General features: G+C 41.1%; 14 protein-coding genes and 3 non-coding genes across 19 annotated transcripts in view; 2 read left to right on the forward strand and 15 right to left on the reverse strand.

Annotated features, from left to right (window-relative positions):
- Positions 1-6,334: 6,334 nt before the first annotated feature.
- b4galt3 (UDP-Gal:betaGlcNAc beta 1,4- galactosyltransferase, polypeptide 3) lies at positions 6,335-13,772 on the reverse strand. The gene is made up of 8 exons (XM_074644211.1): positions 13,341-13,772; positions 12,650-12,737; positions 11,264-11,804; positions 10,902-11,137; positions 9,610-9,800; positions 9,374-9,496; positions 8,338-8,442; positions 6,335-7,225 (listed from the first exon to the last, which is right to left on the reverse strand). Exons 3-8 carry the CDS (start codon positions 11,544-11,546, stop codon positions 6,877-6,879), a joined length of 1,287 nt encoding a protein of 428 aa, XP_074500312.1. The 5' UTR covers positions 11,547-11,804; positions 12,650-12,737; positions 13,341-13,772; the 3' UTR covers positions 6,335-6,876.
- A 3,249-nt stretch (positions 13,773-17,021) lies between these two features.
- On the reverse strand, positions 17,022-32,189 carry bgnb (biglycan b). The gene is made up of 8 exons (XM_074644212.1): positions 31,971-32,189; positions 23,210-23,474; positions 20,569-20,681; positions 19,793-20,006; positions 19,547-19,657; positions 19,060-19,153; positions 17,761-17,899; positions 17,022-17,671 (listed from the first exon to the last, which is right to left on the reverse strand). The coding sequence occupies exons 2-8, from the start codon at positions 23,457-23,459 to the stop codon at positions 17,474-17,476; spliced, it is 1,119 nt and encodes a 372-aa protein (XP_074500313.1). The 5' UTR covers positions 23,460-23,474; positions 31,971-32,189; the 3' UTR covers positions 17,022-17,473.
- A 6,564-nt stretch (positions 32,190-38,753) lies between these two features.
- Positions 38,754-52,481, reverse strand: LOC141771975 (extracellular matrix protein 2). The gene is made up of 9 exons (XM_074642527.1): positions 52,314-52,481; positions 51,879-52,130; positions 51,520-51,760; positions 50,933-51,048; positions 48,984-49,116; positions 48,751-48,908; positions 48,281-48,420; positions 40,345-40,671; positions 38,754-39,177 (listed from the first exon to the last, which is right to left on the reverse strand). The coding sequence occupies exons 1-9, from the start codon at positions 52,479-52,481 to the stop codon at positions 39,000-39,002; spliced, it is 1,713 nt and encodes a 570-aa protein (XP_074498628.1). The 3' UTR covers positions 38,754-38,999.
- A 3,500-nt stretch (positions 52,482-55,981) lies between these two features.
- Positions 55,982-66,189, reverse strand: tktb (transketolase b). The gene is made up of 14 exons (XM_074644214.1): positions 65,864-66,189; positions 62,268-62,385; positions 62,052-62,165; positions 61,839-61,936; positions 60,473-60,664; positions 59,985-60,112; positions 59,686-59,882; positions 58,732-58,896; positions 58,315-58,471; positions 58,102-58,232; positions 57,918-58,001; positions 57,400-57,496; positions 57,101-57,220; positions 55,982-56,880 (listed from the first exon to the last, which is right to left on the reverse strand). The coding sequence occupies exons 1-14, from the start codon at positions 65,968-65,970 to the stop codon at positions 56,708-56,710; spliced, it is 1,881 nt and encodes a 626-aa protein (XP_074500315.1). The 5' UTR covers positions 65,971-66,189; the 3' UTR covers positions 55,982-56,707.
- A 2,027-nt stretch (positions 66,190-68,216) lies between these two features.
- Positions 68,217-73,321, reverse strand: lrrc23 (leucine rich repeat containing 23). The gene is made up of 8 exons (XM_074644221.1): positions 73,092-73,321; positions 70,368-70,477; positions 70,139-70,259; positions 69,891-70,032; positions 69,146-69,276; positions 68,871-69,007; positions 68,557-68,761; positions 68,217-68,468 (listed from the first exon to the last, which is right to left on the reverse strand). Exons 1-8 carry the CDS (start codon positions 73,176-73,178, stop codon positions 68,427-68,429), a joined length of 975 nt encoding a protein of 324 aa, XP_074500322.1. The 5' UTR covers positions 73,179-73,321; the 3' UTR covers positions 68,217-68,426.
- A 343-nt stretch (positions 73,322-73,664) lies between these two features.
- Positions 73,665-87,756, reverse strand: rbm10 (RNA binding motif protein 10). Its single transcript, XM_074644218.1, has 23 exons — positions 87,620-87,756; positions 86,117-86,198; positions 85,114-85,633; positions 84,859-85,029; positions 84,685-84,754; positions 83,178-83,251; positions 82,131-82,217; positions 81,933-81,993; positions 81,662-81,820; positions 80,323-80,483; positions 80,017-80,114; positions 79,672-79,759; positions 79,347-79,551; positions 78,113-78,207; positions 77,943-78,024; positions 77,453-77,544; positions 77,139-77,330; positions 76,487-76,681; positions 76,238-76,294; positions 75,274-75,468; positions 74,992-75,039; positions 74,831-74,886; positions 73,665-74,653 (listed from the first exon to the last, which is right to left on the reverse strand). The coding sequence occupies exons 2-23, from the start codon at positions 86,131-86,133 to the stop codon at positions 74,563-74,565; spliced, it is 2,814 nt and encodes a 937-aa protein (XP_074500319.1). The 5' UTR covers positions 86,134-86,198; positions 87,620-87,756; the 3' UTR covers positions 73,665-74,562.
- A 150-nt stretch (positions 87,757-87,906) lies between these two features.
- LOC141772806 (rho-related GTP-binding protein RhoA-C-like) lies at positions 87,907-93,051 on the reverse strand. The gene is made up of 5 exons (XM_074644222.1): positions 92,944-93,051; positions 91,071-91,226; positions 90,162-90,282; positions 89,933-90,063; positions 87,907-89,732 (listed from the first exon to the last, which is right to left on the reverse strand). Exons 1-5 carry the CDS (start codon positions 93,043-93,045, stop codon positions 89,559-89,561), a joined length of 684 nt encoding a protein of 227 aa, XP_074500323.1. The 5' UTR covers positions 93,046-93,051; the 3' UTR covers positions 87,907-89,558.
- Positions 93,052-94,795: 1,744 nt separating this feature from the next.
- Positions 94,796-98,696, reverse strand: usp21 (ubiquitin specific peptidase 21). Its single transcript, XM_074644220.1, has 11 exons — positions 98,423-98,696; positions 97,914-97,970; positions 97,691-97,808; positions 97,486-97,600; positions 97,180-97,299; positions 96,900-96,964; positions 96,612-96,799; positions 95,745-95,823; positions 95,547-95,651; positions 95,168-95,282; positions 94,796-95,030 (listed from the first exon to the last, which is right to left on the reverse strand). The coding sequence occupies exons 1-11, from the start codon at positions 98,564-98,566 to the stop codon at positions 94,937-94,939; spliced, it is 1,200 nt and encodes a 399-aa protein (XP_074500321.1). The 5' UTR covers positions 98,567-98,696; the 3' UTR covers positions 94,796-94,936.
- Positions 98,697-99,444: 748 nt separating this feature from the next.
- Positions 99,445-106,269, reverse strand: arhgef3l (Rho guanine nucleotide exchange factor (GEF) 3, like). Its single transcript, XM_074644219.1, has 13 exons — positions 106,049-106,269; positions 105,647-105,695; positions 105,501-105,551; positions 104,859-104,921; positions 104,583-104,690; positions 104,337-104,495; positions 103,973-104,035; positions 103,735-103,831; positions 102,658-102,734; positions 102,202-102,459; positions 101,262-101,432; positions 100,705-100,897; positions 99,445-99,951 (listed from the first exon to the last, which is right to left on the reverse strand). The coding sequence occupies exons 1-13, from the start codon at positions 106,084-106,086 to the stop codon at positions 99,704-99,706; spliced, it is 1,575 nt and encodes a 524-aa protein (XP_074500320.1). The 5' UTR covers positions 106,087-106,269; the 3' UTR covers positions 99,445-99,703.
- Positions 106,270-106,771: 502 nt separating this feature from the next.
- uba1 (ubiquitin-like modifier activating enzyme 1) lies at positions 106,772-126,942 on the reverse strand. 2 transcript variants are annotated; one of them, XM_074644217.1, is made up of 26 exons: positions 126,647-126,942; positions 120,756-120,872; positions 120,565-120,623; positions 120,299-120,461; positions 118,940-119,074; positions 118,740-118,846; positions 118,569-118,659; positions 118,317-118,449; positions 118,132-118,229; positions 117,699-117,845; positions 117,201-117,377; positions 114,931-115,038; positions 114,740-114,820; positions 114,151-114,303; positions 113,339-113,504; positions 112,985-113,181; positions 112,689-112,753; positions 112,194-112,389; positions 110,716-110,790; positions 110,427-110,616; positions 110,153-110,238; positions 109,559-109,651; positions 108,770-108,961; positions 108,264-108,365; positions 108,065-108,165; positions 106,772-107,980 (listed from the first exon to the last, which is right to left on the reverse strand). In XM_074644217.1, exons 2-26 carry the CDS (start codon positions 120,870-120,872, stop codon positions 107,845-107,847), a joined length of 3,168 nt encoding a protein of 1,055 aa, XP_074500318.1. In that variant the 5' UTR covers positions 126,647-126,942; the 3' UTR covers positions 106,772-107,844. The 2 variants fall into 2 exon arrangements, with proteins under 2 accessions (XP_074500318.1, XP_074500316.1); XM_074644215.1 differs by lacking the exon at positions 126,647-126,942 and adding an exon at positions 122,390-122,639.
- On the reverse strand, positions 108,521-108,638 carry LOC141773349 (small nucleolar RNA U6-53/MBII-28). The gene has a single exon (XR_012595099.1). It is a non-coding gene; the product is annotated as a small nucleolar RNA U6-53/MBII-28 (small nucleolar RNA).
- LOC141773350 (small nucleolar RNA U6-53/MBII-28) lies at positions 109,872-109,991 on the reverse strand. Its single transcript, XR_012595100.1, has one exon. It is a non-coding gene; the product is annotated as a small nucleolar RNA U6-53/MBII-28 (small nucleolar RNA).
- Positions 111,372-111,492, reverse strand: LOC141773348 (small nucleolar RNA U6-53/MBII-28). Its single transcript, XR_012595098.1, has one exon. It is a non-coding gene; the product is annotated as a small nucleolar RNA U6-53/MBII-28 (small nucleolar RNA).
- A 1,353-nt stretch (positions 126,943-128,295) lies between the features above and the next one.
- Positions 128,296-175,273, reverse strand: camkvl (CaM kinase-like vesicle-associated, like). Its single transcript, XM_074644223.1, has 12 exons — positions 175,156-175,273; positions 174,970-175,064; positions 139,848-139,954; positions 138,572-138,703; positions 137,550-137,624; positions 136,628-136,766; positions 134,884-135,004; positions 134,201-134,276; positions 133,901-134,037; positions 133,067-133,145; positions 132,890-132,977; positions 128,296-130,639 (listed from the first exon to the last, which is right to left on the reverse strand). The coding sequence occupies exons 3-12, from the start codon at positions 139,940-139,942 to the stop codon at positions 129,182-129,184; spliced, it is 2,400 nt and encodes a 799-aa protein (XP_074500324.1). The 5' UTR covers positions 139,943-139,954; positions 174,970-175,064; positions 175,156-175,273; the 3' UTR covers positions 128,296-129,181.
- A 14,333-nt stretch (positions 175,274-189,606) lies between these two features.
- On the forward strand, positions 189,607-192,117 carry LOC141772083 (follitropin subunit beta-like). Of its 2 annotated transcripts, none has more exons than XM_074642742.1 (2): positions 189,607-189,970; positions 191,466-192,117. In XM_074642742.1, the coding sequence occupies exons 1-2, from the start codon at positions 189,809-189,811 to the stop codon at positions 191,733-191,735; spliced, it is 432 nt and encodes a 143-aa protein (XP_074498843.1). In that variant the 5' UTR covers positions 189,607-189,808; the 3' UTR covers positions 191,736-192,117. The 2 variants fall into 2 exon arrangements, 1 of the variants encoding a protein (XP_074498843.1); XR_012594847.1 differs by lacking the exon at positions 189,607-189,970 and adding an exon at positions 190,034-191,378 and having other exon boundaries at positions 191,466-191,565.
- Positions 192,118-192,830: 713 nt separating this feature from the next.
- LOC141772808 (mitochondrial glutamate carrier 1-like) lies at positions 192,831-198,987 on the forward strand. Its single transcript, XM_074644224.1, has 10 exons — positions 192,831-192,956; positions 194,108-194,218; positions 194,728-194,853; positions 195,847-195,902; positions 196,036-196,126; positions 196,209-196,327; positions 196,422-196,617; positions 196,713-196,870; positions 196,984-197,059; positions 197,158-198,987. The coding sequence occupies exons 2-10, from the start codon at positions 194,196-194,198 to the stop codon at positions 197,315-197,317; spliced, it is 1,005 nt and encodes a 334-aa protein (XP_074500325.1). The 5' UTR covers positions 192,831-192,956; positions 194,108-194,195; the 3' UTR covers positions 197,318-198,987.
- Positions 198,988-200,094: 1,107 nt separating this feature from the next.
- LOC141772809 (tetraspanin-2-like) overlaps positions 200,095-210,255 on the reverse strand; it is a 13,972-nt gene continuing 3,811 nt past the window's right edge. Inside the window, exons 2-8 of the mRNA XM_074644225.1 lie at positions 206,565-206,667; positions 204,340-204,437; positions 204,147-204,221; positions 203,623-203,706; positions 203,456-203,512; positions 203,222-203,305; positions 200,095-202,399 (exon numbers count right to left, since the gene is read on the reverse strand). Of these exons, the coding sequence (XP_074500326.1) occupies positions 202,334-202,399; positions 203,222-203,305; positions 203,456-203,512; positions 203,623-203,706; positions 204,147-204,221; positions 204,340-204,437; positions 206,565-206,667 (567 nt within the window). The 3' untranslated portion in view covers positions 200,095-202,333. The remainder of the gene's footprint in view (positions 202,400-203,221; positions 203,306-203,455; positions 203,513-203,622; positions 203,707-204,146; positions 204,222-204,339; positions 204,438-206,564; positions 206,668-210,255) is intronic.

A 210,255-nucleotide genomic window follows, 5' to 3' on the forward strand; every position in this document is an offset into this window, starting at 1 on the left:
CACATACTCCCATATCCATGTTGGCATACTCAGTCACAGGCACACACACACACACCTCTGTGGAAAATCACCTGGGAATGTCAAGGTCAGATTGTGCAGGAGGATTGGAGGATGTTGACCTGACTTTAGGTGGCCACAACAAAAAAAAAAAAACGGAGCCATGACTGCATGACCTAGATCTCCAGCGCGCTGCCACAAAAGCAGAATTAATTCACTTGATCTATGTGTTGTTGTGAGCACTGAGAGGGCCCGCGGCTGAGAAATTGTCCACTGAGGCTGCAAATATGGATGACAGGAGCAGCTGAGCAGCCGTGAGATGAGACGGCACTAAGGGTCCAACCCTGACGACCCTGACGGCTGATCCAGTTTCCTCCTCATTATTTAGCCCCCGATGCGTGTGACGCCTCAGGATCTTGATACATCCCCTCTCATATCTTTTATATCCATATCCGATGATATGATGATTTTCAGAGCAGAACATTAAGAGTGGTTATACAACCAAATGTTGTGACCTACTATCATGGTAGATTTTCACATTGATGCGTGGCAATGATTCACACTAAAAGAGTGACGGTGGAGCAATTTGACTTAGCTCTTATAGAAATACTTAAATAAACAGTATATAGTTTGTGTCATAGTCAACACATACTGGATGACTATGACACACCTATAGTCATTACCTGATTGTTTCAAAGATTATTTGAAGTAATATCATAGCTAATATTGAGTTCAATGTTATGAGCATTTGGGGCATGTGTTGCCCTGTAATTCAGCATGACATATATCTTCTGTTTGAAAATGGATGCAGAATAGGTTGGGTGTTAACAATGCTAGACGTCTCAACAAAAGCCTTAAGGGTTAATACCTGCTTGAGGGACAGGCAGCCTACATTTAAGTGGATAATCTATTATGAGATGATACACTACCAACTTAGATAAAAGAGAAAAAAACACCCAAAACACCAGTTATTATTATTAGGAAACAGAATAACATCTTTCTCGCTGTCCGTACGTCAATTTTTGTGTAACTAATGTGCCGCACTTTTATGAGGATCCATAGGACTATATACTGTATATCATTTTGTTTGTGTGTGTGTGTGTGTTAAAGTATTGCTGAGTGTGTGTGAGAGGTCAGCTATATCTCCTAGGCCACGCAGTAACAGGAGGTGACTAAAGGCTGCCTCAGCCCTCTGCGTCTGCCTGCCACAGTCACTTCAACCGGCCAGTGTGTCAGTCTACTGGAGGGAAAGTGCAAACTACACTGTCACTGCTGTCATCACAGAGTGACTGCATCACAGAACGTCCTGCAGAAAGACATCCAGGTGTGACTTTAAAAGAACATATATTACGCCATGATGTCTCATAACATTTGGTCCAACAGTACATACTGGACACACATCTACCCATAATAGTATAGGGACAGTTTATCTCACTATTTCTATGTTCTTTTTAACAACTGTGATTCAGATCCACATGTGATACCAAGCACCAGAAATATGGTACAATGATTTAGCTAGAGACTCCCGTTTTGAAGCCTCGAGTTCAGGCATTTTGGCTGTCGCCATCTTTGATTTTTGCAACCAGAAGTGACACTGAGGGTGGAGCTAAATACCGAATGCTGCATAAGACATTTTTAGGCGACCAAAATGTTACAATTAACTTTCACGAACTGAAAACACACTGTGAAAGGGTTAAAGTTGTAAGACGAAAAAACTGACAATTCCCAGAACGGACAACGCCGTGATAGCGACCTGTCAACTGAACTGTTCTGACATTCGTTATATACTGCCCAAAAACTGATGACAAGACAATTATTTTCCATTTCATGTAATTGTATTGCTAGAAAACTACATTAAAATTAGGTTTTATGATGCTTTTGTACAATTCTGTGTACTGACACTGACACTGACATGGAATTCAAATGCATATATTAATATGACTATAAAGTTATTTCAGGTTCAAGTTTGTTAAAAGGAATAGTTTGACATTATGTGAAATGTACTGATTCACTTTCTTGCAGAGTTAAAAGTCTGTTTAATATGAAGCTGGAGCCATGCAGCTGGTGGGTAACGACTTGGTTGTAGCGACTTGTCAATCACAAGGTAGCCACGCCCTAAAGCATCCTCTGCTTTATGGTCTATTTGACTCTAAATGGAACCATAATTTACTAAATGAACATCATGCTGTATTGAAGAAGACTTGAAACTAGCGATTGAGACCATAAACTCATGTTTACAATGTTAACTGAGGTAATAAATCAAGTGAGAAGTTTAAGGCACTTGTGCATTGGCTTCACTTTTCGGACCCGGAGTTGCCCACTGATCGGGGTCGGGTTTGTCTGTCTTTGGACAGATTTTGTCAAAGCAATAGCGTCGCAACCGTGCAAGATGCAGTTACGAAACTTTGCAGGTGTGTAGTTGAGATCAAAATGATGGGCGAGTTCAAATATGGGTGTGGTATGAGCAAGGGCACCGAAAGTAGGGGGATACAAAGTGAGGAAGACCCCCTCCACACTTTACGCCCTTGATGTCGTGGCTGGTGTGATCCACTCACAAGATGGTCTCTAGTTATGACTTCTCTCTACTCGTGCTACTGTTACACTATGTTTTAGCATTTACCATTATCCCATCAGTCACCTGTGGCCACTAGTTGTTGTTCAACTAAGAGTTACATCTTTAAGATATTCATTTATTGAAGACATTGTGTCATGCAGGGGTGGACAAAATAACAAGAGTAGCTGTTAGTTTTATCAACTACAAGAGACCAGCAGTGTCAACACACTCTCTTTGTGAAGCTTGTAATACTCAGGTTTTGTTGAGGGGTGTTATTTCAACTCTATGATCACTTGAGGCCATCTGTGTTGCTGAGTACTGGGATTGGTTGTAAAGTGCTCTTTTTTCTCCACCCAGTTTTGTGTTTTGCCCGTCTCAGTGACTCATGCAGCATTTCAGATTATGAAACAGATCGAACATACAGAGCTTGGGGTTACTGTCTATTTATAGGTATGACCTCATATGCAACTTTTTAATCCTGCTCTTTATACCCACATCGAGCAACGGGACCCGCAATACACAGGGTGATGTAACAGGTTAGTGCAGTTTTAGATTGCTCTACAGCATGTGTTGATGATGATGATATATGACTGCTAATACCAGCTAGTACGAGCATCTGATGTTTAAGCTGTAGCACCATTAATCAAAATGCTAAAGGACTTGAGTGTTGTGGGAGGATAAGTGCATCACTGTAAGTATTTAAGTGTATTTATAGTATAGTGTGTATTTAAGTGTGTTTAGCTCCACATTTATACCATTGCTTCAATGTGTGTTGATAAAAGATGTGACACCTTTTTTGATTATGTGGTTTTATTGGTATACATATTTGCTTTCTGTCACAACACTGTCCATCATAGTTCACCGCTTATGTTGCCTTTTTTTGATGACCTTGCTCTCTACACAAGCATACACATGAACACGCACACACACTATCTTTCATCTTCAAGATAAGGTCAGTAAATAAGGCAACCTAAGCTGACGACAGGTATCACCGCCTGACGCAAATATCACGGTCCTTAATTATAAGTGTGTGTATAATGACAGAATGAACTCGTGATCAAATGAACTCTTTAAATAAAAAAATGTTGCGATGAAAGTCCCAGTCCTGTTTACTGAATTTGCATTCAACACAGTAGATATATTTCCAACACTTATGCGAAAAAACATCCTTTATAAAAACTAGCCTATTTATTAAATATAGAACAATCTCCAGGTAAGCACACAGTATGCTGATTAATCTGAGATTACATAACGTCCTTAAAAGCTTTCAGTGTGTCACTGTCGTACAGGCATTGTCCCAGGCAATATGATATACGGTGGATATATTATCTATTGATATGCAACTAAAATACTATGTATAAAGCTAAGAAACTGGGCCTTATTATCTCTCAACGTACTCTGTCAAGACAATCGGTTTGTACAGCACTCTTTGTTCAAAATATTTTATCATAAATAAACAGATTCCTCCTATAAAACTAGATCCATTCATAAACACTCGCCATGAATCTTTTGGTTCTTTAAACCAGAAAAATCCAGAGAGTAACAGTCTCTACTCCTTTGAGCTGGCAGGACCAATCATGTGATACTACGCAAACGAGAAACCCTCCATACAGAGCGATGCAAAGATTTGATTGGCTGAAACCTGTGAATGGCCAACGTTAATGATTAACATTCATGTCACAACACTGCAGATTCATTCAGTCCTTGGTTTCCTCTCGGCTGGCGCTTTGCCACTTTGATCCACTTGAGGGCGCTCACATGTAACCCAGCAGTATGCCTTCAGTCCTTCAGTAGTATGGGCTTATGTCATGAGGCACGATGTTAACATAAGAAACGTGGAGACATAAAGGGGTAATAATCTGCTCTACAATTGAGAAGGGCGTTCAACCCCCAAAAAACATTGAGCTCTATCGCTGACTTAATAAATAAATTAAATACATTCAAATTAGCAGAAGTAATACATTACTTGTTAGTATGACAAAAACACAACTCCACACCAAAAAATTTGTGTTACAATATATCCTTTTTTCAAGCTGATTAATCATACAGTTAACCATTTCCCTAGTCAAATAGCAGCAAGAAATCCTATTTCCTACGAGTGATCAGATTCAAGTCCATGTCCACAAACTAAGCTCGCCTGATAAACTCTCCCTTCACAAAAGGTAAACTCAAAATAATACATTCCAAATGGATGATATGGAAAAAAAAACTGAATGTCTGAGAGATGATATTTGATCTGTCAACATGAATTACCTACATGCATGTCCTAATTTGTAAGCCCTCAGAATAAAATTATGAAATTTTCTGTCTGATAAATAGGGCTGACCCGAATGCTTCAAAGCTTCGACCATTGCCATGGTAATCGACACCCCCGTCAGGGTTTATTTCACAACAACGACCGGCTCGCTGTACATTATCCCGTTTATTACACGGCTATTTATTTAAGAAATCAATAATTTGACACAAAAATGGTCCGCCAGAGTCCGACATCAGAACTGCGCCCATAGCAACGGTCCGTTATACATAGCAACGGTCTGCTATAAAGAAATAACAGACCGTAGAACGCCGTGATTGACCAATCAGAATCGAGTATTCAACAAAGCTGTGTAATAATGTATAAATCCCCAAATGGCCCATGAAATACGGAATAATCCCACAACATTTTTCATTATTCAACATTAATTATTATTAGTTATTCTCAGACGGCACTGTCTCGGGTACTGAAGCGGGGGAGATGGAGACAGACAGACAGAAGAACATGTCAGCCTGCTGCGCTCCGCTGCGAAGCTTCAAATGCTTTCGAATATTTGTCAGTGAAGCTTCAAAGCCCAAAAAACGGTATTCGGGACAGCCCTACTAATAAACGTGTTTCCCTCGTCCTTCTCTCCTTTCCTTCGAGATACAAAAGTGACAGACAAGTAGAGGCAGACACTCATTTATAGCTTTTAGATGCACCAGGGTCTTTCATAGTATACCGAGACCCTCTGAAAGACATCAAGCCTTCTAGTAAAAAGCTGACCTAGATCTATACACAGTGCTTTATCCTAACTATGACCTCTTTTCATAGACCTTTCAAACCTGACAACATAAACCTTCTAAGTGGGCCCCTTGGTATTTCCTGCAGTAGCTGACAGGAAGTAAACTCGGACCAAAGCTGTTGCCCTAGCAACAGAATGGCAATGAAAAGGTCTATAATTAAAATACAATCTGGCAAATGTGTAGTCACGCGCCTACAATATTGTCCGGAAGTTTTCTTTTTTTCTCCATACCTGACTAATCTAAACTAAAAATAATAACACCACAGATAATATCAGAAGCACAGGTCTATCCATGTATCAAGAGTATAGTCAAACTAGACAACAACTATCATGCCAAGTCTATGTTTATCTGACAGGTGTAAAGATAGTCATTATAATATTTCCTCACTTTGTTATTATGTGGTTTAATACAGACTTATCTTCCCGTATGATTTGATTGTCTAGGAACTAAATGTCAGAGAGAGAGAGAGAGAGAGAGAGAGAGAGAGAGGCACCAGACTGTAAGGAAGGACGAGTAAAACAAATCCGTAAACAAATAAAGAAGTCTCTCTATAGAAATATAAACTCTAGAGTTGTCTGGTAACTATGGAGTTGGTCAGCGCTTGATCAATGCACACAGATATAAAAACGGCAGTCCTGGAACGAATCGTTTGTCCTGATCTAGGATCAGCTTTAGCCTCCCTGCTTTCTACCATTTGCCTGCGAGGCAGGAGAGGTCAAATTAACCCCAGGTCAGTGTCTAAAAGCAACTACACCAGTCTATAAAATGCGCATAAAAGAGAGAAGGCACAGAAACACAAACCCACCGTGGAGCGGGGTGGACGACTGACAGCAGCAGTTTTTTTGGGAGCAAACTGGATGAAGCTGCAAGTCTGCTGGCGGCAGATGGGTTGCTTACAAGTTGCGATGTCTGGAAAAGAGCAGAGATTTATACAGTCGCTGTCTCATTTTCATTTAGTTTGTTTTGGACCTCAACGTGGATACAACTGCGTCATAAACCGTTCTCCTCCTGGCCCCAAATAAGTCATGAGCCTCAGATAAACCAAGAGGTGACTTGGTCGTGTTCCTGAATGCACCCCTGTAGACAAAAAAGGGCTCCTTCATTTGATCCATTGCATAACTATCTATCCCTAACCTGCACTGAGCACAGAAAGCTGGCGTACTTCATGTCCCACAACAGAACAGATCTACACTGCTTTCCTCCATTTTGTCTTCAAGATCAAAATGAAGGGGGTGAGCCACTTTATGCTACAGATGTGATGCAGTCCCTTTTATTTTTACCTCGTCCTATTTTACGACACCTTTCTTCTCCTGTGTTGTTTGATTTGCTGCCTTGGATTGGGCAGGTTCTGTCTTTTCACCGGCCGGCTTGTCCTTAGTCATGTTTGCCCCTTTGCTCTCTGGCCTCTTCTCCTGTTGGGCTGCACCCCCGGTCTTGCTGGTGCTACGTTGGTGGACAGGGGTTGTCGTTTTCAAAAGGACAGGTAGTTTCCCCGGGGGCAGACGGGGGTCTTCTCCGATGTCGACGGTGAGGTTGGTGTAGAGAGGCTCCAGCTCTCTGGAAAGGAGCTCGTATGTCAGAGAGTTGAGGCCGTCCGAGCGCCAGTTGAGTCTGGTCCTTTTCAGAAGGTCAAATCTGGAAAGACGAACATAATATCACAGGTTTGTGTGCATGTGTGCGTTTCAGGGGCAAACTTTAAAGGGGACCTATTCTGATTTTGTATTTTTCCCCTTTCCTTTAGTGTGTTATATATTTTTTTGTGTATTTAAAAGGTCTGTAAAGTTACAAAGCCAAAAGTCCATGTTACTTTCTCTCTTTCACAAAAACACTGCTCCTGAACTGCCTGAAACGCCTTGCTTGAAGTCCTGCCTTTTCTTCTGTAACGTGGTGATGTCACCAAGTAACACATTTGCATAATACCTGCCTAGCGGCTAGTTTGGCACGCCCTCAAACAAAGCTAGTTAGAGCGGATCTGGAGTGGAGTTCAAAGAGTTTGGTTCGGTTGACCAATCACAACAGAGTTGGCCAGCTGACCAATCAGACGCGGGGGGGGGGGGGGAATCTTGTTTCTCAAGATTACCAACCCTAGCTTTAATTAGTGAGCTCTAGAGGTGCTGGTTGGCAGTTCTTGTTACCTTTGGACAGAGCCAGGCTAGCTGTCTGACCCTGTTTCCAGTCTTCCAGTCTAAGCTAAGCTAACAGTCTCCTGGCTGCAGCTTCATATTTAACGGACAGACCTGAGAGGAGCATTGATCTTCTCATCTAATTTTCTGCAAGAAAGTCAATATGCGCATTTACCAAAATGTCAAATATTCCTTTAACAATACCATGTGAAAAATACGTCTCCATGAAAGTTGATCAATTCCTCCAGACATTGAGGAACAAGGTTATTTTTAATTACATTTGAGATATTGTATATTCTCATGTAAACGTGACTTGTGGCGCTATGGCTGATTTGTGCGGAGCTTGTATTTATGATCAAGAAAATCTTTCTGCAGCATTGTGGACAAGGAAAATGTTTTTTTCGATTTGAAAACAAATGAGCATGCTGCCTGAGGCAGTAGAAATTGCTGGCACGAAAGGGCGAGCAGAGGAAAATGCCAATCACTGTCAACAAAAAACGAAACAAACAATCATTGTGAGGACAACATAATTGTGACGCCTGTACCCTGTCAGAAACATCCCAATCGCCCGTAGGGGAAAATATCATCATTTTTTTGTGTGTCTGCCAGTGTGTCCATCTGTACCTGCGTGGGTTTTGTTCGTTGCCTCTGTCTCCTTTATGCTTGATCATCTTGTAATGACCAATGGCCACTGGAGGGCGCATGATCTTCATGCCAGACAGGCGAACTCTGGATAGGCAGCACACAAACAGCAGATTCTCATTCACAGGCATAAAACTGTAAAACTAAATCTCAGGATAATATTAGACCAACAAAGCCTGGCACTTTACTATTCATGCTATTTCCTATAACTCAAAGCAATCTGATAGCCTCTAAGGGATACATTAAAAGCAGGAAAATAAAGAAAACAAACTGAATTGTGGGTGACGTATGAGAATAACATACTTTCATGGCTTAAAGGCGGTGGGAAACACTGTGGTTCCCTTTCTCCATCTCTGGTGCTTGTGTCCCACCCCCAGTTATCTAAGTCAATCAAAACATGGTGTAACTAATGTTGTGCAAGTCCAGTACATGATATATTTGAAGTTGCAAACATCATGCACAAAAGGCAAAGTGTTTCAAAAAGTAAGGGAGGGTAGTTTGGCTTTATGTAATAATTAGTGCAAGCTTTTTGTATTTTCATTTCCTTGTTCCATTCAGTGTCTCTCATAACAGATTAGCAAATGGTAGAAGAGCCAGAGAGTGGAGAGAGGGGACCGCAGCAGCATAGAAAAGAGATGAAAACTGCCCGAAAACTCTTAAAGCACGCAGCCCAGCCCAAAATCTGTGAGCTAGTCCATGCGAACATATACTCACTGAGCCAACTCCAAGAGACACACAGCAAAGCCACAGCATTGGGAGGGGACGTGAAGATGAAAGATGATGTTAGGACACATAAAATGAAAGTCAAAGAAAAGGAAAACATGTGGTACAGAAAAAGTGTAAACATGAAAGAAAAATGAATGAGTAGAGCAAAAAAGAGGTCAAATAAGAACAAGAAAGCGGAGGGGCTGAAATGGCGGTGCATGTGGTTGTGATGCTGAACACCCGTGCACATCTCACATATCAACATGCACAGTTCGCTCTGTCATGCAGGATGTGGACTTCTGCGCCTCCTCACCTGGCAGCGATGTCATCATCCTCTCCGCCCCAGCCCCAGTACTGGTTCGGGAAGCCGTTCATCTTCATGTACTGGTCTGGGGTCATCGCAGAAACCCCACCAAAATACTGTGAGTACGGCAGCCTGGGAGGGTCACATCACAAAATGTGTAACTTGAAAATAATGTCACAGTCAGCAGCACAATATATTTATATAAAAGTCCATCCACACACACACACACACAATGTGCTTCCTACCTGTATCTGAACTTGTCCATGGCCACAGACAGGTGTGTGGGGAACTGTTTGTGGCAGGTGTAGGTGTTGTGGTCGTTCTCGGGCAGCAGGTCGACGTCGTGCAGGAATATGCAGCTCCAGTCTTCGTCTCTGAGGGCCTCCCGCACCCCGACATTCAGCAGCTTGGCTCGGTTAAAAGTACCGTTCCCCCACTGGAGCCGAAAAACAGAGACAGAGGGTAACGCACAGCTACACAGGAATGTATACAGTCTAAAACAAATACAGCATGAGAGAGTGTGAGTACATAATCGCACACTATGTTGCTATGGTTACAGTACAGAAACTACAGACATTGGGACTTATAAATGTCCTTACTGTGACAATATTATTCTAAGTATCCAGTTAATCCAGATTACATTTAAACTAGAAATCTGCACTCTACCAGGTGTGTCTCCCTCTCCCCTCCCAAACAAAGAAGAGTTAAAGAAGACATTACAGTCAAGATGGCAGCGAAGATAATACAATTGTATATGGAATTAATCTGCAGATGCTCCGGTTCAAAATGAAAACATCTTTTCTACGGATGTCAGTCTTTGAGCCACGACGACAAAGGCCAAAATGTGGCCTGCAGTACTCTAGGTATGGCTTGTTTTTAGCCTAGCCAATTGCTGGGAATGCCTTTTGCTACTAAAGGAGTTGTTGATCACGACTGGTTAAGAGGGTTGAGGAGTCAGCAGTCAATGACAGTATAAAACAGTCAATAAAATATTTTTTTCAGAAATATTAGGCTGATGGGTCCAGTAGGATGCAAGATTAATCTTGCAGAGATAAAAAACAAACCAAAAAAACAAACATATTTTCTCCCTTAGGCTACCTCTAATGGCATCTACTGTAGCCATGCAGATCATTCTGGTTCTATTTGCCCAGGTTTTGAGACAACCTGTCTCTGAGACTCACTGTTTCTTAAACAGAAAAGCAGCTGCAGTGGTCACATATTTTTCAGTAAACTATCCAGAGTAACCAGGACATCTCCGACATAGCAGGTCTCTAGAAAGATATCTTGCTGTTGATTTTGTTTAACTGTAATTTTTCAAAGCTGTATTCACCCCCAAACAAATTCCATTTATATCCATTTTACTGGGGGCAGAGGTGTAAATCTCAGAGACACATGTGCATGGATATGTACCACAAGATATAAGTGAGAAAATATGTTTTGGTGTTATGTTTTCTTGTGCAGCGAGACACCCTGAAAAACATACTGATTACTGAGATTTGAAAGCAGCATGCACACAAGCACACACACACAACCTGACCTGCTGTACTATATAGATGCTGTAGTGGATCTGCTGTCTTTGCAGGAAGGGGTGGAGGTGGTAGAGGAGGGCGCGGAGGTGCGTCTGCCGGTTCCGGTACGGTACCACTATCGCTGTGTGGTGGCGGGGCTCACAGTCTGGAGGCCGGTAGTGTCCGCCTGGCATCACTAACGGGTTCCTCTGTCTGATCTCCTCCATGGACAGAGGAGAGTTAAGATGGACGGACACCGGTCCGACTGGAGGACAGGAAAAAAAGTGATGTTGATTTTTTAGCTTAGAACACCAAACAATTGTTCACTGTGTGCTTCCTTCTGCATGTATTACATATAACAGCACACATTTCACCCCTCTCACGCTCTCACCCAGCAGTGGGGAAGGGATCTGGCAGTCTCTCAGCGGTGGTCCTGTGGCGGGGGGTCCGGTGCCAGAGTTGCGAGGCGGGGGAGGCGGCGCTCCCAGATGACTGAGGTTGGTGTACACGTCGTGAGGTCGAGAGTAATCGAACTCCGGTTCTGTGGTGTGCACCAGCACCGACACCAGGCCTCTGAAGCCCCCGAGGGAGAAATAGAGAACAAAGGCAAACTGGAAGCCCACCAGCAAGGCTAGTGTGCACGGGGAGTCTAGAGAGTGTCCGTAGCACGCCATAATAAAGATTGTAGAGGTACGGTGAAATTCAAACGTGGGGGGAAATGGATGGAGGAGAAGCAAGTGGCAGCTGGATGAGGATGGAGCAGGGAGATAGGTGGGAAATGAGCAAGGGGAGGCAGAAGGAGAGGAGGGGAAAGGAAGCAGCACCGAGTGGAGGCTCAGGCGTGCAGGAGGGGAGTGTCCATCTGTAGGAACGGGTAGTAGCGGTGGCGAAGCTCAGTCAGCACTGCCATCACCTCCTTTCCACAGACGTCACTGACAAGGAAAAAAAATATTGTTAGTTAATCACATTTATTGCCTGTTATTATTATTTCATTGCATCAATCTACACTGTAAACAATTACTGTTAATTTCAACAGTATTAACCTGTTATTGCTAAAAACAGTGCTTTAATGTTAATACAAAAGAAAACCTGTTAAATTACGCTCATAGGCCGTTTTTTAACTGAATTATAATGCATTCTTAAAAAACAGCACTTTACTGCTGATCAACTGTCTAAAGTATCATCAGTAACAGTTTACTGCAGTATTTTTTTAATTCTGGGACCTGATCTGCACATGTGAGGCTTTTACATTGTACATGATTGTAAAATCAGTGAATTAGCTTTATTGTTCTTCGCTCACATGTTGTTCTGGTTTGCATTCTGTGCTTGTAGCCAGCTATAGACACACATTTTGGGAAAAGTGTCAACAAGTCTATTATAGCCTTTTTTCCACTAACAAGTGCCTTTAATTGTATTTAGTGTGACTATTCCTATGTCTGTAACCTGCTAAGTCTATTCATCTAGGCAAAAAAATAATGTTTATTAAAATGTATGTAAAAAAATACAACCTAAATGATGCATTAAAACAAATCAGTAAGATAATGTAAAAGAAAGGTGGAAAAACAGCTATATAATGTATCTTTAAACAGTAAATTAACTGTAAAATATTGTGAAATTAAAAAAAAAAATAGTTCAAACTGTATTTTTCATTTACAGTACAAAGCTGTAAATTTCAGCGACAGTATAATAATGTTAATTTTACAGTAACATAAAGGCAACCCTGCTGCCAGTTCTTTACTGTTATTTTACTGGGAAATTCTTAACAGTGTAGATGTACCTGCTTTTTGCTTATTAAAAACTATCCCTGGCCAGGAAGGGCTCGCTCCACCTCTCTCCTCCTCTTCCTCCTTTCATCATCAAGCTTTCTGTAATGAAAAAGAATGAGAGTGAGTAACAATGCAGGAGCAGATTGCTCTACTGTGTGTTCTCTCTACTGTAAGCTAAAAATAAGCTGTGGGAATGACAAGCAGCCACAAACAAAATGTCATGTTTGTTTCTTTATTTAGAATGGCTTATTTTCAGCCAGTGACATTTCCATGGGGCTTATATGTGGATGGAGGAGACGCTGATGCCTGCAGATCAAATTAATCCAACACATCACAGTTCCCTGTTTTTTTTGTCCAAACAATTACATGCTATATAGCAAAACCTTGTGGCTTCATTGCTGCTGTACAGCTGATGTTGAATTTTCCTGAGACAGGAAACATGAATCCATTGCTATTTTTAAAAATAGATCAGCAGTGTGGAGCAGAAGCAGCGCCATGGTTATCAGTCCAGATAGCCTTCAGAGCAGGTTGATTAGCCTATCAACATCACAGTCAGGCCTGTGCTTGGCTATCATACAGTATTTAGGTGACTAAAAGATGAAAATGTGTTGATAACATGTATTTGCAAATCCCCTGGCTACAAAGGCTGCATCAAATTCCCTGATTTTTTATTATAAGCTCTGCAGCACCAAGCCGACTCACCAGTTCATCCCTGCGCCGTTTTCAAATCCAGCCCCCGGCTTCCTATGAGAGTCCACGGGCCGTTCCCACCGAGGAGGAGACGCGATGGACCAAAAGATAATAGCGGTGTTTTGTGATGCTGGTCGCACTTCTTCTTCTTCTTCCTCCTCCTCCTCCTCTTCCTCCTCCTAATCTCTCATCCGAGACGAAATGTCCCCGTAGCTGCTTAGAGAGCGCTGCAAACGCGTTCACACGCAAGAGCATCGCCGCATATCCGTCCAGTGTGTCAACACAGCAGGCAAAGTGTTCTCTCTCTCTGCGCTCCTCATCGACACCACACAGGCTGCTGCTGCTGCTGCTGGAGCATTGATGGGCTGAGGCGCACCGCCGTGACGCGCTAAGGGCGCTACATTTGAAAATCTGAAATGATGCTTTTGCCACTGATGTTTGACTGATAAATGTATTTGATTATGTAAAAAAAAAACAAAAAAAGATGATTATCAATCAACGGGAGTTGGAGGTTGGTTCGGCCATCATAGAGGCTACAGCAACATGTCCCAACCAACATGGTTATGTGGGCCCCACATGGGTTATGCTGGGGGTACCTAGATTCCAAGTGGGTATGGGCCCAAAATTGGCATCTTATCTGGGGCCCACTTGGATTAACTAGGTCCCACATAGGCTCCCCCAATGTGGGCTACCCATGTGGGTTCTAGGTGGGTTCACTAATGGTAAAGTAGTGCATGGGCTCAGAATGGGCATGGAGTCCCCATGTAGTACCCACATAGAACTTAAAGCTAGGACCAATATGGGTCTTGGGTATGTTGCCCAGTTGGGGGCGCCACATTTGAAATAATGAAATTATGCTTTTGCCACACTGATGTTTGACTGATAAATGTATTTGACTATAAAAAAAAAAAAAAAAATGCTTTGCAACCTTTTCTTAGTCGTGTTGATTCCTTAGACTCAGATAACTTTGTGGCTGATTAAAGTTGGATATATGTGTGTGTATGTGTGTATGTATATATATATGGATAAAGGATATGTGTGTATATATTTGACCAGGAGTATTTCAAACGAAACATTGGAAGGACCCCTGATTTGTCTTTGTGTTCAACTCTTCGGCTTAACTCCTGTGCTTGTTGTATGCATGTCAGTGTCCTAGATGATAGGGTGTACACTTGTTTTTTTTTTAGTGCCCTCTGGGTATTGTCATGGGTGGGGTGTGGGGGGGATATCTATCAGTCCAAACATGTTTGTGCAATGGATTGTCAGAGTTGTTTAACAAAATTCAGAAATAAACTCTGTCTAACAAAAAAAAAAAATGCTGATTATCAATCAACAGATTTTGGAGGTTGGTTCGGCCATCATAGAGGCTACTACAGCAACATGTGTTTTCGTTCAAGAGATAAATATTCCCAGCCAACATGGTTATGTGGGCCCCACATGGGTTATGCTGGGGGTACCTGGGTACAGAGTGAGTATGGGCCCAAAATGGACATCTTATCCGGGGCCCATTTGGATCAACTAAGTAGGTCCCATATGGGCTCCCTATGTGGGCTACCTGTGTGGGTTCTAGTTGGGTCACTACTGGGAAATCAGTGCATGGGGCCAACATGGAAATTGTGGACAAACCCACTTACAACCCATATTTCAGCCCATGTAGTCCCCATGTAATTTCCCACATAGAACTTAAACCTGGGGCCGAGATGGGTTTTGGTTTATGTTGCCCAGATTGGGCCCATATAACACCGGGTGTACTCCTGCATGAAACCCACAAGGGCAATTGGCATGGGGCCATTCTGGAACCCGCAGACAATCCCATATAGGGCCCATTTTTCAGCCCATTTACTACCCACATGGGCCCCACATACAAATGTTGGCTGGGTTTAAGCAGGAACTTCCGAATATCACCGAATCTGCTTATAGAGCTTGGGTGGGTATAGCATTGGAGAAACCAGCAGGAGTAAGCTATATTTTTAAAGTATCCACACAAAAAGCCCAGGCCAGTGTTGCCAACTCTAAAAGTAGCTAGCAGAAACTAGGTTCAAAAGTCCCTAAATCTAACGAGAAAGTTGCCAAGTCAGCAACACTGACAGCTCTCCCTTCAGGCCTCCCTCCAAAGCCACTCCCCCTTATCATTATGAAAATAAACATATCATAATGACTATTGTTTGTACTCACAGCTGTCAAGTTAGCAGCTTGTGGAAGATGTGCCATGTGCGCACAGGTAGGTAGACAGGTAATTAGAGCTGCCTTACCGCCACCTACTGGACTGGAGTGTGGGGCAGTAGATTGACAGGAAAATAAACATTCATTAGTGCTGAAGATCGTCTTGTGTGAAAGCACCGCACAGAAACCTCTGAGAAAGTGCATGAAATTGTGGGATTGAAAATCACAATACAGGAAGAATGTGACACGAAATTGTGGTACGACCAATCAAGACGTTCATTGTGGCTAAATATTCTGACACACACGCACACACACATAAAAAATCTAATTAAAGACATAGTAGGCTACATTTTCATTCTTTTCATCAATGAAAAAAAGACTCTTGTCACAGTTGAAGACAGCTTAAGTATGATGTCATATCATATTGACCCTGAATGACAAAATGACTATTTTGACTTTATTTTCCATTTGAAGATATCGAATGAAATGCTCATATTGAAATTTAGATATGGATTCAAATTGAAGACAAATTCATGACTTCAGGTCGATAGTAAATTTGTATTTAATTGTCCACAGTATCAAAATATCATGAACTGTTTCTTATACATTTTGGATTCATCCCATGAATGTCCAGAGTCAGTTGTTGTCATATAATGCATGTAATGTGACCATGTTAGATGTCTGGACCCAAAATGTCTCTGCTTAGACTTGTGGATTCATTCATAAAATGTTTTCCACTCTCGATATTTCTTCTTTATTTCTCACCCAGCATCCAACCCAGGGGCATCAGTTGTTCTCTGGCTTTATGCAGCAGGCTAAAACCGTCTTTATTCACATGCAGCAGTAGCTTGTCAGATTACAGAGCAGAGACAGGACAGAATACTAACAGCTAAGAGTAGCTCCACATATAGGTCTACCAATGTAAACAGGCTAACCCTCCAATAACCCTGAAGCAGATAAAGCATAACAGAAAAAAAACTGTGCAAAACAATGCATCAACACTACTATTGTTTGTAGCACTATGTGAACACACTGCCTTCATTGTTTAAAGCAAAGCAAAGCGGATGTGTGTTTCCTGGGGCAAAACCCCGACTACCACTAGTGTCCCCTCAAGGAATATTAAAGTATCATACAGACAGCATAATATTTAGCAAAGGCACAGAATAGACTGGTGGTTCAGTGACCTCGAATCAATAAGAAAAGCTGTTTAGCACTGATGAGGGGGATTTTAAAATGTACTTATTGCCCTTTTAATCAACTTCCATGATATTTACAAAAATGTTTTTTAAACTGGTAACATTGAATAATAGTTTCTACATTTTGTGCAGGTGTTTTTGAGTCTGTAAATGATGGAAAAATAGCCCCAAATCTGTAACTTATAATATATAATATAATTTAACCACAGAGTTGAGGGCCAAACGGCTTCAGACCAGTGAAACAGGGACAATGTGATGTATCTCCCAAATCAGCACACACAGAAAGTCATACAGAGCACCTTTTTATGTATATATATATAAAAAAAATCTATAATGCATTGCTTCTCTATTTATTTTTTTTACTTCTTAACCAAATTGTTAATAAAAAACTTCTATCACAATAAGCACTATTGTGTACAAAATATGGAATGAAATGCTTCACAAGTTTTCATTTTCCATCGATTTCGGCTAGGCATCTCAGACATTCTCCTCCGTTTCATCAATTTCAAATGGCAAAACTTTAAAAACTTTAAATCCAAAAAAATGCGAAAACTCAGGTGAAGTACTGCGAGCGCTTTGCTTTCCACTCCCTTCAAGTTATGTGATTGTATTTTTCACTGCTCTCTCTATTTCATCAGTTTATTGCCCATCACTAATCCTCTCTCCAAAAACAATAACAATAAAGATAATCATCTCCCTTCCCTCCATCTCTCAAGTTTGTTTCATTATTTAAATTATCTGCTCCTCCGCCATCACCTTCCCCTCACTTTCTCCACCTCTCTGTCTTTACTTTTTGTAGTTGCCAAACTGAATGGCCAGCCGATTGCTGACGCAACGGAACGTAGCAGGCTGCACCTCCCAGTATTTGACGGGGTTACCGAACAAGCTGATGCCGTTATAGAACGTCCTCTTCATCCCAAATCCTCGAGGGCAGAAGTCGTTCACGCCTACCTGGTCGATGTGGTTGGAATGGAGGTACACCACCTAGAAAGCAGGAAGTCGAGGGTGAGTAGATATTCGTGTGATACATTCAGTCTCAGATGGCAAACAGCATGTGTGCATGCTAGACTCACCTGCAGGTATTTCATCTCTGGGAGGCCTTGGGGAACACGATTGAGGCGGTTGTTGTCCAGATGCAGCTCTCTCAGCCTGGGGAGGAAGGCCAGACTGCCGTTCTCGATGTTACGGATGTGGTTAGAGCCAAGGCCCAACCTAGAAAAATAGTGAGACAAGGGGAGAAACGTGGAAAAAGGCAGAAAACAGGTCACTGCACGGTACATTTAGCTAAACTGTTTTACTAATGTGAGCTGGAGTAACTGCAAATTCCCTGATAAGTATCATTGCAAGAAAGGGATATTAAAGCACCCGATTTAACTGTTATCAGGCCATTAAATATGCGTTATCGTTGCTATAAGCACCAAAGGTGTGGGTCATTAGGGACCAAAGCTAAACTTAAAAGCAACACAATCTAACACGTAGTAAAACTGAATGAAATGTTAAGCTTTGAACACAAACAAAAGGCTTCTTTAGGTTTAGGCAACAAAACTTAGTTAAGTTTATGGAAAAACATCGACTTTTGACTTAAAATAACCACGTTTCAAAAGTGAGAGTGAAACTTAACGCCTGTGAACACAAAGTCAACTACACGTTGTTGGTTTCACACGGGATAGGAACTCCGGTCTCCTGGGTGAAAGCCCTCATCGCCTCCCGACCTCCACCCCATATCGACATTCACACCATCTACACAGCGCCTGACTTCTGCTTCTGCTCCTGCTCCTGTCATAATTACTACAGTCGCTAGAGGTCGCTGTCGTGTTCTTTTATACCATCTTTCAGTGATCTACCATGTGAATAGATGATAAAACCTACTAGTGGGTGTAGCAGGCCCCTATTGACCCACATCTATGGTGCTTATAGCGACTGATATAGCCTATTTAATGGCCTGATAACAGTCTATTGGCTGATTGAACCAGGTGAGAATTAGGGCAGCCTGACAATACTCCTGTGACCATAAATAATCACATAGAGATTAGAAGTGTGTAGGACGGAGGTAACAGAAAACTTGAACGTAATACAGCAACAGTGTAGAGAGGAACTTATGCTTTTCTTACTATGACAAGTCAAATATCTGCGGTGAATAAGTCCTTTTAGACTGCTATTGAGTGGGAAAGCCCACACAAACATAAACTAGCAGTTATCCTGCTTCTCTTTAGTGGCGTGTCAATGTAGTTCATATCATTACCCCTGAGGGGCACTGCTGACTGGGAATGTATTTTTTCAACCACAGGATAATTCTTCACAGTTATGCAAGTGAATCCCTCAGGGTGCTTGAATGCTTAGAAATTAGTGTGAAATTGAAATGTGAACGATACCTGTAGAGGTTTTTGTAGCGGCTCAGGTCCTCCAGTTCCACAGCTTGGATCTCGTTGTGGTCCAGATGAAGCTCATGAAGACTCTCTGGGAGATCTGACGATAAAGATAAGACAAAATAGGCTCCACTTAGGGTGACGTTTGATTTTGTCCAGTAGCTGTCCATTCTTTTTTTTGTGTGTGCTTAGTAGCTTTCTTACAGTTAGATGAGAAGATTGATACCACTTGTTTAAAATCCTACACACTGGTCCTTTAATGCATAGCCTACATGGCAGGCTGATTTTTTTTTTAAGGGGGGTTAGCTGTTTCCCCTTGTTTCTAATCTTTGTGCTAGGCCAATCGGCTGCTGGCTTCCTATTATAGCGTACAGACATGAGTGTGGTACCAATAAGTGAATAAGCACATTTCCCAAAATGCTGAACTATTCCTTTAAAGATGAATCCCTTGTAAATATGTCAGCATCTTAGCCACACAGATGAGTTGTTATACCTTTTGGCACCCCGGTCAGTCTGGACTCTGATATACGCAGATAATTCAGTTTCAGTCCCTTGAAGGCTCCAGGCTCAAAACCGCTGTTGTGGAGGGGGTTTGCTCCCATTTCTGCAAGATGAAGGGAATATTTGTGGCATATGACATAAAATGCAGTCTCTTTAATCTTCTACACAGTGGCAAAGGCAGTGGTGAGCACCACAGGGTATTGCAACAAGATTTGTTGAAGTCATCAGCATTTCTGACCTATGCAGTTCATGTTGCTCAGTCCTGCAAAGGCTCCAGCTGAAACCTTCTTGATGCGGTTCTCGTGGATCCTGATCTCAACCAGGGAGGCGGGCAAGTTCTTAGGGACGGTGGTCAGCAGATTCTTGGAGAAGTAGAGCTTCTGCATGTGCTTCAGAGGCACAAATGCTCTGGGGTGGACTTTGGAAATATGGTTATTCCTCAGAGACAGACCCTGAAAAAGAAAAAAACAGTATGGAAAGGCAAAATTAAACACCTACTTTAGCGCCCAGACACATCCTCTGTCTCTACTGAATGTGTTGAGTGCATTAAAACCGATCCAGCAGACTGTCTGTCCACCTGCACTGGCTGGAAGATGGAGACACATGCAGGCTGAGGCAAACAGACCTTAATAGAGATGTCATTGTATAATGTAATGTTGTGAGTTTCCTACGCTGCCAGACTTAATATTGCTCTTGGTCAGCGCTCTTGAACGCGGGTCAAGAGTGAGCGAAGCCTTTTTGCTAAAAGAGGCGAGGATGTAAGCTTGAATACTCCCATTTGGCTTCGGGCTCAGACTTAATACAATTAAAGCTCTCAGAGCGAAGGGCGGTGGAGGGCGAAAAAGAAAGGAAATGAACCTGTAAATCCTCAAGGAAACCGAGGGGCATAATGATATTTCACACTATACTGAAGCCAACACAAGCGGAGCTGAGACGTTAACACATCCTTGAGAGGTGCTGATCTAATGCTGAGAGGGACATTATTAATGTGTGTGGTGTGTGTGTGTCTCTTACATATAAGTTAGTGAGGCCTTTGAAGTCATTCTCTTTGAGCTCGGTGATACGGTTGTTCTGCAGGTCCAGGAACTTGGTGTCCGAAGGAATATTCGTTGGCACCTCGGTCAGACCTGAAGACCAATAAAAACACAGAGGGGAGTCATGCTCCATTAAATGCTTCCATGGGTGAACCAACACCCTAAAATACAGTTTGTATAACGGGCAAGCTCTTAGGATATCTTAGTCAGACGCAGACTTTGGAAAATAAATAGTGTGCTTTAAAACCTCCATCAGGTCTGCACATGAACCCAATCACACTCCCACACAATCTCAAATGAGCACTTTGGGCGTCCTGGTCTATTATTTTAATGAGAGGTGGACATAGACACAACCATGGAGGTCACACACAGAGACGTCAAAGCGGCACATTACTGGTTTGTCACTCACAAAGCCACATGGGGACACCAGATGTTTTCCGTCTGGTTTCCATTTGTCACAAAAGCTGTGACTTAAATTAGAAAAAATCACACATAAAAGGGAGGCGGGCGCAACCCTGACACACAGAAGCAAAGAAATACAAGCTGTGTGTGTGTTAATGTGTGTGTGGTGAAGCCGCTGTGCTGTCAAGTGTCTTAATTGTGGCTTCTTTTGTGACAGAATCACCTGCCAAGAAGTGATGAAGAAGTACGTGCAGTTGACGACATCAGTGACAAGCATAAACACCAAGAGGCGTTATGGTTGGTGAATATTGTTTATCAAGCAATAAATTCACAAAGGCCATAAGAATGGGTTACAAGAAGCGGACAGCGTTAAGAAACACACCTGCGTTATTCCGTTCATCCCTGGAAAAATGACTCAGCGCACACACACACAAACACGGCAACCAGTGATCATTAACAAGACCACATCACAGGGTACACGTGGACGAGTGTATCAGATGTGGTTGGTGGCGCAGACAGGCCACGGTATAAAAGCGAATCCCGACCAGGGCCGGCCGGCTCATCTGGACGACGACCATGATGCAACCAGACCCGCGTGGTGAGAGAGGACGCCAGCTGTCCCACTGGGACCCAGTTTGCCACCAACCACATCTGTCCCACAGGACTCTACCCAGAGCTGTCCATCCAGAGTTAAGTTTAGATATATGGCTTTGGTTGTACTGTGCCACACCCTCCATGTCACCACACAGGATCAAACCCTCAGCAGCTCCCTCATGACATTCTGTACAAACCACGTCCCCGCAGTGCTGCTGCTGAGGAGGGTTGGAACTTTATAGCTAAGAAATGAAACAAGATTGTGCTTCAGAGATAAATTCATTAAAGTTGTAGCTTGATTTTTGTTGATTTTCTCAAGTGCAACACGACTCCAAAGGTGCACAATGTTACCAGGTGGATTCATGTGCTACCTTCCAGCCAACACCTGCAGCTTTCCACATGCATCCTCATAGCTGGAAACCTTCATAATATTTGTCTGCCTGCATCAATCCCAACAGAGAAACGAGCCTGAAAAAACTTTCACCCACACTCTGATTAACTGAATCCCTTTAAACCCTCCGAAACCCCAAACCACAGCACGTCACCCGTATCTGCCGCAAATCTCCAAGCCATTACCACAACCTGACAAAACTAGCACCTTCTTAAACCCCAGCGCCCCTCAGCAGAAATACCCGACATCATGCTGGGGTGCACGCTGAGAGGAGACAGACGCCACCGCTCCGAAATACATCTGTTCTAAATAAGCACTTGACATCTCGGGGAAATTATACGCTTCCACATTTACCCGCAGCAGAGAGACCAGGGACAGTAAATATATAGAGCTTGTAAAATGATGATTCGACAAAACCATTATGTCTAAACACAGACAGCTTATTAGAGTTATATAGCCAGTAGTATAATGTGAGGAATCTTTATATCCGTAAATAAGACTGAACGCAGTTTATTTGGTCCTGTAGGAGTAGACAGAGGGAGAACAGCATGCATTTATAATATCCGTAGGCAGGAAATGGTAGCATATATGGAAACATGACTAAAATAAGTCCCAGACAGACTGTACAAGCGTCATGAAAATGATATTTTTAGATAGGTACATTGACTTTTTTTGGATCCTTGTCACCAGCAAATTAGCTTTATGTTTTTCTAGTGGAACTCATAACTGTGAATATTCATAACCCTCATCCTTTTATCCCTATCATTCTTCTTCCATCTTTAAACCCCTTTATTGCTCTCTCCTTCCTCCCGTCCTGTTTTGGGTTTCCATTAAACATCCTGTCTACGTCCCAAAACCAACATGAAACAGCTCCTTAAAGACAGTGAGGAGATTATAAACTTTTCATCTCCTCTGATCAAAGATCCCTTCTTTGCCTTCCTCTCCTGATCCCTCTCTGATTTTCTCTTCCTCTTTCCTTCTCTTGCCTCAGTCCTTTCCCCTTTCCTGCTCAAACCACCTCTCTCCTCCTCAAGTCTGGAACACAAAATCCCTCAAAGACATCCAGAGGAAGAAACTCCTCTCTTAGATAACACACCAATGGGGGATTTTACTCTCTGGAGGTACAAAAGTCATTCAACTCATTTGCTTTCCTGTCTGAACCCCTTGACACACACACACACACACTTAGACATGATGACAAAGCATCACAGACTCATCTCACACTCTCACTGACCGAGGTCGGAACACTGGACGACCCTGAGCCGACAGTGGCAGCCGAAGGGGCACATGGGAATGTCGGGCGAGGGGATCTCGTCTACGGCCGAGCCTTCTTCCTCATCCCTCATCATCGTCATCAGTCCGCCGCTGTCCATGCTGTCCATGGCGAAATCCCAGAAGCCTCTCTGCTCGAATGGCAGGGCCGAGGAGGTGGAGAGCAGCCGAGCCACGCATAGCAGCAGCAGGAGGGAGCAGTGTGGCAACATTTTGACCTTGTACACCTGAGAAAACACAAACAGGAAGCAGGTTTATTGTACATGAGTGTTTACACTTTGAGTTGCCAGTTTATTAGGTACGACAAGCTAAAACCAACATTCATGAAGGCTATGGTTGTTGAAACTGCTTTAGAGAGGTGTTGATCCAACTTTATTATCATTTTTGAACTTGAACTGTATTTTATTACTTATTATTATTTTTTTATTTATATATTATTATTTTGCCTGCCCCATTTATATCCATGGGAGTAGACAGGAATATGCACATGGCATCAAAATGTCTGGGGTGTCATAAAATGACAAAAAAAGCAAGGAAAAGTGCATAAGACAGGCTGGATAACCCTCAGACAAAGCAGGCGACTGCCCTGGGGCCCTAGACACCCGGGGGGACCCAAACATTGTGGTTAAAGGGACAGTGTGTAGGATTTGTTGGCATCTAGTGGTGTGGTTGCAGATTGTAACCAACTGAGTACCCCTCCGCTCACTCCTCCATTTCCAAGACTTCGGTAACGTGAGCTACTGAGTGCAAAATCGTGGTAACGCCGCTCGCCTTGCTCAGAGGCCATCCTTACCATAATAACACTACTTTAGGAACAACGGAAATCAGATGGTGGCTGGCGATCCCACGGTTTTGCACTCTGTGGCTCACGTTACCGCAGTTTCTGGGCTACTGTAGAAATACGGCGGAGCATCATGGCTGACTTCGTAAAGAGGACCCGCTCCCTATGTAGATATGAAGGGCTCATTCTAAGCTAACGAAAACAACAATGATTCTTAGTTTCAGGTGATTATATACTAATGAAAACAGTTATGAATATTATATTCAATTTCTGCTAATAGATCCCCTGAAATGTTACACACTGTACCTTTAATCCAGATGTCCACATCCTGACAGATACATAGAAAACCTGGGACCAGGTGGTATTATTCCAGCATAGAAGTACTGGTTGGTTTCAGGGCAAATAATGAGTCTGCTGTGTGTATTGTACTTAATGGGAACATTGCATAGAGAGTAGGAGTGTGTGTGTGCAGAAAACTTGTGCCCCTGGACTCCCTATAAAAGGTTAATCCAGCCATGTGCACGAGGGCTTCAAATTCATGGCTCAGGATAACGGTCAGTGATAAATGGACATTGGAGTATTATGAAATGGTCTGCTTATCCTTAATTATAAAGCCCTACTGTTTATACCACACCTTACAGGCAGACAGGAGCTGGAGGCTGGTGAGGAGAAACATACTCATTCCCCCGGGGAAACTCGCCAGGAATCGACTCTGGGAATGAAAAGTCCCTTAAACCACACCGACAAAATGTCACTGTCTGCTTCCTGCGCACCAAATCCATTCCCAAGAGAGTATAAGTCACTCCTCACTGACCAATCGGATGGCGTCAAGGACATCACCTCAGCGGTGGAAAACTTTATTCCTGCAAGCAGCAGTTAAACAAAGCCACCATTCATTTAGTGGGGGAACTGGGTGTGCAAGTGCGAGAGTGTCTGTGTGCATGCACATGTGTTTGGGTGTGCACGCATGTCGTGAAACACAGACTCCATGATGTCATAGCTGTGCACACACACCCTCTCACACACACACACACACACACACACTGCAGATTGAGGTCACCAGACATGAGAGCATGTGTGTGTGTTTGTGTTTATTTGTGTCCGGCCTGCTCTGACCTAACTAACACCTCAGCCCTATCTAATTCCTAGAATAACAAATTATTACCAGGCCAATTGATCCTTACAAGGGGAACTCTTGACTCTTAACCTGAGGCTAATCCTATGAAGTAATGCCCAGTCATATGCTGGACCCCGGGGTGACCTTAAACCCTATAATCTCTAACCTTGCTGTATTAATTCCCTTCTCTGATCCCCAGCTCCGTAATCCCCGCAGAAGGCTGTGGAGATTTGGTGCCAATGGTTAGCGTGCAAATGGACTTTCCAGGGAAGTTTAAGGATCCTGTAGCAACATGATCGCGTTTTCTTTGGAAGCAAGAGGAGAGCGAATTTTGGCTTTCAGCATTATCAGCACCGTAGACGGGAAGGACAAGAACGAGGGGAGGAGAGGGAGGAATGACGTGACAGAAAAAAAGGAGTGAAGGTTCAGATGTCTTATGTCTAATGCACTTCAAATGCGTCAGAACAACTTGAAAGTCAATGCATCTTGTCTCTTCACTTGTCTCAGGCTTATTGCTTGATCTTTGCCCTGCCCAATTTCACCCAATGTCCTGGGATATGTCTAGTAGTGCTGACGGTTAACAAGACTTGGAATGGCCTAAAAGGGAGAGACTGCAATAATAAAGCTTGTGAGGGGGGTTTCAAAGGCTTTTTAATGTCGGGGAAATGCTTCTCATTCCACACTTCATGAAAAAACATGTTCTCTAAACTGATACTGATGCTTTAAATTACAAAAGTAGAGCCTTAACAAAAACACTAACACAAAGAAGAATGTGGTAAAACATCACAGCGTGTGTGGGTGATGAAATAACAACACATGCTTATCAATTCAGCTGACTATTCATAACCTTTTGAGTCCTGAATCATGTGCGACCAACACAGTCTCACGGCAGTTCGTGAAATAGTAACGAAAATTAATCTATTTGATTTGTGTACATAGACACGAATTTCCCTGTTTATTTCGTAACGCTCAGCGCGACCTTCAACAACATATGTTTCGTGTTTTTTCCTACGAATGTCCAGCAACACGTGACGCACGTGTAAATTTTTCCGCTCCAGTCTTTTCAAAATAAAACCACTTAGTCAGTTTTAGGAAAAGATTTTGGTTTGGGTTAGAATAACACAGAAATTGTTGTAACTTAAGTACAGAAGTTACGTGACAAATGAATCATCATTAACTTCTGGTTTCACACAGGACACAAACAATGGTCTCCTGGGTGAAAGTCCGGTGTTTTTTTGACCACCCTGTCCATCCCGAGCTCCTCCCTACGTGGCGTTTGCCGCTCTCTACACTTCCCGGTTCATAATAACGTGGATTACATACGAATTGATTTGACCATCACGAAAAAAAAATTGAAATTCGTGTCTATGTACATGAATCAATACATTCAATTTTGTGACTATTTCAAGAACTGGTGTGCGACTGGGCTGGTAGGACAGTGCATGAGAAAATTATCCATTTTCGGTCTACGCTTTTAAAGTTGCTTATGCAATCCACTGCAACTGCTCCATTCAAAGGAATAAAAGTGCTACTGAGGAACATTAAAATCAGTAAAATGAAGAGCCTGTGTGCAAGAAGTGGACCTGCTGGAATCATGAATAACTGGCCCCTGCAGTCTGCTCCCTGCAATAAAAATAGCAGCCAAATTATACCATTTTGCAGAAAAGAAAAAAACACCACTGGCCTTGGCTTGGCCAGAAGAATGCAGCGAAAAGGACACAGCGAGGGCACATATATAGTCTGCATCACACAATGACACGCAATACACAAGAGCTGGGATATAGAAGACATACCACCAGGCTTATTTATACACCTACGATTTATGCAGTTTGTGCTTTGGAACATTGTGGGCGGATTATTGTAAATCTAAAAATGTGGCACCCTTGCTCTAATCTGAGGAGCGTGCAATGATTTGTCTGCCATTTGTCGAGAGGTGGAAGTGAATGGAGATTTGCAGACAGAGGTGTTCGGGATGTTGGATGAGACAGGAACAAGAATAGCCTATCATCAACCAGGAATGACGTCTAAGGCTACTATAAACACAACATGACGATAAGACTAAACTACATCCCACAATCAAGCAGCCTCAGTGGCTATAATAACCACTTTCGGTGTGTGTATGTGCAAATTCCTCTCCTCTGCTTTCAGTTGAGCTGTGAGCCGCCAAACATCCGGTCTTAGACGAAAACAAACCAGAGGCTTCAATCTTAATTGTTATTGCCTCGGCTCTCCTCCCATCCAAAGGCCAAGAGTGGTTTAATGGATGGATGGACGACTATTCTTGTCTCGCTCGCTGTGTTTGTCTCTGAGATGCTGTGGAGTGAGGAGGGGTTAGACGGGAGAACGGGAAAGAAAAAAATAAGAGTAGAATGACAATTACGAGGCAGACAGAAAGAAAGAGTGGGAGTTGTGTGTCGAGAAGGATGTGAGAGATTAAGCTGCAAAAGATACAGGAAGGGAACCAACACTTCCATCCCAAGTACTGCACTATATGACTAAAAGTATGTGGACACATTGGTGCTAATGCATACTTTTTTTTGTATGTTTTTTCAGGGTTTAAGCCAGGCCTTTCAGTTGAAATTGACAGAAATCCTAAAACTAAAACACCTCTGGCGTGAATTGGAGGGGATCTATTAGCAGAAATGGACTCATGTGTTTTCATTAGCGTATAATCACCTGAAACTAAGAATCGTTGAGTTTTCATTACCTTAGAATGAGCCCTTCATATCTAGGGAGCGGGTCCTCTTCATGGAGTCCGCCGTGTTGCTCTGCCATGTTTCTATAGTAGTCCAGAATGGACAAACCAAACACTGGCTCTAGAGAGAGCATTTCGGGTTTTTATGTTACCTGAAGGCCACCGTAATTCTCCGACACACTTGTGAAACTGCGGTAACGTGAGCCGCAGAGTGCAAAACCGTGGTACCGCCAGCCGCCGCCTGACTTCCGTTGCTCCTTAAGTAGTGTTATTATGGTAAGGATGGCCTCTGAGCGAGGCGGACGGCGTTACCACGGCTTTGCACTCAGCGGTTCACGTTACCTTTGAAAGGGGAGAGTGAGCGGAGGGGTACTCAGTTTGGTTGCAATCTGCAACCACACCACTAGATGCCGCCATATCCTACACACTGGTCCTTTAACGAGACAGCGGCTTCTCTGTCTCCTCTGCAGCACTGATTTCTTTCCTTCAATAAAGCAAAGAAGAGAAGAAATGAGAGGAAGTTCCCCATCTGTGCCAAAGATGTGTCAGCTCACACACACACCCATAATACGACTGTCTGAACATCTAAAGTTGGCAAACAGGCAAAAGAAGACAGACGCTTTTTGAAGATATGAATTTCAGTGGTTCACACTTAGATTCGAAAGGTGAAGATAGGATTAAGGGAGGAGAAATAGCAACAGGGAAGACGTGAGACAGGATTCAGAGATGGATGCCGACTGACATAGCAGTGTTGGTGAAAGCACCATCTGGTGAGCAATCCGCCCTACAAGTGCATCAGTTGTTTGAGTTTCCCACACCCGGCGTCTGACATTAGCTTTACATTTCCTATACGCACTATCCATCAAGTGCTGGGTGCTTGTCAGCCCTCACACCCAACGCTGATGTGACGAGAGTTCCCACAATAAGGCAGCCTTTGCCCTTTTCAAGCTAAACAAACCTATATTTAAGCTATATGCTCTTTGTGTTGCCAAGAACAATCATCTCAAGATGCAATGGATTGGTCTCCCATGACCACAGTCGAGAGAAAGGCAATCACCATTACGTCCAATCCAGTCATACACACAACCCACACACACTTTCTTTTCACTCATATGAACTGCAGACACCTTTTTTCTCCACAGAGAAAATCACCACAACCCCTTTTATCACCGCAAGGTTTATTCACGGCTGCCGTTCTTAACGGTGCCTGAAGCAAATGTCGAACCCTTTGGCACCACCACCCTGAGCCGCAGCTACCAAAATCCATTAAGTGTTACAATATCGATCAACGCCGGCTCATTTTATCTGTGTGTTCATACTCAGGAGCACATCAGCTCTGCTCCTTGGGCTGCGTTGGCAGAGAGGAGTTAAGGTGTGGCAGAGAGCTCACCAAAAGTGCCAGCTGGCGTAACAGCGCTGGTGTATTGGCAGCCGCCACGTCAACACTCAGTGCCTGATCACAGTGCTGACTGAGCACAAAATATTTTGAGATCACTTAGTACCGCGTTGCAGAGAATAAAATTTAATTAATTTTGGTTGGAGTCGCTCCATGAGATATTCATTTGTTTTCAGTGAGAGGTTTGTTGGTTTTTTTTCCAGCCCATCATGTTATTCTGAACAGGATCTAAACTGCAATAAACTCTGACACCTAAAAAAAACACAATTGTAAAACCCACACAAATGTTTGCTTGTGGGAATGCACACACACACACACACATGTAAACCATCTATGTATTCTGGTCTCAGAATGAAAGTCCACCTCTAAAATGATCTGGTCATTTGGCTAAACTCCCTCACTTCCTTGTGCCATGTCTCCTTCCCTCCACATGTGACACACACACACACCCTAAATCCATGTACTCCTCAGACACACACAGGCTGTTACTGCTAGGCGTGTCCGGTAGGAGCGTTCGGGTGGAGTTAACTGCCCCAGCGGCTGTAATTTGGTGACTGCTATCCCTAAAAAAAGGAACTGTTTGGCAGCTTCTCCGATGCCGCCAGGCTTGGATGTGGTGGCGAGCTGCTCAAACGCTGCAGAGACGATCGAGGCCTAACCGGAGCAGAGAACAGCAGAGAGCAGAGCAATGCAAAATCAGACAACTGACCTGAGGAACCATGCCTGTGGGCAGATGAGTCTCATTCAAAGAATGTGGAGTATTTCAAAGTGGGTTGTGAATAGAGACTGTAAACTTTGTTTGTTTTTTTCATAAACCAAAATGGAATAATCAGCAAATTCTATTGTCAAAACAGAGCTCGAGTGACTTGAATTTAAAATTGTAAGAGTAAGGGGAAATGTTACCACTGACGCTGATCAAAGAGGGTACAAAAAGCACATCCCTCTACAGGGTGGATATGAAGCTCCAGGAGAACTGTGAGTTTGATGAATTATGATGCAACACAGTCTCACGGCAGTTCGTCAAATAGTCATGAAATTTAATCTATTTGATTTGTGTACATAGACGTGAATTTACCTTTTTTTTCATGAAGCTCAGCACGATTTTCAACAACACGTGACACACGTGTCAATTTCCGCTCCGTCTTTTCAAAATAAAACTTGGTTAGAATTACAAAAAGATCGACATGGTTAGGTTTAGGCAACAAAACTACTTAGTTAGGTTTAGAAAAAGATCGTGATTTGGGTTAAAAATAATACCAGAAGTGACGAAACTGAATTACGGAAATTCCGTGACAAAAACTACTTAGTTAGGTTTAGAAAAAGATCGTGATTTGGGTTAAAATTACTCTGGAAGTGCCATAACTTAAGTACGGAAGTTACGGGGCAAATAAATCCACTATGACTTGTGGTTTCACATGGGACACCAAAATCGGTCTCCTGAGTGAAAATCCGGTGTTTTTTGACCGAACTGTCCACCCCGACCTTCTTCATTCGTTTGCGACATTCAGATTACATACGAATACATTCCGCACTGACCATCACGGAAAAAAAAATGGAATTCGTGTCTATGTACACGAATCAATACATAACATTTCGTTACTATTTCACAAACTTCTGTGCGACTGGACTGTATGATGAGACAGACAGGTGGACGGACAGCGAGAATCACAGAACAGACAGACCAGCAGGTGTAGGTGGTCAACCCACAGGCTGGTCAGGAAACAGACAGATGTAGACCATCATTTTGACTCCACAGTCTGACACTGTGTTTGCTCTGTGTCTATGTACAGTAATGTGACTCAGTTAAACACACTGGTGTAAATGGTAGTTAACCATTGTCAGTCATGAAGTCATCAGCGCAAGACAGAATGGGGCCACAGATGGAAAACAAGTCCTTTAATAAAGGACTACATGTTTGTTTGCATCATATTATGTGACAAAAAAAAGCCCGGCAGGCTATAATAATCTCCTTGTTACATAGAGTTTCCCAGGCCACAGTTCTTTCAACACATTTCAATCTGAACACCATGTATACAGAGGCTGGATTTTAGGGTAGAGCAGATGTGAACCAGAACTTGACTGGCACTTTTCTCTATAATTATTCTCCTTAAATCATGACGCAGGGACGGACGTAAAATACCCTATAAATGCCCTGTGTTACATTTAAAGTCTGATGAGGGAATAAGGTCGCATTTATTTGAGGATAAAGTGAGTGAAAAAAGAAAGGTGTTGCTTAATTATCATAATCTCATCCACTAAAAAAAAAAAAAAAATCCCAGTGAGCAGTCTTTGGAGACTCGGTGCGCCATCTAGTGTAACTCTGGAGTAAAGAGCTGATGATGCATCAAATGCGCACTGCAACAGGTTGCATTAGATGATACGGATAATATATTAATATAGTATAATAAACAAATACATAAATAATATACAGATTCACGTGGTGCAAACTGTGTAAAAGCATGACAACTTTGACTGAAAATATAAAAGTTGGCAACATAAATTTTAGCAAAGTACCATAATTGTGCACATAAAATGTAGAAGTACAGTTTAAAGCTACTAGAATTCAAATTCAATTGATATCATTATTATATAACTGCAGTTTAAACGTTTCTATATGTCACATATAGTAAGTAAAATTTAGTATTTTGTAAGTAAAAATCATCCTAGAAGAGGACAAAGTTGCCAATTACATGACTGAAAAGTACATATAGTGAAAATAACCCATCACCCCTACCTTATGGATAAAAACAAAAATTAGATAATAATTCCAAATTCCAAAAAGGAAAAAAAAAGTTGAAGGTTTCTCCTTCTGTGCGTCAGATTATCCCGGAGATTATTTTTTTTAAAAGTCCTATATTTTCATCACATTTATGGATTATTGCAGTATTTCCCCTGTGGTCCTCTGACATCCAGCCGCAGCTCCTCCGCCACTGTGTCTCAGGGCACCGTGTGTGCTGCTGCAGACCAAACCGAGGAAATGACTGAGAGCAGGGGGGGTCAAGCCCATAAAGTTAACAAGCCAGCCTCCTTTCTCCCCTTTCTGGATGGAGGAGGAGGAGAGGCCTGAGTACAGTAAGTGACATCATGCAGATATTATATAAAACTACAATATTATAGGAATGACTTTACACCAATAACATATTACACACTTCTACACTGTAAAAAAAAAACATTTTTTTTTACAGTTTCTTTCAATACATTTTACATTTTTTGTCTGTATTACAAAATGACAGAAACAAATGTAAAAATGACATGTTTCATTTGTGATTTATATGTAAATGGTCTTAGATTTACAGTATTTTTTGTAATCACAATCGTAATTATCTGTATTTAAGCTTTTCTTGATCATTTTGAAAGTTAATTATTCTGTTTTTTAGAGGTTTATGACTCTATTTTAACAATTCATTTATGTTAGAAGAAAAGGATTTCATGGAATTCTAAAAATATTTCTTTAAAAAATAGCGATTTTTTTGCGAAACTTCTGAGTTAATGTAAATTTGGGCTTTTGCAACGTAAAATTACATGTTTCATTTGTGATTTATATGTAAATGGTCTTAGATTTATGGTGTATGACTATTCTAACAATAAATATATGTTAAAAGTAAAATATTTCTTGTAAAATTACAGTAATAAAGGCTAATTATATAAAGATAACTACTGTTAATTAACGGACAGTATTTTTCAGTTTTTCAAATTAATGGGTGTTGCTGTTATTTTTGTACATCCATTAGATAAGTAGGCCACAGAAAAACGTTTTCCCCATAGTAATATCATGGCGATGTTTCCTAAATAAGAAATAATAAGAGGAGGAGATGGTGCACTGTATTTGAACTGTGTGTCTTCTGAGGTCTGCCATGTTTAATTGCTTTTGAAGAGAGCAATTAAAAGCGTCTGAAACATCTCAGACATACTTCACTACTATAGCACCATGAGGACCTACAGTAAGCTGTTATTATGGCTCCTATAATGAAATCTTACAGCAAAGAGCAATAAAAATTTATCTTCATCAGGGCTGTCAACGCACATTTGTTTTAACGCCACTAATTCCTTTAATGCATTGATGCAACTTGTGATTTTTAGGTTGTAGCAGGCAGAATTTTTAAAGCTAGAGTGAAGGCACTGGTATCACATGAAACTAGAAAACCTAAGGATTCTATTGGTACTAACCATGTCACAGTAGCTTTTCGCAAAGGAGGGTCCAAACTTACGCTAAATTTTGGCGTGGAGAAATTGGCATGCCCATTTTCAAAGGGGTCCCTTGACCTCTGACCTCAAGACATGTGAATGTAAATGGGTTCTATGGATACCCACGAGTCTCCCCTTTACAGACATGCCCACTTTATGATAATCACATGCAGTTTTGGGTAAGTCATAGTCAAGTCCGCACACTGACACACTGACAGCTGTTTTGCCTGTTGGGCTGCAGTTTGCCATGTTATGATTTGAGCATATTTTTTATGCTAAAGGCAGTACCTGTGAGGGTTTCTGGACAATATTTGTCTTTGTTTTGTGTTGTAAATTGATTTCCAATAATAAATATATAAATACATTTGCATAAAGTAAGCATATTAGCCCACTCCCATGTTGATAAGAGTATTAATTACAAGACAAATCTCCCTTTAAGGTACATTTGAACAGATAAATGTGACAAATTTGCAGTTAATCGCGATTCGATATTTTAATCGATTGATAGCCCTAATCTCTATGCAGTTATCTATCTATCTATCTATCTATCTATCTATCTATCTATCTATCTATCTATCTATCTGGAAGTGTTGTGACTTATATTGGTGGATTTTTTATGACGTTTGCTGAGTCGTACTTAAGTTTTTTTTCTTAACCAATGATTTAATTGCATAACACCAAGCAACACATGACTCTCTGATCACTGTGGGAGGACAGATACCACAGAGCTCCACCAAAAATCAGGCAGAAAATGTATTTCTAGAACTGTGATTATAAAATGTATGGTTTTTTTTTGCATCTTCTCACGGGTTTCCTATTAAATTTTGTTTTGGCAGGATAAAGTGTTCTTTCTCTCTGATTTCCTCTGCATATTGCCAGCACCCAGAGCGAGGCAGCGACTTTGGCAAGCCACACCATCTGGGAACTTTTCCGACTCTGTAGCCTACCAAGTCGGCCACACAGGCGCGTTATCTGTGAGCTCTGCTGCTTCAGGACTTTTGAGCATCAAATCATAAGCATTTTCATCATCATCTATGTCAATACAAGAGGGGACTGCTCGTATTTTTGTCTTTTTCTCTCAAAGAGTTCAGTTCAGTTCAGTGTCCACAGTGGCAGAAAAGGCATGCAGGCCAGATCAATGCCCTGCAGGGGTGTTGGCAGGAGACAGAGTTTTGATAAAGGCCTTTGCAGATAACATTCCTCCTCTCTCTGCTTCCTCTCTCCCTCATTCTGTAGATTTAGTCTTTCCCTCCATTTCTCACTTTTCATTTCTCTGTCTGCCCGTCTCCCTCACTCTCTCTCGTTGTGGTTCACTTGATTATGGTGCTGGTCTGTAGCTCGAGGGCTTGGCATACAAATTAAACTCTTTTTGTCCTACGAGTGTTCAGCTAACGTGTCTCTAGTAGCACACCCACTTGTTAGCTCTTGGGTAGATGCTGGCATAGAGTGATGTGTTTGTGTGCAAAAGAGAGAAGAGAATAGTATCGAGCAAAGTGTCAAGTGTGTTTCTGCATTTGGATTTCAGCTCGATAAAAGTTTGTTGTCATTAATGTTGCTGGCTATCAAGGATGAGCTCATCCTCAGGGCTGACGGCCGAGAGGTTACTGCTGTAAGCACTTTCTCGCTGACCCCAAATAGTTGACCCTTCACATTGTAAGTCCGGTCTCATGTTCGGGCAAAGAAACTTTCCTCCCTCTTTCACCCTCAAGCATTCTCCTTTCCTCACTTTATCTGATGATGTTGGTGAGTCAAGAAAAGACATTCTTTTGCTGCTTTTCTCTGTGTGTACTGGTGGTTTTTATTTTATCAGCCAGCTCCCCCACCCCTCCAGCTCCTCCAATAACAAACACAGGAAGCTGCTGTCGCCGGGTAGAACAGACAGAGCAGGGGAGAAGACAAAAGCACCACGCAGCTCTGTGCGGTCAGCTTCTTTAACAAACGGGCTCTGGCCTCAGCTCCACGGGTTGCGCAACATCTGTTGGGTGTGATGGGACGTCGGTTTAACAGTTTAGTCATGTCACACGCAGTATGATGGATGAGCAAAGTGGCGAGCCTGTCAAATTTGAAAATACCCGGGGGGTACAAGAGGTTTAAGGATTTAAGATCAAAGCTGTGAGTGTCCCATCTGTGCAAAACTACAAAGGAGGGAGAAACTGCAAAAAGGGGAACTGATGCAGCTCCGCCTATATATGTGCAGGAACTGCAGTATAAATGCGAATGTGTAGTTTCTTAGACAGTAATGTGCTGTTTGCAAAATGACTGTACAATTATGGAGAATGGAGAGACTGCACCACATGCACAAGACTGAGAAAGAAATCTAACATGTGATTACACGCCCAGGCTGAGAGTGAAAAATATAAATGTGTGTGTTTTCACATTACACATTTAAACCACGCGTACTGTGCTCTCATAACCTTGTTAACTTTGTCAGCTGTTTGGCTCTCAATAACCCAGCTTCATTCTCTCTCTTTTTAACTTTCTCCCTCCCTCTGAGGGTGTTTGTAACTCTAGCGTCTGCAGGGGACCTTCTGTTCTTCATTTACAGCTGCTGCTCTCTGTTGAAAACTAATACCTGGAGCGAGCTAGTCAACGCAGCAAGTGCACAGAGCACCAATCAACATTTGATCATTTTAATTATATCCATCACTCTAAGTGACATACTGTAAAGTGTACGCGTCTTTGCACGGGTGGATTAACAAATTAAAGAGACTGCTGCACTTCCATCAGCCCTCATAAAATATTTAGTTTGTTGTTTTTTTGGTGCGAGTTAGACTGCAAGTACGTGAATCGAGGCGTCTACACGTCATGTTCACTTGAACTGAGATTTCTGTAATGATACAGGATGAGAGGATTAAAAGGAATTTGTTGTTCCAGAGAAAACTTGGCTCAGTTACATTCCAAGACTGTGTTAAGGGTATCTGACTCAGAAATGTTACGGGCAAGGCTCTATTTCAAGTCACACATCACAACCCACAGCTCAAGGGGCCGAGATCACCCTTACAAAAAAAGAAGTTTATTCAAGTGTGCTATTAGTATACTTCTTTTAAACTTCAAATAAAAGAGTATGCTTTCAGTTTACTTTTTATGTACTTATCAGAGATATATTTAACAAAATTATACTTAAGTATACTTGGCTTATACTTACAAGTATACAGAAAAGTCTAAGTGTAATTGGCTTATACTGAAAAGTTTGCAGAAAAGTATATTTGGCTAAGTACTATTAGTTCACTTAAAGAAAACTTACAAGTATACTTGCAGTAAAAACTACTAAAGTAGTAATTTACTGAGAGTATACTATAAAGTGTATTTTCATAATCTAAAAAGTGGGCTACAAGCATATAACTAGTAAACTAACAGTATACGTATAAGTTCCCTTGTAGTATAGTTCATATTATAGTTGCAGTACAAAATACAACTTTGTGTACTCAAAGTTTACTACTCTTACATTTAAAGTATATTTAAAAGTATACTTTTATAAACTAAAAAGTGGGCCAATCTAGTCCAAGAAGTATTGAAGTAGTACACTTACAAATATACTACTAGTACATTGATATTAGTATACTTATTACATAAAGTATACTTGGGATTATACTTGAACTATACTTAAAATCGGGGTAGGTAGTATATTTTTGGCATCATTGGGCAAAAATTCCATAATAACCTTTCATCATATTGTAATTTAAGTGTGAAAACTAGACTTCTGCACCTCCTCGTGGCTCTGTTTTCAAGCTTTAAAAATCTAGGTCATTTCAGAGAGAGAGCGTTCCTATTGAGCGTTCTATTCGCTGAGCTCCGGCTGATGGGCGGTGCTTGATATTTCCTCAGCTTATCTCAACGTGGCTGCCGGGTCACAAACATTCTCATTTTACAGCTAAACAGTACAATACAAGATGTTTCTGAAAACATTTGAGGTGAGAAATAGGCATTACATTAACAGAATATTGATTCATATTTGATCACTGCTGCCTAGTTTGACCGTTTGATCAGAGTTCGCCAGTGATTGACAGCTGCTCATAGACGGCAAGACTCCAGCTCGGCTCTGATTGGTTGCTTTCCTCCGGTCTGTGAAATCTTGCAGATGCCATTAGGAGCACCGGAGGACACAGAGGTACATGATTTTTTTCAGATTACCTGTCTCATGCACTACTGTCAGGATATAGTGACCGTATTTATTTTATAAATAAATAACTTTTTGTAATCATATTTGCTCCATTTCTACCCACTGCAGCTTTAAGTTCTCATCAAGACTGCGTTAAAGGTATCTGACACAGAAATGTTATGGGCAAGGCTCTCATTCACATCACACACACACACACACACATCCCAGAGCTTAAGGAGCCGAGATCATAGACATGTTGAGGCAGAAGAATGGTGCATTGTTAGTTATTTTGTACCTAACTGAGCAGGAAGACGAGGGACAAACTGCAGAAGATGGAAAGTGAGATACAGTTGTGGCGATAGATACGCAGAAAGAGAAAGAGAGAACATTGCGATCTGGGAAGTCACTTTGTCAACAAAATTGACAGGACAACAGAGCTACAGTGGCTTTAGTTCCCAAACAGTCAAAGACTGTCTTCCTTTTGCTCTCCTAGCCACATCTTACTGGATTCAACTAGACATGAACTGCTGCTCTTCTCATCTTTCACGGAGCTTAGCGGCTTTCGGAGAACAATTGCTGTATTGTATCCTAAAAGTCAGCTTGCTGTTTGCCCCTTAGTTCCACTAACATGTTCCTCACCTTATGTCTTTCCTCCTGCTGACCCAAATAACGGGCAGCCCCGCTCCTCTCACGCACACATACTTGCACCCCAATTACTGTACACAATCCTACAGTGACTTACGTCATCGCTACATGTTCGGAGGCCCCGACCGAGGCGCCCCCCTCGCTGTCAGAGTCACTCTATGTATTTTTGCTGAGCGGCTGGTGGTGGATGTTTATGTTGGAAGTCATCTGGTGATAGGGAACCTGCGTGATGTTTATATTTTCCTTTCTAATGGGCCCCTTCGGTTCACGCTGTGTCACCAGACATTTTCATTTTCTCTTAGGGACCCCCATGCTGCAGTCCCGAGATCTGACTGCTTCATGACCCCCCAGTAGGCCAATCCCTCTTACATCCAAACACCACTGCTTTATTCCAAAACTACAGGCTCCTCCTGCAAAGCCCCAGACTTAGACTAGAGACATAGGTTAATCCATTTCAGTCTCAAAAGTATCACTTAAATACTTTATACTTGAATGAAAAGACAGTAAAACCACGTTTTGAGCAGAACTGGATTCCACTGCAATGTTTTAACCTTTCACACTTACATAATGATTATTTCCATTACTGTGTAAATTACACATTTGCTTTTAATACCTACAAAAACATTACAGTCATTTCCCTAATTAAAGGTGAGATGTGAAAGAAAAAGATGGGTTTAGGGATGATAACATGATAGCACCCACTGACTAAGCAAACTACATGATAACGCTATTCTTTATGTAAACCCTGCCTTCAGAAAAAAAAAGTATTGAGTAGCTGTATGTCTCGATGACACGTATATTGTCTGTCCAAGTAAGTTCATCCCACTGTGTGGTCTACTGGTCATGTGAGTGCCCCCGTTGTGGATAGAGGACCAGTCCCTGGGCATCAGCGAGACAGGAGAAGGCGTCCGGGGGAATCCTCTCCACCTCCAGCAGATTATTTTCCAAATGGATCGAAGTCAAGGTGGAGCCGGAGTTACGAGGGTGGCACACTCCCCACTGCCTCACCAGCCTGTAACCACAACATACGTACACTTTAATGTAGACATCTGAAGTCGGCACTTTCCTTCCACAACTGCTGATTTGTTAGTTTCCCCCCAAATGCACAAAGAAGTGTGAGCTGTACAAGTGCTTCGGCGGTGTAACAGTTAATAGGGGTCCCCTCTCACTACACTATACACAGTAAGTACACAATGCACTACAAATAAATAAGTCCTGTAGATCTCAGGAGGTCGCACTCGAAACTGCACTTCCTTGGGTCCTCAGCAATACACCCACCAAGTGTGAAGTCGATTGGATGAACGTTTGTCGAGAAAATTTAAGGACATACATACATCAATGTATCCTCATACAACAGTTTGTATGATATCTTACAAAACGTAATTCCTCATTTTTTGTGTGCGTTTTTCTACGAATGTCCAGCAACATGTGATGGGCGTGACAATTTATGATCTTTACATATATACATTCTTTTAAAAATAAACTTCCATCTTCACAGGAAACATGTTTAAGGTTTAAGCAACAAAACTACTTAGTTAGGAAGAGAACAAAAATATTGTGGTTTATAAATAATAATGTATAATAATAATGTATAATAATAATATATAATAACTCTGGAAGTGACGTAACTTAATTATGGAAGTTACGTAACAAAAACGACTATGTTAGGTTTAGGAAAAGATCGTGGTTTGGGTTAAAATAACATGGGAAGTGACGTAAATCAGGTACAAAAATAACGTGGAACACATATGCATTGATTTCGTGGGATATATATATACGAATTACAGTGCATTATTTTCCATAGGTATAGATACGAACGGTGTAGGAGAACAGCGTGCATACATACATACATAGAGACAGACATACATACATACAGACATACAGACATACAGACATACAGACATACAGACAAAGACTCCTTCCATTTCAGTTAGATGATGTGAACTGTTGTTGAAATGTCAGTTTGAATAAATGTGTTTGCAAAAGACACTGAATGTCCCATGATATCCTTCTTTACTTTTTTGCCAAGCTCCTTAGAGTCATTTCCAAAGGGAGCTGCACTAGCAGAGCCAATGGTATTAAGACAGGATTGGGTAACAAGCAAGCAAGCATTTAGCTCATCCCTGCATTATGAAAATCACATTAAACTCTTAAGAATGTATGGAGAGTGTGACTCTACCTGATCTGGTTGTTGTCCAGCCTCAGCACCTGCAGGTTCTTAAACTGTCGAACGCAGCGAGGGACCTCCCCCAGGCGATTGTTGTCCAACAGGAGCTCACCCAGTGAGCGGTACGTTCCCACAAAAGAGACTCGCTCCATGCCCTCATTGCTCAAGGCATTGTGTGATAGTCGGAGGGACTGTAGGCTGGACCGCATGTGACGGAACGTGAAGGCGGCGATGTGACTGATGTTGTTGTGCTGGAGGGTCAGTTTATGGAGACGACGAGGCAGATTCATTGGGACAGAGGTGAACTGGTTGTAAGACAGGTCCAAGGCCTCCATGGACCTGAGAAGAAACACAATCTCAGTCAGATATGTGCAAGGAAACCTTCAAATGGAAATTCTACTTATAGATATTTTTAGCCATGCAAGCTGCATGACTGTATGGACAGCAATGTCAGTCTGTCTGTCCACCACTTTGGTCCAAACTGAGGTATTTCAACAACTATAAGATGGAATGTGATGACATTTTTGACAGACGTTCGTGGCCCACAGAGGATACATCCTACTGACTCTGGTGATCCCCTGACTTTTCTTCTAGCACCAATCAGATCAATGTTTTCACTTTTCCTGTGTTTTGAAGTGGGGTGGTATGAGGTACTTATCCATAGTCAGTGTATTACCTAGATGGCGGTCGGCACGCCCCAGTTTGGAAAGGCAGACAGGAGTACCAACACCGGAGCAAAGCAATATTAGTGCTGTGGACGGGGCCGGCAGAAAAACACATTTTAGCCACCTAAAAGAAAGGCCCACCTAAAAAAAACAATATTAGTTAAAGAGTAACCTATATATTTTCACCGCTCTCACCGACGGGGAACTGAACTGAAAGTGAAACTTATTTATCCTCTCTCCAAAGCCAGCAGGCTCAGTATAGATACGTTTCACTTTCAGTTCAGTTCGCCTTTGGAAAATATTCTAAATATAGCGTACACTTAAATTGATATAATTCTTTTTAGGTGAGCCTTTCTTTTAGGTGGCTAAAATACACTTTTCTGCCGTCCCCGTCCACAGCACTGTATTGCTTTGCTCCGGTGCCGGGGCTCCTATCTGTTTGTTGACGCTTGGGGCCTGTCGACCTTCATCTACTGTAAGTAATACACTGACTATGGATATGTACCTCATACAACCCCACTTCAAAACACCCGAACTATCCCTTTAACATGCCGACACACTAAAGTAAGATGGTGATCATGGTGAACAGTACACCTGCTTAACATCAGCATGTCAGCATGTTTTACAGGGCTCTAGATTAGATATAATACTGGAAGCCCACTTCCACTCTTATTCCAAGGCATTTAACTGCAGACTTCATGTTTTATAGTTTCTGACTCCTGCAAAGCGCTGCTGGGGAGTCTGGAGTGCAGAGTGGGAGGCTGTGGGGGAATCATGGGGAGCAGCAGGGGGGTAAATAATAGGGCCTGGAGGGTGCAATGTAAGAAAGCGTGGCAGTTTGAGGGTGAATTTGTGGCTGAGTGAAGGATAAGGGGTATGAAAATGTTTAGTTTGCGGGAAAGAGAAGACCAGAATTCAGGGGTCTGAGGTGAAGATGCATTACAGGGGTTCAGTGTTTTTCTTGGAAGATCCAACACAGCTGTTGTGAGTTTACAGCGCAGCTCACCGCAGGAGAGGAACCTCATTTCCTGTTCTTCCGCCATTCATAGACCATACTGAACAGCCAATGGGTTCAGAACACCCTCAGGTGGCCAGCCAATGACCACACAGTGGAGTGAAATGGGGACCAATGAGGAGAAAGAGAGTGGATGCAGGAGACGCTCGGACCGGCATCCGTCTGACTGATAGTCGGTGCCTCAGCAGTTCTGCTCCTCGTAAAGGTGACTTACAGTAAGACCTCTGCATTAACTCGCCTCCCTTGAACTTTACGACTCCGGGGTTACATTAATCACCGGTGTTTTTGTGGGGTTTGTATTTCCACGAGATAGATGATGTGTGTCAACGAGAGGGGGTTAAAATCACTAAATCAATCAAAATGCTGCTACGTTGAGCAACTTCTGATCATTTGTCAGAATCACAGGAAAGGTCATAGCTAGCATGAGGCCCTCCTCCCTCTGTTTGGTCAAATAAGGTCCACTATAGACTTCATGAAACCTGAGATAGGTTACATGCCTGTAGTGTAATAAAACATCACATTAATACAACCATAAATGTTTTACTGAAAACAAAGTTAAGACAGGGGAGGGAGCACGATGACAGATTTAACTCAAAACACAAAAACGTACGAGCCAATGTTTTCTATAGTGTATAATCACCTGAAAATAAGAATCGTTGTGTTTTCATTACCTTATAATGAGCCATTTACATCTACATAGGGAGCCGGTCCTCTTCCCAGAGCTGGCTGCCATGTTTCTACAGTAGCCCAGAACGGACAAAACAAACACGAATGGCTCTGGAAAGGTCAGTTTTCGCATTGGCCACCATATTTCTCCTACATTCTTGGCACACGGGAGATGTTTTAGTTGGTTGCAATTTACAACCTCACTGCTAAATGCCGCCAAATCCTACACACTGCACCTTTAACATTTACATATTGTGGCAGTTATTGATTTTTTTGAAAATGTGGTTTCTGCTTGAATTTTAAACCGTGAAATATGTATATATATCGCTCTATCAGCTCCTCAGTACCAGTTCAGACCAGTTGTGGGCTGCTGATTTGTATTCTAAATCTTTGCCAAGAAGCTCAGCAGCAGTCCACCGCTGCTTAGTGCTCCACATGGTATTAATGAGCAGAGAGACACACAGTCCTCTCTTCTCAGAGTCCTCCACCCACTGGCACCTACACACACACACACACACACACATACCCGTGTGCGTGCAACACGATGTGATGAAGAAACACTAATGCACACAAAAGCAAATAAACACGCTCACAGACACAGAGATGTGCCAAGAACATGTAAATGCTAATTCACAGATAGATACCGTACATATTCAAACCAATAGGCACGCAACATGCACTCTCTTTCCTGGATTAATTAATTACTTCATTTCTAAAACATTTATAGAGAGGCAAACAGCAATTACGCAAAACACAAATGTGTTTGTGTGCACAAATGTGTGTGTCCATGTTTTTTGGCCAGAAGCTTGTGGTCTGCTCATCCTCAGGTTGTTGGGTTCTAATGGGAACCAGCACACCGAGGGATACAGAAGTACAAGTACATTACTTACATATACACACAGTTCCATCTGCCAGCACTAACACAAGCTGGTTTATGTACTTTGGTAACCAAACCAGGATAGGTAAGTATTGCCAGGCAGAGTGGCGGTGCCAAGTAGGCTAGATAGAACAAGACTGAAATGATGGATGGATGATAGCGGACTTGTCTTCAGCTACATTATGGTGGAGGCTTCTGTGTGCACTGAATTATGAACATACCGGTAAATTGATATCTGGGAGTATTTTGGGCCATTTGTCACATCTGTCGAAAACAAACTGAAGCACATTTGGTTTAATTTAAAGGAACAGTGTGTAACATTTAGGGGGATCTATTGGCAGAAATGGAATATAATATTAATAAGTACATTTTCTTTACTTTAAAATCCCCTGATAATAAGAATCGTTGTGTTTTCGCTACCTTAGAACGAGCTGTTTATATCTACATAAGGAGCGGGTTCCCTCTCCACGGAGTCCGCCATGTTGCAAAGCCATGTTTCAACAGTAGCCCAGAAGGGACAAACCACTGTTAACTTTTCCTGCATGGGCTGTAGTTGATAACGTTACTCGCTCCCGTTGCCGCCGGTCTCTCTCTCTCTTGCTTCACCACTCACTTCCATGGTGCACACACACACAGGCTCTGCTCCAAATGAGCTACGCTACTCTTACAATAACTGGCTCTAGAGAAGGCCGTTCGCGTTTTCGCGTCGGCCACCGTAGTTCTCCAACACGCTTGGCACACGGGAGAGCTTTCAGTTGGTTGCAATCTCCTCACCTCACTGCTAGATACCACCAGATCCTACACACCGGACCTTTGAGGACACAATATGACATTAATAGTTTACTGCAGTGGTACATAATATATAGTGTCTATCCATTGTGAGTATTCGTATGTGTTTGTAACCAAAAAGGAAACCCTTAAATGAAAATCAAAGATGACTTAAATTAAAGTCAGAGGTTTTCACTGATGCTTCAGCGTAGTTGGTGTGTGTTTGTGTGCTGCTTGCTTTACCATTTATGTAAGCTTGTTACAAAACCAATTTTGCTGGTCCGAAGCTAAAAGAGCTTTCGTTACAAGTCCTGTCAGGCTCAAAACAAAACTACACACACACACACGTCTTATCAGCGAACCTGTGTCTACATGCAGTCGGTCTGAGCCCGCAGTGGGGGTAAATTTACGCAGAGGTCCTCTCCAACGACAACCCCTCTCCATCAAAGTGACACAACTAATGAAAACCAAATGGACAAAAAAAAATCATTCCATCAGCCATCTGTTTCGACACAAACTAAGATGAAATAAGTCACCGCTTCTGTCTCGGTATTTAACACTGCCAGAGTAGTTTTATTAGATCATTTTTAAGCTGATGACACATTTATAAGTCTATTATGCTAAGCTGTAGAACATCATGTTGTGTTACATAGTTGAAGCAGAAGGTCCACATTACCATAATTTTCCCAATAAAAATGTTTGACGGCATGAATAAAAAACTGCAATTGAAAACATATTACCCATGAAATATATATATATATATGAATGAGTGATGTTTATGCAGCTTTAATCAGTGGAAGTAATGTAAAACATGCTATGGTTCTGTCAGTGAACATGCAGAGTTGGAGTCAGGTCTGTCAGCTGGCTGCAGCGACGTGATCACTGGTGTGTTTTGATCGACAGGAGGGCGAGCGGATATCGAGGCATTTCAGACCCTTATTTGAGCTGACAGGTTCATAAAGAGCCAGGAGAAGATGTGTGTGTGTGAGTGTGTGTGTGTGTGCGTGTGTATGTGTGTGTTTGTGTGTGTGTGTGTGTGTGTGTGTGTGTGTGTGTGTGTGTGTGTGTGTGTGTGTGTGTGTGTGTGTGTGTGTGTGTGTGTGTGTGTGTGTGTGTGTGTGTGTGTGCGTGTGTTTGTGTGTGTGCGTGTGTTTTAGATTTGCATCAGTGTGTTTAAAGATGAAAGCTGCTGATTGTGCCCCTGAGGAGACGCATCTGCAAGTACAGAAGTGTTATCAGCAAAATGTACTTTAAGTATCAAAAGTGCTCATGATGCAGAAAATGTCACCTGTGGGAGTTATATTATGATATATTATATTATTTAATCATTTTTACTGATGCTTTGATGTGTAAATAGCATTTTTACTGTTTATATATATAATCCATTACATATCTTACTATGTGTGTAAAAACAAAGTAACTAGTAACTAAATCTGAGGTGGAGTAAAAAGTACAATAATTGAAGGTACAGTGTGAAGGATTTGGCGACATCTAGTGGTGTGGCTCCAGATTGCAACCAACGGAGTACCCCTCCACTCACTCTTCCTTTCCAAGACTGCGGTAATGTGAGTTGCAAAACCGTGGTAACGCCGTTCACCATCCTTACAATGATAACACTACTTTAGGAGTAACGGAAGTCAGGCAGCGTCTGGCGATACCCCGGTTTTGCACTCTGCGGCTCACATTACCGCAGTTTCACAAGCATGTCGGAGAACTACGGTGGCCTTTAGGTTAACGTAAAAACGCTAAAGTCTCTCTCTAGAGCCAGTGTTTGGTTTGTCTGTTCTGGGCTACTGTAGAAACATAGCGGAGCAACATGGTGGACTCCGTGAAGAGGACACACTCCCTATGCAGATATGAAGGGCTCATTCTAAGCTAACAAAAAAACCTTACGATTCTTAGTTTCAGTTAATTATACACTAATGAAAACATAGTAATGAATATTATATTCCATTTCTGCTAATAGATCCCCCAAATGTTACGTACTGTTCCTTTAAATAAACAAAAAAGTATAGTGAAAGAAACCCTAAAAGTACCATATTTGGTAATACTCAAGTCAAGTACAAGAACCTAAAAACTATACTGAAGTACATCGCTGAAGTATAATTAATTCCACCACCGGTTGTTAAGCATGTGCGTATGCTTACAGGATGGTCACACATTGGCAGCAATTGTAAACACACCCAGGGGAACTCAAACTAAAGACAGATCTGGGATAAGTTTGCTGAGAAACAGAAAATGTGAAACAGATCCCAGGTACAAACTGAACTCCCCAGCTCCATGTAACCTCCACTCGTACCTCCAGTCGATGAACCCCAGCAGGAGGCAGCAATAACACCGACTGACTCCATGACATGAAACAGAGGCACTCCACTAACCAGAACCAGCACACGGCAGTTTATTTTATCATTAAGCTCTGTTTCAGTCCCTCTCTGTATATTTCTCCACACACCTCTGCAGAGCTACACGATGAAGACATTTATCCACAAGTACTTCAGTGTGGATTTAATTATTAAATGTCAGCAGAGTAACATATAATCCAACAACAGGGAGGAGTCTCGTTTAATGCCACTATGGTCTCGCTAATGACCTTTGCCCTTTAAGGAATCAGCTCCTGCTTTGTTAGTGGAGTTCATGTTGAATATGTCCCCACTCTCTTGTCTATGCGGTGCTGAAGGAAACATTTTTGAAATGGAGGACCAGCTGATAAGCCTGCAGTGCCGATGGGAAGAACGCTGCTCTCGCCACTAATGAGGTCAAGTGTCAGATGTCAAATACGTTCGAGTCAGAAGTCAAGCGAAGGCTCGGAGTGCTGCCTATAAGTGTCTCCACTCAGATTCTTTCTTTCTTCACAGAATCTCTCTGTGGACATGTGTTTTACTGTTTCAATGTTTGATTACAAGACCTCATCATTTCTTCAGTCAAACTTCCCCTGAATATATTTCACCAATTTCCTATTTCTAGTTCCTCGTTCACACAATCATTTAGTCAAACAGTAAAATCCAACGATTCTCCAGTTGTACTTTCTTGTCTTTCTTCAGTACTTTTTTCTCCCCTCCCTGAAGCTCCCACTGTGGTTCACAAGGATCCCAGGGAGCAAAGAAAAAAACCCACTGGAATCCACTATATTTAAACAACAGACTCACACACACACACACACACACACCACCGCCACCATAAACACACAGTGAGACATGCGTACACAAACAGACACATACAGGCACACTGTTGCCCTCAAGCTCTCCCTCACACGCCTGCTCATCTAAGTACACAAGGTCAGCTGTCATAACTTCTGTGATATGTGTGCATGTGTGGTATGCGTGTGTCTGCGTGTGTGGGTGTGTGTGGGTGTGAGAGAGAAAGAAAATATTCCTGTGAATCAGTCAGAGCGTCAGCCAAAGAACTGAAATCAAAAGTACTGATCCGGATTTGTGTGTGTGAGTGTGTTTATGTTCATTTCTGTGCGCGAAACAGAGCCGCCAGCCTCGTCTGCTGATATTAATGATAGAAATAGTAATCTGATCTGTCAGAGGATTTATCATCTTTTGATGGAAATGTTCAAATATTTAAGTACTACAACCATCAACTGATAAGTGCTTAAATGTAAAAAATTATAACAAAAGTGTTCAGAATCCCAAACAACACCAGTCTACCCTCTTGTGGCTGGTTGAGGAACTGTAGAACATTATTATTTTTGGTGAAATGGTAAATGGACTTGCATTTATATAGCGCCTTTCCAGTCTTCTGACCTTTCAAAGCGCATTCAGTCAGCATTCACCCACTCACACACACATTCATACACTGATGGCAGAGGCTGCAATGCAACGTGCGAACCTGCCCTTCAGGATCTGATGGAAGGATGGATGGATGGATGGATGGATGGATGGATGGATGGATGGATGGATGGATGGATGGATGGATGGATGGATGGATGAATGGACGGTTGGATGGACGTACCTGAGACGGGTCCATGCGTGGTTAGCGATGCTTTGCTCATGCAGCAGGTTGTGACTCAGGTCCAGCACTCTCAAATGGACACAGCCCCTCAGCGCCTCCTCTGTCACCTCCTCAATCAGATTTTCATTCATCTCCAGCTCCTACACAAAGAGAAGAGACACACATACATTTATATCTACATAGGGAGCGGTTTCCCTCTCCACGGAGTCCGCCATGTTGCACCACCACGTTTCTACAGTAGCCCAGAAGGGACAAACCAAACACTGTTAACTTTCCCTGCTTAGGCCGAAGTCGATAACATTACTCGCTCCCGTCGCCGCCGCTCTCTCTTCCTTGCTTCACCACTCACTTCCCACTTGCTCCAACTCAAGTCAACTCAAAACACTACTAGATACCGCCAGATCCTACACACTGGACCTTTAAAGAGGAAGATTTTCCCTCTAGGATTCAGTAAAGTGACACCTGTGCACCTGAAGAGAGGGAGGAAGGCCCAGAGGGAGGGAACGGAAGCGGTTGTTGTCCAACTTGAGGTCCAGAAGTCTCTCTAGAGGTCTGAAGGCCAGTGGTGACACGCTGCCCTCGTGGAGGGTGTTCTCCTCCAGCTCCAAAGTCAACAGGTTCATCAAACCTAGAGGAGGGATACTAAATTATATTATTTTCATACAAGATCTTTCTCTGCCATGTACACAGACACAAATCCCACCTTTGAAACAAAGAGGGCCGAGTGCACTGAGCTTGTTGTCGTTCATCTTGAGCTCCTCCAGAGATGGCGGCAGCGCTGGGACCCTGGTAAGCTGGTTGCTGTCGAGGTTCAGCTTCTTCAGAAAGGTCAAGTTCTACATGACACGCAGCAAAAAGGAGGAGTCAGAAAGATAAAACAGAGAAACTGGATACTCCGTAATCCATAATTTTCCATCCCGACTTGCCGAGAAGGACACAATCACAGAGTTCACAGAAATACACCAAATCTGTGCATCTCTGCCATGTCATCTATCATGTTGTATTTTTAGTAAAGCCACTCTGTGTGGCTCCGGTGTGGTTGGTGTGTGTCAACTAAAAGCAGTGGACTGAATCTTTTGCAGGATCCCTCGAGCCAGTCCATCAGTCCTCTGTCATTACCGGGAAGTGAGCACAAAATGAAGAAGAGAAAAAAATTCCTCCAAAAATAATTTGGTTTTATTCTCCACATCATTGGCTGCAGCTGTTTTCCAACAGGTCTGTCCAGCCAATACTGTGAGAGGACGCTGATGGCGGCGCCTAATGATTGGTCAGAGCGTGGCGGGCTGCCTCGGCGTGGTCAGGATCTGAGTTTGGCCTGTGGTCATTTAGAGGTTAGACCAGAGGTTATTCTTAGAACGGATTAGTTAATGCAATTTCCAGTGCTCTTTTATTACCGTAATGATACAGGATACAGACTGCTTTTCATTTTAATTAGATGCGAAGTGACTTATAAAACTGGCTTGTAACTCACAAACTCACTCATTCACATGTAGCAGGCTGCAGATTCTCCACAAGAGGGAGCTTTTTTAGGTCAATATCTATACAGTTTATGGTCAATATTAGACTCATTCTACACATGCTTACCTACACCACCTATAGGAAAATAAAATAATAGTAGCTGCAGTTTAAACCTGCAGGTGTAGACATGACAGTGTTGGAAGAAGTTATATCTGCTGCAGTCATAACATTTGCACCACCTGCAGGCAGTGAGCTTTATTGCAGTGGCTTTATTTGAATAGTGTCTGTTTTTTGCTTTCTATCTGTGTTGCGGATTGACATCATCACTCTAACCTCCAGTGGATATTTAACACTCAGTTAAATACTCAAAATAGAATTCAGCTTTTATCTCTCAAACATCATATTTTAGCTGTAAGGGTTTCTACAGTAGCCCAGAACGGACAAACCAAACACTGGTTCTCGAGAGAGCCTTTCACGTTTTTGGAAGGCCACCGTAGTTCTCCGACATGTGATACTGTGGTAACGTGAGCAGCAGAGTACGAAACCGTGCTAACGCCAGCCGTCGTCTGACTTCCGTTGCTCCTAAAGTAGTGTTGTATTATGGTAAGGATGGCCTCTGAGCGAGGCGAACGGCGTTACCACAGTTTTGCACTCGGCGGCTGGTACTCAGTTGGTTGCAATTTGCAACCACAACACTAGATGCCGCCAAATCCTACACACTGCACCTTTAAGTTTATAGTTCAAATATGTAGCACAAAAAAACAACTGAATTTAGTAACCTAATTTGCAAATTGTTGTTTGTTTTCCTTTAGGCTCTGCCTCTCCTATTTGTTTTTTTCTCTTTTGGAGACGTGATGACACTTAGTATTTATTTAAAACAAAAAAAGCTACAGTTGTAACACTCCCTTGTGCGTAGGTAGAGCAGGCTGGACTGGTACTTCAGGTTTGAGACTGTAGAAGCTCTGCAGTTAAGATTGAATGGATCGAGTTTTGGATGCATCCCATCAATGTGACACTATGTTCCCTTTTGCATTTGTATCACACGGCACATACATTATGTAACATTGCTTTGAAGCAAGAACAAGTAACCCTCAATTAAACATAAAGAGTGCACATTTATGGGTGTGATGTACTTGCAGATGAGTATTAGACTGAGACCGTTTAGACTGACAGTGAAGAAGAGGTGTTACTCACAGACAGGGGGTTTTGGCTGAACGACTCGTCGTCCAGTTTGTTTTTGCTCAGGTCCAGCGTGTCCAGGTTTGGCACACCAGAGAAAACTTGTGGAGCGATGCTTCGGATGTTGTTCTCTTTAAAGATAAATCACATGGTATGACATATGATGAAGTACATGTGGTGGAAGTATACAATATGGCTTGTACAGCCATTTCACATGAGTATGTGGTCATGTCATGTTGACATATATCTGTGCTGGAACTTTTGTTTTGATGTAAATAATATGTCAATGAACTTTGTTATTTTAGTTTTCAGTTCTTGAACTATACTTTTCTTGCCAAATACTAAGTACTACTGTTGAGACATCAAAGTGGAAACAAATTTAAATACATGGCCAGTGGCATCAAAGTGGGAATCAGAGCTACTGGAAACCTTAATAAATAAGCTGATCTACTAATAAACCAGTTCATATCTAATCAATATCACGGCTGTATTACTTTTTATAGAATCCACTTCTATTCTGTACCATCCCACCAAGCACAAACATGCCTCATTTTGTATGATGCATCTACCACCACAACATACATACACACACATACACACACCTGCCATGTCCAGATTTGTGGCCAGCAGGTTGTGGATGATTGGCAGGTGAGTCATGCCGACGCCCCTGCAGCTGATCTCTCTGTCAGCAGTCTGACACTCGCTGAGATGAGGAGACTCTGTAGAGCTGGAGTAGGTTTCTGTTTGATTGCTGGGGGCCTCAGTTGCCTCTTCTTCTTCTTCTTCCTCTTCCTCTTCCTCTTCCTCTTCCTCTTCCTCTTCCTCTTCCTCCTCCTCCTCCTCCTCCTCCTCCTCCTCCTCTTCCTGACACAGAAGATTAAAAGAGAAATTGCATTACAGAAAATTGTTTCATGAATGATTCAATGAACTAAAGCAAAGCAACAGCCTTATTTGTACACACCTCTTCCTCCTCTTCTTCCTCTTCTTCTTCTTCTTCATCATCATCATCATCGTCATCATCATCATCATCATCATCATCATCATCGTCATCATCATCATCGTCATCATCTTCTTCCTCCTCTTGTGCTTTCCCTTGATCCATCAGCCGCCGCTTATCAGCATGAAGCTCCTTAAGAGCAGCCATGAGAGCGCTGGTCTCCTCCTCTCCTCTTCCTCGCTTCCTCCAGCCCGTCAGGGGTCGTCCCAACCCTGCCTGCAATAAGCAGCAGAAAGTCACTGACATGATTCAACAAAGGAGCAAATCAACGTATGACATGAGTGAAAATACGTTTAAAAACTGCCTAGATGGAAGATCAAATGTGCAAATTTTTTTTTTTTAAGATATATATTTATAAATATGCATTTCTGTGTTCACATGGTAGAACAAGAGTCATACTATTCTATAGGCATTGGCCTCCACTGTAGCTGCGTGTTTCCTCTTCCCCCAGGCATCTCTCCTTCCTCTACCAGTCTCCAGCTTCCGGAAATCAACTCCTTGATGCTTCCTCTCCTCCTCTGCCTCCATTTGGAGAAGCTCATCCTCACTCTCTTCTTCGCCAATCATAAAGCAAAGCAGAAAAAGAAAATTAAAGACTTTAAAAAAAAAAAAATCACTGCTGTGTACGCTAAATAACGTAAAGCAATTTCAGCTATTAACACATATATTGGCCAAGATTATGCAGACAGAAACAGGCAGCATTTGAAAGATAAAAACTCATCTCACCAGCAGGGAGGGTCACACTTGATGCGTATATATCCAACACGCTCACTCCTGTGTCGATTCCTGGTGGACGAACGGCTGCTGTTTCTAATTCAGGTGTCTCAGAAGAGGTTTCCATGTCGTGCAAAGAGTTTAGGCTTTGTCCTGATAAAACTGTGCCACAGAGACATATGAGCGTGATCCATGTCCTTGGCATCTGCATTGTTAAATATTTACTCAATGAAAGCTGTTTCAGTTGTAGTTAGAAGTCCAAAACTTTTAGATTTCCGGTGCTGAAGCGAGGATGAAGCAAATCCACAGAATTATTGTCTGCACTGGTGATGCCAAATGGAAGAAACTACGTGAGCAGCAGTCGACGTGAGAGTTTACACAAGAGGATACACCACTATAATTACAGTAAAAGCTGTACTAACCATATTGCACATGCCCCCAACCCAAAAGTGAATGCTGAATTGAAAGAGCAGGAGGACGGGAAGGAATATCTAGGAGGCGGAGAGGTCAAAAAATAAACTCTCACGTTGTTAATAAAGGCTCGCTCATGGCACCACGAACTATACACAGACCCGCCCTGCTCCTCCTCGTCTCCTCACTCTTTCATAACTGTCTGCTAACATGAGGTGGAAAGCAGAGACACGAGAGACGGGACAGGAGGCAAAAGATAGAAACACAATAAGTTTCATACGAGTGTGATAGATTCTAGTCGGAGACATTATCACAGATTTGTGATCCACTGTCAGTTTTGTGTTTTTCTCCCCGACTGTATCAGATTGACCTTTTCCAAACAAGACACAGGGTTGGTAGACAGTTCAGGTCGGAGCCAACCATGTTTGGCCAAGCTCCACTATGGCATCTATGTATGAAAGCAAACACGACCTCTGAGAGGTGAACAATGAGCCCGTCTTTACATTCTGCACACACAATACTGTCTGTACGTGCACACACACTGTGATGCTTACACATGTACATCCTCACACTCAAACCGCTAAGCCAAGCAGGTGCCACTGGCTGAGTGTTGAGCCAAACTGGGATTTTCACTGTGGGGTGACACCTGCTGACAGCCCCTCTTTATTTACTCAGTAACCACACACTAAATCTGTCAAAATGTGTGTGCGACGTGTTGTCATGTCCCAGACAACGGCTTCTGTGATCAACGAGACGTCTGAATTATGATCATTTCTGATCATATCAATGAAGTAGACTAGTAATTTAGGTATTAATTCTTGTTTTTCTGCACCTGAAGCTCAGCAGATGAGACCACAGAAGAAATCCAGACTTATTCCAAATGGCACATTGGACAACTTATCAGTAAACAGTGAAACACAGGTCCCTTCCAAGTTAAATAGTGAGGTGTCCAAAGACTATTCATTTAAATCTTGACAGGAACATGCAGTAATCCATTGACCACATTCAACCCCTTCCTTAACCTCAATCTGACAACACCCTAGATTAACAATTTCCACAGCAGAGGCCTACGATTCATCGCTTCTTCGGTGACTGGTTGACACAAAGGACTTTTACCATCTCTGCTGTGGCCTATTGTCCTTTCTCTGCCATCGTAGCACAACTTTACTACCTTGTCCTAGACCAGGTCAGCAACCTGCGGCTCCGGAGCCACATGCGGCTCTTTAGCCCCTCTCCAGTGGCTCCCTGTGGATTTTTAAAAATGGAAATGAATAATTGGTTTTTGTTTAGATTTATATTTTATTTATCATTGTTGTAGGTCTATGGTACGACGGTACGATGGAGTATTAGGGCCACATTGAGGAAAAAAATTAATCTGAGATTTCGAGAATAAAGTCATAATATTATAAAGTAGTAATTTTACGTGTTTTTTCTTTTTTTCTCGTAAAGTTATTACTTTATTTTCGTAATATTACGACTTTTTTTCTCGTAAAGACATGACTTTATTCTCGTAACATTACGACTTTTTTCCCGTAATATTACAACTTTTTTTCTTGTAAAGTCATGAATTTATTTTCGTAATATTTACGACTTTTTTACTCGTTAAGTTATGACTTCATTCTGAAAAAAGCTGATTTTTTTCCCCTCAATGTGGCCCTAATACTCCGTCGCACATTTGCACTTTGGCCCTCACTGCATTAGACTTATATACTTAGACTATAAACTGTGTTACCTTCATCACAATGCTCAAATGTTTTGCGGCTCCAGACAGAGCCAAAAATGGCTCTTTTGATAGTTAAGGTTGCTGACCCCTGGGCTAGACAGTCTGACCACTAGCCAGCTCTACAACATGTCTGTAAAACCCACATGTAGCAAACAGTCATCAACTTTAAAAACGAGACTAGGAGTCTACAGCCACACTAGCAGCTCTGTGAGATTGCACTTTAGTACAGTAATGCTGTGAGCTGAATGCTAAAGTCCACCAAATGTTCACCATATTAGTTCGGTGTTGCAAGCCAACACTTGCTAGTTGAGATGAGGTGGATGGAAATGTGTTCGTTTTGCAACTAGGGCTACGTTTTTCTTTTTACTTTTAGTATATAGGCAGCTGCCTTTACAAAGTACATACTTTTGCATGCAGTATGCTACAATTGGGACATACTACTTCATCAAAACATCGCACCTTGAACTTTGACCCTCTTGCTTGTATATCTGCTGTGCAGAGGATTGTGGGTCAGGATAGTCATAAAAGCATGCTGGCTTGCTTTCTGCAAAATGCTACCGGATGTAGTAGGACATCCTGGTATTTTTGGCATACTGCATTTGACAGGCTATTTGGTGACATACTAAATATTTTTTGGCATACTAAATTGTATGGTAGCATGGGTATTGGAATGCACAGTAATATTTGGTCATAAATCAAATTGGACAAGGTGATATTTTGACCTTATGATGAGAACATTTCTCTTAAAACCACAAATGTGAGCCTCATGGTTGGACCAACGTTTGATATAAAGTCAGCATCAAAGTAGTCCTCTGGGCACAATGAATATCTAGTCCAAATTTCATGGAAATCTTTTTAAAATAGAGATTATTTCACCAAAGGCTAATGCCAACCCTTATGGCGTTGCTAGCAGAAAAATCGGGAAATCAAAGTCAGTAGAATATGTCTGGGAACCATGAACGGCTGCCAATCCATCCAGTAGATACTGCCATATTTCATTGGATAAATTGAGACTACAACCTACTAGTATCACTAGAGGATCACCAACATCATCAGGCTTCATGAATATCTGTGCAAAATTGCATCACAATCCATCCAATAGTTGAGATATTTTAGTCTGGACCAAAGTGGTGGACCCATTGATATTGCCACCCATAGAACCACACCGCTAGCGGGGCAGGAAAAAGACCCCCCCACACACAAAAAGAAGACATCATCATTGGGTTAACTCTTTTTAATTCAGCACAACACAGGTATAACAGATGACACCAGTGACCTGGCACGCCAGTAACATTGTGTGATGCCCATGTGGCCAGGAATCATTAGAGGAATGCTCAAACGGTTCATAACTAAACTGGTTTAACGTTTCACACCGAGTCTGAAAAAAACAGTTCTCTACCACAGCCAAGCATCGAAAGCTGTGACTGAACACTACAAAACGGATCTAGTTCATTAGCTTTATGACAAACAGTAACAAGTGCGTCTTAGAAAAATAGAGGCATGAATGCCAGCCGAGTGAGAAGACATGAGGCATGGTTGTAAGGAATGTGAAAAAGAAAGGATTGCTGGAATGCAGAACAGAAGTCGTGGCCTGAATGTTTCATAATGGAACACAAACGGGACGGCTGTTGGGATGACAGGTTTTTAAATCCCTCAACGTACCACATTTACAGTATTCAGTGATGCTTTTCTATGAGCTACTTGCTTATTTTGAGAACATGATGATGGATACAGGAAAGGAATGTTGCAGAAGAACCCAATCGGGAGAAGAGGGTACGCAGTGCATACGGGGGAATGATATCAACACTACAGGCTTTGACAACACCACACTCCTATTCCCATCCGTAGTAATAACACAGGGTTAGCACACTGCACAGAAGTTTACAGGTGTTCACATGCCAGGTAGCTGCAAGTTGGGCAGAAAGCAGGAGATGAGGTGCAGTCCTTAGTTTGCGAAGGTCTGACGCACGGCTTTGGCGATGTGCTTGGCGCTGATGCCGAAGATGTCGAGCAGCTCCTCGGACTTTCCGCTGCGGGGAACACCGGTCACTGCCAGTCGGGTCACAACGATCCCGGGCTCCTGGCCCACTGCTGACAGCACCGCTTCTCCAAGACCACCTGGACAGAGGAGACAAACCAGCTCAATCACCAAGGGATGACATGACGATGATGATGATGCTCTCTTGATTGACCCCGGTAGGGTCAACCGTAGCACTTAAAGAGTTTGCGATTATGGCCCCTGGTGTATTCTCTGGCAAGAATCAAACCTCTTTGGTACATGATTGGAGAACCCTGCAACAGGACACTTGAGCACAAAAAAAAACAGAAAACAACCCACCCTCCTTGTAGTGGTCCTCCACGGTGATGATCTGTCCCTTTGTGGCTTTGGCACTGGCCAGAATGGTAGTGGCATCCAAGGGCTTGATGGTGAACGGGTCGATCACACGGATGTTCTTTCCTATAGGAATTCATTAGGAAATCATTACTTTGGAGAAGTTCATTAGTCCGTATTAGCAAACTGAGCAGCTGATGACTCCCATCCCTCTAAATTAACAAACATGAGGTGTTGTGGATGGTGGTTATGAAATAAAGGCCTCAATACCTACATCCATCCACTAGAGGGCAATGTGAGTTTACCTTCACTGGCGAGCATATCAGCAGCAGCGAGGGCCTCGTGCAGAGTAATACCAGCTCCAATCACAGTCACACAGTCATTGTCAGACTGGCGCACCACCTGGTTTAAGTAGACATTCATTTATATTTATTAATTCTTCTAGTGTGTAATCTCTCTCATTTAGGTTACTTGGTGTATAAGGATTAGCATGTGTAAAATCTAGGGCTGAAACGATTCCTTGAGGAATCCGATTACTAAAAATCCTAGATGCAAATTATTTGCAGTGGACATTAAGATGTGTACCTTTTTAAAGCAATTTGAAATATGTTTTGTAGATTTTTCTAAAAAGGAAACCAATTAATTGTTAATTTTTAAGAGACCCGTCGTATTTTCTCTTTTCTATATTTACTATTGCTCCTTAATAAAGCAAAGGTATTTTTATCCAATTACTTGATTAATCGATGGAATAATCGGTTGCATACTCGATTACTAAAATAATCGATAGCTGCAGGCCTAGTAAAATCATTGTGTTGATCATTACCTTGGCTGAGCCCACTTCAAACTTCTCATCTGGAGAGTAGAGGACTGCGGTCTCTGGCCTACTGGTACGGATGAAACAGATACCCTGAGAATAGAGAGTGATGAGTTACAACACAAGAATGATACTCCCCGTCATTGTGAAGACAATTCACTGGACAAACTCCACCACAAGGTGGCCTACCAACCTTTGTGTTGGCCGACAGCTCAACAGCTCTCTCTGCGGACACTGCGTCACTGGGGTAGAACACAGTGCATGTTGGGATAGCACGGAACATGGCCAAGTCCTCTAGGGCCATCTGGGAAGGACCATCCTCACCTGAAGGGCAGAAGAAGATCAGTCAGGGACTGGGAACGCTAACTATAAAAGAAAACGAGTGCCGCTTCAGCAGAAAGCTTACCGATGGAGACGCCGCAGTGGGACCCTACCAGGTTGACATTTGTCTGGGAGATGGCTCCCATACGGATCTGGTCGTAGGCTCTAGAGAAGAAGGCGGCAAACGTGCTGGCAAAGGCAACCGTGCGGTCACGGGCGGCACAGCCGATGGCCACTCCCACCTGCAGCAGCGAGTAAAGACGTCGGTAATAAGGGTTAGTCTTAATGACAGCGGATGCGATTAGGCACAAGTGAGAGGCTGGGATTATCATGCTAGAGAAGGAATAGTAACAGATTAGACAAATTTGGAGCAGATTAGGGTAGTGAAGATTTAAGTTTATCCCCCTTACACAAGTTGGGAGTTAATCGTGTCCCGACTTTTTGAACTTAGCAACGAGGCAACAGCATTTAGATCACCCGTGAAGACTGAAATATTGTGTACCATGTTCTGCTCGGCGATGAAGCACTCAATGTAGCGGTCAGGGAAGGCCTTCTTGAATGTCTCGGAGAAGGTGGAGTTTTTGGTGTCTCCGTCAAGGGCCACCACTCTCTTGCTGGCCTGGCCCAGCTTGGCCAGTGCAACGCCGTATGCCTTCCTTGTTGCCATCTGAAAGGGCAGGAACGAAATGGATGTTGAGCAAAGACAGATTAACAAGGTTAACAGAATAATATTCTACATGTTAAGTTATACCAGGTGGAGATAACAGTATGATGCAAGGCAACCACCCACTAAGCCAACAAGAAAAAACCCTTATGCTAAAACAGTGGCATCAGTAAACTTTCATTGACTGTTCAAAAGGGATTTGTACCCATTACTCCACATGCTTCAAGTGTCCCCAAAAACCTAACATCGATCACATTAGGGCTGCACAATTAATCAAATATTTATCACGGTCATGATTTTGGGCTTCCCACAATTAAATGAACACGATCGCCTGCGATACCGACGTTCAAAATGCATGCTCCGTTCATAACAAACTCTGCTGCTTATCAAATCAAGCACTTCCTAAACTAACAGCCAGTGGTTGACTTTTTTTAATATCTATACAACCACTGTGTTTATGAATAAATTGTTTACAAGAGCACAACGTTCTTCATAGATCTAGCCTAAATTTTGCTTCAATCTGGTGCTGGTCTTTGAGAGCAAAATGATGAGGCTCTGTGCTCTTGTAAACAATGAATTCATAAACACAGTGGTTGTATAGATCACTACATGGAAATGAAAGCAGTGCTGTTTATTTAAATGTAAAAGTGCAATAAAATATTTTGTCACAAATCAGTTAATAATTGTGGTAAATAATCATGATCTCAATAATGATCAAAATAACCGTGATTATCATTTTGGATCACATTACCCGGCATTAAAAAGAAACGCCAGTGACAAGTAAAAAGGTACCTTGTCTCCCTTCTTGTATGCTGGGGGTGAAGGCAGGGAGATGGTGCTAAGGTCTGCGGGTGCCGTGTCCTCTTTGGGCCTCTCAGGGGTCAGGGTCTTGTTGGGGACCTGGATCAGAGCCTTCAGGTCCTTCAGGACGTCATCCACCCTGTCCTTAGGGATGGGCTTTCCATGCCAGTTCTCAAGATCCTCAATATCTACAGCCAAGGGATGAACAAGTCTCATAAATACAATTTGGGGGAATAGAATAAAATAATTCACTAAATAAAAACAGGCACTATATGAAAGCACACACTTACTTTTGAGTCCTTTTCCCTTGAAGGTCTTGGCTACGATGCAAGTGGGTTTGTCCTTGACCTGCTTAGCTTGCCAGAAAGCTTTGCACAGCTCCTCCACGTCGTGTCCATCCACAACATACGTGTTCCACCTACACAGACATGGCTCAGTTTTAACAGCATGCAAACACAATATGACAAATATTAACCCAAAACACTATTAACTTCTGCACAAACAATGTTAAGCATCAAACTCATTAACTGGGAAAAGAGGAGCAGAGATAGAAAGGAAAGGTCAAGAGGACAAAAAGTGAAAATTTAACCCTAAAAGTTTCACAGTAATAAAGTAAAGACAACATTGAAACTCAGCTTTTGAACAGATGGATAGTAAAAGTCCTGATTATATGCATAAATACAAACATGACAGTAAAGGTTGTGTGCCATCATGTCAAAATGTTTCCCAGGAAATCAGAGAAAAGTGGAGGAATGGAAAGTGGAAGTCTGGTACTGACCCGAAGGCTTCGCAGCGCTTGCGGTAGGTCTCCATGTCGTGCTTCAGGGGTGCGGCCTCGCTCTGACCGAGCCGGTTGACATCCATGATGGCCACCAGGTTGTCCAGCTTGTAGTATGAGGCGAAGGCCATGGCCTCCCACACTGAGCCTTCTGAACACTCGCCATCTCCCATCATGCAGTATACACGGTAGCTGCAACACAATGTAGAAAGGGGAAACAGGGATTTAGTGTTGTTCTCCAAACAATGAGCCACACAGTGGTTACTACATGACTAATGAAAGTCTGCCGAGTTGAGACTTGAGGTGGACTACAAAAGAGAAAGCTTAAAAAGGCCAAACCACAGGGCTGCAAAAGTTTTGCCCAAAGAGTTCAGTTCAGAATAAAAACCACGGGTCCGACTGAAGAACATTACATTTGATCTATTTGATACCAGTCATGAGACAAGAGTCCCATCACGAGTTCTTACACTGAATGCACCATGATGTCCCGGTCTGCGGACACATTCTTTACCGTACAAAGCGATATAGACACGCAATCAATTTTAAGTGGATTTAGCGCGACCGCGGCTGAAATCAAACAGTTCGATGAGCGCTGTTTACTTTCGTTGCTGCAGTATCTAAATCTTCTGCAGCCTACAAACTGAAGTGTTTCTGTCAACGACACGTTCGTTGTTTACATAACTCAAATGTTGCCACGCCGGTGACTTCATGGAAGCAGGAGGATTTTCCAGTTCTGTTGTTTCTCCGTCAACTCCCGACTCCGGTAGTGGTGCATGGTGTCTCAAAGTGCAGCAGAAGGCTACCGGTAAGATACGCTGTGTCGTCTTTTAGCTGCAGGCTACCGGTAAAATATGTCGTGTTGTCTTTGAAGTGATGTTTTTTTTTTCCCCTCTTTCTGACGCACGCAAGTAGGCGGAGAGAAAAAGAAAAAGACCGGGAGAATCGCTGATCCTGCTTTTGACTTGTAGGATCGAAATCAAAAGCTTGTTTTGATCGATTTAGAACGAAAATAGTGACACCAGGTACAAACTACCTTAGATTATTGGGTAATCATTTCTCAAAAAGGATATCAATCACTGAGTATTACTCTGTTGCAGCAGTGCAAATTCCTTTTGGCCTTGCTGCAGCCTCCTGTCAGGAAGTGATTTAACACAATTACAACTACACTACTACTACTACTACAGGTTAACCCATTAAACAGATTACAGGGCATAACGTCCCACAACAAAAGAAAGCAGTTACTTGCATGCCAGTCAAGAGCATTACACTGCGGTTGGCAAAACGCTTGTTGACTCAACATTGTTTAACAAGAACAACACTCTATTGAACCTCTTAATGAATCCACAGTTTTTGTATGCATACTCACTCTGATTTGTCAAAGTGTTTGCCAGTGTAGGCCATCCCACAGGAAGCCCCGAGACCCTGTCCCAGAGAGCCTGTTGCCACATCAACAAAAGCCAGTTTCTGGTGAAAAGGAGAGGGAAAAAAAAAAAAAGTTATACAAAGATATGAGAGTGGCTTGTATATGATATTGTGTTTCACAAGGAAACATGAATACCAGAAAGGATTCATGACTTACTGGTGTGGGGTGTCCCTCCAGCTCGCAGTCAATCTTGCGCAGGTTGAGCAGCTCAGACTCCTTCACGTAACCGGCCTCTGCCCAGGCAGCGTACAGGACAGGTGCAGCATGGCCCTAGAGATAAAAAAAAAAAAAAAAAAAAAAGTCTTTAAAGACAATGCTGATAACAAAATCAGAGGTGCGCCGACCAACTAGAGCAAATAAATGAAGGCCAACCTTTGAGAGCACGAAGCGGTCGTTACACTGGTTGCGAGGGTCATCCGCTTTATAGCGCATGGTGTGGAAGAAGAGCACAGACATGAGCTCTGCTGCGCTGCAGCATGATGTTGGATGACTGGGGAGAGAAACATGGAGACAAGTGTTGAGAACAGTTATTTAAACACCATTATTTAAAACAAGAAAATCCACACACCATGCACATACATGCATGTGATGCTACATTCAGGATTCCTCACACTTGTTTTAGTTTGACAATAAGAACAATTTTAGGTACCACAATCAGACATTCCTGAAAGGCATTCAAAAGGATACATTTTCCAAGCAATGATTATTTTAAAAGAGAGCCTCCTATCTTTTGGATTAACACTCGTCCATAGATTGTTAATCTGTAACATGATCACATCGGTTATGTTTCCACACACACTCCAGAGCACTTATAAAAAACATTAAAAAAAAAGATAAGTAGACTTGTGAAACTGTTAGTTGCTGAATTGTGGTCTGAGTATTGTAATCGACATGTTTAGAAATCCCATGTTACTCAACAGCATCTCTGCTTCCCTATGGGGGTTAAATTAGAAATGGCATCATGTCACCCATGCTGGAACACACAGAGTTATCTTAAATCAAACAAAACAAGACACCATGGTCGCTGTTAAATTTAATAAAAACACCCAGTGCTCCGTTTACCCCGTGTCCTTTTGTTGAGCGATAACCTGCTGGGAAATAAACTGAAGTAAATTCATAAAAGCCATAACAAAAGCAATCAGATACTCAGGTGTAATGATCCATAGCAGACAAGTAATGAGGAACAGCAGGTTGTTGAGTGTCGAAACTCTAAAACATTCTTTGTTAAGGGAAACGGACAACCGTATCAGAACATCAGATGCCTAACAGTCAAGGCCATCCGGGATATAATTCATCCATGTCCTTGTCAGTTGACATAAGGAAGTGTCCAAAACAGGTTTACCAACAAACATTTCCTCTATGCTTGCAGTTGCGCAAAATTGAAAATAACACTGCAGGATTTCCTGGAGGATGCAATGCGAAAATACAATGAAACCGTGTGATGGGAACTATGGGGGCAATCTAAATGTGATGTACCTGGCCAGGTGATTGACAGAATCTAATTACATTAGGGCTGTCCCGAATACCATTTTTTGAGCTTCGAAGCTTCGGTGAGAAATATTCAAAGGTATTCGAAGTTTGGCGGAGACGCACGGCAAGCTGACATGTTCTTCTGTCTGTCTGGCTTTAGCTCCCCAGTTTCAGTTCCACTGCTGCACTACTGTACACACACGCATCTCTACAAACAGTGATATCCATCGGAGAATAACTAATAAGAATTAATGTTGAATATGAATAATATGGGATTATTCCTTATTTCATGGGCTATTTATATATTAATATCAAATACTTGTATATCAAAAATAAATAAATAAAAAACGAAGCGCTCAAATAGTGATTTGGAGGTCGAATGCCATGGCAATGGTCGAAGCATTCGGGTCAGCCCTACATTACATAATACAAAAGTTGTGGTCCTTAATTGCATATTTAATAATCTAGTTTATTCCCCCCTCCATTGTGTTCTGGTTCAGATTCTGGATGCTATGAAATAAGACACAAAAAAAAGAAACAACAAAAATGTGTTAAATGAACCATCTGATATTCTGTGACAAGCTAAATGGCAGGAAAAAAAAAATAATTTAGTACAAAACTTGTCCTCCCTACAAAAATTTATCTGATAAGCTTGATGGTAAGATAAGATATTCCTTTAATAGTCCCGCAGTGGGGAAATTTGCAGTGTACAGCAGCAAAGGGGGATAGTGCAAAAAACAAGAAGCATCAGCTAACACAGTAAAAAAAAAAGAAAAGAAAAAAAGAGCTAAACAAGGTGAAACAAAATATGAACCATTTAAATAGAAGGAAGTCTAAAAATAGGAGCAGTATATACAGTATTGACAATAAACAGATTATCAACAAAATTGCACAAGGGGAAAATTATATTGCACAGTGAGAATGAATGAATGAATGAAATTCCACCTGAAAATATCAGGTAATTGTCATATATTGTTGTTTTTGGTGTGAAAGTGGTACATGTGACATCCAGATAACTGGTGTCAACTGAGAGGCATCCATTATTTATATTGGAGTAACATTACAGGTATTTCTGGTGCCTAGTTTATTCAGATTCTGGATGCTATGAAATAAGACACAAAAAAAAGAAACAACAAAAATGTGTTAAATGAACCATCTGATATTCTGTGACAAGCTAAATGGCAGGAAAAAAAAAATAATTTAGTACAAAACTTGTCCTCCCTACAAAAATTTATCTGATAAGCTTGATGGTAAGATAAGATATTCCTTTAATAGTCCCGCAGTGGGGAAATTTGCAGTGTACAGCAGCAAAGGGGGATAGTGCAAAAAACAAGAAGCATCAGCTAACACAGTAAAAAAAAAAGAAAAGAAAAAAAGAGCTAAACAAGGTGAAACAAAATATGAACCATTTAAATAGAAGGAAGTCTAAAAATAGGAGCAGTATATACAGTATTGACAATAAACAGACTATCAACAAAATTGCACAAGGGGAAAATGATATTGCACAGTGAGAATGAATGAATGAATGAACGAAATTCCACCTGAAAATATCAGGTTATTGTATTGTTTTTGGTGTGAAAGTGGTACATGTGACATCCAGATAACTGGTGTCAACTGAGAGGCATCCATTATTTATATTGGAGTAACATTACAGGTATTTCTGGTGCCTAGTTTATTCAGATTCTGGATGCTATGAAATAAGACAAAAAAAAGAAACAACAAAAATATGTTAAATGAACCATCTGATATATTCTGTGACAAGCTAAATGGCTGGATGTTTTAGTACAAAACTTGTCCTCCCTACAGAAATTCATCAGATAAGCTTGATGGTACATGTGACAGCCAGATAATGGTGTCAACCTGAGAGACATCCATTATTACCTACTCCAGCAGAAGGCACCAGAAATACCTGTAACATTACTGGTTGTCGTTATATTTGTGGGTGTGTGTACAAGGAAATACTATACAGGTGAACTTTTGTCTAGATACCCGACACATTTCCTGAAAGTAATTGCAACTGGTGTGCAACTCTTTTGTCATTTGTGCAATGCAGCTGCAACTTTAAATTCAAACATACCGCGAGATTTCCCTCATTGTCATGTGGTTTCTGGCTGACTAGTAGAAGCAGGTCGGTGCTAATCACACAGTTTCATCTAGCTGAGTTATTATAAAGCATGCATTCTCAGCTTGATTAAAGTGACTTTAACGTCCATTAAGGGGCTCCATTTATTTGCATTTATAGCACAAAGTGTTATGCAAGAGTTAGCACAGACTATAGACTAATTTAACTCATAAAGTAGCTTAAAAAGGTTTATGAAACACTTGCTAGCAGTCTGCTGTGGCTAAAATAATCTGCAGCACGTGTCGCCGGGCCCCTGCAGGTAAAAACGTGCCTCAGCAGCGACAGTACAGTTACATAAAACAACATATTGCACATTTTCTTCGTGTGTTTTTTTTTTTAATAACTCTATAAACCAACATAACTTTGCATGACTTACCCAGAGTTGGAGGCGCACGTCGCCTTGATGGAGTTGATCCTGAGCTTGTTGGCGACGTCTTTCAGCCCCTGCAGGGTTTTCTCATCGGGTTTGTGGTAGCTAGTCATGCTTTTTGGGTTTGTGGGGTTGTTTTGGTCTTGAGAAAAGTAAAGTTTGGTTATTTTCAGTCACACGTAGGTTTCAAACACCGCTGCTGCTAAGCTGCCCGATGTGAGTACAGACGAGGAGGAGGAGGAGGAGGAAGCGCAGACACTAGGGGGACTTATGTCTCCTCTCTCGCGCAGCCACTCCCACCTCATCCAGTCATTGGAGGAACAGTTGTGGGTCGTCTAGCAGGATATGCTGCTTTTCATAAATCATTTTCAGCTCATTATTATTTAGAAGATAGTGTGTAAAATAGTTATATTGGAGGTACTAGTATACTGAAAGAGAAGTGCTCTAAAAAAAAAGATTAGGAACACACTTGTCCTTCATGTAGATGTTTTTTGGTCTTCCTTATTTGATAATATATATATATATATATATATATACATATATATATATATGTATATATATATATATATATATATATATGTATATATATATTTTTTTTTTCTTCTTTATTTTTTTATTATTATTTCAATTACAGTATACATAGTAACAGCAGAAAACATTAAAAACATTTACATACAGAAGAAGCATAGCGAAAACATAAACAAATAGCTGTGCCAAACAGAAATGGACAACAGAAATGAAACAAAACCAACATAAAATAATAATAAAAACACACACAATAAAAAAAAAAAATAGACCTTATTTGATGATATACAGTGGGAGAAAAGCTTTGGAATTTGTGATAAATACTGTATCAATAACAAACTTAAGGAAGTGTCTTTCAATATATTACATAGAATTTAACTATTTAGAATTTAAAAGCTGGATATTGATTAAAAGTGTGATTTGTTTATACCATGTTTATTTTTGTTTATAGCTTATATTGTATATTGGTAGAATTTAAATTTTTGCATTATTATTATTTTATTCTAACGTTTTTATCTATTCTTTGTTATTATACTACTTATTTGCACCAACAAAACCAAAGCAAATTCCTAGTGTATACCTCTTACACCTGGCAATAAACACGATTCTGATTCTGATTTCTGTGTACTTGGAAAAAGAGAGTATTTCCCATCTATTTTTCCACTGTATATATATACAAGAATGATCTGGATTGATGTAGCCAACTTTCTACAAAAGAAACTTATGGTGAATGTTGACATAAATTTGTTTGATGTAATGCTATATTTTAGTCAAGACAAGATTGTAAAATAACATGCTGTATATCATACAATTATTTATTAGTATTTTTGGAAAATGTCATATTCATAAGAAAAAGTGGTCAGAAACCAAGCCAACTTTCCTGCATTTTATTAATGAATTTAAACAATATAACACCATCTTACCGGATGTTAAAAACAAAAAAAAGCCATTAAGACTTTTAAATTATAAAATGAATATAATATAATGTATATAACTAACTCTGGCATTATGAAATGCATATAATTATTTTTGTTTTGTCTTATTTTTGTCTTTTTTTTTTTTTAATTGTCTATGTATCTGTACCTCTGTTAATGAGCATGTGTTCAATAAAGAAAGCATTATTATTTGTTTTTAAAAAAAAAGGAAAAAAAGAGTGAATCACCAGTTTTATTACAGGAAGCGTGGAGCAATGTGGAGAACTGTAGGTAGTTACAGACAGTGTATAGCTTCGTTGTGAAATTATCAGGGTGTACAATGACATAAATGGCACCCTCCCACATCTTTTCAATGAGGCAACTTCCTGGTTGTGGCAACAGTATGAGGTTGAGGTGTGGAAATATTATTGATTGCTTCAGATTACAGCTATTTATTTGAAATAATTATATTATCTGATCAAATGTGCGTACGCTGTGCTTGAAGGACAGTATAGCTCAGTATACATATGGGGATTTTCCACACACATATATCCATTGCATGTTGCTGTCCCTTTAAAGCTGCAGCTGGATGGCTGCCAATAGGGAAGTGGTGGTGGATTTTGCCTTCTCATCCTTATTCAGGGAAACACAGTACAGCAAGACAAGGTTCAAATACTCCTCATTTATTATTCCTTAGTCACTGACAGGTTGCTTTGTAACCTGCTGATTATCTGCATTTCTACATGTTAACAGATGCAACATAAATAAACATTTAAAAATGTTTATTGCTCAAAAAATAGGCTGTAATAGTGCAAGAACATGACGCAAGCAGCCCTGATGTACAAATATACAGATAAAAAGATACTCTACAACCTGCTGATTATCTGCATTTCTACATGTTAACAGATGCAACATAAATAAACATTTAAAAATGTTTATTAATCAAAAAATAGGCTGTAATAGTGCAAGAACATGACACAAGCAGCCCTGATGTCCAAATATACAGATGGAAAGATACTCTATTGAGATAAAGCCTACAATACTTTCAGACTGCACAATGACAGTCACCCACACCTACACACACCAAGCCTGCGTTTTCAAGGAAGTCAAATACTTCCTCATTTTGGCCATCATTGCAAATCTTCCTCAGATATTTCCTCTTCTTTAAGCTCCTGAAATGACATACATGCCATTAGAACAACCAGCGAAGGAGCAGGTTATGTCTGCCACAATCAGAAATGAGATGTTTCTGAGCTTTACCTTGATTCTCTCCAAGGCCTCAGTCCTCTCCTCTGGGGAGACGGGCTCTTTGTCAAGTCGCTCCAGCTGTGGCAGGACAACTAGTACATTCAGCCGGTAGTCTGTCCCCTCCACCAGAGGATTGTCAGAAAGGACCAAAGCTCGCAGAGTTTTTGACACAAGTGTGATGCTTTGCAGGGCATTCTCATCTAAGATTAGGTTGCCTCTAAGGGAGACAGAAACATATGATATATATAATCTGGGATACATCATTTTATTTTTTACTGAGTTGATAACAGGCTCTGATCTGTCCTGTTGAGATAACAACCGCGTACCTGACATTGAGGTATTGGAGACACTTCATCTTGTCGCTGAGACCAACCAGAGTATCTAGCTGGTTGTCTCGAAGGTGAAGGGTGGTGAGGCGCTCTAACTTCTCTAAACCCTCCAGATGCGTGATGACATTTTGGGCCTGAACGGAGAGCAAGAATAGTTACAAGCAGGCTGCTCTTTTGGTCATTATTCGGACGTTAAGGCTGGTGTTAATGGATCAACCTCATTAAGTGTGTTAGTGCTATTATTAACCAAATCATATAGTGCTTTTTTTTACCAGATATAATTTCTGCAGGTTGGGAAGGTCGATGCCATCAGTGGTTTCCAACATGTTTCCCCTCAGCTCCAGAGTTACCAAGTTGTCAAAACAGCCACTCTGAAGACCAGTCACTCTCTGAATCCTGTTACCTGCCAGAGTGGTTGCAAAATGTCATGTCAATTATATTTCCAAAAGATATATAGGCTATTAGGCACCAGGATTATTTTTATAAACTAAGACTAAACTAAGCAGTGAAAATATTGTTTTATAAACTGACTTTAAGATTTGACTAAAACTAAACTGAAACAATAATGCCTTGTTAAAAAACTAATAAAAATGAGTGAATTGTTTTCAGTTTTCATTTTTTTTAGCTATAATGCTATGCCGCAATTGCTTCACTTAAGTAACGTGAAGGTTAAACACTAAACATTAGCCTATTGCCATTCCTACACAGTTCTCCAGCCATGTATTTTGTATGTACATGTAGCTACATACTGCTGAGACACTATAGCTGGCCATAACAATTACTGTAAAACTAACATTAAATATATAAAAACTCTGAAACTCTGAAAAACTGAAACTAAACTAAAACTAGCAAACACACTGAAAACTAACTAAACTAAAATGAAATAAAAAAAAAAGTCAATAGTGATAGTGAACCATTAGGAAACTCCAAATTAGCTTAAAACATCCCCCCGTCATTCACACAGTATTATAAAAACACCATAGGCTGTATAGTCTATGCATACAACCAACGGACAACCTGAAAGATTGAGGCTCTCCAGGGCAGGCCCAACCAGGCCGTCCAGGTCTGTCAGCCGGTTTCCTGCCATACTCAGCCACTGCAGGTAGGTGAACTGATCGAAAGGTTGATCTTTGAGGGACGCCACAGCATTATTGTCAACCTACAGACGAAGAGTTGGATTAGAGATTCACCATCAGTTAGAGTGAATGATACTGACAGCCCAAGAGATGTCCTTTTCTAAATGAATAAAGAAGGGAGGTCCTTGCCTTCAGCCAGAGCAGCTGGGTCAGAGATTGCAGAGGATAAAGATCAGTGAGGTGGTTGTTGGAGAGATCCAGAAAACGTAGGTGAATAAAACTGCTGATTACATCGATGTCACTCAGTCCTCTGAGGAGTACAGTGATGACAAAGGAAACATTAGTATAAAATCAAAGAGACAATTCAAGATTATAGGGCAAATGCAGCCTATTTTGTATGTATTTTTTGTCCCCATACTTGTCTTTGAGGTCCACTCTGACAAATGCATGACCAAGTCCATCTCCTGTTCGGCACAGCAATGAGAGCTTCTCACTTATGGTTTCTTGGGTCAAATGGCAAATCTCTACCTGTGAGATTGGAAGACATCACAGGATTATACTTTTCCAAATTGTTGGTGGTGCTAACTCACAGAGGATTGAATGCACTACAGGACCCCATCAATGTTAGTGTATTAGTGTATCAGCCCAGACACAATAGAGGTTCAAAACCACCCATGGAACATTTTAGCTATACCTTCAAAATCCCTGTGAATTACTTACATTTAATGCAGTAACGCTTTATAATAAAAGGAACAAATCATATACTTAAGTAATGCTTAACTGATGCATGACTCATTATGATTTAATGCATGAATGAATGCCGATATCATGAATTCCTGTTGCTCTCCATCAACAAAGCCACTGTGACTTTGTGATTATTTCACCGATCACCAATTCAGGAATGTTAATTCAGAGTTACTTCATTCATTAATTGACGCTACTAAATTAATTCAGATCCATGCATTTGCTCAACCTCTCTAAAAGCAGAATAGTAGCTATCCTCATATAGAAATATTAAGCTTTTTTTGTTTCGTCACACTGGTGGTCAGATGCTACATTTACAACCTAAGGGGATGGAGCATGAGTTGTTTTTTATTATTATATGTTAATGTATGAAATAACTGTGAATTAACATTCCTTAATTGATGATGAAGTGTGAACTAATCACAGTCATAGGGACTTGATTTGTTGTTAATGGTGACAGGAATTTATGATGCATCCTGCTGCATTAATTCATGCAATAAATCAAGAGTCATGCATTTTAAGCATCACTCAAGTATATTTTAGAACGGCTTTTTAAGATGGATGTGAACGGTGGGCTCATTCACTGGATTAGAAGTTTTTTAACTGACCGCCCTCAGAGAGCTTTAATGAACGGGGGATTCACTCAGACGAGCTTGTTCTAAATACTGGAGCACCTCAAGGCTGCGTGTTGTCACCTCTGTTGTTCTCTACTTATACAAATGACATGACTGTGCACAGCAGCAATATTAAGTTACTTAAATATGCTGATAACATGGCCCTGGTTGGTGTTCTAACAGAAACTAATGCCACACATGAGGAGGCTTACTTCAGCCAGGTCCCCTTGCTACAGAACTGGTGTCAGACTAGTGATTTGGAAATTTATGTGGCGAAAACAAAGGAACTTCTAATACAAACAAAACCAAGGGGGACCAGTAACATCGCCCCTGTTGTTGTTTTTAACAACTAGCCTGTGGAGGTAGTGGAACATTTGAAGTACCTGGGCACAATCATTGATCAAACTTTAAGTTTTACTGAAAACTCAGAGAGCATTTTTAAGAGAGCCAACCAGTGACTGTTTTTAATCAGGAAGCTGAGGAGCTGTGGCGTAAGTTAGCACATACTTGAGATGGCATACAGGGGCCTGGTTGAAAGCATCTTACAGTTTAATATGACTGCTTGGTATGGCAACTTGAGTGGGAAGAACAAAAACAAGCTTTCCAAAATGTTTAAGATTGCAGGGAAGGTGGTTGGCAAGCCACAAAGACAGCTCTGTCACATATTTGATAGAGCGGTACTCAGGAAGGCCAGACAGATATCTGTAGACGCTTCACACCCACTAAACTCAGAGTTTGAGCTGCTCCCGTCTGGCCATCGTTTTAGGATCCCGAGGGCGAGCCGGAACATATATAAGAGGTCTTTTATTCCCCATGCCCAGGGAATGAAATTAGCACCTGCCATCTGCCAAATACAGGGTAAATGTTGGCTGTGGCAGGTAGAAATTTCAGGTCACCTGCCACCATGGCAGATATGTTTCCTTATATTACAAAATATAATTTTAAAAAGCAATTCCTAACTTTAAAATAATCAGGGATTAAAGTTACATGATATATTCCATATTTATACTGTCTGGTACTGATTCAGTGTTTCAGATTTCAGAAGTGGCAGACAAACATTTAATGGCCAGGAGAACTGTTCAGTGACCTGCCACAGTGGTAGATGAGGAAAAAACTTAATTTTAGACCCTGCCCATGCCATACAGGTACTGGATGCAAAATGACTGCACTAAGAAGACCTTAAGTATTTTTGAAAGGTGTAACTTATCCCCATCTGTTGCTGCTGGTTCCTGCCCATTTGCACAATTGTACATTTGTTGTTGTATGTTTTGGAACAGAGCAGAGGGTTTTGCCGACTGTATGTTTTTAATGTTTGAATTGATCTTTTATGTACTGAAGAAGCCCAAGACAAATTTCCACTAAGGTGGACAATAAAGTCAAAGTAAAGTAAATATAATGTGTACCCTCAAACCAATAATGTTAAACCTAAAGGTTTTTTGAAAAATGATTAGATCACACAGTCCTCTTCCTTTCATCTGATGTTGTGGGTTAAATTAAAAAAAAAAAGTGCACAATTTCACATTTGACACATGTTCTGAGGCCTTGGAGAGAAAGGGGTGAGATGGGGGGAAATCAGGCCTTGACCTTCCTGTCCATTTTTGGGGGGGTAGCTCGCTAGATACTGGGATGAGATCTGTGATTATTAAGTGAATATTTGAGACTGTGTAACTTACTCCACCTGCTTAAACCAGCATGCTATGGTAGTAATGTTACTTGTTCTTATAAAAAATGCACGATTAGATGTACACATTTCTTTTAAGAAGTTATCTTTCAGTAACTCTCACCTTCTCGTCCTCTTCAGCTCCTTCTTGCTGTGTTTCTTCCTCTCCCTCTATATCCGACAAGATTGCATCTTCATCCACCTCAGACATGGCTAGTTGTTTTCACAAAAAGTAGCAGAAGACCAGCTGGTAGCTAACAAGCTGCTAACTAGTCCAACTGCACTGAGTTTAGCTATCTAATAGCGACGAAACTGACTGGGTTAGCTAAGCGAGTAACTGGACTGTTGCCAGGCCTACGGTCTATGGTCCACGTTTGTGTTGCTGTTGCCATGGAAACCCAACATCCCTAACACGAGCACAGGTGTGTTAAAGACTCATTTGATGCTCACTTCTTACTGTGCTGTGAAAAATATAAAAGGATGCGACAGATGTTTTCTTTGAAGAAAAAATAAATAACATATATCCTGAGTTAATCCATCTCCCTGATCCTAAGAAAATACCATACTTAATGTGGGGAGAAAAATCAATGTGCAATATTAGCTGCAAAATATGTTGACATACGATAATAGGTGCTACAAGCTCCAAACATGTTTCTGTAAAAGAATGTATATTTAAAATGTATTTGGTATATTTTGATTATTTCTTGTGAAATGTAATTATTTATTAATATGTAATTTCGCTTTGGCAATAATGTAACCTGAACATTCATGCCAATGAAGCTTATTTGAATTTGAAACAGAAAACACATTCTCAGGGTGAGACTAATGTGCAACCGTGCAACAGCTGTACAATTTCTGCGGGTCAAGGTGTTGCATTATTTATATTCCTCTTTTGTTAAACCACCGATTTGCAAAAACACAGCTTTGGAAATTTCAAGTTAAAATGTCGAAATATTAGCAACTGTTTACTGGCTTGCCCATACAAAGACATAAATCATTGATAATGATGAAAATGTGTTATTCTGAATTAATTTACACAAGCTTGATGAAACACAGTCACATTATTGGTAAAATACAAGAAATAAAAAATAACTTTCTCCAGAGATAATGATGTATTAGGCCTACATTGTGAATTCATGACAAACAGACACTTTTTCATCCGACCCTGTCCAGTTCATGAGGTCTCTTCTAAAATGTTCATGCCCAGATCAGTCATTCACTGAATGACAAGGCATATAGCATTAAATTAAAAAACAAAATCTATGGTGCATAGACAGTAATATTAGAAAATCCCAAATGTTTCCCAACCACATAAAGCTTGTTTATCACGCACAAGCTCCGAAGCAAGTGAGAACCCCAAACTGCATCATTCAGGAAGAAAGCAAAAAAAGTGCATTCTGTGCATTATCCTGACATCCACTGCTACAGGATCAGTTCATGAGTGTATTACCACTGTTTGAGGTAATTGTAATGTCAAACCAAAATTAAGAGGTTCATCTATTATCTATATATGATGTTAATGGTGAAGTGTTGCGTGCTAGGATTCGTCGTTCCCCCTGTCCCGGGTCAGGACGTTGAGATTTCAGGGTGAGGGCTCATTCCACTTGCATGTTGCGCAAAAGAAGCCCTTTTTTCACTCCTCCCTGCAGCATCCTGGCGCCAAGACTGGTGCCTGTGATCCCGTCGCTAAAGAGAAAAATAATAAAATAACATTAAGTGCACACACAACCCAAGTAGAAAGACAGCAACAGACCTTACACTACAGATAAGATATCACCATACATTTCTGGGGGTAGCTAGTTAGATAATGGGATGAGATCTGTGATTATTTAAGGGAATATTTGAGACTTCACTGCTGCTTACATGGGGCTAAACTTCCTCCTCTTAGGATCAGGAGGCTCAGGTCCATCCACAAGTCTCTGCAAGCAAAAAGAAGGCAATGAAGTGAATACTACTACTATAAATATAATTACTCTATACAATGTTGTTCAACTCCTACAGTCGCACCCTGAGGCTCAACCAACCTCTTTGCCAGCAGATTCTTGCTGGATTCTTCTCTGCTCCAAGTTTTGCTGAGGGCGGACGGATAACAGGTAGAAGTTTAGACATGTTTAAAAGAGGAGGCGGCACCTTTGTCATTTTTAGACACCCTTTATATGACAAATAGTGAAGAATGTATGAGACAATCATTTAATAAAATACACTGAAAAAGGTTTCCAGCCAGGAGTGAACAGATGTTCCTAATTCATCATTTATGCGATGTTTGTAAAGGTGTGAAATAAGATTCAAGCTGTTTTTGTAACCACCTTGTGTAGCTCAGAGAGCTGCTGGTGCCTGATGAGCGCCTCCTTGCTGGGGAACTGCCTCCTACACAGCAGACAAGCCAGTTTAACCCAGTCTGTCATTCTTCCGTCTTTCTCATCTCTGTCGCCTCCTTCTTCCTCGCTGTCAGTTTCTCCGCTGTAGGCTGGGACCAGACCCTGCTGCTGAGGAGGCGAACGCTATAGAAATAAGATGCAAGAGCAAATGAGGAACAGAACGCACGTCTCCACCAAGCAGTCCAGTCCAATCCAGTTCAGTTCAGTTTGTTACACATTAGAAGGGTTATTTTTGCATTTCCATTGACCTCTGACCTCAAGATATGTGAATCAAAACTCTGAGATGAACAGAGTGAAAACTGTTTCTTATTAGATAAAACAGATGTTGACAAACTGCCTAATTTTCAGTTGAAAAAAAGGTAATAAATCGCAATATATCTTATTGCAATACCCAGCATATCGCTAAATGTTTAAAATCGCAATAAGATCGTATTGTGACTTAAATAATGGGATAATATTGTGGGCCCCATTGATTTGCACCCATACCGGACACACTACGTTGTACACTATGCCGTACAATTGGCAAACACAGATCCTCTGTTTGGTTGCCGTTGAAATGATTCAGTGAGTGTCCCGTTGAAGATGATATTACAGCAGTTTCACGCACTGTTGCTACGGCGATCAGTTAAGAATCCTGCCCACACTAAGGGGGTTCTACCTGCACTAGAAACACGGCATAAAGAAAAGGACCTGGTACTAAAAGTGAGTCGAGTCGAGCAGAGCAGAGCTGTACCATGCAGTGGAAACATGTCTATAGACACAGAAATAGTAATAGTATGCTTGAAAAAACGTTTTTTAGCATCCTCTCTAAAAAGACAGGGTGTTCGAAAAATTATGAGAACAGACCAACACAGATACATTACAAATACAATCACTTTGACCATGCCCTTACTTCTGTACTTTGTCGGATCTGGTCCAGAAAAATCTGAGGTCGCTCAGACAGCGCACCCTGCAGGACAGAAAAGCGAGATCAGAGGGATTACCAGGTCAGTTAGTAAGAGACATTGTCTTATTACTTGCACTGGGGCAGGATGAGTGGTTGTAGGAGCCATAGTCCTCTGGTTGATGGACATGATACCCTGCTGCCCCGAAGGGAAAACAGGTGTTTACAGCTAAGCCTGTGTGTGTCAGAGTCATGTACCTTTTTCTCCAGAACAGCATAGCCTGCGTCAGCACTAGCAGACTCTCGGCGGTCATCTAGGCGACTGTGGCCGGGCGCCCGAGTGTAACCAGGCGGCAGCGCTGTGGAGCCGACGGCAGGGGAGGAGGAGACAGAACGCATGTTCTCCTTGTGTCTGTTGAGACTCTTCGCCCAGCGCTCCATATCTTTGGCAATCTATTAATAAAAGGCCCAAGAGATGCAAGTTAGTCATATATATATATATATATATATATATATATATATATACAGACTGAACAGAGGAAGATTTACAATTTGAAAAGTCGCCCACATCAAGGGTGGACAACATACAATAATGCAATCCAACTCAGTAGCTCTTCAATAAATACTACCTTGGTGAAGTCTAACATTTCCAGAATACGTTTGAGGTTTTAAAAGAACTATGGTAATTTTGGTCTGAACTAAACTGTATTATATTATATTGTAAGGTATTGTTATTTTGTCCACTAACAGATGTGTTGAATCATACATACTGAAACTTACAAAGCTGTACAAATGTCGAATCAATATACAAAAAACTTTATGATGGAGGTTCACTTTGAAATCCAAAGGTAAATTTAGTTTTCTGTGCACATCTGTCAGTGCTTGAACTTGTATCCAGGTTGTAGAGTACCTGTTGAGCGGTTTTACTCTTGGGTTTGTCTTTCTTCTCCTTGCCATGGGTAGCAAACGGTGAGTCTGAAGGGGCTTCGCCAATACTCGTGGGACCACCTTCGGAGTTGGACTGGCCGGCAGCAGCAGGAATGTAGGTGTGCTTCTCTCCATCCCAGTACATGTACTGCTGAGTGTGAGGATTGTAGTAGTACTGCAATAGAGGAGGGGCACACAAAACCAGACTGAAATGCTGAGGAAGAAGACACATTCTGAAAAATGTTTCAAAGAGCGCTGGCTTGATATTTAAACTGCAGTACATTCGCCACTCTTTACCTGGGAGTTAGGGTCATAGTAGAGGCCTGTGAGTGGGTCGTAATAGTAGCCAGAGCTTTCGTCATACTGGTATGTGGACACATCTGGCACAGCTGCAGTCAAACACACAGGACATTCACCTCAGGGTCAGATATCAAATTTAAACCTTTAATCGATCATAACAGGTTAGATTCACTGTTAATCAGCAGCAGCATCGTGATTCATACATTCCGATAAACACTTAGTTAACACATAGCAGTTATCCACCAAAAAACTATTTTATATACAGGATTTTTTCATTTTTAAAAAGTCTGGTGAAACTAGTTTGACCGAAATGTCTGCCACAAAGCTACATCTATTTGCAGTCATTAGTGAAGGTGTTGATTCTGTGTTTTTTAAAGCCAAGTCTCGATTCCTAATGCTGTTTGCATACCCCGTTTGGGGTTGAACACTGCAAATAACTTCCCAAGCTGTAGGCATACTAGGCAACACTGGGAACACAAAGCCTTACGGTATTGCTGGAGCTCATGTTCAGTGCCTGGGGTCGCAGGTTGGCTGGGAGCAGCTGGTTGTGGTTTTCCCACGATCTCAACCTGTGGAGTCACAGAGTTCATAAAACCAAGAAAGTAATGACGTGAAATAATGCAAAAATAAAAGAAGGAATGCAAACTATTCTTGTACCTGTGTAACTGGTGTGGTAGCCGTGGAGAGGAGAGCAGTCTGTGTATGAGTAAGAGGCTGCTGTACGACTGCTGATCCAGATGTCAGTGCCTCAGCTGCACAGTAGTGAGCACACACAAACAGGTGCCTTAAGTTAACAAAGGTTCAATTCAAATGTATACAGGTATATAGATAGTAATGGGTACCGATACCCGGTACTAAACGAGCCCCGGGGCTCATTTTTTCAAGACCGTAGTATCGATAAGCTCTGACGTTAACAGTTCTGCTATCGGTGTTGGAGAACTTAAGAAAATTGATTTCCTATTTATTTAGGCTATGTAAACTCTATCTTGCACTTTTGATCTCACAAACTCTGTTTCTAATTTGTAATAAGATTAAAACATTCGTCAATGATGCATTTTCCAATCCAGAGGAGAGATCTGTGTACGAGGGGCGGGGCCAGCTCTCTCTGCCTCTCTCCACACACTGAGATCGGAGACCCTGATCCAACAATGGCGGAGAGAAATCAAAACAATCAAAAGTGTGGTTATACTTAAATTTGAGTCGATGCAGACAATACTTGTTGCCAAAAGTGCAGCAAGTCGTTTGCTTGTTAGGGCGGAAACACCGCCAAATGCACCGTTTTCAACAGACTAGCTTGTAGTTCATCCCTCGTTGCCCCATCCACCTCAGGTATGTTATGTACACTAACAGCCTAGAGCCCACACGGAGTTAACAAAATTATACAAACATGGGTTAATGATTAAAAGTAACCATTAGCCAGCTGATTGTTTAGATATAACCTAAATATGGGTGCATTCATAAATTCCACCTATATTTTCTTTTGCATTTAATAATTGTTTAATTCATTTACTTTACATTTCCATCATCACATTATAGTTTATAATAGTGATTTGTTCAAAACATGACTGTTTCTTATACTATAAATAATTGTTTATTTTACATTTTAATAATCACATTATAAGTTATTTGTTCAAAACACTGCTGTTGCTACTCATATGTTAATTTATATACAGTATGACAAAATAAAGCAATGTTAATTCTGTTATTCATTTGTTTGATTTTGTTCTCTTAAAAAACAACAAAAAGAACCGTTAAGGGCACCGGTAAAGTACCAGATCGATAAGCAGCATCAGTAAGAGTAGTAGTACCGTTAAAATCTTAACGTTACCCATTCCTATGTATAGATAATACAGGTAATAGGCTCTATATGTTTAGCATATGTGATACTAACCCTGGACTGCTCCTCCACCGTAGGCCCCCATCAGGGCCGTTCCTGCACCGGGTAAAAGAGCAACCCTGGCATCTGCGTGGGTCTTGAAAGTTGTGCCATCCAGCCCAGAGTATTCATTTCCTTCGTGACTGTATGTTACTGCTGCCCCCTGCTGATACACTGCTGTATCTATACTCTGGCCTCCACCTGATCCATTCTGAGCAGTCTGAGAATGAAAAACATAAAAAGAAATACACAAGAATACAATCATAAATATACATTTTGAAATTAAAGATGTGTTACACCCTTATGTTTTCTTTTTCTGTAATGAAGTCATTCAGGTTACCTGCGTGACAGCCCACTGTGCAGCAGCTATAGCTGTGCTGGCCACTGTAGCAGCACTCACTCTGCTGCCGTCCGTCAGGAACACATCACTGGCATAGAAAAGAGGCACAGAGACGGTTTCTGGTGACCAACATTTAAAAACTTTTCTTTGTGACACAAAAATACAAGTCACTATTTTTAGGCTACTAATTTCAAGGATACTAATTTCCAATTTGAGTTTTAATGTGATGTTTTAATCATTGATTTGAACCTATAATATTATTCTTTGTGCCATAGCAATAATGTGCTATAATTGAAGTGCTCTTGTGGTTTCTCTAAAGCACTGTTTGGGTGTGTGAGTGTTTACCGTTTGGAGCCTTTGGCAAACTCCACCACAATAGCTTTCCCGTCAATAGAGAGAGGTGGCTGCAGAGCCTGCAAGATCTGGAGCAGCTGAGATGCCTCCTGTTGATAAAACATACAGAGAACTGCGAGTTAGTGCGAGTTGTGTGTAACTGTTTATGTGTGTGTGTGTTATGTATGTTTAGGATAAAGCTCATTTTAAAATCATCAGTACACAAATCTCAAAATGATTTGTGTATGGATTAATCAATGGATTAAAAGTGAATGACAATATGTCTAACACTTGTGCATGTGTGTTTATGTTTCTCACCACTATAGTAGAGAGCTGTAGAAAGGCAAAGCCCCTGTTGAGATGTGTGTGCTTGTCCTTGATTAGGCGAACGTTGGAAGGGGAGAGAGTGGCAAATGGAGCCAAAGCAGATAAGATGGTATCAACTGACGTATGCGGGCCAAGGTTCCTTAGTATCAGAGCTGGTGTAGGAGAGGATGAGATATAATTATATTCTTTAACACAATTTTTAACATTTTGGATTCCAGATAATAAACAGTGTTGTAAAAGCAAGAATCCCATGATGCCCCCTCTTCTGGTTTGCAAGCTATACAGTAGCTAGGTAGAGAAAAATGTTTCAAAACATAATAAGAGTAAGAGTATTTGCCATAATCCACATTACACAATATTTTCCAATATATTAGTACACATAAATGAAGCCATTGATAAAATAAACAATGATTACAAAAATAGAAAGGTTACACAAAAGTAGTGTTAATTTTGTCAGCTAATTTTTTTATTTAGTCGTAGTCCTTGTTAGTTTTTATCATATTTAGTCAACCTCATGCTGTTTCTTTTGGGTCAAGTTTCAGTTGACTAAAAGTCTGGGGGACGCTTTCACAAGGAATCAGAGTGAAATTGATACTTTTGTTTTCTATTTAGTCTGGTTTAGTTTCACAGTGCACAAATTAAAGCAGACCAATTTAAAAAATGACTTTGACTCGTCACTGATCTACTGTGTGCACGAATCCCTTCTCCTTGGTCCGCACCAGAATATGATTACTGCGTTCATAACTGCCCAAACGAACCGCACCATTGTTCGATTAAAAGTGGACTACAAGCTGGCTTGTGAAAGCACCATTAATCAAAGAAAACCATAACTATTTTAATTCTAGTCAATGAAAACTGTTGCCATTTTAGTCTTTTATTAGTCATCAGATTATATTGAACATTTCAGTCAATCTAATCTAGCAGCCAAAATATGCCTTGTTTCTTTCCCCAAAGCCCTGTTGTTGTTGTCATTGATAAATTTAACTTAAGTAAGTTACTCCGAGTCCTCCTGACTGTGCTCATTGTGTAGTCCTGATCTGGCACAGGAAACGGAATCACTGCGTTGAAGAAAAAAAAAAATCTCTAATACTTAGGCTCCTCTTTTTTTGTCAATCAACTACATTTTAGTCTTGTCTTTTTTGTCTACAATATGGCCTGTTGATATAGTCACAGTTAGTGGTAAACAATGTCGGTCACATCTCGTTATCGTCTCGGCCATTGATGAACATATTTAGTCTTTGTTAACGAAATTAACACTGCATCAAAGTAGGTCTTTCTGAATAGAAGAAGAAATTGCCATGGTGGCAAAAATGTCAAGAGAAGGACTTACTGTCATTGGCAACATCTGCCTGCTGTGCAGCCTGTCCTGGGTTGACAGTAGGACCAGAGGAGTGGTAGGGTGCTGGCAAGGGCAATAAACCCTGGGCTCCCTCCTTTTGAAGACCAACGGGCAAATCTCTCTGCAACTGAGGCAACTTCAGCTCAGCCTCTGGGGAAAGACAACAAGCCATTTATGTATTATTATATGGTGTGAGGGAGCTTGTACTATTGTAAAAGGGAGAAGAGTTGAAATATTTACAGTAGCCGGGGTTAAACTTTACCTGATTTAGGCACACTGCATTTGAAGCACTTCTCTCTCCTTTTAAAGTTTTGCACACCACACTGTTGAAACGTTACATGACCTACTGTTAAAATACTAATTTAAAAGAGTGAGAGCAACTACAGCGACTGATATACATGCAAACAATTCACAAATTTAGATTCCCATATATGCATGCCACACAATGCAAACACACAACCTTGTTGCAAAGCCAGTCCTCATTGGCACGCGGTTTCGGGTCGCTGTAGTGCATCGACACTCTTTGTCCCAGAATCAACAGCACTGCCTGAAAGAAAAAGAAAGAGAGGGAGGGGGAACAAAGAATGATTATCAGTGATAATTAGGCCACACATGCCAGAGAAAGGCCTCATCTCACAAGAGATGAGAGAGAATGAAAGGGACGAGAGGGAGAGGGGGACAGAGAGAGAGAGAGATATATAGAGAGAGAGAGAGAGAGAGAGAGAGAGAGTAGAACTGAGGCTGAGAGAAAGAGGACACCAGAGAATTGCAACCTTCAGCTTTAGGAAATTGGGACGGACTGAGATGGTGTATGTGTAGTGTGTGTGGGTGTCCATTTTTAAGGACACAATGTGTTTTGTTCAATTGTGTCATCCCTCCCCCCTTAAGGGGAAACCTTTTCACAGTGTTCCACACATCCCATCCCACTGTCACCACCTTCATCCCCCTAATAGACAATAGCTCCATCCTAAAGATGTCATAAATGGTAGATGAGCCAGATATGGAAGGTTCAAAAACAAAAAAAATGAAGTACTATATTGGTTCTGATTCAGCATACAATAGACCATGTGAGAACTTATATTCACACTGTCACACTATCCCAGAGAGAGTGAGAACATGTCACTGAAGAAAGAGGAGACCTCTATATAATAGAGGAGCTTGTATTGGGCAAATGATGAGCAAATGTGACTGGGAGGGTCCAGTTATGACAACTATGTAGTTAGGCCCCAGACAGACAGACGTCAGCATGATGTAACATGAATTTGCCTGTTTGTGGAATTCTGTATAAGCAGAAAGAAAAGATGGATTTCCCCAAAAAGTGCAAAGACCTACCTACCTCAGGGACAATAATTATGTCTCCACTCTGTGTGTCTAATACCATACTGGAATGCATCATGTGCACATGACAGGGTATGATGTGACTGTACATTTGTCCTCATATTAACATATATGTCCCATTATAATGCGTGTATATATGTGTATGTGTGTCTGTGTAGGGGAGAGTGACCTGGTTGGTCTCCATCCAGCGGGTGGCCTCCTGTATGACATTAAACTCGACGAAGGCGAATCCTCGGCTCTGACCTGGACACCGCCCAGCGCCATGGTAACCGAACAACAACAACAACAACATAACAACAACGCAGTGAGGGGTTAGTGCTTCATGTCCAGAGGAGAGAGAGAGACCCTGTATCAGCACTAATAGAATAAATCATTGCTTCCTCTCTCCCTTGGAAATAACACACCTGACAGCCAGTTTGGAGAGCCGCTGTCAAATTCTCTGCAAGGGTGGGAGGACGCAATGTCAAAGTATCTCAACAGGGTCAAGGAGAGAGGGATAGAGAGGGAGAATCCTACCCACTCATCAGTTTGAGTCTGAGCTTTTTGGCTTTGAATGATGAAGCACCCAGGCACCAACAAAACAGACGCACACACAGATACACACACACACACACATACAAGCATATCTCTGCTAGTCTGAGAGGTCTGAACTATGTAGCACTGTGGTGGAATGCTCCATATTCTGTCCATGCATTACTATAACTGATTGAGAACACATTATACAACATATTTAGATTTACATATTCTATAAACAACACTGTATATGGTATATTACATGGAGTGCAATCACAAAAGATCATCATTTAAACATTTAACACTGAGACTTATCCTAAAAACAGAGGAAACAGTGATGCGGAGGTGAGAAAGACAGAGCAGTGCAGGGGACTGTAAGTGTGCCTGAGTCAGATCAGCACACCTTACAGACAACCAGTGCGTTAGCAAAGGGGGAGGCCAGTGAGACAATGATCTTAATGGAAAAAAACCTTTAGAAAAAGACAAGCTTTTCTGAGTGGTATGGATGACGCTCACGTAGCTGAGAGGTAGCTGCAACACTTACATCCCCACACTCACACACACTCAAAAATAGCTACAATGACAAACACCATCAAACGTACGCTGCTTCCGCAGCTGATTTCTCGGTTGACACGGTTAGTTTGAGAGCATTGTTCATCTACTCAGACACATCTCACTTCAAGATGGATGAGGCAGAATCATGAAAGGGTAAAGATGATAAGAGAGTCAAGCCGAAAAGGAAAAATTAATGCCATGGAGTGAAGATCGCTAACCTATCGCTGTATGCATGCATTTTTGGATAGAGCTCTCATTTGAAGCGTGCATGGATGTTTTGTTGCCCTGTGAGCACTAGCCAGAATTCAGACACCAGCAGACCAAAAAAATTAAAGCAGAAATCGCAGCAAAAGCCTGTAGTATATAAATATAAATGCATTCTTTGCATCAGCTGTCTATCCCGCTGTCAGAGTATGAAGAAAGACAGTGACAGTAAGAAGGAAAGGGAGGGCGCTTATTAATAAGAGAGAAAAGACTGAGCAGATGAGGGAAAGTCTCCTAAGAGAGCAATGAAGTGAAAGAGCTGGTAATGGGTGAGTGTGACACAAAGGGAGAATAACAAAAAAAAAAACAGAAAAAAAGATTCGAGGCAATGGACAAGTTCTCACCTGAGGATTTGTTTCTCATGAGGCGAACCTCTCTTGGCTGGATCCCCTGCTCCTGAAGTTGTGCCCGGATCTATAAACACAGAGGCATTATAGCATTTTAAGCCGGCTGAAGACAAGAACCAGACATCATCACACCACTGTTGAGAAAAACATGCCCAGGAGACATACACTTACCTCATTGGCGGTGACATTGGGTGGCAGCATGCGAAGCATTATGATGTTGCTTGGCCTCTGGTTGTGGTCTAGATCTGCACGGTAGTCCTGGTCCCTCTGATCCAACTCCTCAAGGGTCAGGTCAGGACCAGCACTCCCACAGCTATGCTCCTCTGCCCCCACCGGAAAAGCCTGTATGGGACAGTCACAAATTAGCAACCGATGTCAACAACAAAACAGCAGCTCTATGAAGAGGACGGACTTGTTATGGCTTACCCTTCTCTTCACCGCCGCACGTGAGAACCTGTCCTCCTCTCTCTGTCTTGCCGTATTGTACTCCATCTGTTCTGAATGGGCACCACCACGACCCCAGTTGCCATCCCTACCCCCTGAATGAGGGGCACTGTTCTCAGGAAAGCCTCTTCCACCTTTTCCCCGACCTCTTTCCTGTGGGCCAGTCAATAAATGCTCAAACTCCCGCCTGGATCCCTCCTCCTCTAAGGCTAGATCATGCTGCGACTGAGGGCATGGGGGCCACAGGAGCCCTTTCCCCTCACGTCCAATATCCCCTCGCCCATGTCCTCTCTGGTGAAACCCCGGACGGTCTTGGAGACGATCTGGTGAGAAGTCACGGACGCCCTCTTCGTGGCAGTATGGTCTGTCACACTCGGCTCTGACATCATATCCTGCTCCTGCCTCCTCATCCTCTTGGCCATAGCCTCTGTAGTCCATGTCACGAAAGTTGTGATCGTTGTGAGTGTTGCCATAGCGACCTGTGCGGTCACCTCGCCCACCCCTGCGGACCGTGAAAGACAATGTGAGGGACTTGTCGGACACACATACTCTTTAGGGTAGAAAAGCACAAAAGAAGGTCTAAACCTGCAGTAGGCAGAATGTTTTTGGCATCATTGGGCAAAAATTCCATAATAACCTTTCATCATATTGTAATTCAGGTGTTCTGAGAGAAAACTAAACTTCTGCACCTCCTCATGGCTCTGTTTCCAGGGTTTAAAAAATCTAATCTCGTGACGGGAGAATTTGGCCAATCACAGGTCATTTAGGAGAGAGAGAGAGCGTTCCTATTGGCTGTTCATTCAACGGAGGCAGCTGTCAATCACTCACAAACTCCGATCAAACGGTCAAACTAGGCAGCTCTGATCAAATATTAATCAACATTCTGTCTCATGCACTAGTGCCAGGATATAGTGACCGTTTAATATAAAAATAACTTTTTTTATTCATATTCTCTCCAATTCTACCCACTGCTGCTTTAACTCACCTCCGCTCATAGTCCATGCTGATCCACTGACTCTGCTCCTGGTGTCTGCCCTTTTTTCTATTTGGTTACAGCATTGGATACCCTGCAAGTACATCGGCAATATACTCTTTTGAATGAGAAGCAATAAGATTAGATAAGATAGACTTTATTGTCCTGGAGGAAATTTGTCTAGGGACACATACAGTATAATAAAAAAAACAACATAGTGCATACATACAGTACACACACACACAGACACAGTACCAACACTCGTAGAGGTCAATTTTCGATAAGATTTAGGGGAACCAAATTATGGAGTAGCTTTTCACATCCATCAATAAACTGTTCATCTGTAAAATGTTTCAAAAGTCGCTTAAAGGGTCATTTAATTGCTGTCTTGTACTTGTCTTTTTTTATATATTTACTGTATTGTTATTGTTGCTATTATATATATATATATATATCTTGTCCTAATTGTTTTGTTATCACTATTATGTGGTCATATTATTTCTTTATATTAATCTTGTCTCTAGGTGGAGGCTTCAGATAAGCCCAGTGGGTTTTTTGCCTCTCCCTGCACTGTATACTATTCATTTAGTTTCTTTGTTATGTTGTAAAGTCTTAAATTGTGCAAAACAAAATAAACAAAAAACAGTGCATGCATATAGACTGTAACTAACCAACAAACTGCCCATCATACACAATGTGTTGGTTAGTGGCAGTGTATGCATGTACTGTACACTAATCAGCAGAATCACAGTAAACCTTGCTGGTTGACTTTTAGAAACAGAGTCAAAGCAACTACTTTGCAAAAAGAAATCTCCCAAATCGAGGCCTCCTGTGGTGCATAGTAATGATGTGCAAGGTGTGAGGCAGGTATAGCACTATTTTTAGTTCTGTCACCAGGTTAAGCTGCTGCAATCTATTTCTTTACTTCAAACCAAGAGAGACATTTATGCATTTTAAGAACATTTGTTTCTACACCCACAAGAAAAAACAGTCTAATGGCAGTCTATGCATGTACTGTGCACTAATCAGGAGAATCACAGTAAACTCTGCTGGTTGACTTTTAGAAACAAGAGAGTCAAAGCAACTAATTTGCAAAAAAAAAAATCCCCCAAATAGAGGCCTCCTGCATAGTAGTGATGTGCAAGGTGTGAGGCAGGTAGCAGCACTGTTTTAGTTCTGTCACCAGGTTGCAGCTGCATCTTTGAATCCTGCAGACTTCTGCAAACTTTGACTGATACCACTGCTTTACAAACAACTCACCAACAAAAAAAAACCCTGTAAATAAACAAACAGATGCATAACCCTGCATCACTACTGCGCAATGCACATGCCCAACCTTACTAACCCAAAAAAGGAGTATTCAACAATGACGTGTGGCGGTCATCTCGGTTAGCATGCAAAGCTACGTATCTTAGCCTGAGGTTGTCTTGCAGAGAGACTAGCCTCACAAAGACGTCTGTCAGCTGTCGTGAACACAACACCTGCAGTCGTATTTGCAATAGGACAAACACTTACCAGTGTCACGTATAAGCGACAATAGCTCTTTAAATGTCGAAGCCCAGGTGAGGAGGGTATTTTATTTTCCACGGAGTGTAAAATGGCCACAGCAAGAACAACATTTCAGAGGAGGGTTCAAAATACCTGACTCTGGCTTCTGATTGGTCGAACACATCAAGGTCGACGCTGATTGGACGAGACCAAGCCAGGGTCAACCCTAAACTGGTAGCCAATATGACTGATACACTGCTTGGCATTATTTATATGCTTTATCAGATATTAAAAAAAATCATAGAATCAAGATATTTTGAGGGGTTATGAGTTTTTTTATTGGGGAAAAAAAAGTAAATTAATGCCAGAAATATATGGGGAGATTGTTGCAAATATTAATGAATAAATGGTAAAGAACACATAAATACCTTACAACAGAAAACCCCTAATATCAGCTTTATTTGGGAAACCTTAATATGTCACAGTAGAAAAAAAAAAAAGCCCACCCCCAAAACTTTCCAGCCTTGCACCCCCAAGCTTTACCTTTAATTAACTAAACAATACTACGGTTACATTTTTATCATTTTAACTGACATAAACTGATCATAACAGCAGGATTAAGTAAACTGATTAAAATATACTAAGTAAAATTAGAGACATCAACAATAAAAAGTAATAATACAATAATGACAATATCATTAAAAAGGAGGGATGGGGGGAAAAGTTGAGTAAAAAGCAAATTTGAATTACACATCATTAACATGTCCTTACAAAGCCTTGTAAGACATACAGTACATAATGGACATTATAGTAATAAGATAGGCCTATCATCTATCTGAAAGGATATTCAACTTCACCACTCATGATTTGACCCACTGATTAACACAATCAAATGAATCTCTGGTACACACAGAAAAAAAAAGGTCCTAAAAACTCGTATGTTTTAACCTGATTGTGCCTCTAGGTATAGTACAATGTCTTCCAGTAAAGTGAAAGTTTTCTATGTCACTCTGAGTAGCTGTTAATTCCATTACCCGTCTGAGCCATAAAACGTGGCCATCAGGGGTAACTTTGGCATGGAAACAAGGGGTTAGGTCAGTGACGCAGAAGACCTTTTCCATGCATACAGTACATAGACACATAATGTTAATACACACCCACACAAAATATACACATTCACTGCATGCAGACCTGCACTGGAGAAAACAAACCACCATACAGTTGCATACACGCGCACACACACGCACGCACTCTCTCTAAAGTACAGGTAAGTAATTCAGTATGGGAAAATATCTCATACAATCTAGTTTAGGCATACCCCTGCATAGCGCCTGAGTCAGAATATGGGCCTGAAGGAGCAAAGCTAATGACAGGGAGAAAAGCATTCACAAATGTGATGTGTGGACACTACAAATGACAAAATAATACCCCGTCGGAGTTATGAATCCCTACCCCACAACTTACTCTTCTTGACCGCTGCTCTCAAGGCACTACATGTAGGCGATACTGTGTAAAATCCACTTAGACATGGTCTTAATTCAAACCTATTTTTTGTTATAAATTGATGTCTTTTTCTCTCTCATGTCCCCATTGTCTTTGGCCTGGTAAGGACCTTTTTCTCTCTTGGTTCCCATCATGGCACATTTTCAACCCTGTTTACATCTACTCAAATTCAAATCACCCCCCCACCACCACCTGCCCTACAGTCTTCTCTAGATCTGAAAGTTTTTGATAGCCGAGAGCAAAATGGCACGTAATCTAATGTATATAGGCCAAGGACCAAGGTGTAGGAGCCTATCAAATCATTTAAGGCCTGCTTTAATTTTGCTCAGGATACTTGGGTGATAAGAAATTGAGCATCCGTAAAAGTTTCTGGGCCCTCCCCAATTTTCTCCCCGGTCGAATCTCAATGGAAGCTGCCCCTTTTCGTCTGTGCTTGACGGCAGCTCCCCTCTTCTCCCAGAGCCTATAACAGACAGCAGGTGGACTTCTTGCCACGTTTCTTGGCCTGCAGTGCTGCCCTGGTTGCCATCTCAAAGACTTCCCTCACGCCATCTTTGGTTTTGGCAGAACACTCTTGGTAGCCGTAGGCACTAATGCGGTTTGCCATCTCTTTGCCATCTTCAAATTTAACTGGCTCCTGTAGAAACGTGTCAGAGAGAAGGTTTTTAATTTCGACTCTTATACCAACATATTATATGCGGTGGAAAATAGCAATTTTCTAAAAACCCGGAGAATTACATCTCTCCTTGTTTTATAAAAGGTCAATATTCTTTGTGCATTGTTCAAATAAAGAAACATAACGTGTAAATATCAGCATATTTTGAACAAAAAACTGACCTGTTTCATTTTGGCAAGCTCTCGTCTGGTGTGCTCATCATTGCGCAGATCTTTTTTGTTGCCCACCAGGATAATGGGGACATTTGGACAGAAGTGTTTCACTTCTGGTGTCCACTTTTCTGGAATATTCTCTACAGTGAGTAGAGGGAGAGAATGCAGTGATTAGAAACATATATCACAATCACAAAGCGTTTGATACATAGCGGTGTGACTGTTGAAAAGACTATACCTAAACTGTCGGGGCTGTCTACAGAAAAGCACATGAGAATAACATCAGTGTCGGGGTAGGAGAGAGGCCTCAGTCTGTCGTAGTCCTCCTGACCTGCTGTGTCCCAAAGTGCTAGCTCTACCTGGGAAAGGAAAGAGAGAGAGAGGGTTACATGTAAGGACAGATGCATGAATAATGGATATGTAAAGAGGGTCATTTAAGCATTAAAGTTACAAGGTTAAGAATGTATGTAAGTTTGCATACCCCATATTACATTATTCTTATACTTTAATTAGGAAGACAGCAGAGAGAAAAAAAGAGAAGGCCTATGCTGCTGCTGAAAAACAAACATGATCAGCAACTACTTTGATAATCAACTAATTGTTGTATTTTTTTAAAGAAAAGTAATTTTTAAAGCAAAAAAGCCAAAGATCCATCTCATCAAAATATGAATATTTGCTGTTTTAAATACAACGTCTCTGGGTTAATTGATTTATCATTTAAATAATTCTTTCAAGCAAAAACTCCAAACATTTTATGGTTTCAAATGTGACCATTTTGATTGATTTTCAGCATCCTACATTACAGCAAATTGTTTCTCTTTGGGTTTTTGACTGTTGGTTAGACAACAATGATGCCAACTCAAGCTGTAGGAAATTATGATGGTCATCTTTCACCATTTTCTGACATTTTATAAACCAAACAATTACTCGAGTAAAAAAAACAAAAAAACTGAATAATCATTAATGAAAACAATTGTTAGTTGAAGCCCTAATTGTTTTACAGTTTGGACAAAAAAATTATATGGTAGCAGTCATAATATGATAACAACTTTACTCATTTTGCTATGCACCCATATAGTCTCTGCAAGGAATCGTTTGGGCTCCACAGACCCTAGTTTATAGGCGTTTTTTTTTTTTAATGTGTCACCTGTTTGCCATCCACTTCAATGTCTGCCACATAGTTCTCAAACACAGTGGGGACGTAGACCTCCGGGAACTGGTCCTTACTGAAGACTATGAGCAGACAGGTCTTCCCACACGCTCCATCCCCAACTATCACCAACTTCTTCCTGATAGCAGCCATCTGTGAGAAAAAGAGTCCAAAACATCAGAAATCAGTACTCTCCACTCTTAATATACACCCACACATCATTTCAATTCAATTCAATTTGCTTTATTGGCATGACTGTCAGGTGAACAATATTGCCAAAGTGTAAATTCAATAATAAATAAAAATTTAAAAAAGAACAAAATAAAAACAAAAACATATATATATACATATAAAATTCATTAAAGGTCCCATATTATGCTAATTTTCAGGTTCATACTTGTATTTTGTGTTTCTACTAGAACATGTTTACATGCTGTAATGTAAAAAAACAACGTTATTTTCCTCATACTGTCAGCCTGAATATACCTGTATTTACCCTCTTTCTGAAACGCTCCGTTTTAGCGCATTTTGATGGAATTGCAACAGAATTGTGTTGCTAGGCAACAGCTTGGGTCCATGTATACTTCCTGTCAGCTGATGACATTCACATACACTGCAACCAGGAAATAAACTGTGACACATTTACAATGTTTACGTTTAAAACTGGGTAAAGGGTCTAAATATTGTATATTCGTGACATCACGAATGGGCAGAAATCCTGACAGCTTGTTTCAAATGCAGACTTTCTGAATACGGGCTGTGTGTATTTCCCTGTGGATTAAGTGTTTCGATACTTTCACAGTATTTATATAGGACTTAAGCCTGCTTTATAATAAAAAAACATAAAAATCTCACTTTTTTTATAATATGGGACCTTTAAGCAAATAACAATATATAGATATTTAAAAAGAACATGCATGTAAATGGAAGAAAACAATAAAGAAGTAATTCATGTTTGTTGTGTCAATAAAACAAACAAACAAACAAATAAAAAACAATTAATAACAATATATTGCAAAATCAAAGGATAAATGTAAAAAAAAAAAAAAAAAACATGAAGTAAAGGAGTAAATAAAAGGCAGAGTGTGAGTTACATCTATTATGTCCTGTTGTTGTTGTGGTTTTCTCAATTTGCTTTATTGGCATGACTGTCAGGTGAACAATATTGCCAAAGCGTCAATTCAATAATAAATAAAAATAAAAAAAGAACAAAATAAAAACAAAAACACATATATACACATATATACAATTCATTAAGCCAATTAAATTAATTAATGTTTGTTGTGTCAATAAAACAAACAAATAAAAAACAATTATATGTTGCAATATCAAAGGATAAATGTAAAAAAAAAACATGAAGTAGAGGAGTAAATAAAAGTCAAAGTGTGAGTTACATCTATTATGTGTTGTTGTTGTTGTTGTTGTTGTTGTCTCTTAGGCTGTGACATGCACCAATAGTGTACTGATTCACACATACAGGATGACTTCTAAACTTAACAGTGCCATTACAAAGCTTTCTATGCTTCATCATTAAAAAGATCCTGATATATACGACATCAATCTAATCGGTTGGCAAACAGAGAGGCTGCCTCGGAGCTAGACGGTGTAAACATGTAACTCTTCCGTGCTGTGTGTTCCCATTCCTGCCTAAAAGGCTGCTCAGTGTAGACCGGGCCTGTCAAACCAAGCTAACACTCAGCTAGCATTAAAGCTAACGTTGTTTCCCCCGGTTGGGATCACTGTCATTCAAGGTTTCCTCTCTGGAATTATAACTACAGCATTCATCGCACTGATGTGATACTTCTGTGACGGAAATAAAAATCGGCGTAGAGTTTTAAAAGCGTTTAAAAGCTGAGTAAGTAAAGATTACCGCTTGATGTTTTCTGTGTGTCCGCCTTTCTCCTCTTCTTCCTGACCGACTGGAAAAACTCCGCCCACCGCTACTGCGCATGTGCAGAACTGCGTCATTCATCAGTAGGCTGTGGCACCTTTTACTTATAAGTAGGCAAATAATATTTTACAAATGATGGATAAATTAAAACAATATAACAACATGAATTAAAATTAAAATTAAAATTAAAGGGACTGTTTGTAACTTTTTACACGTATAAATGTACCGGGTCGGGATCCCATGCGCGCTTGCATATGCGCGCTCGCGTGTGGCTAAACTGTTCAGACTGCTCCTCTGCTTGTCTTTACTAACAAAGCGCGCATTCTCGCTGTCTCGCTCCACCTCTAGATGTGCATGCACGCTCACTACACACTGCAGAAGAGTTAGTTTAGCTCTGAGAATATCTAATGAATGTTCAGAGGACGTTTGTGTAGAAATAAATGCTGCAGCTCCTCCAGAACAACAGAGGTTCTACGTGTCTTGTGAAGTGACGGGGCTCCGCAGTTAGTAACATTATCTTCTCCGACCGGGTGCCAGTGTCTCGGGAGACGATAACGTTTGTCTTCCTGCTTCGGCACCGACCCGCTTTTACTGCTTCAGCCTCCGGGGCTGAAGCAGTAAAAGCGGGCCAACACTAGGATCAGCAGTGATTCATGGAGAGACCTCCGTCTGGTCAGCTAACATTACTGCAAAGCAGGTGAAATATAGAGTGATATTGTGGTTTTAGCTGACGTGTGTCGCCTCACTGTTTTGAGCGATGCTCGTTCATGTCTATTTAGAGCGAGCAAGCGCGAGCCCGACGCTGACCTTCGTTGACTCAACGTCCACAGGTGTCGCTGTTAACAAGCAATTCTGAAAGTTACAAATAGTCCCTTTAAAAGAACAATAAAAGAATACATTTCTTGACTATTTCATGTGAGACTGTGTTGGAATAAGACCAATACCACAGAGAGCTTAAGACTAGTACAGGTTTAATGCTGTTTTATTCTCAAGCAACAGTTTAACCACCAGATTAAATTTGTCTGTTCTCTGGTTAAAGTGCTCTCTCTCTCCAGCTGATCGCCTTACATCAATTACGGGAGGCCATTTCTCCAGGTAATCTTTCATTCTAATCACATATCAATAATTGAATCTTACCAACTTAATGGTTTTGAAACAAGGACATCCAGTATTTGAATCAAGTAGCTCGTGAAAAATAAGGTGTGTCAAATTAAAATTAAAATAAGACTTTTTTTATTGGTCTTTTATTGACAGTTTCAAATATCAATATGCAATAGGCTACATTCAATTATGTAATTTGTAGACACAAATGTAAAAAAAATATATATATACATACGAATATATACATAGAAATTAAAATCCAGTAAAAGGGAAAATATAGCCCATTTGAATGTTTTCAAGTTTTAGAGTTAACCGTCCGTGTGCATAGATATAGCATAGGTTACAGATATTTGCATATTCAATTAAAGCACTGTACAATTTCACAAAACTGTAGCTTAACATGAAAGTCCTATGTCACAATTGAGTAATCGAATGTTGCCCTAATTTCTATTCCACCCGAGCTTTATCTTGGTTTCTTATGGTTTATGTTGCATCGCAAGCATGAATCACAGTTATGTTCCATTAAGAGCTCTGCATCATGTGCAAATATGCCGCTCACTCCTGCCTGAGAAGTAGGGCACAGAGACTCTTAAGGCTGCACTGCAGTCTGTCTGAGCTGTCTCAGCTTTCTCACCGAGACTTCAAAAGCATCTCCATGATTCAGGAGGGGGAGATTGCCTCTTCAAGCCCTCCTTAAAGTGAGCATGGCCTCTCTCTCCTCTTCCTCCTCAGAGTTTATTTGAGTGCAATGCTCATTGAGATTGAGCTGTTCACAGATGCCAGAGTCACAGCACTGCTGCTTCTATTTGTTTCTATGGACACTGGAGGTAAAGTTGCTCTGATTGGCTGCTTGGCTCAGCCAGTCTCGGGTCTATTTCCTGGCGGTGGTGGTGCTGTTGCTGCGCTGGTAGAACAGCACATAGGCTTGATTGGTCTGAAGCTGGTTCTCTGAGACTGGAGTCACACTGTAGGTGGGTAAATGGAGAGTAATCATGAGAAACAGCTCCAGGTTTAAATAGTAGGTGTCTCCATACAGACATATGACCCACAGACACGGTGGCCATATTAAAACAAAATGATCTGGGTGCAGGGCGAGTCTCACCTGGAGTCATTGTAGAAGCACCAACCATTTTCGTCTGAACAGCAGGCTGTGTAGTGGCCCATGTTCACCGTCCCAGCGTGGTTACATATTGCATATAAATCATACAGAACTGGGGCTGTGGGGACAAACATAGGTAGCATGACTTACTTAATCCATTCTTCAGAATTTATGTTGTGTCAATAATCTAGCACAGGAGCTGGTGATCATATGCCAATGTGCCATTATTTTTGCATTACAATGTATTTAATGGCTTGATTGTTTACAGTAACCCACATGGTTGACTCAAGCAAGTACAAAAAAAAGATAATGCATGGACGGTGGAATAAATGAAACATGTCCAAGGATAAACTGAAAGGAAGGTTTGGTTTTTTGTTACCACTGTCGATAGGTCCGTAGCGTCCAAGGTCCAGGTTGGTGAGTGGGAAGGACACATACACTGTGCTTTTACTGATAGACCACCGTGACGTCGTAAAACGGTTCAGATCTGATCAGGAGGTGTTAAGCATCATCATAACTTCATGCACAAAAACATCACTAAAGTTAATATTCTAAGTTTAAGAGTTGTTGTCAAGGATACGGATCACAATGACCTGGGGAAACCTCTGGATGGAAAGCCGCTTGGTGCACTCTGTATGCCTGTTACACCTCTCACACATCTGAAACACACAGAAACAAACACACAGACACACCTCAACATTTGTAAAAAATTTGCAAATACACAATATCCGTTGTAGGTAACTAACTAGTTCAAAAATGTGCATGAAAACAGCTGGAATATTGAGGAAAGTGTTATCCGCCATACTTGGTATTTGACTTCCTTACTTCCCACATGAGCCGCCACGTGCAAAATCGTGGTAACGCTGTTTGCCTCTCCCAGAAGTCATCCTTATCATAATAACACTACTTTAGGAGCAACGGAAGTCAGACGGCAGCTGGCGGTACTACGGTTTTGTTGAGTTTCACAAGCGTGTTGGAGAACTATGGTGGCCTTCAGGTAACGTAAAAATCAGAAAGGCTCTCTCTAGAGCCAGTGTTTGGTTTGTCCTATCTGGGCTACTGTAGAAACATGGCAGAGCAACATGTTGGACTCCGTGAAGAGGACCTGCTCCCTATTTAGTTATGAAAGGCTCATTCTAAGCTAACGAAAACACGATTCTTAGTTTCCATTGATTATACACTGATGAAAACATAGTTATGAATATTATATTCCATTTCTGCTAATAGATCCCCCAAAATGTTACACGCTGTTCCCTTAAGTTGTGCAAATAAATAAATGTAAAAGTAAAGATAATGAGTAAAATGAATAAAACAATGGGTTACAGATGGAAAATAATTCAGTTTTGGACTAAACCCTTCCTAGCTCAGTGTCCGTGTCCGTGTCATTGACCTTTGACCCCAAAGTTAGAGACACATTGATGTATTGTAATCCATTGTGTTAACTTACTGGTGAATTCTCCTTGTCCAGTTTCTCCTCCTGAGAGAAGAGGTCCAGGCAGTCCTTCAGCGTGACCTCCCCGGTGGAGCTCCTCTTGGGGATGGGCAGCGACAGATCACAGAAGACATCGAATGTGTTGGAGTAGTGGGAGCACACCGAGCAGTGCAGCGAGCTCCTCAGCTGGCCCGAGAACAGGTCTGTTAGAGAGGTGGAAGGAATTATCAGTGGGTGGCCTTCTCTGAATTTATGATGCAGATGAGTCTGATGGATCACTGTGACTGGATTTACTCTCCTCACCTACTATCCTGCTGTCATCTCTCTCCAAGTGCTTCTTCCACATGGCAGCTGCCTCTTCTGAAATCCTAAAGAGATGAGGGAAAGACAGATGTGGTCACATAGTGGGACATCAATTTCAAGGACACAATCTTCTCCAAATAAACATACACCATCGTGTCCAAAAGGTAACTTGCAAATTGCGAAATCTGATCTGAAATCTGCAAAAACTCTCATCCTAACCTTAACTATTCGAGATCAATGCCTTGCAGGTTACCTTTTAGACACAATTAATCATACACACCTAAATCTGGCAAATTTTTGTTCAGGCTCCTTCCCCGTTCGTCGAACGTAGGGTCTGCGGTTGATTTCTGTGTGCAGCTTGTCCAATAGGAACCTGAGAAACTCTTGTGCATCCTGTTGACTGGGTTAAACACAGAGACAGAGACTTCCTTGTGATACTGTTACAGGCAGCTATTTCTATACGAGTCTCAACTTAAAAAACAATTGTGCTGATACAGAAGTGGGTATTGTATTACATTGCATTCAAGTCTAAAGGAACGATGCGATTTAACCTTGAGGGAAAGAGAAACATTGTCTATATTCTCACCTGTATCCGCTGAAGTAAGGCACAGCTTCTTTGAAGATATTGTAAAACCGTTGTGGGTTTACAACTGTGTTCCCTTCGTTTACATCCCAGAGACCCGATAGCACCTGACAGAAAGCTGGCACAGGAGGACAGGGAGCAATGAGAAGAGATAAAAAAAAAAACATAATATAGGAAGAGGAGGGAACAGCAGGAGAGAGGAACACACCTTCCATGAGCTTAGCGTCCTCTTTGGAGAACTTCTCATCCCTGTAGGACATGAGGAGGCTGTAGTCCCGTAGGCCACGTGTGTGAGACAAACATTGGACTACTGCGTTCAGGAAACACTACGTTGGAGACAAAGTATAAGGGAAAGGGAGCATGCATTAGCATGTTAAGTATTTCGTTAAAGGACTTTGCTTGAAGCACATCCTGCATCATTTAACACTTACTGTGTTTCCTATGTTTCTAAGGCCAAACCTTCCACTTCCTATGGTGAGCGGCTCCTTCTGGAAAATAAAGACAACACAGGAAGCTATTGACCTCTGCAAGAATACAGTCTATTTCAATTTGTATACACTTGTTCACTGCATGTGTGCCCTAATATTTGACCCCTGGCTGTCTGTACGACGTGTCACTGTGTCTCTGCCTTGACCCCCGCTGTGTCAGTGTGCGTACAGCATCAGTAGAACATATTTAGCCTTCTTATCCCATTAGCACAACAAGAGAGGCTAAAAGGAGGTCAGCCTGAAGCATTCATCCTATTAGAGACCAAGGAGTGCTGACAGGTGCTTAAACATGTCGGTGTGCACTCTCCATTTATTCCTTTACACAATCTCTCGGTCTGTGTTTATGTTTGACTGTCCCATAAATTGCACATTAAGAACAAACTTTCAAGACCACCAAGCTTGGAAGTTTTTACCATAAATTAAAGGTTTATGTGATGTTGCGTTTTGCACACCTCGTTGTCGGCGACCAGCAGCAGGCCCATCAGTGAGGTGTAGAGGACGGACTGGGAGATGTCGGACGTCTCTTTCTGGGATACCAGGGTTCGACACAAGGCCTCGCAAGAGCCCTCGACGTTGACGCCACTGGCTCCGGGCATCCTATGCTACCAGTGCACCTTAGAAGTGTTTACCACTTAGACTTTCCAAAGAAATGAAAGCCAGGTGGTTTGCACCTCAGTTTTTCACATGCAAGTGTCAAAGGTGAGCAGAACGTGATGGTAGCTCATAAGGGAGATAGTCCATTTTTTTCCCAGGCAAATGACGAGGGAAGTCATTCACAGCTGAGGGGGGAAAAGAACAGGATTGATTTCTGAATGCTTATGTTGAATAAATCGAGTCGATACACCTTGTCCCTCTCGTAATTACAGCATGCGGGACGGCTTGGAAAGTCAAGGTCTAACAGAGACGTCAACATATCAGCTCCAGGGCACATATTTACAAAAAATAAGAGATGATTTCTGGAGACCTCACCTTAAGTGTGCATTAATTAAAGAGTAAATAACCTATGAAACAAGAGCATGCACAATCTCACAACCAAGGTTAGTTCTTAGATGTTATTGAAGCCAACTCTACACTCTCATCGCTGTTTTTCTGCAGGTAAAGGGTCAAATCTTGCAAACGAAGTTAGTTTGCAAATAATTCCTGACAAATACTGTAGCATTAGCAAATAAACAGAGCGGTTTGGACTCACCTGAGCACTTGGGTCACTCTATCTGTGGACAAACTGTCCTATCCAAACTGTTCCCATCACCTGCTGAGCTGTTAAAAATGCATAAGGGGACGTCTACTGTTTCACTGTGCGTCTGTAGGCTAGAACTGAAAGTCTACCTCTCTCCCCTGCCCTGTCACCGGTGTGAGAGAGACAGGGAGGGAGAGAAAGAGGGAGGATAATCATCACTAATCTTTTCTTTGTATATCTTGTAGGCTATTCTTAGACTTGCCTGTGTGTACTTTGCCACGAGTTCCTCAAAAAAAACTTTTTAAGTGTCAGTTTATTTAAAAAAAAAAAAGAAAATAAAACATATTACACTGTAAATTCACATTCAGTAATACTGTTATCAAGCTGTACAGTAAACATCACTACAATCATACAATCCATCACGAAATGCAGGAAAAGACAAAAATCCATGTAGGAAATTCTATATGTGTGTCTAAGCACAATCAGTCCATATTTTATTCTCCTCCAATGTCAATGTACAGATCTATAGACACTCTCCGGGCCTCCTGATCATCAGTCAGCGACCGGTATGGTCTGCCATCTCTGTGTCCGAACTGAGGCTGAGATCGGCTATGTGATACAGGGCGGGATCGGGGTGAAGGGAGAGCTGCGACTGGCTGGCCTGAGCGGTCCTATCCCGGGACCGGACGATGGCCTGGCGCAGACAGGTGATCCACTGCTGCTTGCTGAAGGAGTCGTTGGCCTGCAGGCTGTAAGGGTGAACTTTGGAGCGCCCTCTGCTGCTCACACGGAAACAGTTCTTCACTAGGAAATGAGACAGAGAGGAAGAGGAAGAGGAAGGGGAAGGAAACATGAGTGGGCGCAAAGGTGGTGTTGGTTTCACTTCAACTAATGGGGTGGAGGAGCATGGCTTTCTCTCAATCTGTGTGCTTAGTTGTGGCCGAAATGTAACTCCTCTAACCCTCCCTTTTCAAAAGGTGTAAATAAACCTGAAATAAAGTAGGCATTGATAAAGTATGTATACATTATTGTAGTGCTGAAACAACTGATCATTTAGTCAATTGACAGAGCATTAAATAACACACATGATACACATGAATTGTACTCCAACCCCTGTGCAATATGCAACCTTTTTTTCTTTTTTTCTTAAATGGATAACTATTTAGCTTCTTTATTTTGTTATATTTTTTATGTCCTTGAATATTTAATATAATGCAACTTTATTTTGTTATTATATTTATGGTATTGTATTTTATATGTCCTTGTATATTTACTATATTGCTTCTTTATTTTGTTGTTATGTTTTATTTTATTATATTTTATATGTCCTTGTATATTTACTACTTATTTTCTCTCTTTTATGGAGCCTCCCAGCAAAAGCATTTCACACGATTGTACTTGTATAACCGGAGGGACTATAAACATCTTGAATCTTGAATTAATCGTCAACCATTTTGATAATCGGGGTAATTGTTTAAGTCATTCATCACGGATGCCAACTATTTGTTGCTATTAATATCAATAGATTGATCTATAATGTAAATGGATTAATGTTACCTTTATCATTTCCTCCGGTGAAGGCTCCCCTGAAGGTGCCCCCTCCAGCAGCCTCCCCATCTGGGATCTCCTCCAGGTTTATGGAAGCGTTGGAAAGAGGCTGTCTGTACACTTGGAACACCTGACCTCCCTCTTTGTCCTCCCCCGGCCGGCTCAGCACCAGAGCCAGCTCGAACAGGAACACATGCAGCCGCTGACAGACACACAAAGCGAGAGATATGTCTTAACGAGAATATTTACCACAGCATTCAAATGGGCATTAAGAAAATGTAACTTAAAAAAATTATCTATAATTCAGATATTATGGTGACATCTGGCAGGGTTACAATACAGGAAGATGACATAAAGTGCACTTTCAAATTACAGGGCTCATATAAAGATCAAAATCTGTACACTGGGTAGGAGAAGCGCAAAGATCTGTAATTGTATGGATCCACCCTGTCTTGGGGGATTCAACCTTTTCAGTTAAGATACAAACAAATCAACAACCTCAGGAGAACCAAAGGTCAATCAAAGGAACCTTGGATTAGTTAAAGAGAACAACAGAGAGCCGCTACCTGGCCTTTGTTGTTCTTGAGCTCTCCGTGGCAGTACAGGAAGCGGGACTGCTGGATCTCTGGTAGTCTCTGAGCGTCTTCCAGGTATGTGAGACCCCGCCTGTAGAACTGACACTCCGCCTCTCCTGTCTTCTTGTTCACCTCCGCCACGATGCTCTGGACCAGCTCCAACTGAACACAACAAAACAGTTTAAGTGTCATTTTGGTGATGAATAAAATGGGCCATCTCCTCTAATTGAGATCTCGGTTGTGTTCTGAATAGGATACAGCCCACACTATATCTATTCAAGCAAAAGATAAATAAGCATATGTGGTATGTTTACGATAGCATCCTGTTTCCTATGTGAGCCTTCTACAGGCATTTTTAAATGCAAAACTGTCTCCTGAACATATTCTTTATTTGGTATAAAGTACTTACAGACCAGCCAAACTGGTGAACATGACCATGTTATTTTCAAAATACGGATGTCACATCACAGGATCACTGGCTACTGAAGTTCATCTTTCATAAAACAATTACCTCTTGCTGCCATTTGGAGGCACCAACGTGCAAAGTATTTTAGATTTTAAAAGCAAATATTAGCTAAAGCCAAATGTCTGGACTTCCCACACTTTCAGTCTGTTGGATTTCATAATAAGGGAAAAAGCCTGAAACCTATAAAGCCTAAATGTACAATATTTATTTGAACAATCCGAGGCTTTAATAATTTGGATTAGTGTGTTATAATCCACAGACAGCCACATCAATTTAGATTTTAATGCAACTAAGAAAATGTTTTTATCACCTATATAAGATTGTGAAAATAATAAAATAAATACTTAGAGGTTTTACTGTGTATATGAAACACTATATAATTCAGGTCTATTTAAAGCAGCACATCTTGCATAAACTGCAAATGTGGAGAACATCTGTACGTGAATGTGTAGGACTCAGACTCACAGCATCAGGCAGTGTGTCCTCGTCCGGGTGCTCTGAAGGCGTGCACTTCTGTATCTCTTTCAACAGCAGCGGGTATTTAACCAAACGGCTTCGAGGGAGATCCAGGAAGTTCCACAGGTCCAGTTTCCTGCTGAACGAGGACTCCTGACACAGGCGCAGGAAGTGCTCGACTCTCTTCTCGTGCTTCTTCAGGTCCAGCAGGGCTTTAGCTCCCACTTGGTTACAGCAGTACGTAACGTAGGCCTCCAGGTAGGGGAACTGCAGAGAGGAAGACGAGAGAGGAGAAGCAATGAGGTGAAGAGTGTGTAGTCAGTTAAAAGCAGAGATGCACACGGAGTGAACTCGGTGACTCTGGTTTAGAGTGGAACATAATACAGGAAGTAGAGAGAGTGAAGGTACGTTTGTGCCCTTTTCTCCTCTTCTCTCTCAGTCCTTGGTTTCCATGGCAATACTCACCCAGTTCATCAAAGTAGGTCCCACCTCTCCGATCGTCTTCTCTGATCCCCTCAGCCGCTCGAGACGACTCAGAAGATCTGGTTGGAAAAAAAGACTGTTGAATTCTTATTGATCTTTGCCGACTAAATGCCAGTGTTACTACTAGCTCAGACACAGAAGAACATCACATTTAACTCATTCAACCTTCGGCAGATGAAACTTACATAATTGATCTGATTAATATCTTCTCAAAATATGATATCCATAAAATGATAAGGTTTAAGAGACTACCCTCCTTTTATACTTTTAAAGATTACAGATTAAAGATTTTAAAACTTATTTGACTACTATTAAAAACTTAAAACTAAAATTATAAATTGGCAAAAACTATTACATTACTCTAATTTACTGCAATTGTTTAGCAGACCCTTTTTTACATTATTATAATTAATATTATTATTATTATTAATAATAATATCCTTTCCATACAGTTTGTTATTTGTTGTATAATAGATTTTATTTTTATATTATTTTTATACTGTAAAATATATTTACTACACATTGTAAAATGTATAGTATGCATATGTATGAATATGATGTAAGCATGATATGATAATGTAATGTATGTATATATTTACTGTAAAATGTATAATGACAACTGAATTTCTTTCTTAACTTCCAATTTTCTTAATAAAGTTGTAAAAAAAAAACTCATTCAACCTCCATTACTTATCAGCAAACTCACTCAGTTAGAACATGCAACCAGACATGAATGACTGAGCACTCTCCTTGAGTCACAAAATTCACAACAACCATATGGCAAATGTATGTGAAATCTATTGTAATAATTGTTGTTCAATGCAGTGAACTTTGGTCCATTGTTACGCATTTTGTCAAAGAAAATTCATCATATGTGTTTTCTAAATCTTTAATATGATAGTTGAAAGTTCAAAATTCACTTGGAATCATTAATTTGAACAGAACAGTGTGAAAGAAAGAAAGTCACCAAATGATTATATTGATTTTTCCACTAAATCCTACCTGCCTCATACATGATTATGACATGAGGAGGTTGATGATGGAAGAGAGATGGTTTACCTTGATGGATGGGAATGAGAGAGTCCAGTGTCCCAAAGATCTGTCCGAGCTCACTCTCTGTCATGATGTCCAACGTCAGCATGGGCTCATAGTACACCTGGTAGCACACAGAGACCACGAGGCAAAGGTGAGGAAAGAATAAATGCAGGACCGAAAAAAAGTGTATATGAATGTGCGAGAAACTTAAATCAGCAGTTCTAATATAAAGTAGGTCAAATGCTATTGTTCAGTGTAGTACCTTCTTGACCAGACTGAGGTCCTCGATGAGTTGTCTCTCACCCTGAGTCAGCTCATAGATCACCTGCAGAGGACACATGAACACCAACATGTGGATGCAAACACACGCTTGCATACGATGTGAAACCCACCGATGTACATCATGAGCTCTCACAGCTGATTGTTCAATAAAGGAAGTTGAGCCTGGAGTGCCATCTCACATCCTCTTTCGTAATAATCCCCGTGTAGCGTAGTACTGCTTCACAGACATAACGAGTACAGGACACTAGTCATCCCACCCACAACTGTGCAACAACCACATTTTGACCCACATACACCCCAAAAAACATTGCATTATATTAAAAACACAGCTGAAATCCTCGCACCTCTTGCCGTTTGATCTCCTTCGCAGTGAGGTCATGACTCTCCACGGTGTCACTCCAGCACTGGCTGTTGCGCCGGCGTGGATACGACGAGGCCTTCGTGCGAGAGCGCAGGGGAGTCGGGGGCAAAGGTCGAGCCTCCGTGCGGAAACTAATAGACCGCTGTGGAAAGAGCAGAGTGGTTGAATGTCATTAGCTAGTTCGTTTTGTATGACAACAGGTGTTGCGAGAGTATTTGTGCGTTCTTACCGAAATGGACTGTCCGAAGCGTTTCAGAGCAGGGGTCTTCACCGGGGTTATGACACCCGTCAGGCTGTTGGACTTTACCACAGGTTTGACCCTTTTGGTGCTGGGCTCCTAAAAATGAAATCAACATAACAAACTTAAGAATCCAGCTTTGATACGTTTGAACAAAAATGGTCCCCAAGCTTATCAGTGTGGGTCATTCATGAAACTAATTACTGGCTGTACGTTAGAAGACTTTAAAACACACATCTGGCACCTGCAAAAAGAGGAACACCTCACCTCTAAATCCCCCATGTGGTCGCACATCATCATCTCCTCCTCATCGTCGTCGTCCTCTTCATCCTGATGAAACATGACAGGTCACACAGCAGAAAATGCCAGACTTGAGAAAGACATGAGAGAGTACAGGAAAGAGAGAGAGATGTCGAGAGGGCTGAGATGTTGCATGGTGCAGATCTCTCATTTCCTGTGTGACTCTTTCAAAGAGGAAGGAGGTTGGAAACTGTGCCTCTGTAGTAAAATACAAGATGTCTGCTTGTTTTTTTTGCCACACTAACCACATCAGCTGTATATTCAGTGGAGCATCAGAGTGAGATGTATTTAAATAACTGCAGTAAAAATATATCTGTGTTAATACACGTGATAAAAGATGACACAGGTTAACTTGAAAAGTGGTGAACCACTGTGGCAAAATGTCCTATATAGACACCATTTAGAGGTTTGTGCATTCAGTAGAGCTTCTGTAGCTGCACGGCTGAACATAATGTTCACATCTTTGTCAGCTCTGCTCTCAGCATTGTGGTCACAAAGGTAAGGTTGACTAACTTCCGCTGCTTACAGAGAAACACAGAGAGAGAGAGAGAGAGAGAGAGAAAGAGAGAGACGAGAAGATGGCACTGGAAGAGTACAGAGATCACTCACCTCGCTGATTCTGATCGCAGGTTCAGGGGTCGGGTCTTGTTTTCTCTTCTTCTAAAAAAGCAGAAAATGATGTTAAAGTGAGTTTTTGTGGACTTTCAGATGAGAGAAAGAAGTTGAGAGATATAAAGGTAGATGGGGTGACTTACCCCAGCATGGTCACAGGGGATGGAGTGCGTCTCTGGTAGCACTGACAACCTAAAAAGGGCAAAAACCGAACAGCCACACACAGTAATGTTAATTTACTTGAGACAAATCTTAAAAACAAACACCCCAAGTAGCCGGATGGATCCTAGTAGCATGTGCCCATTTGACTTATTTGTGACTTTAGTTATATAAAAGTACATTATTGACAGAAAGGTCAGAAAGACTTAAAAGTTAAGTTGTTACCATGCCAGATGTGTACCAACTTTAAATACCATTCATGTTTCCTATAGGCTACTGAAGTCTACTATCCTTTTGTATGTATTATAAACCCCTGCCACAGTCTGATCTCAGCATTAATATACAGTATGAGGCATGAAACTGATAACGATGAATGTATAACATACCAGGAAGTCCTTGTTTCACCAGTCTCCTCTGCTTCCATCTTTCCTTTGCCTTCAATGCATCTTCACAGAAACATTATACATTCTCAAAGTGAGAAAGGTTGAAATAATCCAACTTCGCAGCAGTGTTTTCTTCGTAATGGAAAGAGTTGTTTGCAGTGCGCTCGACTCGTCAGATTTCAGCGCACTCCTTCCTCATCACTTTCTTCCTCATCTAGCACCCGACCACATCCTTTAGGGTTTGCACATATTCATGTCACCGCTCCGCTCGAAGAGGAGGGTTCAAAACTCGACTCGTTCACACCAACCTAACAGGTCGAACTTTATGGACCTGAGTTTATTCATTAAACTGCTGTGACATAAATAGTTTACTGTCACTTCGTCTTAAGTCCTCTTTTGAATAAACAATTCAACTATAGATAAATTTGCAAAATCATAGAAGATACATCATTTCTTGCATCCTCTGCATTTAAGAAAAAAAAAAATCTGATTAGGGTTTTTCATTGTAAATTCATCGGTAGGCGTTTAGCTGATTCAGGCTGCGCTTCCTGGATATGCTCTATAATGAAACTTCTGATGAAAGAGCCAGAAGCGGGGCAGACATGAAAAACACACCAGTATGTGACAATTTAAAAATGATTGTGCGACCAAAGTGTTACACCACAAGTGACATATTTAATCACATTATTTACCTCAGAGAGACAAAAACAAAACAACAAATCCAGATTGTGTTTTTACATGTTTATTCACTATCACACTAAGTGCTCCCATTTCAAGATACATCTCATTGCCTTGCTCTTATACTGTAATGTCATTTTGGAGTTAACAAAGTAGAAAGAAGACGGTTTATGATCTACAAGGTGTGTGCCAAAACTCTGTTGGCCTCCCCCCCCCCCGTCCAAAGAAATAAAATAGAAATGAACAAAAACACATGAAATATAAAGAGAATAAAGAGAAAACTGATGTCATGTGCAAGAGCCCCCTCCAAAGCCACAGAGTGCTAAGATGAAGTGGGTGCAGGGGCGCCTCAAATTCGGCATGGGTTCCTATTCTGCCGACGTGAGATAATCAGATTATTTTCCAGTCAGGAGAGGCTGTTGACTCGGGTCTAGCGGTGTCTTCTACGGTTTCAAATTAGGGGGTCTCGGGGTAGAATTGAGAGCAGTGGCTTGGGGGCAAAATGGAGTCGCAAAAGATGTGTTGCTATTTTGGGGGATTCTTGGCTGAACGTTTATTTTAATGGAGGTGCATCTTTGAAGAACAAAACAGTAATGTGGGACCAGGTCTAAGAGACAGGGGGTTTGGGGGAGGGAAGAGAGCAAGTAGAGTGGAGGGGAGACAGTTGGCTGGATTAAAAGATCCCTCCTTTAGTGCTGAAGGCTAGTAAAGAGTTTGAGGATGTTTCAGAGGGGACACTAGCTGGGCTAGGAGTACCAAGAGAACACTAAGGCTTAGAATTTAAACTGAGCGGAGAGGTTCTGCTACTGAGAAACATCAAGAGGTCCAGTATACATGCTCCCTTCCTCCAATGACACCCCTGTTCCCGCAGCCCAGCAACAACTGGATCCCTAACACACATACAAGTATCCTTAAATCAGCTTACTGGGGCTATGTACACTCAGGCACAGGTTTACACAAACCACAGGCCTAAAAAGAAACTGATTGATCCAATAGAGCTGACCTGGATCAACCCACCCACCCCCTCCCCTCCCCTCGATCCCCAACCTCAACTCCTCACTTAGAACGCCCCACGCCCCCTGTAATCGCCCACCCTCCTGTGGGTGGGTTCAGTGTGGAGCTCAGCGGATGGTGTATCTGACATAGGGCACTTCCACGTCTTCATCTGACAGGTCGTTACAGCACAGCTCGAACACCAAGGCCTTCACGTGCTTGCCGAGCTTCTTTTTGGACACCTTGGTGACGATCTCCGTCATCCTAAAAAAAGACACAAGAATACAATTATTAAAAATGTTATGCCTCTCATTGCTAAAGATGTGCATCTAGACAATAGATACTCACGGCAGGTCCAGTCTCTCCTTGAGTTTGGCAGCAGGCATGAAGAAGGAATAGAGCATGGACACTCCCTGAGAAAGCATGGTGATCTCCAACTTATGCTCATTCTGACAAAGAAAAACAAAAATAGGGGTTTGGTTAATTACACGTCAGAAAGAAAGGAACTACGTGGTGGCAAAGTGAAGAGGAGTCGATGAGAACGTACTTTAAAATAGTCCAGGAACTGTCGGAGTGTCATCTCCTCCCCGTTGGGCTGCAACCCGGCGACCTCGAAGCGATCCCACAACGTCCAATCGATTTCATAGTACTGCAAAAACAAAATCAAAAGAGAGGATTGATGCCATGGATGATGTCAGTCACAAAGAGAGACATCACAAACAGCACCCAGTTATTGCAGCTCTTTGCTAAAATGCATTAAGAGCTGGGAAGAATTCACATAGAAAAAAAAAGAATATGTATATTTCTCCTCAGCACACACTGATACCATCAGCGTGAGAAGGCGAGTTACACTCACTTACACCCAGGCAGACAAACTGCTGCCCGGTGTATCGGTATTAGCATGGCTAGTTCATCACGGGAGATAAAAAACATCTAATGACTACATTTGGGTAGCATTTCAGAGATGACACTTAACATATTGAGTATTAAAAGGCCATGCAGTGGAGGATATCATATAGACATCTAAACAGCGATTCACATGCAGCTGCCTACCTTGTGTGTGGGAGCAGCGATGGGCTCAGAGAAGGCAAAGAAAGGCAGGGCCAAGTTCATGAAGCCATTCTTAAAGGATTCCAGCTTCTTGTGTCCTTGGACAATCTTGATGAGCTCCAGGCACACCAGGCCCACCACTGCGGCCGTGGTAGTGGCGATGGCAGGAATGATCTTGCCGGCTATCAGTTTGCTCTGTATTGGATGGTGATGAGTAAGATGAGTTATTGTTTCAAGGAGTTAAAAGGGTACTAAATTCAAAATTCAGAGCATTAATACAGCAGCAAACAACCGTTTGCTATGTAAAGATATAGAGGAGTAATGTCTACCTGAGCTGAGAATGAAGTCACACTCCCTGTGTGTGTGTGTGTATGTTGTAATCAGAGCTTCTGTGCTTTGTTGACACAGCCAGTGCGACCACGCGTGCATGTGAGTCCCAGTGTGTGTGTGTGTGCACCCCTATGACTAGCTCACGGGCGCCACTTTGCACTGTACAAATGCAGCGGTTACAGCTTAGAACGCTGCCCTGACCCACGGCATCGTCCCGGAAGCGTGACGCCCACCCACCGGTTCCACCCCAGTTAAGAACAGATATCTCCGTCTGTCAGCACTGTTGCTGCTGTTAGCTCAGCCGTCGCCATGTTGAGAGTCGTGTGGAGGCAATCCCTCAATCATAGATATGCTCTGAATTTGTAATTTAGCACCTTTAAACTTGCAACTAAACAACAACAACACCAGTAAAACTAAGTTATTTCACCCAAAGCCAACGCCAGGAAAATGTGTGTGACCCACCTTGTGTCTGTCTGTGGGGGGAATGCTGTAGTTCTCTGCTCTCAGGTTGGATGATGCTACAATGAAGTCCATGTGGAAGTTGGTGTCATCATCCTGGTTACACGGGGCAAACAAAAACAGGACTACAATTAGTGCAGGTTGATGGTTGCATTGAGGACTAACAGCATAGTTGGGGCGATTACAGAGAAATGTAGATATAGGAGGAAAGATTGTGTACCTTCCCAAAGTCAAACAGCACTCAGTTATTGCTGCTCTTTGCTAAAGTGCATTAAGAGCTGGGTAGAAATCACATTAAAAAAAGAATATGTACATTTCTCCTCAGTACACACTGATACCATCAGCGTGAGAAGGCGAGTTACACTCATTACACCCAGGCAAACAAACTACATCTGCCCAGTGTATCGGTATTAGCATGGCTGGATCATCATCGGAGATAAAAAAAAAATAAAAAATCAAATGACTACATTTGGCGTTTCAGAGATGACAAACAAAAACAGGACTAGAATTAGTGCAGGTTGAGGTTGCATTGAGGACTAACAGCAAAGTTGGGGCGATTACAGAGAAATGTGGATATAGGAGGAAAGACTTTTGTACCTTCTCAAAGTCAATGGCGCACAGTTTGAAGTTTGAGGATTCAGGGGAAGGCAGCTGGACCTTCAGCTCCTCCAGTCTGCAGTCATCTATATACACAAAGAGATCAGTTGTACATGTGTCTCACAGCATACGTAATGACTCCTGACTTCAATGTATAAGCTTTTACAAACAAGAAATGACATCATCATATAAACAACTCTTTTAGCTGAATTTCTCCAAAAACTTGATTTATGATTTGAAATGCTTTGTTGCACATGTATAGATCGCATCTTACCAACAGAGGAATTGCTATTCTGCAGCTCCTGATCAGAGACGTGGATTTTAACCCCTGAACGAGGGGTGAAGACTGGCACCTTGACCTCCTGCAAGATCTTGACCACGCCGGCACGATCAGTGCTGCCTGGCAGGCCGTATGTCTGGGCAAACAGGTTGGCTCCTGCCACTACGTAGTCCATGTGCAGCTCCTACACAAGAGAGCACTTCAGTCATTATCTTGAGACAGGATGGACGAGTTCAGGGCAGATGATGGTCTAGTAGGTGACACATAAGAAACCCATACTTACATTGCTAGTGCAGAAATCTAGGGCGTGAGGACACCTCTTTGGGCCAGACCAGAAGGGGGCACCAGAGCTGGTGAGCTGAAAGCCACAAATAAGAAATGAATACATCAGGTTCACTAAAATGCAAAACCTAAAGCTGGGGTTGGGAGTGTACAATTATAACAATGGTTCCTTAACAAATCTCATTACTTATGAGAATTACATCAATTACATTCTATGCCTTTATTAGATAGACAAAATTAGAGAAAGGACAGGGGATGAGGGGAAACTGAAACTGAGCTCTGAGTTAAGGATGCAATTACAAAGGCAGGAGAACATCCGTGACAGATCGCTAGACTATAGAGTGCTACAGGGATGACATATTTTTGTAGGCCAACCTAGAAGTTAGAATCGCACAAGTTCCCTCAACAAAAAAAACAATGAGATTTTGGTGTCATCATCCTGGTTACACGGGGCAAACGAAAACAGGACTACAATTAGTGCAGGTTGAGGTTGCATTGAGGACTAACAGCATAGTTGGGGCGATTACAGAGAAATGTAGATATAGGAGGAAAGATTGTGTACCTTCTCAAAGTCAAACAGCACTCAGTTATTGCTGCTCTTTGCTAAAGTGCATTAAGAGCTGGGTAGAAATCACATTAAAAAACAATATGTATATTTCTCCTCAGTACACACTGATACCATCAGCGTGAGAAGGCGAGTTACACTCACTTACACCCAGGCAGACATACTACATCTGCCCGGTGTATCGGTATTAGCATGGCTGGATCATCATCGGAGATAAAAAAAATTAATCTAATGACTACATTTGGCGTTTCAGAAATGACATTTTTTAAGACATGTAAAAGCTTTCAAAATGTTTTTTTCTTATAGATCTGGAGATCTGATTTATGATGGCTTATGCCTGATCCTTCTCAAGGCCCCATTTACAATGTGATGAAAATATTACTATTAGGTGCTTCGTGATTATATATGTTTTTTTCTATATTCACTGGGTTCCACCCCTTTTTGTATTATAAAACAAATATGGCATCTATTTGTATGCCTCACAGTTCTCTACTAAAACTACAATTCCCAAGAGGTGGCGCTTCTACCACCAGGGTGTGCACAGGTGCACTGCATGGGATTGGGTATTTCTACCAGCCTGTCCATTGTTGAATCATGTATGTTCTGATGAAGGTCTGACAGACCGAAAGCTTAGAATAAAGTGCAATACTGTACAGATCTAGGTGTGCGGAGATGTTTTCTATCATATCGTAGAACAAAATGTTAAAATCTCTTAAGCTTGTGTTAACAACAGACCTTAAAAAAAAACATTGACTTCTAAATAAATTAAAATTGGACAAGAATACTAAATAATAACAGGGGACAAGGCTATGTTTTGTGTCCATAAGAAAATGGGGTGGGGTGGGGGGGACCCCAGACCAGACAGCAAGCATTCCAAGTCAACTGTGATATCATTCAGTGAGCTCAATAAGTACCTGTTCTGGGGGGAAGTTGTGCAGTAGCTGGCGGATGTTGTTGCTGTATTGGCACTGCCAGTGGTTGCGTGCCCAGGCTACACAGTCGGCCCAGCTGTGGGGGCAGTCTGTGACAAGACTCTTGTAAACAGCCTCCAGCACCTCAACAGGCTGAGCTCCGGGGAGTTTCAGGGTACGCTCCATGAATTTAGGATCTCTGCAAGGACAATGATCACAAACCAAACAAAACACGTGAAGAAGCTGTCACTTTTTGTTCATACGTTGTTCACACAGCAGGGTTAGTTTAAGAATCATTTTAAGCATGGGATTTTGTTTTTTAGAATTGAAGAGATCACCAACAAATTCCACAAACACTTGACAATATCACCATCTCCAACTATGAATGCAAAGACTAGTAATTTTTTCCAATCTGAACAACTTTCAGAATGAAAAGAGCATATCATATATTTAAGTAACTACAGTGATCACTTGGTATGAAAAGGGAAGGCAACTCACGAGAGGTACTGCATGGCGTTCTCTGGTGGCTGTTTGAAGAGTCCCTCAAACTCATCGCGGGCCCACTGAACACGAGACATTATTGAGAACAGATCAATCATACACTGAATCAGAAGTACAGTATGTGTTAAACTAAAAACTGATCCTTTGAGGACAATGAAATTAATTGACAATTCCCAGAGATATTGCTGTTCTCCTGTTTGAAAGTGATAAAATACATTCTTACCAGAAGCTGTTAAAGCATAACATATTCAATAATTCTATACACAAATTATTTTGAGTGTGTGCCTACTGACCTGCAGTGTGTGTTCGATGGCGTTCGGGAAGTTCTTGAGGGTACAGATGGGGATGGACTTCTCAGGTGGGTCTTGGCTGGAGCTGTACGACTCTGTGAGGAAGGGGATCACAACCTGGACGTTGCCTTTGGTACCCAGTGTACCAGACTCCAGTAAGGGTTTACGGTAGTACACACACCTTCGATCCATGTACATACCTGCACCGTGGGCACAAACATAAGGCAGAAGACGGAGCTTAAATAAAGAGGGACAATGTATGGTTTCTAGTGTCAAAATCCTAAATTTGCATTTTCTATTAAGTTAACACCGTTGTTAAAAAGATTTGAAGTAATCAAAAGTTCTGTGTCTACTTACGTGCATCAACATTGTCCAGTGCATTTGTCACTCCATCAAGGCTCTCAAAGAAGTCGTCGTCGTAGACCCTCTCTGTGTCGGGGCCCACCCTGTTCTGGTGACCTGTGATCCTCATGGAGGGGTTCATCTGCTTCACTGCAGCAGCGGCTGTGTCACTCTTCATTTTCTGTTACCAAATACATACAAATGATATTAATAGTGACCCTTGGAACTTTCTGATGAAACACAAACATCAGTATCGCAACTGACCAGCAGAAAACTGGTATAGTCTTCATACTTTATTACTTTTGACTGATTTGTAGTCCACACAAAAATACTCTTTACTCTCATTTCTGTGCATGAGTTGTGTAGCTTAATAATGAAGGCACCATCACTAAGGACAGTCCAACAATATTTTTATGGCCTACGGCATGTCTCAGGCAGTTGTTGGTTTCTTTTGTAACATAATGTCACACTTGAATAAGCTGAGGCAAGCAATGCCATGTATCAATAATAGTATTTCAATACCAATTTGTACCTTGGAAGGTCACTGCGTTAATTTAGCACCACATGAAATAACCAATACTCTAATACATCAACAATGAGCCATTATGACCCCAGGCATTCTGTTTCCTCTATTTAATGTTGTATCATTACTTCGTCAATCAGCAGCATTTAGAGCGAGTGCACTCAGGAGCAGTTACAGCGAACAGGAAATCCATATGCAGCACTGCTCGGAAAATATCAAATTCAATCGATAAACTGCCAACTTCTGTGCACCGTCTACTTCATATCTACCTACAGACAGACGGTTGAGCAAAGATGGTACTGACCGTGACGTCGGCGGGTCTGAAGAGGAACTGTCTGTTGAGGTTGGACTTCTCTATGGTGTCCATGTCGGTCACGATGACCTCGCCCTCGCCGCCTGCCAGTCCAATCATGGCAAAGTTTTTCAACAGCTCGCAGCCAATGGCACCGGCTCCGACCTGGAATGATAAAAACCCCTCTCAGTGAGTAAAGCTATCCATGTTGTACTGGATGTTCCATTGTAACACTAGTTTACAAACATCATCCATTTACAATGTTCAGTAGAGAAATACTAGTATTATACTATACAGACAGAGCAATGCCTGTGGTACACCAGGTCAAAATATGTAAATGTGGCAAAGTCAAACAAATGCATCTGTTGAAAGATAAGGCTGGCCATATTATAGGTTTTTGTCAACAAGCCCAAAATAGACAAAATCAACAATGTATTATTCCATCTCTCAATATTTCATGACCTTTTTTTTTACACGGCTAGATAATTTCCTATATACTTCCTTTAACTCCACTGTAGACCATCACCAGACTTATCATCTAAAGCTCCCTCAGCAACAGGATGACAGAAGGTGTTGGAAAGTTTTCCATTGGTCGACTCACCAGGAAGTAGCGCTGTTTGGCAAGCAAATCCTGCAGCTTGGTGCCAAACACTGCAATCTGCCCATCGTATCGACAGTTCCTCTGGGAGAAAAAGACAAGAGACAGGAGAACGGGTTTAACACCAATCTTTTGTCACCGTCATGTGCATCCGTCCTCAGTATAGGTGTGTGTGATGTGCTCTGAACACCTACAGGGGCGCACTCTTCCTCTGTGAGCTCGACTCCTTCCTCTTCAGCCAGGCACTCCAGGGCATCGAAGTACAGCCACTGCATCATGGGCATAAATTTTCCTGTGCATGCCTAAAAGAAAAATGAGTTTATAACAAATGTAAAGAACAGGGATGCAACGGTTCACAAAATTCACGGTTTTCGGTTCGGTTCATTTATGGTACAGCACGGAGGTCAATTTCAGATTTCAACATGCTTTTCATTTATTTGGCAAAAATAAGTTCACAAATGTTTGCTTTAACAAAAGTATGGCTTACATAAAGAACATAAACACTTCTTCATTGACAAATCTTAATTGAAAGAATAGGTCTTCTGCAGTAATAAGTACAAACAAAAAAAATGCAGCTTTGTCATTTTCATATAAATGAAATTATAGACGAAGGCCATCAACTTGCAGGCCATAAATTCAAGCATAAACTCAACCAGAACTATGCTAAAAAACAACAACAACAGTATAACATGCAGTATAACATACAGTATGTCTCAATTCCCTGATTATCAGCTCTTAATTGAAAGATTCGTTTTTCCACTCAAAAAGGGCAGTATTTGGAAAGGAGTAAGGTTGGATTTCTGTACCACTGTGCTAATTAAAAATAATGAATAAATATAAAACACATTACAGGGATTGTGCTGTTGCCTCTCTCCAGTTTCCAATCTGTCACTGCTTGTGTCAGTGCTTCAGAGAGATGTGTCACTGTGTGGCTCTAATAAAAGAGGAGCGTCTGCAAAACGCAGCTTTTTATCTCCCACTCGTTCGACAGTGGCTCATTGGTCATAGTTCTTACTATAAGAGTCACGGCACTCAAATACTGACATATTGTTATTAAGAAAAAATAAATTACAAAAATAAAAACACAAATGTCTGTAATGTAATGTTCCATCTTAAGGCTGTTGGTAAATCCCCAACTGCTGCTTATGCTACTTTATACAGGATAGGCACAACAGACTAAAATTCACATTCATTGTTTACGATTGAGTGTGGTCATATATGCAGCGATAAGCACTCTTATAGCATTAGATATTACTTTGGCACGGTGTGAATCTGCAGTGGGAGGCTGCCCGAATGCTGTCTTGTCCAATCTGCTTTTGTTTCGCTCCGCTAATCGACACATCCGGGTGATGCCGTCGTAATTAAATGTTGCAAGTGTCCACATATAAACCCGACTTCAGTTGAACAGTGCCGGCATACAGTTTGACACAAATTGTTGTCGGTTTAGCTCGACTATCACAAGCTACTGCGCTGTTACCATTCCTGGTGCGCTGCCAAAACTTTCCGGGTAAAACTCACGCTCCAGAGTTTCTGTTCCGTGCGTGCGATTAGTAGACATAAAGAGCTGTTTGGGTAATGGCAAACCGAAAGGATGTCGCGGACCGAACCGAACAATTCGGGTCAAATACACGTACCGTTCCACCCCTAGTACAGAAGCATGTATGACAGACAAAGTAGGGATATCAGTATCGGTTAATTTTGCTTTCGTTAGCCCGACACCCATTAACCGGTAACTAACTGGTTTATTTTTAAGAAGAAATAAATAAAAAAGCGCAAAATGACGCGAAATACATTATTCACTTTCCTTTTACCCCAGCGCCACATTCCAAAGCGCTATATCCATCCAATTTTAATGTTTTATGTATTGCCTTTATTTTATTTTATGTTGGTGTTGAAGTTTATTGCCGCATCACGGGTGCTCCGATGGATAGGCCATCGATCGTTATCAGCCAATGTTCGTTCCAAATGTTCAGATGACGCATCAGTTCTGAATGGAATCATTTTCAATACTCGCTTGTCTGCTTTCTCGCCTGCTCTTTAATTCGCTCTGAGAGTGACACGACAAGACAAACACGCTCTGTGTGCTCGCCGCAGTGCGTCCCCTCTGAACAAATTAAAATATAGACCGTAAATTAACCTAGGATATAGACCGTAAATTAACATTTAGACCGCCACGCTCAACGGGTCATAAATGTTGTTGATGGTTAACCGATTAACCGTTGACCTCTCTACATCCCTACAAGATTGATTAGGTTTGAACAAGTTCGTGCAGTACATGTCCAAACATGTCTATTCACTGATAACAGTAACACCCCTCCACAAAGACACTGATAACCCATTTCCTGAATTTACGCAGTAGTAAACCAAAAGGACTGAAAACATGATTTAAAAAACAAAAACACATAACTACAGCAGATACTGTAGGACTGAATCCACCATATTTTGCACACAGTGCGCCACTGACCTTCATCACTTCCTGTGCAGCCAGACCTCCAATGAAGGCGTTGACAGGGGCCAAGTCACCAGCAGCAACATATGACAGCTTTTTGATAAGAGCTTCGTCCATCTGCTCCACTTTAGCTGACCCCGTCTGGGCAGAGTTCACCTCTTTGGCTAATGTCAATAGCTCCTCACCATCAGCCTGGAATACACAAAGCACAGCATGTTTCAAAAATGCTAAAGAAAACTCACTGACTAATACTAATTGAGTGTGAATGTTGCTATGCGGTGCTGCACATTTATTCATATGTAATGATACAGTAATTTTAGATTTTGCTTTTAATGATAGGCTATATTAAGTTATTTTCATTATTACTCAAAACAACTTTCCTGTCTCATTTGACTGTTATTATATATATTTAACGTCATTATCGAAAGGTTGGGTTTTATCCAAACTCATTAAATCAAATCCCAGAAACTTCAGGCCACTGTGGTATTTGTAATAACATGGAGTAAGACTGACCCGGTTCCAAGGTGCAGGAAGGTGGTTGTGTTTCTTCTGGAAGTCTTGGATAGCCTGGAAGCCCAGGTGAAGCTGTCCTGGACGCTCAAACTTGGCAAAGTCTGTCAGCACGAACTCTGGGTCAGCCAAGGAGGAAGAGAAGGATTTCTGCACAGCAAAGGCAAACAAGATAGTGAGGTTGGACTCTTTCAAATATTCCACTGGTGACAGCATCAGTAGATAATGGGGTGGCACCAGTATTGTGATGAGATTAGATGTAGTTTCACTGATCAATGGCAATAATGGGGAAAAAAGACCAAGTAAGAAATGTGAAAGTAAGGAAAAAGGAAAATGCAAGTAAGAGTCACACTCCAAAAAGGTCTATGATGGAAAGTATAAATGAGCTGCTATGTCACGGTGACCTAACTTGGTGTGGAAAAAGCCAGCCACTTACAAAAGCGATCTTCTTGGGCATCTTGACCTGGGACACAATCCCTCCTCTTATATAATCTGTGAAGCCAGTTGTCTCGCAGATGCTGAAGGTGTAGGGACCTGGACAGAAAAGGAGTCGTCAACTTGTAACAACTATAACCAGACTAACTAAAACATGTCTTGTTCTTGAATAGAAACAGGTCTTACCCAGAACTTTAATTTCCACTGGCTGGCAGCCATTGAGCTCCGTCATGCCCTGGATCTCTGTGAAGGTGACATGGTCTCCACTCTCAAAGCCATGACGAGCCTCATCCAGACATGTCACAACCCCTGAATTGTCCTGAAGAAACCAAGAGTGAACAACATTTTGGGTCAAAATTGAATTTGTCTTGAAGCGTGTCCTTATTCGTAACAGCAGCAGCAAATGGAAAAAAACATTCGTGGCCAGTAGGGACTAACCTTGGTGATCATGGAAATCATGGCACTCAGCGGCTGCTCTCCATTGGAGTCGTACACCGTCATCTCCTCACCGAAGTCACAGAAAAGCTGGCTACAAAACACAACATGCGAACATTAACACTAGACCTCGATGTGTGAAAGGTAAATGAACGAAAAGGGCCGCAATCTTACCCAAACAGACCACGCGTCTCTGCGACAACCAGCTTGATTCCTTTGCGGTGGCAGAACTCTCCCGCCTGAGCCGCCTCTTCCACAGTGGAGTTCGTCAGCACCACCACCTAGGGCGCAAAGAGAGACATTTAAAACACAAAATGTTCTTTCCCTACCGACTGCTGAAATGAGCGGGGCACTAGCTTCTCAACAACTTATACCTGGAACTTGGTCATGTAGTCGTCAGTGAGTGTTTCGGTGTAGGCGGTCACAGGAACGTAGTTGTTGAGTTCAGCCAGACGGAGCTGACTCACCTCTGCTCGGTTCTTCCCCAGGTCTTCCTCCCGAAGGTAAAACTGACCACACAATATAAATAGAAAATGTCAGGGAAGAACGGATAGAATAAACATGTCCACACATATCGCGAAAACAACTTGTGTCCATACTAAGGTTTTCAGGTCATTTTGGAAGGGTTCCCAATCAACACAGAAATATCAAAACACAAAAAAACAGCTAAATCTTTTCTATCTGCTCTCTGTTTCTATTTCAGTTGGCTGACAAATTGAGGCAATCGCGGCTATCATTAAGTCAGGAAAGAGACAGACCCAATTGAGTCACTCCACTTGGTATCAGCAGTTTAAAGCTTGTTTCAGTCACCTCCTAATCTACACAATGATGTATTTAATGTTTCAGTATAGCCAAATACACAATTAGTATGCAATTGGCTGTACTGACGTTCAAAAAGTACAATCAGAAGAGTTAAAAGGTGACAGTTGGCTTCCTCTCAATTCTGCTTTACAGCCGAACATGTCTGTGCAGGAATACATCAATGTTGGAAAATGTGATCCAGCTAGTACCGTTTGTTTTTTTACATCTGTTATCCATGTAATAAAAAATTTGCCACGTGTGGACATGGCCTGAGATTCAGTGGTTGATTACTATAAAAAAATGGATGACATGTCATAAGTGACCGAAATACACATAGGCTATTCAATTGAATGAGAATAGAAACTGGGGCAAATGCGAGTGACTAAAATAGAATTTTTTGAGAGCACAAGGTTAAACTCAGACTGGGTGATCACAGATGCAGCTTACATACCCAATCATACACTTCTGTAAGGTCACAAAAAAAGAGGTCTCTGCTGAGCATCCTGACTGAACACCTCAGCAGTCCATTCACACATTTATCCGTCTGGCCTTAAATAGACACATTAAAATGCGGGGTCGCAGGCTGATAGACCTAAACAATCTCTCCACTGTAACGATGTCCTAAAACAGGCTTTAGCTCTACGATGATTATAACCCAGAGAGAGGCCACCCACTGATAAATCTGGGTCAGCCCATGGGTAGCAAGGGTGGGGGTGGCTGCAGTACTCTTTTTGGATAGCAACAATACTACACAACGAGTGACTCATAACAGATACTCTACTTTGGAATCAGGCTCAAAGACTATGGCACACCAGATGAATCTCCAATAAGAGTACAAAAGCTGAGTGAACCATTGTCTGCCCGACTGAATAAAACAAAAACAAAAACAATTTGATTGCAAAACGGGAATATCCCTGCATGCTTCCACACACCTGAGAGGAGAGGTCTCTCCATTCTGCAACTCCTTGGTCATGAACAGTGACACTTCTTACTCCTGCCAGGATGACGTTCTTGGCAATCTCCACTCCAAGAATACCAGAGACTAGGACATTGGAGTTCTGCATGCGCTTCATAGCGTCATGGCCCAACACATACCTACAGAAGGAGAGGAAGTACCATCAGCACAACTATGCGTTGTTAAACAACAAAAATAAAAACAGTCCGTTTTTCCGTTTTCCCTTCATTAGATCAGACTTACAGTTGTCTGGAGTACAGGCCTTCATCGATCTCAGCATCATTGCCATTCTTAGCCATGCCCTGTGGAAACACAAAGAGGGGTTGCAATCAGTTTGTGTATCAAGTTTCATCAAAGGTGTATTGTGTGTGTGTGTGTGTGTGTGTGTGTGTGTGTGTGTGTGTGTGTGTGTGTGTGTGTGTGTTAGTGCTTACGTTGGCAGGTGTGTGGGACAGATCAGTTCTGACAGAGTTAGAGGAGGAGCAGTGGGATCCCGTCTTCGTCTCTGTGTCTGACAAGCGACGCTTCTTGGACAGCGGCGAGCTGGACATCTGTGCATCAACACACGGTGTTAAAGACCGTCATATGAGGCAAGCTGCCCCATGTTGGCACTTAACATTTCCCCTTTACGAAATTTTATATTAATTAATTTATAATGGATAATATAAATAAGGAATTCAAACTTGACAGCTTCAATGATTAAATAAATCAAGCAGGCAGAGGCAACCTAGTGTCCACGTGTTTGTATTACATGGAGGTTTTCAAAAGACAATAGTTCTACATTTTAATTTACAAAATAAGTGAAAACATATAGAAGTCAATGCTACGGAATACGAGTATCCAAGCTAAATGCTACCCAAATCCCCCTTAATGTTGGAAGAGAGGATTTCTAGTCCAGGGAGCAGCTGGGCTGGCTGCAGGCCAAACACAAATCTGCTAGAAAACGAACTGAGCCTGGGAGGAGACATGAATAGCAGCATTATCAGTTCTTTTCATACTCAGAGAGACAGGGGTGGCTGTTTACTGCTCATTGTTCATTATGCCGGTTAGTCAAGGGCCTGCCAGCATCGTTTCAACAAAAAAGAGCTGAATCATTAAAACTTCACTGCGGTAAAGTGAGCAACACCTCACGGGGGCCTGCAGGTGTGGACACAAGGATCCATACAATGCAGTAGGAACTATCCTCGGTATGGAGATATAACAAGGTTAAAAAGGAAATAAAGATAACAAACGATCGTTGCACTGCGATAAACGGAATGATCCGGACAAAGCCAGTGACTTCGGGAAGTGAAACAGGCCGCAGTATCTCGAACACACATTCCCACCGCGACGGCCACAATTTCCGCATCTAAACCTGCGTCCTAAAAGTCTAACTTAACCGTTTATAAACCTCACTACAACTTCACGTGATAAAAGGGAAGCTGGTGCAAGTCTTAAACAAAACACATCAGGTAAAATTACATTTTACTGAACGGTAGCCTTTCATGAAAAACGAAAATGAAGGCACGATGATACAGCAAAGCACGGAGGAGGTTAGTCGGGTTACCGCGCTGCTGCTGCTTCTTCGCACACCCTGACACAAACATAGCACCATTTTCATGTTTTTTAATGTTAATCAAAAGGTACATCAAATAACATAACGACACCGAGAGGAAAACAGATTAAGTAGGCTGCTTGCCTTACCAATCGGTTAACGTTAGCCTAAGTGATTTGGCAAAGTGGACAGAACATTAATAAGTTAAGAGGCAAGAAAACACCGGAGTCTGTCTCCATTAGCAGCTCGGCCTAGGCCTGCTGCATCTCCTCCTCTCAGTGCGGAACACACAACTTTACAAGCTAGCAGCTGAAGCTAGATATATGCAACCTGCTCGCAAAAAAACAGATTGATTTTGATGACAGCTCGTTAAAGCACATCTCCTCTATCGATATGATTCAACGCCCAAACAGAATCCACCGTCCGACTTTTGTCACAATCAATGTAAGCATATTTTTTTTCAGCGAATGAAAAAGACTAAGGTTAGCCATCACTACTCGTGCTTCCATTGATTTCTCATTTTTTTTTTCTTACCAATAATCCTTCTCGGTCCCTTCCCAATGCGAACCCGCTCCTCTCCCGCAGTTTATCTCGATGTCAAGTTAAATATAACGATGATTGTAAATTCGACAAAAGAAAAAGAAATGCGATGCGGAGGATTTAGGATGGTCTGGTCTGCGGCTGTATATTGTCGAGTCACTATGTCGTTGTGTGCTGAGAGAGGCTCTCTTCTATGTAATTGCGTTGCTGGCTTTGCGACTGCAGACGGGGAACAAAACCAAAATGGCAGATGGAGAGAAAGGGGCGGAGGAAGCGAGGTGACGCATGGGCTGAAATATTCAACAGGAACAGGGTGGCTGTGAGCACCAATACATCCACGGTGAGCACGCTGCTAAGCCAAGGCGAGCTGCTCATTGGCTGCTAAACATACATCATCCCGCCCCCCCTGCAAACCAGAAAGATGCATGCCATGTATATTACTGTACAATGAACTGCAGGACAAACCATGTAAAGAAACACCTTGCAATTCTGCTAAACAATGTCTGACACAAGAAGTGCAAAGAAAGCAAAGATCCAAACACGGACTATTTTGTGTGGTATTTTCAAAGTAAAGACCTAAAGCCTATCGGTAGCTGAATGAGATCCAACAATAAAAGCATCTTTGTTTCAGTGGCAGGTTAGCGAAAAGTCGTTTCATTGTGGAAATGATTACACAAAACGTACACCCGACGTGCCCCATCAAAGGAAATAACATAAGCCCAACGCTCATTCATCCCGCCCCCTGCAAACCAGAAGATGCATGTCATGTATATTACTGTACAATGAACTGCAGGACAAACCATGTAAAAGAAACACCTTGCAATTCTGCTAAACAATGTCTGACACAAGTGCAATAAAGAAAAAGATCCAAACACGGACTATTTTGTGTTATTTTCAAAGTAAAGACCCCGTCTATCGGTAGCTGAATGAGATCAAACAAAAGAAACATCTTTGTTTCAAGTGGCAGGTTAACGTTTCATTGTGGAACTGATTATACAAAACTTACAATGTACCATCAAACGAAAAAACATCTTAAGGTTTAACCGAATTGGACATATTCTCACTATACCACCAAATGGGTGTATTATGGTTTCAAGATATTATCCTTTTTCCTGAGTTCAGCAAAACACTAGTCAAGTCTGATGGTGTTCCAATGATAACAGAGGTACAGGTACAACATTTAGGTAGGCTACCTGCTAGCTATAGTGATGCTGAGCGTCTCGGCCCTCAGTCAATGAACAGCAGGATAAACCATGTAAAGAAAACACCTTGCAATCTTCTAAACAAAACGCGCAGAGCATGTCTGACACAAGAAGTGCAAAGAAAGCAAAGATCCAAACAGACTATTTTGTGTTATTTTCCAAAGTAAAAGTGCCACACAATGCACCATCAAAAAGGAAATAACATCTTAAGGTTTAACCGAATTGGACATATTCTCACTCCACCACCAATGGGTGTAGACCACTTTCACACCAAAAAACTGACAATAACCTGATATTTTCGGGTGGAAATTCATTCATTCATTCTCGCTGTGCAATATCATTTTCCACTTGTGCAATTTTGTTAATAGTCTGTTTATTGTCAATACTGTATATAATGCTCCTATTTTTATACTTCCTTCTATTTAAATGGTTCATATTTTGTTACACTTTGTTTAGCTCTTTTTTACTGGGTTAGCTGATGCATCTTGTTTTTTGCACTATCCCCTTTTTGCTGCTGTACACTGCAAATGTCCCCACTGCTGGACAAATAAAGGAATATCTTATCTTATTATGGTTTCAAGATATTATCCTTTTTCCTGAGTTCCAGCAAAAACACTAGTCAAGTCTGATGATGGTGGTGCTCCAATGATAACAGAGGTACAGGTACAACATTAAGGTAGGCTACTTTGCTAGCTATATAGTGGATGTTGAGCATCTCAGCCCTTCAATCACATTGAGGTTAGGGGAGGGGGTGCCTGGCAAATGATATGAAATCAGAAGATGCATGCCATGTATATTACTGTACAATGAACTGCAGGACAAACCATGTAAAGAAAACACCTTGCAATTCATCTAAAAACAAAACGTGCAGAGCATGTCTGACACAAGAAGTGCAAAGAAAGCAAAGACCCAAACACGGACTAATTTGTGTTATTTTCAAAGTAAAGACCCCGTCTATCGGTAGCTGAATGAGATCCAACAATAAAAGCATCTTTGTGTTTCAAGTGGCAGGTTAGCGTTTCACTGTGGAACTGATTATACAAAACTTGCAACACAATGAAACCATCAAAAGGAAATAACATCTTACGGTTTAACCGAATTGGACATATTCTCACTGCACCACCAAATGGGTGTATTATTATGGTTTCAAGATCCTTTTCCTGAGTTCCAGCAAAAACACTAGTCCAAGTCTGATGATGGTGTGCTCCAATGATAACAGAGGTACAGGTTAAATATATAGGTAGTGCTACTTTGCTAGCTTATAGTGATGCTGAGCGTCTCGGCCCTCAGTCACATTGAGGTTAGTGGTGAGCAGCATTCCTTGCAGAAGAGGAGGAGGAGTATTGGGGGAGGGGGTGCCTGGCAAATGACATGAAACCAGAAGATGCATGCCATGTATATTACTGTACAATGAACTGCAGGACAACCATGTAAGAAAGAAACAACTTGCAATTCTTCTAAACAAACGGAGCAGAGCATGTCTGACAAGAAGTGCAAGAAAGCAAAAGATCCAAACACGGACTATTTTGTGTTATTTTCAAAGTAAAGGCCCCGTTAACCAGTAGCTGAATGAGATCCAACAATAAAAGCATCTTTGTTTCAAGTGGCAGGTTAGCGTTTCATTATGGAACTGATTATACAAAACTTTACACCCGACGTGCCCCACAATGCACCATCAAAAAGGAAATAACATCTTAAGGTTTTAACCGAATTGGACATATTCTCACTGCACCACCAATGGGTGTAGACCACTTTCACACCAAAAAAACTGACAATAACCTGATATTTTTCAGGTATTTCATTCATTCTCACTGTGCAATATCATTTTCCACTTGTGCAATTTTGTTATTTGTCTGTTTATTGTCAATACTGTATATACTGCTCCTATTTTTATACTTCCTTCTATTTAAATGGTTCATATTTTGTTGCACTTGCATTATCCCTTTTGCTGCTGTACACTGCAAATTTCCCCACTAATAAAAGGAATATCTTATCTGATTATGGTTTCAATATATTATCCTTTTTCCTGAGTTCCAGCAAAAACACTAGTCAAGTCTGATGATGGTGTGCTCCAATGATAACAGAGCCAGGTACAACATTAGGTACTTGTTAGCTATATAGTGGATGCTGAGCGTGTCTCGGCCCTTCAGTCACATTGAGGTTAGGGGTGAGCAGCATTCCTTGCAGAAGAGGAGGAGGAGTATTGGGGGAGGGGGTGCCTGCTGGCAAATGACAAAGGCCCAGGAAAAAAAAAAAGAGTGGGCCGCATATTCTCGGGTACACATGTCGAGGGGGAGCCCCACGAAATGACAGAAACACTATTTTTCCACCATTATATCTAAGGCATTAATGTCATAGACTTCCCAACTCTGGCAAAGCTAAAAGAGGAAGACACTAGCCCAGTATTACGTGGTTACTGTGGTAACATCGTTAACCAAAAATACACCTATCTAGATGAAATATAGCCAGTAGCTTCTCTAGCTCAAATGTCATATTAAATCACTCCATTTTCTCATTCACAACATTTCTTACTAAAAGCCAGGAAAGGGGTATTCAATATAGGCTCTATATATATATATACCTACACAAATATACTATGAACTATGCTTATCTTTAACCTGTTAAAATATATTATTGCTTGGTACTTTTTTCTTCATTCAAGTTAGCTTTAGTGTTTTGCCTCATGAACAATTGTGTCCAATCTAAGTTGATTGTTTTGTAGCCCAAACTAGCTTCACCAGCTAAAATATAAAATGTGCAAATTCAACATTTACTTAGCTTTACGTGCCACAGTTTAGCTTACGGTTAGCTATAAGGGCTGAAAATGCTCCAGTTAGCAGCCAAACCTGCAACTAAAACGTTCACGACTCCACAATATAACGCAGATCAAACAAGACTGCGTAGTTGTTAGCTTGTGTGTAGCTTCTCCAGCTATCTTAGTAGCCACCCCAACGACTTTTTCTCCTCCTACTTAAGCTAACGTTAGCACAAACTAGCTAATGGGTGCTAGGTAACACTAACCAAGACGACGAGAGTGTGCAGAACTTACCACATCCGATATTACTCGGCCTGATGTGTAGTATTAAAATCGGCTTTTATATAAGCAAAGAAACCTAATGTGATGGAATCAACAGTGTCTGCTGATTGTTAAAAACTGTGATAAAGTGTGTGTGGCGGTCTCTGTGTCTCTGTCTGTCTCTGTGTCTCCGTGTCTCCGTCTCTGTGTGAGTTTTCTCTCCGCTGGACGGTTGCCTGACCCGGCTGTTCCAGAACCGGCTGTTTCCCCCCTCTCTCTCACTCTATTTCAGTTGAAAGCAAAGCAAAGCAGCAACATGTGCACGTTACAGGGCACCAACCATCAACCATCACCATCATTCAACCGTCCAGAGGGGTGTTCACCGAAAAAATACTCAAAAAGTACATGTTATTATTCGTATTTAATGTTGAATGACAGAATATAGAAGGTAAAAATGTGTCGACTTATACACTTCTAAATAGTTTAATCGCATGGTAACTGTTAACTAATTAGTTAGTTAGCTAATATTTTCTTCACCCCCGGTGCCTTCCAAGAGGATGGACTAATCCGAAGTTCACGCAAGGACTGATGGGACTTGTAGGCATGGCGTGATGCCTCTGTGTGTAATCATTGGATAACGGTTCTTTCAGCACTAGCACTAAAAATCATTGTAAATCCATTTACATTATATATATATATATTATAATATATAATAATACATCTATATTATTAATATTATAATAATTAATAATTAATAATAATAATATGTATACATAATAATATAATATAATATAATAATAATTGGATAACGGTTCTTTCAGCACTAGCACTAAAAACCATTGTAAATCCATCTACATTATATATATATATATAATAATACATTTATATTATTATAATAATAATTAATAATAATAATATATATATACATAATAATATAACATAATAATATAATATAATATAATAATAATAATAATTATCATAATAATTAATAATTAATACGCCCTTGTACAAAGTATTTATTCTTTATAATTGTAATGTAAATGTAATTGTAATTTAAATGTAATATAACTTATTATTTTAATGGAGCTTCCAAGCAAAAAGTATTTCACACGTTTGTACCTGTACAACCGGCGTGACAATAAACATGTTGAATCTTGAATCTTGAATCTTGAATCTTGAATATAATATATAATAATTATTATTAATTAATATTATTATTATATAATATATAATAATTTATATATATATTATATTATATATACTGTATGTATATTATTATTATTATTATATATATACAGTGTTATCATCGTAGGTCCAACAATTTTAAACCAATGAAACAACTCAAGATCCAGCTTCTTTTTTTTTTTTACTTTTATTGAAAGACTTGCAAACAGAGCACAGTTTACATAGGGACAGAATAGTGGATGTCTAGACTTGTTCAGGAGAAAAGCACAGAACCTGGTGTTACATAGATCCAAAAGCAGAACGATCTTCAGAAAGACTTTTTTTTACATGATAAAAAGGAGCAAATATAGACAGTACCGTCCAATGAACAGCAGCTATACCAAATGAATGTGTCGACAAAACAGGAGAAAAATGAAAACAAACTTTCTGGGCAAAACTTTTGGAGAACTTTGAAAAACGAAGAGGAAATGTTTGTTTGTGTTGTGTGTGTGTGTGTGTGTGTGTGTGTGTGTGTGTGTGTGTGTGTGTGTGTGTGTTATACCAAAGCCTTTACACAATATCTTGCATCTTAAAACTTTTCCACAGCTTTCCAACGAGTGTGGAGCAACTCACAAGACTTTGAGTGACAGTTCAAGTTTAAATACACTCTATATAATAAAACAAATCTCAATCTCCAGCAGCCGATGGAAAGGCTTGATCAGTTCTGTTTCACATCTGTACAACTCCTTGACTGCAAGCTTGGGATTTTGCAGCCTCACTATATAGCTACATAAATAAAAAGTAATGGGATGGAAATAATGAAATTGGGTGAACTGATTTGAAAAAAAATAAAAGTAAATGTCAGTCTGGTTATGAGGAAGTTTACAACATGGTAGTAGAGCAAGAATTAGGAACCCAGTTCTTTGTATCTATTTACAGTTTGTGGGGAATAATGCAAATCACTTCCTCACTGTTAACTCTCACTATTAGCTGAGATTTTTTGCCAAGCGTTTCTTACTTGTGTAGATTCATAATTTGCAAACTGCGCTGAGTGCTTGGATTCCAGTACGAGGAGGTTGTGTGGTAAGCATTCATGCGCACAATCTGGATTTGAGATGCAAACAAACTTTTGAGCTCTTTCTCTTTGCAGCTGTCACACAGAGAGATACAGTATGCCTGCACTACTCCCCCAGTCATTAGAGTATTTGAATGCCATAGGGAGTTTTCTCTCTAACCAGTATTCTCAATATGAACACAGCCCAACCAAACAACATTGCATGGTTACCGTTCTTCTGGGAGTAAGTGGATGATACTTCTGGGTGAGACAGAAGTCTTTAAACCTTCAAAATTAAACTATATATCCAGTGTTCCAGGTGTTGTGTATTTGCATCATGGACACCTGCTTCATAGCCCCCTACCCATCCCAGCTCTGGGGGACTGGCTGGAACGAGCAGCATCCCTCTGTCCATCCGTATCTTCCTGCTCTCTTGCAGCCTGGGGTGAGGATTGTGTGGGTGGGGAAGGTGGAGGATAAGAAGGAGGAGGGATGGTAAGTCGAGGGAGAGATGGCAGAGCGGGCCTGGGAGAGGTTGGAAGAGGCGGAGGAGTGGCCGAGGTTGCAGTCGTGGGGTGCTGCGAAGAGCGTGCGCGGGAGGTGGCAGGCGAGGCGTGCGTGCTCCTGGCACGTGCTGGCTCAGCGGGGCAGTCGCTGATTTGCTCCAGCAGCGAGGGCATGTCTCCCTCAATCTTCTCCAGCACGGCGGCCATTTGCTTTTCTATCTGCTCGATCACACTGTCCATTTGCCAGTCGCTTGTGGCGCTGCTCCCGCCTGCTGCATGTGGTAACCCAGTCCCGTACATCCCTCCTCCACTTGTGTACAGGGAGCTGTATGGACTTCCATAGCTCCCTGCCATCCCCATCCCTACTGTCCCAACTTCTGGGTTGTACGGTGCGGAGTGACGGCCCAAACTAGCAGAGCTGCCTACTGCATAACAACCCTGTCCTGTCACAGGACCTGGCCTCGCTATGCTAAACTCAGCGCTGTATCTGTCTGCTGTCCTGGCATCCCCATCCCTTCTACCCACGGGGCTAGCATCACCCCTTAACCTAACTCCTAGTCCTGCATCCGCCACAGCTCCAGGCCCGATTGCTGGAGTGACCGCCACTGACCTCTCTGCCACTGCCTCAGGTATTTGTGTCTGACACCAGCTTCCGTCAGTGTCATCCCTCTGCCCGGCTGGCCTCTTCTCTGGTGAGGCTGTGGATGGAGGGCCGTGGAGCGTCGCAGCCATCTTACATTTGCCGCTGGGATCAGGGGATGCGTGTTTTTTGTCAAGGCCAGTGCCTGAAGAACCGTCCGACAGCTTGGAGGGGTCAGGCGTCATCGCGGGTGACGGTTTGGCTTCTGGAACAACCTTATTTTGACCCAAATTGGCAGCTATTTTCCTGGTTCCATCACCTGCTGCTTTCTTTGCACCGACCTTATCGGGTTCCTCCTGTGCAAGTTTGGGGACTGCATTTGGTTGGCTTTGCTGACAGAGTGTCTCCTGGATATCTGACGGAGAAGTTCCCTCTGATGGGCCTACACTCATCTTTACCTCATCCTGTTTTTCTCCGACCTTACTCCTCCCCTCATCCTGGTCCATACCCACCGGTGTACTTTCAACAGTAACTTCTAAAGACACACTGCTCGATGTCACCCCTCCATCACTTGTCCCTTTGTCTCCCTCATCACTTGTCCCCTGGGACACACCGCCTTCACCATCACCTGCCTCCTCACTCCCCTGAGCCTCGGCTGAACTGTCAATCAGGGCCTCTGAATTCTTCAATCGTTGCATGAAGGTGGTGACACGGATCGCTTTCTGCAAAACAGACAGAGGCAAAAAAATGGAGAGAAGGATAGCAGTGTAAAGAGAATTAAATTAGCTTCTGCTGCTTTTTTCATTAACACCCAAATTGACTTGTTTCCCTAAAAGAAAAGATTTTTTTTTTGATACTATAGTTGGTTATGGTAAAGCATAAGCTTCGAAGACAAGCATTTGACAAAAAGCCTGTCACGACACCATGATTTAGCATCATCATACTGAGCGTTGAGATGTTATTGGTGTGAAGTGACAGTGCAGTAAGATTGTTTACTTCCAGGAGGCTATGACATATTGAACCCTGGTTTAAATCAATCTCAAGACTCACTCTCTCCACTCACCACTCCTTGACTGCTTGTCTGGAAAAGGCAAGTGAACAGATAAGTGTAAATCTCCTTCTCCTTCACTCTTTCGATCTACAAACACTTAAGGAGTTAGGGAAAACGTGTGAGCTTAGAAGTTGTTTCTAAACCAGGGAATTGATTCTCCGGAAGTGAAAAGCCATTTGGACACAGAAATGCCACTGAACACAACATGGCTTAACTGAGAAGCCTCTGTACAGCTTCAAGTATGACTTGAATGTAACACTGAGGTACAGTATGGGGCAATTAGCCAGGATTCACGTAAGAGGAATGACAGAGGGCCTTATAGTTCACATCACTGCGGTTCAACAGTCCACAGTGGCCTATATCCCTTATATCCTTTCCATTTCTCCCTCTCCTTATCTACACACATATGACCAAACCCTCTTCCCTGTTGCTGATCATGATCTTTTTTTTTACCAATCTGGATTCATATAGTGCAGATGAGGAGTAAGAAAGGAGAAGAGCGGGCCACTTTGAACATCTGGGTCTTAATCCAATGAAGAAAAGTGGGGCAGAGTGGATGGATCTCTTCTGGGACAGGACAGGAGTGACAGTGGGCAGGAGCAGAGCTTCTGAGGAGAGTTTCACCAGCCCAAACATGGTCAATACATCTCAAGGACTGACTGAGGTTTAACCGGAAGTGTTTCCCGATTGGTCGTGTATTATAGCCAATAGAAACCTCTTTTTAATTCAAGATGATCAGCCATTATGAAGATGTTTTCTTATTGAATCATGTCAGACAGTAGGTGAGTTTCTGCCCATGCTCTGTCCTTACACTCTCCCTCATGATGAACTACAATACCTTCAACTCCTTGGAACCACATGGGGAAAGAGAGAAGAGGGTTATAACTGTTACTCATGCTGTTAGGTCAGCACCGCCATTTCGACTTCCTCTCTCTTGGTCTTCAGCATTCACACTCCCAGGACATCCTCATGACCACCACCATAGCATTTGCAAATTTAAAACACACCTCTGCAGAGTTGCATGCTGAGCAACACCCTTACAAAAAATTAAGTTTATTCAAGTGTGTATACTTCTTTTAAACTTAAAATAAGAGAGTATGCTTTCAGATTTTTTTCTTTTTTATGTATAAATTTACTTTTATTTACTTGGCTTATACTGAATATATACTACTTATATATAGACAAGTATACAAAAAAGTCCAACTTGGCTTATAATGAAAAGTATACAGAAAAGTATGAGTTAATTTGGCTAAGTACTATAAATTCACTTAAGAAAACTTACAAGTATACTTGCAGTAAAAACTATTAAACTAGTAGTTTACTGAGAGTATACTTCAAAGTCTACTTTCATAAACTAAAGTGGGCTACAAGTACATAACTAGTAATCTAAGAGTATACAGTACCTACAAGTCGACTTGAAGTATAGTTCACTACATAGTATAGTTGCGTTACAAAATACAACTTACTGTAGATGTAAACTAGTTGTGCTCAAAGATTAATATTCTTAAACTTAAAGTACACTTAAAAGTATGCTTTTATAAACTAAAAAGTGGGCCAATTTAGTCCTAAGAAGTATCGACATAGAATACTTAAAAGTATACTTAGTAGTAGTAGTATACTTACAAGTATACTACTAGTACATTGATATTAGTATACTTATTACGTAAAGTATACTTGGGAATATACTTAAAGTATACTTAAGTTTACTTCATAAAATAAACTCGAAGTATACTTCTTTTTTGTAAGGGCAGTACAAACAGACCAACTATCATAATCATTGGTTTCATTTTCACTGTGGTCATCTTTATTATTGGCCCTAGCCTTCATCTTGTTTCCCCTCCTGTTCCTGCGCTGCTTACTTGGCTATTTCAACACCAACTCCATTTACTGCTACAGAAAGAGAGTGAGAGTGAGTTCATACCCGCCACTTGGCCTTTGCAAAGTTCTTCTCAAACTGGGCACACACGCCATCCTTTAGGTTCTTCTCTGATGCACCATTCCCCGCAATCCTGGCACAGGTGACAGAAAAAGTGAATACAAACCCTGTTGATGTGTGCCAAAAATGTTTGTGACCTTGTGATTATGCGCACGCAATTACCATTCATGCCAAAGTGCATCCTGCGCAGTGATTCTCAGCATCTGGTCCACCTCCATGAGTCGACAGACGAGCTCCTTAGCTGACAATGAAGATAAAAGGTAAATTTAAGTGGCTTCACCCTTACCGAAAATACGTTTATTCAAGTGTGCCATTAGTATAATTCTTTTAAACTTAAAATAAGAGAGTATAAGTATACTTGGCTTATACCGACAAGTATACAGAAAAGTCTAAGTATACTTGGCTTATACTGACAAGTAGACAAAAAAGTCTAAGTATACTTGGCTTATACTGACAAGTATACATAAAAGTCTAAGTATACTTGGCCTATACTGACAAGTATACAGAAAAGTCTAAGTATACTTGGCCTATACTGACAAGTATACAGAAAAGTCTAAGTATACTTGGCCTATACTGACAAGTATTCAGAAAAGTCTAAGTATACTTGGCTTATAGGCCTACTTGTACTTAATACTTTGATCGAGATATACTTACGAAAAGTATAATTAAGTATTCTTGCCTTACAGGCCTACAGAAAGGTATACTTGGCTTGTAGTTGTGCTTACTTTTTGATAGAGTAGCCTATTAAAATGGTAAGACCTTAGGAAAATATCAATATGTAGTTTTTTTTTCTTAAAACAGAGAATCTAAATGATATACATTAGATATAACAAAGTCATTTTGAGCTATGTGACATTAAATCTCTTACTTATAGCTCCTTTAAATTTTGGCAACTGATGGACAAATAGACTTTTTTCCTGACTGACATGTCCAATGCTTCATGCCATTGAAAATCCAACTGTGTATTTATTGCCACCGTGTGGTAGAGCTATGTACCTGCAGGTGAAATGTCATCCCAGTACGGAGAATCAAACTCAAAGTCACCGGCAACGATGCGACAGAAGATGATGCGATTATGTAGATCTGTGTTCTCCTCCTCTGTCTCATCATAAAAAGGAGGGTTACCTGATAAGCTGCAAAAAAAAGGGGGAACATACATAAAGAGACAGAGGAAGGGACATAATTTTGAAACCATGCAAATAACTCCTGGAAATATCCAACTATTGAGCTGAAATTGTACATGCAGCTCAGTTTGCACTGGCCTGCTTGTTTAATTATTTGCTGATGGAGACTCACAGTATGAACATAATGACACCCACAGCCCAGCAGTCCACAGGACGACCATATCGGTGACGAGCCACCACTTCAGGAGCTGAGAGACAGCAAAGAGAAGAGCAGATATAGAGACAGAGAAGGAGAGAGATTCCAATGGCCGGCTTTTCATTCATAAACCATCGCACTGCATTCATAATTCCACTCTGCAGAGACAACAACTCACTACTTCACATTCCTTTTCCCGTCGGGGCCTCTGTTCCCTTTTCTTATTTATTTGTCTAATTACTCAACTGAATGACTATGAATAACTCTCCTGACATTTCACTGGAGAGAACAAGGCGAAAGCACAGTTCTGCACTCCAAGTTGCCCTCGCATAAACCTCAGAGAGAGAGAGATGAGAGGATATGAAAAGAGAGGAGGAGTGGGAGGAGGGCGAGAGTTAGGCACTTTCAATTCTGTGTACGTGTTTCACTGGGTTTCATGACTGTTTTATTTCACTATAACTGTTTATCTCTGACAGATTCTGATCTTCAAAAAGCACAAGAAAGTAAAGACATCAAAAAGGTAAAGTATGCCCGCAGGCTTGTATTCACAAACAGGAGGTAAAGCCAATGGAAGGACGTATGAGTGGATGAGAGACGAGACGGAGAAACACAGAGAAGTTAAGTTATATATAAAACCAGAACGACAGAGAGCATCCTACCCAGGTACTCTGGTGTTCCACAGGGCTCCGTGATGGGGCCGTTCTCAAACCTGGACAGGTAGAAATCTCGCAGAACTACTTTGTTGTGGTTGTTTTCTGTGTAGTACATCAGGTTTTCCAGCTAAAACAAAGAGAGACAGAATTGAGTATTGTTATACAAATACATTGAACTTAGCAATCGCTTGACAGGTGACAACAGAACAATCATTGCCATGAAACTGTTAAATGCTCAAGATGAGTCAGTTGATTATTAGTCTTTCATATAATACTGGTGGGTGATGCTGTTTAAACCATTAGGGATTGGGTGGGATGATGATGGCTGGATCTGGATGTACTCCAGTTTTTATGTTATGTTACTACTGATATATATATATATATATATATACAGTATATATATATATATATATATATATATATATATATATATATATAGTTTTACGAGAGCATTCGTGGGGGATTTCAGCTTATGTTTAATATATTTTATTATATAATTAAAAGGTTGGCGGTTCAATCCTCACTGTCCGCATGTCAATGTGTCCTTGAGCGAGACTCTGAACCCTTTACAGCAGCCCACTGCTCCTAATGCTTTGGATGGGTTAAACGCATAATGCATAATGTATGTGATGCGCATAAGGTATGTGATGACTGAAATAAAGTCAACGTTTTTAAAGTGTAATTTATGGATTTTTATCATATGTTTAAATCTGTGTACGTACTGTGACAAACACACACACACACACACACACACACACACACACACACACACACACACACACACACACACACACACACACACACACAATATATATATGTATATATATATGAGCTGTTGCCCCCGCGACCCAATCCCGGATAAGCGGTTGAAGATGGATGGATGGATATTTATATGAATGTGTTAAATGTAAATATTTTCTGGTTTCTTTCCTCCTCTCTGACAGTAAACTGAATATCTTTGAATTGTGGATAAAACAAGACATTTGAGGACGTCATCTTGGGCTTTGGGAAACACTGATTAACATTTTTTCCCCATTTTCTGACATGTGTGCGTTTTATATCTTGTAGTGCGGCCAAATTGATTCACACTTTTGGTTTTACATGTCAAGCTTGTATAATGTGTCTTTAAAAAATAATCATGTCATTTCAAGGCAGATAAAGCAAAAAAAATGAACAGAAACACACCTGTTGATTAAAGGAAGCATATTGGCTCACCTTTATGAATTAATTTCTGTTTCTGCGCTGATCTGAAAACGCCATTTTCATTCAGTTTCATGGGTTCACAGGATAAATGAGTCCAGACCATATAGACTAAATCCAGCTTCTACCAGTAGGGGGAGTCTGAAGCCCAAGACATCCTGTAATTTCATCCTAATGGGTTGGTAATGGGGGCTAAAGATATGAATCTGTCTGCGTGAGTATCACTAGAGATTGCATTAAGCCATGAAGACCGTGTTTACTCCGTTGCTAAAAAGGTTATCAAATGTTGAGTCATTAACTGAGATGGCAGTGCAATGCTTTTATGTTTCTCCAAAGAGATTCTGCTGACTATACAATGAAAATTGCCCCTCTGGTGTGATGTGATGGCGAAGAGGTGCCATTCACTCCACAAATCTTTTTGTTATATTTCTTCCTGTATGTTTAGAGGCGAGTCACCGGTCTTTTTATATCTGTTTTTTTATTGTAATGACACTCACCAAACATGAGCACAATGTGGGGAGAGAGAGAGAGAGAGGAAGTGAGCGTGTACCTTCAGGTTCCTGTGAACTATGTTGAGGGAGTGTAAGTACGCCACAGCCTCCAGGACCTGTCTGATGACATTGGATGCGTCTCTCTCTGTGTAATTCCCTTGGTCCAGAATCCAGTCGAATACATCTCCTCCTGTGGCACTGCATGCGGTCAAAAAAACACAAAAGCATCAGCCATATATACTTATTAAAATGAACGCAAGTTGGTGCCACATGTTGCAACCAAATAATTCACTTTAAGCTCTTAGTAACACAGTTATCAAAAGCCTTGTGCTCTTGTTTTTTTTGTACATTAGTAAGGCAATCTGCTTCTACTGGCCTGAAGCTATAGCACCGCTGAGCAATTAAAAATCAGAGTATTGGTCATTACTCTAAAAGACTTGGTTAGCTTCGGAGAGTGTAGTATAAATGATGGGTGTGATCATCACGTATCGCCCTCAGCAGGAGGACTATTGGCTGGGCAAACATGGTGAGCTGTGAACAGACACAAGCTCATAATAAACAGACACGCACATGTCTGTCTTTATCACAGTAACAGAAGGGAAATAATGTGTCCACTCAGCTCCAATCAATGTTATTGCTTTCAAAATAAAGTTGCAAATGTTAAAAAAGTGACGCCCGCTCTGACGTATCGATCCCGAGCGCTCTGTAGAGACCCCCATTATGACAAAGCAGTGCTTCAGGAGCACTGAGTAATGTTGAGTGTTACTGAGAGCCAATACCTCATAAAATCTAACACCTTCCTCTGTTGCTGAGGGGAGCAACAGAGCACACAGTAATAAGAGGGTAGACTCAACCCCTTACCCTCTAGCTGATGGATTTGTGTGCGTGTTAAGGTGCACACACAATTAAGACATGCACACTTAAGCGCACTTTGTCGGGGATGCTTACACAAGGAAGATAAATAGTGAAAGAAATACTCACAGTTCCTGGATGATGAGGTATTCTTTCCGGGTCTCGAATGTGTCTATCAGCTGAAGGATGTTTGGATGGTTGACTCTGGGACAAGCAAGAAGAAGTCACAGACTGTAACCTCACAACGGTGAAGAGTCACACACGCAGTTGAAGGGTGCTAACCATTCTCTGGCTTTTCAATATCCTTATATACTTAAACAAGATTGTGTGGGAGTAACCCTCTGTAGACACTTCAAAAACAGTGCAAAGCACAAGTTATTAACCAGGGTTATTGCATGGATTGTGTGACTGGAAATGTGAACAGAAATGTCAAATAGCGAATCATTCTCTCATGCTCCATCTCTCTCCGCCTCTTAAATGCAGAGGTCAAATTTCATGTTTGTATGTGATGACTGAAATAAAGTTAAAGTTTTTAAAGTTTCATTTATGGATTTTATCATAAGTTTAAATCTGTGTGTGTACTGTGTTTCACCTGGCTGAAAGACAAATATATATATATAGTCAACTATGAAATTAATCGCCAACAATTTTGATAATTGATTAATTGGTTTGAGTAATTTTTTAAGAGAAAAAAATTCAAAATTCTCTGATTCCAGCTTGTTAAATGTGAATATTTTCTGGTTTCTTTACTTCTCATTGACAGTAAACTGAATATCTTTGAATTGTGGACAAAACAAGACATTTGAGGATGTCATCTTGGGCTTTGGGAAACACTGATCAACATTTTTCACCATTTTCTGACATTTCATAGACCAATTAACTAATCGATTGATCGACAATGAAGAGTCAAACATGCAGTTGAAGGGTGCTAACCATTTGCTGGCTTTTCAATATCCTTATATGCTTAAACAAGATTGTGTAGGCGTAACCCTCTTTAGACTTTACTTCAAAAAGTTATTAACCGGGGTTATTGCATGGATTATGTGACTGGAAATGTGCACAGAAATGTCAAATAACGACTCATCCTCTCATGCTCCCTCTCTCCGCCTCTCTCCATCATACATCCATCTGTCCACAGACCGACCGCGTACAATTTCAGGATCATGATTTCGTTCTTGGCAGCCTTGCGGACTTTCCTTCCGTCTTTCTTGAGGAACTTCTTGCAGACGAACACCTTGTCTGTCTGTCTGTCCTTAGCCAGGCACAGCTCGCAAAACTCCTTCCTACGCAAGGAGAAGAAAAACAAAATAGAAAGACAGACAGACCGGGAAAGGCAGAGAAAGTAAATATAATGTTAGAGCACAAAGTGCTTTTAGAAAAAATTTAAATGGATGTTGATGTTCCCATCTGAGAGACACACAGCACAATAGGGAGGCAAAGATGTTTTGGTGAAATACAGTGAAAGAATTTAATTAGGTGGAGTCATTGAGGTTAAAAGGGTCATAAATAACAAATATAGTCTATCGCTGCCATGAGCTGGGCATCATCTGATTTGGAGCCTTTGGGTTATACAGTGATTCAGCCAGAAGCTGTGTGATGTAAAATGAATGTACACATTTCACATTAAATCTTTCATGCCCAATACTGTAAATACTACCAGAGAAAATTCAATGGAGCGTTCTCTTTCTTTCTTTCTTTCTTTCTTTCTTTCTTTCTTTGTATATGTAGACCATTTATGAAAAGTCATAAACATTCAAATATTTAAAAATGCATTTTTTTTTTATTCATTCTAATAAAATTGAACATTATTGAAACTGACACTCAAAGAGTTCAGTGTAAATTCCGAGTTAATGTTTGTGTGTGTGTGTGTGTGTGTGTGTGTGTGTGTGTGTGTGTTATATAAAAGATGAGCAGAAATCTCTGAGGCCAGATGCTGATGTTGCCATATGGCCTCGTACACTGATTGGTATGAGTGTGTGTGTGTGTGTGTGTGTGTGTGTGTGTGTGTGTGTATTCAGTGTGTCAATGAGAGGTGTTCACGAGAAGAAAACTTTCAGTATCCGGCCAGTCAAGCAGCAGTGATTTTTCACAGCTCTTTGAAAATACGTCCAAAAGACTCTTTTTCGGCATGACAAAGAATATTTAAACCGAATAAATTGCAGACTTCCAGCAAAATATACAGACAATTGGTTGGCTAAAAATTTTGAAAAATGTGTCTTGTAAGTCTGTTACACAATAGCCTCATGCTATTACCTTCTGTCATTTCCTCAGTGAAACTGTTTGATATGCCAAACCAAATCTGCAGGGAAAATGATCCAATTTGAAATAATTCATGAGGAGAATAAAGACCATTTGGGAATACTTGAATGTGTCCATGAATTGTACATGGGAGAGGTGGGGGGATGCATAAAGCTTAATGGTACTTACGCTCGGAGGACCTGTCCAATCTCATATTTGTCCGTGACATCAGACATGCTATCGTAATTCCGCCCATCTCGCAGGGCAAGGCACCCAAATGGCATGACGGCATTCACCTAAGAAACGAAGAAAAATACATTTCAAACGTTGCACTACAAAGGGAGGAAGTGAAGCATGAATTATTTTGATGACACCTTTAGGTAACAGACAGATAAAGGGATTGCAGAGCAGCATGGAGAAGCATGTTAAAGAGGAAAAGAGGTACTGATGAAACATTATGAAAGCCTCCAGGGGTGGAAGTCAGACACACCAAGGGAGTTTCTATTAGCCTTGAAAATAATACAGTACATTGGAGAAGCGCAGATGCAGCCAAGTCCATTTCTGAACGAATCTGGATGCTAACGCTTCTGGCAGCCTGGTTGCGTGCCAGCCTTGTCAACAGATACTAAGCTACCCACTAAGCTTCTCTCTACTCTGCTAAAGTCTGCAGATTCTGTGCAACGTCTGTCAAGTTCAAGTTAAACTTTACTCATAAAGGGCAGTGTCCCTGCGTCCCTAAAGCAGCTGGCTTCCTCAGCAATCGCTGTTGCCCCGAGTAATGTTGAGAGTTTAAATGACAGGAAAATTTGATTTCTGTTTGTGGTCTTCCTGTGTGTGTGTATGTGTGTGTATGTGTGTGTTGGATTTGCCTTTTGATCAAGATCAGTAGTTCATGACCTTTTAAACTGGCTGTGAATGACTTTTAAAGGCGCTATTGATAACATTGATAACATTCCGCCACTAGATGCCACACTCTCCCTCCCCCATTCCAGTGCATTCACTTCACAACAAGTGGTTGCCAGACACCTACTGTCAATCTCAAACAGTTTTTGGCTGGACCGCAGAGGGCCAACCCTACAAATGCAAAAGTCTGTCACTGAGTGACTGACTGACTGGAAGGAACATTCCTTTATGCAAATGAGCCCGTCCAGCGCGACGCCTTCGGCTCATGAAACTTGGACCAAGCTGTCAAACTAGGCAATCTAGTTTTTAAATTAAATGAGATTCAACAGTGGTATAGTCTGTTTTCAGAAGTAGATTTTGGTGGATTGTTTAGACAGAGTAACAGAAATTTTACAAGCAGGCCACCATGTTATTTCCTGTTTGAAACAGCGAGTAGAAAATAGGGCGTCACCGCTTGAACGGCCAGTCGAGTGGAGCAACGCGTCCCCTAGTGTCCTCGCCGGACCCAGTGGACAGGTACCGCTGCATTTTACATTACAGACTGGACCACTGACTATTTGTGTAATAATTTAGCCACAAATTCACAGACTGACCATACACGGTCCAGACATAGACTCGGTTTTGACCGAGTCCTGTTTTCCACACTAACTGGCAACCTGATTGCTGACGACAAAGAGATACCACATGATACCAACGTTGTTACATGAAGTGGAAACCAAAACTCAGATATCTTCCACAGAGGTAAACAAAACATTCATTTTGGACCCGTACATTTTTCTAAAGTGATAAATTCACAATCATAACAATTTTTTTTAGAAAAAAGACATACTTTTATTTGGCACCATTCTACAAACTCTGTGGATGTATTTTTTTATGTAAATGTTCATCGACATAAAATGTTTAATTCCTCCTTTCACTTCATCTTTAACTCTCACTGTTAGCATTGCACCAGAAAAATGCACTTCGCAAGGGAAAGAAACCAACATCTATTCCAATGATTACGTACAGTATATATATATACTGTATATATACTGTATATACGTATTTCACCTTCCCATTCTTCTTTTCATGTCCGCCCTAAAATAGTTTATGACCCCACAGGAGGTCCCAAACGCCCAGGTAAAAAATCAAGGATCTAGAAAGTGAATCAGCAATCGATATACCATCTCACCACAGTCCTCAGGCAATCCTCACCCACATCCTTTAACACTCCATCTACTGTAGGACACAGATTCCCTGGAAGCTTCCGCCATCCATCCTTCTCCTCTCCTAAATACCTGACAAAACCCATCCCTGTTGGATAATTAATTTCTCTCGACTTTCCCTTAGCGGAGATTCCTACCTCCAGTTTATCTCCTATCTGTGTCAGGGGGTTTGGGACCACATCAAGAAAAATCCATGGAATTGACTAAGTCAGGAGATATGTGACAGGAGGGAACGGGATTGTGTGTAAGTGAGGGAGAGAGACGGAGAAAGAAAGAAACTGGGAAAAACAGAGAATATGATGAACAGAGAGAGACAATAGAAATCCTCAGAGGTAATGACATTTTTGCGGTTGCTAATTTAGGATTAAGGAATGAATAGCAGTGATGTAAAATCCTCACTCTCTCTTTCTAACTGCGTGTGTGTGTAGCATCACCAGTGTAGATGATAGGGACAGAGGTGCTTCTGATCTATGATGGCGGAGGCGGGGCCGGAGAGTACTGTGTAATCCCAGTGCTGGCCCTAATCTCTAATCTGTACCCCTAATCCAGAGCGCTGCGATACACTCGTTTGTGTGTATTTGCGTGCATGCATGTGAGTCTGTGCAAAGTGCAAAGGTTGATGTGGATATGTCACGTGCAGATATGAGTTTGAGCAGAAGGGTGTGTGTGTATGTCCATATGTGCGTCCTTGTGTGAGCATAATGCCCCAGTGAGACCGTGGGGAGTTTAGCGGTGGATTGAAAAAGGCCTAGTTTTATGCCAGAAGATTATGTAAGCGCAACAACATTCCAATGACAAGGTCCAGGACGGTGAAGGTGATGCTGGCTTGATGTGAATGGAGCGCCTCCATCCCTGTGGGAACAGAGCGTCCCCGCTGAAATATAGTAACAACTGCCAAGCAACAAATGTCAGCATATAGCTTGCCAATAACTTTTGAGCCCTGTGGTTCTACACAGTTTTTAGTCTTTTGCCTGCTTTAAAACTCCGTCCCTGCTGGCCAACATCTCTAACTTTAGAGATACTCTCCCTGATTTTGTTAGAGCACCCCCAAATTCCCAAATCTCCACTGTTGATGTTTCAAAGCTCAGCACAGACCACAGCTGATGTTCAAAATATGAGCAGTGACCTGGGAACACTGTTGGGGATTTGCTGGAGCTACTGGGCACTAGTACAAAATCTGTGAGTGTATATCTTTAATTAATAATTTTTTTATCTTTTTTGCCAATTTTTCCTCCTGGTTCTCCACAGTCAAGTTTAACTTTAGTCGAAACTTAAAGGTGCAGTGTGTCATGACACACCAAGCTGACGGTCGGCTGTTGGGCAATTTGGGGCAGTCGTGAGCGTCTGTCGGCCTAGTTTTTGCGGTGTGTCCCGCGTGGTCGGCTCTAGTCTGCCCTAGTCTGCCCGTTTCTGAGGTTCTTTGACCGAATCAGCATGTTGAATCGGCGGCGGAGCCCATTGGTGAGAGAAATCACTCTGATTGGCTGTTCAGTTTAAACAAATCAGTGCACGAGAAGAGAAACGGAAGGGAAGAAAGCAAGTTAACGAAAAAAGTCAAGAGGAAAAACAACAGCAAACTTTCTGTTGCATCTGTTAAACAGGTTAAACCTAAGCCCCCAGGAAGAGTGCCGGTCGCTGATCCCAACTTTCGTAGTGGCCAAACGGCGGTACTGCAACTTCTGTGTCCATCATGTGATGCCATTGGGAAAGACTCTTCCCCATAGACTAACATTGGGAAAGAGACGTCTGTAACTCAGCGGATATTTTTTTTTTAGGTATATAAACTCCCCAGTACGAACATTCTAATAGCCCTTATTTAAATCATTAGGTTTTAAAAGTTGTAAAACGCACTAATAGCGGAATCCAGAATCCATTCATGTGAATGTGACCCAGACCGAGGCTGGAGCGCAAGCCGTGACGACAGCGTGACGTTGGTACCCCGTGACTGAGTCACGTGACTGAGCAGACGCTACTGCGCATGTTCCAGTGCCCAAGATCTGGGTACTTTTCCAGGTGGAAGTCGAGCCATTTTGTCTTCATGCGCCACTGAGCAACTTTCAATAGAATGAATACATAGACGTATTTGACACAACTTCAACACTTTAACTTCTTCACATTCTATTGATAATTAAACCAAAACTTTAAACTAAAATTCGGGCCATATCTTACACATTGCACCTTTAAAGTGATGCTCTTCCCTTTTAAATATATATAAAAAAAGGCTAGCTCTTCATAAAGTGTTTGTATTCTAGGTGTGAAGGTATTTATGGTCTGTCCTCTCCTTTAGAGAGGCTATATGTTTGTCCTTCTGCTCTTGTGTCACTGCGGGTGATTGTTTCTCGCCCTAAAAACTCAGAAGCCTTTAAAACACCGTACCTGCAGAATACTGAGTCAGTACGAAACCTTGAAGTTAACAGAGAGTAGGAGGCGATATGGGAGGATATGAGAAGAAAGGAGATGAGAAGGGAAGAGAGGGAAAGACGGGCGATGAGGAGGAAAGAGGTGAGAAACGATGGGAACAGAAAGGCAAGGAGAAGGGTACACTGTGAAAAAGACAGAGAAAAGTGAACAAAGTGTAAAACACAGAAGTGCAGAGGCAGATTGAGAGTACCTCTCAACCTCACAGCTTCACAACTATGTGCGTGTGAATGTTTGCACAGGTGAATGTGTCTGTGTGCGTGTGTGGGTGCATGTGGGCATGTGCCAACAGGCTATGTGGGATAATGTGTTGTGTGACTCATTTTTAAGGGCTGTCCCCAAAGTCAGAAAGCATGCTGACAGTCAGGGCAACCTCTCTGCAAAACAAATTCACAGCACGCATTCTGAATATCTGCTATGTGGGTGAAGGTAGCAAAATATCAGAGTTAAAAATGAAAGCATTGAAGTACAATGCAACATTTCAGCCACACTCGGTGACACCTCCACTGATCTCTCAGCAGCAGGTGCTGCTTTGAATCACTAAAACTGGGTGCTGCTTTCTGGATGCTTTGACAGTTCAGTGACAGTAATTATTAATGTTTTCAAAAACTATTCAATAATTTCTGCAGTCATAGATCTCATGCATACCTATTTTTCATCTGTTTAAAGCTACAATCCAAAACTATCCACATGTTCATGCCACGCAATGATGATGGGACATCCAGGTGTTTCATTTATCCTCATTGTTTGTATGTAGTGAAACTGCCACTAGTCGATCAGGTATTGTGACTGTGATTATATTAATTTGTGAAATTATGAAGTATTTTTAGTGCTTTGTCAAATTTATCGTTTCAGGATAAACCCCTTGAGATCTATCATCTCATTTTCAAGGCGGCTCATTGGGGTTTTCGCCATACTTTCTTGCATTTTGTCATCCCATTTAAAGGGAAAGTTCGGTATTTTTCCACCTGGACCTTATTTTCTCATGTTTTTGTGTCTAACTGTCTAATAAAGACAACAATTTCTGAAATTGGTCCAGTATTGTAGACTGTAAACAGCAGCTGCTCATGGCAGATGCTCCCGGGCTGCAATGTAATCCTATTGGGGCAAGCTGGCACCTTCATTTACGTCCACTAAAAGCACTTGTTTCTGCCACGACAGGCTTTGATGTTATTATAAGTGTCTGACATTATGGAAAGAGTCTTGCTCAAGAAGAAATCTTGCTCTGGAATCTCGCAAGAAACTGTGAGTGCCAGCCACGATATTGTGAATCCTGTTATAGCGAAGGCATGACCGGCCCTACTCTGCCTCTGATTGGTGTACCATGATATTCTTACCCTAACCCAAACCAATCTCACTCCTCATACCTAAACCTAACCAATCCAAACAATGAAGGCAGCGAGCACTAGCCAATTAGAGGCAGAGTATGGGTCATGCCTTTGCCATAACAGTATTCGTAATTTAGTGTGCTGGCCGGCTGGGCAGAGTTTGTTGTGTTAGAGTACAGAAAGCGTAGCTTAGTGTTATCTTTTCAATGTCAGGGCTGAATCACTATGTGGATGAGGTCTTTGAATTCAATGGCTGCCTGTGTTTATTAGAGTCAGAGCATACAGATATTCAGATTTCACAATCAGACTTGAACACAATAAAAGACAAACCAGATCAAGTGAAAGGTAAGAAAAACATTTAATTTCTCTGTAGGATCCTTTCCATATTGTTGTCAGACACTTATAATAACATTCTGAGCCTGTCATGGCGAAAACAAGCACATTTAACACATTGAACATAATGTTGCATTGACTCTGCTCACTTGTCCTCGCAGCTGCCGGTTACAGCATTCTCCCTCAATACTGGACCAATTTCAGAAATGTTTGTCACTTATACACAAAAACATGGAAAAAAAGGAGTGTCTAGTTACCTATTTTGTCATCACAGGAATTGATTATACTTGTCCCTTTATCGTGGCTCTCATCCGATCATGCTGAGACACATTAAGTAACATGTCAGGATGCTCCAAAATCAAATTCTGCTCATATTGCTATTGAGTGTCAAAAGTGGTCCCGACAACTGGTCACTCTGACATGATGAAAGAAAACTGAAATGACAAATATCTAATGGATCTATACACTTTTTTTTAACTCATATAATTGGAATAAAAATATGTGTAAATGCTTTTGAATTAAGGGCGTATAGGAATGATGTTATGCAACACAAAAATAAAGAAGTATTGAGGGTTGCATGGTTTGTTGTACATTTTCCTCATACCTTTGAAATGCACGACCATTAGCACACACACACTCAGGTGTGAAGGCACACCGAGACATCACACTTTATCTTCAGCACCTTAAATCGAATTGCTTGTGCAGCTCTGCGTGCGAGTGAGTGTGTCTGTGCGCTTGTTCACAAGTGTTGTGTTTAGGCTGCAGCGAGGCTCAAAAATGAAATAAATGGAATAGAATCTCTTTTCATCAGCTCAGAGGGGAAGTGTTTCAGAGGTGCTCAGCGTCAAGGTTATTCTCAGAAAATCTGCTATTTACTGGCACTCATCTCTTTAGCCATCCTATCCTATTAAGCCCGTGCTCAGTGCAACTACATGCAGGAAAAAAAAAAGGAAAGAGAAAAGAAAAAGCAGTCTATTACAGTGTGTGACAAGCTGCCGTGACTAGTTTGAGCTTTTTGGTGCGCCTCCATTACAGAAAGAGGAGAATAATTGGAAATGTATGTTATGTAAATATTTCACCGACTGCTGTGCGCAGCTTCTTTTGCAGAGTGTTTCTTTATTGTCACTCAAGTGGGTTAGGTGTGTCGGCGTGGCCTTGTCACTGTCATACAGATGCAGCACAGCGATGCTTGCAAATCAACAACGTTGTCATTATCAGCATCGCCACGATACAAATCCTGATGTCTGCACAACGCGATTAAGCAATAGAGCGTTGGCTTTGTCGAGAGGTGACACTGGATGATAAACAACTGGATGTGTGTGAGTGTGTGTTCATCAAATATATATAACAAGCGTGTCAATGTTTGTTGCCTCAAGGAGAAGAGTCGGAGCAGCGTGAGGGGCTGCGGCTGACCTCAGGTTACTTCTGGCTGTGTGAACAAGACTTGACAGGCCTCCTGACCACCTGAGGTACACACATATACAAGCACACTTACACACAACTGTGCAACCTCCACATAAGCACACACATAATACAACTCAGAGCACGTCGCTATACGCTTGTCATTACGTGACAGAGAAGAAACACTCAATATATCCGTCCCTCATTAGTGTTTGACATGTCACTCCGCCTATCACAGGTGTGTGATTCTACAAGGATAACGTGTTTATCCTTTCAACCAGCCAGCGAGATCAGTTCACTTAAAAGCCTCTTTGTCTTTTCCCTGCCTCTCTTGCCATCTCCCGTTCTTTTTTTTTTTTAATGTTCCCGTGCACCTTTCACTGCCTCTTTCATCTCATCGTTTTGCCCTCGCCCATCCTTATTTTAGTAGAGCTCCAGTCCGAGAGGTTTAATCATGGCAATTTCTAACCGAGGTGGGGGGGAGTCGGAGAACAACATAAAGGGTTATGACTGATGTTTGCAAGCCCTGATGTTCTAACTGTTGCACTAATGCGAATAACGGAGAGGAAGATTGTGGACATGTTTGTCATTCCTGCTCTTTACAACCATTAATCTCGGTATGTGTGAGCAAGTATATGAAATAAATACATTTAAACCTGTAGTAGACAGAATGTTTTTTGCATCATTGGGCAACAAATCCACAATAACCTTTCAGCATATTGTAATTCAAGTGTCCTGATAGATAACTAGATCTATGCACCTCATCATGGCTCTGTTTTCAGGCTTTAAAAAATCTTTGGCCAATCACAAGTCATTTCAGAGACAGTGTTCCTATTAAGCATTCCTATTGACTGTGCTCTGGCTGGTGGGCAGTGCTTGGTACTTCCTCAACCTATCTTAACATGGCTGCCGGGTCACAAACTTTCTCATTTTACAGCTAAACAGTACACCACAAGATGTTTCTGAAAACATTTGAGGGGAGAAACAGGCATTACCGTAACAGAATATTGATTCATATTTGATCAGCGCTGCCTAGTTTGACCGTTTGATCGGAGTTTGCGAGTGATTGACAGCTGCTCATAGACGGCAGACTCCAGCTCGGATCTGATTGGTTGTTTTCCTGCGATCCGTGAAATCTTTCAGATGCTATTAGGAGCACAGGAAGACAACAGAAGCTCATGATTTTTTTTTTGCAGATTACCTGTCTAATGCACTACTGTCAGGATATAGTGACCGTTTTAAGAAAATAACTTTTTTTAATCATATTTGCTCCAATTCTACCCACTGATGCTTTAAGAGACACACACACGCTTACAATATAACGGAAGGATATTTTCTTCGTCCAAAAAGCCCTCATAGGGGTAATTAAGCCCACCGTTACAATCAGGTTTTAATAAGAGTTGCAATAATGATAACCACATATTTGCTCTGCACTTTCATAATCATTGCTTGTGTGTATCTTCATCCGTGTAAAACAAGACATGACAGTTGCTGCCTGTTCCGTATTGATCAATCAAGACGAACACCCATGGTTTACTTAACAGAGAAAAAAAACATGTCCAAAATTGACTTTTTATCTGGCATCTGTAGTGCTTTGGGTTTGAAAATTCCTCAGAGGAAATTTCATTAGATTCACAACCTTATGTAAGAATTGCACCGGGTGTAATTAGGAAATAATAACACAATGAATATTCTAGACGCAGCTGGAAGCTCTTTCATTTTGTCATTAATATCATTTTGGCCTTTCCGGAGTAAAAATATAATGGCATTAAACAGAGATCAGTTGACTCGTTTCCTACTGAGCTCATTGCCTGCTTTGACATGAAGTGTGTTGGATATTGAGAGGAGCACGCAGCAGCAGCCCGAGGTTGGTCCCAGGTCTTATCAGGACGCTGTGACGTTAAAAAGTGGGACAAATTAAAGACTTGCGAGGACGAGTATACACAGCAGCGAGAAGAACTGAGAGAGATGAAGAGGAGGCGCAGATGAAGGGCCAATTATCGGAATTACTGCAGCTTGTTAGAATCAAGTGTACTACGGGACGCAAGAGTGAGGAACAGGATGAATGGATTACCGCTCTAAACACACACACACACTCAAAACTCATTAAGAGTAACACGTGTGGATACCACGTAATGGCGACTATATGTGTGTGTTTGTGTGTTGAATCGATACCCATTACATTTGCTCCTTGCACTGAGTTCCCAGTATGGGGTCTTCTCCAAGCTTGTTATAAACACTAATTCCCTTATTGCTCACAGAGCGGCTCTCATCTAAGGCCTGGGCATGTGTGTGTGTGTGTTTGTGTGCGTGTATGACTGCAAGGCATACATAAGGACCGAAACAGGCTTAATAAGGAAACGCTCTAATGAAAATTCATCACATCTGCCCAAAGAGAGAGAGAGATGGAGAGAGAAACCCATTTCCAAATACAGACACATATAAAATCGACCAAATTCATGTAGCGCCACACACACACAGACGCAGACACACTCCTCACACACATGAACACACACACAGCACATGAATATACAGCATTGCCTTATTATTCTGAATTATAGGACTCATGTTGCACCAGTCTGTCAGAAATAGTTCCTTCCTCACCTCTATCTTCCCCCCGTGTGTCCTCTGTTTCCTGTCCCCTCATTAGGAGAGTGGATCTGTGCAGGTCTTGCACAGTAAGTGCGTCCTCAGGGAGAAGGGTTACAGAGTACCTTTTTTTTTTTGTTTTCGACAAAAATGTGTGTGTATGTGTGTCTGTAGCTTACGTAGAATGATGCAATATCTGGCTGACAGACTTTGCTTCTGACACCAGAATAGCCTGAGGCAAGACCAGCAGGCACACACATACACACTGCTGCATGTATATACAGACTGACTGATGGATAGTGTGTGCTTTTTGTGAGCGTGTGTGTGTGTGTGTGTGTAACCTTTTGCGCGGATATACACGGGTACGTACAAAATCTCACAAAAAAAGAGGCAGGAACAAGCACTTCCTCTCCAAGTTGGACGTAAACTCAAAATAGAAAATCCGAGCTCCACCTGACAGCGAGTGGCAGAGCGAGTGAGTGAGTGAGTGAGTGAGTGATGTGTAGGTGAGTAAGAGGGATCATAAAGCGAGGAGAAACGAGAAACAGTCATAAATATATTACATCAATCTCTTGCATAAAGCATAGGCTAGATGTGCATTTACACGTTTAGAGCACTTATCTCTCCTGAGAGACAAACTGTGAAAATATTTATGAACCAAAGCATGAGCCTGCTCTCTCCTTAAAATCACTCTACCATGTGCTGTTTCCATGATGTACAGCATAACCCCCCTCACACCCTTCCATTTATGTATCCTTGAATGGTTTATGTTCAACGAGAATCAGAGTTAACACGGGAGAATTGGGAGTTGGAGGTTGCTACCTGTTTAAAGGCCCAATCTGGAAAACATATTACCATTACCATGTTCACCAACTTAGCTTAGAATATTGTTAGCATGCAAGAATTAGCTAATAAGGACTAAACAGTGTTCTACCTCTGGGTCGGAAAAGTGAAGAAGTGCCTTAAACTTGCATTCTTTCTAATAGCCAGCAGGGGGCGACTCCTCTGGTTGCAAAAAGAAGTCTAATTGTATAGAAGTCTATGAGAAAATGACCCTACTTCTCACTTGATTTATTACTTCAGTAAACATTGTAAACATGAGTTTATGGTCTCAATCGCCAGTTTCAAGTCTTCTTCAATAAAGCATGATGTTCATTTAGTAAATTATGGTCCCACTTAGAGTCAAATAGATGCTTGGGATGCTTTTGGGCGTGGCTACCTTGGGATTGACAGGTCGCTACCACGGGAGTCTGGGAGTCGTCTGTGTTTTTTTCACTTTCACAGTGTGTTTTCTGTTCATGAAGGTTAACTGTAACATTTTGGTTGCCTAAAAATGTCTTATATAGCGTTTGGTTGTTAGCTCCACCCACTTGTGTCACTTCTGGTTGCAAGAAACCAAGAAACCACTACGTCCACTTCTTATATGGACGTAGTGATGACTAATACATGAGAAACTAATGATATTTCCATCAGCTGAAGCTGATGGAAATATCATTAGTTTCTCATGTATTAGTCATAAACCAAAGTATTTGACATGTAAAAAAACCTGGAGTAATTTAGCCTGCTGGCCACGACAGTCCACTCAGGTTGACTCCTCTTTCCAGCCATGCCCTGAGGAAGACCCAGTGTGAGTTGAAACCAGTCCATGTTCATCTTTTGTATATTTTAACTTTGAGATGTCCCTAAACTAATAAAGGTGTCATGTGTTGGAGAGCATAATGGGCATAGAGGACCCAAACACAGACAACAGCAGGCTGACTGGTGCAGTAAAATACAGTATATAATAAATAAAAGGTTTATAAACTGAGAATCCAAAATGCAGGCAGGTAGCAGCACACAGGTAACGGTCAAACAAAACTGCATGCATGACAAAAGATGAACCGACAAAAGACCAAAGGAACTGAGGTGGTATGAATAGTGACTAACTGGGGAAGTGAGAACAGGTGAGCAGGAGGAGAGGTGAGTGTAGAACTAATGAGGGGCAGGTGAAACTGATCAGGGCGGGGCAGACAATCAAAAAGGCGGGAAAACATACAAAGACAGGAAGTAAAACCAAACAAGGCACATGATGAGTAAACTAAATAAAAAAGGAAATAGACTACACAAAAACCCAAGACCATGACAAAAGGCATTTTATCTATGGCTCGGTCAAGGCTTATTGAAAGAGGCTGGGACACGGTCTGGAGCTATGGGGTATGACACATGCGCAGTGTAACTGGAGCTGCGATTGTGCATTGCTATTGGCTCAAGTTCAGTGAGTGCAGACCAGATTTGCATGTGTTGTACCCCAATAATATGACGTGATGATGACGCATGGCATCTCCTCTTTTCACCCTCCTCGGCCTCGGTGCGAGTGTACCTGAAGTAAGCCCAGGGGCTTCCCGTTTCTATACTTTTGATTATATTTGGATCATTCTTGTCATCACAGTCTATTTATCAACTATTTGCTTTGCTGCAGAATAGCAATATGCATCTGATTGACTCACAACTAAAACAACACTATATACTGTACTCTTACATGGTGTGAATGGGAGTAATGTAACACCTGTGCAGTGTAATCCCATCCGACTCCATTGCCCTGCAACAAATCTCACATTTGTGAAGCCTCTAATATTCAGAGGCAGTGTCAGAGAGGTGTTGATTTACTTTACACCAACTTCCTCCTTATTAATGTTCCCTACTGACTCCTAAATCTATTGGTAGCTGCAACCTTTGATCATGCAGACAAATTATGTACGCCATTCCTGGATCCCTCAGCCTCTTTGGTTGAAGTACTTTTAAAGTTTTTGCAAGTTTTGTTTTAAGTCTGTTGCTGTTTCTTTTACAGTATGGGAAATATGTTGTTGGTTTAAACTTTTTTGCTGTCTGTTGTTTGTTCTTTTATGTGAAACTTTTTTATGCTGCCGTCTTGGACTCCCTCAAAAAAGACAAAAAAAAAAATATATAACTAAAGTTGTGTTATACAAGGTTTACCTAATATTTAGTTCTCAAATTGAACGTTAAGGGAGAAGGAGTATCCAATAAAATAGTAGGGCTATCATATTTTATTTTAGGTGTTATTGCGTCCACATCCCATATATGAACCACACTAATCATTGTTGAGCACATGTCCCTTCAGAGAGTTGTGTGCTACTGCGTGGAGCAAGGTCTTACATTGTACAACAGTGAGTTTAATCAAATTATCAATCGATGCAGCCCAAGTGTGTGTCGACTTTCTGTGTAGTGGTGGATGCTTCCCTGATCTCACCGCGCATGTCAGCCACTGACTGAAGCAGCGCCGCACCTGTTCTGTCTCCTGCAGACGCCAGCTTTTTGTTTGAGTTATTTTTTTCCTTGGTAGTTTGTCTTTGTGACTATGTTCACAATAATGTGGATTAAATTGAAAACACAAACTTTTTTCTTGATTTTGGCCGTCTATTCCTACTAAGATGGCATTTTCTATCTCTGGAAATTAGATTTCTGAAAATACTCTCCCATGTGGGTTTTGTTTGCCTTGCTCTATAATGAGGATGGGGAAAAAGCTTTTTAGAAAATGCTGACGTGTACTTGTCAGCTTGACAACCTTGCATTAACATAGCCCAGCATGTCTGCTTACAAGCACTGTTAAGGAGCCACCTTGCTGTTGTCTCCAGTTATCTCTCATTTAGTCCGGCAGTACATCCGTTTCTGTTTCTGCAGTAAGACAAATGTAGAAATGAAACAACAGAAATCGATCGAGAATCTGGGAGCAGCAACCCAGGAATTACCATTATCCCTGGACAACAGGTAGTATATGTTTGACCATCAACCACAAATCAATGTTTTCCATTTGTGCAGTCACTTTGAGAACAGAAAGAAACAGAATGGAGCTTCACTCCGCTGAGACTAAGTGGAGCATTAGGATACGATCATTTGTCTTGTTTGCCACTGTTGGAGTTACGGTAAAAAATTGTGTGACACATGCTTTAAAGGTGCTAAATGCGAGATTGGGAGCATTTCTATTGCCTCTACGCGGCTCTCAACATGGCGACAGCTGAGCTAGCGGCTCATAGCTAACAGTGCTAACAGTGAAAAATAATGGCAACACTGCTGACAGAGCTAACAGAGTCAACCTGAGGGGGAACCGGACCGTGGGCGCTACGCTTTCTCGACGATGCCGTCGGTCGGGACGGCGTTATCAGCTGTAACTGCTGTATGAGCGCAACGAAGAGCAGCAGCCGTGAGTTAGCCAGTGGGGCACGCTCACATGCATGAATATGCACTAATAGCATGTGCAGCCGGTCCGGCTATGTCAACAAAGCAAGGACAAGCTTGGATTACAACGCACACAGAGGGAGAGCGACTTCATTCTCTACTCAGGTAGACATTAATGCCCTGGATATCGTATAGAGCACCTTTAAATATTGTGTTTGTTATTGTTCTATTCAGTTTGCAGTTATAGCAAATTTTAAAACAGAAGACAATCTCAACTCTGCAGATACAGATATTTTCTGCAATGTGATTTATTTATTATTCTCATAACACTGCAATGCTTCCTCTTCATCCAGATGTACCTCTATAGTGCCTTTAAGCGTGAGGAAAACAATTCAATATCTCTTTTTTGTGAATATATTAAATTCAATTCAATTCAATTCAAATCACTGTATTTGTCTCCGAGGGACAATTGTAGAGGCTCGTAGAGTAGTACAATTAACAACACAATACAGGAAAATTTTAAACATCTTGAAAGTAAAAAAAAAGATACTAATATAGTACTAATAAATTATGATATATGTTGTTTTTCAAAACATTCACAAGTAAAAAAAGGAACAAAAACAGAACTATTTTGTGCGTCACTCATGCATGAAAAATAGACTACATGCGAAAAGTTTGTGGTGCAGAAAACATTGCCATACCAGGCAGACACGACCATGTCGCATATAGCTCACGAATCAAACATAAAAACCATAGAATTAAACGACTCCTCTCAGCTCCGTTACACGCGTACCTCACAGAATACAACATAAACGCCTTCGACAGACAAAAGGACAGAGCGAAGAATGAGATCACTATAAATTTAACATTCAGAGGATATGTACTATAACACTCAGGGGAAGAAATGTGGAAAGCTGATGGCTGCATCTACCTATTAGCGTGTGTGTGTGAGTGTGCATTATACATGTGTTTGTGACTTGGGTCAGTGGAGAGAAACCATATTCTATGTCGAGTGGTTTCCTCCCCCAACACAGGGTTGAAGAGTTGAGTGTGTGTGCACAAACACACGCAGAAGCACACAATGTATCAATGACTTAACATGCAACTCCCTTTAGGGCCACGAGCTGCTGCTACTTTTATCAACCAACTACATTTGTGTGTGTGTTGGGGGCACTTTTGGTTACACTTAATCCACTTTTAGATGCTTAAGATACACTCGTGTGGCAAGAGAACTCTCTCTCACACACACATCTCTGTTCACTCTCTCTGTCTAACACATACAGACACTAATGCACCTACCCACGATCCACCTACACACACACACACACACACACACAATTCAAATGCACATGTACATGTGTTTAGCCACAGGTCTCATTGTTAGGTTTTGCCCACTCTAGGGAATAAATTAAACTGCAAAACCTTCTTTCCCAGCATCCATTTCTTTGTGTGTGTGTGTGCCCATGCACACGGGAAGTCATGTGTGTGTATCCCTATTGATCACGACTGCATTAATTCATTCCTTTTGTGGCCAAACATGGCCTTTAGACGCGCCGCGCAGAGTGCCTCTCCAAAAAAAAAAGAAAAACAGACTTCAATTGAGAGGTTTGCATGCACGCACACGCACACACATTAACAAAGTGAAGAGTGAAGCGGGGAGATGCACACACACACACACACACACACAATCTAAAACACATCTCTGCCGATTCTTATTGACTGTACTGAAGCAAACCTCCGTCAATAAAAAACTTCAGTAGGGAATGTGGAAGTCAACATGTCGTGAGCCTGAACTGCTCCACTGACTGCAATAAAAAACCCCAAAGGACAGGATCAGAGCTGCATCTTGGTGGCTCTCTTTCCTCTGTTTTAAAAAGCAGCGAGCACAGATTGTCAAGTGTTTTGGTGCGCTGTGTTTTTCACCACCTGTTGCACGGCAAATGGATGTGAATGTGGATGTGCAACGTATCCTTATACAACGTTTTGTATTTCGTATTCCTCATTTTTTGTGCGTATTCCTACTAATGTCCAGCGCCAATTTCAGCTCCAGTCTTTTCAAAATAAACTTCCATCTTCACAGGAAACAACTTGGTTAGGTTTAGGAAAAGATCACCGTTAAGTTACGCCACGCCGGAAGTGGTTACATCGTAGCGGAAATTACGTAACTAACTATGTACATGAAATTCTGTGACAAAAACTACTTAGTTAGGTTTAGGAAAAGATCATGGTTTGGGTTAAAATAACACCGGACGTGACATCATTTACATACAGAAGTTATGCAACAAAAAAATCTACATTAACTTCTGGTTTCACGCGGAGTACGAACATCCTGGACGAAAGTCTGGTGTTTTCTGACCCACCCATCAGCCCCCAACCTCCTCCCTACCTGGCTTTTGTTGCTCTTCATACTTCCTTGTTCACAATTACGTGGATTACATACAAATTGATTTTGTGGTATTCATACAAATTGCAGTGCATTTACTTTTCATAGCTACGAACGGTGTATGAGAACAGCCTGGGAAGTGAGCTCACTTTCTTACTTTTGTCAGAGTTTCTCATGAACTTTTGAATAATACTTTTTTTTTCAGTTGACCTAGCTGAATAAAGGGTAAAATAGAATAGCACACAATGCCATGCATCATAAAAACAGTCACTGAGTTTGAATCCAAGGCTGACGGATAAATGAATTTTCAAAGTTCAGCTGCTTTTTTCTTTCAGCATAATATGGCTGCTCCTCATAATCTTCCCATGAGTTGCCTTTGAGTTTCAGGGGTACAAGGGGCAGCTCTGTTATGTGAGGTGGTCATTTCTGTTTTACCGTGTCACATTTGCAGTAATCAGAATCCTGAACGCCTCGCACACACACACGGGTGCGTACGCACTTCTGTTCTTAAAAAAGGAAGCATCACAGGGACTAGGGACACAGCTGTTACCACTGTACGCACACGTAGATGTTACATTTAGAAATGCTGGTAGTAGCAGTTATATCAGATCACTGTACAGACTGTAGACTTTTGTTACATTGGAGGCATTTAGAGAGATTTTCATAATTATGCACCTTACTGTCGCAAATCGTGTTACTTCCGCACTAGCACCTCTGCGTGTGTGCATGTTTGCGTGTGTGATGAGAACAAGCCCGCTCAAGCACGAGTCTTGAGATGAAAACGAGGTCATTTGGTCTCGTGGGGAAGTTAGAGTGGGAGAGACGGAGAGAGGGGAGGTTAATAAGAGAATGGACAAAAAAATATGATGAAGACGGAAAAGAGATGGAGGGAGCAGTGAGAAAAAGGAGGATGAGGAAATAATAGCTGTTGGGCATGATCCAGTTTTGGGCATGTGTCAGCAGCACATAATCACACACAGATGGAGCCACACACACACACACACACGCACACACACACACACACACACACACACATGGGTCAGAGAATTAGTTTCTTACCGCCGTTTTTCACTAGTGGGCCACTCATTGCTGCTCCCTATCAAGAATTTCCAAACCCATCACCCAGAAAGCGATGGCCAAATTCTGTCTGTCGCAGAAAGTAACGCGAGACGAGTGAAGAGTGGAACATCAATCTGAGGTGAGGAGACCCTCACAAGATGACATTTGAACATTGTGGCTGATATCAGGAGGTATTTAGGTTCTCATTTCACAAAATGATATCGGGAACAATACAGACAACTATGGACATTGTCTTCACTTTTATTTTGGCGTTCCCGAGGGCAGACGAAAACATGTAAGCACACATTAAAACAACTTTTAGTTTGAAGTAACTGCAGTAAATCACCATAGCAACCACCGCCATAAGGCCAAGGTCATAATAGACCAGCCCGTTCTCATTCCCAGGGCGTTAAATACCAAGGTTTTGTCACGGCCGCCAGCGTTCCGTACCGCGGGACACGGCACCCTTTAGCGGTAGTATGAAACGGACCAGGCGTTCCATTAACTATAATTTAAACCCATCCGCGCCAACAGTAAACGTTCAGTAGTTTTAAAGAGTGAAAGAGACACAATGAGCGGGAGGGGAGGTAGATGGGTCCAACAAACACATGGCTTTCATCCAGGAGGCCGCTGTTCATATTTTACAATCAGCTGTTCGTTCGTGTCCCGTTTTCACAATGTTTAGTGTCATTTTCACGTTACAAACTTAGTAGTTTTAAGCCCAACCATGTAGTTCTTTCCAAAACCTAACTAAGTGGTTTTGTTACCTAAACCTAGTGGTTTTGATGCCGAAAATAAGGAGCGTGTCGCCAAGGGGCGATATGTGCCGAGTTGGGATGAGTACATGTTAAATAGACTGCATGCAATTTTGCAGTATTTGTAAACCCAGTATATACTGTACACTGTTATGTTCATCATATCCCTGTTGGTTAGTTTCAACTTGTGGCCACTAGTCTGCTTTGTTTATTCAATTTGTCTGTTTTTGTGAGTTTGGTTCCATATAATATAATAAATAATTCTGCAGGTTTTACATCTGTTACATCAGAGTAAAAAACATCCTCCATGTGTAAGTTTTCACTGTAAATGCACATCATCCTATAGCTGTCAAAATGTGGAGGTATTGTATACACTGATTTAACGTCAGAGAGATACAAAGGCGGTGGTGCATTTCTGATTACTCTCAAATACACAAACAAACTGTGACTGACGTTAAGATTTCACAGTCCTCCTCATTCATTGTTCTGGAGGTTCACAGTGAGAGTAGAGATCTGGTGTAACTAGCCCGAGGCTACTGCAGGCGCCTGTACACTCTGGGCTGTTGTGTAGTTTACCAGTATGCTGCTGTGTAGCATCTTAGCTATATATGAAATATCAACAAGGATCTCTACTGAGACTTCTTTTCAAATGTCTCCAACTGCGTTGTTTTCCAAATATTAAACGTCTGACTTGTCAACCTGATCTCACAGGAAGGTGTATAAACAGCACGACATTTTGAAGACATTCCGCGTGTCATGATAACGCATTGTAGGCTTTTCGTGTGTCATTTATGCGAAACGTCGTTACCATGAAATAGTTCCGGTTATGTTTAGGCAACAAAACCACTTAGTTAGGTTGAGGGAAAAACATCATGGTTGGGCTTAAAATAACTATGGAAACTAAGTAAAATACATACGTAAACAACGTAACATAAGTACGGAAAAAACATAAACATCACTAACTTCAAAATAATTCAACAACACTTTGGGACACGAACATCGGTCTCCTGGTTTAAAGGCCTGTGTTTGTTGGATCCATCCACCTCCTCTCCCTCATACCCACCATAAGCAGCCTCTTTCACTTTCTGTTCTACGTCACTAGCTCTGAGTGCAGCATATTCACGCAGATGCGTTTGCATAGAGTGCTACAGGAATGAGTCCTAAAACCCAGAAATTAGTTAACATTTTAGCACTTCCGGTTCCCTCACCTCGAAGTCAATGGGTTTTTTGCATTCACACTTCAAAAATCATAAAAGTGGTGTTCATTTGTGGAGATTATTTTACGGAACAAAACGTGTAAGTATCATAGACACCACATATCTCTTTCTGCAATCCAATCCAAAGCCCAATGGAAAAATCAAATTGGCTTATTGTCGATGTAACCCGTGTCATTCTTACCTCTGGTTGGCCTACAAAAATACATCTTCCCTGTAGCACTCTCTTGTAGACAGTATAGACTACATGGCGTACACATGACGCACCAAAAGCAACAAAGGCATTGTTATTGCATGCAAAATGACTTACAAATTACTGTCATTCATATGCCATTTGGACTTGTACGAACGTCATCGCAAACAGGAAAAGTCGATGAATGGGAAGGGAAATGGCGGTCCAGTCATTGTGGTCGGAACGACGCCTGTTTTTTTGTACGACATGCCTCCGAATGCTTTAGGAGAATCTAGAGAGGTTGATTGTTGTTCTGAGTCTGGATTAGAGCCTCGGAGGCATTTCACAACACACACGCAGGCAGTAAGCAAGCTTTGACTAACAATGATGATGAAATGAAGAATCTAATTTTCGAGACGAAAAGCACATTATTAAAACTCTGGGGGCTGAATGAACGGGACACACACACACACACAGACACAAACACACACCGAGGCTATGAAATAGATTTATCCTGCATACCGCATAAATGATTCATAGATGAGTAAAAATTCCCACACAATCTTCATTGATGCTCTGACTCTTTTACTGTAACATTAATGAAACTATTTGGAAAGTTAGCTGAGAAATTTCCTAGGAGGACATTATCTGATTATACACACTCTAGTGGGCCGCCGTTTCCTATAGTGGAGATCTGTGCAGCGACTGCTGTATAAAAGCTACTTCAATAGTGTACAGTAACGGCTGTGGGGCCTTTAGGTCCACCGTAATGACTAGTGAAGTTAACCTTATCACAACTAATTTACAGCAGCTGAACTGACCTGAGAACTAATTTGTCAGCAGCTGAAACCGGTCTGATTTGGCTGCATTGTAGAGAAACAAAGCCGGAAGATAGCGTTAAAGGCCAAGCGGAGAGTGTATTGATTATAAGGTGAGTAATGCTTTTAAGACTTAAATATTTCACATGCATGCCTGGAAAAGTCATAAAATGGGCAAGGTAAGAAAGTAACCTGTGTTAAAACATTAGCGAGGAAGGAGCTGAGAGGTTCGGTCGAGGGTGAGAGCGAGCGAGAAGGAGAGAGCAAAGTGAAGAGGACTGAAGAACGAGCACTGGTGCCAGACAATGAGGAACATTCAGAGGAGAAAATAAGATTGAGATGAAGATGAGAAGAAAAAAAGGGAAGAATGAAAGACGGAGACAAAGCATGGGAGATGACAGATGTGAAGAGCGTGAGGGAATGAAAGTGAGAACGCTTCCGTGAGAAAGTCAGCGGCGTGTGTGTGTGTGTGTGTATATGGGAAAAAGAAGTGCTTTTGTGAAATATTCAGTGTGATGGAAGACTTATAGAAGCAAAATCCCCTCCCTGGAGAGAGAGAAGAGAGGAAGAAGAGGGAGGAAGAGCAGAGAAGAGGAGGAGAAAAGGAGCAGTGATTGAAGTTTTGGATAAGAGTCATAAGGCTGGAGACCATTTCAACAGAGAGGTCTCTGCTGTGAAGCTTTGTGTAGGACTGTCAGGGCCCTCTCTATTTTTAAACAGTGTGTGGGTATACGGCTCACACCTTATAGCATCCAGTATACCTGTGGAGCTTGCCGGAGGTGAGCTTATGCAGAATTTTCTTCTGGGTTACAATTTTCGTAGAAGAGCAGCAGTCTCTGGTTATTAAATATTGATAAGATGAATCTTTGGTCCTGAGATGGATATTGTCTTTTCACTGGTTCCTCTGGGAGTCAAAGGTGCATGTGCAACTACAGCTCAGTATCTGTGGAGCTGGTGTCTGCACTGCCTCAGAGCCTGCATTTGGTTTCACTGCTTGCAGGTCCTAAAGTGAGAAAATGCAAATTTGGAAACTGTGCAACTTGGTTTATACTCATTTGCTTTGCTAAATACATTGAAGTAACTGCTGTCTTCATTATGTTTATTGGCAATACCTTTACTGTGACATCCTTATTTATACAGCACAGAAGTCACAGCGAGGTGGCTGAGGAATGTGTCTGGGCATATACAGTGACTTTAACATCAGAGAGCTGTTATGCCTAATTCATACATCTGCGGAAAAGCTTGGGCAGAGCTTCCACAGAGCCACAGAGATGCACCACACACCTCCTGAAAAATGTGACGCCGCGCAGCAGAAGTTTGATTAGACATCAGAGCTGAGATGTACCTCACATTTGTTACAACAACCTTATTAATTCAAGGCACAGGAGCTCCTCCTCCTCATCCAACTCTCCCATAAGTTTTTTCCCAGTTCTGTTCTGTTGGGCCAAACTAATATGGAACTATTGAATCACATAGATGCACAGCCGCGGAAGTATAAATCAGGTATTAGACTTACGCTACTCAAACTTAGTTAAGGTTAAGTTACAAATGTGGTTTTGGGAAAGTACTGAAAAAATTCAACATGTCATGTCTTATGATTAGGGTTGTCAAAGTTAACGCGATAATAACTATATAAATTTGCTTTAATGCCACAAATTTCTTTAATGCATTGATGCAATCGATCTTTCAGAGGTTGTAGCGGGCTCAGTTTTAAAGCTAGAGAGAATGAGAGGCTGGTATCATATGAAACTAGAAAACCTCAGGAATCCATTGATACCAACCATGTCATACTAGCTTGTCAAAAAAGAAAGATAAATAACGCTCCAAACTTACGCTACATTTTGGAGAGGAAAAACTGGCATGGCCATTTTCAAAGAGGTCCCTTGACCTCTGACCTCAAGATATGTGAATGAAAATGGGTGCTATGGGTACCCACAAGTCTCCCCTTTACAGACATGCCCACTTTATGATAATCACATGCAGTTTTGGTCAAGTCATAGTCAAGTCAGCACACTGACACACTGACAGCTGTTGTTGCCTGTTGGACTGCCGTTTGCCATGTTATGATTTGAGCATATTTTTATTCTAAATGAAGATTTCTGAACAATAATTGTCATTGTTTTGTGTACAAAACTAATTCTTTCAATTGTACAAGCTCATCCGCCTCAGGTGTAGTTTGAATGTGGTGTGAATTAGAAAATGTTACCATGCTGATGTAAACATTTAGGTCAAACCACCACATCAGTCATGCTTTAGTTGCCAAGGAGTGGACATGCTTAACTCTCGTCACGATGATCGCGAGGTAAACAGTAGAAATACTATGTGATTGGCCAATGCTGTCACATTACTTTACTGCAAAAGTTGAGCCAGGGTTTAAATTTTTGGCTGAACAATCCTTACATTTTGCCTGCTGCACTGGCAACCCTACTGCACTGCCGGACAGGCTTCATTCAAATGAATGACAGGGCTGCGTTTTTCAGTCTGAATGTGGCCTAATGCGAGCCAGCATGTCCCAAAGCATTCCCTCTCTTTAAAGATTAATACGTCTTCTTAGCAATAATGACATATTAAATTAGATTAATTTACTGACATTATATTTCAGGAGAAAAGTTGGGAATGTCAGAGGAATTGTATCATGTGGTGCTTCAACAATGGCTCCAACATTCAGGCTTAAGGATTTCTTCTTGTTGCAAACGGGTTTAAAAATGGGTCCTTTTCCCCCTCAAACTGTGCTATCAGACCCCCTGCCCCAATATGACATGAACTAATGCATTTATTCTACAATCATGGCCACACATTAAAAAAAAACATCGCATTCACATAGGCCTACACATCGGCTTACACACAAAAACACACATCAGCAAAAGGCTCTATAAATACAGTGTGGAGGTAATGTTCATCGTGTAAAGTAGGCGGATTAACTGGAACCAGGTCAGAGCAAAGGCAGAGCATGCTCTAGCTTTCCTCCTGTTTAGCTGCTTTTTCTACACATTTTTTTTTCTTGCTATTCTAGCTTTTCGAGCTCTTTTTTTTTGATGAGGTAGACCGGACTGGTTATCTCCTCCAACCTCACACAGTCCTGCTCCCCCACCGACACTTATTTCCCAACTTCTCAGTCTCTTCAAAGGCATAGAGACCGCCTGTCACTATTTCTGAGGGTTTCCAATTTTGTGAGCGGATTATCCATCAAGCATGATGATATATTCAATTACTCAACTACTAGTGCATACTAGTGTGTGGTCGTGTGTATATATCAATTACAAATGGCAATTTTACTGTAATAAAGTAGAAACCATGCATGCATGGCGTAGCGACTACTATGAATCAAAAAGCCGCTGAGAGGATAAGTAGGCTCCTGACTGTGACTCGTTCAAAGTAACCCATTAAGTCCAGATGTGTTTATGCTGTTTATTAAATGAAAAGAATGACAAGCAATAACTTAGGCAAACTGGAATAACTAAACTAGGTGCAGCAACAGAAAATATTGGAGCCTGGCTCATCCCCTTTGTCTGAATCCCGCCGTCCAAGTGCACGGGTAAATAAAGTGAAAACCACACCATTACCAGAAATGATAGTAACCAAAAAGAACATGTGCAGCATCAACAAATACTAATAAACATTATAGGCTACATAAACATTTTGTCCAAATTTGGAAGTTGGATGTTGCCAATTCGTCATCAATGAAACAATCCAGTGCTGCACCAAATAGTAGTTTTATTTTGGTCTTTTCTCAAAAGACGAGAGAGAAGACTGTTCTCTGTCTTGGAAGATTTTTTTAGATCCTGCCTGCATATGTTGGGCTGGTACACTGCAACACGTTCTCATCCCAACTCGTCACATACCGCCACTTTGTCACACCACTTGGCATCACTTTATTTTTGGCATCAAAGCCACTATAGTTCCCCTTGGCTTCACTTCAGGATTAGGCAACAAAACCACTATAGTTACGTTTAGAAAATAAATACATGGTTTGTACTACGTTTGTACAGTGAAAATGACACTTCATGTTGTGAACACGGGACACGAACGAACAGCTGAAAGTAACGTGACGCACGGGACACAAGCAGCGGTCTCCTGGATGAAACATTGTACTTGTTGGACTCATCCACCTCCACTCCCGCCTGTCCAGTGTGTCTCTTCCCTCTTTAAACTACATCACCAAACTCCCGGCGCATTTTTTCTGAGCATTTACTGTTGCCGTGGACGAGTTTACATTATAGTTAATGGCATGCCCGGTGCGTTTCGTACTTGCGCTAAAGGGAGCCTTGTGGAACGCCGTGACAAAGCCTCAGTATTGGATGTCCTGGGAATAAGGACGGGCTGCACTGTCTGTACTGTCTGTACGAGCATTTGGCATAAAGTGAGAGAATAAGTGAACGACATTGAGACTGAACATATCCATCAGCGTCCATAACTTTCAAAAGGTATGTCTTATAGATGGCTAGATGCATTTAAGCAATCAATGGGATGCCTGAGAGAGAAAGAGCAGGGAGAAGAAGAGGGGAAGTAAAGAAAAGGCGAAGGCCAGAGGGTAAGGAAATGGAGGAGATGTGGCAAGATCAGAGGAGGAGAGTCAGACAGAGTAAAGAATGCAGTTCAGTGAGGAGATCTGCCTTTGCTTCTAACCACCTCAGTATTAAACTCATCCATCCTGAGAGAGAGAGAGAGAGAGAGAGAGAGAGAGAGAGAGAGAAATGTACAGAGTGGAGGAAGATGAGAGAGACTGAGAGAATCTGTGTCTGCAGAGCAGTCATCCTTCACCTGTAGCTAGCAGAGATCTTGGCTTGCATAATGCAATGTGAGGATAAAGCCTCCTTTATGACCAGCTGAGCCAATAAATCCGGATCAGTTCTGACCTCTTTTTTCTTTCCCCCCTCTCTATCTCCTCCTCTCTGCGGTTGTCTTTGCTATAGAGCGGACAGAGAATTTCAGCTGCTGAACTCCCTACAGCGCAGAAACTACTTCCTGATATTTTTGTCTTTGCCTTCTTGAAGCAACATCGCAAAAGAGTCATCTCTCAAATCCGTCCATGCAGTCAACCAAGGCCAAGACACTTGACACACACCCTGCTGGTCCAATGAAAACAGCATTTCAAACATACCTTATTTTCCCAGTATGTTTAATTGCCTGTATCTGTCTCCTTCAACCCCAACCACTCCCTCTGGCGCAAAGTCCCTGCCATAATTGTTTTCAATTAAAAAGTGCTGTGCAACAGCTGTCCTTAGCTGGGCCTAGCTACATTATATGGCTGTTCGGGGGAACGGCTACCAGAAGTTGAGGAGTAGCAGTTTTGGCAGCCGTCGTTACGATGCGACGGGGAGCCACAGTTGAAGGCCTGATAAAGCAGTGGCTTGTTGGATCCACCTTTACAACAGCTTGGGGTGTTACATAAGGGGTGGTGTAGTCGGGGCTGGTGGAGGAAGAACAAATCCCAACGACGAATATAACGAGCGAGCAATAAGTGACTGATACTCTAAGTGACTGCTACTCATTATGATAGCATTTAAGTTATAATTACTTCTGTCCTATTTCATCATTAGAACAATAAGCAAGATTACACTCAGTTATGCGTCTAGTATTTTATGGGTCTCTTTTGTACCTTTTATGTCATTTTGTCTGATCCGTGTCCCAGCTATTGTTCGCTGGCCCAGATTCTAGCCCAGTTTTAGCCACACTTTTTTTTTGCTGAACTCAAAGAAACGGTGCGACAGGACAGCCAAGAGCTCCAAATTTAGCTCTGCTCAGTCTGGACCAGCATGAGGAAAAACCCCAATTAACAGGTGAGTGGACTCAGATAACGGGAAATTGGGCCAGACGGAGTATGTTAGAGTAGCCTTCGCGCCGTCGCTGGCCTCCAGAGGGCTATTTGGAGGAAGGAAAACAACGCCAGCATGGTTTCGCTGTCTCCTCTCTCTGTTCCTAATTCCTCTCCTACAAGAGGCAACCACAGTTCACACAACAATCTAATGACAGAGATAAATAAGGAGAGGGGGAGAGAAGATGACAAGACAGAGGAACAAAGAAGTGAGAGATGGCCTGAGAGGAAAGAGAACATTAAGAAAGTGGAAAAGAGGAAGAGGAGATGGAGAAATGACAGATGAGAGGACAGCATACTCAGGCTCTGGTAACGGATGCCACTTTAATGAAGAACTCTTTCTGTCTTTCGATCTCCATTGGTCTTTTTCCCCCTCTATCTTTTCTTTCTATCCCCTCCTTGTTTCTCTGTCGCTTCCAGTTTCACTCTCTCTCTTTCCTCTAACACTAGAGAGCCATGGGGATAGCATAACTCATTATTAATTCATGGTTTCTCCCCACATGTATTTACAAGGCCTTGAATACTGGTTAAAATCAGTATCCTGCAACAAAAACATCTTTTTTTATATGTATGATTAAGCTGCCTTCCAAATCTCTCGCCTGTCTTTTGTAGCCTACTCTTCTACCTGGTAGGTTTCAGAGCAGAAGTCAGGCACGGCGGAGCAAAGGTCAGCCATCAATAGCTTTGTTTTCTTATCCGTCTGTCAAGGTAATTCTAAGCAAACTTTATAAAAGCTGAAAAGATATTCAGTGTAAATGACATGTGGGGTGAAACGAACAGATTCCATGAATGCAAAATGAAGCTGTCTGAAAAAAAAGTCATTATATATTTCATGTGCTACAACCTTTCAAGTTGGAAAGAAAGCAATATCGTGGAGATTTCATTGACATTTGCTTTCTCCGTTCACCCTCTCCATTAGTTTGCATAAAAATGATTGGAAACGTATTTTCTAAAGCGCGTGGAGCTCTCCACCACAACATTACAGTAAATTGTGGCTGCATTTATCTGAGTGCATACCCCCATGTGTATGCAATGCTGTGTGAGGAACCGTCTTACCCCTGGCCCGAGCTGTGATAATGAAGATTTCTCCAGTTTAATTCCTCCCTCGCTGTTGTGTTGCTTGTAGGTACCAGAGAATTTAATTCATTGCTTTAATCAAGAGTTTGTAGTTTTGCGGTTCCTCCACAGTTTGGCTCTTGGTGTTTATTGTCCCACCACAACAGTACAAAAAAACACGTTTACGGTGTGTGTAAGTGTGTGTTTGTGTGAAAGAGAGCCGCTGATGTCACTGTGTGTGTCGGTGTAGTAACACATGCTGAAACTCTTTCATTACGTCTGCCAGTGAAGTTGGTCGGTGCATGTGTTCTCCCGTCTTTGTCTCTCTGTCTGCGAAATATTTCAGAAAGTTACAAATTAATTTGGCTGAAATTTGGTGAGCAGATCCCTGGCCCAAGGATCAGTAGATAAAATGTTGGCAGTGACCTCGATCTGGGATTCCTGCCATTGCAAATGTTTCGTGGCTTTAACTGTCATATCGTTTTATGTAATACTGGGAAAATGCAACAACCGGAAAGAGATTGGCTTACAAATGTAGAACAAAATATTGTATCGTCTCCAATTACAATACAGCTATACAATGCGGTTGGCGAAGGTCAAGCAAAACATTGGACGTATAAGCTGCTGTGTTATTCAGAGCATGTCTGTGTGAGCATGTCTCATTCTCCGGGGGATTATGTTAAAACATTCAATTGACTTTATTGACCCTTTATTAAATAACACTGCCGTAACATCATTTGCATGCAGGATTACGTGCAAACATGTGTTGACAGACAATACTGTCTCAATTTGCGTACTTCCGTACTTACACTTGCTAGTTTGAGTGCATAAGTGCATTGAGTATGGCAAAATGCAGTGCACTCTTAGTGCCCAGATGTTGTACTACAAACGGTTAAAACGTTAAGTGTGGATTGCTAGACACTTCCCACCCTCAACGGTCGCCATCTTTGCTACGTAGCAGAAGGGGAGGGGCCATCAACCTATTTCAAACTTGTGAAAATGGCGGGCGAGGAGGTTGCAGCGGTTGAGATTTAAACGGCGAACACCAAACTATACAAATTGAAGTCATACATGTGTTTTCTTTCACTAAGTACCTATGTACTACAGTCGGATAAACGCCATTATTGGGTTGATTTATCCATCTGAATTGAATTACTGTTGATACGGCGATTTCCGTGGCTGACTATCACCAGCAAATTTACCGTGTACTACATGGAAGTGTACTAACGGAAGTATCCGAATTGAGAGACATGCAGCATTGCTGCTGCAGTGTGAAGGCGCCAAGCAGTCATTGCGTGCCATTGATGTTAAAATGTCTATTTCAAAGCATTTATTGAACAGAAGGTAATACGACCTGGAAGTATTTATTCATTGATAGGCAAAAAAAGGTCATCTGTAGGTATCTTCAAGAAATGTCCCCATGTGCACACTGTACCTCCTGCAGTCCAACTACATCTAACTAGTGTTTTCAATTGCTTATTGGTTTGGATACCGTTTTTATAAATTACACTTGCACACTGTAGTGGAATTTCTGGTCTCTATTATTGGGGAATGATTGTTCTAATTTGCAATTCTAATTACACTCATGCTCATTTCCGAACCGCTAGCATTCATTAAGTTTATGCAAGTCAATGACCATATCATTCTGAAATAATGATCTGGTAAATTGTGAATTAAATATGACTCATGAAAAGTATGAGTAAGTGATGTTTTTTTGGCTTTTTGCATAACGCACTACAATAACAGCCTATATCAGTGGGGGGGAGGGGGGGGGGAATAAACATCTGTATTTAAGCCTTTGTGGCATCTGTTTGTAAATTTATTGATAATGCTTTTTTCAGGTTCTGTCATATTTAACGTTGTATTCTATATATTTTTGGGGGATTTCCTGGTGTTTCTATTTTCTTGAGTACTTGATCTTGTGGTGTTTTGTTTTTCCCTGCTGTCTGCTGACCAGCAGGTGATAGTGCTTTGACTTGACTACTACATCTACAAGAACAGTGTGCAGACCCCTTTTGTGCACTGCAGGAAATAAAATACATACGGCGCCACTTCAGCTTTGTCAGTTGTAGGGCCTACTTGGAGATATTACTGTAATACACAGACAGTGTAAAATGTAACACATTAAAGATGCATACATAAACAGGTATTATCAGCAAACGACTATATTCGTTAGGCTCATAGACTGTATATAAGAAGTGGACGTAGTCACTGTGACGTCACCCATTGGTTTGTAGACAATTGTTTTGAAGCCTGGAGTTTGGCATTTTGGCTGTCAGCAACTTGTTTTTTTGTAACCAGAAGTGACACGAGAGGACAGGGCTAAGTACAACCGAACGCCAGTGGCGACCAAAATGTTACAACTTTCATGAACTGAAAACACACTGTGAAAGGGTTAAAGTTATAAGACAAAAACACGGACAACTCCCAGACCGGACAACTCTGTGGTAGCGACCTGTCAATCGCAAGGTAGACACGCCCTAAAGCACACCCTGCTTTATGGTCTATTTGACTCTAAATGGGACCATAATTTACTAAATGAACATCATGCTGTATTGAAGAAGACTTGAAACTAGCGATTGAGACCATAAACTCATGTTTACAATGTTTACTGAGGTAATAAATCAAGTGAGAAGTAGGTTCATTTTCTCATAGACTTCTATACAATCTGACTTCTTTTTTGCAACCAGAGGAGTCGCCCCCTGCTGGCTGTTAGAAAGAATGCAAGTTTAAGGCACTTCTGCATTAGCTTCACTTTTCAGACCCCGCTGGTTAGTCTACTTAATGCACACTATACTTGGAAACACATTTGCCGATGTTGCTGTAAGGCTACCACTACATTTAACTAAAGGGTAATATTTTCCTGAGAGCACCTTTTTGATAAAGTATGAAAATGTTCTGGCATTATGCCTGTAAACCTGTACTGTAAACATCTGTGCAGATATTCAGATTATACACTATATCCAGATAGATGGATGGATGGATAGAGACAAGAAGCATGTTGGGGGTTCACCAGGGGACAGAGGGCTCAGCTGGCGCAGACGGAGCAGATGAGTGTGTGAGAGCAGGAAGGCAGAAGATGAGCAAGGAGGGCAGGACATGAGGAACCTCTGGCACCGTGCTCAGTTAAGGGAAAAAAGCAAACATATGCTGCGTGTGCAGTTTATCCTCAAGCTCATGTTTATGTAACATAGGTGGTGATGTGTGCGGAAATAAGCAAGGAGTGCTTTTGATTGGATTTTTTTGCTGGCTCCACTGGTCTAACCACTACTTCTGTGTGCATCTTCATCCTCTCCACCTTAATGCGTTCAGCTTGGCCAGTGTTTGCCAAGTCCTTGTCAAAAACAGCGTACTCTCCGATCCCCTGAGGCACATAAGGATCATTACTTGCCACCAAATATGGTGGCAAGAGAGCAAACGCTGTGTCACATTACACAGAGGGTTCGAAAAGTCATGTCGATGGATCAATGCACCTCTTAATCTCCTACAACCACCATCTGCAACCTATCCCCGGCCGCTGTGATGGAGAATCTCGGCGGTTGTGGACATGGTGGTTGCAGATTGCAGTAAAAGCCTGGGACTCTGTTCGCTGTGCCCCAGCAGCAGGATCTCAGTGGGAAACATTCACATTGAACCCCAGAAGAATCAGAGGGTGTTTACTACATCCACTGCTAACAGCTACTATGGCAAACCATTACATTATAATGGGATATTGATGCCCGCATTGCACCAGCATCTACACAAACCTGGTATTAGGTTTCCTATTGATGAAATCAAATCTGTCAAAATGGTCTTTATCCGCTGGATATGCCGCCCTCTATCTCTCCGACATTGACCAATCTTATCAATAAGCAATATTCAAGTTGTTTATTTTAAATAGTACATTTCCTTCGACCTCTCCGTTCAGAGTGAGTCAACTCAGAGAAATATGTGGGCTGATCGATACCACCGATGTTACTGTAAACATCACTCGTCTCTTCCATCCTTTCGTCTACTTTTTTTTTTGCTTTTCCATCATAAAGGGATTACTTGAAACCTACTTGTATTGGATCAGTGTTGTAATAACTTCATTCCCCGCCCTCGATGAACTGTTTGGTGATCAATAGAATTGATGTTGAGCGGCTGGCGTAAGCAGTCAAAACTCACTCTTCCATTTAATTGAGTTCAAGCCGTGGAAATGTGAACACTTATAGATTTCAGGCACTTTTAGATCTTTGATTATTATGTAATCATGTCAGCATTTTCCAGATTACTGAATAAATCCACCCTGCTGGTGAATTAAAACTATGTAAAACTGAGATGCAAGTCAGCGGAATGACCTACTATCGATGTTCAACTTGTTCAACGGCATAACCAATACACAGCAGAAAAAGTGTCCCAGGTGAGAATAGTCACATGGCAGCTATTCAGAGACTTACACCCAGTAATAGTAGTAGTAATGTAAAGAGCGACAAAGTATATGTAAGAAGCATGGATGTATAAAGAGAACTGGATACAGCATTTGAGGCATGGCCCCCGTTAATTCCTGTGAATTCACGTGAATGAGCCCCAGCCTCGGTCTGGGGCTCATTCATATTCATGGAGGAAGGGAAATAACTCTGGATTAGGCTATTTAGTGGATTTTACAACTTTTAGGACCTAATGATTTAAATAAGGGCTATTAAAGTGTCGGGAAGATGGGAAGTTGATTTACCTCAAAAGAAATCATTCGCTGATTTACAGACGTCTCTTTCCCAATGTAAGTCTATTGGAAAAAGTCTTATGGGCCCAATGGCATCACGTGACGGATACGGAAGTTATACCGCTGTTTGGCCACTGCGAAAATTTGCTTCAAAGCCCGGCGCTCATCCTGAGACCTTGGTAAGGAGTAGGTTGTGTTAGATGCATGGGTCAAACTCAGGACTTGCACCCTGGTGTCTTGGATTTGAGTCCCGTGAGAAGCCTATTTATCACTTCATTGACTTATGAGTTTCTGCTTTTTAAATTATTTTTTTTGTAGTTTTTAGTCGCAGTTTGGTTAGGTTTAGGCACCAAAACTACATGGTTAAGTTGAGGGAAAATGTATTTACAGTGCATATACACATACAGTATTTATTGTGTGCATGGGTTGGGTGCAAATAGCATCTCCCTAAAAGAAAATATGTTTTTCCACACCTGGATCACACCAAAGAAATAATCCTCGGCCTATATGGCTTACAGCATCTTTTCCCCCAAATTGAATTGAAATAGTTTTTTCAGATATCCTGCTAAAAATCAGACAAGCACGCTACCAAGCAAGCGTGACTAAATCGTAAAAGCAGGTCAAAAAGCAAGCAATTTCAATTGGGACTCAAAATGTTTGCTCAACAACAGTGAACATGTTATATAAAACTACAATCTTAAACGATTGTTATATATAAGTTATTATTTTAATTCAAGATGATCCACAAATCCATTCCGTCATCTGTTAATATCCCGCTGATACACTTCATCCTCCAAATGTTTCTGATTGAGTGCGCATCGTAGGTCAGCCTGAAGAAAAAATCTCCAAAAAATCAATCCCAGATTTGTATAAAAGACAGCCGGCTTAACTGTACTGATGAAGGTTATAACCTGAGTTGCATCTTCCACAACAAAAAAACAACAAGTTGGTGACTACAAAACATACAGTACACACACACACACACCTGAACACACACTGAAAGCACCTGTGTTTGACTATCGGTGTGGTGAGTTGGCTTGCCGGTTATCTGGCTTGTCCAGTGAAATTCAAGGATTTCTTTTTTTTTTGCCATGAACAGTACACAATGAAAAAAAACACAAATGATTTGAAAGCCTTTTGTCCTTTAGGCTGCAGCCTTTCCACAAACTCTAAATGAGGTCTCGAGAGACGAGTTCAAACATAAGATATTGCAGCTTACAGGTTGGCTTAAAGGACAGTGGCTATAGATAGAGAGATAGATAGATAGATAGATAGATAGATAGATAGATAGATAGATAGATAGATAGATAGATGGATGGATAGATAGATAGATAGATAGATAGATAGATAGAGAGATAGATAGATAGATAGATAGATAGATAGATAGATAGATAGATAGATAGATAGATAGATAGATAGATAGATAGATAGATGGATGGATAGATAGATAGATAGAGAGATAGATAGATAGATAGATAGATAGATAGATAGATAGATAGATATATAGATAGATGTGCTGGTGACACACAGATGGCCTGATCCCGGTGAAACCATCATGTGGCATATTGTGAGGCTGACACCTCAGCAGACAGGTGTTAACTGCGAGAGAAATGTTGTCTGATAGAAGGTTTCTTCGCACCCGGTTGTTACATAAAATCAGAGCAAGCTTTTCTTAACCATCTAAAGCGACTGTGTTTTTTTTTTTTTTTCTCTCTCCTCGCCTGCCCCCCTTTTGTCATCGCTAGCCTCTTTTTCTCAGACACTTTCTTAGTTCAGCAACCTCCTTTAGTCGCTCTCTGGGGTGCAGTATAGTGTAGTAGCCTACACTAGATTTTCTGTGATGTTTTTCTCTCCTCTCTGCTGCTGCTGCTCTTCTCGTTTATCAAATTGCACAAGCTCATATAAAGCAAGTTAATGAGGCCAGTAGGGGGTGGACTCTGCTTTCATAGCAAAAAGAAAAATATGAAATATGATATATTCTCTCTCTGTTATGGCTTTTGATAAACACTTCATCATTTTTGATGTGTTTATAGGAAAATATCCAAACTGTACATGCACCTCTGTTGCCACCACCATGCTCTGTTAACTGCAGCCTCTCTCTTTCAACATTTGAGCTCGCTGTGCTATATCAGTTTATTTCAAATGCCCACTTAAAACCTAATAGCAGCAGCCTTGATTCAACATGAGCCCCCAGTCAATATGCTGACCTAGTATATGGAGAGAAAGTAAAGTGGCTGATGGACTATTTTAATGCATAATTAACAAGTTGAATGACTGGAAATAAAAAAAAAAGCTGAAGCTGGAATCAGGCAGTGGTGGTGGTGGTGGTGGTGTATAGAGGATGAACATGTGAACGCCTTTGCTTTTTTACATCAGAGAGAGAGGACTCATTTTTCTTCAAAACTATTACAGTCAATAAGAAGTCCATTGGGAGAACTTCTCACTGGGGCAAAAATGACTGCACTAAGTGGACCAGCTGTGATTGTGGAATGACTCTCTCTTTGATGAGGAGCTGTTTGAATGTGAGGTTTTCAAATAAAAGCTGCCACTTAAAAGAGTGAGTGACTACCTTTTACACCATCTTATTTTTTACTGTAATGCTGCAGCAGAAAAACCTGTATATTATAGAAATATTAGACTGTTTGATGGCTGCAATAAGGATAAAAACAAGTTCTTTACGCACAGTTTTCATCAAGTAACTTACAGACATTAGTCAACACATAAATTCAACAAGTCAGTTTCCTACATAGCCTATTGCACTTAACTTTATGTCGGCACGATGAGCGGACACACACTCTTTAGGAAGATTTTCTACTGCAGCTGTTTTACGCGCGGTGGTCGCACAGCGCGCGCAGCATCAGCATCCTCATCACCATCAGCAACCGCACGGCACAAGCAGACAAAACATGTATTTTTATCTCTTCAACAACCGCTTTCTATCGCCAATTGGGGATCAAATCAACATTAATTCACCACGCTTTTGAGTTTTACACAGCAGCATGCCTTACCTTGAGTTGTCGCTGCTTGGAGAAGTGTGGCTGCGTGTGTGTGTTTGCAGCCCCTTCCTATCCAAAAATGGAAAGTCTGGTCCTACTTGGTAGATCTGGACTCGAGGAGGAAGGATAAAAAAACAAAACACCTCAATAATGTTTCTGTGTTGGTGTGCAAAAGAGCGTCAGAAGAGGTGAACTAACCGCAGCAGCTCCTGCTCTGGCACGACTGTCTGCTCTTCGGTGAGAATTAGTTTGCTTGTTTTCTGACTGCCGCCCTCCCTCCCACTCACTCTCACTCACTCACTGTCTCCCACCCATGAGAGATAAATAATCTTTCATCTCTCTCTCTCTCTCTCTCTCTCTCTCCTCTCTCTCTCTCTCTCTCTCTCTCTCTCTCTCTCTCTCTCTCTCTCTCTCTCCCTCTGTGTGTGTGTGTGTGTGCCTAGCAGGTGGGCATATTTGAATAATGTGAGATCATTATTAAAGGCTGCTGGAGGCCCCAAAATGTGTGTGGTTTAACAAAACTCTCTGCATGTGTGTGTGTGTCAGTCAGTCAGAATAGTTTCTCCGGCTGTCCGGTGTGTGCATGCAGCCAGCCAGCCAGCCAGCCAGCCACAGCCAGCCGAGCAGCCAGCGGGATTGGGAGTGGTCAGGATTAAAACCGTGGGATTATAGCTTTACCTCAACATCCATCATTTCATCTCACAACACTGGATGGTGGACAATGACATCAGCCTTTGGCAGACGCAGACAAGCAGACAGATTCATGTGGGTAGGGATGGAGAGAGAGATGGGAGAGAAAGAGAAGAAGAAAATGAGAGGAAACCTTTTCACCTCTCAGACGGATCCACGTGAATCTAATGCTTCATGTAAAGCCCGTCAGACTACTAGCAGGGCGTGCAGGCCATAATAAAAGGGTCACTGGGGTGAGATGTATGCTGGGTGAATGTGGATATGCAATGTGTCTGTTTGTGTGTGTGTGTGTGTGTGTGTGTGTGTGGTGGATGCATACACACAGCCAAGTCGGTGCATGTGTGCCTGCATACTGACAGATGGCTACTGTAATGACGCAGGAACTAACTATTGGGTTTCTATGTGTCTATGAGGTTGCATGCCCGTGCACATGCTTGTTAGTGGATTGTGTGCGTGTGTGTGTGTTTGTGTGTGTGTGTGTGTGTGTGTGTGAGGGTGGGGGGGAGGATTATTGTTTGTTTGGTGTGTGTGTGTGTGTGTGTGTGTGAGAGAGAGCAAGTTGAGTTTCTACAGTAGTCTTTTCCCACAGACATTCACAAGAGACCTTGAGTCTGCTGCGGCTTCCATTTGCTGAAAATATGTACAAAGGTGTGTGTGTGTGTGTGTGTGTGACACACTAGGAAACTAGGAATGATAGAAATATGAGCATAAAGTCTCTGCATTGACTACACCCACAACAGTGCATGTTTAGGCAAATTGTAATCACAACATTTAGACTGATACACTTCAGGTTATATGCATATCATGTATTTATGGGTGGTGGGTTGGAGCAACCATATTGCCTCAAAAAATACCATAAAGCTGGATTAGGAGTGATAATCTCCAAATATACACTATATATATGATTTACAACTGTATGCATGCAGGATCAGGGCTGTTTGGATTACATTATATACTCTCAGGGGTTCCTGTCCTTGTGTCTGCCCCCCTGGGTATTTGACAATGGTGGAATGAGCATTCAGATCTTTCACTTAAGTAAAAGTACCAATACCGTAAGTACTGTTAAAAAAATATATATTGTATATATTTACTGTAAACAGTTATTTACATTAACAGAAACCCTAGCCCCCAGTAAGAGCGCCGGGCTGTGAAGCTAATTTTCGTAGTGGCCAAACGGCGGTACTACAACTTCTGTGTCCGTCACATGATGCCCCTGGGCCCAAAAAGACTTTACATCGGGAAAGAGACGGCCGTAACTCAGCAGATTCTTCCCAGTATGAACGCTTGAATATCCCTTATTTAAATCATTAGGTCCTAAAAGTTATAAAATGCACTAATAGCCAAATCCAGAGTTATTTCCCTTCCTCCGTTCATGTGAATGAGACCCAGACTGCGCCTGGAGCGAGGGCTGGGAGGCGGAGTCAAAGGAAACTACTGCACCTGCTCTATGGGCCCAATGGATGCGGATGATACGGGTACTTTATCACTCAGCAGTCGGGCCATTTTGGCTTCTTGCGCCACTGAGCAACTCTCATAGGAATGAATGGGAGCCCGCCTCCGTCGCTGTATCCAGTTCTCTTAATAGATCCACGTAGAAACCGGTGAGAAGTTTAAAAGGGAAATGTCTCTTTGGTGGAACTGATAACAACTCATGCGACAAGGAGCCCCAACTAGATACTTAGCATATGTTTTTTATTTAAAAAAAGAATCTGAAAATAACTTGTAACTATAGCTGTCAGATAAATGTAGTCGAAAGTACGATATTTCCCTCAAAGTATAAAGCTGCAGAAAATGAATATAGCCTATTCAAATACCGTCGTCAATATATCGTCGGTGGAGCTGAGGCGGGCCGGGTGACAGCTATACGGCAACCACCTGTCACTCAAAGTGGCAACTCCCTCAGGCCGTAAACATGTTTTTTTCTTCTGTAAAGTCGGGCATTTTAACATGGGTGTCTGTGGGATTGACTCCTTTCTGGAGCCAGCCTAATTTAGGCACTTCCGCGTTGGCTTCATCTCTCAGCACTGGAAGTTGCTACTCGGTGGTCATCATGTAGTGTCGATGACACTCAAGTCTTCTCAACAACCTGGTGGGATCAGAAATGTCCAAGAGAGCGTCAGTGCAGCATTCCTAAGTGGCAGGCACAGAGGTGCGAGATGCCCATTATGTTTCATTATGAATCACCATCATGAGTCAATGCATTTGTAATGACGAGCACCGACCTTCATCTCCAATGAGGGCATCAAAACGAAGCTAGAAAAACACACACTTACTACAAAAGACCCCTCCGCTGCTGAACAAAGTCTGTTTTCTAGACAGGTCAGCTGAGTAGAAAGCACAGCTGTTGGGATAAAAGTAAAAGGCGTCGTAGCTTTGAGGACTCAGAGCAAACATTCCTCTGCCAAATGTGCCATTCGGAGCCGGCAGGCTTCAAGGCCGGCAGCCATCTAGAAGGAGGGCTCAGAGCTCTGGCTCTCCTTCACTCACTTTGTCACATTCTGCTTCCCCTTTCTCTCTCTCACACACTGCTTTATCTCCACTCCTTTGCCCTCCCTTTTCTGTCACAACGTGTGTGTGTGTGTGCACGTTTCTGAGTTTCGAAACATATCGGCTATTATAATCCTCAACAGGCTTGAATAGAGGTTGAAAAACAATTGACGTATTTTAATAATCATCGTCCTGACTCGAGCACACTTCTTTATGTAAGTGGGCTCATCTTTACGAGCTATCGTGGCACCCACTCAGTCGTCTTAACTCTCTGTGTTAAATTCCTCTAATTGTTGTGCATACATACAGTAATGGTTTGGTACATGGATTTACATGCAAATTTTCTCCTTAGAGGCTTAATTTAGAATTAAATCCCTAACAGGCTGCAATCTCGCCTTCTAGCGTATATTTCAAATTTGGCATCAAGTAATATAATGCTATTAGGGCTGTGACCATCGACTGCTACAATGTTGTTGCTCCTACGTGCACGGGAACGCACGCAGACACACACACACAAGTGCGCTCACCATGTGTTTTACTGGATCGTCTCCCACTTCCTTTTGTCGGAAGCTTACCCTCCCTTTCTCCCTCTGCCATCCTGCTCGCCCCCCATCCTTTCATCTCGCCTGCCCTCTTCTACCTCCTTCTGTCACTCATCAGCATCCCTCACTCCATCCCTCTCCTCTCTATTTTTTCTTCCCCTCTGCTATCTCTTCTTCCTCATTTTCTCCCATCAGTCTGTCTCATATTACATCTTTTTTTGTCTGCTTCTTCATCTTCTCTCTTTGTGGCCCTCCACATGGTCCTCCTCATTGGGCTGCAGGCCAGTGTGGGTCAGAGGCAGGTTGCAATTACTTCACTCCTCCTCTGACAGCCAAAGTGAAGGAAGGAATGGAGGGAAAGCAAGAGATAAAGAGAGAAATTGAATATTTAAAAAGATAAACAGATGGATAAACAGGCTGATTATTTATTCGCACTATAAATTACACCCTCTGATCCACTTTTTGTTTTAATTACCGCTAAAGGACAAAAATGAATGCAAACCAGATGCATTTCTGTTATCTCTGCGATCTTGTTCACATTCATGCATGAACAAATTAAGTGCTGATTTCCTCCACTGACAAGGTGCGTGTCTGCACAGCACAACACTGAGAGATAAATAATACAGTCATATGGGCTGATTTCTCCCACATGCTTAATGTAGCAGAGGAAATTTGGCCCTAATGGTGCAGCTATATTTGAATTGTGATGCAAAGCGGGCGATGCCTCCTTTGACTTCAGCAATGGGTTGGGAATCATTTGCATGCCTTTAAAAATCAATAGCAGTCTGAAAAGATTTTTAATGGACTTAGCATGAAAAGGAAAAGAGAACACAGAAGAAAGAAGCATGACTTCAGTGGATTGTTTTTCATTTAATGTGTCTTTTTAGATCAGACCCGGGTCACGCTACAGTTTTCCAATATTTCCTCTCGTAGTGGCAGCTTAACTGGCAGGAGGACTCATTAGCTAAAGGTTGTAACAGACAGGGATAGGCATTGTTTTGAAGATTCAGCTGGATGCATCACTGTGAACGCTGCCGTTAATTACACAAATTAGATGTTTTCACTGTTGACCATGGGCCAGCTTCCAGATGCTATTCTTATCCTGCGTGATCAATGATATTTCTTCAGCTGTCTGGGGGTCACCACTTACTGAGGTAGGGGTCACCAATTATGGAGCGCCGATAACCTTTAATCCCCTTTTCAGTAAATAGGTGGTTTTTCCACAGACATGTACAGACCTCCTTTACTCAAATACACACTTCTGATATATATGTGCCATAACACTTTAAAGCTTTAGAACACAAATTACTGTGTATGTGTTTAGTGGGTATCAATAAAATACGTATTAGGTACCTATGTAAGCAGAAGGGAAGGAGGCAAATAAGGCGGTAACAACTGAGAAATTACCCTGTAAGTATTTTTTAAATTACTGAGCACACTCTCAGAAATAATGTGCTAAATTTGTACCTTTAGGGGTACAACGGCTTGTCACTGGGGCAGTACCCTATAAGGTACAGCTGTTGTACCATTGACACTGGGTACTTAATTGTTCAAAAATTGACCTTTAAAATGGGGTAACATTTTTTTTTTAAAGTGTACAGAAATTATAATAATAATAATAATAATAATAATAATAATAATAATAAAAAATACAAATAAATAATAAGCAATAGTAATAATAATAATAAATAAACATCAATAATAATAATTAAAATAATAATAAGTCAAAACGTAGGACAAATACAGAATGAGAATTTATTTAATCCCTTTAATTTTCACGTCAATTTCATAATTTAAATATAATATTAAGCTATAAAATCATCATAGTTCTCCTTTTAAAAAACATCATCAACAATTTCTTGTTGAACAGAGACTGGCGATATTTTCTCTCTACATTGTGTATTATATTATTATATATATTAGTATTTTTCTAAACAATTTAATAATTACACAGGGTATAGTAGTATTACTGGCTAACAAGACAGGAACGATGGGGTAACAGTGTTGATATGACATGAAACATTAGGCATAGGAAAGAAAGTTGTGACTTTATGGCTATAACTATAAAATAGGTTTTAGTTTTATACGTTATGTTTATGCCTTCAAAATGATCATTAAATACTGACTTCTAAAAAATAAAGCGTTTTATTGTTCACCCTTTTTCACTATAATGCTAATTTACAGGGTATGTTAAAGCTTATCATAAATTGTCCCATGTCGTTTGGCTCCTTTTCATGACATAGCTGTTGTGAAAGGTACACTGTTTGTACTTTTAAATTATTCAGCATGTACTGGGTAATTAAAAAAAGTACTTAAAGTATAATTTTGTTATATCCCCCCTAAACACAAATTTGTTTCTCCCTTGACAACAAACAAACAAAAAACATAATAAAATTAAGTATAATTCCCAATAAAGTAAAACATCAGAGAAGAGAAATAAAGGAAAATGCTTGCCTGTCCACATATGTGTAAAATAAACAAATGAAATTAAATAACTGCCACTGAGGCCAACACTGAAATGAAAGGAAGTCCTGAGACGGCTGGCAGTCCTCACACTCATCAGAGGAAGGCGGAGAAGCAGTGAAAGGAAGTGAGCTACTGTACATGTTACTGGTAAGCCCTCTTCTCACAACTAGGTTGATTATTTTAAGCTCTGTCAGATTGATTTTTAAAGGCCCTGTGGGGGCCTCGCGGGTCTGTGTGAGAGAAAGTGAAGGTACTGCACAGACAAAAAAAAGGAGGTGGAATAAAAGTTAGGACAGGAAAGATCACAACGGAGAGGAGGGGGAGGAGTAGAGGTGGTCTCCAGATTCCTGAGGTTATTAATAAGAGTTTGTCTTCAAGGACACCAATGATGATTTGGGTCAAACTATTTCCTCCTCCTCTTGAGGTGTGTGGCCTACCAAGGTCAATCAAAAAAGAAAAATGGCCCCAGAAAGATATATCTCTCTCTCTCCCAACTTGAAATTGGCTGACTTTGTTTTTAGGGAGCAATAACCCTGGGTCACAGAACTTGGTTATATCCTCATAAAACACTGGCAGGTAATCAATATCAAAAGCTGCCACCTGTCTTTGCCGTGTGATTGGCAGATAAAATTAATGGTGTGAGAAGAATCCTATATAAGAGGCAAACTGAGACTACTATCTACTGTCCTTGAAGATGCTTCACTTTCTAATTTCTTTCATTTCAAAACAATATTTCTTTCCTCGGTCTAACAAGATCTTTCTTCGCCTTTTTTTCTCTCTGTGTGAAAGACCTTACCTTGGCCACTTATTATATGACCAAGGAAGCAAGATGTTCACTGCCGCCCACGGAGCCACGTGTTCACAAAGCTGTGCAGTTTAATGGCGTTTAATAGCCTGAATAAATTCCTTCATATGAAAGGACATTAAATGTTCCTCACCTGTGGGCTGAGGACCAAGTATGTTTCCTCGCCAGCTGTGACATATGACCATTTTACATCTGTCCCACTGAGCTACATAGTTAATGACAACTCCTTGGGGTCCAAGAGTGTTATAGCTACTAAACATATGTGCACATGTGAGTTACACAGTTCAGTTTACAGCTGCCTGTGGAAAATAAAACTGATGAAATCAAAAGATACAGCATCCCCCAATCATGATTGAGCACTAAAGGTGAGATTGTGTTTGTCTGCCATCTAGTGGTGAAGTCACAGCAGGGAGCACATGGGAGTATAGAGTATATGTACCTGCTGCTAAACTACTACTGTGAAGTAGCCTCCTGTTTTTGAGCAAATTCAGAGTAGAGTAAATATTACAAAATGCTCTCTAAATAATAATTATAATAATTATTTTTATATTTATAAATTCTTCTTTGTTTCCTTATGATTTCATGTTTGTTTTTTTAAATGATGTTATAGTAGGCTACCTTTACTGATACTATAAAGCATTAATTTACTTATTATCCAGGACACATTTTATAAACCAAACATATGTGGGTTTCATATTATTTTTTAATTATTAAGAATACAAGGAGGATACATCCCACACAATCGGTTTAGATTTCAATCCGAATAAATAAAATTGTATTTAATTGCCTTGTTATTGAAGGAATATATTGACCATAGCTAACATAAAGCATATTAACGTTTATTTATTTGGAAAGATAGTAGTCACATGCAGAACTGCAAAAAAAAGAAAGAAAGAAAACTTGCAAGGAGCAATTTTACGATATTTTTTGCATTTTTTAAGATAAGTAATATTACCTATATGGGGATTTCATATTACTTTGCTGAAAAAATACAATGCATCCCACACAGTCGGTCTAGTTTTTTATCCAAATAAATTAAATTGTATTTAATTGCATTGCTATTTAAAGAAAGATTGACTATAGCTACACATAAAAGATCTTGAGATTTATTTATTTATTTATTTGGAAAGATAGTACTTACATGCAGAATTGCAAAAAAAGAAAGAAAGAAAGAAAGAAAGAAAGAAAGAAAGAAAGAAAGAAAGAAAACAGGCAATGAGCTATTTTACGATATTATTTGCATTTTTTTTTAATTATGTAATATTACCTTTCCTGATACCATAATATACTAATATCTATTTTTTTATCCAAATAAATTAAATTGTATTTAATTGCATTGCTATTTAAAAAAAGATTGACTATAGCTACACATAAAACATCTTTATTTATTTATTTGGAAAGATAGTAGTTACATGCACAAATGTTCCCGAAAGAAAGAAAGAAAGAAAGAACGACTGCTGCCTCCCAGCATGCAACGGGCGTCCATGTCACTGATAATCTAGCAATAAATAAATACAAAAAAAAACCAAAACGAGCAACTTAACGATATCCACGCTTGTCTTTTTGGTTTACCACCAGCCTCGTCATCAAAATACTATGTTTAGTATTATTTGCACCACATTAAAGATTGCCTTCACATCTACGCCTATACTAATACACCCTGTCCTCCTTACTTCCTCTCGTGGGAGGAAGCTCATTGTAGAGGTCACATGCAGAGTGCTCGTCACTCCAACCAATCACCTCGGGGAAGGTCTGAGACAGGAGCCAACAGTTACCCTCGCAGGGTGTCACCTGATGCGGGTGAGCGAGTGAACAGAAAGCAATGGCCCACGTGAGCAGTCGTAGCAGGAGAAGCTGCGTGGCGCAGTTTGACAGCGCCGCGCGGTGGATGTGACGCTCACTGGCTTGGAATCGCTCGCGGCTAGCGGATGAGTGCGATGTATGAGGTGGGGCACAGCTCCAGAACCCAATTCAGACTACTCTCCTCCCACATTTTATCTTTTTATTTATTTATTAAAAGAACATAACATAATATAACTATATATAATATACTATATATAATATAACATGACATAATAATATAACTATATATAATATAACTCTCCTCCCACATTTTATCTTTTCATTTATTTATTCCTTTGTGTAGTGTAGTATAAAAGAACATAACATAATAATATATAATATAACATGACATAATAATATAACATGACATAATAATATAACTATATATAATATAACTCTCCTCCCACATTTTATCTTTTCATTCCTTTATGTAGTGTAGTATAAAAGAACATAACATAATAATATAACTATATATAATAGAATATATATAATATAACATGACATAATAATATAACTATATATAATATAACTCTCCTCCCACATTTTCGCTTTTTTATTTATACCTTTGTGTGTAGTGTAGTATAAAAAAACATAACATAATAATATAATTATATATAATATACTATATATAATATAACATAATAATATAACTCTATATAATATAACTCTCCTCCCACATTTTCTTTTTTATTTACCTTGTGACCTTTATGTTGTGTAGTGTACCATAACATAATAATATAACAAATAATAAACAATACAAAACAACCAAACCTATAGTATTTCCCTTTTTCTTATTTAGCTGTAGCCTACATTTGCACTATCATATAAATAGCTCAACAGAAAAAGATAAAGCATATTTATTTATTTAAAAAGGATCCCCATTAGCTGATACCAATGGCACCAGCTAGTCTTCCTGGGGTCCGAAATCAAGTACATTAAATTTATCAAAAAACATACTATATGCAACATCATATTTGTGTTACACTAATAACATTCACATTTTCCAAACATATATACATTTCACATTCATACACATCTTCCACAACCATTTAGCCTCAAGGCCCATCATCAGGGAAAAGGAACAAAAGAAAAACCATACATGACCAACACTGGACTATGGATCAGCTGCTTCAGTAATGCATTCTTAGATGGTATTTGAATGAGGATTTGCTAGAGGATTGACGGATGTAAAGAGATACATCCTCTGTTTAATGAATTTGAAAAACACCCTTCGGGGCGACGATACAGGGTACCCACAGCAACGAGAAACATCTTTAAGATATATTTTACTCAATCCTCTGTCATCTTACTTAACAAATGATTTTATTAGATATTAGTGACTTTTGCTTTTTTTTACGATGTCTATTTAAGATATATATTAATTGTTCCTATTTAAGCACTTCTATCACAATCGTTTGGCCCACTTAGGCTAATAATTTTTACTTTACTAAAAATGCCTGAAAAGAAGTCTGAAAAAAGTCAGGAAAAAATTTCTTAAAAAAAGTTGGAAAAATGTTGGAAAACAAGTCTAAACAATGTCTGAAAAAGGCAAAAAAAAAAAAAGTCTGAAAAATGTCCCAAGATAAGTCTGAAAATATCTGAAAAAAATGTCTGAAAAAAGAAGTTTGAAAAAAAAAGACTCTGAAAAATATCTGAAAAAAAAAGGTTTGGAAAATGTTGGAAAAAAGAAGTCTGAAAAAATGTCCCAAAAAAAGTCTGAAAAAAGTCTGAAAAAAAGGTTGGAAAAATGTTGGAAAATAAGAAGTCTGAAAATGTCTGAAAAAAAAGTTTGAAAATGCTGGAAAAAAAGACTCTGAAAAATGCCTGAAAAAGGTAAAAAAAAAAAGGTCTGAAAAATGTCCCAAGATAAGACTGAAAAATATCTAAAAAAAAAAGTTTGGAAAATGTTGGAAAAAAGAAGTCTGAAAAAATGTCCCAAAAAAAAGTCTGAAAAATGTCTTAAAAAAAAAGGTTTGAAAAATGTTGGAAAAAAAGACTCTGAAAAATGCCTGAAAAAAAAAGTTTGAAAAATGTTGGAAAAAAAGAAGTCTGAAAAAATGTCCCAAAAAAAGTCGGAAAAAAAGTCTAAAAAAAAAGTTGGAAAAAAAGTCTAAACAATGTCTGAAAAATGTAAAAAAAAAAAAAAAAAAAAAAAAAAAAAAAAAAAAAAAAAAAAGTCTGAAAAATGTCCCAAGATAAGACCGAAAAATATCTAAAAAAAAAAAAGGTTTGGAAAATGTTGGAAAAAAGAAGTCTGAAAAAATGTCCCCAAAAAAAGTCTGAAAAATGTCTTAAAAAAAGGTCTAAAAAAAGGTTTGAAAAATTTTGGAAAATAAGAAGTCTGAAAAATGCCTGAAAAGAAGTCTGAAAATGTCTGAAAAAAAAGTTTGAAAAATGTCTGAAAAATGTTGGAAAAAAAGTTTGAAAAATGCTGGAAAAAAAGAAGTCTGAAAAAATGTAACGCTGCAGTACATCATCAATTTTTAAGATAATACAGTTATATTTAAGTCTGCTGCGTGGTGACGACTGCCTCTTGGTGTATCACAAGGAGATTGTCACTTTTAAGGTCTGGAGTGACAACCACCTCCTTATGAAAAAAAAAGAACTGTTGCATTTAGATTAATGTATCGTGGCTTTTAATTATATCTTTTATCTCACAGGGCATGTGCAATATTTTACATATCTTTTTTTATTGTGTCTTTGGTGTATCACTGTATTGCCTTGTTGGCATTGGTTTAAGGTGATTGTGTAGCACTATTGCCCAAGCAAACTTTGCAAAAGTATCTTATTGGAATAATTCAGCCAAATCAAATAAAACTGTCAATGACAGCAAACTGTCTGAACCATGACTTGGCGGTGGTGCAGCGTGATCTGTTTGGCATGGCCAGGGCATGGCCCCTATCAACAAAAAAGGGGTTCATGTTTCTGTCTGTCCCAGTTCCAGGGCTTTATCGGAGCGTGTATAGGGTTACCCGTATACGATCTGAAACAGAGAGCTACAGAATTAAAACCTCAAACAACATCTGCAGACGTCATGATGATAAGGAAGACAAGGGAAAGGTTGAACAGGATTCATACTCCTAAATTAATTCTTTCTATCTATGTGGTTGTGGACTACAGCTCAAGAAAGCTGCCTGACAACATTCACTCATGCATGCATGAGTTTCAGACCTTTTTAAGAGTTCTGTTATTCAAACCAACAGACATAAAAAAAAATATTTCATACCCCCTGCTATCTCCTAACACTCTGCAATGAAACAATAACATTAGTACTTAAACCCATTCTGGATCTAAATGTTAAATATTTAATGATATATTGGGATTTTACACATTTATTTTAAAAATAGTTTCAACTAGGGATGCACCGATACTGATACTGATACTGAAATTGGATATTGGGCCGATACTGACTGAAATAGCTGGATCTGGTATCAGTGACAATGGGGCCGATCTATTCAATTCAATTCAATTCAATGTTTATATAATATAAGCATTTTATACTGGAATTGTGATTCCTGTTTAAGTTTTGACCAATTTGTTGCTGCATTAAAAAGGTTTACATCTGAATTGTAATTGTAAAGATTTTTTACCAAGTTACTGGTGCTCGATTTATTATTTTGATATTAAATGATTCAATAAATATATATAAATGTATTTCTTTGTTACTTTTTGTTTTACAAAGTCATGGAAGCAATGTTTAAGTCCAGCCTGATGTTGCCTTACACATAAAAGAATGATCCCAGTCACTGTCACACAGCGAGGCATACAGCTTATTAAAGGTGCAGTGTGTAGGATCTGGCGGCATCTAGTGGTGAGTTTGCAGATTGCAACTAATTGAAGCTTCTCCTGTGTGCCAAGCGTGTAGGAGAACTATGGTGGCTGACATGAAAATGCATATTGCTCTCTCTAGAGCCAGTGTTTGGTTTGTCCGTTCTGGGCTACTGTAGAAACACGGCGGCCAGCTCAGTGTGTAGATATAAATTATTCATATTTTCAGGGGATTATACACTAAAGAAAACATACTTATTAATATTATATGCCATTTCTGCCAAAAGATCCCCCTAAATGTTCCACACTGTTCTTTCAGTATCGGATCGGCCCAGTAATCTCTTTCGAGACTGAAAAAAAGTAGGATCGGTGCATCCCTAGTTTTAACCTGTGTATGCTGTCTTTCACCCATTTTTACTTTTTATTTATATGCTGCGTCTGTGTGTTATATGCTTTGTCTCTTGTCTATTCGTAACCAGTTGACACAGATATCATCCTGTAATCTAAAACAATACTTTTTAAAAAAAATGTTCTTTAAATCCAGGTATGACCTGTGAAGTATTGTACCATGATTTGTAACCTAATAGCTGTCTTGCCTCATGAACCTCAAACAAATAATAATCCAGCCATCTGGACAAAGCTGGATCTGTGTCAGGGCAGATAGTTGGTGAACTGTCCACGACCCACTTTGTTGTAATTATCTGATGGATTTGGTACATGTGACCCAACATGATTAATGTAAAGCAGAATGGCAGAAACAGGGGCCGGGTCAGAGGCAGAAAGTAGTGGTGAAACCTCAAACTGATCAGGTTTCAATGATGTGTATGTGTACTAAGTAAACTGTCATTGTATTCAATGTATATCAGTGTAGATCAGCTTTCTTAAAGAAGCCTGATCTGTATGTTTGTTAACTGTGTAGATTGTAGATATATTCATACAGAGGATTGAACAGTTTGACTTTTAGATAAAGTCAAGGAATATTCCAGTATTTCCAAACAGCACAGACATAAACAAACTGTATCCAGCATCAGCAAACCTGAGGGCACGGCCACTCCCATTAGGAACAGATGGGAATAATGGGAGCATTAATGGCTTAGAAAAGGAGGGCATAATGTCTTCACTCAGGTAGAGACAGAAACATGTGAGTGCTGACCCAGCATCAGCCAAATGAGATCACTATTAATAATCTAATTTCATTTATATTCTAATTTAATTCATATTCATATTAAAATAAATAGAGTAACATAAAATAAAATAAAATAAAATAAAATAAAATAAAATAAAATAAAATAAAATAAAATAAAATAAAATAAAATAAAATAAAATAAAATAAAATAAAGCTTTTGGGGTTTAGGTCACATCTCCTGTCCCAGAGGGAAAACAAAAAAGTAAAAGATTATTTTCATTCATTGAAATTTGATTACTTTTATTTTTTAATTTTATTTTTTACCAATTTCCTCATATGTTTGTTTTTTATTTAGAACTATATAATTTATATTTTTTTGATTATGAATACATTGCCAGATGAATCTGTCTGATTCATATTTTATATTACTGATTTGCCAAATGATTATTTGATCAACTTCATTAAAAGTGGCATAAATAGGCATTCATGCTACTAAATAAGTGTCTTACAGTGTACATTTACCAAATTTCCCGACACTCATTTGACTTCGAAGTGTCATTTTTAAAAGGGGACTCACTTTCAGGGAAGTTTATGTGCACCGCTCTAAAACGTGTGGGATCGACCACATGGATCAGGTTTGACCAGTGTCATTATGTAACACTAGAATGACCCCACTCTCCCTCACCTGCATGCCCCAAATGGTTGAGCCCATATTCTTCAATATGACCTGTGAAAATGAACACACACACACTAAACAGCCCCACATACTCCCTCTACTTTTGTTTTGAGACCTCTCTGAACTCTAAACATGGTAGTTGACACGTGGTTTCTGGAATGATGTTATAGACTGAAGTCTACCGGGGCGGTGGGGCACATAAAAGAGGATGGACACCCTTGATCTTTTCATATACTCACAAAGGAGAGGAACAGGGCAGAGACACAACGAGAAATTATTTCCTCTGCAATCAAATCCTTCACACTTAGAGCATACTGTCATCACTGGACATCTCTGTAATTTCATGAACGACAGGGAGGTCATATGTCAAGGTGTGTTTTTTCTCTTCAATTTAGGGTTTGCATGACCTTTATTATAATTTTCGGAGTCTCACTGTCCGTACTTTCAGCATGTCTTCGTCAGTGTTGAAATGCATGCTGCTGTGTGCGTTGATGCATGGAGCGGTGTGTGCCTGCACGCTGAAGAATCACACTATATGGATTGAGAGACAAGACTGCGCCCAGTGTGTGGCCGTCAACACCACAATCTGCAGCGGCTACTGTTACACACAGGTGACTAGTGCACACTCTCACACTGCGCATGGAAACTCTTCATCTGAACATTTTGTATAAGATGCAAAAAAAAGTTAAAGTACTAATTATGCAGAATGGCCTCTTTCAGAATAATATAAATGATGTCACTGATGTATTGTGTGTCACTTTAATATTACAGGTGGTAAAGATAGGGCTAAATTTAATTGCTTTACTGCTGGGTAGCTTAACCTATAATAATATATCAGAATCATTTTTTCAGGTACATACATACATGGAATTTGAGTCCGTTTTTATGAAGCTCTCTCAATGTACTTACACAGAATAGAAATAACAGTTAGGAACAATGACCAACAAGAAAAATTAAAAGTATAATATAAAGTGTAATATTAAAAATAAAATGTCTATATTCAATTCAAATCTTCTTGAAGTCGTAAACAATACAAATAGTGCAAAGAAATAAACACTGGATGAATATACATAGACCAGATGATTATGTACAGTATGTACATGTGAAGATGTTTATATACTGTATGTACAGTGAGTAGGATTCATATTTACAGTGACAGATATGTACATATTACAATATGTACATAAAGTGACAGATGATATGTAGAAAGATTTGCATTAAAGACTGAAAATTATAATCTAAAAATCATTAATTATTAGTTGATTTTATATTTTGTATTAATAATCTAAATCTGTAAAGTAACTAGTAAAGCTTTAAAATAAATGTATTGAAGTAAAACGTGCAATGTTTCCCTCTGAAATGTAGTGAAGTAGAAGTATAAAGTATCATAAAAAGGAAATACTCTAGTTAAGTGGGTAGAAGTGTGATAGCTTACCAAACTGTAACACAATTATTGACACACACCCCTTAAAGCTGCAGTGGGTAGAATTTGAGCAAATATGATTACAAAAAGTTATTTTTATGAAACGGTCACTCTATCTTGACAGTAAAAAAATAAAAAAATCATGTGTCTTTGTGTCCTCTGGTGCTCCTAATGGCATCTGCAAGATTTCACAGACCGGAGGAAAACAACCAATCAGAGCTGATCTGGAGCCTGCTGTCTCTGAACAGCTGTCAATCACTCGCAAACTCAGATCAAGCAGTCAAACTAGGCAGCGCTGATCACATATGAATCAATATTCTGTTAATGTAATGCCTATTTCTCACCTCAAATGTTTTCAGAAACATCTTGTAGTGTACTGTTTAGCTGTAAAATTAGAAAGTTTGTGACCCTGCAGCCATGTTGAGGTCAGCTGAGGAAATACCAAGCACCGCCCACCAGCCGGAGCACAGCCAATAGAAACGCTCTTTCTCTGAAATGACCTGTGATTGGCTGTGATTTTTCAAAGTCTGAAAACAGAGCCATGAGGAGGTGCAGAAGTCTAGTTTTCTCTCAGAACACTTGAATTACGTTGAAAGGTTATTATGGATTTTTTTGCCCAAGGATGCCAAAGAATTCTGCCGATACTGAAGCTTTAACTCATGTATGTTTCATCCTTTTTTCAGGACACCAATTTGAGGGGCCGCTTCGGGAGGAGCTTCCTGATCCAGCGCAGCTGTGTGCCTCACTCCCTGGTGTACCGAGCCGCCCATGTGCCAGGCTGCCCTCAGGATGTCAACTCACAGCTGTATTACCCAGCGGCCCAAAGCTGCAGCTGCAGGCGCTGCGACACGCGCACACACCACTGTGTCCGCACCAGGCGGATCTCTCATGACGGATGCACCGTGACCCTTGGCGGTGTGAGGAGCCAGACCCAGCCCGCTGTGGGAACCTGACAATACATATACAGCTGATGGACCACAGCTGCTCATGTTGTTTTCTCTAGCTTCTTTGGCAATATAACACAGTGTTGAACATGCATCATAACTTTATTGTGAACAATTTTGTAAATTAATGAGATGACAATGAATGTATGGAAATAAATTATTACATAATAAGTGTGTTTCGTATTGTATCGTAACTTCTCGAGCCTGGTTTGATAGCTCAGGGCTTATGCCCTTTTCTATCCATAGGAAATCTTTGGAGGGAGGAGAGAGGAAATGGAGGAGGAGCCCAGTTGGTGCTGAGGCATCATGGCCCATGCCCGGCCAGTTGAGGAGTTTTTTTTTTCTTCCTTTTCCTCATAACAAAATAAAATAAAATGAAATATGGATAAAACAAAATGGAGCGAAAAATAAATTAAAGAAAGAAAAAATAAATAAATAAAAATAAATAAATAAACAAATAAATAAACAAATAAATAAATAAATAAATAAATAAATAAATAAAAGAAATAAAGAAAGAAAACTTTAAAAAAGCCAACATAACTGGGCAAGATCAATATCATGTGACTGTGTGTGCATGCGTTTGAGAGGGCTGGGGGTGGCTGGCTGGCTGTCAGGGTGCAAATCAAATTGAGGCTAAAGATTAAAAAGAATAAGATAAAATAAAGTAAAATAAATATAAATAGGTAGATAGATAGAAGTAAAAGGATGATGGCTAAAATGATGGTGTTTAATAGGGCGATAAAAAGATGATGTTTTAAAACAGAATGATGGATAAAAAAGGATGATGTGGTTGTATGTTTCCATATTAAATGAAGTCTAAGCTGACAAGCCTATATTCTCTTTCTGTAGGGTTTCACATATAGGCCTACTATAGTATACTGTATGTCTCACAAAGAGCCACAGCTGGAACTCCTATAGGAGTTCCAGCTGTGGCTCTTTGTGAGTACTCTTTGTGAGTGCTCTATGCTCACCTGTGTCTGAAAAACCTGCAAGAAAAGTTTAGGAGAAGTTGCATCATGCTCACCTGTGTGAAAAATGTTCCTGAGACGAGTTAGCCTACTTTACAAATACACTCTTTTCATTGGCCAAATGCATCAGGTGAGACATGCCCCTGGCTGTTTCACGCGCTTCCTACATCCTCCTTCATTCATTCGGCCTTTCAGCTCACCTGCAAGAGGAAGAGACAGCGGATAAACTCAACTAAAGCTGAACCTCATCTTGCATTTAAAGGTGAGCCATGCGTGCTTTAGCCTACTCACTGTAATCCTGTTTCCTTCTAATACTGCGGTGACACTTTATTCTGTGACCCATGCAATTCTGTGTCCTGATTAGAAGCTTCTGTTCCATAACCTATCATAGTAGGTGGTCAACCAATTTCCAATTGAAATGTGATTGCAGAAACTGGTAGTAGCACTCTATGGAATCAGTTTATTTATTTTTTTTTTTTTTTTATACTATAATGGACTCTTAGACCGCCAAACCTCAGATTACATAAGGACCACCTGGGGCGCTTTCGAGCTCCACCCTCAACCTGAAAGCCATTTTGGCTTCTTCTACTAACAAAAAAGGTTTTGGATATTGTGGAGCATTGGAGTTTCTTCTTGAAAATCTTTATTTCTAGTCTAGATGTGTTTTTGGTGATTATGAATATATATGACAATGAATGTGTCCATAGTGCATAGGTGAAGTTAACCAGACATTGTCCCAACTTTATTAATGAGTCAAACAACAACAATAATATATAAAATTCATTGCATTTTATTTATGTATGTGGAATTTGCCATCTATTTTAAACAGCTGGATTAAAAATCTAATATTTTTGTCCATTGAGTTATTTTCGAAATCAATAACAAAATATCACAACCATAAGGTATGACCATTTGACCTGTTTTTCTCAATGGAAATTTTTGCACATCAATCCAAAATATTTTGGAATGCATGCAATGGAAAAAAATGTGTGACAAATTGTCTTTGCGTAGACCACACAAGCCTGCACAGCCTAGGCATGCCATCTCACATGTCTCAAGTCTCTTAACCAAAACCATTTAACTGCTTCGGATTTAATAATAAGATATATAGAATGGTAGATAAATAATGAATGAATGATTTTTTTGTATAAATAGTTTTGTTATCATGAGGCTTTGGACAGATGACCTGTTGGGCAACTGGAACTATTTCCCTCACACATGTTAGGCAGGTGCATCCTTGGAGGCTACTTGGCTTGTGGTTTGATTTCAGTATAGGGTGATGACTGACCCTGGCTATGTTTCTTGGCTTTGGGTGCAGTGGGTGGAGAGTAATGTCGAATTTATGTGTGGGGCTGGACTTGCTCCTCTCTATATATATAACCCTGAGCTTCTTTTTACTCCTGCCTTGCTCAGTGTCTCCCAGGGACTCTCAGCCTGCTCTCCCTCTGCGGCCTCCTCCTTCAGTGCTGACCAACATTTGCACTCATAACAACCAAGAACCATGGCCCAGCAACAGCCGATAAGGTATGAACCTACTCTGTCCATCAGGATAACACACCAAACCCTCCAGCATGATACAGTATATAGGCTGCTCAAAGAGCTAAATAGGAATAAAGTATGCTTTGATTATTTAATGTCGTATAAAACGGTTCTAGTTCACCATCTGTTTCTCGTGAGCTAACCTGGCAAACCATAGAAGCATCAGGATGTGTAATGCCTCCTGCACATATGTGTATGTTGTTTGATTTACTCTGTCGACAAGTTATTTTTGGATGAGTAGATTCCCAGAGGCGGTCACTCTGTGCCCAGTTCTGTTGCAATGCTAATGCCTCACATACAGTACACAGTTAAAAAAGCTTAATGAATTACGTTCCCATGGAGATAATGTCCTTAATTCTGTGCTTTAGCAAAACCAAATCCTTGTACTGCTTCAGTTCAGTTTCAGTAGGGTTTGTAACCTCACCTGAAATATTATGAGAAAAGGAATGATTGTAATGTGCATTCCTGTTTTGACTTTTGTCACCTTTTAACAGCCTCCCAGCCAAGCTGATTAATGGAGGGACTGCAGGCCTGGTGGGAGTCACCTGTGTGTTCCCAATCGACCTGGCCAAGACCCGCCTGCAGAACCAGCGCAGCGGGCAGCAACTCTACAAGAACATGTAAGAGTCACACCCGCCACAAGAAAAGAGCACAAATAGTCGTTGTCCCCCCGGCCTTTCTCTTGATTTGACTGTGCAAACTTAGTTAAATGCAAAGGCATACTGTGAAATAATTTCACAGACCAGAGAAAAACAACCAATCCGAGCCGAGCTGGAGCCTGCCGTCTCTGAGCAGCTGTCAATCACTCGCGAACTACGCTCAAACTAGGCAGCGCCGATTGAATATGAATCAATATTCTATTTCTCATGTAAAATGTTTATAGAAACATCTTGCAGTGTACTGTTTAGATGAAAATGAGAAAGTTTGTGACCCTGCCATGTTGAGATAAATTGAGGAAATACCAAGCACCGCCCACCAGCCGGAGCAAACTTTCTAATTTTACAGCTAGACCATACATTACAAGATGTTTCTGAAAACATGTTACGCAAGAAATAAACATTACAGTAACAGAGTATTAATTCATATTTGATCAGCGCTGCCTAGTTTGACCGTTTGATTGGAGTTTGCGAGTGTTTGACAGCTGCCTCCGTTGAATGAACAGCCAAAAGGAACGCTCTTTCTCTCTCTGAAATGACCCGTGATTGGCCAAAGTCTCCCGTCACAGGATTTTTGAAAGCCTGAAAACAGAGCCATGAGGAGGTGCAGAAGTCTAGTTTTCTCTCAGAACACTTGAATTACAATATGCTGAAAGGTTGTTATGGAATTTTTGCCCAATGATGCCAAAAACGTTCTGCCTACTGCAGGTTTAAGCTTGAGAAATGAGCTCAGCGAAGGCTAGTAGACCCAAGTTAAACTGTCCGGATTCTCAGTATTAAGTCATTCCCTTTTGTGAATACACTCATAATCAACATCATCTCCTTTTATGAAGGATCTTCCATGACACGTTTTCATTTCCACGCCCTGATTGTATTGTGTTATACTCACTTAATTATATTATGCATAAACATGAAGTTTTTCCTATAAATAATTTGCGTAACTATTTTCTCCTTCAGGATGGATTGCCTAATAAAGACGGTTAAATCTGAAGGCTACTTTGGCATGTACAGAGGTAAGACTAGTCACATTGTCTATAACATACTGACCTTTTTTAGGATGTGCCTGAATAGAAACAATGGTCATATTATGCCTCACATCTTCTGATGTTTCATTAGAGTTCAGTTTGTCAATTCTTGTTATTGCAGGCGCCGCAGTAAATCTCACCCTGGTAACCCCCGAGAAGGCCATCAAACTAGCTGCTAATGACTTCTTCCGCCACCAGTTGAGCAAAGACGGGTGAGTAGTAGCACCGAATAAGACAGACTCTTGTACGGCAACGTCATTCTTGTGTTTTTTAACTCCGTCTTTGTGTCTTCAGCGGCAGGTTGACGGTGTTCAAGGAGATGTTGGCAGGATGCTGTGCAGGAATGTGCCAGGTCATTATCACCACACCCATGGAGATGCTCAAGATCCAGCTGCAGGATGCTGGCAGGCTAGGTAACTACAAGGAAATCAGCAAAAAATAAAGCTTTGGGATGTTCTTTTTACACCCTGGTGGAGAAAAAAAACGGTTGTTTCCTGTGTTTGCCAGCGGCCCAGCAGAGGGTGGTGCCCAGCGTAGTAACGACTCTGAAGATGGGGGGCACCAGCGCTGTTCTTAGCCGCTCCTACAACGCCAGCCCCGCACCTAAAATCATGCGAGTGTCCGCCACACAGATCACCAGAGAGCTGCTGAGGACCAAAGGAGTCACAGGACTGTACCGGGGACTCGGAGCCACATTGATGAGGTGAGATGGGGATTTAATGCTTGCTCTTGCTTAGCTGGTTTTTCATCTTTTTGGTCAACGTATCTCTTACACGCTTGTTTTGTTGCCTTTTTCAGGGACATCCCATTCTCCATCGTGTACTTCCCACTTTTCGCACATCTGCACCAGCTCGGCCATCGTTCACCTGAAGACCCATCCGTGCCATTTTATTGGTCATTCATGTCCGGCTGCCTGGCTGGATCCATCGCTGCTGTGACCGTCAGCCCTTGTGACGGTGAGGGACTTGATCTATGCCGATAACAATCAGTATTATTAACTGAAATTTTAAGTTGTTTCCCAGATTTTTTTATAAATTCTCAACTAATAAGCTTTGTATGTCTTGTGCAGTGGTCAAGACAAGGCTACAATCACTCAAAAAAGGAGCTAATGAGGAAACCTACAATGGAGTGGTGGACTGTGTCAGGTAAATACAGTCATCCAACATCATGCCTTCGCTTCACCAGGGTTTGCATGAATGGCACATGGTCACATGCTAACCCTGTGCTCTCTCTTCCATTGCAGGAAGATCCTGAGAAAGGAGGGTCCCGGAGCGTTCCTCAAGGGGGCCAGCTGCCGGGCCCTTGTTATCGCTCCACTCTTTGGCATTGCACAGGTTGTGTACTCGGTAGGAGTTGGAGAGTTCCTGCTCGGGTACACACCCTACAACATCTACTCTGCATAAACAAGCTGTTTCCTCGTCTTTCTGCCGCCTCATTAAATAACAGGCAGCTGTGCCCTGGGCATAGCAATGGACCCAGCTCTCAACTGTGTACCTTCTTTATTGTTAGTAAAACGCTAAAGGGACCAGAGAGAGATGCCATTTTATTTCAAAAAGCATGACTCAATCTTACTTGAGAGATTGAAACATGCCTGTCTGTATGGGCTTCAGTGGAGCTTATTGTGAGAATTGTTTTCTTCACTGAGGAGACTTGACAGTCCAACACTGATCACCATTTCACTCCGATCAGAATTGACTCTAGTCCTGTTGCACCAAACCTTCCCCCATGTTTTCTTAGATTTAGCCCCCTATCCCTAAACATGCCCCTCATCAAGTGTAACCCAAACCTGTAGATCCCCTCCAACAGCCCCATCTTGGAGACTACTAGGTGTGACGGCTTTTACATGGTGTTGCAAAAGAGACCACACAGTGTGAGGGAGCACTAAGAACCACTAAGTGTATTGAAACATCCTGTTTTAAAGGGTTACATGTGAAACTGGGCCACGGATGTTGGTCTCTGTCTATGTATATAGTGTAAAGCAGATAAATAACTTCTCTGACCAATAATTGTCATGTGTTTTTCCTCCTAAACAACCTGGAAAACATCTGGAGAACGGATTGTTTAAGGGGTCATAGCTTATGAATGAACGACCTGAACATTTTGACATCCTGTCTACCAGTATGCCCTTAACTTTTCCGTTACAAGGAGTGATTTCCTGTGCTATTGAATTGTTCGCCCATTCTCTTTATCTACACTGATTTATAATTGGTCACAAGAGTGTAGCCGGCCATAGGTGCTTTCTGGTGTTTATTTTTCTGGACAATTTTAGTTTGGTTTTGGTTGGTTGGTTGGAGGTGTTTTTCTGAGCAATCTCTCTGTGGCAGCTTACACAACTCTAGCTTCAAGCCTGCGGCTCAATAAGGCCTTCTGCAGTTAACTTGTTTGTTGTGGAGAAAAATGTTGTTTGAATGGTGGTTAAGTTCATTCTGGTATAGGGGCGGAAAACAAACACTGGCTTGTTTGTATTTCTGTAAACAAATAGCACTCTTCTTGAGCGCTACTTAGCACAGGATGCAGCCAGGATGTCCTTGCTATATAGATAGCAGAAAGGGAGGAGAATGCCAGCTGAAATAGGCAGCCAAATGGCAGGCTTATACCCACAGTCCACATCCGGTGAGTCAGAGTAGATGGTGGTAAACCAGTCTGATGGATGTGACTTTATTGATGGGATTTCATGTGCTTTTGGGACCAAGTCTTCTGGAAATGGTGCTACATGACCTACACACAGCTACTTTCTCTTTGTTGACAGTGGTTGTCTGTGACTGGTCATGTTTTTTTTTTTCAGTTAGAGATAGAGGAGCCCACACGAGTGTATCATGTTAGGCATTTAGAAGCAGAACAGTGCATTGTTGGGCTAAAAATGTCATGGGTCAAAGTATTTCTTAACAGTTTTATGTTAATATGTATCTGTATTTTTTTTTTTTTCAATTTTCTCAAACTGTGCCAAGTTCACCTCAAATTGAGAGCAGCTTTAATAGTTCAAGAAATTATTTATTTTTAAAGTTTTATTTTAGAGTTACGCTTGTAAATACAGATTTCTAAGTGCTGAATAAATATTTATGAATGCAGAGTTTTACTTGTGTTATTTGTGGAGTGTTTTTAGCCTGAAGCATTGCACATTCAGTCATGTGTTCTCAGGTAGGGCTGCAGCAGGTTTACTGCAAACAGTGTCATGTGTTTTTTTTCTGATGCAACCTCTAAAGGTGTTGCTCTGCTCCTCTCTACTCATGCATCACTGGCATGGATGTGTTAGTGGCAGTAAAAATGCTCATGCTGCAGCGTTGGGGTAACTCTACCCTGGGGAGTCCTGGAACCTCTGCCGCATCACAGGCATAACTAAATATTCAGCTGTCCTTCGAGATCAAGTGCAGAAAGGTGAAACTCTGACATGTGGCTAAACCTGGAAACCTATTTAATCACAGGGGATTTTAAATACAATCAGCTGGGAAGGACTATAAAATCACTTTATGGTGTAATAAGTTCATCTGTTTGAATAAACATAGCTACATGAGTCATTTTTGATTCTTCACAAGCTGCATTAAAGCCATGTTTAAATAGAACTCCTTAGATCTCTAGCACGCTATTCTTCGTACTGTATATTCATGTGCTACAGCGATTAGTGCTGGCTTTCCTGGAGATCATGTGATGACTTCTAAATGTATTCCTAAAACTACAATTTACCCTGTTACATTTGGAAATCTCCAGATTTAACTGTGATATATCTGCTGATTCATTTTTATGTTCTGTTAGACAGTTTTTTTTTTCTACTTAAAAGGGAAAAGAAATCTTCCTTTTATGCCTTTTTTGCTCTCTAATGTTCAGTGTAAGTAAACATTGCACCATTTCCACATAAGATCTGATATCAGCCTGTATAAATACCTTTGGCGTGGTGTGAAGGCTTTTATTTACGTATTGGAAATGACTGTGTGGACTCAGCCAGTGGAGTATGTGACTGAGGATGTGTGCGTAATGGTGGAGTCTGATACTGATATCACGATTTAGAGATGTCTTTGACAAGAGATTTAACAAGTTATTAAATATGGGAAAAAATCCCATATAAAGCTACTTGTCAGAATCTGCAACATATATGCAAAAATACAAAAAAAGGAGACACAACAGGAAATAACTATAAACTGATATCAGAAAACCTCTGTGATGAAACAAGACACAGGAAACTGTAAAACTTTAGAAGCTTTATTTTACTTCAAACACCTATCTTCCTGAGAAGCCTGGAATGGTATTAAAATAAATTAACACACAATCAACTACGAAAGGCTCGACTATGTACACAGTGTCTTTTGTTTACGTGCACATTACATCTCCATATTTGCTCAAACAAATACAACTGAGCAACACAGCAACAGCTTTGTGGATTGAGTCGCACTAAACTGTTCCCAGTTCGTCCTGTTTTAACTCCACAGAGCCTCTGAAGTGACAGTCTAGTGACTCTGTTGTCTCTCCTCACTCCTCAGAGTAAACACTGCCTGCTGGAGTGGTAAGAAAGCCTTTTTGTTGTCTCCTCACTTGTGTCACATTACACTGAAATGTAATTAAAAAAATGACCAAGAGGCATTTGAAGTAGTTGGCAGAGAAATAGTTGCTTTCACCACTTCAGCTCTCTTGGCAGAGAAGACACAGCCGAGTGTGACACTTTAAAACACACCAAAACAATAATGGCAAGTCGAATGTGTGTGACAATTAATTGCAGTCCAACTCTACAAACATATGTACACGTTTTGCTACGATCTTTTGCTACGTTCAGACAGCTCGTTGTTCAAAAAATCGCTTGTTATCAAAGAAAGGCACATTAAGAAGCTGCGTGGATTTGCTTTGATTAAAACACGGTCATGACTACATGAACACTGTACAACTACTGCAGGCCTCTGTCTACACACAGCATGTTAAATAGAAACTATCACATCAACCACAAATAATGTACAACTACAAGAAAACTCACACATATTTACATACCAGAGTCCTGTAATAAAGCCTACAGAATTAACATTGAACCTGGACAAATGGAAGTGATTCTCTTATCTAGCTGAGGTTGATGGGGGGGGGGGGGGGGGGGGGAAGGAGAAGGATGGAGGTGGGAAGAGATCACAGGCCTGGCGTGTATAACCAAATTTCACAGCCACACTGCCTATTCTCAGTTGACCGGATAGCATATATTTAGCCTGTAAACATCCACATGCGTCCACATGATCCTCTTGACATAGAGAGACTCAAGTATACTGTCTTACATAAGAGAGCATAGCCTATAAACACAAGGAGCCAAAGAGGGAATTTGGTTTTTAGTTCAGCTGGTGTGTGCTTTAGATTTTTGAATTTCCTCTCCAGGCAGCTTTTTAAATTAATTTTTTGTTTCATAGAAGACTTGTTTGAGTTGTGTAATCCACCACATAGACTTCCGGCATTGTTCGAAAAACATAAAGTATGCATGATTTGTTGTAAATGGACTAAAACGTGGGCATAACGTAGTTGTTTAAAGGAATAGTTGGGAAATATACTTTACACTTTCTTGCCAAGAGTTAGATGAGAAAATGCTCATCGATAGTGCTATCAATCTCCTAATGATTCCAACTCTCTCCTAGAAAGCGAATAATCATAGTCTCAAAAATGTTGAACTATTCCTTTGCGATAACTGCAGATTTGTTTGGAGAGAGCAATCTGTGTTGATTGTACAGTTCACACAGAGTGTGTGTGTGTGTGTGTGTGTGTGTGTGTGTGTGTGTGTACACTGTATGTGTGTGAGTAAGAGCACTGGCGCTGCATGATGGATGCATGCCCGAAACATTCGCCTGCCATTCCCTCTCTTGACACCCCACTCTGATTCCACCAATCAGGAAACCCTACGAGATTCCACACAACCTTTTTTTAAGGCTGTGGTCTCACGTAACACAACACTGCTGTGCTTGTGTGTCTGTGCGTGTTCACGTACGTGTTGTGTGTGCACAGATAAGCAAACTCAGCTGCTTTCACCTCTCGGTTTGCTCTCTCGGAGCCAACGTTTCCCACAGCCAAGGGGTCAGTGTCAAGGCTGTGTGAAAAAGCATTGACACTACTGCGGCAGTATGTGGGATAACATTTATAATGGTTACCAAATGGCCATGAGGAAAAAACAATTTGACAGATTGTCAGCTCATCAGAAATCCTACTGTTCCCACTGGCCGTGTGGTCTTAGTCTTATCAGAATGTTATGAAAGGTCGAGCATGCTATGTAACTGCAAATAAATAAAGAAAAAATAGTGGTCGATCAGGCCAGCAGAACTGGTTTGAGCACCATATAGTGGAAATGATTTTTTTTTAACAGGATCTATTTCCCGGGTCCCTGGATGGATGATGGTTGACATGTGATCTGAAGGCTGTACAGTCTTTTCGGGGCTGGGTACAGGAGGGGTAGAGGTCAAGGGTCAAGCTTAGATGACCTCCCTGCTGTTGCGAATGGCACAACAGAGCACCATACTGAAGATCATCCCAATGATCTGTTGAGAGGTAAACAGAATTTTAATAAAAGCCATTCTCACTCATGATGGGCCTCATGCAAGCAAACGCTCCTAGCTTCAGATAACTGTGTAATTAACCCGCGTAAACATGATGAATGCCACTTGTGCGAGAAGTGTAAATTAGCATAATTAACGCCCTTATGATAAGGCTACACGTCCTGGCCTATTCATCTGTCTCTGCCAATATATCAGGTCGCTGTCTAAAGACACGCTCTCTTCCAAGAGCCTGATGCAAATCCAAAAGAAGTAGGTCAGCCATGACGTGCCTGGTTAAACTTCCTGTTGAACTTATTATATACAGAGTCAAATTCAACTTCAATTAGTGCGTAATTTAAGTCATTTTGCAGTTTGTGATGTTCATATTGATATTGTAGTGTTATATACAATATACAATAGCATCGATGCCAATATAAATCAATGATGATATCGTTAGGCACAAATACATCTAGAATTATATTATAATTCAAATTGCAGAGTCAAACAGGACAATGTCAACACAATTATTAAGTGTAATTTATGTAGGAAAATTGTTTCAAAGTGATGAAATATACAGTCCATTAGGTTTGGATAACAGCAGACTAATTGGACATGACTCCTCCAACAGGTCTCGACCACTCGTAAATTGTGTTAATACATCAGAGAAAATTCAAAATACGATAAAATTGGTGACTGCGACAAGTTTTTCTAAATCACTCATACAAGCCACTTAAGAATGAATGTGTTTGAACGAGTGATTCTTGCATGAGGCCCAATGTGTGTGTATTCTTGTGTGTTTTTAAGTCATCTCAGATCCAGACTCACCATGACTCCAGCAATGCCGATGCCCACGTATCCAATGATGTAGAGTTTACTGTTGAAGAACTCCTTGATGCCCGTCTCACAGTCCTGCAGACCAAAGATAAGAGGAGTCAAGCAGGGTCAAGTTCTGGCGAACCAGGATGATTTGTACTCTACGCCAACATGACTCATTCATTAGACAACAAAGGGGCAGAATTTAATTTCCGCCCTGCGTCTGGAGCTGGTGACAGATCTTACCTTAGTATCTGCTGGAGGATCAGGGCAGGGGCTTTCTATGGTTCCACAACAGTTCAGCTGGAAAAGGCAAGAAAAATACGATATGATGGGAGTATGTTTAAGCACTTTTAATATGCATTTTTTTTCTTGCATTAAGGTTATCCTAAATATTATATTATTTTACTTACTACGTTCTGGTATGAGATGATCAATGTGCCGTTGTTGTTTTCATTGTAGGTTGTTGTGTAGAAGGTTTGAACGTCTTTGATAATCTGTGTGAGAGGGGACAGTGAATGATAGGATGTAACTAAGTACATTTACTCAAGTACTGTACTCAAGTACAATCATGAGGTACTTGTACTTTACTTGAGTATTTACATGTAACTTTATACTTTTTACTCCACTACATTTATTTAACAGCATTAGTAACAAAGTGATGAACACATGCATCACTATTTATAATTCAATAATATAATATATATTATGCCAAAATGGGCCATTCTGCATTATGAGTACTTTTAATTTTGATACTTTAAGTACTGTATATTTTGATGCTAATATGTTTGTACTTTTACTTAAGTAAGACTTTGAATGCAGGACTTTTACTTAAGTAAAATGTCTTGATACTTCTTCCACCACTGGTGAATGATGTGGTTTCATTACAATTCATCAAACTCACTGCACTACTCAAGTTGTACAATATCAAATGTACCTTTTCTTTGTTTAAGAATCCAAACACCCCTGCTGCCACCTCCGCACCGAAGATGATCAACAGACAGGCGAAGAACTGAAGAAACAATAAAGAGGTGAAATACTTTATATGTCTGCTTAAAGGTATCCAGCCTAAAATCTTAAGACAAAAGCCTTTCAGTTCAGACTTTTTTCTTGTGCTTATTTGTACTCACTGAACCCAGCAGGCACTGAGATTCCCGAACAGCTCCACAGCAACCAAAGAAACCGACCAGCATCACCAGACTGCCAGCACCGATCAGGATGTAGACACCTGGAGGAACAGCGATGCAGTGATGCAATGGTAAACAAAAATGCAGGTAAAAAAAGATAACCTTCAGAATACCTTTTCATTTGATACACTCAACAACATTTCTGTTAACATGCTCAGCATTTCACAGCTAGCTCATCTGGAAATTTTAATTTACAGAAGCACCAGCAGGAGGCAGCATAGAGCTAGAAATGTAAATTGAAACAGTCGCTATCTAGATTGCCAAGCAGAGGACATTTCAGACTGTACTAAGTCTGTGGTCGCTGCTTAGATCCTTTTTTAGGAGTGGACCCACTCATTGTGCCTTTAATTGAGCTCTCATATGAGATGCCTTGTGAATAGCCTTGTTGCTAAGAGCCTGATTTAGGGGGAGCTCAAAGTGGAACCTCCTTAGATGCCCTGATCTCCCATTAACCCTCTCATTAGGAAAGGTACAGCATGGACAGGTCTGCAGGGAGGAATTCAACAACAGAGTGCTTCCACCACTCGTACAGGTGGGGTCTGTTGCCAGGCGACAGCTCTGCTGAGGATGGGGTGAGAGAGGCCGTCTCAGCCCCCAGGTGATGCGGGATCAGGTGGGAACCAGAGAGGAAGACAGTTCATGATCCCCATGTGTCAACAAAAAGACTTGATGTGATACAATAATTGAGTCGGGTGTGTAGTTTCTTTTGTTGTTAGGAAGGAGAGTTTAGTTGCCGCCTTAAAGGTGCAGACAGCGATTCTAATCCGATACACTTTTTTTGGTCAAATATATAAATAGTATAAAGAGAAAAGGCAGTGGGAGTGAGAGGGATGGTAAATCTGGAGGGTGGTATTTGTTTAAGTGTTGAGTTCAACAATTTTTTTCTAGAAAGATTTCGCCTTTAAGGTATCAAACGATCAGTTAGCATGCTTATCAGCTTTTTGAATTTATCGCCGCCGGTGACAAGTGATGATGCTGCATTCATAGACTGAAAGAGACGCTGTTTCTCTACATTGGTTTTTCCCTTTTAGCTCGTAGCCTGAAGTTGTTTGTCATTTTCTTATATTACGTCATTTCAAAAGTACAAAGAAAGGGGAAGTTTTGTGTGGGCTTGACGCCATGGGAATGGGGCATAGCAACTGTTGAGCGCTCTCACTGTCAAAGCCATGTGTAGCACTATACCCGACTTCAAGATGCCACCCATCCTCGGTCGAAACACATGAGTCTTAGTTAGAAGGGTATAGTCCTACACGAGACAGCTAAACACCACACCTCTCTCTCTCTTCCTCTTCATTTCATTTGACGTCCCATTTTGTTTTTCCTTCAATTCTTTGCCATGGATCCCCATCTGTTTCTATGATTGCCCTCTTCCAATTGCCTTTTTTTTAACTGTCCCAGCACTCAGTGTCTCCTCCCCCTCCTCCTCCATCTCTCTTTCCATCTCGGCAGGATGGCCGATTGAAAGGTGGTTAGGAGCACTGTGGTTTCCCTCGTGCATTTATGCTCTATGTGCAGCAGTCATTTCCTGTTATTCTCACTCATCTCCAGCGTGAAAGAAACAGGCACACCCCTAATAATCAAAAAAGCATGAGAGAATGTTGTGTTCGGACATTCAACCACGCCAAAGGGAGTTGCACTGAAACGTGTCAATAAAGAATTTTAAAGCCCCTCTATAGACTGAGAATGACGGAGTAGAGAGGAACATGACATTTTGATATGTGTATGGCACTAATTAACTACTATGAATTATGTTATATTACTTTTTTTGCTTAATTCATGGTTTGGTTTGAAAAGATACGATGGTGTCATGATGTGATACGTTTCAATGCTGGAAAAATGAGGACAATGCGTCATAAATTTACATTTTCCATTCCTAAAATCAGTCAGCTTTAAAGTCTAAATGCTGATACTTCAAAGTGAAACAACTGAACTTTCCTTGACCCATTTAGAGTGAGCAACATAAAAAAGACACAAGCAGGGCTTAAAACATGCAATATATAATTACTTGCAACAAAAACAACAACAACAGACTTTGAATAAAACTTGCTGTGAATTTTTCAACACATGCGTTGAATCGATGGCCTTGTGTTGAATATGATATAGCATATTGTTACATACCTACACTGTGTGTTCGTTGGAGATTACCTGATGTGTGCTGTGGTACTCACCAATGAAGAAAGTGTCTGGAGCCTTTTCACCATTGAGAAGAGACACAGTTTCTGGGTCAAAACGCAGCCACAGTCCCACTGCCAGGACAAATGATCCCATCAACTGCAGAGAGAGAAGAGGGAAAGACCAAAATTACGTTTATTCAAGTGTGCTATTAGTATACTTCTTTTGAACTTAAAATAAGAGTATACTTTTTATGTACTTCATATCAGAGATATATAAAAGTATACTTAAGTATACTTGGCTTATACTGACAAGTACACAGAAAAGTCTAAGTATACTTGGCTTATACTTACAAGTATATAGAAAAGCTTTTTTGTTATTTCTTATATATATATAAGTAAAAGTCTTATAAGTTTTTGCTACATATGACTACTTATTTCAGAAAAAAATGCATAGAAAGCACTAAGAAACACAGACCCAAGTAGTCTACAGTCATACACTGTCTAGACTCACACAGGTTTAATTATAACAGAACCCTAATAAATGCCGACCATAAATGTAATGATCATTAAAATGCCATATGGCTGCAGACAATCTTTATTACAGTCACTAACTATAAAGTAGAAAATCAATTTTCTGTTTCATATCGTGATGAAGCATGTGTGTCTTATCATTTACAACCTGGCTTTAGATCTGACGTCATCGCTGTAAATTGGTTTCAGCATTCATCACAACTCTCTTTTCATCCAGAGCACAACCGTGTAAGTGCATGAAGTTCAGGCCTTAAGAGGGCTTGTTCTTTTGCCATCTCTGAATGTGGTTTTCCACATAAATAAAGCAAATGGAGTCGTGGAGTTTCCACTCTGGCCCTCCACCCTTTGCACTTATGAGCAACAGGAATATAATCTCAATAAGAGTTAGTTAAAAATTGAATATTTTGTGTCAAAAGCATCTTGGATGGAAACCTGTAGATCCCGGCAATGTAAGTTATGTAACTTTGAAACACCCCTTAGCGATTTCTGGCGTCCCAGTAGGGAGAAAATGACCCGCTTGGCTGCGGGCAGCGGTGTGGCACCTTGAGCTTAAACAGGCTCTCCTGTTTGTTTGGAAATGTGGCTCCATGTTGCTCATATTTTCCTTCATCTAAACCGCCGTCAGCATACATCGGACAAAATCATACTCCTTGCAATGCTCTTGCTTTAGCACTGCAGCAAAAAAAAAGGTTTATTATCAGAGTGGTCAGAAGGCCTTGAAGAAGTAAACGCTTTGTTTTCTTGAGATCTGAGATGCTCTCAAGTGCAGAGACTGTGGTGGGTGCTCTACTGACAGATCAATGCTGAGAGGTTTCAATGATCATTGAGTCCATGACCCCGGAGGATTATCAAGTCTAAAAAACCTTCCGAGCTGAGCTCCAAAACAACACAGTGTCTATGTGTGTGTGTGTGTGTGCAGAGAAATAAAATGATTCGTCTAAATGGAGAGTATTTAGGAGTGCTTGTCACATGGTCTCTCTGTGTCCTAGATCTCACAATTTAGGTAGACCGCTGTTTGTTTCTGTGTCCTCAGGCTAAGCGAATTTATTTAGAGAAGCAAACCCCATTGCCAAGAGACAAAAACAAACCATGTCTGTATATTAATCTTACTTTAAGACTTCTTCTTTACCAAATGCACTCCAAAAATACATACAATCTCTCTCTTCTTTCATTCTTTATCTTCTCATCCTCACTGTCTTCACTCCTCTCCTTCTCCACTCCGGGTCCACAGGTTATATATTTTACGGCGTCAGTCTGAAGTAAAGCCAGTTGCTCAGTTGTAAAGCATCAGAATAAGACAGGTGTTGGGAAGCCTGCTTCCTCCCAAAACTGAGGATTTAGTGTCCTGCGTGGTGATGTATGTGGACAGCTGAGCTCCTGGGGTTTCAGGATTAGCAGGTCCAAAGTGATAAAGCACATTGAAGTGAAGGCTGCAGATACGCAGACTTACTGAACCAGGCTGGATTAGTGCGGAGAGGGGGCTCTGGATCTGATTAACCCTGGTATTTTATCGGAGCGCCTGATGGTGCGATGGTGTTTGTTGGAGGTGTGAGGGCGAGGACTGCTGCCCACTGAACTCGTGTGGATGTGCACGCGGCGCTAAGAGCTCCCGAGCTAGATGGTGTTAGTGGTGGAGGAGGAGGAGGAGGAGGAGGAGGAGGAGGAGGAGGAGGAGCAGGTGGTTGTTTCACAGTTGAAAAGAGCTCAGCGCTCAGCCAAACCTCATTACTATTATGGCTACATTTAAAAGCCTTTTCAAAACCAGATGCATCAATGGATACCACACTGATTTTAGAACCAGGGGGGGGGGCTACATCCAACGCTGCAGTAGCTGACATGCTAAGTACATTCTCAACTCACGACTATCCCAAAGGTCCCATTAACCCCCTCACTGCTTACAACCCCCCCCCGCTTCACCCCACCACCACTTTGTCTGCCTTCATTACCCTGACACCAGACACACCCCTCCCTTCTCTTGGCCTCTCGTAACAACCACCCCGCCTCCTGACTTATCTCCATGTATCCCCCCTCCTCTCTACCCCACCTCACCTCGCCCCCCCCCCCCATCCGTCCCTCCCAACCTCACCCAAAGGACAAAGACCCACTGTCTCCCTGTGACTATACGTTTTTGGCGCACAATAGGAGGGAAACAGACAATGAAAGAGAATGAAATGAATGAAAATGAGAGAATGAAAGAGGGGACGGGGGAAAGGAAAGGAGAGAATAAGTCGTTGGACGACCTATCCTCTTTTTTTTCTTTGCCTGCAGCATCTTATTCAGAGACTGAGTTGAAACTCCAACTTGTGTACTATATAGGTATAGCCCCTATGTCCTCTTTCTTTCCTAACACCTCTGAGGGTAGTTTTGTACGTCTGGATATTTCCAAACAGGGATGGAAATCTCTCTCTGTCAGAGCTTTATTGAGGTTCTTTTACAGTAACAAGCCCTACTTTTTTAACAGTGCAGTTAAATAGTGTTTTTGTGAGGGGAATTTCCACGAAACAAGGGGCTGAGCTGGCACAGGGCTGTGGTCTTGGTCAGAGACAGTCTGTGGCGCTTTCTAGGTTAGATTTTCAGGAAAAACAAATTAAAGCAATATATGACAGCAAAACGTCTGTGAACTACTTCTTTAAACTCAGCAGTAATTGGTGAGTGATTAAAGCTTGTCAAAAATAGTCTTCTGTCTGGCATATGTTTTGGAAAAACAGATGCAAGCGCACATTAAAAAATGATGGGCAGAAGGAAAGTGTAAATAGGAGGGAGATAATTATGGGTGGAGTAAATCCTATTGTGCTCCGCCACAGGGCGAGGGTGGGGGAGTGGTGGCGCACATCAACCTCCGCAACACAGACAAATGTGTTTGTAGGGCTGAATATTGGAACAATATATACTGTTCATTTTGCTTTTAAAGTCAGTGCATTTTACCAGAAATCTTCAAAATGTTGGACGCCTCAAATCAGTCTCCGCACTGTGTATCCGTTTTGAAAGGGAAATAATTTCTTACAATACAGAAATCTGTCTGTTAATCCTTTAGTTAAACAATCTGATCATACATTATTTTTTAAAAACATATTCTTAATTTTGCTTAGTAGATTAGTTTAGTTTATATTACTCGACAATGAAAACAAACCAACACAAGGCTTTCATCCAGGAGATCGCTGTTGGAGTCCCGTGTTCACGACGTTCAGTGTCATTTTCACTTTACAAACGTAGT

This window comes from Sebastes fasciatus, chromosome 8, assembly GCF_043250625.1.
Source record: "Sebastes fasciatus isolate fSebFas1 chromosome 8, fSebFas1.pri, whole genome shotgun sequence".
Lineage (NCBI taxonomy): Eukaryota > Metazoa > Chordata > Actinopteri > Perciformes > Sebastidae > Sebastes > Sebastes fasciatus.

Excerpts from the sequence above, each read along its gene's own strand:
- b4galt3 (XM_074644211.1), bottom strand. The coding sequence starts at position 11,546 with ATGGCGTGCTACGGACACTCTCTAGACTCCCCGTGCACACTAGCCTTG. Across the intron at positions 11,138-11,263 it reads GATCCCTTCCCCACTGCTGG|TCGGACCGGTGTCCGTCCAT; the intron begins GTGAGAGCGTGA and ends CCTGTCCTCCAG. Across the intron at positions 9,801-10,901 it reads GCATCTATATAGTACAGCAG|TGGGGGAACGGTACTTTTAA; the intron begins GTCAGGTTGTGT and ends TTTCGGCTCCAG.
- bgnb (XM_074644212.1), bottom strand. The coding sequence starts at position 23,459 with ATGTTGCCACACTGCTCCCTCCTGCTGCTGCTATGCGTGGCTCGGCTG. Across the intron at positions 20,682-23,209 it reads CGTCCAGTGTTCCGACCTCG|GTCTGACCGAGGTGCCAACG; the intron begins GTCAGTGAGAGT and ends ATTGGTCTTCAG. Across the intron at positions 17,900-19,059 it reads CGCTACAAAAACCTCTACAG|GTTGGGCCTTGGCTCTAACC; the intron begins GTATCGTTCACA and ends CTATTTTTCTAG.
- LOC141771975 (XM_074642527.1), bottom strand. The coding sequence starts at position 52,481 with ATGATTGGCGAAGAAGAGAGTGAGGATGAGCTTCTCCAAATGGAGGCA. Across the intron at positions 40,672-48,280 it reads CACGCATGGACCCGTCTCAG|GTCCATGGAGGCCTTGGACC; the intron begins GTACGTCCATCC and ends GTTTCTTCTCAG. Across the intron at positions 39,178-40,344 it reads CTGGACAACAACCAGATCAG|GCTGGTGAGGCAGTGGGGAG; the intron begins GTAGAGTCACAC and ends TTGTGGTTACAG.
- tktb (XM_074644214.1), bottom strand. The coding sequence starts at position 65,970 with ATGACTAGCTACCACAAACCCGATGAGAAAACCCTGCAGGGGCTGAAA. Across the intron at positions 60,665-61,838 it reads AAACACTTTGACAAATCAGA|CTACCGTGTATACTGCATGA; the intron begins GTGAGTATGCAT and ends ATTGTGTTGCAG. Across the intron at positions 58,472-58,731 it reads TCATCGCCGAGCAGAACATG|GTGGGAGTGGCCATCGGCTG; the intron begins GTACACAATATT and ends TCGCTGCTGCAG.
- lrrc23 (XM_074644221.1), bottom strand. The coding sequence starts at position 73,178 with ATGTCTGAGGTGGATGAAGATGCAATCTTGTCGGATATAGAGGGAGAG. Across the intron at positions 70,478-73,091 it reads GAGCTGAAGAGGACGAGAAG|GTAGAGATTTGCCATTTGAC; the intron begins GTGAGAGTTACT and ends CCAATCTCACAG. Across the intron at positions 68,469-68,556 it reads AGGCCTTGGAGAGAATCAAG|GAGCTTAAAGAAGAGGAAAT; the intron begins GTAAAGCTCAGA and ends ATGTCATTTCAG.
- rbm10 (XM_074644218.1), bottom strand. Across the intron at positions 85,030-85,113 it reads GTGCGGCGGTGAAGAGAAGG|GCTTTTCCGGTGGGGGCAGA; the intron begins GTAAGCCATAAC and ends TGTCCCATACAG. Across the intron at positions 81,821-81,932 it reads ATGCAGTGTGCCTAAATCAG|AGGCTGAGCTGAAGTTGCCT; the intron begins GTAAAGTTTAAC and ends GTCTTTCCCCAG.
- LOC141772806 (XM_074644222.1), bottom strand. The coding sequence starts at position 93,045 with ATGAATGACGCAGTTCTGCACATGCGCAGTAGCGGTGGGCGGAGTTTT. Across the intron at positions 90,064-90,161 it reads AGACAGCCCCGACAGTTTAG|AGAATATTCCAGAAAAGTGG; the intron begins GTATAGTCTTTT and ends TACTCACTGTAG. Across the intron at positions 89,733-89,932 it reads AGCTTGCCAAAATGAAACAG|GAGCCAGTTAAATTTGAAGA; the intron begins GTCAGTTTTTTG and ends ACGTTTCTACAG.
- usp21 (XM_074644220.1), bottom strand. The coding sequence starts at position 98,566 with ATGCCCGGAGCCAGTGGCGTCAACGTCGAGGGCTCTTGCGAGGCCTTG. Across the intron at positions 97,971-98,422 it reads TGCTGGTCGCCGACAACGAG|AAGGAGCCGCTCACCATAGG; the intron begins GTGTGCAAAACG and ends TTTATTTTCCAG. Across the intron at positions 95,031-95,167 it reads TGCTTCTACAATGACTCCAG|TGTGACTCCAGTCTCAGAGA; the intron begins GTGAGACTCGCC and ends ACCCACCTACAG.
- arhgef3l (XM_074644219.1), bottom strand. The coding sequence starts at position 106,086 with ATGGAAGCAGAGGAGACTGGTGAAACAAGGACTTCCTG. Across the intron at positions 101,433-102,201 it reads AGGACACACTGCCTGATGCT|TTGGAGCTGGTCCAGAGCAT; the intron begins GTGAGTCTGAGT and ends TGTTGTGTTCAG. Across the intron at positions 100,898-101,261 it reads TCAAGAACAACAAAGGCCAG|CGGCTGCATGTGTTCCTGTT; the intron begins GTAGCGGCTCTC and ends TGTGTCTGTCAG.
- uba1 (XM_074644217.1), bottom strand. The coding sequence starts at position 120,872 with ATGTCCAGCTCGCCGCTGTCCAAGAAGCGTCGCTTGTCAGACACAGAG. Across the intron at positions 114,821-114,930 it reads CAGAGGAAGAGTGCGCCCCT|AGGAACTGTCGATACGATGG; the intron begins GTAGGTGTTCAG and ends TTTTTCTCCCAG. Across the intron at positions 112,390-112,688 it reads AACGCCATGCAGTACCTCTC|AGATCCTAAATTCATGGAGC; the intron begins GTGAGTTGCCTT and ends TTGTCCTTGCAG.
- camkvl (XM_074644223.1), bottom strand. The coding sequence starts at position 139,942 with ATGCCATTTGGGTGCCTTGCCCTGCGAGATGGGCGGAATTACGATAGC. Across the intron at positions 136,767-137,549 it reads TACCTCATCATCCAGGAACT|TGCCACAGGAGGAGATGTAT; the intron begins GTGAGTATTTCT and ends GACCGCATGCAG. Across the intron at positions 134,277-134,883 it reads TGGAACACCAGAGTACCTGG|CTCCTGAAGTGGTGGCTCGT; the intron begins GTAGGATGCTCT and ends GCTGTCTCTCAG.
- LOC141772083 (XM_074642742.1), top strand. The coding sequence starts at position 189,809 with ATGTCTTCGTCAGTGTTGAAATGCATGCTGCTGTGTGCGTTGATGCAT. Across the intron at positions 189,971-191,465 it reads GCGGCTACTGTTACACACAG|GACACCAATTTGAGGGGCCG; the intron begins GTGACTAGTGCA and ends TCCTTTTTTCAG.
- LOC141772808 (XM_074644224.1), top strand. The coding sequence starts at position 194,196 with ATGGCCCAGCAACAGCCGATAAG. Across the intron at positions 196,618-196,712 it reads CTCGGAGCCACATTGATGAG|GGACATCCCATTCTCCATCG; the intron begins GTGAGATGGGGA and ends TGCCTTTTTCAG. Across the intron at positions 197,060-197,157 it reads GGAGTGGTGGACTGTGTCAG|GAAGATCCTGAGAAAGGAGG; the intron begins GTAAATACAGTC and ends CTTCCATTGCAG.